The sequence below is a fragment of the Rhopalosiphum padi genome, chromosome 1 (genome assembly GCF_020882245.1).
Source record: "Rhopalosiphum padi isolate XX-2018 chromosome 1, ASM2088224v1, whole genome shotgun sequence".
In the NCBI taxonomy this organism is placed as follows: domain Eukaryota; kingdom Metazoa; phylum Arthropoda; class Insecta; order Hemiptera; family Aphididae; genus Rhopalosiphum; species Rhopalosiphum padi.
The window spans coordinates 38,388,235-38,676,592 of NC_083597.1; the positions used below are offsets into that span (position 1 = coordinate 38,388,235).

A 288,358-nucleotide genomic window follows, 5' to 3' on the forward strand; every position below is an offset into this window, starting at 1 on the left:
CAACTTTAGAAAAAGAAGACATTAATTTTACGTACGTTACATTTTGTGATAAATCCGAATTATTTTTTTTCAATCATTTTATTTGTTTTATTTTTAACTGTTATGGGTAAGTTTATCATAGAATATAATTTATATTATAATATTATTATATTATGTTTATATTATGCAGAGGGGCTAGCTTAGTAATAATTAGTCAAATATGCCAAATAACAACGTAGCACGAAGTGGATAGAATTTAAAAATAATCAAGTTCATGGTGGATATTATTATTTAACTTCCCCTTAAAAATAATTTAATCCAAAAAGTTTTATTATCACACCGACAAAATGACAATTTATATGACGTATTTGAATACTTATTTTTTTAAATTTTTTTAAATAAATTATTAAATTATTGACATTTTGAGTAATAATTATTAAGTAGTAAGTACCTATTATTAACTAACACTTTCTAAATACTATACATAAGTAACTATAATACGTCCCGTTAGTGCTTAGTAGCGAGAAGTCTGCTGAGTCATGGCTACCGTTCTACCTTCTATCGATTAGTGGCATGTCACCATAGTTTATGTTGTAAAATAATAAGCAATACTGCATTAATGCTAAGGTTAAGGACTTAATGTGGTAGTTATTCTGTAAGCCCACGAACTAAGATGGTAGTCTTGACAATACCCCAACAAAGTATATCTGAATATACAACGCCATCTGTGACAGCTTTGTTTTTAACTATTACCTACACTGAGTACATACGTTTTCGTGTTTCGTAACTACATAGCGCTGCAGTTATTTATTTATTTAATTTTAATTTCATAAAATAATAAGTACTGGGCTCCACTGAGAAGACTCGTATGGGGGCCCAGGAGTTCCTACATTAACATGTTTTGACAATAATATAACATAATATAATAGTACAATAATAAAGCAAAAAATAATTGAGACAAAAATATAAGAGTACATAAATTAACTAACATTAACCATTAAAGTTATGGTTTTAAATAAGATTCATTAGTTTTTTTTTTAATTTTGAGACAGGTGATGCTCTAAAGTTCAAATTAATGTCAGCAGCTCGCTATTGGTTTGATATTTTTTAACTATGCACAACCACAAGTACCCAGGTAAATTTATAAGGGAGGAGCATAAAAAAATCAAACACTAAAACACTTCTCGGCAAATTTCAAAATAAAGGTAAGAACTAAATTTAAAAAATAAATAAATCTATACTAAAGTCAAAATATTAATGAAATGTTTATTTGAAATTTGAATAATGATAAAAGTTAAAATTTTCAAAATCATTTTTGAAGTCCAGGCTTGGACCGGAGTAAGTAATACTTCTGCATTAAAAAAGAATACCATTGATAAGGGGTTTTGAGTATTATAGTACGTATAATAACAGTCACGGGCTAAGTACAAAATCTATTTGTACCACCCCTAAAAACAAAAATTTTAATTATATTGTAAAACATATATTTATACGTAATTTTAATGTAATATAAGCACTTTTACTGTTATCTATATCAGCGGTGGCCAAACTTTTTTTTGGTCACGATCTACTAAAAATATACTTCACGAACAACAGGTCGCTGCTTCCTATCAAACAGCTATAGGTAATTACGTGATAGATGAAATCCAGTACCTAGTACTACTGTTTAAAATTTAAAATCATAATGTGCAATATCTACTATCAGTACTATCGCACACAATACAACTGGAGTCTATTTTTGAAATCGTAAAAATCTAGTCTGTGAACGGAATTTGCGGTTTCCATACGAGTTTCCACATGATCCAACAAATACCTACGCATTCTTGATGCTTTTTCATAATATACGAATGTGTTCAGCCATGAAAAAAGATCCGCACGATTCATCCGAATAACGGCCGGATATAGCTTTCGGAAACGTATTTCCGTATAAGAATAAACAAATTATCACAATATTAGATTCTGAGCATTGCGATAAATGAATGGATTTTACAATGAGGTTTTTTTTGTGCCTGTAAACCTGAGCATTTTATAGTAGAAATAATTCTTCGACATTTAACTTCAAGGGTAGTTTCTAGTAGCAAATTAGGTCATTTAGTTTGCGCTTTTAAGAAAATAGGGAAAATAGTGATTTTTACGCTAAGAGTTTTTGATAGTCGATATTGCTTTATAGTGGAACCTTATTGAAATTTGTAAAACCATAGTTCACTTAAACATTTTAGCTTTTATAAATATTAACATTTTCTAGATAAATTCAAATGTTTGAAATACTTTTGACTCTTTTTCTACTTTTTTTGATTAACATTGATATATATTTTTTTTAGTCAAAACATTTAAAAAAATAATTCATAAAAAAATATATTAATCACAGGGACTGAAACTTTTGGCCATTACGTAAATTATTATATTCTATACTCAATGAAATTAATTTAAAATATATAATTATGATATATGATTATATTATAAATGTATAATGTATCAGGCACGTAAATAGGTGCTTATTTTTTTGGGTAGGGGAGAGGACGATTAACCTTTTTCCGAATAGTTGAGGCTTAAAAATATTTTTTTTTATTAATTGTTAGTTACCTACTAAAATACGATTTTTGGGGAATCGTTCCTACAACCTCCCTAAATTACGTAACTGTAATGTATAAAAAATATGTGCTTATTGAACAGTATTTATATGTTATACATATATTTATATAGCGTGGAATTAAATTATATATTATACTTATTTTAATATTTTATTTAACATAATGTTAAACCATTGGTATATACCTGCATTGTTTCGTCTAATATACGTATTAGATCGATTTTAATGCACCTACGTATTTAGCTTGAGGGTCTTCTTATATTGGTCAGTTGCTTTAATTAGAATCAACTAAGTGTCTAAGTCAGCAAAGTTTGTTGTCGATAGTTTTTATATTTTCACGTTCGTCTAACTTTTCATCTTGAAAGTTTTAAATTTCACGATACCTTATTGGGAAAAAATTCAAGACGCTGACAGAGACAGCATATTATTGGCTTTATAAAGTCCTTTTAATTGTGTTAAAAATTAGTCATTGCCGAGAAATTACACGTGGCAGCTAATTAATTGTTGTCTGTAGACATCTATCTATACACGTAATTATATAGTTTATCCGGAAAGCAGTAAAAGGCATTTTTTCCCTAGATAAATTTATGATTATTTCTAAATTGCGAGTTAAGTAAATAGTTTATAACTATGTAAGCATATATTGTGTCATCGAGGTTGTTATTTAATATTTTGATTAAAAATAATAATATATTTATCATATTTTATAGCTCCTACCCGAAAATTTGTACCTGAGTACGGTCTTGTCTATAAATCGTAATTAGTAGGTAAGTCTGATTTTTATTTTCTACATAATATGAAGAAATGTACCTAATAGTTCTAACTATTTACTTACTCGTAACTTTGTAAGTGTATTATAAGTACTATTTACTATGCAGATAATGTCCTACATGGTAATACCTATGTACAATATACATTATAGATGATTAGTATAAAATGTAGTCACAATAATCATGGCAAAATGTTTTTGCAACTACAATAATATCATCCTTATTATATTATGGTTGTTTAGGAAGTGATCAAAATAAACGACTCAATGAAATGGTTTATTCTATTTTCCAGAATTTTGGATTATGATATCATTGATATCTATATCATATAATATACCACTCGTGACCCATGGTATATTATTTATTTATTATATAACCTCATAGTTTATGTTATATTATATTGTACAAACTAATATACGCATAAATTACGGATATTATATAATACTAAATAAACTATAGACGTGAATTGATATACTTGTACACCGTTATATTATATATCATATAAATTAATTAAATTTTACCGTGCAGTTGTCGCTGAAATTTAAACATTGTTAAAAACACAATATATATATTTAATATTATTTACATACCTACTTGGATACCTATATTTAAATACTGTATATATGTAAATTTACGGTGCACATGTACAAAATTGTAAAATGCATAATAAAGTATGTATAATATATTATATTATGTTATGATAATAATACAACTTAAAACGTGTTTCCTATTAAATCCATGTAGGTGTATAATATACAATATTGTCTGCACGGGTTTTTATTTTATTAACAGATTCTCTCCTAAAGCTAATTTTGTATGGTAAAAAACTTAAACATAATTTTGTAGTTTCATTCGATGTAAAACACATGGCACAATATTATGCTATACATATATAATATATAAGTATATAACGAACATCAAACAATGTATGTACAAAAAAAAATATATATTATGTATATTTTTGTCGTACTCTTTGCAATTTCGTATCTATAGGTACATGTTAATAATATCAATAAGACAATAACTTTAATAACAGTAAGAACTCTTTTAAAACTATATAATATTATTTATAACATTATAACATTTATAACTGTGTATACATTTAAGTGGATTCGCTTATATATTTATACAAATTACAAATGACTACATAACAATAAGATAATATCGTTAACACAAACTACACGTGTTCAGTGTAGCATAAAAAAATAATAGGTACTTATAACATATAGATATACAGATTTGACAAATCAACAATCAACGTATGTCTTACAAGCTAGTTTTGTAAACAGTTTGTAATTTTGTTATTTGAGCTTTGCATCATAGGTATTTTTATCGCAGTTATACTCTGCAGTATCGTCATATGCAGGGTTAATTTTTTTTCGGTTTGTTTTTAATAAGGTTTTTAAACTAATTTTTTTTTCCTAAAAACTGGTCAAACCTCGCGAATTGATGTGTTTCAACTATAAGAAAAATATAGAGCGTCTGAAATTTTGAGGGGATGATTGTTGTAACCCTAATTCATATCGCACATGAATGCATATCATAACCTATGCGAATGAGACATATATAGACCGATGCTTAAACACAATTTATTGATTTTATAAATAATATAATGTAATATACCTATAGCGAATGAAAACGATTTAAAATTATTGAGTTTCGCGCACCAACTATACACCGAATGGCAAACTTAATCCGAAACGCACATGGTTATAAAAATAGTTCGTATACTCGTTGTGATGTTAAGGATAACAATTTTATTATGCAAAATCAAAATCAAAATAACAAAAAAAAAAAAAAAATTATAAATTAATATTTTAATAAATACTTTAGGAATTATTAAAGTAGTAAAATACATCTTCAAATGTACTCTCTTTGATCCATCTAAGTATAGGTACTAGGTCTATCTACTTTTTATACAATTAAAAACAATTAAGAGAGTTTTGTTAGGTGACAGTATTTTATTTAATATATACTCGAATAATTGCGGATAACATTTTGTATAATATTATTTAATTATACGATTTCATAAGAACAGTGTTGAGGTTTGTAGTAATTATTAAAAGGAATTTTACGCTTTATAGTAAATTAATGAATTTTGTTGATAACTGACGAGTAAAAGTAAATATACAATGAACTATCACAAATGACACAAATGAATCTAAAGCTAATACAAAGAAAGGGCATCCTATTATATAAATATTTGGTCTAATTGCTATATCATAAAAAAATATGTGAAAGTAATTAATACTTAATTTATATGGAACCATTTTGTTTATTAATAGTTCTCAGACATTTTTCTAAGTACGTTTTTATCACCATCTCCGCATTTCATGTTTCCTACCCGATGTAAATAAATTGTTTGCCAGGTAATAGATTTATATGAAGAAATAAATCTATGGTCGATGCATGCACATAATTCCCAAGGAATGGTACTAAATTCGGGAGTTATTTGTACAGTTCAGTCCCAGATATTAAATTATATATTATGGCTGAATTTCACCCGATAATTTGCCTAATTGAGCCCAAATTTTTAGAAATAGATACTTTACCTATAATTTTGTTGACATATTATACTTGGCAACCCTGCGTCTGTAAATAAGGAAGGAAAATACATTTTTTTTAAACATTTTAAACTCAATTAGGATATTTTTCAGAATAAATTAGGTATAAATTTGGGTCCACGGACCACGGGACTCAACTGTAATAGGTACGTCACTCAATTTAAATATCATTTATAATATTTATGTTGTGGTATGTACAATAAAATGTTTGTGAATATATATCTTGTTACAAGCTTAATTAAATTGGTTTATATTTTATTACAATCTGTAGTAGATAATTTCTATTATATTAAATTAAATGTGTTAAGCATTTGTTTCATGTTTGTACCCAAGTTTGGAATACTGAATGTTCAACAAAAATAAATCTATATAAATCAGAATCTAATATCATAAGATTCTCATGTAACAAAATATTATACCTAATCATTAAACTTGGATTTAATTTAATTTTTAATCGTACTGGGTGTTATAAAAATTAAAATATTAATTTTATTACATTACTTTTTACAAACCAAATGAACACAAGAACGTGATGCACATACTTTATGGTTATTTTGGTATTTTAAAAATTTATATTTGATACATTATGGGAATATTTTAACTGGATTATTTTTTTTACGTGGAATTATATCATGAAATAAGTTAAATTATTAAAAAAACCAAACAATGTAAACAATAGGTAAAATCTTTCTGTAGGAATATTTTACAATATTTTTATGATATCACCATTAAGCTCTTGTTTAGCTTAGGAAAATACCATGGTATTAGTTTAAAATATTTTGAATCTTCCAAAAAAAGAAGTCATTTATACGTAAATTATAATAGAAAGTTGATCTGTTGAGGTGTACACTTTTTTATTTTATGTATTATATATAATATATTTTTATATGTAAATTTTAGTAGACTATCCCAAATTTAATCGCTTACACTGATCCATATAATATAAAACGTGTGCATACAATTTACTTAAATATTGGCAGTTTATTTTTTTTAACTATCCAATATTAAGAATATATACACTAATCACCGTAGTTTATATTAAGCCGAAGCATATGGATCCTGTAAATGAGATAGCCCATCCGTTAAACATCAGGTAGACTTAAGTTTACGACGCCTTCGAGCCCAAGAATTCTTGGGAACGTTAAACGATCTCCTTGTGGCATAAGTTCCGAATACCGTTGATTGGCTAGATGACGAAGTTGAGTCATTTTCAACATTCGAACCCTGTTGATCCTCGTATTTTGAATCAGTTCTAAAAGTAAAAAGACATTGAAATATAAATACTTATACTAATTGAAAAAAGTAACTGTTTCTAAGGGTTTCGACGATTTTTAGTATATAATATTTTTTTATAATTTGTCCAGAAAAATCAAAAAATCATAATATTAATAACATGCCTAATTTAGATTATAATTTGTAAAATATTATTTTATTTAATGTTCGAAAATGCCAGTAAATAATAAATTCAACTGTAGAACATAATTTTAGGACGTTTGAGATATTCTGAACATATTATGTTACATTTTTATTAATAAAAACTATTATTAATGTAATTTATTACTGTCAATAATATCTTATTAGTATATATTTAATACAGGAGAGAGAGTAAAATATTTCTTATTTCGATATTCGTAAAATATAAAAATAAAATATTGGAAATTGTTATTTAGTTTTTAGTTTTTTCGTATACTATAATATTAATTATTACTATTAATTATTTAGAAATCATTAATTACTATTCCATTATAAAAGTGTTAAAAATCTAACTTTAACACCTGCCAATTTAATGAATCAACATATTTTAGTAATTTTAATAAAACTAACAGTAATTTAGATGTTTTATCAAATTCTCAATAATTAAACTAGTTATAAAATTAATAAATAAAAAAAGAATTTAGAATTTGTGTAACGGAACAAGTAAAAACCAAATAAAGTATTTAATACTCAGGAACGTCAAGGGGTCCACAAGGTCTAGACTCCCCGGACATTTTTAAAAATTAAAAGTAAATATTCTTGTAGACCAATCATGTAAAAAAGTAATAATTAAAATTTTATCAAAATTATTTAGATCCTCCAAAATAAAATCCTAGCTACGTGCCTGCTTCTACTAATGTACATTTCCGTGTCGATAGAAAATACATAGTATTTTTTATCTTTTAAGGTATTTCAACTCCCTAGAAGTAAAGTCAATTGAAAATTGTTATACAGGGTGTTTCAAAAGTCTTCATCCGATTACAAATTTATATAGTTCGGCAATCGTTAGCCGCAGGTAAATTACCTATATACTAATCGAAAGATAACTTAAAATAAACTTGGTTATCTAACTTTTCATTAGTATATGGGTCGTTTACTAGTGGCTAATGTTTGCTGAGCTATATAAATTTGTAATCGGATGAAGACTTTTGATACACCCTGTATTATATTATAAGACAAATAAAATGTACTTACAATATGTTCTAAGATATTTGAAAACAAAAATTGGAAATTGGAAATATGTTTTTGTGTAATAAATCTAACATGATGTATTTTATAATATTTTATATTAGCGTGAGATCTTACAAAAAAAAAAAAAAATGAATCTGTCAGAAGTTTTTGATAAAAACACATAAAACATCAAAATCTAGAGAAATAATATAAGAAATCCAAATTTTAATAAGTTTTTGCCAAACCTAGTTCAGCAATGATTTATCTTGCCTTGAAACGTGAATTCACCCAACCAATTTTTGCATATCAATTTATGAATATTGTAGGACACCTATTAATAATTTATGAAATTGAATGCAAATATTTTGACTTGGAATCAAATTTATAACTATAATACCACAATTATACTCCACCTTTGCCACTAAAAACATCCGAGCAACTGTAAACAAACGTCCGATCTGCGGAAAAATCTGTCTACCGCTAAATAACATTCACTTACAATAATGACATTTGGTAGATTTTTTTAAAAAATGAGTACTTTAAATGCACAAATACAAAAAAGCGAATAAAACTTTTTGCAGTGGAAGAGTATGCGGGACAGAAGAACGTAAATAATCCCACAATCCCGTTATATTATACGTTTTTTCCTCCTTTGACATAGACCAGCCCACTGTACCATTTCTCATTATTTATTTGATGTTCGTAGGGCGAGACAGAAACGTTAAGCGTATAATATATTGTTTATCTAATATAATTTAGACAAAAGGAGGCGCTAAAAAGGACAAATATTACAATAGATAATGGCGTATCGCAGAATGCTATTCATTTCTGAACAAATTTCCGAATACGACTATACGACAGAGTTGTATAAATTATCATTATGAGAATTTTCTTGAAGGCAATTGTTGTTCGTTGCTTGAAAAGATTAAGCATCGCACATCGATCGATATTTTTATCGATCAAAATGTACTTTTACCTACACGTCAATTAAATTAAATTGCTTACCCAGAGGAAACAAAACAAACCTCAGGAAATTGCTTAAAGGTATAGGTATCTCGAAATAAAACTAAATTACGTAGTATACCAATATATATATATATATATATAATATATATTATATGGGAAACCAAGAGATTTGTAGTTTTCTCCCGTATAGAGTCAAAAATAATAAACTAATAAATATTTACTTTAAACCTTTTAGATTTCATCTGCTTTAACGTTATTTTAAATGAGCATATTTTAATATCTAAAATATTTTAAAAACTACCATAAGAATCTACGCAAAATACTCAATGCACGAATAGATACCTATTATATAGGCAATCAGAAAATGTCCTTTGTTAGATGTATAGGTTATAAACGCCCTTTTAATGCATCCATATAATAATTATAAAATTTCTTGGAAAATGTTTTGAAAGGAATATAAACACTTAATACATTTAAAAGTTACGTTTTTTAATATACTTAAACAAAAAGTTTTTCAATTATCAATCTCCCTATTACACTTTGTGGACCGGATGCATTGAAAATGTATGTTCGAAGTTTTACGCTGCATGTAATTACGTTTGTTTCTCGTACCAATTAGTTAATTGTGATAGATTTAAAAAAATTAACCTAGACATATAATTTAATTTAATTTTGAAAAATATTTACATTGAATGATATTTGACAACTCGTATTTGTTCCTCCAATTCGGTAATTTTTTCATTGAGCTTGACGTTTTGATTGTAATATTCGGTCACGAGATTTGACAACCGAGTAGTTACATCTTTCATAGTTGTATCTGAAAATATACAAAAGGATATCCCAACAATCAAAAGATGCCGTCGCGCACGAAGGAGACGATAAGCATATAATATTATATGGACGCGCATACAATTAGTGTACAATAATATTATGTTAAAATGTTGAATTAGTATGGGTACAAAATATAATATTAAATAGACATGATATATTAATAGACTTATAACACTATTGATCGCGTTAGTATTAATCGAATGCGTATATTAGTATATTATTATATTGTTATTTATATATGTTGTTAAATATAATTACACGTATTATGTATAGATATTATTGTTGTACTACGTGAATAATGATGTATTATATTATGATGATACGGCTGTCATGTTATATTATATACATTATAATAATATTGTATTTATTTGTCAAACCATATTATATTTATTCATAATATAATAGAATATAGTGTTATTATAGATAGGCCTACTGCCTAAATAAGGTATTCTGGACTTTGCAGCAAATACAGCATGCTGCAGCGATGTCATAGCGCGCGAGCAGGAAGCGTCAGAACTTAGCGCGTGCATTATTATTACTATTATTATTATTGTTTCTGTTGTCATTATGGGTAAGTTTAAGTATTCTTTCAAATACTTTTCTTTTTTTTTGTTCGTCATTTGTTTTTGGATCCATTACAAAAACGAAATATGGAGTGGTCTGAGTAGCTGAGCGTCAACTGTCTCTATGTAGTATATATAATAATAAAATATATCCGCCGCCGTTACCGCCACCACCATTGCTGTCGCATCAACCACCTAAATTTTCCGTTTTATACATTAGTCTAATACCTATGAAGTATGAAGGAGGTAACGAGTAAATTCAGCTCGCAAAACTTGCATAACGTGGCAATGGTGATTCGCCAAACATGCTCACCTTTATTTTGTCAATATAATTTCAAACTGCCTCTTTTTAAATTTTGGATATTACCTATAGGTAGTGAGAATAATCATATAGTCCACAGTGTTAAGTTTAGATGTTTAGAAGATATAATATAGGCTTCGCTGATTTGAATATAATCACTATTGGTAGGAAAAAAATATTAGCATTTTATTATTATAAAAAATGACCGAGTATAACGAGTAATAGTAAATTAATTTTGTCACATGTTTTTATAGTATTTTATGTATACCCGCATAGCCTATATCTATCATATGTCATATTAATTAATCTATTAGTTCAATGACTCAGATATACTACTCATTTGAATTTGAATTTATATACACGGACATTTAAAAAAATCATTTACTAATAGGTAGAAAAAACTACTATATTAGGTAACATCATTATGTGGCGAGTGCGCGCGCTTATATGTGTATGTGCGTGAGGGAGATAACAATATAAAATATCTTTAAGAAGTTTGTATTTTCATAGGATACTCTAGCTTGCAGATTTATATTGTAAATGCAGCTCATTGAATAGTCAAATCAAAGTAAAATATGTGGTCTTCAAGTATACTCAAAAATTCCAAAAATCGGAATTTGAATAACCTCATATTTAAAGGAAACATGGTGGTAAGCATTTTTGGCGAATCTGATATATCATAATACTATCTGTACAGATATTGTATAGAATAATGTATATCATATTACACACAACAATAACAACAAAAACTACCCTAGTAAACTAGTAACCTTCACCCAGATTTATCGTTACGATGTACAGGATGCGTCCCGCGAGAATTAAGCACCAGGACAATCGCAAAAAGTGGCGGATCGATTGATTCCAGTTGTAGAGCTTATATCTTCGTTATATATTCACCATACTGTTAAGATGACGTTATACCCGCACGTGTTATCCCTATTTTACAAATGCATAACATGTCAAATTTTACATTCAGTGTAATCTATTTAACTCTGTACAGTTTGTATAATATTATAATAAATTTATTGATTTAATATAAAATTTAGAAATAAGAATATTACGCAGAACCATACGTAAGTTTTAATAAATGATTTTTTGATTCATTTTATTAGCATTTCAAATTTAATAAAAAAATTACAATTTTAAAAGTTCATAACTAGTTTTTAAATGAAAATATTAATAAAAAACCTAAGCGTGGTCCTAGATAATATTTTTACCTTTAAAACAATAAAAGACCAATTCAATTTGATATAAAAAAAAAAATAGAATTAGACGGATATTCTGAACGTAAAATTCGCAGTTTTTTGCGTAAGACGGCGACAAGTTACATAGGGACGCGGATAAAACGTCTTCTTAACAGACGCTTATAGCAAGTTTCCGTCACGCGCACTTATTGGTGACGTACAAACTTGCGCGAACTGCTTCCTGTTCGGTTTGATAACGACTGTCGAGAATTTTGACTTGTGCTTCAACTGCTTGCGATTAGATTGCTGCATAGTCGGCTGCCCGAAGTCATCCCTGCTATTGGCTAATCTAATGTATCCTTCCACGCCTCGATTCGGGGACACGAAATGGTTACAGTCTATATATTATATACATATTACACATAATTATAATATATACTTAGTTGTTCCAAAAAAATTGCATGTTTACGACGGATTGGTATATTAAAGTTAAGGCAAACGTAAATATAATAATAATAATTGTGACGATTGGATAAAATAGAAAATTATGAGAAAAAAAAAATTAACACCAAAAATGTAAATTGGCTTGGAGAATTTGAAATCCTTAACAATTACAATGAGTATTAAAAAAAAAAATAACACAAGATTCGTAATAATTCAAAAATAATATTAAGTATAACATTGTAATATATTCATAATATCATGGAAAATTAATTATACCAAGGTGGCGAGGTGTACACATAATATTGTAACATTTAATAACGGTCCTTCGGTCTATACGACTATACACCCTTTTTAGTCCACATTGATGTATCTATCTGTTAAAAGTGTTAATTAGTATGTAAAACATTAACTGTATGAATTAATAATCAAACGATTTTGGATGGATATAAAATTGAGTTATTTTCTCTTTAAAATGACTACAAATTATATGCGTTTTAAGTTATCAATATTTAAATGCTATTTGTCATAATATAATAATATCTTAGGCCTAACTTTGTATTACATATAATTTATTGTACATATCTACTTACAATTTGTACTAATTAAGAGTAAATCTTCTGGAGGAGGCTGTGGTATTTGTCACATTAACATTATGTATACTTTAACATTATATATTGAAGATTTAACGACTTTTATTTAATGTTGGGTATTTTTAAAATGTTTTAGTGAAATTATTTAACATGTATAATTGATATTATTCCAAACATAGACTACACATTTTCAATTAACATTGTTTTTATATATTTAAGTTTGGTTGGTTACTATTTACTACAATTTCAAATTAATGTACGAGATACTATACTTATATTAAATTATCAGTATTGAATATATGTCATAAATCATTTTTGTGTAGAATTATTGTACATGTTAAAGGTTGTCATAATTTATCAGATGCAACCATATGTGATGACATTTGATGGGAATTTAATCTTACAACTACATTATTTATTTTTCAACTAGTTCAGTTTTACTAGAACTAAAATTTAGTAACTTCACAATTCTCAAGAACTAATAAATTATATAATATTTGCTTAAATTCATAAATAATACATATAGCGTACACGTTTATAGTTAAAATTCTCATATTTGTAGTATTTATAACATATATTAAACCTATACTATATTATTATAACCTATTTATTTTAAATACAATTTATAATATTCCAACATTTAAATAAATGAGTTTTATTATTTTAACTTAAATTTATTCTACAACGTTAAAAGTTTTATACTAATATCATTATAACTATGATTAATTTAATTAGTTGGCAATGTTATTGATATAAGAAATTCAAACTTTTGGAAAATTCGAAAGAATATTGTATGATTTTTTTTTAATATTCCCAAAGAAAATCAAATAAATAATATTATATTCGAGATAACTTATGAAGAATGTATTTTTTATATAATACATTTTTTTTTATATCAATATATTATGTCTAATACTACAAAAATACAAAATAATATAAAGTGTTTATGACATTTAATATTTCAGTCGTATGTCTGTTATGACACTTTATTAAATTGTTATTATTGTTGAAACCAATATTGCTTAAACACGTTATTATCAAAAGAAAACAAATTACTGTACGATTCGTACATTATTAAATTAATTGTTAGGTCTTTATATTATGATAAACAATTATTTTCTGTTTTTAAAGCAATAATTATTTATAACAACATTGTTTGTCTAAAATTATTTGTGCGAAACAAATTTTAGTCTTTGAAATAAAGCCTTATGGAAGCGAGTTAAAAAAACGGTTTCATTTAATAATTGTATTGACTAATTTTAATTTTTAATTGTTGAATGTAAATGTCTAACATTGTAATTTGTTATGAAAACGTATTTGGTAATATGTATATATAATATAATATATAATATTGATCAAGCTGTGTTTACTTGTAATTGAATAAAAGTTTATTATACATACCTAATCTAGACACTGCTTCGTTAATGGTTTCATTCTGCGTTTGAGCTTGCAGGAACGCGTCCTCATCTAATAGCCTATCCTTTCGTAGAAGCTGACAACCACGTTGCATTAAGCTGTGTCTAGCTTCGGGATAATCTCTTAGTGTTTCCCAGAGATCTCTTTTAGATAGACAAAATAGATCAGAGTACCCTAAACTCCGGACGTTGGCTGTGCGACGATTGCCTGTTTTGTTTCCAGCTATTTCTAGCACGCTTACCTATAAGGAAGAATGAAAAACAAACTTAATCAATTGATTTTAGGCATGCAATAAAAAATATAATTTTCATGTGATTTTATCATATGTAAACTGAAAGTTTAAGTATCAAACATAGACTTGATCTCATGCAATTTTGATTTTATGCTTAATGGTTTGATAGACAAATTCAATAAATTATAATCCATGCAAACTATGAATGATTACAATTTTTTGTATAATAAATAATGTTATTCCTTTAAAATTTGATTTGTAGTAAAGGTAAAAAAAATTATGTATTAAGTTTGAATAAAATAAGAAAATACATTAATAACTAAATATATTTAGGATTTTACTAAGTATAATTCATTATTAAATTCATATTGGTGTTTAAATCTTATTGCATAATACTTGTAAGCTTAGATAATCTTCTTATATCAGAAGCCATTATTTATTCCTCTTAGAGTTGCTAAATACTTAACTATTGATGTACTATTATAGTTATACTACCTACAAGTTTGTTAGTTTATACATTCTACACTAAATATTAATCTAATTTTAATGCATTTTTAAGTCTGTTGAAATTTTAAATACAACTTATAAAGCTAATAAATACAAATAAATTGTATTTGAAAATATCAAATTAAAAATAATACTACAGGAAAGTGTATTATGGTAAAAACATATATAAAATTATATAATTAACTAAAAAAAAAGATCTAAAAGTTAAAATTATATTATTTATTAGTGTTATTTTATTAAAATCTTAATGAGCTATTGTAGTATTATAGCTTATTATTTATGTGTTTAATAATATAATTGAAATTAACTATTAAATTTACAAATATTAACCTAATGTCTATATATATATATATATTTATAATATATAGATAATATTTCTAAATAAATAAATAATAATCATATTTACTTAATATATCACTTTATTAATGATCATTAATATTTTTTTTTATAATAATTATACTTATAGCCTATAGGACATACTAACCTATAGTATAGGTTATACAATAAAACTGATATAAATGCATTTTAATTTTTCGAGGCATAGTAAGAGATTTAAATGTAATTTTGAAATTGTATATTTTGAATATGTCTAATAGGATTTTTTGGACTACTTGAATATGTGCACCTATATAATGAATGATAGATTCAAAGCTATTTTTTGTAAAGATTTTATAGTTTAAAAAAATATAATATTTGTATTATATATTTATAATACAATGCATACAATTTAAAAAAGTCGAGTTTAGCCTTTATTTGATGATTGTATCTTTAGTTTATCTTAACTTCAGACGATTACAGTTGTAAAAATCCCGATTATAGCAAGCTGTCAAAATTGGAATTTTTTTTTACTTCTGAGTAAAGTTATAAAATTGTATGCAAATTATAACAAAAATGTATATTTTTTTTTTGTCTGTTAAACAACAATAAATTAGTGTTTTACAGCCAATAAAACTGTATTGTATACTGTTAAATAAAAACTCCTGGGTATCATTATAATTTTATGGAAAAATGAAGAAGGAAAGATCTATAGTATACGATTTCATGACCGGTGGGCACCCATTAAAAATGTTGCAACGATGCTGATTTGATTTTGACATAACGAATCACGAGAGTCTCCGTTGTTGGTAACCATAATATCGGAAATTTTATCTGTTATTGTTAGGTACAGAATATTATTACTCTTTGGCTAAGTACTGAAAATAATAGTTGCATATAATATTTCGTTGCTTGGTATTTGATTCTCTTTATACTTTATATATTTTTTTTACAGTAAAATCTAAAAATGTAAATTTTAGTAATATTTTACTACGTATTTGAATGATTTATTAAACGAACATTGCTGAATTAATTGTTTACACTTAAATATGTTGTTTTTATAAAATATTGTGTAACTTTAATAAATTAAAAATATGTTTATATAATAATATTATATGAGTTGAATGATGTTATGAATGATTGTTTTTTTTTTAGTGATCATATAACACATTGCACGATGATTGTAATAAACACTGTGGTGGCGTGGCGATGTAATAGCTATACTAACGGTAAAAAACGGCGATTTTATTTTTAAATATACCGAATTACCGAAAATAACATAAAAAAGATCCCCTCTTTTTTACCAACTTAATTTATTATTTTACATATTTAAAATGTAGGTACTCTGAAGTGAAATCGTACTGACATTCAAAAAGGGGGTATGTTTAATTGGTGCCATTTGTGTTTCTCCTAATTACAGCCATATACACGCACATACATGCATAAATACATATCCAAACTCGAATGCGTATACATAGCACATGTATACATTTATGTAGGTATACTATATATAAATCTTTCCTCGTGTATATTTTCCAAGAAATAACATGTATATGTGTCTACAAATTTTGCATAATATAAAGTTGTACTTGATAAATCACATAGTTAGGTACCGAATTCGCAAAACATATTGTTGCATTTGAAACCTAGTTAATATTGATTATGGTTGTATAAGTAAATTTAAGTGAACAGTAAATTAATTATAGAAATAGATACGGAAAGTTTGTTACTATAATAAATTATATATTATGCTTTTTCAATGATATCGAAGCAATTGTTAAGATTTCATCAGTATTATTCCTATTATTTGTCGCTAATATAAAATAAACAAAATTATTTTTTAAATATAAAAGCAAATGAAATCAAATATATTTTTGTTCAAAAAATCTGATTGAAAGTTTAAAATTAGCAATATTTTGTGTAAGGTGTAACAATCACAGAAATTAACAAGTTATGGTTATATTTTATTATATGTAGATGAAAAACGTTTTTATCATAACAATTCAATTTTATAATTAAGTATTACTAATAGGAAACCTCCTTTTCAAAAATTGCCACCGGTACAGAAATGTATTTTGTTACAAATATTTTACAATTTTTACAATATTTATGCAAGTGCAACAAATGTTTCGAATATTTTAATTACTTGATTATATTAGGTTACTATCATATCCCCCACAAAGATGTATATATGGTAAGCCATATATATAAGCCTTCATCTGACAATCTTGAAATATTAAAAAATAGTTTTTTTTACCTAATCAAAATTGCTTGATTGACACGTGGGCATAGTTTTAATTAATGATGATTGTGTTGACCACGTTTTCTTAGATTTTTTTTTCAATTAATTATTTTTTATGGTAATTGTTATTGTTATTTTTTTTTTTTATGTAAAATTATAATATTACATTTTAGTGATTTTACATATTTTATTTAAAAATTGAGTTATGATAAAAAAATATTGATATTAAAATAGTTTTGTGGATATTCTAAAATTAATCATTAAATATAAACTTATACAGTTATAATAATGACCCAATATATTTAAAATAATGAATTAATATCTAGAATATATAGCTTATGTATGAGGCAGTAACAACTAATTATAATTTTAAGTGACTTAAATTAATTTAAGACTTAATTAAAAATGAACTTTAGATTTTGAAATTATAGAAGTTTTTATGAGTAATAAATTGTTGAAGATCAAAATTGTAGTTCTAATATAAGGGAAATCAAACTGGATTAAATACTTATATTGTGCAGAACCCATAGACACATAAAAAAAACCCATTCATTTTATTACTGACCTCTCCAAAAACGCTTCCAGCGCTTAAAGTGGCGATTTCGGTTTTTTGGTCGTCGGCAACGACACTAAGAATGCCTCTCTTTACTATATACATTTCTTTGCCCACATCTCCTTTACGACATATGTAATCTCCAGGACTGAATACCTAATTTTGATAGAAAAAAAAACGATATAAATTACAAAAACAAAATGATAAAGTTTAGGTTGTATGTATAGGTGGTACGCACTTGGAGTCTGAGTTTGAGCACGAGTTCTTCTAATAGGCCAGGTTCGCAGTCCTGAAATATCTCGACTTTCTTTAATGTGTCGAGATGTACGTGTATAGCTATTTCAGCTTTTAGTTTATCTGGTAAAGCTGCCAATACACGTTCTTCATCAAGAGCCTAATATTATAAAGGGTTTTGTTATTATTTGTATTCAGATTAGAGTCCAAAAAACGACTCAAACATGATATATTAATAAAAAGAAAACTATACGGTTATTACTATTTAGTATTTATAAATATATACTTTTGGTAAGTAATTAAATTATTTATTTTGTACAAACTGTCTTACATCAGAGTTATTTATTTATTTGAATTCAAGTTTGACAATAATATGCAAATATTTGAAATTTTAAGCGATTTTATTTGAGCTATAGTTTGTTATACTTAAATTAAAACATTTAATACATTATTCAACACTATGTTAACACGTTTTTCGACAGTATATTTTATATTAAATTAATTAATTAGGATTTTTTATAATTATTAACCGTAAGATTCATAATATACAATAAATATTTTATGTCTATATGTTAGTATAATATTAAAACATGATTTTTTAAAAGTTTTTACGCATTAATAAATACTTAAAGCTATTATGTATGTATAATATTTTTTTGTCTTATTAATAAAAAAAAAAAGAAAATTATAATTTATATATTTATATATATATGTCGTATATTATACATAAAATAATCAGTTTGGAAAGAATCAGACGTTATCTGTAAAAGTTTTTGTAATTTATGTTTAGCCGCAGCAGTTCCATGACATAACATATTATTTTTTACCTCTACTTTCTGTCCATTATACTCTGTCGCGCTGTCTAAACTTTAAACATCGGTCAATATCAATAGCATTACTCAGAATATTCTCCACTTCAAAATTTAAAATATGAGCACAAAAGAACTTTATAGCTATTTATAATGATTCAATTGTACATGATATAAAATTTAAGTTGGATAATTAATAAATCCAAATTAAAAAAAAAAAACATTTTTTACTAAAATATGCATTATGTAGATCACTGTTATTAGCATCTAACATAACGTATTATTATTATTTGTTTTTACATAAATAATACTTCACGATGAAGTACCTCGACTAGGAAGCCTTTTTACCCTTTTATTTCTATTTTATTATTTTATGAATTAAGCTTATTGTTCAAACTCGAAACAGATGGTGTAAGAAATAATGTCGATAAAATATAAATAAATAAATGTAAATATGCGTTATAATTAATTGAATAATTATTTATTGTGAAATAAATTTATTTTTTGTGACTATAGACTATTATATGGGACTTTAATTTTAATTGCATATAGCTTATTGTATCGAAAATAATAATACATAAAATATGATATTCTCAGTTGTAAAAATATGCTAGAAAAATAAATAATATCTGTATGTCAATTTATGCAATTTTACTGGAAGATGGAAAATAATCGAAACATGCAAATAGGAAATTATATTTGAATTCGCAAGAGAATGATATGAATCTCAGTTACCTAAAAATCAGATTAAAACATAAAAATTCTATAACTGCTATATATCTTTGCCTTTAGCTATAAGACGAAAAAATTGATTTACGTTTGCAGGGATATTTCACAAACTAAAATTGAATTTATATTTTATCGCTTTTTAAAAGTATTGGTATCATCATCTCTATTTATTTATTCGAGGCCTACAGTATCTGAATTTTTATACTTTAGGTAAAGGGTTTTTTTTCGACGTTATGGTAAAAGGGCGCTGCAAAAATTTTAACTAGTCTTTTTTTATTGATTAGAAATCAAATTTAATTGGGATTTTTCACATTTTTTCAATAGCTTCATAAAGCGTAGAAAAAGTATTACGAAAAAATTATTGACAACCGGTGAAAAACATTGAATATACTCGAGGTCTTAACCGTTATCCAAGCAGAATGGAATTTGAATGCAATGAATCATTGCCAAGGGTTTATCATTTATTTGAAATGTATACTATGTAACAAAACACTATAATATTTTCTACTGTACCGATGTGATAGAAGTATTACGTGTTCTCAATTTCCAATTTCTGTGTTTTGAATTTATGGTTAGCTTTTTATTTTTTGATGATGAATATTTTTAATTTTTAGTCGGTTTTTAGAACTATATAAAGAATTGTAAAATCAAAGTTTTAATTATTGTTATTACACAAAAACGACGGTCATAATAAATTATTATTCATCATGGGGTAATACATTTTTAATACATTTTTTATTTTATACCTTCTTAGTTTTTTCTCGATTCTATATAACAGTGGTGTTATTTTCAAAAGTTTTTCGATCGCTTCTTTTATTATTTCATTTTTGTTTTTAAGGGGGGAAAGAGGACCAATACAAAACTTTTGAGACATCATGCAATACGTAATAATAATATTTTATATATTAAATCATAAATTGAAAAATGAAAACCGCAAGCAATATGAATAAGGAAGTGAATATAAAATACAATCGTATAGTTGCAGTCAATATTGTAAATTAAAATACCGTTCTATAATCTGGAATAACAATATTTATTTGACGTACAGATATTTTATTCTTTGGTGTTGAGATTAACGCGACAGTACATCATTATCTATTAATTATTAGTAATAAATTATGACATAATAATTGTGCTACTGGAAATAAAAGCATAATATACTCGTTTTTGTTTATCATTTTGTTTTACCGATAATTCAATATTAATTCGACGCGATTCAGTACGCAGACATTAAGAACACAATTTTATACGTCTATCTGTAAGTATGTGTATAGCTATATATAGTTACTATATAGTTAACGAATAAATAGTTTAGACTGAATATGGGGTGATTTATTAACACGGTATAACTGCCAATTGTGTTATTCAATTTTGAAAAGGAGATGTTATGCCTGTATTCATTATTATTATTATTATTATATACGTTTCTATATAACGCCAAAGTAAATATATTACAATGATAATGGTTCGGGTTGTATTATAAATGTATTATTGATATATTATCTTGCGCGTGTTAACAATAGTATGGTGGGTACCTGTATAGTGTATATATAACGATATGAAACATCAGAAAACAAAATTATTCATTCGATGCAAAAAATACAAAAAGACACATTACAATAATGTATCTATTATTATGTTATCATCCGCTACAACGAAAATACGCCTGACGAATTCGTGTACAAAACCGAGTTCTTCAGATATTATTTAAGATCGACGTACCTATATTATTACATTTTAATATACGCGCGTTTGAACGTTTTATTATATCGACGAAATGATCGTTATACAGAGACCTACGATAATTATTTACTGTATAAGCGATCAGCAACCCCTGAGATTTATTCACAGTGAATAATGTAGTGTGCCCCAAAAATAAACGAACGTACATCAGAATGATACGAAATTAATTAAATAATCAACACCAACGTGCGGGCACGCGTTGTCGACGTCGAGGAGTGGCAGCTGCTATTATTGTAGTAAACGGTGACAATTTTCAAACTTTACGATCAAAATTCCAAATTGTTTAAAACAATGAATCGTAGCGAAATCTTGCAATATGTCATGCGTAGGAACCTCTCTCTCTCTCACACACACACACACACACACATACACACACACAAACACACACCCTATCTCTTTCTCTCTATATCTATATATAGGTGTTACGGCGGAAACAAAACGATTTGTTTATAACAACTCCGAGTTTTATAGAATATGTTATTTAAGAACGTAATAATATATAATTTATCACACTCCACTCGTATGCTGTGTTTGACGTGATTTTTACAATAATCAACCGGGGCGAGAACGCTATAATTTATTACGCGAATGATGAATCATTGCGGAGGCTTATTTGTAGTGAGAAGCGCATGTTATAAACGCAAAAATACGTATAACGACTTAAATTAATGATTACACGGGACGGCCGACGCGAAAAGTTGTCGCTGTATATCGTCACAGTAGTACGACAAAACATTGACAATACAGAACGTTTTTAACGAATTTAATACGACTTATTTAAATAACTATTTCGTTGAAATCACGTGACCTTAAAATAACGGACACCTCTCACTTTTCAGTAATTCTTGTTATTACGCAGATGATTTAGTTTCGAATTAAATTATCGAACGCTCAACGCAATTCGATGTCTTGAAGAATAATTGTGTTTGAAGCTAATGTATAGTGATGGGATTTTGAATGAGACTACTGCAAATAAAAATCGCTGCAATGACTCAACAATTATACAATTGCCACAACGGATCGCAATAGTAGCTGGTTTTTCACGTAATAGTTATAAGTATTCACTTAATCCGTGGATCGAGCGAGTGGAAAGAATGAGGAATAATTGAAAGTTGAAAATACCCAAACCATAGGAACACACGAAAAATAATTTTAACTCACAGTCTGTGGGATCACATCAGACTACAATGGCGGACGTTGAAGTTTGTGAATAAATACTCCGCGCAGAAAACAATACCGCAAGAATGACGTCCTTAGTGAAATATACGTGCCTGTGAATATTACTAACGCATTGGGTTAGAGAGCATACAGGTAGTCGCTCCAGCCGAACAATTTAATGACTATCATTGAAACAAATGAAAAAAATAAGGGAATATATCAAACGTGTATTTTTTTTAAAACTATTTGACTTTGCGCACAAGGATAGTGAGTGAATGCGATAACGTGTTTGAAAGTACGGGGCAATATTAATTTGGAAATGTTAGTAATTAATATTTAATATACAATATTTATAATTTGTAAAAATAGTCCAAGTATAATAAAAAAATCCAATATTACACATTTTTTTAAAACCATTTGGACTATTATCCTTAGTATGAACATTCTAATAATTGAACAACTAATTATTCGAATTTTGATTTTGAGTAGGTACATCGAAATTATTAAAAATATTATTCACTCAATATAATGGGGAAATCTTATTTGAAAAACAGAAATCAGTATCACAAAAAAACTTGAAAATGTGATATAAAATATAAAATTTAAAAATACCAAAAATCAGAATTTCAATAAATTAATAATTATTAAAGGAATAATAGGGGAGAGTTTACTGAGTATATTTGATCACATATGTCATATAAATATATAATATAATAGTAGATACATTATAAATATAATTTGGATTTTGTAGAAATTTGCTTTTTTCTTTTGGTCTAAATCGAAACTATTCCAACAATAAATTAAATTTACACTACGTATAATAAAGCATACATTTTATATCTTTTTTGTTTTAATTTTGATTTTTATAACTTTTTTTGTTTTTATGAAATACGTTATGGTTAAACACGTAGTTGAAATATAATGTAAAATTTGATATTGATTTTAACGCCACCTAACTCCGTCATTATCAAAAGTACCTATTTTTTAAATTTATTTTCTAATATTTTTACTCATATAATTATGTAAGAATTATACAGTGGACAATATTTTTAACTAACTGCATACTTAAAGTCCATGTGAACATGTTAAATTCAAAGAATAAAAAAAATTAGCAGGCTTAGTATTCATTATTAGTATTCCAAGTTTTTATAAAAATAACTTTTAACCTAGCTCTTCTTTAAGATTTTTAGTGCTTTTAAATTTAAGTAGTCGCAAAATTTTTTTTACAGTTCTTTAGAACTACAAAATCCTTACTTTGTTTATAAACGATCCGATTGCCGAAGTTTCCCCGGTTTCCCGGGTGTTTCCGGTCCCACGCTATAGTGTAGGTTACCTACTATTTTTTTTGTCTTCGAATCTCCCCTGCCAAGTACGGGTACACGCCCGGACGGCGAAAAATTCACTTTGGACGGCGTCCAAAAAAACTGTAACATTAATTACCACCGCACCGTTTTCAAGATAGAGTTGGATGCGGGGTCGAGGATCACGGAGACTACGCGTCGTTGTAATATAGTGGAGGCCTGGGGTCCGGGAGGGGGGAGGGTTAACCGGCCCCTTTGTACGACAATACAACGTCCTAGGCTCGTTCCGGGCCAACCGGTACACATAATACGGATCTTGTGTGAGTATAATGCGCGTATTATTCAATTATTGTAACCATTCTGTATGGTCACTGTTACGCGGAGTGATCTACGACTTATACAACTCGGTAACGCGGTGGTCACGGACCGTGCGAGTCGAACCCGATTTAGTGTCTCCAGCCTCGAAGAAAACCGTCCGGGCCCAAATCGGCCGTGTTCGCATTAGCAGCCACCTCAGCTGCTATGTCGACACGTCGACACCGTTTCTCTTTGTTTATATAGTATATCCATGTCTGACACGCGGAAGGCGAATTCCGAAAAATACGAGACAAAATAAATAGAGTTTACTGATTGCTCCAGTGAATTCGTTTTCAAACTAACGAATATTATGCTCGAAGTAGACGTGTCGTCTACTTAAAATAATAATATATTTTTGGCACAACTTTCATTTTCTGCGAAAAAAATAGTTAATAAATTTAAAAAGCGCGAACAGGACATGGTCGTCGGGCAATAGGAATCCGCTTCATTGTCTGTCGGTCGACAGCGATGCGCGTATTTAATTAATTTTCGGTCCACAAGCGTTGGTCCTTACTGTCTCACTCCGGTTTTGCTTTGCTTTCCGTTAAAATGTATGTAATGTTATTCGTATAATATGTGTTGAGAACCCTTGACTGTACACTTGGTAATTAGGATATTTTTAGCCATGTAAGTATAATGTATTTTGCATTTTTTTAATTACTCTTATTACAACACAATTGCTTGTTGATGTATGAAATTTGTTAGATCGTCGTAAAGATAAAACGGTGTTTTGGATAATTAAATAAATAAGTAAAATTTTGAATCAATTTGTTTTATGTTTAATATTTCTTAAGTACTTAAGTGTGAACTCAAAAATAATTAAAATGTCGTCACACCCGGAATTAAACCAGGACTGACTGACTAATGGACGGTATCGGCTCAAACCGAACTACCATACACAACATATGTTTAATCTCGTAACACTTATATAAATGTCTGAAAACTGTATCATTGTATAATTTATCGACTATAAGTTTATTCGAATTCATCAAACTTTAGATTTATATGTGATTTGGAATTATATATTATGTATATATATATATATATATATTATATGAATGCTTTTTTATAATTGATTTTACGAAAACGTTAGATATATTACGAATTCTTGTTTAGAGTAATCGAGAAAATTAACTAGAAGCTTATTTCTTTATAGAATATCATATACCATTATAAAAAATTACATTTTTTTAAGATTTAATTTATAGAAGGGTTTTAAAAACTGTTTTCAGTAAAAACTTTTAAAACCCAGTATCATTGATTATAATATGATACAATAATTATTGTATATTTTCTCAAAAATTGGATATTTTACTACTTTACTTTAATTAAATTTATGTTTTTGCTTATAATTTTAACTTATATGTTAGAAAAATTAATATACATACATTTTATATAAAAAAGACTAAAAAATTTGTTAAAAAAATATTGTAAAGTCAATAGTTTTACTTTGATATTCAGTATCAAAAAAGGATTTGACACCATTAAAAATTACCATAATTAATAACTTTTCTAAAAACTTGTCGGTAAAATATTAATTAAACCAAAGTTATAACCATTCTCGATAAAATGTGCTGTTAACCTTAAAAGTACTTAGAATCGGCTATAATATTTATTAATATTGATCGAATTTGTCGAATAAAAAATGTACCTATAAGTTATTGATGTAAGGATATATACATACTTGACCCTTATTAAATTAATTTGTATTAATTAAGCATATATTTTTAATTTATAATAACGAGAATTATTTGACATACAAAGTGATTATAATTTATTATGTCATTTATTTAATGACAAGGTCATTAAAACTTTATTATCCGATAATTATCTTTTCTACACAAATAAAAAGGAATATTTTTCGTAGGTATACATATTAATTAATTGAACTTCAATGATTTTTCGTGGGACGTAGATATTTTTGTAACTAAACAAGAATGTTGTTTATACATTTTTATAAAAACTATGGCTGTACATTGATTATTTATAGAATAAACATAGTTCATAAAAAAATACACATTATTCAACGATAATAATTTTTCTAGAAATAAGCCATATTTACATAAACAAAGCTTATTCAAAATTGAACCACCTAATCAATCTAATTTAACCGTTCAATATCTATTTAAAATATGTAAAAATTGCTATAGTTTTATGGAAAAATAATAAACGAGTATATGAACTACTAATCAATTAATAATTCAAGAATTATGATACCTCGTTTTTAATAATTAAAATTGAGTAAAAAAATAATATAATCATGTAGTTACATCAAAAAAGTATTCCTATTTTTGAATGACTTTTGTGTGTTTCAATTTTTTTATTAAGTGTAGCTTGGGATGAAACAATACGCAGTATCAAATTAAAAAGTAAACATAATACTTACGGTAATATATATAATAGTGACAAAAATCTGATTCAACTATAAATATATATTTTATAATAATGATGATTGATAAACATTTAATTTATTTTTAATATAAGCAAACTAATTATTTAATAAATTATAATTATGTTAGTAAGATTAACACGTTTACTGGAATTTAATGATTGTGTAAATTAAGTTTTATTTTAATGCATCTGGTGAAGTGAGATAATCGACAGGCGGTTCTAAATTAGATTAAATATTGAACTCTAAACTTGTGTTAATTGAGTTGCTAAATTAATGTGCTTGCATTCAATCTATAGGTTCATAATATTATGTATATATATACATTTATTATATACATATTTACTCGATGTAAATGGGAGTTTGATTTATATTAATTCTAAGCGAATGGGATGATTAACTACGCCACGCGTAATGCGTTTGTGTGATTATAAGTGTCTAACTATACATTAAGCAATACATTTTCTCATTTCTTTGTACTTAAATAATTTAATAGTATATAGAGTAATATATTATTAAACTTATTTGTAAAACTATTTGTGTATACATGTTTTTCATATACTTACTTAGTATCTATACTTATTTAAATTAGGGACATTGAAGTTAGTGTATGAACACATTCATAAATTTCAAAAATGAGATAATTTGTTAAAATATTGAACATTCACTAATTTAAAGAAATACTTGAATGCGCAAAAATTATTAGACTGTTATGCTTTAATACCTATGATATTATACAGAAATTTCTGGCCACCCATTTGTAGCAATTCTATACTTTCCACAAGTAACGTGAGATATTTTTTTTGATAATTGTTTACGTATTATAGTATTTTATATAAATCTAAATATAGTAATATGCTAGTATTAAAATAATATATTATTCTATTAATATATTATTATGTTAAAGTATTCCGAAAATATGAAGATAACAACGAAGGTGTATAATAAAAATTTAATTTTTGTGGCACCTAATGAGTATAGTATTAATAATATGCTGTTAAAATAATACATTTGTATTTAAAAAATAAAAACATTATTGTATAACGGCGTTCTAGATAGGCTTTTTAGGTACATATATGTCGTGTGGTCGGTTTTACCGAAACGTTTTAATATATTGTAAGATTAATAATAATTTGCATAATTTACTATGACGCGTTTAGTATATTATTACGTCTTTGACAAAATATTAGGTAACTCAGAGTAAAATGTTTGTTATTATGCCAAGGACATAATTTTGATTTAAATTACAATTTATAAATAGATAACCTTTTAATTCATAAAATAGTTGTATTGAAATGTATCTAGCAATATCCAATTAATTATCGTTAAATGTTATCATAATAATATAATGTCAATAACATTTATTACAGACTTAATATTTATTTTGGTATTCTAGAAATTATACAAGTACAGTTATAACCGTAAATCAAATAATAGTAGCACTAATAATAATGTGTTGTACACAATAGTGTACAAAGTATAAGTCATTAAACTTATGAAAATATAACTATTTAAAATAAATTTGACGATTTTTTTATTAGAAGATCATAAACACTATGTTGAAAACTTATCCTTAGCATAACAAGACAAAATTACAAACTTTCACAAACTTTTCTCAGATTAGTCTTAGGTAACAACTTGACTCTCGCAAACAAGATTTATAAAATTTTCATTGCAACACTTATTGATATTTAGTATTGTATACAATATGATAGAATGGACTATATTAATAATTTTGCAAAGGCTTCTTAATTGTGTTTAAAGAAGATGATCACATTTATACTAAATTAATAGTTTTCAAATCTTTGTCAAACAATTTTCATTTATTTTATTACAGTTAGATTATTATCATAATATTATACCATAAAACCTAACCTTAAATATTAGTTTAAATTATTACCAATGTTTATTATTTCTATTTACTTATTTTAAATTAAAATACAATTATAAATGCTTTTAATTAAAAAATTAAATAAAAAGTAAATTAAATATAATAACATGTTTTGTTTTTGAAGTTTAACTCATCTGAATAATTTAAATTTGAATTACAAAGATTTTAGTTTCGGTCAGGTTTAAACCTGATTTTAAATCATAATAATATTTTAATTATCAATGGAAATGGTTTCAAATAAAGTGTGTTTAAGAAAATTCACATTGTTTTATTAATTTATTATAGTAGGATAACAATTAAAATATTAATTTAGCTATATTATAATAATAATATAGTCTGTAATATGTTTTATCTGAACAAATATTTCAAGTGTAATATGTTATATAATGTGTTTTAAAGGTAGGCACAAAGTATGAATTATATTTTCTATTCAGTGATCTTGAACTAAAAATAATATTGTCAGAAAGAGTTTGGCAATATTGAAGTACTATTTTTTTAAAAGATTTTATATTGCTAAACATGTATTTTAAATACAATATTTGGATGGATCAAATTTTGCATGTAATTTTGAATTTTTGAAAGTGGCTTTAAAAGTTTAAAACGAAAACTGACTGAATTACGAGTTAAAATAAGGTTAAAAATACGCAAAACCATACGTAAATTCAAAAATCGTCAAAAAAGTGTATTTTGGTATTGCTAACCCTATTTTAATCCGAGGTCACTAGATAAAATATTTCGTGTTATTTTTAAAAGAAAATACTTTGGATAGTGTATATATAGGTACCGACAATGTGTTTTTTACTTACACATTAATGGATATTATTACTCATCATATTTGCTTTTAGTATTTCTGTAATCTTATTTATTAAAAGAATGTTGTTCTTTGAAAAAAATTCGAAACAAAAAGATGATTTTATAATTTCAATATAGTGTCAGGTCAAAGTAACTACCTATATGGTCATAAATTTTACACCAAAAAAAAAGTGAAGCTGAAAAAAAGATTTTGTTAAAAGCGTGTTATGAAAATATTATTTGAACATGGATTATCCATTAAATAATATTAGTAGAATTTATAATTTATAAAAATTTGATTATTTTTTGTGTACCGTTTATACTTAAACATTAATTATTATATTTACAATATTAGCTTATTAAAATCTTAACAGATTATATTTAATAGGAAATTTCATTATTTTGCATCTAAAACTCTTGTTATATTAAAATCTTTACAATTGAGATACACTATAAGTCAAAAGAAAATTGTAGTATACAATAATTATTCCTCTAGATTAAAAATGTATATATTATAATCTATGAGTACCTAGGTATGTTTAATAAAATACATAATTTGTTATGAGTAATCAAAATGGTTATAACTTTCATATGTATGTAAATACACGGACAATGTTTTTCTATAAATTATAGTTATTACTTATTTGATATAATATAGCAGTATAGCACGTAATATAATTATTTTTATATTTATTGTTTAAATATGGATAATTTTAAGTAATTTTAATTTTGTAATTTGATTTTTATATTTGTTATATTTTTTTGTTGTTCGTAATATTTAAAATTTGTTAAATAAATATTATTTAAAAACCAGACGTTCACAAGTTATAAATAACCGTCATATTAATAATTATTTCATTAAACAGGTTTTGGTAACATTACCTGTTTGTTAGCCCAGGTATAGGCAAACCATCTGATAACTCTCGCCTCTAGTTCCTTGGAAACCCGCCTGAAGGCCATGTACTGTTTGACGCCGTCCATGCGGTTCTGGAACTCTACCCTGGCCACATTCATGTTGCTGATCATACTGCCGATATTTCCCACGATCGTGGCAAAAATGAGTACACCGGCCAGGAAATCGGCCACCACGAATACGTGTTCCAGTTCGTTTTCCGGCTGCGGTGTTTCACCTGCGAACCGAATGATTATTATACCTCATGTCATTTACGAAATTACAGTATTTTAAGTTCAAGTTCATAAACTTCAACTGAGATATGTCTTAACAAATAGATGCATATTGTATACGCGTAAGGAGAAAGATATTATAGTGAAAGAGAGATAAAAGATAACATTGGATTAAAGTGCATATAGTCGTACAGTGTTTTAGATTGGACGAAAATCACACTTTATCCCAGTAAAGCGTGAAAGGGAGTGATAGAGCTGTAGGTACGGTTATTTGTCTTGTGGTTCAATAGTCGTTTAACTTTAGTCCCCCTCCCACCGATATACTCTTATTTGAGTAGGTGCACTGGGCCACATTTATGTGAGCTAAAAAAATAAGCGATAACAATCGACCAGCGGAATACACAACGAATCTTTACATCGATTTTATGTAACAAAGTAAACCTCTTTAGACGGTCCACTAGAAACTTGCTGTAGATTTTGCTGTTTGTTGTTTGTACAAGAAATAAAGGAAGACAAAAGTTACAATTTAATTAAGCTCGTAACTTTTTCAATGAAATTGTTAGTTTTACTTTGGTATTGATCCTCATTACAGCATAATATTATTATAAAATGTACAAATAACATAAATCATCAGGAAAAGTTTTAACTAAATTGATTAGAGAAAATATACGACTTGTTGTAAGGTGTACGATAATGTTTCGTGTAACTATAACGTGTATCAGTAATATATCGATTTAATACTTCAAAATTATTTTCTACCCGTTTGGATTACTGCAGAGATTAAAAGAAATTAAAATATGCTATTCGAAAGATAAAAATTTGCTAATTGATCTAAAAATAAGAATAAACAATTAAGGTATTTAAACATCTATTTTATATTTATTTATTCGATAAAAACCGTTATTAAAAACAATAGTTCTTCGAACAAAACCTAATCGATTTTAATATAAAATTTTAGAGATGCATTTGACTCGGAGATTGAAACAACAACAACTAATCTTAATCAAAAAAATACTATGCATATGATTCAAATATAATGTTCTGATAGTAATATAATGGCGGAACACGAAGAGTTACCTACAGTTTTAACATCACCGTATTCGTATACTGTTATAATACGTCATATTTTATACGATATAATATTATTCAATATTAATGTTATGTATCTAATGGAGTATTGGAACATTTTATATTGATATTTGATGTATCACGTTTTTAAGGTTTAGCTATATTAAAAAAATGTTAAGTGACAGATTTCCCATCTTTGTCGAATTGAATAAGTGTCATTGGACGGCACGGTTAAACCATATAATGTGGAACACGTCCGTCTGTGTCGGATGTCATGCTCGAGGACGAACAATAGGTAAGTGCAATATTCTTTCATCCGCTTTCATGTGGAGTTCGAATAAATACTCGTAATGTAAATAAACGTTTTTATACGGTATACGGTGGGTCGGCGTAAGGTCTAAAAAACAGCAATAGCTTTGTAATATTTTTTGTCGTTGAGAAAAAAATGTTCTGTTTTTTTTCACCGTTCGCCGGGTGATTATTATCGACCATTTTTGTCGTGCTAAATATTCATGAGGCGGAGTTCTTTTACACGGCCATTCCCGATATAATATAATAGTATTATATATTAGGCATAAAACTATGTGGGCGTAGTCGGTGTACCATATTATTATGTCACTACCCCAACGGGTTTGAGATTGACAACGATCGAAATGTAATAAATATTATTAACATAATATATGTTCATCCGTACTTTAAATAACTATATGTATGATTGATTACATTTAAATTATACGTAAAAATGTCCATCTTTTTCAAACGTTTACGGTTTTTATTTTTTGACCATAGGATACAATATAATTTTAAAACAAGCGATAATATGGTAGAATTAATTTTTATAACTCGATTTAGAAGTATAAAGATAACGGTTGATATCATCGAATTCATAACTTGACGTCCTGACAATATAAAATAGTATCTACTTCAAAAACATATTATATAATTTTCATCGATAAAATAATAATTTATTCTTTGAAGTATGAAATTACATAATGTAGGTATAATCCGCTATTTGTTATTTATTTGCATTTAACGATAGGATACCATCATACCAGTTATTAGGATCGAATAGTAAGACTGCAAGCATAATACTATTATTAGTTATCCTTATCCATATTTAAACTGTATAATAAATCACATCATCATTAATCAAATAAACAATTGTTGCTTTAATGATATCGAAATCTTTAACTAGAATTATTATAGACTGCCGCGTGCCGGGGAAGTGGCAAATGATTAAAAAAAAACAGTGTATACACGTTCAAGACGTGTATTGATCATTGAAAAATTATTAAAACGAGTTTCGAACATATTATTATAACATTATTATATACTGCCGCGCTGTAATAGAGTAATCGATTAAATATCACTATTACAATGCTATAGAAAAAATGGCGTTTCGTACGTTTAGTTGAGTCGTATCATCCGTATAATAATAAAATACGTCGTGCCATTCGTTAGTAAAAGTTATTTCTATCGTTATATAATATAGTGACCAGACGTACTTTTTTTCGTAGGACAGTACTCTTTTTTGACGTGTGTCCTAGTGTCTTTAACAATAGTGTTAAGTATATGTTATTGTACTCTTTTTTTATAATTATTATGGGCTAATACGTGTTTATGTGTTTTTACTGTTTTTTATAATGTAATTATTAATTTATATTTTATGGTTCGACCTAAAGCATTATTATTGGTTGGTAGCACGATTTAAGATATACTAAATCGTATATATTTAAGTTTTACACTTGGTATTTTTACCTTTAAAAAATAATCTATACTTTTAGCTTAAGTTTTCTTTAAATTCTTCAATATTAAAGTATTTTCATCGTAAAGACACATAATAAATGAGTTGACATTATAATTTCAAATAATTGGTTTTTATAATTGATAACAATAATAAAATAAATAGAGTATCTAATCAGATGATAAAAAAACAATTATTATAGAAGGAGATGACCTATGAAAATATGGGTAAAACGGTTAGAACTGTATACCTACGCATTGGGCAATTACGACAGAGAAGGAGCTAAGTTTTAAAATGTAATTTTTTTTAAATTTTTATATCTGGTCACCATAGACTTATACTGTAAATTTTCCAATAACAGAGATAATAATAATAATATATAGTTGGTATAACCGATACCAAACTATATTACCAATAACGAACGCGTTAAGATCGTATACCGTATAATATAAATGATTATTTTGGTAATTTATTCGCACTCCCCATACACTCGGGCGTTTCGTAATCGGTCGACTGGGTTTCGCACGGCGACCGGATCGGTAAGAAAATCTTTGTTACCGGCAAACAATAATAATAATAATGTGTGCGTGTGTGTGTGTTGTACACTGTTATTATTGTTATTATTACTATTATTATTATACAATGGTTGGGCCGCTGATTATTTCCCGTGCGACATACATTCCGCATTAGCATCGTCGCCGCGGCACGAAGAAAGGTGGAAAATACGGCAATCGAGAAAATCGAGACCACCGTCACGTGGACACGATTTTCTTGGGGCCATTTCGTGTCGGGATGATGAATGACTGTGAATTTGCTCCGCGCGCATCCCGCGCCGCGCCACATGCAGCACCGTGAACGTCCCGTCGTGTTAACCGAACGCACTCGTTTTATTTTATTTTTTTTCCCGCCGTTTCCTATATATTATTATACCGCACACCCGCGCACACATTTCGAAACATATTATACGCGGTGCGGTTGTGTGGGCATAATGTCTATTAGATTTTTTACGGGGTCCTTCGGCGGTGTTTCACTATTATTTTTTTCCCCCTTCATTTGTTTTAGCGGGCGCGACAGATGTTCGGGGACAAGATAAAATCGCTGGTTGAATCAGCACGAGCCGAGACGAATTATTAATCTTGCGCCGCTTCCGTCAGTCAAATGTCCATCACTTTGCATTATATATTGTGCACAGCTAGTGTTATAAATGGCTGCAGGGGTTTTTCCACCCGCAGTTTTTCAGGCGTGTTTTTGTTTTAACACAAAAGTGGAGAAACTAAAAATTAATTTCTGACTAAAAGGTTAGGTGCTACTCGCCCACCTATACAATTATTATGATTTTTATATTTAAAAAAACCTTTTACGCTCATAACTCAAACGATCGTACCTACTCTTCGGTACAAACGAATATGATATGTATATATATATATATATTATACTTTTTAAACCTTTTAAACTTTAATGTAGGTTACCAACACTACACCACACTTTCAACTTGCAATCTACATTCTCCCATTATGATTACAATACCAAGCTGTTATAACTTAAAATATAAATATTTTTCTATTTTTAACAAGCTGATTTTCTTGTTCAGCTAATAACGTAATATTATTATATTTTATTTTGCAGCTGTTATCATACATTTTGTATTTTTTTTATACCCAAAGAATAATTTATTGTTAATATAAAGTTTTCAATAAAAATATATTATAAAAAGTTAAGTTCAAGTTAAAATATATCATAAAGATACAAAAATATATTTTATTATTGGTTAAATAAAAATAAACTTATGATACTATGAAAACCATATTTACACTAAAAATATCTCAAAATATACCTTTTAATAAACCAATTTAAAATGAATTCCAAATAAATTTCTTCTACACTGAAATTTAGTTATATTTATTATAATAATAAATTATATTATATATTTTTATATATTTTTTGAAAATATTTTAGTTATATCACTTTATATTGTTTACATATTTACTAACTTTTGAAAAACTATCAAGATAGCCTATTTGATTAATTTTATCATTTTTAATCATATAAGAAGGATAGTGAATTATTATTAAAAAATTAATGTTTGGGGTCTACAGTTATTGCATATCCTATTAAATATAAAAATATGTTGATAAAATCAATGACTTGTTAATAGTTGTTTAAAATAAAAAAAAATACAAGTCTAATAAACGAATAATTATACAATAGAAAAATGGTGATAAACTTTAAAAGCTGGAAAATATTCAATGATACGAAAAAAAATATATAATAAATGGTTTAATTTATTATTACTTCCAGTTTATAATTTTGTGTAATTTGATTACTTTAGATTGATATATGTTTTTTGACATGGATCCATAGAAGAAGAAGAGTTCTAAAAGTTTGATTAGCTATTCTTGATAGTTTATAAAACAAATAAGTGGTATTATACGGTTTTTTTTGTTGTTGTAATTTTTCAATATTTTAAGAAAATTGATATAAGCATTAGGATAATTATGTATTTTAACTCATTAAAATAATTTAAGTAATCTTATAAAAAGTCATCACGTCATAATATAAATTCATAGTTGTTATGTATAACTTTTGTTTATAAATTCGTGAAAAATGATAAATTTATTGAAAAAGTTTTTTTTGTTTATTTCAAAATTAATTAATTAATCAACTAACGCATATTAAATAATTTCGTATATCTCTAAATTATTCGTATTTGTATTCTAGTTTTTAGATTTAATACTATAGTATAATCTTAATTTTTTTATACACGTAAAAATTTTATAGGTAACCGTAAACTATTTTTATGAACTGTTATGATTATAATTACTACTTGTAAACACGCTCTACCTATGGCAATTCCACTCAAAATATATTTTCTTCGATGATTTACTATTAAATCTTAATATAACACCCAGGCCACTAACTCTACTATTGTACATATTTCTTTGTTAAATCTTTGTTTCAGTAAGAACTAGAGTAGGTAACTAAATATATCACATTAAATATGATTTATTATTGATTTGGTCTTTAAAAAATATTCATTACGATGAGCTATTATTCAAATATATTTGAATACCTATATTATCATTAAAAATATTGAGATTTCAACCGCTTAAAACTTTGGACAGTGGCCAATTTTGCATAAAATTATTATAGAATAAAACTTTTATTTGGCATAATGCCCATTTAATCACCTCAAGTGGACATCTTAATCTACGGTATAAACCGTTTTACTAAAGAGAAAAAATTACAATTCCCAGAGACATTCGGCTAAGCATGCAAAGCACTTAATATATATAATTCTCTTTAATAGGTTTTTTTTATTATTATTCTTTCTTCTTCCTTTAAATACTAACTTTTTTCTACGCGTGCTGCACGACGTTTTTAAACCATTGCATTACATTCAAAACATTTATTTTACAGGCGTCATTATACATATTGCATTATTTTTTGATTAAATTCTACTGTCGATTGATATTTTTTTCCTTACCTATAGTTGTGAGCGTGAGTGTCGACCAATAAAAACAGTAAATGTACTGTCTAGATAGCGATGAATTCCTAGCACCTTGCAAGTTGTACACCCAGTTGTCCGACCCAAATCCGATCACATAGCTTATAGCAAAGTATAAGCACGAGTTCCAGTGTATTAGTATAAGTATGGCGAACACCACCTTGCAAATGCGGAACACGTTTGGGTACCCGGTTTTAGTTTCCGTGCGGTCGAAGAACTCCAGCATCCTGGGTACTCGGAGCAGTCGATTGGCACGGACGATTACAGGACAGGGCAGAACGTCTGCCGAACAGCTGCCTGACGGCCACCACAAGTACGCCAAGTCTGTGGGAAGCAGGCTCAGAAAGTCTGATTTCCATTTGGACGTGCTGAAGTAGTTTTCCCGTAGCTTATGAGAATTGCGGACCATGAGACCTTGGTCCAGGAAACCTAAAAATAATGATAATAAAAATTGGCGTTAGTAAATGCTATGACTATTATTATTTGATACGGACGATGATTGCTGAACTATAAAAATATAAAATGAAGTTAACCCGTATAAACGTGTAATGAACAATTTCTTAAACGACCCAATTCTTATTTTCCGTTAATAATCGAACCACACCGTTGTTAACCCCATTGGATAGTTATATATTTACACGGAAAATAAAAGTCGATCGATGAACGTATTTTGAAAATTATTATTCCCGACGGAGAATAAAGAAATTACGGTGAAATTGTGTTGTAACGGTACCGTGTCAAGTTGGTTTTATAGAGATACTCGAGTTTTTCGTTTTGAATAATATTCCAATCTATGCCTTTAGAATATACGAAACTTTTGGTTTTAAGCCGTAGTACATTAATTTCACGTGGAAGTTGAAGTTTACACTATTGCTGTTATCGATTTCTAATATAATGTTTTTTTTTTTTTTTTTAGATTTATAATCCATTTAAGGTACAATTAGTAACTGTGAATTGTGATAACAAAGTAAATATGACAAGAAAATATTCACATTAATGGGATGATTTTGGTAATCACCAGCTAGAAAACTGCAGTAACTAAATTTGTTTGCATCTTTTAGAAGATATCTGATTCGATTTTTTTCGAATCTTCTGTGTACACTACTCGGAAGTGAGTTGGAAGATAATTATTTTATTAATGGATTGTAGCTAAAGTTTATAGCATTTAAATGTTATTATTGGTAGGTATTTTTAAATATCTGTGGAAATTTTCGTTTATAAAATACCAGACAAAAGTGGTTATTTGCAGAGAACGTGATTATAAGATATTATCACGATCGTGCGCTCACAATATACATATGTCGGAATCATTATTATTCTTTGAAAAATCGTAATATTTTAATCGTATAAATGCATAATATCGAGCACGGTCATCGCGGTCGTTACTCGGCGATCTTCATCGTGCTGTTTATTTCGACAAACTATACACGGGATATCTAAAACCAAAAAATCGACTGCCGTTGCTGGTGTATTACATGAAACGAACGCAATAATAGCACGTCGTCCGCAATTGAATTTTCAGATGGATCGAAAACGACACGATAATATAATAAACATGTATATGTTGTGTGCTGGATAACGTACACACACATATATATATATATATACACGTGTTCATTGTGTTACCTGTCGTCGTGCGGCGGTGACGGCGTAAGATATATTATAATAAGTAATGACACATCGCGTCGAAAGCACGACGACGTATAAAGACGGATTTGGATTATTTTTTCTTTTCGATTTCGTTCTTACGGTTATCGTCGTCCGGTTTGTATGGGATCGGTATAGTGACGGCTTACTGGAGTGTGTGTGTGGAGCTTCTGTGGGTTATTTATTTATTTTTTATTCCGGTGTAAAAAATACGGCACCGCACGTTGGTCGAAGGTTTGCAAACATATTATTATTATTATTTTTGTCCGGCACTCCGCAGTAGTGTATTGTGTGAATGTTTAGGCAAAAACGATCGCACGCACACACGCACCCACCTAAATACCCACACACACACACACACACCAACATATATACATATATATAGAGAGACCTATTAATATTTACGAGACCTTAACGTATATCGTGCCCAAACCACCCCGACGCGCCGCTGTCGCCTCATATATATAATATATTGTATACGTATATAAAATACTAGTCGCAATACGTATCGGTCCCCGAACGTTATTAATGATGTCCCCCGGAACTCGGTGGGACCGGATGTTGTAAATAAAAGTGCGTGCGCGCGTTTTATTTCCCAGTGTGATTTACTGCCGTTCGTCCTGCGCGTCAGGCATGTGTGTGTGTGTGTGTGTGTGTGTGCAGTGTCCGCGCGCGAAAGGAATCGGCTCCTCTCCCCGACCCATCGCCACTATCGTCGTGGACAGTGAAAGAGCACCGCCGCCCCGCGAAAGCGAGAAATTTGTCGCACTTGGCAACCGAATCGCCCGGAAAAATGTAGCGATGCCACCCGATCAACCGTGTGGCGGGCGCGGGTATGGTGTCCGCAGCTGTGTGCGCTGATGCACGTGCCGCACACGTATAGCGAACACGAATGACGTAAGAACACAATGCCATCACAGCGTCTTGTCCGAATTCTTCGGGAAATCGATTTTTCACGCGCACGCACACGCAAACGAGCCGTCGACGATATATGATTGTCTGTAGCGCACTTGAATATCGATCGATCCGACGACGGCCTGCGACGTAATTATGATTTTGTACGCGCGTAAAAAATAAATAATAAAAACGCTACCAAACGGACGCGGGCTAGGGCCGGAATAGGTTACCTGATCAGTATAATTCTCACGGGTACTGCGATATTTTTCACTTTTAAATTATTTGGAAAACGGCTAGAAGTCCATCGAAGTCTATACACGATATTATATTATTATACAGACACGAAATATACGTTCACGGATACACGTTAGTGGCTATTGCACGATATTATAGGTGTCTATAGGATCAGGTACACGTTATGCCGGTCGGAAAACAGTGATTTATGAACTTTTGAAAAACGGTTAACGCCGAAGAAGATAAAATGGACATCGGATATATGACAATGTGTTAATACAAAAATCTTAATACCTAAGTAGTGAAAACGATAATAAACTTCGAATATTGGAAATAAAATTAAAATCATAACTTCTTGGATTATATTACAATTTACAAGTATAGAATAAACATCAAAATATATTTTTGTGAGGCGATTTAAAGCATACCTCGTCGTGATGTTTTTTGAGTGTACTAAAGAGCTCATATCGAAATTAAATTTTTTGAAAATAATATATATTTATAGTATATGTATACTATATAAATTATATACATAACATACTAAAACGTGTAATTGTACATGATGTTGTACGTGATGTACCCAAACATGTTATGGACAAACGATTGAATTCGTTACCAAAATTTTATCAGATTGTATTACCATTAATATAGCCATGATTATTTTGCAGAGAGCTTTTTATATTACTATAATATACTTTGTGTTTAAATCATAAATAATTAAAACCTTATAATAGGGATTCAAATTAAAAGTCAAAGCTGTTCCTTATAAGTTATAATACTTTTAAAATTTAATTATTGTAAAATATTTATAACATTTTTTGTTTGTCTCAGTTTTTTTTTTTTTTTTGATCTTGGGTTGTGTTTAATTGATTTTCTATACGCAGTCTCGGCTTGTTTTTCATTTTTAAAAAGTATCGTTCTTTTCTTTAAAACATTTGACACAATGGTTTTTAATAAGAATTTTAAATTAGCTACGTGATATTATTAAATATGTTGAACTTTAAATACAATATTATATAAAAACAAAATTCCATTATAAACTGTAGTCATTGTTCTGTCACGATTAATCTGGAAGATGAATAAGATAAAAATGATCGTATTATGATAGGCGATAAACAGACTTGCAATCAGCTAATTAAATATATTTAGGTAAGAACCACAAATTAAAATATTATGTAGAAACAGTTGTTTAGAAATAATCAGCCAACAGGTCACCAAACGCTAGGTTACGTCTGACGTGCGCTTGGGAGGGGTAGTTTGGAAAGACTCCACTACTGCGTGCTAAATTTCTTCTCTCCAAATATTATATAGTATATATGAATCGAAAAAAATATTAGGATTTTTTAAATTATGACTAATATTAATGAATATTATCTTAAAAACTCAATACTGAATACTGAATACTGTTCACGCTGACCGATATCATATAAACTAACTGAAAACGCTTAGTCACACTCGTTCCCTTTTTCCCCTCTTTTTCGTTTTTTTTTTTTTTAATTTTAATGACGATCATTATAGTTAATTTTTTTTATAAATATTAATATTTCTGTCGAACAAATCACATGATTCGAATTGGTCGTAAATTTTGTTTTATGACAATAATAATAGCTATTATTATTATTATTATTATTATTTTACTACTACTATTATTTACACGTCATAACCAATTTATTGGAAATGTACTATCCACGAATGTACGGTCAGGGAAAAATAGATATCAACGGTCAAGCTATAATATCACACTCTAATAAAGTACCATGTTATCAATTTATTTTGCCATACCCACGAGACAGGTGTGTTGTACCACGTGGATTGCGTCGAACAGTGAATGCGTATATTGATATAATAATAATGATGATGATGATGATGATGATGATGATGATGATGATAGTGTACCTTATTCCGACACAGCACCCACAGTGTTCGACAGCGATTTACGTAAATGTGTGTATTTACAATCAGTCGTGTGAGTGTTTGTACGGAATTACGTCATTCTCACGGTTTGCAGTATTCCGACGAATCGAGTCGACGAGACGCTCGCCGAATGCAAAATAATATTATAATATGTACACACATTCGACGGCAATATTATTATTCCGCTGCAACTGCGTAGGATACAATAAATCAATTTATGGTACTATTGTATTGATGATTGACACGTAAAACTGACTCTTGTATTATAATATTCCATTGATTAAGGAGAAACCTTATAGAGGAGGAACTGCTATTATCAATGTCTCAATAAAATGAAAAATCTGTTCACCGCACAGTTAGATTTTTAATGGTTATTCATATATATATATTATTTTGTTATAGAATCACGGAAATATATGATTAATTAAAAATGTAAATTTACTAATAATAATTACACGATGTTATGATGATGACGATGAATGAAAGAAACAGAAGTACGGGGTGATCCATTTAATATAAAACATTTACTATATCTGCAGAAAACACTAATGTTTTTGAAAATATTTCTTTTACATAATTTCAAGTTATTAAAAAACAACATGAGTGAAGTGATAAATGTATTATAATTTTACAATGATATGTGTGTTTTTTTTTGTTGTGTATTCACGAAAAAGTATTAAAATATTGTTTTGATTTATAATTTTGATTACTGATAACAAATCGGATTTAGTTGTTACTTTTGAGAGGCCAATACTGAAAATTGCTAGTATTATTCAAAATAATCAGAAAAAAAAATTAATGAAAAGTGAACATTTTTACACAAGAAAAGTTTTCGACGAAATTGGTTTTGTTTTTTTCTTGTAACTCAAAATCGAATAACAGTAGATATAGGTACATACGATTTTTACCAAATGTTTCCATTAGCATTGTTTGTACATGATAACTTTTTCGAAATATTTTGAGGTTTTTGTAGCTGTTTATGGTTATTTGATACATTTGATTTTATTTTTTTATAAGTTTAAAATGTTATATAAAGTTCTGTATAAGTAGTTTATACTAGAACTAACATATCTAAAAAAATATATACTCGATTTTTTTTTTTTATAGATATTTAAAGTTAAAATTCTGTTGATATTCAATGTTGAAACGTAGAATAACAATTTTAGTTATTTTTTTGTTATTCAAAAATATTTTTTTTTTGGATTTGAAACTTTTACATATTATATTATTATTTTGTTTTTTTGTACACAATAACATTTTAAAACATTTAGATTCATTTGGTGCTAGTGCTTATCTATAGTTCATACTGTATAACTATGAACAGTAAAATTAATTACCTTAATAATTAATAGCAATATATTTATACGATAATAGGATGACAGACCGGAAAAGATTGGATCGTTTTTCGTATGCAATGGTTGAATTCAAATTTAACATATCCATTACAGTAACCTGCTCAATGGCGAGGTATACTCCTATTGTAAAGCATATAGTGGATGGCTACCTACTTTCTCTCTTTTTACGTTTTTATTCTTTTGTACAATGACAACATATATTTTTATTTCATATTCCGTAACAGAATAATGTATAAAAAATTTCAATTTAAAAAAAATTAAACGTCGGACAAGTTATTAGTTGTAAGTATTTAAAGTTTTAATGAGCATAGTAGTGAACCAATATTTTGTGGGATACCCTTGTACCATTCCATTTCGCTTATATTAACTTTAAATGTTCGTTATAACTTACAAACTACTTGTCCGAATTTTTTGATTTTTAACAATTAAAATACTATCAACGCTCTTTTTATGTAAAAATGCTATTCAGGGCACAAAAATTAATTTCTAAAAAGTTTCGGGGTCTTACATTTTGAAATTAAGTCTTTCAATATTCTAAATGTATTGAATATAATAATATTTGTAGATTATTGAGATAAGTTTATTATTTAGTTTTAAAGGTTATATCATGATAATAGTTATGTCATCTATTCAATTTCTCATAATTAGCTCATATAATATAAATATTTAAAAAAAAAAATTATAACAACAGAGAATGGAAATTTTTATATTATAAAATAAATAGTAAGTACTAAAAATGTGATAAACATTGAAAATCATGGGCAGCTTATATTTTTTTTTAGTGTAGATGAGTAGAAGGTAGGTACTTATTACTTGGTTTACGAATATTTAAAAAAAAATGTTTTTTTTATGCAAAAGCAAATACATGTAAGATCAAATCATAACAACATTAAATAAATCCAAGTACCTTTTACAATGTTGATGTAAACCTCCCAATACTTCTACAAGGTGTTGTATGTTATTATTCATATATCTAGGATACCTTTTAAGCAATGTAATCACTCCGACAAGTTTTATGGAATATTTTTCTTATATCTTACTGAAAATCTTTTTAATCCTATTATGCTTGTAGGTACATGGTTATTTTTTCTTTTTAATATTTGAATAATGATGTACATAAATATATTTAAGTTATATTTTTAAAATTCAACATATTTTTACCTATTGAATGGAGCGTTGTATGGAAATTATAGCGATAACAGTAAACAATTATGAAAGAAAATAGAAGTGTATCTTTAAATTACTAGAGAAATAAATGTATCCTAATAACAACAAAATAGGTATTAGATTTATATGAAGTAAAAATATTAGTATATTATTGAAATTGTTTTTTTTTATACATATCACGTGGACTTTTGTAACGATTTGGCACTAAACTAAGAAATTTGAGGTGGGGTTTGGTTATAATAAAATAAAATAAATAAATAAACAAATAAATAGCAACTTATAGAGGAGAAAAGTTAATTTAAAGCATTGGAAATTTTCCAAATACAAGATGGGCTTTAGTTGACATAAGTGAAAAATTATTTGTGGGCCAGAAATGTTTCCAAAACATTTATGGTGTGGCTATTAAGAAATCATCAGTAATATTTATTATACTGTTATTCGCGCATTACAGTATAGTTTGATAAATCGATAATTTTAAGTACACCAATGCGCGAACCGTAATATAAGTAAATTAGGTTTAAATATATTACATTTCAATTTACTTACATGTAATATGTTGCAGCAGTATAGATTCTAAAATGTAAATGCAATGATTCATTTAAAGAAACTTTAATTTTTAGGTTCCAACCTAGCTTAGTGGTTTTTAATTCGTATTTTTCTATCAGTTTCCAACATCAACAAATTTTGACAAGTGTTCTAAAAGTTTTGTGACTCCCTTATGGATCAATAATTAAACACAAACAGTACTTAAAAGATCATTAACCTCTGAAAAGTAGATTTTATTGTCTGATTAAAGGTCTAATTATTGGTCTTTAAAGTATTTTATCTAAATAATCTTTCAAAATATTTGATTGTTTTAAATTTTTTTTTTATCTGAGTTAACTATAAGTTTGCTAGTTGCCTGGTTATAGATTAATTTAAATTTTAACCCCAAGGAAACAGTTTGTTGTTTTTTAAAGTGAGTACCTAAACATTTTTATTTTAATTTAGAATATTTACATATTCTAAATTATATTTTCATAGGTTTGGAATGATAACTATTTATAATTTTAAAAATGTAATGATGTATGGATGATATTATTAACGGTTTAATAGATATGGCTAACTATATAATGTTTATCGACTTGTAATAGTTACTTCATCAAAAATAACTATTAATATTATTATAGTTGATACTACGAATGTCAACATGAAAAGATTTGTCGTGATTTATATGCACATTAATTCGATTTTTTTTATTATTTTATGAAACATAATAAGCTCTTTTTACGAATCTGTATATTTTGATTTTATTTTTAGAAGATTTATACAATAGATATATTTCGCTCATAAATTATATAATGAAATCGAATATTTCTCGGGTTAAAGTAGCTAGTAGCTGAAAGTTTGGGGATATGTTTCATTTGATTATTTTTAGTGTTTGTATCCTTTGATATTTGTGATGGAATGTATATTTTCAGTAGTAAAAATAGGTTTATTTATCATTTTAGATTCTAAGCGGAACGATGAATGTAAGATTTTAGAAACGAATAATCGTCGATACTTAAAATTTTCTCAAAATGTTTATTTTATCATTTTCATTATATGATAGACGTTTCAAAATGTCTTAACTCATTTTAAGCTAATTATAGGAACGCTAAATTAAAATTTTTAAAAACTTAATACAATATTCTACTTAAGTTTTTTTTATACATCTGTAAGGTAAGGTTTTTATATGCATTTGAGGTTAAAATTTTGAAGAAGTTCATCAAAATCGCAAACAATTTCAAACTATTTTGTAGTTGCAAATCCATATAAACTTCTTTCTTTATATTTAAGTTTTGAAAATTTAATACAAGATTTATCATAAGTAGTTCATACGGGAACCATAAAATCTAAAAAAATATGTATAGTTATTATTTTTTATGGATATTTTAAGTTTAAATTTGGACGAAATTACTTATTTAAACGATAAATAATGTTGTTAATTATTTTATTATGGTTTAAAAACATTATTCTTGGAAACTTAGAACTTTTACGTACATTATATTATTATTATTATGCATTTTACTATACGTATTACGCAATGACATTTTTGATTCATTTTAAAATATAATCTAATTATATTTGGCATCTATTTTTACCGTTTAACAGTATTATTTATAAAAATATGTAAATTTGAGTTATATTAGTATAAGTATTTATATATGTTTATATTATGTGATGAAATATATGTTATTATAATAATTAAATACTAATAATATAGGTAATAAATGCAATATTTGTATTAAAAATTATTTCAATCACTGTGGATATTATATCCAAAAAGCAGATCACGAAATAACCTTGGTAATATAGGCTAACCGACTGTTTCCGCTCAGAGTTGTTTGTCATATACAAATATACAATGTTATATTATTGAATTTAAATTTAACACAACTATAATAGTGACCCATTCCACACCTAATGTATAATAGAGTGGTACCCACTTGTCTACCTTTTTTTCGATTGTAATAATTATTTAAGTGATTGTTATTTTTAATTTATATTACAGTGAAACCTGACTTAACGGACACCTTTTTTAACAGACAAAATAACCAAGGCCCGGCGAAAAAATGAAAAAGGGTTTTCACACGTGAGCGAATGAATTATTCATCACTAGTTACCAAATCGAAGTCCAAAAAACAAACATCAATACTATTATTTTTTTATGAAATATTAAAATTAAATTTATAATGTATATGTGTAATATAATAATAATGATAAAGATTATAATAATATGTACAATATTAATATAATACACCACAACAATTTTCATTTTTCATTAAACAGATATGTTTGTGGATTAATTTTATTTTTAAAACACTGAAACCTGGCTATAATGGATACCTGTCTATATTGGACAATTATTTTGATCCTGTAACTGTCCGTTATATATAGGTTTCAGAGTAATTATTTTTGGAAATTTTTACTTATTTTTATTTACGCCTGAAAGTGTGTTTGTTGCATCATTTTATCACCCTGTTTACGTGTCGTGTGTGATTTATTTAAGTTCAAATTTAATGATGTTTTAGGTATATTAATTGTTTTTAATCGTTTCAACAGCTGTTTTATTTTGATTCATTTGACGTTATAATTTTAACGAAAAAATCGATGTCGAGACAAAACATGTTCATCAAGAAGCTTGGGGGTGTAATATTTAAACATAAAAGCAATAACTGAGAGACAGGGATTTAATGCCCATTCCAGAAGTGTATTTTTGAGCCTTTTTCCGAGTAGTCAACAGACAATAATTAAGTTATATCTACCAACTAGAATATTGTATAACGTATTTATTTAGCTTACAACATTTTGTTCAGTTAAAGATTTGTTAGATCTCTAATTTATTGAAAACAACTGTTTGTGTTTGTTTCATATTACATTTTCTAATGGTACTGTATCATTTGTGCACTATAATAAGTGGCGATTTGAAGGGATTAGAAAATAAATTGAAAGAGAGTACAAAGACATGCTTGTTTTCAAACACCGTTTTTTGTGCTAGTTATATAAGCTGTCAAAACCAAACTATTTAACTGTTTTTACAGTTAAATATTACAAAAAGATAAATAAATATTATATATTATATATGTACCATACTATAGATTAATACATTCGATATAAATTTAATATCAATTTTAAAATACTTTAGCTAAGACAGTAATAGATGATCTGTGGTAAAATACGGTTTTAAAATTTAAATGAATACGTTTATATATTATCAAATTGTCTAGTATTATTTTAGCTACATAGTAAATATTGAAAAAGTTAATATTACTGAATATACGTTTTTACTAACCCCTAAAGCCAGGCGAATATATAAAAAAAAAAATTATATTTATTTAATACCGGAAAATGATTCCTCGTGTGCCTCAATTGTCTATTTATTACGCTGTGAAATCAAAATACTGTATTGTATAAAAATTATAATAATATTCATGAGTTGGGTACGAGATACCGGAACTAATAGTAATCGCGATACTAGAACAAAAAATGAGAAAAGCCGTGTCGAAGTCACATTCACTGTATATAATTAATTGTTAAATTAATTTGTTTTAGAATTAATGAATCATAAAAATATTATTCTAAACGAGTTTTTTTTTTCGTTGTAAAGGATATTTTGGTTGAACGCCGTCAATATGCCAAAATTATCTACGTCTGAAAAATTATAATAGCTACAGCTGAAGCAATAGTAAAACTCATCTTATTCAACGATGAAGCTTGACTCAGATATTATATAACGAAAAATGCATACTAATTATAATAATAATAATAATAATAATATACATTTCAAATAACTAATATGTCAAAACTTGTAAACCGAAACGTTGTCGGGTAATAATAATACAATCGATACCTCGTTATACATAAATAAATATTTAGTTTTATATCGAAACTCGAATCGACAATTAATAAGAAAAGCTAGATATTTGTATTGAATTACTTTATGATGGTTTTATGATTAATACAGAGTTATAACAATATAAACAACAAACATTTACATTGTGTAGCCGTCTACACGGAGATAGGCATCTATAGACACGACTTAATTTATTTTTCTAAATTGATCGTCAATATGAATATTTTTGTGTAGGGAGTGTAGTCCGAGTCAATAAAAAAATGCCGTATCAAAATATAATACTGTTCGCGGAGATGTTAAAAGTCTACCAAAGGAATTTAATTGAATTTACGTAGAAGTTAATTTTCCAAGGTAATACTTTGTGTAAATAATATTTTTGTTTAGAACTTGGCGAATCTAAAATTGCTTTAACTTATTAATTTATGCGAACGTATATTAATTTAAATATAATATTATAAATAGGAAATACCTACGCGTGTTTTGGAAATAGTATTATGCACACAATTCTAATAATAATTTATGGGAAATACCGTGTATATTTATTTTCTGTATAATATACTATGTTAAGGCCGATGAAATAAAATATATTAAATTTGTGTATCAACGAATTAAGTTAAAGTGTACATAAAGAGATAATGATTTTAAAAGAGTCTTTATTGTATTTCGGTGGAGTTAATGAAGAAGGATAAATTGGCCAAATGGTAAATACTGTATTGGGCATATAACGGTGGTTCACTATTGCAGTATTTTTGTAACAACAAAATAACCACTGCTGACCATTTATTTTAAAATTTACCGATTCAACACTCGTTGCGTTTTCAATGTTTATGAACGCTATATTTTTAAACATTTTATTTCGTACATATTACTATGTAGGTACTAGCCACTAGGTAATAAATTTCCTCAATAAACCACTAAGAAGACTAGGAAAACTAATTTCGCCCAACTCAGACTTATATATATTTGTACTCTTCTTAAGTTCTAGGGCTTAAGTAGTTTTGATAAAGTTTAATTATTTTATTTCTAATTAAAGTATATATTGCTAAAACATTTAAATTTAATGGTTGATTGTATTTTTATTTGAGTTCTTAAATTGAAAATTTTTTATTATTTCAAAAATGAAATATTGAAGTGTAACACAATGGAAAGATAATAAAATGATAAATTTTAATTATGTTTGCTACAACTCAACACGCAACAATATTGCTTACCTAGGGCATCCGTCAAAAAGGACGTCCGCCTTGTTAGTTCAGAGGTCTAGTGGTGTGGTAAATGATTAATTGCAGCCTATATTAGCAAAACGACTATGGACCTTCCACAACAATGCATCAACGGTGGCTAAGGTTTTTCTTTTTTCTTTTTAATTATTTGTTTTCACAAACACTGGTAATTTTTTGAAAAGTTTTTACGGATTCTATTATGTGTTTGAAACTTGAGTGAAAAAAAAAAACAATTTAATTTTTCATTTATTACGAACACCCAAAAATCTAATTTAAATTAATATTGTTAATGGGATAAGTGAGTCGTTGTGAATCACTGAACTGCGAATATGTTTTTGTACACAATTTGGTCGAACAATAGTGATGATTGATTTTTCATCATTATATTATTAAAGAAATAGTGAAATACTAACGGTAATATAATGAATTATTTTTATATAAAATGTTAATAAATTGTGTATTATAGAAAATTGTCTCATATATGATTTAGTTTCTGAAATTTTAAAATCAAGTATATTTACTTAACATTTTACATTTTACATCTTAACATTAATCTACGTGCAAATAATTGTTTTTGAAATATTCAAATGTTTCAAATGTGTATGTTAATACTTAGAACATACGTAATACATAACACTAAGTAAGATAACTAAGTCCTGTGAATGAATACAAATTTGTGTAATTATTATAATAATTAATAATGATGAAATTATTTATTGTTATTTCTTAATATACGGTCATTATAATGGGGCAAAGTATAATGGTAATGCATATTGTTCATCAAAAATTAAAAGTTATTTGCAAAAATAAGTATTTACGTGGAATTATGAGGAAACGTCATTTAAATTTATAAAATGTAAATTTAACGTTTATATATTTAGAATCGTATGCAATGTATGATGTTATATAAAATATAAATGTATTATCAATGTGTGATACATAAACTATTTTTTTTTTTTTGAATTAGCTAAGCTAGTACTACTGGGAATAAATAATTAAAAAATAATCTAGATAGTATAAGATAATTGTAAAAACATATTATTTAGATAAAAATAAAGATAACACACAAGTGGAATTTACCCATGGATAATTACCATTTTTTTTTTTTTTATACATGTTTGTATTTTTATTGCTTAGGTTTATAACGATATGATGGCATAATATTTATGATGACAACGAATTGCGCTGATCGCCTTTTATTTTAATTATACCTTAAATCTCTAAATTATTTTTGGAGATTTATAAAAAGTCAAACGTCATACCACATTTTAACGTTTATATCTAATATAACGCTTAAATTAAACAGCGAATTGATTTTATATGATTTTTACGCTCATAGTTAGTTTTACATATTATGCATACAATAATTAAATTCATATTTTAATAGAAAATTATTAATAACAATAAAAAAATTATTAATTTATATTATTTCAAGAAGGATTGAATTTAAATAAATCTTGTCAAATGGCTATGTACGCACTTATAGCCAAGTGACCAGTTACTAAAGATGATAGCTATATGTATACTTAATATTAAGTACACATAAGCACTGAATATGTACGTGATGTATTGACTACTGAACTCGGAACTGTAAATACTGTCTACTGATCTGATTGTACAATATGACTATTGAGTATCGACTCTATTCATATTTTACGTTCATTACATGATACACATGTAAAGTGTATATCATTATAATATACTGTTTATAAAATATCTAAAATTTAACAGTCCTTACGGGATTTTAAATTTGGTCTATTTTTAAGATATTTGGTGTAAATTACTAACACCTAATATTTAATTATGGCTTCTAGAGTGCATGTACAATATCGTAATACCACTGTTGAAAATAATAACAAGAAATATTGTATAATTTTTATATATTTTAGTAACATTGGTTCTTTTCGTATTATGGGTTAGATATTTATATCTCTTAGTTCGTGTTTGTAAAATAATAAAGTGATTAAATAGAATTCATTATTTTGTATAAAAGTACTTTTATATAAAATTATCTAGATACATTGTATTATACTTAAATTATATAAGCCTATTTATTTTTTTAATTTTTTTTATCTATAATAAAAATTAATACATTTTGATATAACTATCTAGATAGGTCAAAAGATAATTAATGTATATAGATTTTGTCCTAACACCGGGCCTACTAGTAATGTTTATTGTACGATATTATTATGTACCTACCAAAATAATTTAAATGTAAGTTAAAATATGACTAATTTATCTTCGCTGTGAGTAGTGAACAATATAAACATGCATTAAAATGCTAAAATCTGTTACCTGCAGTGTATTATAATTACCTATAGACAATAGTGCTGTTGTGTGAACGCATTCGTAAAGAACTATTGATACACTAACGCGATTTTTAGCCACGCAACGGATTATACGTAGAATCCTAACCAGGAAATCGTAAAACTTTTACTGAATACGAGAAGAGGAGTAATCACTTTAAAGTTATAAGATAATCGCAGGATATCGGTGCAAATGTAATGTGAGTAAACACCTACCGGCTAAGAGTTGAAAACTTTTTGTTTCAGTCCATCGCGTACCTATATACAGCTCGAAACTCCTTCGACTTTTTCCGCGTAGACAATAGGTAAATATGCAATAATCGTAGGAAATTCTTGTTGTGCGCGTGACAACGATCGTCGGTGCTCGCGATGGACGTGTTATTATAGGTACACATTCAGTGACATCCATTGAAATCAAATCTCCCGGCAATTTGTGCGCGCAAATAGGAATAAGAGGGTGCAGTGTGATGGAATTTCAATTCCCCCCCTCTCCCATTATCGATATCCCGTTGATTAATTATTATACCGCACAATCAGATAGATTAATCATGTAATCGGATGTGACATATTTTACACTGACTACAAAATAATTCCGTCGCCATCGGTGCGATTCGAGTCACGTAGGTGGGGAATCATCGAGAACGGTGTAAAATCAGCTAGGTAGATAAACGGAGCCTGCAGAACAGCGCAAGAAAGTTGTTGGGCTGAAAAATTATTCACATAAAAATGTATGGAGTATTTTTTTAATACGTGTTTTTCGAAATGGTTTGGTTAGGGAGAAACCCCGTAGTGCGAATTAGCATTATGAATAGAAAATGTACACATGAGATGCGGGTTATAAAAGAGAGATTTTTAGAAATATGACACACGTTTCCATATCATATTATAGTTATGTTTAATGTAGTTGATTCAAGGGTTTGTACAAAATAAAAATATTTAAAAAAAAAATATATACAAAAACGTACGGACATTTAAAAAATATGTGTTTTTCAAACGCATAACATCGTATATAAATATTTAAAGTCCAATTGCAATAATTATCAAAATATTATTATTTTTTTGTTAAAGTAATATTTTCATTAAACGTGTAATTTATTCTTTCTTTAATTAGTTAAATTTATGTATATTATCTGTAATTTATTATGTCATCTACAATATTATTCATATATTTATTTAAAAATTATACCAAATTAAATAAATATTTGGATTGTTTATTGTTTAATTTTTGTTTATTTTATTATGTACAGAACTAGTTTTATTCAATAATATTGTAGTTTCTATATTATTGTACCTATAATATGCGAAAATGATTTATTAATTCGCTTATAAATTGTATAAAAATATAATATACAGTTATATTTAAGAACAATTATAATTACGATGACTAATAATAAATTTATATTAATTACAGTATGTCACAATGGATATTTATAGTGTGTTTATTAGTTATAAATAACTTTAATGGGAAGAGAAATGTCCATGGATATAGTACGTATAATGTGATAATATCACAGTTATTAGACTTTATAGTGTTAATCTGTTCACACTTCTACTTATTACTGAATGACATAAATTGCGTGTGTGGCCAATCAATGATGTAATGTTATATAATAATTAATAAGTACCTACACGTTATAGTACATAATTATTAAGAACTTTTAGCGTTGACCACACTATACCTACTACCTACACGTTATAGTACCTGACGATTAAGAACTTGCAGCGTTGACCACAGTGCCTACACAAAACCGAATTTTCAACATAAACTCATACACTTGATAATAACGTGGCCCATGTGGAAAATACACACACCTACGTATTATACGTGTGTTCGCGAAGGAGATTTATGCTACCTATTATGCCAAACTTTACTTGTTATACAGACATACAACGGTAATGCCTCAATGTGCTCGATGGCGGGCGGGTGTGTAGACGGAGAGGGGGCGGGTCAGAATTATATATTTGAAAACACGACATCCTCTGGAACGATCGAGTCGAGTAGGTGCTATACGCCAAAACTAAACGAAGCCAATAATGTATACTTCGCAGTAAACAGGAAATCGTTAAATGCTTTTGTTTGTTTACGGATGCGCACCAAGGAAGCGACCGATATAATTTTAGGATGGATACGATCGAGGAAAAATATACTATTCGATGAACTAAAAACTGGGTCAGTTACTGTACAGACGGGTATTGTGTTCATTATATACTATTACAATACAGAATGTCTTATACCGTGTTTGTATGTTACCGTTAATATTTCTTTTCTAATCAATATTTTTGAAATACGAATCGGTAAAAATATGACCGTTTTGTAGATCAAAAACTATTAAAGTATAATATTTTAAGTTTATCTTGTTAAAATTGGAGATAGCCAAGTTAAAGAGTCCGTTTATGTAAGGATTTTAAAAGTTAGTTATTTATTCAAATAGTTTTGTATGAATTTTAAACTTTAGACAGGAAGTGAGTGGAGAAGTAGATATAATTATATCTTTGGCAGGCGGATGCGTTTAATTACAAGTAAGAAAGAGGACACAAGAAGACAGTACATAAAATGAACGTTAAGTAACTAATTAAAATAACTTGATAGATCAATGAAAATGTTCAAATTCCGTCTCAAATTAATATATATTTATATATATACGTGGAAAATTGTATGCTAATATTATTAAATTATTAAAAATAAAAAAATTTTTTTGAATACAATTTATAAATATTTACAGTTATAATTTGTCAAAACATAAATATGTATTGAATTGATAGAGAAAAATTCAATCGAGGAGAAGCCTTAAAATATGTTAAAATTATAGTCCCTAGACATTTACCACCAATTACTAAACAAACAAAAATTTACTTTATATGTCGTTATAGTATTATCGGAGTTTTATTAATTATTGAATTCTCAAGGGACTAATCGTATGTATTATACTCTATTATACTTTATTGATACGTAAAATAAATGGGGTAAATGTTTGAAACTCTTTTATAATTTTTTTAATACTAGAGTAGAATTTTGGTAATCGAAAAATATCTTATTGTATAAAAATATTATGGAATATTCACTGACGTTAAAAATTAAATGAACTTTTATTTATTAGACTGTAACTTAAAATAATAATAATGCATTTTAATAGGAGATATTATAATTTTTAATTTATTCAAAACAAAAGGCTTGAGTATGGAAGTAAAATCGTTTCACGTCTTTAGAATGTAAAATGAACATAATTATTGCATTCAACTTTTGAAACAATAAAAACGTTGTATGAATTATGAATACCAAGACACCATTTGTTGTTTATGAAAAATTAGTAGATGTATTTTCATCAAGCTTGATTAACATTTGACACTTTAAAAATAATACATTGCAAATTAGATTTATTTTTAACACAATCAGCTGGTAAAGTTCAAGCGTTTACAAGCATGGATACAATTTAATAATTATTTTTAATTAATTAAGATTTTGAACTCATGTCACAATGCTGTATGGGAGTAGTAATAAATGCAGTTATTTATAGCTATTATTTTATAAGCTTGACGATTTAATTTTAACACTACGTCATTAAGATAAAACATTTAAGAATAATAATTCTAATGTGCAATTATACATTCAGTGAAAGTAGGTATTACTAACTGGTTAAAATTATTTGACATGGATCGCTGTTCACGAATGTTTTGTATAGGTACAAGTACTTTAAAAAAATAAAAAAAACATTTGTATACTTTTTCATTAAGTTTGAATTTTAATTTTAATTAATTTATGAGAAATATATAGGTATTTAAATGTTATTTAAAAACTTTATCCACTAAAGTGATTTTTCGATTTTATTATTTATTATTAGATTGTGTTTAAAACGCTTGAATAACTGTACATCTATTTATACTGAGAGTGTACACAAACTTTTGTACAATGTAAAGCCAATATTTTTTGTAGAATTTATTACAACTTATTTTTCTTGTTTACTTAACGTTTATAAATATTTTTTTCTTTGAAACTTTGTGGTAAAATATATAACAGCATTGATATATTTCAATATCTGAAACGAAAAATGAATGTTACAATGCTAATTATATTTTTTATTAAATGACATAAGCGATAAAATTGTATGTAATTGACTTTTTCATTTTAGATTGTAATGAATGTCAATTTTACAATGGTATGTGCTTTTTTGTGTTTGCACTTTTTGAAACGTTAAAAATTCTGCGATTGTTCGCTTGAAGGGTGAATTCTGGCAGATAACTGAATCTAGTTGTTCAATATTTTTTTTAAAAATAATTGAGTCGAAAAATACGGAAAAACGGAAAAATTTACTTTTAAGTGTATAACTAGTTTTTGATAAAATATATTTAGTTTTTTTTTTATATTTTAAAAATATATAAACATGGATAATTGAAAATGTTATCAAATATCTATATTACCATTTTTTTAGAAATAGTTTTATTCATTTTATGCTATTAAAATTTTTAAAGTTTATAATTTTTCTATTTATAAATACATTTTGATAACATTGTTTATGATTGGTCAAAAAGCTTGAAAATTTCATATAAGGTTCTTCATTTGGCTTCTTACAGTAGTTTAAAAATATTAAAAATACATAGGCAATTGAAGTTTAATTTTTATAAAATCTAACGATTTAAGATATGTCATAATTAAAAAAAGTATATTAATCGTAGGTGCTCAAATATATTTTTGTTATTACTTTCTATACGTCATAATACAATTTATAAATATTTAATAGAATTTTTTTTTTAAATTTATAAAATAGTCCGCTATATTACGAACTTATTTATGCCGTTCAGTGGAACATGGTATTGACTTATTAGTTAATTACTCTCGAAAAAGTACACAGTAGAGCAACTTCCATGGTTATTAAAAATTGTGTTTCGTATTATAGGCACGTGTGCTTAGACTTGTAAACGCGGTGTTTTAAAAAGCGATACCAATATTGCAGCTACGGAATAGCATTCCGTAAAACGTATCGTGGCCCACCGAGGGACACACAAACAGTAAAATATACTGCGCGGGGAGGTATTGTGTGTATACCTACCGACGAAGTAATATTTGCAATGCGACTGTAAAAAAAAAGAAAAGAAAAAAGTCTTTAAGACCAATGTTTCAGTCGATTACCTTTTCAAACACGATGGTGATGTATGTTTGTGCGACAAACGAGTCTTTATACGTTTTCTTGTTTATCGCGAACAAACACAGGAATTGCAAACCTCCCTGCTCGTATCATACCGCACACGCGATCGCGAGTTGCCGTTATTATCATTATTATTGCTATTTTTTTTTCGACCCTCACTAACCCGTGCCCCCCCTCTCGTACCCGACCACGGTGTTCATTACACTCCGAAACCTGTTCAAACAGTGCTCCAGTGGCTTTAGAGAGCGCTCGTTAAACGGCTCCTGTTCGGGGCAATTTATCGTCTCTGAATAAATGTCTCCCGAATTTATTGCTCGTAATCTTTTATCGTTATGCTACGGGAAAATACAATTTGGCGTGACCCGTAGGTAAATACAATAACACAACACTGCCTATGCAGTACAACAGCGGCGATGGCCAGACGGGATCAGACCGCCCCGGCAAAGCTGATATATTTCGATAGTAATTCGACGAGACTGATGTACGGACAAATGTAGAGCACACATCGTGGAAGCGGAGCAGAAATAAAGGCAGTCGTTCGGAAGAGATTTTACACACAGAATGTCAAGTCAATTACCAGCACTAGATAAACGCGGACGACATGTACCGTCGAAATATTTAAGGATGCTCATGCGAGATTTCACATATCATTATTACAGCAGCATGCGAACAATGAATGGTGAATTTGCAGGAATAGTATAATGCAATATGTACTATATATATATATATATAATCGCGTATAACGTATAGAGCACCGTATACACATAAACAATACATATAATAGAAATACATTTCAAAATAAATAAATAAATAAAATAGTTGTAGATATTAGTAATATATTTTATTCGACAATACGTATTTTTACATCATTTTAGATTCCAAGCGAATCGATTAAAATAATGTTTTTTTATAGTTTTTTTTGTTTGGAGATACTTCTTTCAGTAGAAAAATTCTCCAGTCATCAAATTCAAGGAAATTATTTGACAAAAAACTGTGTCTAGTTTATACTTAGGCGGATAAAAGTAAAAATTTCTCTGTACTTTTTTTAAATAGTCACGAAAAAAATTAATTCAATAAACATATTTTATTAAAATTATTTGAATATTATCATTGAAATAGTTGTTAGGTAATTAATGTCACTAAAAATGTAGACCGTCTCTGCTCAGAATCGTTTTTCATCTTATGAAATGATTGATCATTAAATTCAAATTTAACCTGTCATCTATTACAGCGATCTACTTAATGATGGAGTACACTCAACATCTATTTTAAGTATACGTATCAAAGCGATTTCCTACTTGATGGCTTTTTTAATTGTAATTTTATTTTCATTTTGTAAGTAATGGGTTTTCAAAAAAAGTCTACAGGCAAAATTAAATATTTATTTATATTAATATTTTTAAATTTGATTTACTAAAATTTTTTATTTTATTGCGTCTATTCATTATGCGTAGGTATAATACGCCTATTATTTGGGTATAGCATGATTCATCACGGCAATCGTGTGCATTTCACGAGCACTATACGCGAGTAGTTTCTGAAGATGTATGACGGATAAACTATGGCGAAACTGTTGGAGAAAATGGAGAATCTGTTTCGACGGTCGATTCGTAGGCTCATAGACCCGAGGTAGCTCAACCAGACCCGTCGAGATGGTTAGATTAGATTATGATAGTTTTCAGACGACAGTCAGTGCTTATTACTAAAACGTCTTCGTCGTCGTCTTTCAAAACGCAAACTAAACATTGAATAGGAGATCGTAGACTAGCGAGCCAGACATTGTTTGAATTGCCGGAAAGCTTGCATTCTCTGTACAGGCACGACAAACGTATAACAATATCGCGGTGACGGTTGTTTTTTTTTGTTTTTATTTTTTTGAAATCGGCGGTACTTGCGAATTGTAATTTCGGGATGATTGTTACTAGTAAGTTGTCGTCATTCGCTCAACAAATTCTCTCGATTGTTATGTCCGTGTATTGATAGCCGGTAAGCAATGGTAATCATCATTATTATTAAAATAATAATTCAATGAAAATAATACGTTTTTAATGAGTGTCCATACGTTTTTTGTGCAGAGTACCCAATAGTGAATTTCGTAACGCATTAAGATTATAAAAAAATCTAATTACACTGAAGCTTGATCGTAAGAAAAACGAAGACAATTTATTTAATCGACATTATTATGTCATACACCTACGTAGGTAAATGTTATTGCCGTTTGTTTATACATAGTGTTTAATACAAATTGTATAATATTTTGCGTTGGTGGTTATTCCAATTTGTGACGCACGTAATCTTGTTACTTCAAAATAGAATTATTTTTCAAATACTAATTTATGTTATGTCTTAAAGGTTCTGTGAAAGGCCGTACAAAGAGGTCTATTTACTAATATTTATTATTATTTTTAATACCCCTTTACCTTAGTTGTATACAAACTGATTGTAGTATACCCATTTCTGTTCGTTAGTTGCAAACCGATACGTAGAAGGTTGTGTTATTGTTAACGTTGCATGTAAGACCTTTATTATATTTAATTGTTAATGTGAGATTATGGAGGAACGAAGGTTGGTTTATTATGATATTTTTCTGTTTTAGTGAAGGTAATACTATCGTGGTTTCCGCCACAATTGACAAAGAAGGCTTTCCAGCTTATTTTTACTTTGATTTTGCAGGTTTCTAGACTTAATTGTAATGTTTAAATCTTAAACTTCCACTAATGACTGTATTTTAAACCAGGTATATATTTCTATAGCACTTAAAAATAGTAACGTGCAATAATGTGACAATAAAATATCACGAGAAATGTATAAAAAATGATGATAGAAAACTACACTAAAAATGATCGACTAAAAAATGTAATTCAGTGACATTTTTATGATTTATAGATTTAAGTGTCTAAAAAAATAATACTCAAGTTATTAAGAATACACTACATACACATAGTTGGGTCTGAGGGGGAGGGGCAGTACAATAAAAATAATGCAGATGAAGAATTTAATTTAAATATGTTTGCGCATATTTAAAAGTAGATATCATAACAATTTAAACAATACATTTTTGATTGATTTAATCATTAGAGTTATAAACTATAACAGTTAATGAATATAAAATGAGACGAAAAAAAAAAATGAAATAAATATCAAACAATGTGGAAATAAAAAGCATCAATTTTTTCGTTGTTATATTAATAAGATATATTATTATATAATATCATAACTAATAAGGAGGTAAGATCTTTCTCCCTTAGTTTATAATAATATTTATATATATTTATTTAATGTTAGTTATTATTCATTAGATTACCTTCGTGTGCATGTACAAGTGTGTCGACCACGTAGATCCCATCAGAAGCGTAGTCTAGTATCCACCAAATGGTCGGCATCGCGTTGTTCAGTTCCCAGAATACACCACGGCCGATTACAAATACCAAGTTGTAAAGAATTGTGACGGTTACTAACATAAGCCACTAAAAAAGAAAAAAAAGGAAAAGGAAATATTAAATTTAATAATAATGTAATAATAATTGCATAACATCATTATTATGTAACCAGACCATACAATATATTTTGTTGGTAAATGATAAGTTTCTGACGTTTTTTGAGTTATATACAATCGCGTAATTATATTTACAAGTGGGTGGTCCGGACGATTTGGATAGAACTTTTTTTTTTTAATATAGTCTCTTATAAAACCTCGATCCTTGGTATAGTTATAATATATTTAAGTCTTCTTTTTTTTTTTTATCATTATATTATAGATATTTGTCAAAATAATATTATGTTAGAATGTTGTTCTTCGTACTTACCTATATATTTATTGTTTACTATAAAATTTATATTTATTCATATAATAATATTATTCACTGAACAATTAAAAATGGACTGAATTCAGACTAAATGACTGGATTCGCATAAAGTTATTTAATTTAAAAAATTAAAATACTAATATTAACATTAAGTATTCATAAAGTTTTGAATTTTAATTCATTACAGCATAATAGTTTTGTTAAAAAATTCAGAGACTCCATGAATACAAAATATAGAATTTAATGAATAAACTTTTAATTTTGTTAGGAAAATTAGATTAAAATAGTAGGTCTCATATTGACAATAAGTTAAATAAATACAATTTGTTGATTAACTTAAGTAAATAAAAAAAAATTGAAAAAATATGGCCATATCCAATATATTTCAAAAATACAATTTTATAGATGATTAATCAAAAAAATTGTATCGGAATACTGAGTATAATATGATGTTTTTGTAACTGTTTTAGTTTTTATCTGACTTTTTATTATTAATTTTATTTATGTATTTATTTAACAGTTTAAAACTGAGTATTACTGTTCAATACATTGGTCTTATTGAACTGTAATTTTTTTTTATTATGTAATATAAATATCGTATTAAATATTTATCTATACACTTAATATAAATTAGAGAAAATTAAATTGTATTCATAGAAATTAAATATAATGGTGGAACTATGTCTTATAATTAGTAAATGTCAATTAAAAATAAACTAATAAAACATTCACCAAACTAATAGTTGGAGTAATTCAATTTATATTATGCGGAAATACTTTTATATAATTACTATATCTGTTTATTGTTGAAAAGTTAAGTTAACTTATACATGATTTGATGCTCATGATCCAGTGAATAATAATTTTGTTAATATCATTCTTAAAATCGAATAATTTTGCGCTAAAATTATTATTATAGTAATATTTATTTATTTTGATTTGTGATAAATAGTTATTTTATAAAATTTAAATTTAAAACCGTTTAAATTTTGTAGTTGAATAACAGGATGAAATTATTTTGTGCATAATATGTGGAGTTGTTGGACAATTTTGACTGAATATGGATTTATTACGTTTTCAAACAATAATCAATATGGAAATCATTAAATAACTTGTAAGTTATAATTTATAACTCATAAATTAATTTTAAAAATATTAAAAAAAAAAATAGTCTTAAAGAAATACCTTCATTATAATGCCTATTGCCTGCATTATATTATTATTATTAAATTTATTCCAGATTGAGATGTATATATCATTTTATAAGCTATAATTTAATATTGATACATTTAAATTTTAAAAATATAAATAGATTTTACAAAAGATAATATATAGGTTTGTGTAAGGCATATTGGCATTGATTAAATCTTATAAAAAAAAAGTGTTATAAAAATATTCAATTAAATGTGTACATATGTCAATATTGAACCAAAAAAAAAAAATATATCTTCTGTCGTTACATTTAAGTGATATAATTTTATTAGGGTAATAAATCTTATCCAACATAAAAAAGAATTCAAAACTATACATTGGTTTTTATTTTTATCCATTCGTTATTTTATTTTAAATTTAAATCCATTTTACATCTCAGTTACGTCTCAAAAGAAATGAATGTAGATTAGTTGGTGATAAATTGTTAATAAGATTTGAGTCTTAGTGTTGGTATATTCGCATATAACTTGAAAAATGCCACGCAAAGAATTTAATTGAAAACATTATCATCGAAGGGCTATTATAGTCAAAACGAAATAGTATGCATAAACGAATATAAACTCAATTAATCATCATACAATATTCTTAGACATTTTTTATCTTTGGTTATGTAGCTATTTAAAATTGTATGATTTTAGTAAATTGAAAAGCTATTTGGACGAATTGAATTATAATATTGTTTTAGCTCTATAGAACCGTTAGAATATTGTAAGTATATTTTTCAAGCTTAATGATATTTATTTTAAAACTTTTGCGGGTTTTGGTAATAACTATATTGATAAGAAATAGAGGTAACAAATGATTTATTTATATTGATTAATACTATAAAATTATTTTATATAGTATTTAGTTCGTATTATGTAATAATATTAGTATTATAATATAATATTATCATATAATATTTTAAATTAATTTTGTGATTACTTTATAAAGTTATTTTGTTATTGCAACTAGTATATTTTGTAATAATAAAACAATTATAAACCTTTAGATAACTTTTTTTTATATCATATTTTAAGCATACCAATATATTTTTGAACAAATTAAATATGTAATTAATATTTTTTTTTCGGAGATTTTAAACTGTATAAATGCACTTTTTTATTTTTTTAATTTACTAACAAAATTATTAGTTTAAGAATGCTACAATTTTGAAGTAGGTAATATATTTTTTTAAACTGTGATGGTATTTAGATCATAATCGAAAACATCAAACTTAGTCGTATATTACATATACATTTAATAGGTCAGTATAGTCTTCATTCGTCATAACATTATGTTATGTAAATAAAATATCAAATAAAAAATATCATCGTTTGTTACTGTGCTTCTGAGACGCCTGAAACATATTATATTATGCGGCGTGTGTCAGGTAGTCATGTGAATTAGAAAATTATACTATAAAGCAAATTCAAAGTATTGATTTTTCCCTGACATATCACTTGGGAGGTCCTTTGGTCTACTATGTATAATGTTGTGACGGCAGTAGAGTGCAATGTGTCTTGGTATTGCAAAATATTACTGAATATCCATTGGGGAAAATCTTAGACATTTTCAAAAAGGCCATATGTGCGTATTAGGTATAACATATCAAAGTAAAATAATATATAAGTATTGTAAGTATAATGGAACATTTGGACGATTTTTAATAATTCATGAGCTAAACTGAATAATATATTATTTATACAGGAGTAATATTATACCTGTTATATAAGATGATATTAATTAAAGTTTTGTTAAAACTTCAATTGTCATATTTTGTATTATTATTATTTTCACTAAAGTATGCAATATTTAAATAAAATTGAAGATTTTTATTTGCATTTCAAATGCATTTAAATTCATTTGGTTACATGAAGTATTTATTAAATTTAATTGTAACTTATTATTTATTTTAAATTTCGCATTAAAAATTACGTATAAATTATATATTCTACACTTATCAATATGGAATTTTAATAATAAACATAATAATAAAAACATATAACATATTATATTATGAAAAAAATAAATTGAATCAAAACAATAACAATTTTTCTTATTGTTTGTTCTAGTTAAAAACAAATATAAGCACATTGACCAATGAATATGCAAATATTTCAATAACAATATTTGTATTCATATTATTGTAAATAAGATTTATTTTTAAAATTGCGCGCTGTGATCACATTAAGTATATCACTGTAACGGATACTATGTACAATTTGAATTTAATGATAATTCTGAGCGAAGATCGTCTGTCAGCCTACATTTTTAAAACTATTTTATCATTTATTCGTATTAATAGTGCGGTAAGTCAAACTAATTTTGTCTAAAACATCGAATATATTATTATTGTTATTAACATATAAGTCAATAACACGCGTAACCGTTGAACGGTGTAGTAAGCTATTGGATGGGTTCGTCTTAGTTTATAATTAATCTAAATATTTAAAACATTTCAGTGTATACAGAAAATAATACCTAATATAATATGTGGCAGGGCAAAGTTTGAGGTAAATGCGATTAGTGTTTTCTTCGAATAAGATTTTAAATCTTAATATTAATTAATTAAATTAATTAAAATATTTAGACATGTTATTTTTTTAAATGTATATACTCTTATAATTTGTACTTAATTCTGATGATTTGTCGAGGTATTTACCTATTGGGTTTTGTTTTCAAATAGAAATGCTTAATATAATAATATGCCTTTAATAAATTACTTTTTGGTTTTATTTGTATTTATATGTAAAAACGTTATTAATGTTACATATTTATTCGGATAAGTATGAGAATCCAAGTAACACGATGGGATACGGGACCACATTATAATTGACGGTAACACAATTATAGTGCAAAATGACTTGTCCTTATTAAATAATATGTAAAAATGATATACCATACACGTCATACGATATCGTATTTTAATTAAGCCTTGGTCATTGTGTCAATCTGTCTATGTTTTTTTTTCAATATTTATGTTTTATATGAAGTTCGGATATGATATAACGTGAGAAAGGTTGTCGTGGCTCGTTAGAACACCATGGTTATGTATTCATGACATATTACGTCAAACCGTCAGCGGAATGTATGACAATTCATTCAGTAATAGATATTATATTTAATTTACAGAAAAATTTAATTGTATTTATATTTTTAATGTCACGCAGTTGTAGATAGTATATGAAAATACACAACGAAAATCCAAATAATTCTGACATTTGAGTTGGTTTGATTAATTTATAACGCTATACGTCTATGCTATGAAAACTATACACTGCTGTATTATAACTATTCACACGTCGTCATTGATTTAACATCGACATGTATACATTATAAAATACTTGAATAAAAAGTTTAATATTATTACGAATAAATCTATTGGCTTTATAGTTTATACTTTTATAGTGATAATAGTATACTTGCACTAAGCTATACGTATTTTGTCATATTATGTATAATATATAGTAATCATATATAGATGAGTAAAATTGTAGTCAATTTTTTTCTAGTTATAGTTGGCTGGTAATTGGTTTTTTCCAAATATTATAACGAAAAAAATTCATTAAACATAATTAAATTATTCACGTAAAAATAAATAATTCAATCTAAATATTATATTATACAAGTACATGAATCACGATTGCGAATAATTAATATTAAATTCACATACTTACCACTAAAAGTACAGTTATTAACAACTTACTCAACTAGGGTTTTTTTTAGATTTTATATACATTTTTTTTCGTACAACATTTTTAAAAATGATGTCCACTCAACATAAATATAATATATGATCTTTATTATTATTATTTTTTTTTAAAGTTCACTTATACCTCCGTTACATTCCATGTATATTTTAAAAAGTTAACGTTGTATGTACTACCCGAGGCTTTGCGTCTCTTCAAACCATTAAAACTTAATTTATCTGTACTTATGGGTAGTCTGTATATTTTCTGTTGAATTTCAGATCATATTTTATCCACCATTGCATTACGACATTTAGAACAATATATATAATTGTGTATTTTTTCACCGAACGCTGTATTATTTTATTTTCAATAGATAATAATACAAATTACGGTAATATATTTTTGATTCAATAATTTGTAATTATGAATTTCATGAAATAACACATACCTTTTTAATTGCTTTAAAACTTAGGTAGTAAGTACAATTGCGCTTATTTAAGAAATATTCATAAAATATGGTCGTCACTGTTCATTTAACACTAACCTTATTAGTATTTATATAGTTTTTAATACAAAGTTTAGTCTAATCATCGGATAAAAATGTAGTTATTCGTTTGTAATAAACGAAACCATAGAATTAAATTAATGACAATACATGGCAATACCACTTTCGACACAATAATTAAATAACTTTTATTTTTATCGAACGAAAAATCGATACACTAATATTGAATAAAAAACAAATCGAACGTTAAAATGTTTAAACTCCATGAAAAAAAACATATTTATTTAAGCTACAGATGTTTAACAAGTGCAATTGTAAAAAAAAAAACATACATTTTTATTTAACTAGTAGTAAACTATATACAATAGAAAGTAATATCGACATTAGTCATAAACTCATAACTCATATTATATGCTTTTAAATTAAACCTGAGTTCAGTTATCAAGTATAATGTGTAATAATAATATAGTTTTTAGAAAATACATATTTCATTATTTCAAGTTTTAGTAAGATGATACAAAAATATGGGAATTATGATTTTAACTATATAAATATGAAGTTTTTAATATTATTTATTTTTAATATTTTCACATTTGTAATATCTAATCACATCAAATTAATTCCAGAATTATGCAAAGCAGGTATAGCATACGTTTTTATTGAATTGTAGAAAATATTTACATAGTATGCTTTACAGTTCTTAATAATTATAATAATTGCACACTTTAATAAAAAAAAAAATCATAAGACCATTAAAAGTTTATTATTAAATTATTCAATACATAAAAACAAAAATAATTGCCTATAGTATTATTATTTTACGTTATTATTGATTCGCTTTGAGGGAAAATAATATGTACTGGTGTGTTTTAATATTATATTTTTTAGAAATTGTGGTTTTTAAAAATAAGTTAAAACTATGCTCGTCAATATTTCTTTAATTTTTTTTCGACAGTCATGTTTTCTATACGTCCCATTTAACTATTAAAAAAATATATTTATAAAAATATAAGTATATCAATTTTTGATTATATTACATTAATCAGGAGATAATTTTATCGCATTTTTAAATTTTATATTCGTTAGAATATTTTATAATTATTTCTTTATTTTCGTCTTTAGTTTTTTTTAACCATTGTCCTATAAACTATGATATTAATATTTTTAATTGTTAACTGTAGTTGTACTTTTAATGTATACCTATGTACGGCATACCTAGAATTTGTATTTCAAATAACAAAATGAGAGAACTTTTTTAAATTCATTGTTACTTTTATTTAATTTTTTATTATAGATTTAACTAAATTTTTTTGTATGAATTAGGTTTTGATTTAGTGTTAGAAACGGTTTGTTTTACTTGAAGAGTGCACAATGTGTGAAAAAACAATTAAACCTAGACCCTAAAAAATCCGTCAAGAGCAGATTTTAATTTTATTTAAAGTTCTGTTTTGGGCAGTTTGTTTTTTTATATAAATATGAAAAAAAAATGGTAAGACTATCTATAATCTTTTTAATACAATACTTATTGTTTGATAAAATGACAAAATTATAAAATATGTCATTGGATATTTCACAGTTTAATAAAATTAAAATACATGTATTTATTACAGTTAATAACCTATGTCATGTATAATGTGTGTTTGTGTAATATATGTGAGTTGTGTGTTAGACCTGTTAACTGTATATTAAACTCAATTTATAAAATATATATAACTGTTTGTACACATTTCAGGTGATCCATTTACGGTGAATCATCAAACACCAACAATTCATGGTATCCTCTCAGCACTAGTGAATACAAATAAAAAGTGCTTGAGTAATTTTTCGTTATTAAAGGTTAAGAGAAACGGCGGCATTGTGGATTTGGAAATTTGTTATGACGAGTTTTTATTAAAAACAATATACGTAAAATTTGAAATCGATGGCGTTTCACTTAAAAAGTTTGACAATGTGATTATACCACCACTTGTGACTCAAAATATAAATTTGTATCCGGAAAATGTAGCGTGTTTCTATACAAAAGTAATTTCAACTAAATGCTTTAGTTTTTATAGGTACTAAAATATTTATAAATAACAAATATTATGTCGATTTAAAAATTAATTTAATTTTTAATCATCCAAAGAGATGGAATGAATTTTAGGCTATTATGTATTTTAAGAATATATAAATTCAATGAATTTTAAGTTGTTTTTAAAATACTTCTACGTTTACCATGCAATATAGCATATTATTAAGTATTAACTTAATGTTGTTGCCATAATTATTAATATCTGTTTCAAAAACGGCGTTACTTATTGTAATTCTATTTTGTTAAAGTAAATAAATTGTTCGTGTGTCTACCTTCGAGAATATTACAGTTTATAACTTTTGTATTTATATAGTGAAAATATGAATCAGAATAACAAAATGAAAACCAATATCATATAAAGCGTCTGCGACATAATATATTTATACCTATGTATAGAATATATAGCCGACAGCCGTATTATATTATTATTTTCTAAAAAAAATGTATTTTATATGTGTACATAGAATCATCAAGCAGCTCTATTTAAATATATATACAACGGTGAAGATGCCATTACCGATTCATCGTTTTTAACCGAAGGACATTTAGCTAGTAATTCCGATTTTACTGAGGACTATAAGCAACTGGCAATGTTTTTTTACGCTAACATAACGCCCCAATGGAAATCCATTAATCAGCACGCGTGGGCACTTATTGAGTCTGCTATTAGATCGTATGCGATTGATGTAAGTATGCTATTCTAATATTATGCTATAGAATTCACGTGTCTTATATTATTATAATACATGTTTTTTAAAAGTTTACGGAAGTGTTCAAAACGAATTTTGTTGTAAACGTTATTGAACCAAATGTTACGGTCTTACAACGAAATCGTTTAAATCGGAAAGAGTGTACTGCAACGGCTTAGTCGAAATATTTAAATATTGTATTATATCGTTACAATAATTATCGTAGGTAACAAATATTTAGCTTTCAACAAAAAACAAAGTATTTAACATAACCGAAAGGAAAATAAAATGCGCATGTTTATAATTCTATAATATTCTTTTATGTTTATACAAATATTATGTTATTGCGTCTCGTGCATAATAGTTTAATATAAATTAAACGTATTACGTACATTAGTATATATACTAACAATTATTATTAGCTTCAGCTACGATGCAGTAAAATATTATTATTAATTACATAGTTGTAAACACAATGGGTATTCACGCTCGGATTGTTATTATTTTACAATGTTGTAATATTTAATAGGCAGACGTCGTGTTGCGTTACTTTTTATATTATCGAGAAATACAATATTATTTATACTATAATATAGAGTGTTTGATATATATTTACTCTATAAGACGAGAATTTTGTGCGCTTGTAAATAAATCACAAAATGTGATGTTCGCTAGATTTCGTATATTGGCTTAGATGTTAGAGCAGCGATATTTACGCCCGTCTATATAATATTATCCGAAATGCATTTTATACACCAAACACACTTGACGTTTAAATCAATTTGTTCAAATTCTGATTTCGAATTTTTAAGTATATATATATATATATATATAGATAACATTTTCAATTACTCAGATTTGTTATTCCATTAAAAGAGTGTCCTGTAGCGATATAAACTTTTTTTTGTTTAATGGTCTTCTGTAAAGTTTCGATGTTGTATCACAATAGAATATATTATATGAGATTCAGTCTGCCACAGTATATGCGGCCTACGCGTATATACATCACACGTAGAATATATAGTGTGTTCTTACTTTTATAAGCGCGTAGGCTCGAAAATCAGTCAAATTATTCCCGACCTCACTTTTTGCCAAAAAAAATAAATAAAAACAATGTTTCTATATGCCTTCCGGGCTCGTAATATTATGGATACGTGCTCAGGGATTTGAAACGAAGGGGATACGAATATAATACTTCAAACAAGTCATCGAGGGCGAATGAGAGACTGAGTAAGATATAATATATAGTATTATGTTTGTTCGTTTAAAAATAATACACAAATTATACCAAAACAACAGTAGTACGTAAATAAAATACATTGCAGTGGCGATGTGTGCCGGTAAAATATATATTCTTCCGTAAAAGTCCATTTTAAATGTCGAGGTATACAATAATATACACATGGAATAATCTAATCTATTACGATACAATTTCAGAACATCATAAGATTTTTCGATGTACCTGCATTTTGCTGGTCTCGGTTAATATTATTTATTACATATTTTTTCCTGTCTTATTTTCTCGCTAATAACTCGTAACGGTTGTAATGTATAACTAATGTGAATTTGTGTGCACATATATACATGTTCTCAGATACGCTTTTACGTTATATTGTCCATTACAATACCCACTTGTTGATTATCGAAATAATTATTACATACGTGTGCTTGTGCAATAAATTAGAATATGTAGTATAATTGAATGTTTGCATGTATTCATTTGCATACTCAACTGTATAGGCTGCGGTCGACCCACAAACTACTTCTTAAACAAACATTATATTTTGAGCTCAAGCATTGGCCATCGCGAAGCCAACTATACTATGAATTTGTTGACTACTTCCTAGTCAACTGTCCCGCTTTATCACGTTCAACAAAACTTCTACCATAACAATAATACGTTTTGTTATTATTGAAACACAATCTGAATTTTGAACTCAATGCAGATAAACGTGAAAGCTTACCAGACTGCATATTTTGGGAAGATAACGCCGTAGCTGTTTCCTCCGAAGACGAGAATGACGCTGTCCATTTTCCTATACTATCAAACTAATAAATTGTAACACGTTTACTTATTTAAATAGGTATATATCATTTTCGGGCCTAGATTATTGTTCTATTTATTTGAATTTCATATAATAAAGGTAAACATCAATATAAAGTTAAATAAAAATCATTATGATAAAATATATTATACAAATATATATTATTATATATTCGTCTGTGTTTTAGATAGCTACCTATGATCTATATATTCTATATATTATTGATATTATATATGAGTGAAATATATATTATATTATATTATACTAATACAAATCGAAAAAAAATAATAAAATATCTGCTGTTTTATACGTCACAATACAATATTAAAATAAATAATTTCAATGTCCAGACAATTAAAAACTAACGTTTATGATTTGTACGGACGAAAATAGACATAATATGATCCGAGTTCAAAAAATGTGTGGAGTGAAACGGAAAATACTTTTATTTTATTTCCGAGAAACGCGAAGGGCAGAGGAAAATGGTATCGCATTTTTGGAGGAAAATGCACGCGACGATGTCCTCCTGAATATATGATGTAGGGCGGTTCGTTTCGTTTCCAATCGGTCTCTATCGAAACATAATATTGTTAGTGATGATAAGTATTAAGTGCGAAATATACATTAAACGTACGAAACCGTTTGGGAATTTCAGACCGGCGAGATACTGGAAGCGTACGCGGGCACGCACGGACAGGCGCTGACGGACAGCGGACAGCCGCTGTTCTTGACGGACGACGGTCGTATGCCGGTGGCCGCGTGGCTGTGGAAAGCCGTCGTCGACCGGTCCGCCGGCGCCGGCATCGCGTTCGTCTGTCGCAATGACCCGTCTCAGCGAACAGCCGCGGCCGGCCCGCCCTGCGGCGGTGCGGACGTCTGCGCGGACGGCCACTGGAACGCCATCGCGGTGGCCGGTACGTCGTTTTGCTGCACATTGCAACAGCTCGCGGAAACGATTCCGGAAGCGGCGGCGGCCGCAGTCGGCGTCGACGCTGACGTGGGCTTGTTAAAAAGAACGTTGCCTGCACCGCCGCCGAAGTCTTCCGAGAGCGTGACGACGGCAGACGACGACGACGAAGACGACGATGGCGAGGACGAGGACCACGACGACGAAGAAGCAGAAAAAGACGATTGACGACGGATCGTCTGACCCGCCGCCGCATCGATAAAATAATACGTTACGTTTACGCGTATACAAGTGGTTTAAACGGTTGCGACGTCTTCCGTGACGGTTTTCGTTGTGTTGTAACTTTTTTTTATTATTATTTACACGATGCAAAATTATTATACTTTCTTAAAGATGATTTTATGTATTGTCGGTATAAGCCGCGAATAGATGGTTTGTGTTTTTGAACGTTGAGTTAAGGTAAGGCGGACACAGTGGTCCACGACTCATACGCAATCGCCGTTTCATTTCGAAACGTTTATTTGGAAACGTATTCTGCTTCTGGTTTGGAAATACAATTATTTAAACATAAAAAACTGGCGTTATGACGACAACAGTAATGAAAATTATATCAAAAATTGACCATATTATAAATATTTCAGAATCTATACAAGCTGAGGAAATTAGTGTGACGTGCTATAAATGGTTCATCTTAAGTTGTGTTATTATTATTACGATTGTATCGAAAACGCTGTATCGTTGACTGATTAACCTTGATCCAACATAATTCGATGAAACACATAATATTATAATTATTTTAAACGGAGAGAGATTAGGTATATTAAAATTAAAAAATAAACTCGATAAAATAGAAATTTACTGACTCGTTATGAAGTCCTCTATTTGGAGGTGTCTATTAGAAAAGGTTTTACTGTGTACTATAATATTCGTGTATATATTATTTTTCGCTTATTACTTGAAAATACACTTAAGATTACTAATAAACAGCTTCATGTTCCAATAGGATGTAATATTTTAGGCCAACGAGTGGTGGTATGATTTGCCGTTTATAGTGTTATGACTCGCACTAACCAATTCGATTAACTATTCGATTATCCGCCATAGGTGACAGTGCCTACAGATCGGGAATGGTGTAGTTGTCTACCGATATTTAGCAAGATCGTCGACCTCAAGTCAAAATTCAAGGATATGATTTTCATCAAATACTAATTTTTATTATAAAGATAACAATAATGTTAGTAATAATATAAAACAAGTGAATGTACGGTAAAGTAACGAGTAAGTAGAACAAATTGAAAACAAAATTTAATAATAATTATTATTATAATTTGGTGCCAGAAAAGCAAAACGGGCGTAAAACTCCGGACGGATAATGGAAAACGTAATATAGAGTAATACGAATAAAATAATATGTGTAAAATATAATATGTCGGGACAAAAACGAAGGTCCGTGACTATTTTTTGTTCGTATAACTTTTAATAATACTTTTTGAAATAATAAAAAATGCAATACCTAATAATATGTCATTCCGGACAGATGTCTACGCGAAATAATAATCATAATAATAAGTACTACGTAATATATTATTATTTATCAATCAAGGGACGAGTCATGTGTGGGTCTCGTCGATAGTATCTGGGCGTGTATCCGTGTAAGCTAATATCATTGTCCAACGAAAAATGCAGCGTGGACGATGGGTTGTATAATTATTGTTGATAATAATAAATTATAATGATTAATTAGCGAAATAGTGAAATGATCAGGTGCAATTGTCCGATTGTGCGATAATGAACAGAGGTGGTAGTGGTCGATATTGCGACCGGCGATTGGTGGTACAGTGGATTATTATAATTCAACGAACACTAAAATATTCCTAATTAATAAATAGCCCAAAACGAAAAAATTCAATTTAATATGTCGAACGTCGATACAGCGTCTATGATGAGTTCTTTTCATATACAGTCTCAAAAATCATCTAGTTTTTAAAACGTTTGTAAAACCACGCCTGACAAGCACATACTATTATTTTACGGGGGTAGTTAAATATATGTACATAATCACACATTTCTAATATTAATACTTACATATTTTTTTATAAATCGTATAAATTATTTGTATACTCGTAAGTCGTAGTGATGTTATTTTTAATTAATTTATATTTTACAAAAGTTTACTAAGACTTATAATATTATTTAGATATACTATAAAATAACTTACATTTTGAACAAATTTAAATTATAATTAGTATAAGTGTATAACACAATCAAGAATTAATTTCAAATAACGATACTTATTTATGTTGTTATTTCGTTTTACCATGAAATAGGTGCATTAAATTGTATTTAAACATTTAAATTTACTTTGTATGAATTTGTAAACAGTAAGATAAATTGACAGACATAAACTATAAAAACATTAATTAAGTTTGAAATCAGTGTTGTTAGTTAGAATTTAAACTTATAAACTAAAATAACATCTCTCTTATTAATTTAATATTCGTGGTTGAAAGTTTTTAGTGAATATTGTTTTAACAAACATTTGACGAATTAATAAAAAATAACAGTGGGTATTTGGCTCACCAAAACTATATGAATTATTGTTACAATTTATTATTTTGAACAGATGTATCATCTGTGTTTCTACGAAACTTAATAAGTTTACTGTAAATATAATTTTATAAATAATTTTAGTTGTCTACAATGGACAATTAACATTGGTAATCAATTAAAATTGAACTAATTGTAAAAAAAAACTTGGTATATTTTTACATACAGATATAAAAATAAATAAAATATGTATTATATTTTAAAACTGAAAACTATTAAAAAATTTTTTTAAAACAATTCCGAGGGAAGCTCATTTACAAATAAATGATATATAATATAAAACTTAAGAAATAAACAAAAAATAGTCAGTATTATAAATAGTTTCTAGTTGCAGTTAGAAATTAGGATGTATATTTAATAAATCAGCTTTAAAAGGGATTTTAAATCTCATTCATAAATGTAATCAATTTTACAACTAAAATCATGGTTAAAATAAATTAATAATATTATATGTGCATACATATTACTTATAAATAAATATATACTTAAGCCTCAAGAAATGTATAGATATAATTTATATATTCTGTAACAAAAAGTACGCCATCATAAAAATATTAGTTTATAAACAAGTATAAGTTTTAAGGTAATACATATTTTTACATTCGTTGAATAATAAAACATGCAAACAATAAACCTTTTCCGTCCCTTTATCTATTTATATTATTTAAATTTGTTCATAGTTTTAAATTTTAATTAATAATCATATATAAGTCATGACATGCATAACTGCATAAGTGATTAAATGCACTTATTACAATAAGAAATAATTTTCAGACATATCAAAAGCAGGACTCACGCTTAATATTATTTCGAATGTTTAAATATTTTTATTTTTTGTTATTTTAATAGTCAATAGATCTATATAATTTTGTATTGTATTTTTTATTCAGGGTGATTCATCATGCACATTATCCCATTTTTCTTTTAATAATGAATTTACTCAAATTTAAATTATTTTTAGAATTTATTTATATACCTAGTAAATATCCATATTTTAACGTCTTGAATTGTTGAACTACTTAAGAATAGTATTTTGTCAGCATTAACAGAAAAATTATCTGTTTAGTAATTTAGATTAAAAAAGGAGTTTCTCATTAGAAAAATTGAATTTTGTATCTACACAAGACATATATTTTTAAGTACTACACCTAGTCTCAAGAATTATGAAAATTTGGTCTTAAAGTATAATTGAAAATTAGGATTTTGAATAAATGTACTATTAGAAAAAGAGAAAATACCTGGTGAATCAAGCTGTATTTTTGTTACATTATTATATTAAATATTTATATAGTTTTCCATCGAAAGTGAAAAATATTATACATAGCATTATTAATAAATATGAATGCAATGTTGTAGAAGTCAATGTAATATTTAAAAAGAGCGTTTGAAAAGTGTTCAAATAAAAAACTATAAGTGATCTAGGTGGAAATTGACTAATTCCGTTGAGCGAAAGTTTTTGTGGCTTAGCGTTGTACATTTTCACTATATCAGCATAAAATCGTCCATAAATTTAGAATTAAATAAATATTTATGGCGCAGTGATAACAAAAAAGTAAAATAATGTTACATGTTTGAATGTTTAAGGGAAGCCTACGAGCTAAACTTTCTGCGAAACTCGTAATAATTATTACCCTTTAATTAACATCAATATTTTATCGAATTTAAAGTTTAAAGTGATACTGCTGTGTAATTTTCTGTCTGAATGCATTAAACACAAATAGATAAATATCTTAAAGATACAAGTTTATTCAATTAAAAAGTTATTAATAATATATTATATTCAATAAAGAAATTCGTTTTGCGTTCAATCATACAAATTACAAGTTTATTTAATTCATAGCATAGTAGAATGTACAGCCAAATATAAACATCGCGATATTTTTGTACGAAAGCATTAGTATACACTATACAGTACTAGCTATTGACGAAATTATTTATAATTTCTTATTATAATGATAGACAAAGACGGATTAAATGGGGCTGAAAGGGCACTTGCTTAAGTTTTTTAAAAGTACTTAAAATGTCACAGTATTAAATATACTACCTATCGGCTACAGAAGTATATATTTTAATAGTTTATATCTTTATTTATTATTATAAATCACTGGAATAAACCAATATTGTTGTTTTTTGGAATAATGTATTTTATTAGTTATCTGGCTTGGCAGTCAATAACCATTTATATTATGCACTTTGAAATGCTTATATTCTTAAAGGTGGAAAAAATATTGGCACTCAGACGTAAAATGTCTAAATCCGGCATTAATTATAGGTTGATTTTAAAATATTTAAATAACTAAAAAAATATAACATTTAAGAACTTTTATAATTTGAATTGAACGATTAAAATGCTCACGAATTAATGTTTGATGACCTATACAGTACATTATAGTCAAAATTGTAAAAACAAACTTTTGAAATTACACAAAGTTCATAAATGAAAAATAAAAGCAACTATCTATTAAGTCATACTTCAAATGTGGAGTGACGATTCCACGACACCCACTAAACACTTTTAGCTAACTTAATTATGTTATTGTTGACCGAAAACAATACCAAGAAAAAGTAATTGAACTGAAACTTAATTTAACCTAACATAACAACTCGATGAAGTTTCGATATAAAGATTGCGCTATTCAGGAAATTACTATAATGAATATAATGGTTATTGTCATATTCAGAATTATCTATTAGGTTAAGTTACTATAACAGACTAAATTAGTTATTGTAATAATTATAAACTATTCAGTTGCTCACACGTACTTCTATGAAAACGACAAAAGTTTATTCAATACAAAATAGTTATCTATGTATTTGCTAATCAAAAAAATTCTTATATTAAAAAAAAAGATTTGTTCACAGTATAAATAATTTGAATACTAAGTGAAATCAATTTTTTTTTTGATTTTTCTAATCCAAAACTGAGCCTAAAGTAACTTTTTTTTCAGTTACCGACAACTTTTTGAAAAGATATAATAGAATTCCCCCCAAATAACTGTTTTTGTTTTTAAAAACACATTTATAACGTTTTTGTTTTCAGTATTATTTTGTATGGATTAAATTGGATACCCCGCAGTTCGGCACCAATGTTAAAAACGGTTTAAATAAATATTCCACGAATTATCGAATGAATGCATTCATAAACCCCACAAACGTTTCTATGAAGGTAATTTAATGTAACACGAATGTAGGAAAATATGCCGGCGAACATTTTCAGAGTTATTATTGTAACTGATCGTTTTCACGGTGTACCGTTTAGGTACATATATGTGTGAATTAAATGTGTGTTTAACGTACTCGTGCCGTTATTCATCTTAAATTTACCATCGTATATTTTCATTGCCGTTTTAAACATGCATCGGCCGTCGATTGTAAAATTGTGGCCCCCGCACGCATTTTATGAAACTATTACCCGCTTCGCACATGCCAATGTATTTTAATGACCCGGCAACATACGCCATTGCCAAAGTAGGTTACAGTTTTAATTTACTCAAATCGTTTAGGCGTTTAACGCGCAAACCTGCATAATACTGTTGAAGCATTTTTGTGATTACATTTTCAGATTAAAAAAAAAAAAAAAAAAAAGAAACAGAAAAAGCATTGAGTTGGTATTGACTGAAAATATTATTGATGAGTGTGTGGTGAATGTTAAACGAGTATGTATAAGGCAACTAAAGTACTAAACATTATAATTTTATAAGCGATTTATCAATTGCAGTGTTTAATAATACTATAGTTTTAACGATCTTTCTGTATACTATTATCTTTTATTATACTTTGTACGTATAACCCTTATTGATATCAAATTGTTGAATTCAACTCAACTCGAGTAATATCTCAATAAAAATTGTATCAACATTTTAAATTTTATAAGTAATTTTCATCTATTATGTAGGTTAGTGTACATAATATCATAATATTATATTGTATAAACATTAAACGAACAACAATGAAAATACCTTAAAACATTGACTACAGTTAAAAATAATATATTTTACGAATAAAATGCAAATACACCATATTATAATAGTATGTAAATTACTTTGAATAAAAAACAAATATAAATCATTATTTTTTTTGTTGATAAATTGTGTGTGTTATGTAAATTATTAATGAATGTATGTATATAATCTCCACAACTTTAAACTATTTCTTTGGACACTTATAAATCGTATACAATATTATTTGATGCAAATTAATATTCAATTTCATAATTAATTTATAAAAGGATATGCAATCTGCAATTTGAACTCCTACATAATAATACACTGTTGGGTGATATAAAACTTATTTACAAACCCTTTAAAATTGAATACCTTCTATTATTTTGTACATAAACAGTTTATTTATTTAATAATAAAGATAGATATTAATACTTTTTTGTCATTATTATTTTTTTTTTTTTAATACATAATTTAAAAGTGGCTTATTAAACTTATTTTAATTATCATTTAAATATTTTATTTTATTTTTATTAAAAATTTGTAATAACATTCATTTTTACATTTTATTATACCTATGTATTATTTAATTTTTGGGTTGAACATAAATTACAAGGTTATTGGGTAGCTTTTATTACGTTTAATACTGGATTAAAATATTTTAAATAAATACAAATATTATGAAAAAATAGATTTCACTTTTTACACAAATTGTATGTTTTTATTTAACATTTACATAATTTTATTATAATTAAGTTTAATGAATGAAAATAAAATTTTATATTCGATAAAATAATATTAATATACGTATCTAGAAATGTGAGTACTAAAATAGTAATTTATAACGACATGCTACAATTAATAGTGTTCAATAATGAAATTAAATGGTTTTGGAAATTAAAGAAAATTATGTTTCTTTAATTACTATGTCACGGTCACTTAATAAAATAAGTATTGACAGGTTATAATAAAAAAAATATTATTATAATTGTTAAAAATAAGTTTCATAATTTTTCTTGGCATTTGAATAAAAATCTAATGTTAATCCAGCAATATTGTATGATATAATGTCTGACGAAATTATTACTTTTGATTTGACTATTCAAAAACAGTTTTAAAAAAAAAAATATTTTTAATAGAATATGTGTATTCGTATTAAGTACGTGGTTGAAATATAAAAATTGATTACGCGCGTGGTTCATAATTAATTATCCATACGATATTGGACGGGGGTCGATTAAAAATCAATTAATTCTACATGCATTTTTATGTTTATGCAAATACAATACTAAATTGAAGTATTCGAGATAGGTATAGTAAAGTCGTAAAAAATGAAAAAATAAAAAATTCAACATAGACTCGGGTGTTGTATGACTTAAAGCTTTCTTCGTATTCGTAAATTATATTCGTTTTTTTAGAAATCAAATTAAAATGTTATCACGCATTTTATTATACCTCGATTATTATTTTGTTTTAGTTGTTTAATATCAGCATTACTGTCAGAGGTTAACTTGACCTATTTTTATTTAAATAAAAATAAAATATTTGCAAGAAGGCCGTATCACATTCTTATCGTTGATCACATTAAATATTTTCGCGAAAATAGAAGTATAGAAGTTTTTGAATAAGTAAAAGTCTAGACACTTGGTATTGGTCTGTTTAATTAATATAGGCACCTATCCATCTTTACCGGAATTAATTAAAATGCATGATGTTTTACTAACTAACTATGCCATAATATTATGTAACATAAATAACCACAAACATAAATTGAATAACATTAAATGTTTATTAATTATATTTCAGTAGTTGAAATAACAAATAATTATTTATTAAAATGTCAAATGAATATTAATAGGTTCATTTTGAATACTTTATGTACGAGGAAAATTTTCACTTAGTGCGGTACTGCGGTATAATATAATGTTTTATTGCTTTTGTTGATGAGGCACAAATGTATGTTTGATTGGTGGGCGACGTTATTTATTTTTGCAGATGAAAAAGGTCATTCACATATCCTACTGTGTACCCATTTGTGATCAATATCATGTTTTTGGCAACAAAATATTTGTATCCACTACAAGGACAATAAAAACATGAAAGATTTTTTACATTCATCATCATACTTGGCTTAAACTCGCGGTATTAAAATTTGACAAAAATCTCCAGAAATTATTTAAATTTCATATTTACCCTGTCTTGCCGTTTTTGATACCTATGAAATACGTTTGCGATTCGTTTACCTATACTATTTCGACATATCAATTTGATATATAAATGCATTTGCTTATATTATATTTACTTGCTTCTCAGAATAATATTTTAATAATCATTGATTATACATTTCTTTGCATTTCCGCTAGTAATGAGTTGGTTTTAGGATATTAATTCATAATATGATATAACATTTTAATATAATAATAATAATAATAATATAACATGATAGAGTTTCCACTATTTTTCTTCCTTCCCGTCTACCATTGTTTATGGCCCAGTATTGTCTAATACAATATATAATATTATTTTAGTTTATAGCGTATATTTTATGCAATATGCTGTGTCATGATTTATACAATATATCATTGGCCACTGTGGATAATTGTATGACATAATTTATAATATTTCATCAAACGCCATGACGCATTCGTGTATATAATATACTGTATGCAGCTAATATAATATTAGGCATGTGTGTTTAACGGATAAATTTTGTCGAGTGAGAAGGACGGTGTGATGAGTAATGTCACACAGATGATACTTTTAAAGTTTCAAAGCATTTATTTTATAATTTTTTTCTGTTACTTTATGTTGGGTGCAATGATAAAGTCGACTTTAATTTGAAGTGTTCCGTGTCCAAGTCGATACTTCCCACTTTTAGTTATTATTTTTACCACAGTATCAAGTTACGGATGACTCGAAAAATATCATTAATTAATTGAATGTCGTTTATACGACTCATAAAATATCACATAACCTATCGGAAATTAGTATATTTTTTTTTAATATTCCATAATATGATGTTTATTACACCCGTACAAAGCATAGGTAATAGTATGTTATAATAGCAGCATATGCTGTTATTATATATTAATCATGACACAAAACATTTGTTATACACTAATTACTGAGTTTAAAGTAAATAAATCATAATAACGTAATGCGCGGACTTCTATAAGACCCAAATGCCAGTTGTGTTCATATACAATATACTGTTAAAATTTCAAAAACTATCGCTGAAAAAAATAAAAAATAAAAAATAGGTACTAAGACTTTGTATAAATTTTAGTATATTTATATAATGATAGTTTTATAAAAAAACTATTTGGTCTAAAAATGTATAACTACATCGAAACGTTATTGTTTACATATTAAAAAAACACAATCACATTTCGGCTATTTAAATTACTTTTGAAAATACACAGAATCCCTAATACTTGACAAAATTCATTATTAAATACTATTTTTTTTTTAATAAAAGTCATTTTAGTTATTTTATTATGGTACTTTCATTTCACAAAATAAATAAGATGGTTCGAGATAAGTAAAAAAATTACAATGAGAAATGAATTATATTATGCAAATAAGTAGGTACCTATACAATTTACGAATATCAGTGTATTAAACAAAAACAATTGATTGCATATTTATATTTAAAATATATAATTTTATATTATACTTTTATTTTTTAATAATTCTCATTATATACTAGTCGAATTTACTTGTTTTAATGTTTTAAAATTATGTGTTTTTTTATGCTGTCAACACTTTTTGGAGTAAAAAATTTGATTCAATCTTCAACTTTGAGAGTAATTTCTGGTAGATGATTTTATTTAATTGGTACTGGGTTAAAATACATAAAATACATAGTATTTCATATTATTATAATATAATTCTTTTAATAACTGTAAAAACAAATAAAAACAGTAAATAACGGAAATATTTATGTATGACCAGCTTTTCACAAGATTTATTCGTTTTATTGTTGCTATTGTAATTCAAAAATGAATAAACTGAGAGACATAATTGTTATTGTTATTTTAAATTATTAAAAAAGTAAAAAAAAATGTATGTATGCATTTAACTTAATTTTTCACGTATAAATATATATTAAAATTAAATGAAGATTTTTTTCTAACCATTTTTGTACTTAGTTTAAATTTCAAAATATTAATCGCAAAAATCTGAAATTGTTGGCCATTAACGACGTATGATATTTTTTTCTAATCTATGAAATTGTCAATATTTTTAGATTAATTTATATCATAAAACTATTCACAAAATTGTATCATGGTGCATCGGTTATTGGCTTATTGTATAATAATAATATAACATATTATCCGACTTTATTGTAAAAAATGTAATTTAATTTGTTTTTTTTTTTTACTAATTGTTATAAATATATTATAAAATGCATTTTAAAACAGAGAATGACACGCTTTATTTCTCTTATATTATAATTTAAATTTACCATATACGTTCATAGTGGTTTATACTATTATATGTATAGCGGAGCGAGTACTCCAGTTTTTAATTCATGTTGTGTGTTGGTGTGTTGTTTTGTCTTTAACAAGTACTGTAAATTATATAATTTATATTTTAATACTTTGTAATGTTTGAGTAACTTGTTTAGAAAGCTTAATAATAATAACAATACATTTTAATGAGTGGAAATCTTTTTACTTTGTGTATAAATTATACATTATTAAAAAATAAATAAGCTCGCACCTTACTATTATAGTTAAAACCCTGTACCCTCCTTTTAATAAATGTTTTTATCTTTCTTCGATTTTTAGTATTGGTGACTTTTACAATACACCTAAATATTTCCATTATTTGGGGCATTCTCTCAAAACCAGATTAACCATTTTTAATTTTTATCCGATGTTTATTCAACTTAACAGCAGCCATCCCATATACTGCGATCACATACGTACTGCGGTCGTACCATACCTATATATATTTTCGAACGTATAGATTAGTCTTCATAATTTTAGCCTAAACTAATGTGATCATATTGATAACAAATTAAATTCATTTAACCAGCGAGATTCTTTATACATTTTAGGCTTGTAGAAATTTTAAAAATATCAAAAACTGTTACTTCAGCATAATTTTTTTTTTATAACTGTTCGAAGTTCAAAATTTGTCAAAATCAGGAAAATTAGGAAAATATGCAAATTATTTTATAATTGAGAATTCATAAAAGTTTATGTTTATTAAAAAGACGAATAATTACAACGAATTCATAAAAAAAGTACAGTAAGCAATTTCGTTTCCATATAAATGAGTAACGGGAATAAAATAATTGTGAAAGCATATTTTGTAGTGGTAGGTAATGCCATCCAACAAATTCAATTTAATTTTAAAATCTAACGATTTAAGATTGAATAAAAAGTTCCTCATAAGTTGTTCTTACATAATTTTAAAAATATTTAAAATACATGTGCACAATTTCAAGTTTAAATGTTTACGAAATTGTATACTTATTAATTAAAATGAAAAATTAATTATCAATATTTTATGAAATATTATTACTATTATTATTATTACTGTTTAATATAATATGTGATTTGTTTTTGAAAGTAATTAATTTAGCTTACCGCGCTATACTAAAAATAATTTTAATAGCGATAAAAAATATAATATATTATAGTAAATTATCATACGGTGGTCTCCGCTCAGAACTTTTTTTCATGTACATCGATTTATCATTGAAAATTTAACAAATCCATTACAGTGGAACTACTCAATAACGAGGTGCAATTGGAACTTACTATATTATGATAGAATGACTTCCCCTTTTTCAGTATTTTGCAAGATTTGATTTTTGCTAGATCTGTATAGAACTTTGTATGTACTATTTCATTTTTCCTTTCAATAATTTATTATAATATTATCGTTTTATTATAAATTGAGTACACACAAATCTTAACATATTTTATCGTGATAATAATTTTTATATTAAAATATCAAATGATAATATTAATAATTGAATCATATATTTAGTAATGCCAATTTTTTTTTTTTTATCTTTTTATTATGCAGGATATAAGTAGTATAAAATATTCAAAAATAGTTATTGTAGACGATACGAATAATTAATTCAAACGAATAGATTTATCGTAGGGTGTTCATAACCACCAGATTGGTACTCTAATTATCGTAGACTGCCGTAAATATAGAAGACGTGGGTTTGTTTTAAATAAGTTTAATAACATCACTGACCTTATAATGAAAATGCGTGGTTGGGTCCACTACGAATGATGAGCTCCAAAAACACTTTGATGATCTTTTTTTCTCCATTTTTGCGTTCGCCATTTTCGTCTCGAACCAGTCCGGTCCTGTGGATCTTTCGTGCACCTTTCTTGAGCTGCCCCATTTATTTGACTGTGAAAATAAATATTTTGTAATATAAAAAGATAGCTGACTAGATATATTATTTTTATGCTTATTTATTACTATTTTTTTTTGTGGGGTTGGTCTGTGGGAGATTATAGAGGTAAAAGCAAAATGAAATATCTTAAAATATCAATGATGCATACAATCATTTTTTACAGTTATATAGTCGACTATATAGATTGCTCTTAAAAATTAAATATTTAAAAATAATTGTTCTGTTTAAAAAGTAGTAATAGTACAATTAATCAATAATATAAATATTGATACATTCTTATCACACGGTAAACGAATAATTTATTCCTCTTTCACAATCTAAAATACTGATTGCTAGATTATATAATTATACACAAAATTACAATAATAATGGTGAGCAATCGTAATTTGCTAATAATTTGCATAATTATACATTTTTTGGTGTATGGTATGATTCAAACATTTGTTCCACGTTTATATTGAGCAGTTGTGCCCAATAACCCGAGGCATTAATGACTGTTGTGAAATCTCATCAATTGCCCATTATTCATTAATAAATTGACAAATATATAAAAAAAATACTAAATGCTAATTTAACGATTTAAAAAAAAAATTCACTCGGCGTACTATGAATTGTAGGTATTCGGTTTTATATATTATCCAACCAAAAGTGTCTGAATAAAATACTTACTCAATAAAATATTTTTCTGGCAATAATTATAACCACGCATTATCGATATTTTCTGCAACTGACTTTCGAACAACAGACCATATTTTTTTCCAGCTCGGAATTAAAGAAATCTGAACGAGTTTCCGGATAATATATGGATCATCATCAAAGAACCTTTTGTGAACCTTTTAAAAATTAATTATAAGCGTTTTAAATAACCCCAAATTAAATTAGCAAGTTTTAATATTAAATTATTATTCGTGGATATTGATGAAATTTTTTATTGTTTACTTTAAACAAAAAAAATATTTGGAGAACCTATGTAAAAAAAAAAATAAACTCACGCACATTTACGATTTATTTAATATATGTTAAGAAACTACATGTATAATGATTTGTGATTTGAAAAACGAAAATAATCTATATACCTCACCGTCTTTTCAAATATTTACCAATGAAATTGGGGAGATACGTAATATAATTTGAAAGAAATGGGCATCTAAGTGGTTTTCACTTACATTATACTACGGTAATATAATGTGTCACTTGTCGAATAATATTTAAAACGATAATATAATCGAAACCTGCTACTTCTATCCTCGAGGCATTAGCTATTTATCATAATTTATATATATATTATTTTTAGAATATGTTATTTATTGTACATGACATTATATCATAATTCGATACATTTGAAATCTATGCTGGTTTTATGTCTATGTTTGTAAATAAATCTATTTGTAATTTTTGTTTTTCGATTAATGATAAAACAAACAAAATCAAACATCAAAAATTATAATGTTAAATTTCTAAATTATCCTTCGTGCAATCATGTTATAAATTATAAAATGATTTTGCTACAACACACCTTATCATCGGATTCTGTATCGATTAGGTAGTGAAAAAAACAACATTACATTTTAGAATATCGACTTAAAAAGTTTTAATTGTGATTTAAATTGTATATTTAATGTTCGAACTTTTGAAATTTCAATATTCAGGATGGTCTTAAGTGGTTTAAAAATGTCTTATAACTATAACAGTTATAATATGTAAAAAAAAAAAAAAAAAAACTATTCGTTAATGTTGTTATGTCAATCGTTATTATTATAACCGTACTACAGAATATTATCACAAATAATTTGAAAATTTATTAGCATAAATAACAGCAGCATATTGTGTCAAGTAAAAAATTATTCAAACGGAAGTGTATACATTAACGTAGGGTTTTTTTACTGTTAATGCAGCGTATACCTACCATATGTATACGGTTGTTGCGCATGCTAATGACGCCGGTATATTTCGTTTGTTTGATTTCATTTGGGTCACGGCGAAGTTGTATTTTTGTTTTTAAGAATTACTTCATTGCAGTCACTATGGATGAATGGAATGAAAAACGATTTGAAGAAAATGTCGTTTAAAACCACAGTGTTTTTCGAAGTAAAGGTTTATAAATAATTGAATGATATAATATTAAAATGTACATTACATTTTATTTATACCTCTATAAACGAAAAAACCACCATTTTCCTTCTCCGCAGTGATTAGGTCCTATAATACTATATTATATAATATACCGTGACAGATATTGTCGGGGCTCGTTCTCCGGGCGCGTGGTTTGGGTGCACGCGCATTTATTTTCTACCGTTCATTCGTCATAGTATAAAATACAACACAAATTACATAAAATAGCTTAATAGGTGAGTTGATATCTGAGTTCCGGATTGTCGTTACGGTAGGAGACTCGTCGTACTTGATCCCGACATTCGCCAGGAAACAAATAACCGAGTTGTCGTCGCGAATGAAGAGAAGCGAATAATTTATTTGTCAGTAATCCCGTATCCTCAACGGGGACACAGAACAGCCAGCTAATGGGAAGTACACAATATAGTTGATGGCTCGGAACCAGATGTACTACATCACTGTTCGTTCAGAACGTCTTTAAATCTATTGCATTGTAGCGAGGAAGGAAGATGTGAGGTCTATCTGTTTGGTAACAATTACGAGAGACTCTTAAAATACAGTACACTGCACACACTTATTACACAATATTAACGACTGTTTGTATAAACTTAAATTATATAAATTTAACAATTTGCACTTAATTATTATAATCGTGTCGCAATAAACTATGGTGTCACGAAATGGTTCTCATTTTTTTTTTTAAATTTTATATTACAAAATAAATGTTTTTAGGTATTATAGATTGATCGTAGAATTCGTATTAATACTAGCAAGTCTACTACTTGTTGTTGTGTAATAAATTGGTTTGAATATTTAACTGTCATTTATTATCTTGTACCTATACAATGTCAAAGTAACTCGATTGGACTTATAGTGTTTTTTTTCATTTCTACTATTATCAATAAGAATTTATATAATTTAAAACATTAAAGTGTCAAGAGGTACCTAGCTACTAAACGAAAATATTCGTTCACTTCACTGCACATTTGAACTATAAATTATCGATTTATTGATAATAGTTTAAAACATTTTATTATATGAAACAACTATCCCTCTTATAATCGATATTTTATATATAAACATTTTTAGTAATATATTCTGCTTTATAGATTATGCAATTAAAACTTTATTTAAAAAAAATCAAAAAGACACACACGCATATATAATAAATCCACGAAGAATGATAAATACAATAAATAAAATCATAAAAACCACAAACCCACATGGTTTTTATAAAATTAATTTGTATTTTTAAATTATGAGAAAATATAACAGTTGAAATGATCATGATTGTATATAGTATGTAGGTTCATACACGTGTATATTAATCATGTAATTGAAATATTAAAAATGTTGTCAGATAAATGTGGAATAATAAATAATAATAGTAATTGTAGTACACATATATTATAATTAACTAAAATATTCATTCAAACTTGTATTTTTATGTTTTACATTTTTAATATTCAAAAGTGTTGTAGCAGCTGGTTCTAGTAAATTTTGTTTGTTAATTGAACAATTATTTTATGATTGTAAAAGGGTGTATACTGCACACAATTGTGATGTAGAAAAATATAGTTAATTTGTTTTGGAGAATTAATCGATTAACCTTATTATCAATATAATATAATGATTTAATTAATCTAGACATTTTGATGTGTACAATTTGTATGTATTTTTAATTTATTCGAGAAACATGCGAGACTGCTTTTAAGTATGTCATTAACCTTTGTAATACTTATTTGAGTATATTAATTTGAATTCGCAATTTAATAAAAATAAAAATGATCCAATTAAAAACTTTGTTGGTTAATAAAACGATAGAATGTCCATTTTTTTTTTCATTAAAACAACTATAAAATATTTGAATAAATAATGTTTTAAAAATGATATTGCCTCGTATGTCATTATTCGTTTTCTATTAGAAATAACACGGGGTTCATGAATTACTTATTTGTTGAAATAATGTTTTTAAAATTAATATTACCATTAATATAATATAATATATTATAATAACTATAATAGCTGCGAACATATGATACAAACTTATATGTTTATAAAATTACAAAAGTCTAACAGTTGTTTATATTATGAGTTCAGTTACCTTTACATGAAGAGTCTTTAGTACCAAAAAAAAAAAAAAAAAAAACTATTAAATATAAATTATTTGTTATAAGAGCCATCCACAGGACTGCACAACTAAATTAAACATACAACGAGTAGATATAGTCTGTTGCAGAAAACCGTATAGTCGCATACCTATATGTCGAATAATCTCATTTAGTACACAGATCGGATAAAAAGACTCCAAATAAAACACAACACAAATTACTTTTTATTCGATGTGATGTAATAATTTTTTATTATCTTACACATATGTGACTGTTCATATTTCTAAAACAGAGGTCACGAAATTTCAATTCAGTCTACTCTGTTGTTGTTAGCGATTCCTGCTAGGCCTTTATACTATGTTGAAACATTATATTGTTTCACTAATCGAATTTTTTATGCATTAATACTATTTGACACATTTTTAAGAGTGTTTTTAAATTTAAGTTTTCTATATAAGCCTAAAATCTAGTTTAATAATAATATGTGATGTCGGAGAATAATCAATATAATATTATTTTTTCACCTAAAACACATTTTAAGAAAATTTTATTTTAGTGTAATATTGAGTGTAACCATACAATTTAATTTAAGTGCTTTGATTGATTTTATTATAAGCTATAATGTACAAATGCGTCATAGAATGTTTTCAGAATTCTGTAACCGCTGTAAACTAATTATTAGAAGCCTCGAGAAAAAAAAATAACATTAAAAAGACATTATTTTATAATATATACCTTTGTCAAAAATGCTCTAATATAATATATTATATTTGTATTCATAATAATTTCTTTGAGTTCTTTAGATAAAATTCTAATAGCTGGTGTTGCTTGTACAGCTAAATAAAGAAGGTTTTATATACTTTTTTTTATATATATTATTGTATTATTGAGTTTAGTTTATAAACAGATCAAGGGCGATTCAAAGGGGATTTTATGGTATAATACATCCATTACTTTTTTTCTGTACATTATAAATAACTAAAAAAGCGTACATATAAGTGATAAGTTATGTTTTTTTCAACAGATCTGAACCTCCTCTTTTCTCCTTACATACAAAAGGTATGAAAAAGATAGGAAACCAAAATAATTTAGTATTACAAATTAAATCACAGTAATATAATTAGTTTTCTATTCAAATAAAGAGACATGTGAAATACTGAAATGTCAAGTACAGACTTTTATTTTTTTTTTACCTATAAGGTACGTTATCATACAAAATTGAAAATGAGAAATAGCATTTTTTTACACACTAAACTATGATCTTACAAGTAAAAATAAAACCGGTTTAAACCATACGAATTGTTTTGGTAATGGATTATTGGAATATTTATGAACAATTTATGGTTGTTTTTTAAATTAAATTTTTTTTTTTATTTTATAATATATTCATAAATCAAACAATAAAGAAATACGGTGATTACGATGCATTTGATAAAAAAAAGACACGATTTACGGAATGAATAAACATCGTTATTGAAGAAATTTCGATGAAAACTAAGGGATAAAATTACTGAAAAATTCACTGCAGATCGCCATGATAAATATAATACATGTGTGCAGTGCAACAATGTAAACAAAGTATGCGTCGATGTAACTAAATATTTTTGCCAAAACAATTTTCATTCAACGGCATAACCATTAGAAAAAAAAGCATTGTGAATCTTTATTTATTTAAGCCTGCAAAGTTTAGTCAGTTACTCTAAAATTTCCGCATGAGTGGTTTGTCGTGTATTATTGAATTCCTCGAAATGTCATGTGGAATACATCCTTCGATTTAAATATATTGGCATATATATATTTTAACATGACTGCACTTTTATAGATTTGTCGAGAGAAAGGAATAACACATTTCGTTGCCAACTTTTAGCGTTTCGAAGACGGAAAATGAGGTGCTAACCTTCGTTTACAGTCGATTTTCCGGAATAAAATATATTTCACTAAACTCGAGCATTTTAAAACGTGCACCTGGAGCAATTAAAAACGCGTTCAAGTTTTCGTAAACGAAATCCCATGATTTTGTGATCGTCACGAAGACTCGTAGGCGGTTTTTATTTGGATTCGTCATTTAGAAAACGGACATATTGATTCTTTGGTACTTTGCATAGTTAAATGTAAACAGAAGTATTTTTTTGTACAATTTTTATTGTGTTGGTTTCACAACGATCGTCAATTTCTCTAGGAATTGAACTGTTATGTAATGTCACTGAGGAAGATTTATTGCAGTTAAGCATATTACCTTTTACATTACTAGAAAACGTTCGATAACGAGTGGGATTCAGTAGTAGTGCGTACGTATAATGGTACTAATAATTTCTGTTTGATAAAAAAGCCATAAAATAATTTTTTTGTTGACACAATATTTTCTGTGCAATAATTCAATACTCAAACTAATACGAAATTGCGATTTATAGCTTTCATAATGCGTTATAAATAATATATTCGTCGATGTACAAATGAAAATAAAATTTAATATTTTTCGTTGTCTCTAAAACTCGGGGATTTAATAAATCAATAACAGTTTAAGATAGTGACATAATTTATAAATACAATAATATATTTTACGAATCGAGTCATTGTTAGACGGGTTATATATTGACCAACGTCCATCAATTGTAAAGGTGCTTATGACCTTCGTGTTTTATTCTACATAATATAATACCTATATAATTTAGTATTACGAGAGGATTATATCAAATATACTTCGTTGATATAAATTTCTGAGTTGACGATAAATAAAATATGCAATTGTATTTACGGTTTATAAATGTATACATTTTATTAACATAAAATATGTACTTTGGTTTATGTACACAATTAATTGCAAATATGAAAACAGATTTTATTATATTATATATACATTTATACACACATAGGTATGGTATAGATTGAGAGCATGTTATTTATTTTTATACTTACCAACGTGTATAACAGTTATTGCAATATTAGGGGTATTGAGTAGAAAACTCCACTTTTTTAAACTTAAAACGTATATTTGCATTTAAGACTAAAATATAAAACACTTGTTTAATATATGTTATTATATTTATAATATTATATGTATTTCATATTGTTATTTTAAATAATCGATTTTAATTTGTTTTGGTTTTTAAAAGTAACATGTTCACATCGAGATTATAATATAATATTAATTGTAATTTATTAGATCAATAATCAAGAAAAATCGAGAAAAATGTAATCTATTTCTTAGTCGCTGAATATCAAAATATTATTTAGAATAATGAATCTTAGCAACAATAAATGGAAAGAAATGAAAAATATTACGTGATTTCTATAGGTTTATTGTAATCGCCCCAGGGTTTATAAGTAAAGTCATTTAAAATTCTACACCATTTGAAAATACATTTTAAACTTTAAAGGCTGAGTAAGCGATTGGGAGGGTGGAGAAATGGATAATGAAACACTTCACATAATTCGACAATACGAATAAGAAAATCTAAAACCGCAGACTATAGTAATCTGGCTAAACGTTATGAATGTTAACGGATCCATTTCCACTTATATTCGGTCATTTTCTTTACTTTTATGTATATATAAAATCACGTGCATTATATCCTCAATTTTGGTATGACTTTAATCCTGTCACATATAGCCATATAGGTTGATCAAGTATTTTGCGAAATTCCATTATTTTGTCTTTTACATGGTCCTGGGAGAATATTATATTACATTCATTCATAAAGCTGTTTTTAGTTTACAGGTGCAATTAAATTTTGAAGGTTTAAATCCCGTAAGGATTAAAATTTTTTTGTAACATTATAGATTTTGCAAAATTAACTATATATTTGATATTAAAATAATATTAGTGAATTGAATTTAAAATCGTTTGCAAATAAATAAATGAAATTCATTTTAGTACATAATTACAAAAAAAAAAAGATTATAGGTTTGAATTGTACGTATACCTACGAGACACAAGATTATTATTAGATAACATCAACGAACACATTATTCAAAAATAGGTTACTGTACTACATAATAAGTTATAAGTTATAACTGTTTAATTTGTGTTATTTCAAAAAAAAAAAAAATAATAAACTTGACATGATATATGTATATAAAAATAATAGAAAATAATATCCTTATCCGCTTTCCGTGATATTATTACACATCATACATTTGCACTATCGAAAAACTTATCAGGATACTTTATTTCAATTTAGTTTCACTTCCATTATATGTTATACTTATTTCACTTTAAATAACGTAATAAAATTGACTTTCTTTTTGAAGTCCGATGTCAAAATCAGATATTTCAACTAAACATTTAAATTTAAAGCTTAAAAAGAAGGATTCAAAAACTATTCCAAAACAAGTTTATAGTTATATTTGATATAAACGACTATATTATATTTTACTTCATATCATTAACGTGAAAACGTATAGCTTATGAGTATTCATAAAATAATTAAAATATCATGTTAATAATAATAATATGATACGAATAATAATATTATACAATATGTTTGAAATCTAAACTGTTTACTTATATAATTTGAATAATAATAATAAAAACATAATTATTTGAATTTCATGAATAGCATGTATACAACACCTCATGTCAAAACTTATTAAGTCAAAATCAGTTCCATTATAAACATATAATAATGGTATTGGCATACAATAAAAAAAATATATACTATTTAACGATAATTTTGTTTTTTATTCAAACTTTTATAAATAATATCACACAAAATACTATCAGTTTGATAATTGTTTAACATGTGTATAATAATTTCCTACTTCAACTTTATTGTTCATTTAGGTCACAGGAGAATATCTGTTACACAATATCCATTTTATAGGAACATCAATTTATCAATTTAATTATAGTTGTTTATGTTTAAATGTATTTAACTAACCGGAAATTTAATATTATTCGATTTTGTTAACATTTCAATTAAGTAGCATTAAGTAACGTGCAAAAACCAGGAAAATATTAATCTCATAAATAATTATAATATATATTAGTATGCTTTTTCGGATTTATTTATGTGTAATAAGCTAGATCTAGAATAATCTAGATTTAGTTGTTTTCTAAAATAATTCAATTTATTTACTAATTTAAATATATTTCATATCTACAACTCTTTGTAATATACACAATAGTAAATAATTTATTAAACTTAGTACAAATAAATACGTTTTCCAGTATTTTTTTTTTGTTTTTTAATTATTCTTGTAGAGGCCTAATCATTTTTAGTTAATAATAAGTATTAATAATTTTAAACTATTCTTTAGTCAACAAGTATTTTTAAACCGTTGACATATTATTCAATATTACCTCAATGTTGTTACACTTTATTTTTTAATTATTATTTAAAATAAATATTTGTTTAATATTTGTTATAACAGGGGCGTATTTAGACATTTTTTTGGGAGGGGCTGAGGTATTTTTAATTATATTAAACTTCTACAATTTACATAATAATATGATATGACATAATAAGGAGACTTAATAAATATTTCTTGAATTTCGGGTGAAGCCCCCTCAGCCCCTTATAAATACGCCCCTGTGTTATAATTTATAATATATATATATATGTATTACTGCGTTAATATATTATATTTGTTATACCTATATGGTTGTTTAAATTATTTAAATCATTTATTTTTATCTTTTTTTATTTATATAATTCGGTAGGCATATAAATATAAGCAACATAATAATAACAAACATTTATTTAAATTAAAAATAAACACTCATGTTTACTATAAATAACGATATATTTTAATCAGCTTATTTCGTAGAATTCACTTTGATAAGACAAAAAGGTATAATAATAATTTATTATTCTTCGATGACTCGTAGAGATTATAAAATGTATACATACTAACACATTGTATTATTAAAACATATTTATATTGATATAATAAGATTTTTAATGGATTATACATTTTACAAAAATGAATGTTCAATAATTTTAAAATTAATATTCAAGTCCGGATTAATGATCGATTGGGCTCTGGGACACTATAAACTTAGTGGGCCCCTTTAAAATTGTAATTTCAAAATAATGATATCACTACATTTTAAAGACTGTTTATAGTATAATTGTATACAATACAATAAAAAAATATGTAAGGCTATATAAATTAAAAATTATGTAATAATTTATTATACACATATCATATATACAAATAAAAAAATAAGCTATATTTGTTACTAAATAATTAAAACTTAAATTTTTTTCCTTGTTTTTTATTTTGCAAATTGTTGTATAGTTTCATTGAAATCAATCCATTGCAAAATATTATTTTTTGAGTAAAATATCGTTAATGATGTTAAATTTTCTTGAGTCTGGCTTTTCTATATTTATTTTTTATTCTTGTTAACTCGGAAAATGCTCTTTCGGCTGAACAATTTGCCACTGGGATAGTTACGTATAATATAAGAGCAATTAAAATATTTGGGAATGAACACTTCCTGCAATGATTTTTTGTAAAATCATTTTATTTCTATTTATGGGTACCTCATGTGAAAAGATCAAAAATACCTAATATCAATATTACTAGTTACTACGCTATTAACTATAAGAATATAAATTTAATATAATTTAATATTTTTTTGTGATATAAAATTAAGACAATTTTTATTTTATAATTATTAATTATCTACTAACCCACTAAAGTTATTTTTTTTTTAAATTATTTTAAACCCATTAAAAAAATAAATATTTTGGAGATAAAGATGGGCCCTCAATATCAATTGGCCCCGCAACCTTGATCCCCTTGCCCCTCTTAAACCGGGCTTGTTCTTATTGATTTGGAAATTCAAATCCAAATCTAAACTGAATATATTGAATTTGAAAATAAATGTATGTTACAAGCCAACATTATTAAACACTATTTACTATGCTTAAGAAATGTACAATAAGCCGTTGTTAAAATACATTATTCACGTATTTTATCCGTTTATTAGAACTCCAATCTCTAAAATGTGTAGGTACACATAATAAAAGACAGGAAATATATTATATAACCTTTTATTGAAAATTGAATTCGTATTATTTAATGAATTGTCGATAAACTACTTTTAAAATATACTAAAATAAAGATTTTATACATTAAGAAAAATAATTATTTTAGTATTTTCGATCTTTAGAAATATGCAATTTTTTCAATGGTTGATTTTCGAACAACCATTTGTATGATATTTTGATGTATTTTAAATGCTGTATAGTCACAGTTTCAATTAATTACTGATGAGAATAATTTCATAGCCATAATATTCTATTTTATAAATCGAGGGAAGAATTTAAAATATTGAATTTTTTAAATATTATATTGACAATAAACAATATTACAATATTATATAGATAAAATAAACCAAAATGTCATAAATCAAAGCTAATTAAAAACAAAAATCGAGCAGAACACAAATAAATACAAAATAACTGCTCATTTGAGTAAAAAAAAACATAAAAAAAATAATTAATATTTATTATTATACTTACTATTAGTAATATTTAAAAAAGAAACGCTGAAACTATATTAGTTTTAAATAATATAAAATAAATAAATAAACTCTCATTAAATATTATAGAAAAAAAAAATCGATACTTATATTTTGTCGAAATTTGAAAAACCAGAAGTCGTTTAGATTTCTAGTGATTTCTAGTGTACCTTGTAAATATGTTGGAGTCTGTAATAGATATGCAACATATTAATTTTATGGTAATAATAATTGTTGGCCTTTATTTCTAGTGATATTTGATCATTGATATTGCTATTAGTAATTTGGTAAGTTAAACTTTCCAAAGACGTCGCATATTATATTATATTATTGTTATTAGTTAATAAATGAATATCGATTTACTGTAGAATGGTGTGAACTGTGGATAAATTCATGGTAAAAGTAGTTTAAAATAAACCAATATATTTAAAATATTATAATCTACAACAGGTGTGTCCAACCTTTTCAAACTTGCGGACCTCATTCGAAATTTATATTTATATACTGAGTTTTTTTTATTCATTCTAATAAATATAATATTATTTTTTCTCACTTATTGAATTTATGACCTATAAGATTGGTTAAAGAAAAACAAACAAACATTTATTTCTATTAAATTTTCTATAATCTTATTAAGTATTATTTTTTTATATTTTAATTAAAACATATTCGTTTATAAATTTATTTATAATTAAACTATCAAAATAAATGATTGAAGAATTTTAACTGCTTCAAAACTTTGTGACAAACGCATACAACAACAATAACAAAATAAAATCGATATCTAAAAATATCATAAAAAATAATATTAGACAAATTATAAATGCAATATGATCAAATAAAGCTAGTCGTATATGTTTAAGCTCTGTAGGCATGTATAGTTATAGTTTATATTTTAGGGGGTTTCGTTTTAGTATAATTTATTATTTAAATTACAAAGCAAAAGAAGTCGGTAACGAATGACGTGCACCAAAGGAAAGAGAGTTTTTCACTGTATTGTTATTGAGGTGTTTCGGAGATTTTTTTTGAACATTAAATTATAATAAACGATAATTGTAAAAAAAACACGAAAGTATAGGTTTTATAAAAATGAGTGTAGATTTTATTTGCATTGAAGTAGATGCATATACTATATGTGCGACGGTTAATTTAATGTATATTATGTCTTTGAACATTAAAATAATGTTTTTGTACCGCTACCGTTAACAAAATAACATGCATATATGAATTCAATTTCGTGGAAATACTATCAAGAAACCTTTTTAATGGACTACGTTGCTACGAAAACTATTACTAAAACAAAAAAAAATGTGTTACAGCAGAATATTTAATTGTTTTTAACCTATCCGTTAATTGTTAATTTGTAGACTTTTGAATATAGATATTAATACAAATAATGCATTAAACGAAATCAATAATTTGTAAAATAAACATGCATATTAAAAAAAAAAATTATATTCACGAAAATAAATTAAAAATGATTTTAAAAAAATTGTCGTTAACTTGTATCATTATACATTTCTAACTGTCAAGTTGTATTTAGGTAGTAAATTTATTTTTTGGAATAAAACAATTGCTATAGTATACTATTCATAACATATATATATATATATATAATTGTTTCTTGTGTTGTCCTCTATAGACTCAAAAACCACTAGACCGTTTTCACTAAAAAAGATTTCAATACATTTATTGAGCTAAGAAGATAGCTTATTAAGATAGCTTATTTTGTTTAGTCCATACAGGTTATATATAGGATTATATAGCTTATTAGGTAGAATGTAGTTTTGGTTCATGAAAACCAAATATTTTTTTGTTTTTTTAAATGGTTGTCATTGGATACAGATTATAATTATATTGTTATAATTAGTAGAAATATAGTAAATTCAATTTTTTTTTACAAATATTTGAAAAAAAAACAAATCCTATATTGAAATACTTAATAATACCTATGAACACAATAAATTACAACGATTAATAATTATATGATTTACTTTCTTAATTCTGTACATATATTTTTTTAAACATATAAAGACAAATCAATCTTAACGATATTGGATTGTGTCGGTTTTTAAACATTTGCTGAATTGTATTTATTGTTAGTTTTTTGTGTTTATATCAAAAATATATACAGAATAAAGAAGTAGAAAATCATATAACTAATAATTGTAATTGTATTTGTATTATATATTTTAACTGAAGCAAGACGGAAAATTATTGAAAGATAGATTAATTTTAACTCGAGCGAAGTCAGATAATACAGCTACGATAAATGATTTTTTTAACGTAAAATTACATTTTTTTACATCGTTTTTTTCTTGTTATTTTGGTATGGAAAATGTGAACTCAAAAGTTAAAAATATCAATTTTTTTGATGCTTTATTTTATGAAATATTACATACTATATGTTTGTAAATATTTTTTGAAACAAATAAAAAAATGGTAACGATTTATTTCTTTTTACTATAAATAGATTGAAATACCTAATAATTTTTAATTCATGAATGTCTTACGTTAAAAGAATAATATTTGATCATCAACGTCTGTCCGTTTTTATCTTATGATTTCTATGTAGCAATAAGGCATCGTTATCGTACCAGGGGGCGTACGTAATAAATGTGTAAGCAATGGATTCGAAAGTCTTGGCTTAGATGGTTTGGCATGGCACCACATTTTACAACGTTTCACGTTCAAATAAGTTCTTAACTGCAGAGATTTATTTAATATTAAATTAAAATTCGACGAATTCATAAAAAAGATTTGGGTTGAAATTATATTATGCCTATTAATATACGGAGCTTATTATAGGTAAGTACGCAATGAGTATTTTGCATTTTTTTGGTGCAGGTCCAGTGTTATTTAAATTTTACTTCAATCATGGTGTCTAGATACTTATTTTATTTTCATCATTTACGAATGTGTTTTTTTACATCTGTAAGGATTAAACATTATTCCAAAGTATAAAGGGTACCTTCACATCTAACGATTTTTGTGCATTTATTATAATTCTCTAGCTATTTGATCTGCTGCTTACTTATTTTATTAAATTGTCTAAGGACATGTAGTTAGGTAGTCATAAGACCTGGGACGTCTAATAAAATTAAATAGGTCAAGATTTAAGGGAAAATATTTATTTTTGTTCTTTAACACATTGTAAAATTGATATAATATTTTTTTTTATGATACAAATTCTGAACTAAAAATTAAAATTGATATTGCTTTTAATTAATTTTGAACACTCAGTAATTAGTTATAATTTTATAATTATTATGATATGTGTATGTGGTGTTAATATTTATAAAAATAAAAATAAAATAGAACGATTACATAAAAATGACACGAAATAATAATTTAACTATATTTTAAGGTTGTTATGAAAAATTGTATTTTATTTTATTTTCCTATTTGCCAAAACGGTGTACTTATGAACAATTTAATTCAGAATTCACTATTGTTTGTGGATAGGGGGAGTGGGAATATCTATTAATGATTTATAAACCGGGACTTCAGATAAAGCGTTGTTTTCATTAATAAACTATATTTGTAATACCTTAAAAGAAAATTATATTTTTCATTTATATTTCTACGAAAAATCAATATATACATATTATATAAAATACACTGTAAACTAGGTGTTTAATAGATAGACTATACATTTAGACAATGTATTTTAATATTCGTATAGTTTGTTCAAATTGTTTTATCATGATATTCTGCATAAATATAAGACACATCATTAAATTAAATGGCAATATTATGTTCCATATCAATATCTCTAATGTATCATGTATGTGTAACGCCCATCGGCATTTTTTAAGATCTATGCATTTTACCTATCAGAAATTGTTAAACAATCAGGAAGATATTTCGTTATTTTTAAGATGTTTTATGAGTTTGAACTAATATTAATAAGTGATTAAGGTTATTTATTAATATTAATTATTATATCATGTAGTATTTACAATCGATGAGGTTACACAGTGTATTTAGTTGTTATGTTACACAGCGTGTACAATATTAGTCAGTATGAAAACGTTTTATCGTGTCGGTTGGAATTTAAGTATAGGTAAATAAACTGTTTAAGTAATTGTAATAAAAATTTATAAATTGTTATGAAATTTAAATACATTCATACATAATACTTCGTTACAAACTGTAATAAATAATAAATGGAGGATATCAGTGGTTTTAATGAAACAATAATATACCTAATGATTGGGACACGAAACTTGATGACCTAAAAATGTTTAAAAAATGCAAACATAAAAAAATGTTAAAACGACTAATAAACAATAAAAAATGACCACAAAAATATGTTATAATGACTTAACATTTTTAAAAATGTACGTTTAATACGATTCATTTATAATAAATCATAATTATTGACATGTATTAAACACGTGTGCACCAGACCTAAAATAGTATCTGGTAATCGAATAGCTAATGGTAACTGAATGTGTTGCAATAAAATGTACATAACTTTCAAAAAAAATGTAATTATATGTAAAAAATAGTACAAAAATTAATACAATTCACAAAAATACTAAAAATGAAAAATAAAAATTTTACCATTAAATTTTATACTTCACGAATCAAATTTCTGTAAAGACGATCCTCAAATGTGAGCATTAAAAAAAGATGCAAGTGGATCAAGCTCCGATCCCTAAATTAATGATATATTATTGATTAGGATTTAGTTAAGTGATTTTAATATAATTGATAGGGCTAAATTATTACTATTGCACAAATATTTAGGGTGGTGAGTAAAAGCAAATTATAATTGAATTGATATAATATAGTGTAATGATACAACCATATTTGCATGTAATAACATACCATACGAAATAATAATGATAATAATGCAATAACAGAAAATAACAATTATATAAAATATAAGTTAATTACTATTATTTTTATTGAATATAATATGATGACTTAACTGGTTATTAAACGACCTATAAGCTTATAAAAAAAAACATAGAATAAATAGAATAGATAAATAAATGATTGCTAACCACTGTCTTACCCAAAATTTATTCCATTTCTATCAAAATATGATTAAAACATATTAATTGTAGAATTTATTTCTTCACTAAAATGGATAAAGTGGAATAACGACATATTTAAATGCAATTACTTTAATATTAAATTTTACAAACTCGAAAGTATAATATAGTTTATCCTCAGTTTTAGTGATAATATGTTTAAGCAAAATAATTTTAAAGTAATATTACGAAACGTTAATTCGAATTATTATAATAGATGGTATTGATCAATTCTTTAATATTGCTTTATATTTTTAATATTTTTTTAAAAAATTATTGTTTTGTCCAATATAAGAGTATATAATAATAATGTTCAAAATATTCAAAATGTAATAGAAATTATTTTACCTTTGATGTTAAAACCTTGTTATAGTTTAAACGGAAAAATTGAAGTACCAAAATTATACACGTTTTATCATAATATGAATTTATAGATTTATAAAATAATTGATTTGGTTTTGCTAGAATATGATGAAAGTGCTTTTTTCGATTATAATGTGCGCAGTAAACCATTTATTTATGTAATGCAGTTCTGAACTAAGTTAAGCTGTTTGTAGATTAAATGAGCATAAAATTAATGTTATTGAGTTTATATTGTTGGAATTGGAAAATGATTATAATGAAAAAATAAATTTATGTTTATTTCGAATACGGAAATTTTTTTTCAAACAATTTATTTTATATACATACCATGTTAGAATATGCAACGTAATTAATCTTTAAATAAATAGGCATATTGGTTGCATGTTAATTAAATATACAAATATAAAATATGTAAATATATAAATACCATATCACGGCGCTTTTAGTATGCAATTTTGAAACTTATATGATTATAACTTACAAGTTACAGCTGTTTAGCATAGTATATTATTATATAACTGTCTAGGGTATAGCCTATACTTTTTCAAAGTTACCAATTAAGTATATTATTATGTAACAATAAAATATTGTTTTTGTTGATTTTTTAGAAAGGCAAATCTTGATTTAATATATAATAATTACTTGTATAGTTATATGTGATTTTTAATTTTTTCAATGTAACTATAAAAAATATATGTTTGAGGTAATCGTCTAAGTTTTTTTTCCAACATTTTTCATAAAAATAAAAATGACTGTTCTATGTTTTTATACACATTCAAAATATAATAATTTATAAATTATTTTAATTAATGCGTATACTGCATGGAAAGTTTTGGATAACTTTCACTACCATAAACGATTTTTTAAAGCATAAATTTAATACCCTTAGTCTTTCTGTATCGCGCATCGTCGAAAATAAAAGTTATTTTTAATAATTTAATTTAAGTATAATTTCAGTCTTAATACATACTTATAATCGTACATTTTACAGTGTAAACATCATTTTATTACAATGACATATTGTTGTGTTTATTTGACAAATACAATTAGAATTTCTACTTTATATTGTTGCCATAGAAGGGAGTGATATTCTGTTTGAGAAATAAGTTTTAAGTCGTAGAATAATTGTATAGTATAATACGTTATTGAGTATATAGATAAATTAAATATCCGCCACACAAACTGTAAAGGAATAAAAGCTTATATATTTCTTCAAGACAAAATAATTTCGTTACTCGTATCACAACTTAGTGAAGAAATTTTCCGTTAGTAAATTATAACAATATAATGAGTAAACAATGAACTTTAATACAATTTTAACACTATTCGAAAGCCATAATTTTACTCCATTATTGAGTCTTTTATATTAATAATATAGTAATGACAACATTTTAAATTTCTATGGGAAATATATTATTTTTGGTTATTAGGTACTGTAATATTAATGTAATGCCAATTAAATTTTTGAAATATTATTAATTTTCAGATGAATTTTCAGTTTTTTTTTCAAATAAACATGCACTTGTGTAACTATTTTTATTTTGTAAAAAATCCTACTGACTTATTTTTATAGAGAAAGTTTATTTTACTCACGTGTGACTGTATCAAATTCAGTTTGTTGATGGAGTTGGGGATTTTTGACGGAGTAGTGAATGCATTTCCTGAAATGACTGATGGTGCGGCGGATGCATATTGGAACGAAGTATCTTGGAGGCGATCCGAAATAATTGTGTCTTGGCTGTCATTGATCTAAAAAAAAAAAAAAAAAATTATAAAAATAAAAAAATAAATATTATAACAAAATTTTTATATAATATATTTAGGTTAATAATTTTAAAAATTGTAAATTTCAAAATTTTTCATAGAGCAATATAATTTATAAATATATTTCATCTATAAAAAAGTAATGTCTCCGAATGACAATTAATAAATTTCTAAAGACTTGAGACAAAAATCAATGTAGTCTTAATTTTTAAGCTACACATAAAATGTATGACCTGTTTAATTTATTGAAAAATTTATTCAACCATATTTTTTGTTAAATAATACAAAACAATGAATATATTTTGTATACTCGTGATAAACAAAATCGTATATTTATCGACAAATTATGAAATTATATAATTATTATGTTCATATATATATATTATGAAAAACCGTCTGCATTTTAGTTGTATGTGTCCATATCTTATACATTATACATGATATATGATACCATAGCGTTGTACTACGGCTTAGACTCTTATCAAATTAAAATAATTATATTTAAACGTTTGGCGTATTATAAAAGTGTATAGCAAATAAAGAAAATAAATAATATACATTATTCAATTTTTTGTTATGAAATAAGTTTGGTAAATACCTATTGGCATTCTAAATAGGTTGAATATAATATATCTTTTAAAATATATTATAGTGAATTCGGGTAAACTAAGTTACGTCATGTGCTATTTGTTCACAGAAAAGTGCGTACCTAAATAAAGTTACTAAACAAATAATTTAAATAAATGTCTAAACTTTCCTCGTGTACTTATTTGACTCCAAAAAGTATCGAATATTAAGGAATATTTATTATAAAACATATTCGTATAATATATATACATAGGACAAATATTGATTATTTTGAAAGAGTCTGTGTCGATCAAATATCTTTAATATTATAAAATATATTCAAAATTTTCCAATCTATATATTATGTTTGACATACATCGTTAGTTTTTCAAAACTATAATAAAATTCGATAGCCAAAATATTACGGTTGTACTTGTATTTATCATAAACGTTAAAGTATATATATATGGCCGAATAATCGCCGGTGAACACGAAATATTATTTATTATGCTATGTCCACGTAGAAAACACGATTATATTTGGTCCGTTTGTGTTCTGTTTCCAATGGGCAAGTATTATATTATTAAATTTAATATTATTTTCCGCCATCGTCGCTGCTGGCAGCTATTAATTTCGAGTAGTGGCAGATTTCTTTTGGGTTTATTGTATTTGCTCGATAGTGTGGAAAAATGAATACGACTCAAAACGATAAGAGGTGGCCGTGGCACGTCTCGTCTTAAAATGTTTAGTAAAGGACAGAGAAATGGTCCGATAGACGGGAATAAAGGGCTTTTAAAATCCCGACGACGTTACCTATTTATATTTTACAAGCTGTACTTAGTATGGCAAACATATACATGCACATACTATTAGTGATTAGTCTACATGTATAAACATTTTATTAATTAAAGTGTTTCAATGAAAAAAAAAATTGTATTACTTAAACATAAAAATAATTATGAGAAAAAAATATACAGTGTGATTTAATTATAAAATAATAAATTGTTAACAAATAATCATCTCAAAATACTATATAATATTTAGTTATAAACTAACAATGCATACACGTAATAAAAAAATATTATTATGTAACGTTTGTGGTCGCAAGTTAGGTAATAAAAAACAAATTTCTGATCATCTCGTTTCACTTTAATACTTTATGTACATAGAAAACTTATATTATACAACACGTGCTTTCATAATAAAGGCAATTATTATTTAAATTCTGGAATCTCAAGAACAAAATTCCAAGAGTTCGAGTAGTTTATTCAAAACTAATCATTGGAATTTTCAAAAATTATTCAATTTTCAATATATAAATTTGTCTCATATAACTTCTTATGTTTTTTTTCGTAAATCGATTAAAAAAAAAAAATAGTTATTTTTCGTTAATAAAATCAGTAAAATTTGAAAATCGGTCAAAAATATGTCGGTAACCAAAATAAGTGTAACTACATATTATAGCACGTTAAACGATATTAGAATAATAATCATTAATCACATAAAACATAATATATAACTGTATATTCATTATTATGTGTTTGTTCACTGCATATAATAATATCAAATACATTATACCTACGCGTCGGTCAGTGAAATATAATTATAATGTATAATGTTGATTTGGATTCTTAAATATAAAAAAATTACCATGCACAGTTAATAAATTAATAATAAACAATCGGTGTTTGGCGGGCCATCTGAAACGGACCGCTTATAGGTATCGTCAATAGTTTGGAAACCTCTGGTATAATATAGTGCACGAGTTGATAGACTACGACCATATTAGAGGTACAACGAAGGTGACTTTCGTGTTGGTTATAATAATATGTTAGCTAACGTATAAAATATATAGTGACTCCTCGCTGGATTTCCCGTAAAAATGTCAGATAATTGTAATAATATAGTTCATATACAGTTCCATACCTACGGATTTTCGATAACGATACATTGTTATGATATTATCGTCTTTCGTCGTAAATCACCAATACACTATGGACGTAAAAGAGTTTTCACCGCCATAACCGTCTCCGCCGTCGACACAGGAATATATAATATTATATGATATTATATAAGTATATATTCCGAGTCGTAAATTAAGGAGGGACGTAAAAGGCGTCGGCGATGACGGTAGCGCGGGAGAGACGCGTATTATATTATATTATGCACACGGTAATATGTTATGCGCGCTCCGTCGGAGTGACAACAAACGTATCGTTTCGATTAATTCGCGTAAAATCGATGTGCGACCACCGCAGCCGCCGCCGCCGCCGTCGTGTGGGTAGGGATGTTTGATTTATCGGTCGGCTCCTGCAGGATTATCCTGCCAGCAGACCGTGCGACGCGTTCTGTGCGTATACGATTCGCTTTCTTTCGGGGGGGGGGGGGGGCTTTGCCGTGCGACTTCGCCACGACCGCCGTTCCTGCATTATCCTGCGGCGTGTATAATATAATGATAACCGTCGTTGTCTGGACGGTGGCCAAACTACTGCTGCAGCAGCCGTTTAAGGGATTAAAACGATCGAAAGAGAGAAAAACTGATGCGGACCTGAAGCCGACGTGAAATATAAATGCTTCGTCATCGCCAACCGTATCACCCGCCGCCGCCGCCGCGTTCGTTGCCCATAAACGGTGCACTTATATAAACGCACGAGCCTATAAATAGTATCGATTCTATCATTTCAAACGTTCTATGTTTATCGTATCCATTAAAGGTTATTGCGTATACCGTTACTATACGGTCGGACGGACCGAATTCGACCTGACAACAATAATTATACGTTTACTGTTTACGTTCATTACGTTCAATCGTATATCAAAACGAATTTTTGTCGTTTACAATATGTATATAGGTATTGCACAGCCCTAATTACAATTCAATTTAACAATAATTGTTTCGTGATATATTTAAAAGACATTTTATAATTCAAACAGTGTTTAAAATAACCGTAGGCGGATAGCACTAAAAAACACTGACATACACAAAAAATAGGAATGGTAATGCATACAATTTTAATGTTTTTATGATCAATAAATGGACATGGCAATTTTATAATATGTTCATACCTAAATGGTGCCGCTTAAATAATAATGTACAAAATATCCGAGTTCGTACCAAAATTTTAAAAGCAATAACAATTTATCTTATGGTTTTATATTGATTAAGGACTGTTTACATATAACGGAAAATGGGCATATATATGGTTAAAATATATGTTCTTAAATTTTTTTGAATCACAACTTTTTTATGATTTATACAGCTGCCCATAAATTATGGATATATTATTAGATAATTTAAATCATAATACTGCAATTCGTCTTATTTTTTTTTTACAAAAATATGTTTTACAAAGAAATGTTTGAAATTTAAAATGATGGCTTTGAAAAATCCAATATTCACACACGCAGTTTACATTCGTTTACATATTTTTTTAAAACGTGACCATATTATAACCATCGATGTTATTCGTAAGTTTCCATTATGTAACAATATACCTATACTATTTCACATGAGCATTGTGTGCAGCGTACGTGATTTATACCAAATAGGATAAAGCTGTAGGCCAAACACACACTATCTCATGTCAGATGTAAATATCGTAGCACGTATATATACGAGTAATAACGTTATAACATCTCGCGGGGATAACTAAAAAAAAAATAAAATAAAAAAATGGGCATGCCTTTGGGCGTTGCCACTAAGACATTCTTATAGTTTAAAATTACCATCACTAACGCGTTTTGTTTTATATTAAATTTGTTGTCATTCCCGTGCCGAAAGTTTAATTTTCGACTTTTGTCAAAAATAGTTGGAAAATTAAATTTTTCAGTCCAGCAAATCTTAGACGTGGCCACGAGTAGTTGGCCCGAAGGTTTGCAAGAGCGACGACGGACGCAAACCGGCACGGCAGCCGAACTGTAGACATTGAAATTGTAACGGAAACGGTTTTATGATCAGAGCACGCGCCCAAAGTTACGAAGGGTGTAAGGATCGACGAGTTGCGGATTGCGATCTGAGGATAGGACTCGTGGGAGACACTGTTATATGAAATCGGGTGATATGACCACCCGGGGACAGCGGTTACGGTCACCGCGTTGGGAACGCTCACTTTACCTAACGGCTTCACTGCGCACACATATATTAAGAAACAGCGATTATTAGTACGGTATACCTATGCAGCGTATATTATGATCAAAACATTGGTGTGTTTGGATTTTTCATCGCGGCAATCGGTATACGCGCATTACCGGGAGAGTACACAGCAGTTTTTCGGCTATACATAATATTCTGATAACATTAAGAGGCTTTATAAAAATCGTTATATGTGTTGTTAACATAATATCATGTGTACACTATTAAATATTTTTATTCGAGCGACAAATTGACGGTCACGAAAGACTATAATATCATGTAATCTCCCCGTATAACATGTGTACGGGCGGAATAAAGATTTTAGAGAGCGGTATTCTCTCAAAAACACGGTGTGATTACCGCGGTGAAAAATGAAAACATGCCGTGAAAAAATAAAAGTAGAGGTATATACGCCGCTATTATTAATGAGCACAGCGCACCATGACAATCGTTCCCGAAACAGAAGCTGCTGTATCCAGTCTAAAAACGCGAGACCCACATTATAGTTATTCTCGTTTCGCCGTTTGTATCGCCACACGGATATCGTGCATGTTTCACATTATTACGGTTTTATTTTTGTCGTTTTGTGATATACCTACCTACCCTATTCTATTTACACAACGAACAAAAAATTCCTATAAAAAAACGTGTCTTATAATATAATGACAATATTATTATTTAGCGAAAAGATCTAATGGTAGGAAATTAAATAATAATAATAATAATAGCAAAAAAACTAACCGACGATAAATTATTCCGGTTCCCGAAGTGGCTGTTATACACCGATGACGGGTGTAGCAGGTCACGTATGATTTTCGTATATTAAAACAATAATCATATTATATTATTATAATATGTATATGAGGCCATCGGTTTATAAATGGCTGCTACGGTGAACTGTTGTGTTTTTGTTAATAATAAAATGTTTAAAAAGATGAAATACTTATAGTTGGAAGAATAATACTAATTATTCTTATCTAAAATTAACAATACATTATATCAATATTAAAGTGTCGAAGTTGAATAAATCATATTTTAATAAAATAATTTTAAGTTTAGATGAGCGGTCAGTGGAGCCACAGTGGAATTAGTGGATTAGTGGACATATTTTGTGGAATACTTCAAGCCATTTTACTCAACCAATCTAAACTTTCATGAATATAATTAAAATAATATTTATTCAAATCCTACATTAATACGTATTACGTACACATAAATATTTATAGAAGATCAATTATAAAATTAAAATTAAAATTTGTTTATTAAAAACAAATATATCATAAATATGATCGACTGCACTATTACTGTAATTGAAGATTATTTTATTTTGTTTTAATATTTTTAGTATTAGTTGTATTTCTTAATTGTATTATTTTATTATAAGTTCAAGTCTTAACACTAAAAGAATAGAGTTTTTTTGAAACTATGAGTATACAATTACACTAATTTTTAATTATCACTTATTCCACACCAATCAAAAAAACTTTTGTAAGTTATCACAATTATTTTTTAATTTTTAAATTATATTTAATATTTGTTTTTATATTATGTCATATAACATGAAAATAGCTTAAAGCTGATATTGGAAGTTAAGTATTATTTGTAAAATTGGTACTAACTCTACATGATAAAAATTTGTTCATTACATCATATTATATTATTTTTTTTTCTTTTATATGATTCTTGATCCAATGTCAATAACCAAGGTTATTACTTATTATATAAATATCATAAATATATTAAATTAAGAGTATCGAATAAACTCAAATATTAATAAAATACTTGTCACAATTATTTAATTTTTTTCAAAATAATTAATATGAACAATGTAAATATTTAAACGAAATTCTTAAAATAAAATTTATTTAGAATTTCAAGAAATTTATTGTGAATGTTATTGAACTGCAATAATTTAAAATGAATAACCATTATATAAGGATGGCTTCATATTTATTTTTAAGGATAATATCATAAATACTTGAATTTTTTTATTTTCTCTATACAAATAATCATAGCGTTATTGTATACGGTCATATTTAACAACATAAAAATAGTAAGAAAAAAATGAATAAATAAGTTATCTAATTTTAATAATGTAAGAAACTTGCACATGGATATTACTATGTAATCAAAAAGCATTCCTAAAATGTTTAGTGGAAATACGTTGTCGTCTTGTATTCTACCAATAACAAATAGAATGCAATGAAAACAAACCCAGTAAAGTAGGGTTTTGAGAGAATGTTGCTCTGACAAAATGACATTTGTGCTGTAAAATAGTATTTCAGCAAACCTAGCCGCTATATCGTCAAAACTATTTCTGGCCTTTATAAAATATTGTATATTGTTGAATTTGAGTGTGAGTTTTATTATAGATTTTGTAATATTTACGTAACTACTATAACTTTAAAATGTTTACGATTCATTTTTTGCTAAAGATATCGAATGTTTTTTTAAGGAGTTCAGCATGCAATTTTCCAACGATGGGGAACTAGTGGAAATAAGATAATGTAGCACTGCAGCATATGCACGCATAATATTATGTTACCAATCTGTGGGTCAACAATTAGTATTTTTTTTATTTTTAAATAGTGTATTTAAAAAAATATTGGAAATTTGATAGATTATATTTAAATACGTTATGAAGTTTACTCGAGACTAATCGTTATAATAATTTATTTTTATTTTTTTTTTAACTCTGTATAATTACTTTTTTTCAGATATTTCAAGTCTTGCAATTTAATGAAATCAAATTTAAGAAGAAGAAAATAATGACCTTGATCCCAAGTTAACTTTATATGATCAAATTAAAATATATTTTTTCATATTTCTTATAACACTACTAATTTTATTGGTACGATGAACAAAAAAATATACATTTTTTTACAAAAAAAAAAGCAACGGTTAATATCCATCTCCTTATTATTGCATCACATATTTTATTTAAAAAAAATTATATAAATTTTCCTTTTTATTATATTTTGAACATTTTTTAGTGAATATTTGAACGCTAAAAAGTTGTTATTATAACTTTGAGTATAATTAACAAAACTTCAATAGTTGCGTTACTTCCATAATTGTTATAATAAAAAGTATATTAGAACTGATAATTATATTGAATAAAATTTGAACTGAATAGTTCAATATGACTTTGATAATTTATTAAAAACTTAGATAAAAATATAAAAACAATCATAATACAACAGTATAAAAAACCTCAAAGCGTCACACGCCTAATAACATAATTATTACTAACCTACAGCCCATAATACGTATCCTGTTTAATTATATGTATTCAAAATTAAATTAGTATATCACCAAAATCTAAGATTTAGGTAACAATTTTATTTTTGTATAGATATGTGTTGAATAAATAATATATATTTATGCTATATATATTACATATATTAATAATTTTATAATATCACTAAAACATTTTGAACAATTGTATACTATTTTGTCTATAAATTAGAAAATAATACATTTAAATACAAGATTTTGTTTATTTAAAAATAATTACACATACATGGATTTCACGTCATGTTTTTTTGAGTAATGATTATATAATTTGACGGTTAGTGCAATATTTGAAGATAGTTCAATCCATTCACTTCATTTTTATATTATATTATAACATATATAAGAGATTCTAGCGAAACAAAATTATTTAAATGAAAAGGATAACACATTTTTATGATTGTCAAATATGATTGAGGACAAGGTCATGCATGAATAATATATTGTATGAAGGATATTATTGGATATATAGAAAAAAAATCGGTAGCCACTTTATTTAAAACCTATGATCATTCCGAGAAACTTGTAAAAATGTAATACGATAAGTAAACGACAGTATAGCCAATTTGATTGCATTTCATGTTGCGTTTGAAATGTTCAGTTCAACTTGACAATGGTTTAAGGTCCAATTGCTTTATGAATTGCATTTAAATTTATTGCTGTAAGTACAACGTTCGATAAATGTTATTATATTAGAAAATACAATATAATTTAAGTTTAAATTTATTTTTTTGAAAGGTACCTATAATATGAATTAGTTTATTTGAGTTTTCTATCGACAGCTACAATTATGTATATTTTTTCTCTTAAATTTATCATTACATACTACATACAAATAGAAAGTAATTTGTAGTACGCACAGTGTATCTATTAAAAATACAGTTTAATATATTATGTTGTTTATTTATAATTGAAAATTGTGCAAATTAAAAACAAAATATAAGTATGTTTTACAAATTAAAATTCTTAGGTTATCTATTTATATAATTTATGTTTTAATCGCACACAAATGAGTTAATTGTTTAAGATAAATTAATTAATTATTTAGAAATAAATTACTTATCTATTTAGTAATAGATTTAATATGGTTGTTTTATTTTACAAATATTTTAAAAATTATGATAATTGTTAAACATTTAATTGAATTTGTCGAACTGTTTAACAAAATAAAAAAAAATACCGGATTAATGAAACAATAAAAAATATACTACAGATAGCTGTCTACGTGTATTGTTATAGCTGATGTTATAAACTCCGAAAGGGTAAATGTGAACAATAAAAAGGAAACCAAAATAAATTGTTAAAGCATTTAACAAATAAAAAAAACAATACTTCTTGAATGAGTCATAAATCAAAAATTATTGTATTGATCCTTTTATAATTATATGTTTTTATAATAATATATTATTTTAGGACGTTAATATAACCAACAGTCCTAAAAAAACTTTTTTTTCGATAGAGAAAAACATTTTGTCTACTACTTTTCAATATCTTGATAACTGGTCATTCTGTAGCATAATATATTGTAAAAAAAATAATTTTATTCCTTTAATGAATTTAAAAATATATCATTTTAAATTGTATTATTAATTTATTATATATATATAATTTATTATTTTTTTTTTAATGTTATTCAATAGCATTTTATAAAAATAATTCTTATAAAATATTATTATTATTATTATATTAATATACATTTTTTTTTGCCACTTTAAGGATATATTTTTATGAAAGATAAAATACATAATTTTAAAATAAGTATGACATTAAATACGATTTAAAAAAACGTATTAACCAGGTTTTATAGAATATACTAACTATATAATATACGTAAGTACTTAATGAGCTACATAATATGCCACTACGTTGATACCTTTCGCCTCTTATTATTGTGTAAAGAATGACATTGTAGTGGTGATAATGAAACTTGAAAAAAAAACTGTTAAACGTGTTATAAAATTTTATAACCAAATACCAACTAGCTATAGTTTATTATAAAAATAGAGATTTCCTATGTATAAAAACTACGGTCATTATGTATGAAAAGATCACAACTTATTTGAATACAAATATAATAAAATATACTATATACAATATAATATTATAATGCTTATATTATTATGTATTATTTTTTCAACTTCTACCAAAACATGAGTTCGTATTATAATGAAATAATATGATGCGACATTGAATATCAAACCTGATATTGATAAGTTGATTTATTGTTATTGCACACTTATAGGTACCCAATTTTTTTTTAAACAAAAACAGTTGAAGTATGTAGCAGGTAAAATACTACCATCAAAATTGCGTTACAAAATTAAAAATTGTAATAGATATTTGAAAAATTGTGCGATTAATATAAATTAAGGATAAATAAAATGCACTTTACTACGTATCTGCTGCACCATTAAAGAACAGTTCGCGATGACAACCGACATAGAATAAATAACTATCATTGCTGGCTGTAATAATTTTTCATTTTATTCGGGTTCTTCGACATCTGCGTCATTGTTACTGTGTTAGTCATTCAACTAAGCGAATACTCTTCTCTAATGGTGGTGGCAAATACAATGTAACCACTAGGTTCGGTTCATTTAACGTCGATTTACGAATATCATCAACTTGCAGCAATGCAATGAGAGGACGCGCGACATCGTTAATCTCAAATCATATGACTATAGCAATATTCGATAATTTAAAATTCTCGGTGACTGTTGTAGTTACATACCAATAATTTAAAGTTTACTCAGTATTAGTCAAACACTTGAATATTTTACTAAATCAAGTATCGTGGAAAATTATTACTATTATTTTAATAACATAAAATAATATAACCACTGTTGTTAAACTTTTAATATTTAAAATTTACCTATTAATCATTTTGATCAAATACGTTGTTAAAAGCATATTATTCTGTCTTTACCGTTGGATTTTATTTCTCTATAGAGTAACTCTGTAGGATATGAATTTAAATTTTAAAAATATAATAATAATATAAATTAATACATGTGTGAAGTACAATAGAACAACTGTGATTGTTGGTACAAATATAATTTAGGACCTATAGTGAAATAACTTAAAATGATAATTTATTCAGTAACTTTACTGGATTTTCACATTTATAATCACATCCAAATTCGTCGCATTGTTATATTTTATAATATTAAATTATACTAATAAAAGTAAAAAGATGTACTAAAATACGTAATAATATAATATTGTTATATTAATATTAAACATCCAAATTATAAATAAAAATAAAAATATTCATTATAACTTTCATAAAATATATTAAAAACCATTGGAAATTGCACGTATCTATTTGAATTGCAATATCGATGTTACAAAAATAGATGGATTGTTGTATTATACTAATAAATCGTTAAGTATCAAAAACTGATTAACGAACCATAAATTTTAGAGCGGTACCAAATTGTATTACCATTACGGCCAAGCAGGTATAAATACAAATAGAGTGATCTACCTTGTCTTTTTGTTTTCCCATGTTCAAGTAATCAAATATTATAGCCATACGAAAAATACGTAATAGGTGGACCACAATGTAATTTATAATCAATATAATAGGTAATAGGAATATATATGTATATATAATACACTAATAGCTAAAAAAAATATGTCTAAACTCTAATAATAATATTACAATCCTATAGAAAACTGGTAATAATCTGCTATACACATTTTTAATTTTATTGTATTACACTTTTAAAATAGCATAATTATTAATTATTCAAAAATGTAATAAATTATTATTCACAAAACGTTTTGAAAAATTATGATTGTTAGTTGCACAATCCGAAATTTAAACGCTACGATTGTATAGAAATGAAATATCTTTTAATAAAATAATAAAATAATTAAAATATTCAACTTTAAATAACTAATATGTGGCCAATATAAATTATATTTGTATTAGGTATATCTGTACTATAGATTTTTACATACATATTTTATTATTATTATTATATACTACATTTTTAGATCTAAATACATTAATAAGATAATTTAATCAATATAATTGTGTAAAAAATATTTAAAATTCTAGTTTATTTCATTATTAATCTATATTAAATACTTCAACAGTAGATTTAGTAAGTTCTGTTACCAATAATTCTTTTACTTTTTAACAAATTATTAACTTCAAGGCAAGACTATATAGTTGAGAACAACGTGAATAAAAAAAAAATATTACTTGACTGTACAATATGTATATAAATTATAATTAGTTACATAAAATACGTGTAATAAATTATAATTTTGATTTACTCATTCATATCTATAGTTGATATAAAAATACCTACTCAAAACTTTTTATTTGTTATATTTAATTAAAAAGTCGGGGAAATAAATTTTTAGTCATAATATATATATTTTATTTCGAGCCAACTTTAACAACAGCAGTGGCCATTGGGGGAAAATTATTTCATAAATAGTAAAATTTGAAATGCTTTAGTGCTTTTTATTACGTGGCATTTAACTTAAAGAACTTTTACTGTATAAGTAATTTTTAATAATAAAAAAAATATTAATAGATGTCATTAAATAAAGTTAAAGTAATAAAAACTTTATAAAACTAGACTATTGTTGAACTTTTCTTTGAATATTCTGATAAGGTAAAATTAACTTATATGATAACGATAAATGTACCGGCTAACTAACATATTAAAATGTAAACGACTTTGTCCAGTTCAGTATTCAAATTTTAATAAAATACCTGTATGTTAGAAAATGAACTATTGTGAGTTAACTTCTACCATTTAGTGAATACCGGGAAAGAGGAACACTAAGACACATTTCTGTCATATGTGTATATTAGAAATTATTATAACTTTGATAGATTTATAAATCAAAAACAGTAGATCAATAAAAACTTTTAACTGATCTATTAATTTTCTAATAAAAAAAGTGATTTGTTGCAATTTTTAAACTATTTAACATGAACAAAAAAAATGTTAATATCTTAAGTAAAATAAATTTATATTTGAAAAACTATATTCAAATATGTAATCAATGCAATCATTTTACGTTAAGTGTAAATATTGAATATTTATTTTGTGATTGAATTATTTAATCTATGAAGTCCCAAAATGAAATCAAAGATTTCCCAATGCTTAAGAATTTTAAAACCATAAAGTTTATTTCATACAACCACTGAAAACCCTTAGGAATAAAAGTGCTTTGTACACCAGTACAACACTTTACCATTATATTATTATCCTCCTGATACTATTTAAATTTTAAGATTGCAAATAACTCAACAAATTAAAAAAAAAAATTATTATATGTATATTGCGCACAAAAAAAAAAATATAAGAAAAAATAAATCAGAAAATTATATTTTAAACAAACCAACAAAATGTATTATTTTTTGTCATTGATTATACAATTTAAAGTTGGTATTTCTATGGTATGCAAATATTGTTTGTTGCGTATTATATTTGTAAGTATACAATGGTATATGAAACATTGCAAAAGTGACCATTGATGGTTAAATGGTTTAACCATTTTAAAACATATTACGAGGTATATTTTACGTATCATCATTAACATTTTATAGTAAACAATATATAAACCAACGGCTTAACATCATGTTTTATTTCTTAGATTTATGTGGTACATATTGAATAATAAAAAAAAATAAAGTAATAAAAATAGTTGAACACTGTACTACAGATATCAGACCGGGTGTTCAACACTGGTCTCCTTTAGCTGGAGGAACGAGACATACTGATGTGTTGTGATATTAAATTTGAAAGCGATGATAAATCATCGCGTTCAAAAACGATTATGATTTTACAGGTGCTACACGAAACTTTTTTATGCTCTATATATCCAAAAAAGTTGTCGCCGAATAGATAATTTTCAATCACATAATATTTATAATTGTAAATCCGATACGTTATTTCTCACATTAATATAATTCAAGGACTACACATTATTCACTTTATTTGACGCTTATTTATAATTAATGTAATATAATAATGGTATACCACCATGGAATAATAAAATTATTACCTCACACAAATACCTACGCCACGCAAAAGTTAATTATTAAATACATTTTTTTAAATATTTTATTTTATTTCGAAATTTGTCTATACGATTGTGTATTCACTCAATCATAATACAGTTAGGCAATGTTTAAAAAAAAAATAATTAGTTACTAATATAACTTATTTTTTATGAACTAAATATTATCTCTACACATCGTATAAAAAATATCGGTTATTGTAGAATTGTGTGGTTGTAGTATTGTTAACAATAACATTAAATTATAACATTTATAACTATTTATTGTCAACAATTCCATGTAAATTTTATCGTTTTATTCGAGAGTGTTGTAGTTTATAAAAAAAAAATGATACTTTAATATTTCAAGGAAAATAAAAAAAATCTACGGATGTGATGCACTTTATAATCGAGTGTTAGGATTAAGAAAGCAACGACTTTGCAGTTATTCGATTTTCTCTTATACAATATAAACCTTTGAAATTAAGGTCAGACAACCGTTATACCACTCTCAATATAAGTTCGATATCAATAGTTTGTATATGGCATAGGAAAATTGCTTTATTCCTGTAAATCACAAACTATATGTTTATTGCGTGATATCAGAAACGACAAACATGAGAACGGAACATTGGTCAAAACCTATATTATACTGTTTATTATAATATAATAACACACACAACACGTGTGGTAAAAGGTTATTAAATGTAAATTAATTTTATTGATTGAATACAACCCAAGTTTATCAGTTTGCGAGTTACTCTGTAGACGTATATTTTAACCTACATAATAAATAACATACTTTAAGTAAACTGACACTTAAACAATAAATTGTATTACTATGACAATTTATTGAAATACTATGATTTTTTTATTTTCACGCACTTATACTACAATCGATATCAAAACAATTAAAAGTATTCTACACAAAAAAAAAAAATCAAGAAACGCCAAAATTACAACCATAAGCATTATGCGTAAAAAAAATATTTTTCTTCCAAGTGTATTTAATTATCAGTTGAGTTTATTCTTTCTTCCCAAATAATAAAACAAAATTTGGTATTTTACTCATTTTTATAAATTATGTTCACTATAATAGTATCCAGTTTTAACACTTTTAAAAAAAGTACGTGAATATTGGCTTTAGTAAAAATGTATATTGAAAATAATTGGTTTATATATTTATAATAATTATAATGTAGTATGTATTTAAAAAACGCATGGACATAAATCAGTATTATCGTTTATTTATTCTATTTTATTAGTTTTTAAACATAATATGTAAAATTGTTTTTACCATTATCCCATTCAATTATTATTACGAAATTATAAACGATTATGTACCTTTAAATGACATGAAACTATACAGAAATGTACATGGTCGCTATTAAGTTGTATATCTTGAAACCGTTTCACAAGGTATTTTGCTACAAATTACAATTAACAACAGCATATTCTACATTAATTTGATACAGGTTTACATAAACAATAATGGGAATTGTTCTAATAGTTTTCTTGTGTTATACATATTATTATTATTATTATTGTACCCGTAGAAAAATCTTAATTTTAACAAATATAACATTTACCGGAAATATTTATGACACATAATTTTTTTTGAGTTGTTAGGCATAAAATTATAAAGTTTTACAATATATTTTGCACATATTCTCAAATAGTATAATAATATTGTTTATAATATAATACGCATTATTAGTTCAACGTGACAATTTATATTAACCATTCATTATTTAATCGAATTTTTTTTTCAAAAAAATAACACTTTAAAAAGTAAATGTTTCGACTATGTGCTTACACTATATTTCAATTGTGCAAAGTACCAATTTGATCTACATATAAATATTTATAAATCGCGCAATATTTATGTACCCGTGAAAATAAGAGTTACAAAATATCGAAACAAAGTTGTTACTTCCTTTTTATGTTTTCGAAGCTAATATAATATGTATAGTTTATATATATTACTGACACTTGGCGAGACAAGTGAATAAACTGTTTGTATATGACAGCAGATAATAGGGCGCGAAATATGATAATGCTGCGATATAAAAATGTATTTTTGCGCAAATATCGAAAAGGGGACGATATATTCTTTTACAGAAAATTCTCAGTAGCAAGCACGTGAATTTGGCATCAGGTCAACAATTGTGATATTCTTGAATACGTGCATAGTCATTGTAATTTAACGAGCTGTATCAGCCAAAAAAAAAAAAAACCAATACAAACATCTCCAGATTTAAAAACTACGTCGTGCCACGTTATTTAGTCGTTGTTAAATAGTTTAAATATATTTATTCCAGAGTTCCAGGGCTTTAATTCAGACCAAAAAATAAAAAAAATAAAACAATAAAAATAAAGCGGAAATTTTTAGTATATTAGGATAAACTAATTCGATATTGTCTGCCTTTTTAGAATTAAAGCATTAAAATATTATATATATTATTAGGAATACAGTTTTACAGGTGTCTTGACATATCTGTTAAACCATGTGGAATAAATACAAATAGAAATTAATTTATTTGTACTGTGACTAAAAATTTAAAAAGTAATTTACAATATAAAAACACATTTACAAAGAATATTAAGAACGAAAGATAAAAAATATTAATTTCTAGTTGATATTGTTCACGCGTAGATACGCGCGCAACTAGCCAAATACTTATACAACCCGGACAGTATAATAAGCATTAAAAATTATTCAAATTTTTACATTTTCGTAGTATTATATTATAATAATATTGAAATAGTTATAAAATCAGTGATTTTATATTGTGAAAGCATTATTATTGTTATTATTTTTTACTAAAAAAATATTATATAATACATAACATTATACATAACACATTATGCTCAACACATGTACGTACCGAAATTGCCTAAACATGTCGCCGTGTTACAAGGCATAAAAATATTTTATCTTATTTTTATTCACATAAATAATCTAAAATAAAATGTACAAACTCGTTACAACCAATAAAAGTTATTTTAAGACACTTGTAAAAATTAACTGTTAACACATAAATGTATTTCAATCCATCACCAATTTTATTGTACTTTAAAGGTTTGGAAAATGAATAATATTCGAAGAATAATAATCTCTTATTACTTCTACAACTTGTATAGTATACATTAAGTATTTTATGAAAATTCTAATGTAGATAAAAATATTCAGTTTTTTTGTTAATATAAAATTATCCTATGTATATTTTTAACCAAAGGAACATTTGAAATTAAATTTAACCTTATTTTGTGAAGATCTTAGATGATATAAAAAAAAAATTAAAGTTATTACTTAAAGGTACAACGATACGAGGTTTTTTTATTTCTCGTGTTATGATCTTTTTCTTTGTTAAAGTTTAAAATATAAAATAATAGTACTATACTATCTTATACTGAGCTTAACAAATCGAGGCTATAATAATATTACCAGTACACAACTAACACAGTATACGCAAACATGAATTTATTGTTTTTAATGAACTAAAATATTATATTTAATTTTATGTAAGATTTTTATGAAATACTTTTAAAAAATATAACAATTGAAATAATGTCGGTTTTTTCTATAAATTGGAGAAACAGCGTTATAATTTTAAGAATATTACATATATTATAATATAGCAGACATGGAACAGTATATTTGAGTATGTACTTATTTTCATAAATTACACTCTTTATAATAAAACTTTAAATTTTCTCATTGAATTTTAGTAGGTACGATGTCATGGTAATTATAATATATATATTAAAGAACAGCAATGATAAAAATTCATTGAAATTTTTAACGGAGTCAAGTTTGTCATAATGTTTGAAAAGTTTAAACACTCAAACTATTTTAACTACTTGTAAAAAAAAATATGTACCTTACTACATCAAATTTTTAAGAGTTCAAATAAAAATAAAAATAACAACTTATAGCTTTTGTTATATTCTTACATTTTCGAGTTAATTCCATTTGGTATTTTGCATACAATTAGCTTTAGGTTACTTAATTCATAAATGTGAGAAAAGTAAGTTACTAAAATATTATATTTTATATTTTGTAGTTATTATATCATATGGCTGTTTTAATAAATAAATAAATAAATAAAGATATCTTTAATTTTTAATTCTTTTTAATAATATCATATTAATGATCAATGCATGCTAAATGATTATTGGATTTTGTTTTTATAATGTATCATTAATATCTATTATAGTAAACAAACCCATGAAATTGTTTGAGTTTACCCTGGGATGTCGTAGTAAATAAATTATAAACCTCTACGCATAGTTCCTGTCAAGGGCTAGTTAGTCGATCTATAATGCCCCCGGATTAATACAATGCTATAAATAAATAAAGCGTAGTTATAACTAAGGCTTAAGTTGTTAAAAACAAAAAAAATGATAATAAGTAAAAAACACATCTGGGGTGCAATTTCGACACGACGACTGAAACATTTCTCTTTAACCATCACGTAGAGCAAAACAACTGGCTATGCGTTTCGTGTAAGTTTTGGAGAATATAATGATGCATATACGACCATACGTGTATGTATAAATGTATATAATATGTGGCAATATTATGTAGAAAATCGCAATGTTTCATATTATTTATAAACGCGTCCGATGGCGTACACTGCAGTAGTGTCGTGCGCAAGCAAATTCACCGCCGCGGGCGATGTAGTGCGGTGTGGTGCAGGTGGTCGAAGTCGTCGTTGTCGACGCTGTCACGAAAACCGAAACGGTGAGAAACTTCTCGACCAGCAGCATACACCACCACCTCTTTAATGACACATGGTCGTCCCGCGTAATGGTAAAACTAATGGCTGCGGTCAAACCATAATGTATACTGTTATCGTCGCGTTCAATAATATAACGCGGAAGTGACGACTTTCCAACTATTTCCGGCACACAGACTATTATTAAAAGAGCGAGCGGATTTGCTTTTATACGATCATCCGAATTGGTTATTTTTTCCGGTCACCTCCGTCACGTATAATATAACGCGTAGTCAATATGAACCGCAAAACGTATACCTGCGTAAAAACTAAAATTATTTACCGCACGTGATTTTGTTGCGAACACGCTCCGAAAAAAAATACACTTCGTTTAGAAAAATCCAGTGGAATAATATATATTTATTGTTTAATAACATTTAACTCATAATATATGTTTTTAAACACATAAAATTATTGGAGTCCTTTGATACTAATTTCAGTTATGCACACTACCGCGGGCGGTTCTCGCCTAACCCGCGGATATCGGCTAAAATATTGTTTTCATTCCTGCGCTACAGTCTCCGAGTCCACTGGTATTTCCTAATTGCGGACGAAGTAATAAAAACCACGCGAGTTGCAGACAGAACCTTAAAAGGTGATATACGAGTCGCAAAAACATAATTAACATACTAATTGTGGAAACGTTTCCAATCGTTGTTTTGCGGACGATTGCGGACGTCGAGAAAGTTGTGAATTGTACTACTGTTTAAAGTGAGAAAAAAACCACCGGAAAGGGAGCAATCGTCAACAATCAAATGTTGAAATATTTAAGGGGTGAAAGTAATAGATTAATATCTATACGGGCTGTTAAAAATAAAAATAAATTGTCATAAAATTCATAGTGACAGTATATTTATGAAAAAAGAAAAACATTTTAAGACTAACGATTGATCTTTTGCACGACACAAATGTTTTTAGCCCCACCTACTAATTACTTCATACGTAGCTTGTCCTAAGTACTGGAAAAAGTAAAGGAGGGAAATATTCGTGTCCGCAACTCGCAGGGTTTTTATTTACTTGATATTCGCAGTTAGTATTTTGATAGTGAAACCTGTGTCCATATATTTTACGTAAATATTATATTGGTCTGAACATTATAGTCCACAAATGACGTGTAACTCCCGAGCCGATACGATCCAGAGATCGAAAATCCTGTACGTGGATCGTGATCGAAAGCCACACAGTCGTATCGTATTATGATGGGTACACACGATTTTGTAATCGTTATTGCTTTGAACACGATTGGATCGAAAAACGTGCGCCATTTCTCGAGAAAACAATAAATATATTTTATTTGCAGTTTTATCCGTAATGAAACCGGTGTCACGGCCAGTTATAACCATTTTGTGGGCTACATTATGATCATGAAGTACCGAAAAGCGGTATATACAAAATTGTAATTTAAGGTCACTACCCTTATTACGTTATTCGTTTTTCAGATGGTCGTTAAATTTTAAATTTACAGTGTGATCACGACCTAAGAAAAAAATAATGAAATAAAAAACATTTTGTACTTTTTAATCTGAGAACACTTATTAAATTTGTAAAATCCAAGTACATAATATCGATGCGTCATTTGTGAAAAATAACAACAAGTGTTAGAAAGTATGTTTTGTTTTACGAGTTTTTACGTCCATTGGCGATAAACTAGTACATGGTTTAGGTCAGAGAAAATTAAATAAAATTTATAAAATATATAATATTATATTATATATTATCAAATTCGTGCGAATAAACTACATAATATTATATTACAAACTTTTGGTAAAACGTGATGAACATTGTTAATGTGTTGGTTGTCGTCTATTTTTTTAACAAAACAAATTATCTTCACGATATAACATAAAAACATATATTTTTTTAAACTTTGATTGGCTATCAACTATTATTTAGTTAATATAACTAATTTAAGTAGAAATGAGATATCCATTATTTATTTGTAGTACATAATATAGTATAGTATACATAACGAAATGTAATACCTATTTATCATAATACCGAATACTATTTAAATTTCATCTTAAAATGGTGTAAACATTTCTGTCATGGGTGATATAATTACTGGTGTAGTATAATGTCTAACAGGAAAAATATATTATTATGAATACGACGCTTAGTGCTTATATAATATACTCATTAATATCTCCGAATCATAGTCATTTTGAATAATATTCGATACGCGTTATTTATTGATAAAGACGCGTGTATAGTCTAACTGAACCTCATAAATCACGTTGCTAAAGAAACCACTAATCCCTGGAAACCCTCCTCCGAGTTATAATAATTACTCCAGTGAGTAAGGTATTATGAAAAGGACTAATGAAAAACCACAGTAATTGACTGGAAACCTCTTAAATCATTGAATCAATAACATGGTACAAAACTAATTTACCAAAAAGGATTATATTAGGTATCACACGTTTAATCATCCTTTGCTTAACCCCCCACGTACGTATACACACACACACACACACACACGTATATGACGTGTCTATGTATGTGTACACAGTAGAAACACGAGTGTCCGTTCACGAACAGGCCGGGATTTCATTGTTGCACGCACAAAAGATTCTATTCAATACATAATCTCACACTATCATCGAATATTATGTAACAGCGAATCTCTCTAAATATATTTTCGTCGATCTCTATAAAATTCAACCGTCTATATATAATATTGAGCGTTAAGGATGAGCATTTCAAAATGAAAGAGGCTATAGTTTACAAAAGCGGACGACTAGACTAACTGCCAACTTTTAATGGTTTAAAAAGGAAAAGAAAGTATTTATAAACTAGTGCTAAATGTATCGTAAGCATACGCAGTATGTAGTAGCTGATTAATTTAAATTACTTTCATTAATTGTTATTGTTTTATTTTTTTTTTAAACATTATATTATATCAAATGTTTAAAGTTAATCGAAATATTATATAATAATCACTTATAATACGATAATAGGCTAATATTGGTGATTGTCGATTAAACCGATTAAAATACATAGTAGGGCCTACCATATTTATTCTCAAAATTCCGTTCATTTTTAACCCTACAATGTGCAAATTAAAAAATTTTAAGTTTTAATTTAAAAAAAAAATTGCTTGTGTTAATTTAACTATAAATAATTATGAAAAATAAAAAAAAAATTTCCACTGAAAATTTTTCTAGTTCCGTCTCTAACAGTAGATATTGTAAAATTAATAGTAAAATTCAAAATTGTATTTCATTTTTGAACATACACATCATAAATAATCATTTTGTAGGTATAGTATTCTATGTGGAATACGATTTTTTCATTTTAAATCGAAATAGTATGAATACATCATTTTTATTATTGGTTTATTTCTATAAATATACAATTTTATTTAATTTATAGATCTCTGACTGTAACCAAAGTGATGCTCGAAAGCAGTTCTCTACTGATAAAAATAGTTAATAATTTAATATTTTATTATACTACGTTAGTAGTAACTTATTACGAATAGTCTAAACACTATAAAAATAATGAACGCCCTTACTGAAAATTAATACTATATATTACTTATTTCATACAAAATCTAAAATTAATTATATTTGAATAATACGTTAAAACCTTTTACTTATTTATGAATAAAATAAATAAAACAAGCTATTCATTATTTAAATTTGATTCTATCGAAAACAGTATAGCATTGCACTTTAACAGTTATATGTTCATGTGAATTCATTGCACAATTATTTGTGAGTGCTCAGCCAGTTCAATTTAGTCTTCAAATTATGTAAAATTATTCGCATTCAAAATACAAGTATGCTTACTTGACTTGTGTTAGTTTTACCATGTATATACTCGATTTAAACTAAGTGAATAAAAAAATGACTTGGAATTTTTATATTACTTTTAATAAATATATATTTACCACCAATTTGTTGATAACACTAAGATATTTTTTTAGTAAATAAAATTTATTTTCTTTTTCATTATTCCATAAATAAAAAAAAATTATGACGATTTAAAAAAATTATACTTTAAACTTCTTTTATATATAATCTCAATGATTGGTAGACAAAAAGTTAAAATTTAGTACGAATACAGTATAATATTTTAGTATTTTATCGTCGATTGGTAATTTTAAGTTTAATATTTAATATCGAACATAAATTGTATTATAATATTGTATTATCAACACATTGATATTGATGCATTGTATTTTTATATCTTAACATGGGTAAACATGGAATCGGTATAGTATAATTAATAACTTTTTTAAGTATTAGTTATAATAAACTATAAATAAAAATTTCTTTACTATGAATAACTTAAATTATATTTTCTTACATAACAAAAAAATGTTTATATATTTGATTACATGTTACGACTACAATAAAAAAATCATTTATTGAGTATTATGTTTTTTATCAAAAATGTTAAACTAAAAGCATTCAAAGAGGAAAATAAATTAAAAACATAATCGTTTTTAAATTTTTAAACTTCAAAGTTACCATGAATACTCTAAAATATTAACTATTTTTTTAAAGTTAATCCCAAGTATGTCTAATAAAGTAAAAAACTATGTGAACATAAATTATAGAACTTCTGTTATAAAATATAATCAAAGGTGAGCACCACTACATAATATATTATGTATCTCGTGGTCTATCATATCAAATTTTGAATTTATACTTTTCCACGAGCGCGATTTATACATAGTTTATGCTTAGTGCTCATCTATCATTGAGTACAATTAAACAATCGATGAATTGGTATTTATTATTGCAAATGATAAATGATAATACATTATTTTATTATAGATTCAATTATATTAAAATTTAAGTGGTTAATATTATAGAAAGTATTTATTTCAGTTGAAAAAAATTCGTATAATAAAAAAAAAATAATTGATATATATGTCTTAAAACATATCATTTCATTACATCTGTACTCATGGTGTACACAAATTAGATGCAAATTTTCCTTAGAATTAATTTTGTTTACGTTTAAAATAAATTGACACAATAAAGTAGGTCATACAATGTAAATATATTATGTATATTTTAAACCAATGAATATTATTTGATTAATTTTGTAAATTTTAAATAGATACTCGTTAATATATTGTGTTACAACGTTACATCATTATTAAAATCAGTTATGTTCGAATGGAAATATTCACGAACAAACTAATTGGTTTCCTTTCGATGTCGCATTTAATAATAATTATAGTAAACTGTATGATCAATAAAATACTGAACAGTGATTTACTATGTACTGTTATAAGTAGAATCATTATATTTTAGTTTAAATATAAATATTAATTAAATTTATCTTCCAGATGTCGATTTGATATTAAACAAAGGGAGAAATTTAAAATATTTCAGTGTTATATTATGATGACATAGTTATTAACTGAATATAGGTTATGTTATTTATTTGATTGTAACTGAAATCCATTGTTTAGTGATTTTCTTAACATGCAAAATATTGAAAAATAAATTTAAATACGAAAATATATGAACAGCTAGACTAAATTATGTCAACAAAATTGTACGTAAAAATCATGACGTGGTATCAACAATTTGTCATATTTAACATATAAATTGATAGCATACTATTATCGATAACAGTATAATATTTTATGTCCTCGACGTTTTTAGTTTATTTATCCAATTTATTTAATTTAAATCGTGTACAACTACCGAGCAGCACTAATGTAATATTTTAAAACGTTATGTAAATTGTAACGTCTTGACTCGATGCTTCCATTTTTTATCTCGATTGATGACTACCCTTTTTTATAAGAATAACACAGGGACCGCGACTAACAACGCAATCTTTGATGTCGCAGACACATTATTGTTATTTTATTTTAATAGTATTTTTTTTTATAACATAATATGAAGGGTTTTTGAGGTAAACATCGTATGGCATTAAGATACTGAATCACGGAAAATACGGTTATGTTAATATTATACTATAATGGAATTGCCGTAAGTATTTATATCCGCGATGACGCGAAAATGAAATTTTTAAATTTCAATTTTCCACTGTCGCGCGATGACGGCGAGAGGTGATCGCGGTATTGACGTGATAATAATAATATAACAACAGATGCTGCTGAAACCGTACACCTAAAATGTGGTTACACGGTGGCTACGCAGTACATCAGGTCGTATTGATTCACAAATCACAACGTCAAATATTATACGCAGTTTAATAAACAATATTAATACGCTCTGCGGAATTATAAGAATTGCATAGGGACGGACTATCAGAAAATTAATGTGATATTTTGTCGGTTTCACAAACGTAATAATACGGTGTTTTTACTATTTTTTTTTTTAAACGTTTTAAGCATTTTCTTTAAAAACAAGCGTTGTTCAATTGTAATGTATGACTGTATACAAGAGCGCGTGGCATATAATTGTTTTTTTTTTTTTCGTTTAATTGTTTTCAGACTTACGATTACGGTAAATATCATTATATTTAACAGTCTGCTGAAATTGAAGTTTTGTATGTTACCCGACGGTAGCTAGAACTTTCTTTATTTAGCAATTATTCCGTTCAGAACGTATAGTAAGTCATTTTTTTCCGTGGTATTGTTACGTTTGATCTTCCCGTAGGTAGTTATCTATTTGTACTTACATTGCGATAGATCTGAACCGGCTACTCCTATACATTTTATTTATTTTCTTTTTCAATTTGACAATAGTATATTATATATCTACAATAATTACTAATTATATAATAATAATGACGAGTAAAGACAATTTATTATTTTTTTAACTACGTAAGTAATACACAGCAGCGGCAGCAAGTATATACAAATGTTGTTAATGACACAACTTAGGTAAATTATCGTTGAACTATAAAATGACGATGCAACATATTACTATTATATCAATATATAAACACCTCATAAATACTATTATATGAACGATACAATGAAAGAGCTATACATTATCCAGGACAGATTATTTTATACCTACGTTTTTTTTTTTTTTTTAATATTATAGCATTGATTGTACTTTAATGTAATACTAAGTATATTAAATATACTCAATAATTAAATGTATATTTTTCTAAATAATCGTTGAAAATAAATTAGTTTATTTATTTAAATAATAAATCAAAGGATTTAATTAACACTAATATGTAGGTGTATTATTAATTATGATGAACATATAATAAAATAAACATTAGGTATATCACACGTAACATTACCACTTTTTTACCGATTCAATGAATACAAATATTGTAATAACAAAACATAATATAGTCGGCATGATTTTTCGAGAGTAATTCATTGGTATACAAGGTATATAAGGTGTAACAAGACTATTTGATAAATTTCCATTACAAATGTTACTATATTTGTTTTTAAGTCCTGTTACACCCTGTATAATAGAGTTTTTCTTTTTTTAATGTACGTTCGTTGAATATTATTAATAATTCCCAGGATTTTATGATTAATAATAGTTAAAATATCAAAATGCTTCCCACAGTAATCCAGAAAATATACTTTGTTAAATAGAATTAAATTTAATTAGTTTAAATAATGATTCAATATTTGCTTAGTACGTGCAGTCTACACGATTCTTATTAGTTCTAAAATAGTTTTTAAAAAAAATATACGCATTGTTTTCAATCTCCTAACTTTTAGAGTAAACACCGGTATGAGTGGTATCCATCCTACGAACCCGTAACATAGCAAATTTAAGTTCAAGAGTAGTGAGTACCCGTTTAATGATGTAAGTTTTAATAAAATAAATTAGAGTGAACGGATCCAATATCACGTTAAAAGGTAAGAACATTATCTGTATTCTATTATCGGTTTTCGTTTCCGATACACAATTAAGGCCAGTCGTCAATGGCGTTTTCACGTCGTAATATTATTGTACGTACTTGCACAAACTGTTGAATCAATTGACCCGTTTGGACTACGCTTACTCAGATTTTTAATAAAGTATACGAAAATGTTATTTCATTTTGTTCTCTTTTCTTTTAAAATACGTCGTATCAGAATACAATATTAGTCGTACAACAGATGCAATGAAAACATTTGTGATTGAAATTTAATTAAAAGAAAAAAATATTTCAAAAAATCAAAACGATCTACGAGGCAACCGATATCAATATTATTTGTGTACCTATCAGTGAAAAATAAAACCACTTCCGGTTACGCATTGTTCGCGTTATACTTATATGTTAATACAACATTAACCTAACAACCTAACCTATACGACCACATCTATACTCGATGAGTTATGATATTTTCTATAATAATAATATGGTCGTTGTGCGTGCGGCAGGACACTCACCGCAGGACCGGCTGGAGGAGGTGGCAGTATGGGCACCATGTGCAGATATGTGCGCCGGCCATGTCGATCGCGATCCGGCGACGGCGTGTGCTGCTGCTGTTGGTGCTGCTGCAACCGGCGCGGTGACAGTACGACCCTGTCGTGTTGTGCGGCCGCAGCCATCATCGGGATCCACATCGGCCGCGGCTGTGTACGCGCCGCATACGCAACTGCTCAAATCGTGTCCGCCATGACGCCGCCGCGAGTTCGTAGTGGACGCCGCCCAAACACCTGGTGAACGATGACGATATTATAATATTATGTCCACGATAACAACAACAATAATAATAATAATATTGTAAACTATGATGTCTTTCGATATGGGTAGCTCAATATGGGGAGGGGGTGAATATTAGGGCATTCGACGTGGGTATGAGGCCACGATGTATTTTTATTTTCACTAAACATAAAAACCCATCTACGACGCATATCAGAAGCAATAACGTGGGGGGGGGGGTCATTTTTGCTGAAAATTATTGTTTTTATTTGTTTTATATGATACGAGAATATTATCTAGAACACTTCGTAGAGGTTTTTTTTTTACGAATCTTATAAGTTTTAAAATACTCATAACTTGCTTCAATACTAAAATAGATAAAAAGAAAAACTTACTAGGTGTGCTCGATTAAATATTCTTACATTAAAATTGTATAACGGGGTAATAGATCAAATCACTCTAGAATTACGAATAAAAGAGTGAAATGGATTTTTTGAACACTAATACATGTGATGGCGTCATCTTAAAAAATTAGGTTTAAAAGTTTTAGTTACATTTGGGAAAATTATCTTTTGTCAAGAGCTTCGAGACTTATTTTATCAAATCTAAAAACAGACATGTTTTTTTTCGAGGAAAAGTACTGGAGATGTGTATTTGAAAATGTTTGATAAATTTCTTCTAGTCTTCCAAGTATTTATTTCAAGCCATTTAAGAGATTGATTTCTAAAATCGTTTTATTTGTATACACAGTTCTAAGTATGTTTTAACAAATATATATTTTACTATTTTTTATCTTTGATATATGATTTTTTTTTTTAATTTTAAATAATTATTTTATGGTTAACTATTTTTTTATTATTTCATATTTAGAAATAGAATAATATTTTTCTAAAAAATTAAATATAAAATATTCAACAGCTGTTTTTATTTTTAATAATCAATTAAAATTTATATAATTTAATATTCAATTTATATTATATTTAATACATAACAATTATTAAGAAAGTATTTTATATCTATTGTAAAATACATTATTAATCAACAATTGTATACATAGCCATATTAAAAAAATAACAACAGTCCTAAATATAGATAAATACACCTTTTAATTTTAAGGAAACTATCGTTTGATTTTTTTGGACTTAACCACTTATAGCTGTAGTAGTAAATATCAGTTAATTTAAAGCTCAGTAACCTTATTTCTATCTTAGTCGGAATGCAAGTATCCTTTTTGGGAAAAATTCACATAAAGTCACCAAAAAGTTAGTGTACATCTTTAGCAAAAATCAGGTAGTGTGAAATTGTTTAATCAACCATGCCTGAATACCACATAAAAATTTCGGTAATGCGAACATTTTTTTATCAAATCGGTTTTGAATGAGAAAAATAACTGCGTTGAACTCAGTACAAGACAAAAAATAATAGTTACAATATTTTTAATCGCTCAAAATAAAACTACTTATACGCTACAAATATACACGTTACCATAATATAATGTAAATATTTTATCAAAACACAAAATTTGTTTTTTTGTTATCAGCAGATCGTAATTTTAACTTTCCTGAACTGTATTACAATAAGATATTAAATAAACGATATTCACTTATTATTATATTATATAAGATATTGAGAGAATACAGCTATTGTCTGAGTGTGCCTTCGGAACTAGATCTGTATGTATACGTTTGTCGGGTTACAGAAACTTAAAATTAAAATGTTGATTATTTTATTTCTTACAGAGGAAGATTGTAGGTTACAGAGTTAGCTGTATTTTAAGTTTTTGACATTTTAATTATTAATTTTCATTAAATATTCTTATTTATAGTAGTTGTGTGTACATTTTAAAGTGTTAGAAAGATGGTTATAGAGTAGTATCTTGTATAGTGGGTGCAAAATAATTTACGAGGATAAGCAGGACAAGACACTTATGTAAACCTATATTATAATATGTAGCTATTTAGCCAACAGTAATATTTTTTAAACGGCGCTTGTGAAATGAATTTTTAACCAGGATATATACACATACATACAGGGTAATGGGTGTGATACTGTTTTGGGTGGTTATTTTAGTATAATTTACAATGTCAATTTATGTCCTTATTTTTATCTGTGCCATGATAATTATGAACAAAATGTAATAACAACACAATACTTAGAAATACTTCCTATATTATCAAAAACTATAACAATCAGTAACCCAAAAGGTTTCTAATGAGTTCAAATAATTTGTATTTAGTGGTTGAGGGATAAACCAAGTTTTTTTAATAATTTTTTTTTATTATTTGATAAAATAATATATAAATTATATTTGAAAAAACTAATTAACGTAAAGTCTAAAAATATTATTGAATATTTTTGAATATGACCAACCGTAAAGGTAAAAAAATAACTATGATAAAAGAATAAAAGAAGAACCTAACCAAGTTAATAAAGGTTACATAAGTATCCCTAACAATGAAACTAAACATTATCAATAGTAAAAATTTAATCAATATCCATGATTTATTTTGTTTTGCTTTATTTGTATTAATTAAAAAGTATACTTTAAATACCTATTATATTATATTAACCTTTAAAAGTATTTAAAATAATTCAACAAATTTATTGAAATATATCGGTTTTAAATAATATATACAAAAAACATCCTTTTACACTTAAATCATCGGTTAATTATATATTTGTATCTTTCTAAACACCGACAATACCAACTAATTTAATAAGAATTTTGTTCCATTGAATAATAATAAATACAAATAATGTCCGATTTATTAATTAAATTAATAATTTCGGTTTTGAGCATTATTGTAGGGTGATTCACAGAAAGTTTGTCAAAATTGGAACGTGTTTGGGCAATTTAGCATAATGTGTTTGAACTACCTTTTTTAATATCGTGTGATGTGTTTGAGCAGTATTTTATCAATTAATTTTTCATCACATATTGACAAACATTGAACTGCCAGTGTATGCATATAATTCAAATAGGGAATAGCCAATATAGAATACAATATATTATAAAAGTCAATAATCAAAATCTTAATTGTTATTATAATTACATACTTTATTCTACAGACAACGACACAATTAATAATTCTTTGAACACATGTTTAGATAGGTAATTGATGAAAAACTACAGCCAAAAATTTAATAATAATTTATAAATTGATATACAATATACCTACTATAAGTATTGAATTATTTTAATACAATTAATTGTGCTAGTAAGTACAGTTATTAATTTTACCTTATGTGTCTTTTAAAAATTGAATTTCACCTGATACATTCTTGTTCCCACTTGTTCTTAATTACTCTAGTTTAACTAATATAGTGTTTCCTCGAATATTGCGAATATTTTTCTATATTTTGCAAACTGGTCAAAGCATCAAAGCAGCGGTGTCAATTGAGTTTTTTTTAACCAGTACACATGATAAGCAACAGGACGATGCGAAAATCATAATATAAGACTCTTAAAACGTATACCACCGTCCACTAGTATGCTACAGTCGACGTATTTTTACAGTACTTATCTACTGTATTCTACTCGCTCAAACACACTCTATACAGAATTTGCCACAAAATGTTTATATTATGCGAGTAAAACAGTAATTTTCCCAAACGCATTATGCGTTTGTGATGACTGATGAGCATAAAATGTTTCCATCAAAAGTCTTCCTTGTTCTCACCCGCTAATAATAGTTTCTATCGCACGAGACGATGACAGATCTCACGTTTCTTTATGATTCCCTATACCATTAATGTATATATATCTGAAATATTTTTTTTATTTTATTTAGAAAAATGTTTATTTTAGATTTTGAGAAAATTTTCCGGGAAAACAAGAAAAATTTCGATGATAAAGTTATACTATAATCGTTTTTAAACGACTAAATAAATATTTATTTTTTACTGACTTTAATAGTATACAGTATTCGTCTGGCTCAACAATTTTGTGTAGAGTTCTTATTAATGCTTATTCGTAAAATATAACATTTTTCATAATTTTATTTAATGTATTTATTAAAATGTAAAATAATAAATCGTTTTTCAATATTTTATTGTATTTCAAATTAACATATTAACTTTATAACAGCTTCAAATTTTTTTTTCCTCAAGTATTTTTTCAGAATAGAAAACAATTAATATTAATATAAAATTATTATATAATAATAATAAAATTCTTGATGGTCGGAACGTGCAATTTATTGCAATTTATTTAATTGTTAGAAACTAGTATCGGAGTATAAGAGGAAAGGTAAATATTTGGATGAGACGTCGCCGTCATGTCCATCGTGATAATGTTAATGATATTGACTAATTTATCAAGAAATACTTTTTGTACCTTGTACCACCTCAAGAAAAAATGTAGATACCTGCATACGATCTTATCGCGTGACGGTGTCGCACCATGCGGATAAGTCCATGGTTATTCCGACATAAATTTCATCGGATGAGGTATAAATTTCGACGTAGATAACGCATATATGGGTAGCTCCTATTTAAGTATCCGTGGTAGTGTCGTGTTTATAATTTATTGTGTTTCGTGGACAGTAAATCACATGGTTTACGCATATATATATATATATACACCATACTGTAAGCCCGTCGTCGTATGGACGCAATCGACTTAAATAATAATAACAATAATAATAATAATAGTAATACGCATTTGGGAAAATGCGCGTATTAAAGTTTTTCAATTAACGTTTCTCTCAGTCTTTCGCACTGTACCTACCTATATATTATAATATTGAAATATTGCAACGTATTCCGCGTGCATATATGTGTATAACATTATAGTACTCCGCACCGTTTGCGTTTCAGGTGATGGTTATTATTTATTATTTTTTTTTTCGCTTCTTCGTCGCATACGAACAAATCGATAAATAACCCGTAATAAATAATAATATCATTTTCTTTAATGAGATAAATACGGCAGAATGGCGCTTAACAATACATTTATGTTAAAACGAAACATTATCGAGTACATATACTAATATATGCAGTACAATATAACAAGTTTACAATTCTAAATCATACCCACACTTAAACATTATAATATAATATATTCCATTCGGTGTTTGCAAATACAGTGAAATTATTATTATTTTTTTCCAATGGATACACTCACAAATGCAATTATATTCTAAAAAAAACCGACACCAAAGGAAAATTAATTAATTTTTCAATTCAAAATATTACGATTTCTATATTATTCTACTCTTGAGATTTATTCTCCGATATAATATACGTATCGTATTATGGCTTCGAATCGTTATAACAGCAGTACTACACGCTAATGTATAAACATATTAATATGTTATAATATGTCGTGTGTTTTGTGTGTATTTTTCACATATTTATTTCAATGCAATTTTAATGTTTTACTTTTCCAAATGAATTCCATAGTACGCCATTCGCGAATGCATTATTTCAAACAAAAATAATAAAACTCTTTTAGTACTAAACGTTTAGCGTTTAATATGAATAGTTATTTTTTATGAATAATCTAGAACTACTGAAATCGCCAAAATTAAAAAAGGTTAACAAATAGATACTCGAGCTTAATTGTGAAAATGGTTAATATATTTGTATTGATTTTATTCATTAATCATAATGTTTAAATGAAAAAAATCACGAATAGAAGACAGATCATATGAGTTATCTTTGATTTGAAAATAATCAACATAATAATTATACAACGGTGGTACCTTGTCATGGCAGGGTTACAATATTATGATAACTGCTTTGAAAACCACAAAAATCTAAACTGATATTTTCATGATACAACAAAAATATTTGGTTTTACTCGAACAAAAAGCAATTTTGGATTCTTCATTAAACGTGGTTAGCTTTCACCACTTGAATACAAATGCCGATAATAAACATTTACGAGGAATTTATACAAATGTATATTATACACAATAATAATATAATATATTATATTAGTGTATATTCGAAAAATTAACTTTCCCTAAAATAAAATATATTTTAACACATATTATTATTACGAATAAACGTTTCATAAATTTGTAGCAATAATATTTTATACATGAGTAGGAAGTACTTGAATATATAGTGGTAAATTTAAAATTCCACTTCAGCTAAATTGTTTTTATTAATATTCTTATTTCTACTGTTCGGTATTTTATAATTTTTTGAAGTACAAGTGAAATAAGTTTCTTGGGATTATTGAATACGCTGCAAGAGAATAAATACAATTTAAAAAAATAAATTTCAGGAAGTAATAGTTAAGTATATATGACGATATCAGAATTTATTATCAAACATATAAAAAGATAGTTGAATTATAATCAATATGTATTGTAGTTTGTAGATAAAAAAATAATAAGTTATCATTTAAAAAAAAAATTTAAATAGACATGGGACACTCTTTAAATGGTTTACAAAATCTTAGATGTAAAAATGTATTACTTAGAAAATCACAATTTGAATAAATAAAGTAAAAAAATGGTGATTAGTATGCACTTGACGAATCAATCTATATAAAATATATAAATAATAGATGCAATAGTTATGTATATAAATCTATTAAAAAAAAATTGAAACTATAAAATATATATTTCGTAATTTTAATCCAAAACTTAGGTATTACAATATAGGTAATCCTAATTTAGTGTATTTATGCAAAGTGAAAATGTTTATAGAGAAAACACATTGATTTAATACATGATGGTTATACTTAAATGTTAATTTGAGAGAATGCAAAAACAGTAATTTAGTAAGTAGTAATCATTGCGACTCACTGCAAGTACCCGCCTATTTCATTAATATTATACCTTACTTAAGACGGAGTCATTAATATATTATACGCAGATAATCACTGATCGCAGTAATGCATAATATATACGTATATACGTCATAATAATATGGTAAAAGACATAAGCCAATTCTTATTGTATTATAAAACATCAATCACTTATAAAATATCTGTTTTACATAAATCGTAAATAATACCTAAATTTTAAATAATATGACACAATATTGTGCTATTAACTTGTTATCCAGCCAATTAATGTTACGTTTATTCAATAACTATTAACTTTTTTTTTTTATTAATTATTCATTTAATTGACCAATGAATTTTGCATGCATTTTAGTGATATATAGTTGAGAAAAAATGTAATATTATTATTAAATGAAAACTGCTTTAATAAAATCAACACTCGGAGACAATAATGTGAAAAATGTAAAATTGGCGCCAACAATACGATTTTCAGCACATTTAAAACGTATACATTGTCTAGCATATTTTCTGAAAAAGAATATTTTTTTTTTCTAAATGGGTCATTGACTCAATCCAAACCCTCTCATTTACAATGCATTAAATTTCGTACTCGTTATTTGGTACAAAAAAAAAAATCAAATCTTGAATGATTGATTATAAATCATTAACATAATCACTATTACAAAAAAAAAATACAAAACACAAATAACTAAAAACCACTTTAAACATTCAGATCAAATATAAATATGTATATATTTTCACATATCTGTCAGTAGAAAATTATATTATAACAAAACATATAACTAACATATTGTCAAATATATTTAGTAAGTTTCTTTTATTTTTTGTATTATCATATTTTAGATTAGTTAAGCTTTTATATACAAATTGTAAAGTATAACATATTATAATGTATTTACTAATTATATGATTTATTTAATAAATTACCTATGGTGAACTATTAATAATTATTGTAATATGATTATTCGAGGATGTAATATAATTGAATACTAATGGTTATTTTTAATTCGATTTTAGATAATATTAATTATTAGAATAATATAATAGCAACCAATATTTAAAATATAATATAATAAACCCAAAATGAAATAATAAATAATCATCAAATTCTACGTTAAGTAAGAACAGACATTTAATTGGTAGTAATATACCATGAGTATTATCTAGAATTTCTCATATTGTTCTTATGGTTTTCTGTTGACCATAATGCCATAACTTATAGTAAACTATTGTCATAAAAAAGTTATTAAAATTCTACGAAATTGAAGTATACAACTAAAGACTTTATTTTATCATTATCTTCTGAGGTTTAAGTAAAAAACCTATCAAAAAATGGGGTTTATATTTCAAACAAATATTTATTCTTCTTAATATAAGAAGTTTAATATCATAGTGTTATTGACATTCCGGTTTCTTAATACACAATTTTCCACACGTAATTGAGATGAATTTGATCAAGATGAGAACTATAATATGAAACTGTGGTTTTTTTTAAGATTTTCTATTCAGTAAAACCAGACCAAAGAGGCATCGTTGCAAAAAATAAAAACCCAATAAATAAAACTGAGAACAATTTGGTCAGTGTTTGCTTTGATATAAAGTCCTGAGGGCTTATTTTGTATTATTGTATTGTATACTAGTTGCCGTTATAGTTTTGAATGATGTTTTTTATTTAATAAAAAATTGATTTGGCCAAAATATAGTACAATAAATACATAATTTATCATATATGTACTATTGAATAGATTTTTAGAAATTTAAAATTATTGTTAAAAAAAAAAAAAAGTACTATAAGTTTACAATCAATTTCAGACATTAAAATCCTACACTATGCAATGATTTTTATTTGCAATAATTAGATTTGTTAACTATGAAGTTTATTCTGATCTAGAATCTAGAATATAGTTTTATAAAGTAACTAATCATACGATTTTCTTTCGATTTGATCTTCTACAGTAGAAATTCAAATAAAGTAATAATAATACTATAATAGGTAGTGCAAAATGCAAATATTATAATATTATTTCACGATTAAACAGGATAAAACCTACATATGTTTTATTATTTTATTTTTATGTGTAATTATTAAATACTCTACTCACTAAACATGTTATATTATACATATAACACATTTTATAATATATTATAACATTATATTTTCTGGATGGCCATTTGTATTACCTTACGGTCTACACCTATATTATGATAATAATGTCATATACTTATAAATAACAGTGTTCGACACACATTTGCACTGTATTTTAATCTATATAATGTCGGTTGGTAAAATTATGTGTACAATGATATGTTACAAAAAAAAAGCATTGTTTCCATTAGACTAGTTACACCACAACTGACAAGTCACCTAATATCGTTATCGACATACCCGCATGGTTGGTCTTAGTTACGCACCAGTAATAAATAACATATAATACGAGTCGTCATTGACCTGTTTTATTTATTAGGCAATTTTTTTTAATCCCTTGCTTTTTTTTTTTCTGATAAACACACGTACAAATAAAAAAATTGGTAATAATAACAACACAGTACCATCAATCAGACACTTTTCTTAGTGAGCTCGGTTGTTGGAGAATCGATGAGAAGAATTCCAATGTTATTATTTTTCTCTTTCATAAAACGTTTATTTAAAATTAAAGATTAGTGTTTATAATACTTTTTTGTAAATATTTGAGTAATTAATAATTATAATATAAATATATATTTAATACGTATACATACCTTAAAAAAACCAACTACTACTGTAATTATATAAAAAAAAAACCATACGAACCCTATAAGTCTATAATTTAAATAACAATTTGTCGAGATATTTTTTTTAGAATACAAGACATTTTTTGAACGATTAGAACTATTTATTGACGATTTATAGATTCAAAATAAATATTTCATATTTCATATATCTTTTTAAAATAATTGTTTAGTTAGATTTGTTTATACATTAAAATGTTTATTTCATCACTTATTAATTCAAAATATAATAAAATATTAGTTGATTAAATACATTTATGTGTTTTATACTTAATTTCAGACACCTTTAAATCGTATTTATAATTTAAATAAAAACCAACGAATTAATTTAAAAAAATATATATTTTTATTTTAACATACATTTTTTTTGTACACTAAATTATATATTAAGCAAATTGTTAAATGTATTGTAATTATAATAATGTATACTCGTATATTTTTAATTTTTTTTTGTGTGTCTGACACAAAAATGCTTCAATATTCAACTTCTAAGATGGTTTCTGTTGGAAAATGTTCTGAACCTTGTTATTACTCGAGGAGATCAAAAGCAAAAGTTTCCCACTTATTTTCAAAATAACCAGGGGAAAAAAATTATTGAAAAACAAGAATTTTAACACAAAAACTAAAATTTTGAAGAAGCAATTACAATTTTATTTTTTTTTTGCAACTCAAAAATTAATAATTATATTTTAATTTGTTGACTTTTTTGTATTTTTTCGATATATGTATGATAAAATGTTTTGTCTAATCTACTCAATGATTAGTTTACTTAACTCTTTTTTACAACTGAGAAATTACCTTCTTTTTCACTTTTCTTTTTAAATTTTTATTTTGTGATAATAGTAAAATAAAATCACATAATGTTATTTTATTGTATATATTCATTCTTTTAACTTTTAATGTTAATAATCTAAAAATATAACTATTCAAATAATAAGGAATAGTCAATTTTAATTATTTATAGTTTTTATTCAGTTAAAATGTAATTAATTTTATATTATAACTGCATATTAAATTTATATTATTTTTAATATTTTTATTTGTAAAGTGAAATAATATTTGACGTTATGATTTTATTATAATAGAAAATACTAGTAGACTTAATATAAAACACGTCTTGTATTGTAGTATAATATTCACATAATGCAAAGACTAATAAAGCGTTGAAACAATATTGCTACCAAAAGGGGTTTTGGTTTTATTGTATCGTATCTCTGACCGTAAAAACATTTATAACTGTAATGAACATATTGTTTAGAATACTGTAGTATTCACTCAAGATCTCACAAAACAACGATCTAATTCACATAAACATTAGTTATTTTGTATCAGTTAAAATTATTGTTTTGGAATTCATTGAATCTATTCAAAAATTCAACTGGTTTAAGAATTTATGGGAAATGCTGTTTATATTATTCATATTATGAAACCCTAAAGACATACATATTTCTAATAAATGTTGTTATTTATCATTCTATTACAAATTTAAGGTAAATTATAAATATATTTTATTAGTTAACTATTAATTTTAAAATGCACCTTACCAATAATTTTACTTATATCAAGATTATTGTGATTAAACTATGCAATTTAAATAACTATAAATACCGATACATTTTTCGCCAAATTTATTTTAAAAAAAGTATACTATTTTAAATATCCCATTCAGAATTAAACAATGGGGGTATGTGAGGTTTTTTATTTTATTACAATAAAATACATTTTTCTTATGCTTTAAAAAAAGTCTAAGCAATTGACATATTGTAACCTTTGTTATGTTTAGATACTCATAGGTTAAATTTAAACTGTAACTGGTATCAGAATTTTTCTTATTTATTGACAAGTACAATAAATAGTATTATAGTAAATTATTAAATAGTATAATTTTTTTACTGATTAATATAACATACTTATAAGGACCAACATTTTACATTTTAAATTAAAAGACATTATTACTCAATATAATATGACTGTTCATAGTTATTATACAAATTTTATAAAAATAAATAATCAATATAGACAATGTAGTTAACACGCCAATTTTCCAAAGAGTTGAAAATATTTAATTATTTTACCATGTAATTAGGTAGTTATTAATGATTACTGATTAGTGAAAACGTTTTACTGAAACAGTGTTATTTAATTAAGAAATAAAAATAAAATTCTAAATACGAATCAATGATTACATGATCTTTTCTAAAAAAAGTGGTATACTGATATAATAATATTATTTATCATGATTAGGTATTATATTTAGTATATAGTATAGCCCTTTTTAATTTGTATAAAACATAATAATTAAATTAATAAAAATTATATTATTGTGATGAATTATGAAGGTCTTGGTTGTTATGATGTTATGACATAAAAGTTTACACAATAAAATTTTACAATTTGAAAAAAAAATATTAAGTTTACTATTTAAAATAAGTAATAACTTATCAGAATTACATATGTTGTAAGGAATGGCCCAAAAAATTTAAGGTTCCATAATATGTAGGAGTCAAATTTTTCAATAGCTATGTATGTACATCATAGTGTTTATCGAATTAAAATGTTTCATTTAAGTCGAAAATTGAAGTAAACCTGAAAAATACTGAACTAAAATTATTAACGTCGATACCACTTAAACTTATATTCTTCTCTTTTATTATTATTAATTGTTATTAATTTAAAGTTAAAGCTGTTATAAAACGAATAGTTTTAATTTAAAAAAAAATAATGTACGTATATTAGCTTATAAATGTCTAACTTGTTATTAATAGTCTTAATGGAAGTAATAAAAATTCGTTTTGATACATATTTTTTTTTCTTTTATCCGATATGCTGCAAAATTTAATAAAATAAAAATTTCCCGAAATCGTTTCAAATAGTTAAATTATTATAGTTAAGTAATACAACTTTGATATCAACGTAAGATATCAGAACTTTGAAGAATGAAATTGGGTTTTCTGTCTAAATTCGTTTGTTGGTCAAAGCCTGTAAGTCTCCATATAAACTCTATACTTAAGGGAGGAGAAAGAATGAATAATGGACAGAATGAGCGAAAACCCATTCTCTAACACTATTCACAGACAGGACGGATGAGGAAGAAGTAGTCGTTAAACATTTTACGAACAGACAAACGTGGTCACTATTTTCTAAGAGACTTTACTCCATTTTCCAATCCCTTCGAGTCTAATAAACCGCTTTTCACATAGGACCGTAGATTATTACACGAAATGTTTAAGAAAATTGTGCTATCACTACAATGCAAAAAGCACGAAACAACCACTCGGTCTGGATTGACTAAACATTTATCAGAATAGACGTATTGTTGTCTCTACAGCAAAATCTATGTCTAGTTTTTTTTTATATTTATTTATTCAAAAGAAAGAAATCATCAACTACAAATACTTATAGTCAATAACATAAAAGTAATTTATTATATTATTAAATGTGTGTAAAATTGCTTTGAAAAAGACGAGTATAATATTATATAATATTGTTATAAAATATAAATTCTCCATTAATTTTTATAATATTACACGCTACGGATAATGTGATTATGTTTAAAATTAAAACTTAATTGAGAAAATCAAAAATGTAGCGAGTTAAACACATTTATTATTAAAAAAAAAAAAAAAACTAAAATACATTGGTATGCTAAGATATATGACGTGATCCCTACAGTATCTGTTACATTATGATAATATCATTATTGATTTGTGCATAACTTTTATTTTATTTTATTTTGACCAAACAGAAAATCATTGCTTTTAATAATTAGTGTAGCACGAGATTAAGTGGTGAACAAGTAAGCATATTGTTCATCTCATTAGTTTGTAAACGATGTTATTGTTATACTCAGACTTACATAAAACGACAATACGCGGAAATCATTGCCTATATAAAGTATATATAGTTGCCAATGATGGAAATAAGCAATCATCCTGTTTTCAAAGTTTAAAGAGTCGAGTAACATAAAAAAAAGGTTTATTTTCAATATCATAAAACCATGTAGGGTTAGTCTTATTTTATATATTGAGTTATTTAAGATTCTGAGCAGAGCAACTAAGCTATTGCTTTTTTTCTTTTTTTTTTTTTATGTTTGAGAACACTTTTAAGCGTTAAATGCTCCAAACATATCTTACGTATAGTATGCAATAGTTTGGAATCGATATATTTTTCTCTGATATTTGTATATAGCGAATGAAACTTTTGGTTGACAAATTATTTTATTTCTACAGTATAATAAATAACTTTCCTTTCGGAACCGTTCTCCGTTTGTGACGTTTCGCCGTATTCATATTTAACTATATAGTACATCGTTATACTAAAGAATGGTACATTGCCTAAGTAAAATCTCAGCATGTGGCTCATACTCTGAATGGCATTATAATATCTCATCGCTATAATAGTGTTCATTGTTTGGACAGACTTTTGTTACTGTTATTTACATACGAACAAACCAAACATTACAAATTATTGTAATTTATAATTATTAATTTATATTTAATGTGCAGAAAAAAAAATACATATTAAATCTGTGAAAGATTTTTTAATGGATTGGACTAATTTTATATGTGCAGTGGAAATATACGAAATTTGCCTAATAATGTTAATTTATATTTTACGAGATACCAAAAATACCATAGATATAGCAAAACTTTTAATAAGCAAATAACCAGATTTATTTAAACTCTGTTTTATCAATTTAATAAGTCAACTATTTGCTTCATATTTTTTTTTAAATAATTTAACAACACACATTTCGCTTTAATAGGTTCGTTAAATTCAGAAACGTTAGAAAATCTCATTATGAATAAGAGTAGTTTGTAGAAAGTTAAATCGTCTGTTCATATTTAATTTTACATAACTTTGAGAACGTCTTTTTATATTTAAATATATATATATATATATACACATATTATATGACATTTTTTAAGTATTTAGTTGTGGTTAAAACAAAAAATAAAATAACAAATAACTAACACTGAAAATATAAAAAAAATACATTCAAACATAAATAATCGTTATAATAATAAGTATTATTTAAATAAAAAATGGTTGTTTAAAGTTTCAACGAATTAGTCCAACTAAAATTAAATATTTTTGAATGATTATTTTAAAATTAATTAGAATTTTTTTAAATTATTATTATTTATATTTATAAATTAAATCAATAATACCTGTTAGTCATGCTTAAGTTTATTATGAAATTATTAAATTGAAATTCTTACATATAAATAAATAAATAATAATTTACCAATAGCTATATTGAATTATATAAAATAATATACACTTTATAATTTCAATTAAATTAATTTTAAATAAATATTTTAATAATTATAATACAGAAAATTGGCTTTATCTGATTATATTGATGTATATATTATAATAATTATAACCTGATGAACTATCGAATCCGATAACCGAAATCGTTGTTTCTTAAATATTTTAGTGGGTAACACGATTTCCGAAGAGAGTATTATTTGTAATGACGTAAGATTTTATACATAGTTCTGGTGGAAAATGAAAAATCGTTTTTTCGATGATTTTAAAAGCTCGTGATAAAACGTTTACGATCAATTGCTAATCATACGTATAATCCATTAACTAAGATATCATTAATTTCATCTAACATCATGTTATAAAGTGAAATATTAGTCGTTCATGTGTACCGGATATCCGTTTTGATGAGTAAATGTGTCCCCAATATGTTAGTGTTTGAGTGGAAAATAAAATAAAATATAACGTCCGACTAATCGCATCGAAAGTGCTCAACGCATTAACGAATCATCTAGACAACAACAATTTCATACACAGATACTGTAACACAATACATGTGATATGTGATATGACTATACATATATAGGATTTAAAGTTTTTACCATCATTTTTTTTGTAAATTAACAAATTGCTATATTATTACGATCATATCATTAAAACGAAAACAGATTATGTTCGGTTTCAAAATTCATCGTATGATGATATACCAGACTAGACACATAATAATAGGTACCTATATTATGTTAATGTACGTTGAATGTTTAAAGCTAAAAATGTTACACTTGGTAGCGTAAATCACAATGCATAAACATATTTCTAAGATTTAAACTATTTAAAATACATATTTTTAAACTATTAAAATTCTCAAAAATTAAATTTCTGAATCGTACATCAATAATATAGTTCTACTATAAGATAACCAGCTGAAATTTTGATTTTGGTCGAATTTTGCCATCTTAATAATTATTGAAACTTTAAATTGTTCATTTTTCCTTTTAAAACAATATAGATGATATCTATACCTCTATGAAAAATTGTATTTATAAATTTTAATATTATGCATTACAGTTTAAATTACAACTATAATATAATTAATAGAGTTCATTGAAAAAATAATTGCATACTTAAGATCATTGAATTGCCGAATCGGCAATTTTTCATCGTATTGTAATATACTTTATTACTATATATTATGCGTAGTATGTATACTTACTTTTTTTTAGCTAAAACATTATTATAAATGTCAAAAAAATAATTTGTCAATGTATTAAGATTTTGATAACACTAAATGTTTAAACACGGTTTAACCGGGCAAAAGGTGACTCGTGTTTTTTATCTAACAACATATTACTGGGTTTACCGGCTTATACCAACGGACCATATAAGTACGTGTTCTGTAAAAATTCATACAAACAGTAAACATGTAGGCACGGTTAATAACATGAACGTTAAAAACTATAAATAAGTATAGTACGTGTCCGGTGATATTTTCTACTCCGTTCAAATCTTTTAATAAATTATATTTAAGAATCAAATAATAAGTAAACTTCCTGATCTGTATAAACGTTATGTGCAGATCACACACGCTTGCCTGTACGGCTGTACACCTTAAAGCTTATAACTCACATTATTATTACGGTATAAAATCTTTTTAATTTATTTTTTTACTTGAAAATGTACACCTATTTATAAAAAAAATACTTTTATCTTTAGGATATACATTGCGAATAAGTTTAATCCTTAATAGCACCAACTAAAGTAAGGCCTTGGGGAATGGTGTGCCGAAAAGTCAAAAAGTTAATGGGAAATTTCTTTTTTATATTACAGCATCTAGTGATACATAATACAAGATCATTGTATTTTTTAATTAAAATTATAATATACTTAATCTGTTTAATCGTCGAACAATACAATTATTTGTGAATCGCGCTTTCTTATTAATCATAAACATAGATTAAACTGTATACAATATTAGTAATTTCGTATTGTAGACGTATACATCGCCCCGTACAAAGTGTAGTGTAAATACTGAATTACCATGGCCTGACTGTTAAAAACATAACACAGAACGAGAGCAAATTGAATTTACCTGTAAAATTGAGTCAGTTTGCCTTGATTATATTAACGAATAGTATATTTACTCAGATACAGTGTGTATGTGTGCGTGTAGTCTCCAAGTTTACAAGATTTGTGTGAATTTAACACGCGCACTATGTGCGAATTAAATCCACCGCAATAAAGTGGAGTAAATCTCAACTACAGTAGACACGTCTAAATTCACACGTGAAATGTATTCGAATAACGTTTAAGTGCAGAGTACGGTTCACAATCTAACCTACGGGGATAGTGTGCGCGTTGTCGTACACTTTTTTTTTTAAAAGCATGTTAAACGTTTACCGTAGAAATATGTAGGCACGTTCAACATGACATCACATTATATGGTACACCAAAAGAATAAAATCCTCGTCGTACTAATTGGTATTTTATTTAAAAATTAACGGTTACAAAAAACTGTATAAGTATATCGAATATTATAGTAAAGACGTTTATTTTTTTCCTATATATGTACGACATTTTTATATACATGGGAAAAATATTGAATAAATAGAAAGATGGCATATATCCAATTTTGTAATTAATATTTTTATTTTATCTCGTTTTTTGTTATATCGTTGATCATAATTTATAGCAGAAAGAGTATGAAGCCATCAATATTAATTGTGAAATGCGAGAGTATACCTTTAGAGAGCTCTAAAAATAAAGTGCATTACTATCATTGGGTTAGGAGTCAAATAACGATGGTATTTTAAATATTACATTTTTCAAATTTTCTTAAAGTGTTTTTAAATAGCTTATTTTTATTTTTCAAAATAAAAAAATACTAATAAGTGTTACATAAAATCAATTTTAACTTAATTTTAACTTTAATCAACTTAAATCCAACAAGCTCTAAAAAAAAAAAAAAAAATTACATTGTCTTACAGTTATTCTAAAAATGAAATATAATAAAAAATTAACATTATTGATAATTTATTATTGTAATACATTATTGTTGATAATATTATATTTCCCGATGTATTTGAACATTCCTGATTTTATTTTTACGAAATTAAAATTTAATCTGATTATTAATTTAAATTTTTAATTTTGAAAATATGGAATGCATAATAATATGTATTGGCAATAAATTAAATCTAATTACCCTAAAGTGAACATTTTTTGCAAATTTTTAAAGAAATAATGTTATTTACCATTTTTTAAATCTATAACTTCGTATTTATTATATTAATATTATGTCTGTACATTTTTTCTTTCCTTGAGTTTTACACAAAATTTATTTATTGATATGATATTTATTTATAAATAATAATATGATAATTGATAATAGACGATAGTCTAATTAATATTAAATATTTAGTTATTGTTTTTCAGTGTTTTAATTTTATTATAATTGTATAACACTTAATTTTAGAAATTTTTGAGCTGCAAATAGTAGTGGTTCTTGATATTACAACTGGTAGATATCGATTGTACAGGCCACTTAGATAATGCTTCTTATTTATAAGAGCCATAGGCGCATTTAGTAAGGGATGATTTAAAACATTATATTTTATAATGGTGAGGGGTGTTCCACAACATTTAGTGATTTAGTGTAAGCAGCTACCCACCCTGTCTATATACTAGAATCGCTTGGGGCAATAATTCTGAAAAATAAAAAGCTTTTTTTTAAATAATAATAACAATAAAAAAAATGATTATTTTTCGGAAAGTTACTATTTTTTTTGTAAGCATTTGTCTATATTTTTACCTACGGTGAAATTTAAATCTAAATATTTTTTCCTTACAGTTAAGAAAACAACTCATAAAACTAACCAATTAAAAATACCAACTAAATCTAATTTATAATTACTTTTAAGTGTTTCTTATAATAATTAATATTTTTAGTTCTTATTTATTCTTATTTATTTTATACTTAAAATGGTCACATACGCTCTTTGCATTGATAAACATTTAATTATATTAAACGTGCATACATCATACTATATTCAAATAATAATAAAGTATTTATATTCTACACTATATAACTTTAAACAATAAACCTTATATTCTACCCAGACAACATAAACTTATAAACTTAATACGCCTTAATCTATAAATATGTAATGTATTTATATACATCGTGTTTACGAAAACCACAAGGTGTTATAATACTATCTTAGGATAAAATAAAATTAAAAGCCATGGTGGAAAAGGCTAGTTTTGGAAATGTCAGAGAAAACTAAAATTGTATATAGAAATACAAATAACTTGTTTAAATAAATTATGGCAGCTCTTAGGCATATACTACAATACTACACTATCACTGGTTACCCATCAGTAAATACTAATACTATCTATTTAGCTAAGAAATAAATATATAAATTTCGTAAACATTTTTAAATTAATTATAGACGTTTAAAAAATACTTACTTTAGTTATTAATCATTTTTGATTATACATAAATTCTAACATAGATAATAATTATACGAGTTATACAGTTTTTATCACATATATCTACCTATTTTAATGTGTTATAAACTTATATCTTTCAATGATATTTCTTATTTTCGTAAATATTTATCGAGGCTAAATTATCAAATATATCAATCTAATAAATAACATACATCATAACATTGGTTCCAAGCTAACTGTTATTTAGAATCACAAAATTTTCAAAAATCTTATAAAAATGATTAATTGGCTTATTGCGCAAATGGATTTAAAAGTGGACCGATAGGATTGTGTTTAATAATAATACATACTCTAAATAATAATTTTTGTTGTATAATATTATATCGATTATATCATTAATGTAGGTAATGGCATTTTCGATATAAAAAAAAAGTATTTGTTATAATACCATGCTAATCGTTTATAGGTTGCTGAGATGAGCTCTGATAACGATGATGACGAAGATATTATTGTAAAATAGTTTTCCATGGGATAATAATTTTGTTTAAATATAGGTTTTTGTTAGTACGATATGATGGTCGTATAACATAAGAAATATATATATTTTATTGTTGTATTTCGTTAATTATTTCATAATAAACTTTAGTTATGTACATGAATTTGTATGTATAATTATTTACTTATATTACATAATTGTAATGGTATGAATTTTATTCTGGTTAATTCATTAATTGTAACTTACTAAAGTATTATAAAATTTAAACTTAATAATATAGATTTATAATATATTTTTTTAATTTAAAAACCTCATTAAAAGTAACTTTCATAAATTATAATACATATTACATTTACATACACGCCATAAATATATAAGGTAGTTTCAATATATTCAGTATCAAAGCGTTCTTAGTACTAAATAATATATTTGCCAATCAGTGGTGGAACAAGAAGGATTTCGTGAGGAAATTACTTCGCAGATATCATAGGACAGATGGTTAGTAAGACAGTGGGTAGAACTTATATTATAGTATTACAGTACATTATAATGATTCATCAGACAATTAGGATGATACGAATCGAGTCAATGAAGAGGAACTAAGAATCAGTATAATGTCTACTCATAATATTGATATATTGTAATATATATTATACATAATATTGCTTTTTCAAATGTAGTGTTGCTACAAATATTTCTGGTTGAAATAAAAATTACTTTTATTATTTTCGATTTATTAATATTTTGATGCGTATTTACTGGCAATAAGTAGCCTACTTAAAGTAGGAATAGGTTAGGTTGTATGTTTTATGGTTTGTTAGTTGTAAAAACCTCATAATATTCTTTAACTAATGATTTATAAAATAAAATTTTAATATACTATTATTATGGTGAGTAGGAAATTGAATTCAAATTACTAGATTACCACTCAACTTAAATAAAGCTTTTTCATTTTTATCTGCATCCTATGATAAATTATTTAAATTTATCTTTATCTAAATTATAAAATATTTAAACCCTAATCGCACAACTCTTATTAAATGTAGTTTACAAAGTTAAGTTACTCAGATTTAATGTAAAATCAGTAATGCTTAGAGTTATTATAATTGACGAATGTTAACAATTAGTTTTTAGAAATTTAAAGTACTTTACCGTTCATTTAGAAATCCAATTTCAAATTTTAAACTTTACTTTGCTTAATAATAGAACTAGATTATCATATATGGTTTGATTATATATTATGTTGTAAAAGGGTAGGTAAACGTATTTTTCCATTTTTACTTGGTCGACCTCGCTGAAAAGCGGAAAAATTGTAGACCCATGCATACTGCATACATATTTTGATATAATATGTCATACTGTGTGTAATTATTAAAGTTTTTATTTTTTCTATATAGTTTAATAGCACAGTGCGTTATATAATATACATTTAAATTTATTAAATATTTAATTATATAAAACAATTCACGGTTTAAAGAAAAGGTAAAATAGCAAACGTTGATATATTTGTTATCGTATACAGTTACTGTTAGTTAAATTACCTATGGAGAATGTGGGTAATTATACACTGTGCGTCATGATAATGCTTTAATCAAATTATTTTATCTTACTGTGGGGACGACAATAATTTACTAATTAAATTCGTATGTTAACTTAAATGTAACAATTAAATAATTTAACAAATAATATTTATTAAAATAAGTTCGTGTGTTATAATAAAGTTTAGTTCATTCCTTTGATTATAATGATTATATTATTAATATTATTTTTAGTTAAGTTACGTGCAATATTTTATGTATTTTAATAGAACTTCAACGTTTTCAGGAGAGAAAATTCACTGTAGTTTATTTATGGTAAAAAATATATGTTTATTAAAATGTAATATATTTGTTTTTATAGGTACATAGTTCTATAAAATAATTACTTAATTAATGATATAAAATAATATTTTTAAAACCTAAAATATTTTGTTACCCCTTCAGATTGTTGTAATACTAACTCATGTTCAATTTATTAAAAGTTATTATTACTATTAATATTCGGAAGAATATGTTTTCATCAGCGTTATTCTTATTGATGGGGGATAAAAAATGAAAAATTTATGTTAACATCGAAAACTGATAAATCATTTTCTTTAGTGCACTAAACGAAGTACTTTGTGATTGTCATCAACCATCTGGTTATACTAAAAAGTCGATAACCTATATAACGACATAAAACCATTGATATATTATATAATAATCCAAACGAATGTAGTGAATTTTTTTAAGAACTCTACAAACTTATCCAAAGTGAAATGTTAATGCTAATATTATTATTCTTATAGAAATTATAACGAAATTCAGTTTTGAAATTTATAAAGAAATAAAATATTATATTATTATCAAAATATTTATGCATTTTTATTTATTAAAAAACGTTAAAAATTTTAGATTACTTAAAAACGTGTTATTTTTTAATTCAATTTTCATAAAGAATACACGTGGTACTTATAGTAAAAATGAATTAATATACTTATGCAATATAATTAGTTACATTAAAATAACTATGTTAAAGATTTAATAATACATACTACAACATTGAGCAGTGCACACTTTAAAATTAAATTAAAATGTTCAATAGTACTTTTCTATTATAAAATTCAAATTGTTCATAAATTAAAACATGAATATTCTTAACATATTTTTTTTTATTAAAATGGAGCTTTTAAATATTTCAACAGATTACATAATATGATTATTATTGAACAAAATATTTATATACTCATTTGACTAATTATTTTTTATTTAATGTTCTAAAACTTTTGCTTGGGAAGTGGGCAAATTAAAACGATGTACCTACCATATATATAATTTTAATTTAACTATAATTGTATATTCAATTTTGTATTAAAAACCTCAAGCAAATTAAATTAAACCAAACAATTATAATATATTAATTACACATAAACATTTTGATGGATCATAAAAAAATTCAATAGCAACAATAGTTACAAAGATTTGTAGTTTTGTGATTAGAAGTCGTTAATTTTGTAGTATAATATTAAACAAGTTTATCATAAATAACAATGTTTTTTGCTGTTATCGCCTTAATTACGAATAAATTATAAATATATACATAAATTTAGAGATTAGGAGAGATAAATATTATGCATATAGTTAATGAAAGCCGGTCTAAACGCTGACAAAAAAAATATCGAAAATAACGAAATATTGACAGATTGAAATGACGATTATTAAAACATCGAAAATAACAAAATATCGAAAAACCAAAGTAAATATAGATAAATTAAAAGGTATCGTAACCAATTTTTCGTAGTTAAAATAATTTTCTATTAAAAGAATTTATAATAAAATATAGATCATTTATTTCCTTTTTAACACCATCATGATTATATAATATTAAAATTATAGGTTATTTACTACCCGTGTATGAATTATTATTTTATTTTATTGTTACACATTATACAATTGTGTAATTACAAAATATGTAATTTTTCCTATCAGTAGGCATAATTCTAAATTTTCATTTTTTTTTTTCAACAATACTTTTAATTTTTATTTTTTTCATTGAAAAAATAATAATTATCTACAATTTGATTTATAAAAATTACAACGACGGTCGATATTTCGTAATTTTCGATATTTTGAATGTCGGCATTTTAATCTGACATTTTTATTGTCGACGTTTTGTACCACACCCATAATTAATTTCACGGAGTTGTTTGCTTTTTTGCAATAATGAAAAAACAAAAGGCAATTATGCAATTATTGTTACAGTTTTGTTGGAAAAAAATGCATATTATGGTTCTTTTTTGAATAATATGGCCTAAGTAGGAAATGCTTAATGGGATTTTTTGCAGTTCTCACGTTCCGGATTTTCATTTTTTTTTCTATATGTATATATCTTTATCTGAATGATATATACATTTGTATTTGTTAATTTTAGAACACACATGAATCATATAAATATTATTTTTTTGGAAGAGTTCATTCTGTTTAAAATGTCTCATCTTTTTTTTTTAACTTTTTATCCGGAAACAGTAACATACTTACTGTAACGCCATTTTGAGTTAAAATATTTTATATAGGTATCTAAAAAGTAAATTAAATATTTTTTTTGTTAAATTAATAATTATAGGTACGATTACGCAGATATTACTTTTAAATATTTAAAAAAAAAATGTATATAAAGTAAATACGACCGACTTTATCTGTATAAAGAAATGCAATTAAGTAAAATACAACAAGCAAACAATGAAAACTAATAACTAATGGGCGGTTTGCAGTTCCAAAGTGTATTAAGGTTTTAGATCAATAAAAAATGTATTTAAATATCTAAAAATTATGTTAAACGTTAGGAAATAATTTAAAGTAATTTTACAAAAACTCTTGAGATTTTACAGTTAATCGAAATCTAAATTTAATTTGACAAATAACTAATCGATTTATTATTTTATAATAATATGCAAATAGAATTAAAGTTACTGTTGACAATAAAATCATCAACAAATTTCGGAGAAGTAACTCTGCTTTATAGTAGGTTTAGAGTATACTTCGTTATTGATGAATTATGGATGAGTTAAATTTTGATTCCATGATAAATCATTGCACACTTACAAAAAACAAATACCATGATTCTGAGTAGAATTAAAATTGATTTATACTAAGTACCTACGATTGATAACTCCTGTTTTGGTATTTTATAAGTCAATACCACATACTTTAGAATGATGTGAATAATATGCAACTTTAAATTAGTCTGAATGTTTTAAAATTTAACTGTGCAAGTATAGTAATTATCATAATTTACAGAATAGCAAAAAATTCCTACTAAAATTGATAGCTGTGAAGTTGGCGTATAAGTAGTAATTAGTAGTGTGAAATATAATAAAGTTTTAGCGGCGATTATAAAGTCAAAGAATATTGTGATTGCTCTAAAAATGTCCAACATGATGAATTCAACATTTTTTATTCCAAAAATAATTCACTAACATAAAGTAGTGTTGGTAATACAAATTTAAAAAATCTCTAACAGTGAAAACATAGTTCTACAAAAATTTAGAGTGCTTTAAAAATATTCGATAAACCAAAACGATTTTTTTATAAACGGAAAAAATTGTATAACATCTGAAACTTGTACCGTTGGAGCAAAATTCACAAAAGCGCTACTAGTGAATATAAAGTTCAACAAAATCAGAGAGCAATCTTACGATGTCCAACAAGTTACTAACAGGCTTTTCGCATTCATTTCATATCAAGACGTGTTTTTTTGTATTGATAACATTGTGAGGGAACATTTTTAACAGTTAAAAACTCTAATTTTATCATAAACTTATATAATTTGTGAAATTATTTTTACTTACATTATACTGTAACAAGTTCTAATAATATATTTTTTTTTGTTGATTAATTTATTTTAAAAATAAAACTTTTATTTCGTTAGGTACTTAAAACCTTTTGATAAAAAAATGTTTTTTTTTATAAAATAATAAGAGAAGATGAACTCAAAGGAACATTATAACTTGAAATATTAGAATATCCTTTTTTTGTATATATTCAGTATTGTTAATTATAATGATTTGAATAGTAAATTGAAAATTGTCATAATGCTTACACTGCCTGCCTTTTATTCAATATATATATACATATATATATCGACAGTAATTATTATTCGTGTTTATAACGAAGTTCTTGAAAATGACTCAAGTATAATAAACAATAATACACAAACACGGTGTCTAGAAAACTTAATCTATCAAGACGGGAATATAATATTATTATATTACGAAAACAGTGTTGTTCGTAACAATGATTTGTGATCAATATTGGCTCATATTATAGGTATTATAATAATATTCATCCTGGTTAAATTATTGGATAATACTATTGTCATGTATAGTGATCGCCGCCGGTGGTTTGTACTGTTATGATAACGACCCACAAACCTCTGGCGTTATCCGTGGAGACATCAAAATGACTTTATAAGACTTTCTTAAGAGGAAAAATATTTTACTAGCTGACTAAAACGTGCAAATTTGTGTTTATAACACCAGTGGGTACGGCATGATATATTATGTTATACCTTGGGTATTATTTGTAGCACCTGCTATCTTAAAATTCTAAAGTCGTCTGCCACGGTATTTTCGGAAAAATATTGTAACATAAAGTTATTTTAAAATTTAAATTTTTTTTATAAAAATGTAATTAACTCTAGTGCCAAGAAGATTTGATGACTCCATTACGCTTCGTAAGATGTTATTGTAAAATAATGTATTTTTATTTTTCAGAGATATTGATAAATCATCCAAAAATCGAAACTAATGTAATAATATTATACATAGTATAAATTATAAATTATAAGAAAGCCACCTTAATAGTAACTGAAATCGTTTCATCTATTTTCCCATACTTTATTGAATACGGCTTTTGTTCGATATTAAACTGTTTAAATTAAGTTGAAATATTATTTTCTTCATAAAACGACAATAATGAACTTCAGTAAAACTTTACAAGTGTAACAGCCAACCATTGTATAGTCTTTCAACGATTAATGTTATATTTTAATTTTATTCGTCATTTCATTGTATATTAATAATTGTATACACTGACTTTGCATATTGACTATTGTTCATATTTCACACAGCAAATATTTCAATTAAAACTAAAAAAATGTATTCTAAAATTTACATATTTTTCATACAATAATAATAATAATAATAATAACAATAATGATAATTTTCAAACGCGAAAAATATAACAATAAATATTATAGTTTTCAAAATAGGGCAAAACTAAAATTATTTATATTTTTCATTTCACATATTTTTATTTAAATGTGATTTTCAGTTAAACTTGAACAATAATTTGACCCGTGGATATAAAATATGTAACACACAATAAAACTGTATAAAGCTCTAAATTCTAAGAATAAATCACATTATATTTGCCTTTTGAATACTTGGGTTATTTTTAAAATGGTGAAAATTAATATTTGGATGCATTTTGTATATTTTTAATATATTTTAGATTAGTTCAACAAGTGGTCGACTATAAAAACTATTTATTTTAATTTAAATTTTTTTCATGTTTACTTACATAATCCTCAATATAATAATATGTAATATTTCTTTCAACAACTTCCAAGTTAGTAATATGATTTATGAAAAAGCAGACAACTTAATAGTCCAAGGAAACTTATAAAAACTTCTTACATATTATAAGGTGTTAAACGCTTTTCTCTAAAATAGATGAAGTCTGATTCTTTGTTTTCCACAGTTGAAATACGAACAATGTGACAGTACAGAGTATTTTCTCGAGTAACTTTATCATTCAATAGTATAGTGCCTTCTGGACCATATGAACAGTACCTACCCGTAGATAAAACTGAATATTATTTATCGGCAAATTTATCAATACAGTGGTTCAGTGATTGATGATGTATTGTAGATGAAATAAAAAAATTAGTTTTGAAATTCGAGTTGAAATAAAATGCACCCGTTAATGTTTAGTGACAATAGTTTTATAATTTACACATTTAAAACATTCAGAAAGTAGAGATGGCAGTGAATATTATACTGGCGTTTTGTGGACCAGTCGAACCGTAATATTATCAGAGTAGGTATAAAAATAAAAATATCGAAGCTACCGTTTTATTAAAGGACGGAAATGACAAATACATTAATCATGTCCCTACTATATAGCTTGTCATTGAGACGTCAAAATTCGTAAAATAAAAGTAGCCACAAATAAAATAAATAAGAGCGGGCAAGAACGCTTAAAAGAACTGCCTCGGAAAATTATACGAAATACGATTGGATAGGTATGGAAAATGGAGAAGTTTTTGATCAATTACTAGAACAAAATTCCATTCGAACGGCAATCGATTGCCATCAAAAAAGAGGGCTATCCAGTACCTCAGTTTCATTACAGAAACCATTAGTTGGTAATTAAATTTTAAAAACGTCAAAACCACACGACAGGATACATTTTTTTATTATTATTATTATTAGATATTAAAAGTATTTTCGATAGGTATTACGTAGTGAATAATAGTTTAATTTTCAATAACAGTTATAACATATACTTGGAAGAACACAATATGCTCGTCTGGAGTTAAGCACGCCAGAAATATATAATACGATAATATATAAGTATAATACACCAGTGGTCATTATTATTAATACGTAATAAAAGCATTGTCGTAACTAGGGATGTTGGGCTTAGCTATTGATAGTCTTTTTAGCCTCCTCTTGACATATAAGCCGCGCACTTGTAAAACACACTTGTATGCATATAAAAAATAATAAATATTATATAAACTATGTGTATATTATACTGTATAATATAAATACAATAATATTTTATATATTCAATATTTAAACGTATTTGATTTTAAATTCAGGCGTACGGGATGTCATCAAATATTGAACTTGCTTATAGGAGCTTAAGAAATATACACCATTACTTATTTTATTTTTAACTTTGTTTTCCTTGGACTCCAGCTCTTGCAAATGGAAAAAAAACAATAGTTATACGCCCGTGAATATATATGTATAGTGGGCATACTAATATAATGATACTTTGAGTTATCCAAATGTATATTGTGTAATTCGACTAAAATTATGTCTGGCTATTATAATATTAGCTATTAGGTCGTATATTATATACCTAGACAGATGTCATTTTATTTTGTGCGACTAAAATAATAGAGTAACACGCGCTAATGTCCGGCGTACAGTGCTGGCGTGGCGCTTATACGATACGTTTTATTATATAATTTACATTACATACATCGGATCGGACGTCACGGCGATAAATTACAGTGTCGTTTTCATGCAAAAAAAAAAAAAATTACATAGAAAATTGTTAATCTTGTTCATAATATATTCTATAATTAACGTGTACGCCCGTAGACGTGCGTGTTGCAGCGTCGGACCCACACAAACACACACACACACACACACACACAAAAGGATTGCGCAGTAGTAAGCGCGGTTGTCAACTATAATATGCCCCCGACACCACCCACGAAATAACACCAACAGACCCTTCGGTAATGCGATACAATATAATAATATACCTGCGTAACACGGTAATTAAACGAAATGAAAACCAATTACGGAATTTATCATTAATTACACCTGTCGGTGAATTGTGCTCTGCCCGTTATGTGTCGTGATGACGGTGGTCATAAACCGCGTCGATAATATCACATCACTGTAATGGAAAACAACACTATGGCAATTAGTTCAAAAATTATGCACCGTATACGCGATAAACATTATATATATATATACGTATATTATATTACATCGAACGTATAAAAACCTTGACATCGGTATAGGAAAAGCGATGGGGCGTTAGGCATGTATAATAAGTGATGAGGCAAAATTAAAATTCGACAATGCTGTGCATCATTACACGCTCGACGTTTTAAGACCAAAACGGTTCGTGTCGAGTGAGCGGAGAACACGGGAGTAATTATGTCTTTAAATTAAGAGCACATTAGTGAGGAAATGACGTTCGTGTTTCCCGACACCTTTCTGAAGTGCACTTACACACTGTAATATCAATCTATAATGGAGCCTTCACCCTTTAGGCATAAATATTTTCAAATCTGCGAAATTAAATTTCATAAATTCCAATCAATTTTCTAATGATAGGTACTCAATAACATATTATAAAAATGATTTTTATTTAAATTTTAATATTTTATAATTATTGTAAACGCATATGTTTATTACAAGCTTCATAATAAACGCTTATTTATTATTATTTATTTATATTTAATCACATTCAACAGATAAAATGTATGACCGATTTAATAAAACTTCCTAACGAACCTAATCCAAGTTTTAATTATTAAAGTTTTCGGCTTGCAGATCAAGCAATCAGAAGAATGAAATAGGTATGAGTGTAAATGTATTTTTCTACGATGGTCGAATTTGAATACAAATAATACTATAATACCTGTATAAATATATTTTATATCATCATTACATATTTTATGGTTATCGTGACAAATACAATACATTTATCGTGTCGGTTTTAACTTGTAGAAAAAAAATTACACACACGTACATCGTTTAGTCGTGAGCTTTTGAAAATATCGGTGGGCTCGAGTTTCCTCTCCAGTTGCGCATAATGCTGATAAAAGAGAACCCTCTCCGTCGGAGGGGTTGGTGAATGAAAAATGTGTGTGTCAAAAAAAATACTCTTCAACCATTCTGTTCCTTTGGAGTCTATTAAGATAGGAATTAACCTACACTTATGTGTATATATATATATATATATATATATACTATTACGCGTATACTGCAGTTTGTTCTGGAGATTGACTAATGCGCTGGCGGTCGTCAGTATGCTAACCACTCGAGAGCATGGCCAGGCTAAACCCCACTGGCGGCGGTCCACGGTCGATCTGCAGAGAGTTGCCGAGCGTGCTGGTGACAGCTCGTTTATTGGGCTTCTAACTCCATCACAATGTAATAAACACTGTTATACCGCGGTAAAGACTGTGTCATAGACACAGCTGTATCATTATAGTTGTGCCTAGTGCGTTTTTCACGGCTTCCACGATCGCGACTTACCATAACGAAAACTCGAATAAATCTTAGATATTTTTACTTTTCTCGTCTCCACGCTCTTGCTGTGAGCAATAACACAATTTACTGATATATAATAGCGTACTACGAGTTTCGTACATTACGCGGTTAAAGCTATAACAATAATAATAATAATATGTTCGTTTGATTTGGTTACGACGGTTCAGAGCGCACAAATCGAATATCGTTTTTATTAATGTATTTTCAGTCGTCGTTCTTCCATCCCACGCGAATCTTGTTATAATCATTATATATATATATATATTACACTCACGAGACATTTAGGTATTTCCGTAAAACTGAGATCGACGGGATGCAATAACCAAAATATTTTATTCGGATTTCTGATCATATGAAAGTTAAATAACGCATGGTCACATGTTGTAATGTATTTTATTATTGTAATATAATATAGATTCCGTGTAAGAAATTTTTATTTATCTTTAAAGTATCAATACAACGATATTTGATCAAATTTATTATAAATATATTATAAGTAAAGTATTTTTATAAATAGGCGCAATTTGACTATAATATTTTATAATATCATTATTATATTTGTCTTATTAGAGGCATTGAAGTTTGACATAAAAATTAAAAATATGAACATGAGCACTTACGATTATATTGATAAAAATATATGTATTGTTTTACATGTTGTATATTATATGATTTAAAAGAATAATAAAGACATACAATAATAAAGTGTATTTCGTCAATAATACCTAATAGTAAGTTGTAAAACTACTTATTGAAATACCAGAGATTTAATATTTTGCAGTAATCGATAATTTTTTCTTTTACGGTTTAGGTTTTTGAATATATGCACTTTAGATCTCATTAGATAAACTTGCATAATAAAATAAATTTTGAGTTTATCAAAGAAAACAGTTCAGTATTATAATCGTGGTTTATTTGTAAGCAGAACACGTTGTCTAACGACCAGAAAAAATAAGAATTATGTAGAAAATCTGCTGTAAAATAGAACACCCAATTTGATTTTTTTAGTTCACAATATTTCAATATAAAAAAAAATGGTCAAGATATATCAGACACGGTGTCCTATTAATCTTCTAACGACAAAAAATCACAATAGTGTAAGTACCTATATAAAATAACACACTACTCAATAAAAATCATCGTTTCACCTTTTCATAAATAGGGTATTCTACTCGTGTATTGTATTCACAATGTGAAAATGAGGTTGGAATACATAACATATACCATTTATTATATTAGTGTCAACCATTTCATATAGCATGGAAACTTATAACTATTGGGAAAAATAATTATTTATTACTAGGACGAAATCTCGTTTCGAAAATGATAACAAATTTAAAAACTTAACATGTTATTAATCAATAATAAATATACCGATCATTCGAATCAAACTTTAAGTTTAACCAACTAAAAAATAAATAAATATATTTACTCGCGTGTATCACAAAGATTACAATTGAAATCATATTTGAATGCATATCATGTCAAATCTTCAGCCGATTGTGTTATGTATATTGCATATATAATTACTTTTTATAATTCTTGTTTAATTGTATAGATATATAATATAAAACATGTAAAATAAATATGCTAGGCGAATACTTCATTTAAAACCAATAAATAGATCCAAATATGGCTTAAAACGTGTAAGTCAGTAAATATATTAAATAATAATAAATTAGTATTGAGTAGTATATTTAATCTATATATTACTGCAAGTATCAACATTCAAAGAATATGTTTGTTTTATAATATTATGCATGTAATAATATCGTTCATCACAGGTCATTCTTCAATAATTTACGTCTCTTATGAGTTATGACATTTTCGTTTTTTATAAATGAACACTGCTCTTTATAAACATATATAAAACAAGGTTATAAACTTCGAGCACCTTTTATACCCCGATGTAATTAAACCGATATTGATGAATTTTCCTAGAAAAAAATTCATATTGCTGGTAAAATAATATGAGTATAATATGTCCCGGAATATAATAATTGGTTTGTTTTTACAGCTAATAATATTATATTCATGTCGATACAATTATTCTTTTTATGTTCATAGAAAAGTGAGATCAATGGAATTAGTTATTGTATAATGTTTATCATAATATTATGGTGACATTGCTTTGTTTGGAGTCATTTTGATTGAATAAAACCAAAGCGGTTTGATATCATTGAAATGTGAACATTATTTAAATATATTACCGCTAAACTTTAATTCCATCCATATATTATGATCTAAACCTTGTTTGATGTTTATATATTGACTATAATATATTAAAATTGTTGTACAAATACTTTATGATAAGGGATTAAAATCACAAGATTATTGCGTTTATAAATATCTGAGAACAATACAGATACAGCAGGTGTTACTGCTGTTAGCAGTAGGTACTTTATTACGTTTAAGAGAAAATAAATTACCTTTCTGCAGCATCAACCGTATAGAATATTTCCAATCGATAAAAATATTATTTACAACTTTTGGAGAACTTTATCTAAAAGAAAAAATATAACTATCCGACTGACGAAACTGAATAAAAAAACTATCATTGTAACTAATACATTTGTTGTTTAGTTCTCAATATAATCGTATAATAGTAAAATTATCACAATAAAAATAACGCCCAAAAATGTAATTTTTTTATAGTTCTTATAAATTTAGTATTCATGAGATAGTGTTATTACATAGTATAGTATTATTATATAATTCAAATCATACATGAAAACAAGTTCAGACCATGAAAATGTACTTAATGTACTTAATTATTTATTTAATTAAGTATTTTATCACTGTTAACATATGTTAAAAAACTGTACTTGCGTTCAATTTAATTTTATATTACATTAATTTTTAAAGTTTTAAGTTTTGTTAAAATTGTATTTTAAAGTTCACATTGTATCTATAATAATAACATTTATAGATATTTTATCTGAGCTAAAACAAATATACATATTATTATAAAGTAACCTTTAGTCTCTATAAAAGTTAAAGTTGTGTGCAATGTCAGCATAATATTATTAACAAATACGAATTGTTTTAGTGGTAAGTTACAATTTATTATTATGTTGTAGATTAAAAAAAAAAAAAAAAAAAAAAAAAAAAAAAAAAAAAAAAAAAAAAAAATACAAATTTATTGTATTATTTTCAATTGGAATCACATACATTTCATAGTTTTTTTAAAAACATTTTTGAAAAATTACTAGTTATAAAACAAGATTATATATTTGAGTAAGAATTCTGAATAAAAAATTAGGTTATACTAAATTATTTATCATTCTTTATTATAGAATATATAAATATTATTTATTACACAGATTTGAAAATAACAAAAATGCTGTTGAAAAAAGAAAAATTGCTTTGATGCACTCATAATTAAAAATAAAAATAAACTATTTTATTTCAATTAATGTTTTTTTACTGTTTCACATATTATATCTGGAAAATGTTAAAACATAATAAATAGTAGTATTTTATTTATTGATTGATTATTCGTAGCCAACAAATATTACCAATGAAAGTAAAAATTGGATTTTCATGGCGATAAAAACCATTACATATAATATTAGATAGCTTTATTGACTGAAATTTCTTTGGTCTTTACGTCATCCAGATTGTTGGCCTAATACTTAAATATAGGTTGATGGTACATAATTTGTATGTTAAAATTAAAATCAATTAATTGATTTATATTTATTACAATAGTTTTTTTTTTTAATTTCAGGGAATATAATAATTCAATTAAACAAATATAATTGACCAATATCAAATTATAATATATTAATGCTACCACTTTAAAAGAAAATATGTATTAATTAATTCAGATTTTGAGTATTTAATTTTTGATTACAGAATCAGCTTTTGACCAAATCAATTTTGTTTTTGTTGTAATTTAAAAAGGATATTTTTAGACATAGAAATATGCATTTATCATAATATTTTTAAATAAGCATTTCATAGATAATATGATACTTTTCAAAATATTTCTGATCTTTTATGTTTTTAATAGACATTTTTTTTTCAATTATTTTAATTTATTTTCTATTAATGAATAATAAAGATTAAGTTAAGTTTTTCACAAGTTATTTTTTTTTTTAATTTTCAATTATAATAATTAAACTTTGAATTTTGAAACATGAATTATAAATTTTTATAGTATACTAAATATAACAAAAAATTTAGTTTTAATTTTTTTTTTTACAAAATTGAAATTTTTTATTTTATTATATTATTCTAATTTAAAAATATTGTTAGTCTAAACTTGAAAGTTTTACCATCATGTATATTATTATATCCTTTTACACAACACAATTTTCAAAATTATTCAGATTAATTTTAAGATTTTTATACCACAAATCTATACAGATATTTATATCATTCTACACGAATATTGATTTATTATAACATTACAGCTTACAGCTGGTAATATACACAAAAATAAGAAATAATATTACAATTATCATAGACCATACTAATATGTTATTATGGTTTTTATGTTATTTATGTCATTTTAATGTGATTTAAAAATAAATTTATAATAGAAATAGAAATTATATATAATAAAATATGCTATGAAATATTGAATGACAGGCCGTGTTTCTGATCAGAATCGTTTTTCATCATATCGAATTGAAACTTAACACAATAATTATACAACAGAGCAATTTCTATATAGAATTCTTAGGTATTATATTAATATATAGTAAAATAAAATCAATTAAATTTCATATTATAAGTTTTATCAAAAATCTATAAGTTTTTTTTAATTAATAATCAGTTTACGAAAAATAATAAGTATACAAAATTATAAAATTTTCAACATGAATTATAATAAGCTTAGTATTTGTATACCAGTTTTAATAAATCTAAGCACTTCAAATATAAAAACAATTAGTACATCAACAATTTTTTTTTATATACTTTATTAAATATCCTGATATCCTGTTCTTAGTGTAAAAATCAGAGAAATACAAGACATTGAGCTGTTACCAATATTGTCTAATAAAACCGAATAATTATAAAATATTTATCAGTTTCATAATTAATAATTATATATTAATAAATTAACAGCCATGGATCAGGAGCTCAATTTTGGTAGTATGAGGACAAAGGTCTATTCAAAACTTTACTATAGACGTTTCTAAGATTTATCGCTTTAAAGTGAGTTGTGAATAGATTTATTTCACCCCTTCTAATAACCATATGACGTTCACTAATAGTTCTTTACAAAATTCTGATACTAGTCGTTGGAGTACTATTAAGCACTAAACTCAACACACTAATTACCAAATCGATATAATGAAAGAAAATTAAGGAAGCTACAATGTCGTTAGGGTGTAGTTTATGGAAGAGCGAAAAATACCACTTTCAATACCTATACTTTCCAGTTTTCTACATTCATTCATCTTAATTACAGATATTATATTATATATTATAGGTCAAACTATGGGATTTAAAAATGAAACTTTTAACTATGACATACTAATCCGAGAACTTCAACACCCAACTTAAATTTTATAAAATTAGTTCGCTTATTTTTCTATTTCTATCTTAGGCTTATATTTTTCTAATATGATACTAATCATGTAATTCTAAAAGCCTATAATTATTAACTAATATAGCTATTTCAAATCAAAGTATTGTAATTTGGTACAATTATAGTGTGTAGAGAAATCGTAAGTTGTGCATTAGTTCTAAAGCACATCTCACACGAAACGATTTTATTGTCTATACGTCTTGTTATTAATTAAAATATTGAATAATAATAATCTTTGAAAAATATAATTTTACTATATTATAGTTATGAAAAAACAGTTTAATTTGCATTTTTTTAGCAAATAGTATATTATAACTAACTTAATACTTTAGGACTTTAGGTCATTGTAATAAAAAATTTAAATCGTGTATAACAATAAAACCAAGATAAAATATTCAAAATCGATAAACTGGTTTGCATTAAGTTTCTCTATTTAATCATTTGAATTTATTAATTTGATAAAAATATTTATTAGGTACATTACTACAATCGCATTTGTATAATTGTATAATAATATAAAATCAATAGCCCATGACATGACCCATTAATATATTTGTGTATGATTTATGCTTGTTTTTATCATTATTCTTATTAAACATTGTCTATTATAATATGATAGATTTTAAAATTAATTATTTATTGGACAAACGACTAAACTAAGAGTATAACTCAGAGTAAACAATAATGGTAAGAATAGAATATATTGTATTAAAGAATAAAGGATGTAAATGTCTGTTGTTGTTAGGACCAATTTATATTTAAGGCCGTCTCCTGCATGAAGAATCGATAAACGTATTTGTAGTTTTATTGTTTTAATACATAATTTGCATTCCATACGCACAGACACTGTTTAGTACTCACGTACACGTTTTAGTAAAACGACGTGTCCAAAATCAATTTTTTTTTAAACTTATTCCGCAACCATTAGATTATCTCCGAAAAGATCACAACTAATAATAATTGTCATAAACATAATACAACGTGGTACAATTATGCTACAGTGAATAACGTTTACATTATAGTTTAAAATTAATCGTACGAGTAGTTATAAACATAATTTTTCACCAATCAGCAAAATAAATTTCAACTGCTTAACAGATTATTATTACAATATCGATATAATGACATACGTGTTTTTTCAATCCGACAAAATTATAACAATATACTAAGTAGGTCTCGAAAATGAAAACTTTAATTTATACAACTTACTGTGTGATTTATTGGTTTGAACTAAATTAAGCTAGATTAATGAACATCGTAGATAATGTTTCTTATTTGTACAATAACTCTCGCTTACATAATATGTTATACAGGCGATAAAATATGCCACAGTAAAATAAATGCCCAAAATCTCTATTGCATATTTTACATTGACGACAAACATTCCCCTGGATGTTTCTAATAATAGGCGGTGTCAAGAAATATTCTGAATTTTTGAAAGATTCACATAATCATTCATGATTTTAAAAAGTATGATAATAAAATTTAATTGTTCAGAACTTGTGGTATATTATTCTAAATATTCTTTTTGAATACTTTTAAAAATAAATTTATCATTGCTTTTGTATCCATCTAAAGAAATCCATCCAATCTCCGTATCCCATTAAAAAAAAAAAAAAAAAATATTTAAGACACAATTAAAAAAAATAAATGATTTATTAACTAGTCCAGGCTAAATGTGTCGCAGTAAAAACAATTGTCAAAATCCCTAAAACCTAGTATATTTTATTATTTTTTTTTTAAATTAAATTACTCTTTAGTTTGTATATATAATAGATAACTCCTCTAAAATAAAAAAAAAACTGATATTTACAAAAAGCTTTAACGTGAATAAAAGGTTTCAGCAGACTGAATCATAAATCTCCGATTTTGAACTTAAAGAATGGTGGTAGGCTATAAACTAAACAAAAGTGTTTCCGACTTTTATTCTCAATTCGGCGGCATCCCGACGTTTTCGTGAAAATAATAAAAGAAAAAAAAATGAACTCATAAAATGTCTTTCAGTTTCATTTTATAATATATATATATAGTTATATATATATGATATGTATATTATGTATATATATATATATATCTTCGACGGGCAAACATTCCGACTTGTCTTTTACTTCCATTTTATTGCTGTATTTTAGCTTTATAGTTCAACGAAAAGGAACAACGAATGACACATATTGTCAAAATAAATATCAAATACCAATTAACTCGGCAACTTTTAAATACATTTGCATAATGCAAATTTTAGTCACTATTTCAAAAGAGTGAGTATGATAATAGTCTTCACTAGTTTAATGTGTCATTAACTTTGAACATAATAATATATTGACAACTAAGAATTAAAAAAAAAAAGTTTTGTTCAGTGAATTCCATTATTGGGAGCTCAATTTCCTCCTCCCCGCTAACTTTTGTGACTATTTTGAATTTGAATATAACAATAAAATTTGTATTCAAAAAATTCTTCTGATATTATTTCAAATTGAATATAACTTTGTTAAAAACTGATGCACAATTTTATAATTTTTTTTTACATTTTGTTCAGATATTGTCGAGACAAGCTTTTTTTTTTGTACTGTGTTTTAAGTCAGTGGAGATTTAAAGAAGTCGTATATGTAGTATTTTACTGCTATTAAAAGGTGTTAAGATGAAAAAAAAATGTTTCTTGATGCATAACGAGAATCTGAAAATCAAAACAATTTTTTTTAATGAAATTCGTTTCAAAATTAAATCAAATATTGATCTAATTACAATATTGATTGAATATATTATTCTATTTGCATTTCAAAAATTTAATTTTATATTAATGCGTCAATGTTACTAAAACTAATAATTTTTATTTACTTTACAATAGGTATTGATATTGATGTACAATATGTATAAATGTGATTAAATTCAAATAAATATATTATGTAAAATATTATTTTTATAGAATTAAGTAATTGTTGGTCAACTATTAAGCTCGTCAAACAATCTAAGTAACTGTTATAGTAAATTATGATTATCTAAGACAAAAGATAAACAATAAACATAGTACATAAAACTTTAATAGTAATATCACAATAAATGGAGATTTAAACAACCATAATATATTTTTTTTAATAAATAAACATTAAAATTGTATTAAATTATAAGAAAATCCAGTCTACTACAAGGATGGTATCTAGATAGTACAACTATAAGTCGCCATATTACCATCGGATATCTTAATAATATTTAATATTATTATTAGCGTAGTTATATTATGATAATCAACAATTTGTATTCAGTTGACACATTTAGTCAAACACTTCCTCTACGTTACTAAAATTACTAATACTGTTCATTAAATAAGTATAAAAATAAATAGTTGCTTGCTGTGTCTGTCGGAGTGGTTATTATTTTTCTCTTGTATACTTGTGTATAATAATATGTATGATGTTCGTGAGACTTCAAGGCTTTTAGATTTAAGGAAATCGAATCGTATACCCCGCGGAGACTCTGCGTACAAAAATTTGCAAAGCAATCAATTTATTGTATAAACATCTATCAAAGGAAACGGAAATAATATTTTTCAAAGTCAATATTCCGCTAGCAAGAAACGCGAGAATTGTCTTGCATAATTTTTATTATACTTCGAAAATTTAGCGTTTTTTAATTGTATTCTTGGAATCATTTATTATGATAAATAAACTATAAAATGATACAAAATTAGACCATTACAGTTTATTTGCCACCTCGGCTGAGTATACATGATAACATTTACATCAGTTTTTTTTTCAATCTTAAATACAATAATATTAACAACAGTATAAACGTTTTAATAGTTAATGTTTTACAAAATGTTTTGTGTAAACCGTTTAACGACTATATAATAGCGACGTGTAATAATTATTATTCTATGTATATATATATATATTTACTCTATAAAAAAAAAAATCAAAAATTAAAACACAAATTGTTTATGTGGCTATATAAAACATTTATACAAAATTAAATAAACAAGCAATTTCGTAGAGATTTTATGCACGTCTACTATTTTATTTAAAACGTAAGTTGGAAAATAATCCTAAATCTACTTACTATAAATATCACATTATATGTATCCATTATTGACCAATATTTTTGAATTGATTGTTCTCTAATTATAAAATGAGATTAGTATTTAGAAAAGATATAGTTTGCCATACGCATTTAACACACGATTACCTAATAGGAAACAAAAAGTCGACAACCTGCAATTCGTGTGGAGTGATAATAATATTATATCTTCAAATAATGCGTATTATACGAAGAAGCTACAATAGGCTAAAGTATAACGTTCATTCAAACCTATATGAAGCCACAGGACCCAGACACTTCGAACATCCTTATTTCCTTGCACAGACGTACCGGACTGGATAGTATAACAATTATTACAATTAAGCAATTTACACCAATGAGAACAATAATAGAATACTACAAATATACATAATATATAAAAATAATTTAATTCGATTTATTGTATTTAAATTAAACGTTTTATAAAAATAAGTTTAATCTAATCGCTTTAGCTGCTGAAATAATTCTATATAAAATCAATAAAAAAAAAAAAAAATGTATAATTATTCGATGGAAACTGCAAAAACAACTAATATCGGGTATACATAATATATTATATTATTATAGGCACTATTAGTTTTTAAAGCAAAAACACTTTAATTGAACTTTATCGCCTACCGACCGTTTTGTCATAAAAAGCTTTTATATAATATACGCTTTATATACTTATTAAAAGTTTTCAAATTATCGTTGTAACGTAATAAAACTGAGACGTACTATTATTATTATTATTATTATTATTATAACACAGTGGGCGAGTGTACAACGGTTTTATTGGTGGACCACTGGTGTGTTAAAATACGCGGTAAACAAAAGTGGCGCGTGGAGAACAACGGAATGATGTTATAGCGCACCGTCTGTTCTGCTCGTAGTTGTCCCTTTGACAACCAACACTGTGGCCCAATAATATATATCACAACAATAACACAGACAAGATTGATTTCTGTGAGTTTCCGTGCCATCGGCCTCCGAACATAACATTTTATATGTGTTATATTATATAGTGTATATAGTCGCGATTTTTTTTCTGCATCGAAAACAATTATTGCATTTCGATGTCGTATCTCGTGTTGTGTTCGAGAAAACGGCGACGATGTATTTTTTTATTGCAATACAAATAACAGGACATCGTTTTAATTATTGCGCAAAATGTATATCGTGTATGTCAATAATGTGAAATATTTTTTCCTATATCGTTAACATAAAAAACACAAATCATACGCCATGATAGGAAAAAAACATGTTTTGTTGGTTACACGTTGACATTTAAATAACAATTGATAACATAAAATTCGGTTTTGTATAATTTGATGAAAAAGTGATAATGCTATTACTATTGCAGTTTATAGAATAATATTATAATAAAATATCGATAAAATAATTTTAACATTTACTTACTCTTTAATCGTGTTAAAAAGATTTAAATTATCAAAAGCATTTTGAAATTATTTTCCTAAAAGTAAAACCATTATTAACAGATAAAATTAACTAAAAGCTAACATTCAATACCATAATTCCGGTCAGTTGATTAATATAAATTTTGTTTAAATATAATATTATAATAATATTGAAAAACTATTTTTTATTGATAATTTTTAATGTATTTCTTGAATTTGAGAAGATTATTTCGTTTCAAAATATAAATAGTAATCTAATATTCTGATAGATTAATAAATAACCAAAATATCTAAAACAAACACCCTAGAACAAGACAACTAATGCGAATAAATTAGAAATGTTAGCAAAAAGCCGATGTTGACTAGCAAAATCCATAAATGTTCTAGCAACATCTGGTGAATTCCTAGTACATTTTTGATACCAGTTAGTTACATAGCTCTAGCATATTAATGCGCCAGTAAATCGACTTGACATACATAATTGCGAACGTAAAGCGTTCGACAATATTCAACGACACGATACAATAACTTATATAGTAGGTGCAACATAATGATATTGCGTAATAATATGATTCCGTCAACGCAGTGCAATTAGCGACGGCAAGGTGATTGTGGGATAGTCGGAAAATATTTCCGTCGTGTCATAACAGTATATTTATTTAAATAATATAGTTTATCCAGCATGACGATGTCTATGACAAATTAAATTCCCGTGGATTTACCCCTCCCTTATTACACTCCGTTGAATGTTAATTGCACAGATTTTGAACACAGTCATTGGGGTGGTTTTGACCAAATATAAAAAAAATAGGTCTGTAATTATGTTTAAGTTTATTTTTTTAACCATTGGCAGTAATATAAAATTTAAAAAAAAAGAAATGATAGTTTTTCGTGTGTCAACTATAATATTATGACATTACAAATTATTCTGAATCCATTTCACAACAATCTTATAACTGAATCCGTCGACAACTGTTAATTGCATAAAGGTCATTCTTTTTTAGATTTACTTCGTCTTAGACTCCGTAATATTTAAATTACACATATTTTTAACAGATTCATTAGGGTGGTTTCGATCAATAAGAAAATATAGGTATGAAATGATATCAAACTATAATAATTTTATAAACTTTTTATTTTCTGTAACCGACGGTAACCCTGTACGCAAAACAGATATACTTCGTTTATGTGCCAAAACTTCTCCGCGTGAGTCCTTCTTTAAAATTTAAAAATTTGATTTCGAGGGGCACGCCCCCGGGCATAGGATTATTCGTGTACCAAATTTCAAAACCTTGTGTGTGACTCTGACACACACACACACACACACACAGGTACATTGCCTATTATTAATATACATCAAACAAGTAATAATATCATCACAATTGGCATACACGTGTACCACCGGCTATCCAAGCCGGTTCGTGAAGATGGTATATCAAAACGATATTATATTATTCATATTGGCGAGACCTTCGCGCCGAAGACGTTCGAACACCACACCTCGGATATTACGTATTATTATTATTGTCGTTGTACTCGTGCATTCTATTACGTTGTTTTTGTATTTTATATTGCGCTGCTGTCACGTCTCATTATAATAATGTTATTTTTTTAGTTAGCGTTCGATTATATTATCGTAAACGTGTTTAATTCGATATAAATAAACGACAGCGGCACTCTTCTACCCCCCCCCCCCCCGAAGTAGTTCCAGAGGAAAGTTTCGGGGGTAGCTGGTTGGTTATTACCAATTAAAGGTAAAAAAAAAAAAATAATAATAAATAATAATAATAAAAAATACATAACACTGCAAACGAGCCGCGCGACATTCACCTCCGATGTCTCGTGCGGTCAACTCTGCACAGGGTGCGCGGTGTCGCGGTCACCGCGCCTAATACCACCGTATATAATACGACAACACCAGATGTGTATAACACCGTTTTCGCGTACGCAGTTATTGTGTTAATAATAATTTCAACAACGATTTCTGTCGGTATAGTGCGGCGGAGGCGACGAATCAAAAATCGAAAATTGGCCGCTGCCCCGGTGGGGGGGGGGCGAGGAGGCGATGAGTTGAATTCCGACGGCCGGCACGGAGGCGCCGCCGACGTAGTGTTTAATTGATACGGACGCGCTCGGCGGAAGGGATGGTGGCGAAAGGATTGTGGTTGTAGGGGTTGTAACGGGAGGATTGGGGTTGATCGCGAACCGGAGAAGTTCGTACACGACCAGAACGCGCGCGCGCGCGCGTGATGATAGAGAGAGACAGAGCGATTGAGAGAGTGTGATGAAAATACGACTATAAATACACACACACACACAGAATACACGTCCTGTCAACGTCTTCGTCGTTATATATTATTATTATTACTACTACTATTATTATTATTATTATTATTATATAACTATCTATGAATACACGACCGTGACGACTACGACGATCTCGCGCGTACAAACTTTGTGTGCGTGTGCGCTTGTATATAATATTTTCTTCGCCGCAGCCGCCGCCGCGCGATATTGGAAAGTGTCGGGTTTTCGGACGAGTTATTAAAAATAACTGAAGGGTTTGACAAATGACGACTACGGCGATGATACGGAGCTGTACTTATATACAGAGCGTTTACAATAATATTATTATTGCATCGCTTGGCGTGCTATAGCGATGATATTATTGGGGCCGGTGACAGTGCGTTATTGTTGGTATATATTATTATAATATGAAGTCGGGTATCGCACCCACGTAGTAATAATACGTATAATTGCCGTTTTTTTTTTAAATATTTTTTCGCTAACGATTTATAATATAATATATATATATATATATATATGTTTGTGTGTGTATAGAAACAATGCTTCGTCGTTTCTTTAGTTTTTTTTGGTTAATTGCCACTTTTTATTCTTTATCATTATCGTCTATATATATAAATATAATAACGTTAACTATATTATATACTTTTCCTTTCCGACGACTCGACAGCTTGACAAAAACTTCGTTCCCGAAGTAATAACGGGAGAAAAAAACAGTCGTTAAAGTGCAATCGGTAGAGTAATATATTATATATATAAGCTAATTTCGCTTTTGATAAATCAAAAAACTTCATATGGAATATATGTACTCGTGTAAACTATACATGAACATAATACGTAGATATAATATAACACACGCATACAAATATCGTGGTATTTTGTCAGATAGTCAATAAAGTAACGCGAGCGCACGGATAAAGGTTAACCTATCGTATGGTATAGCAATTAAGAAACGAATATATTTGTATCTTTATGTAATTTTACCTCGATTTCGACCCTACGTGTCGTAACTGAGGGGTGCCTCGGAGTGGTTATCTGACTAATCGTTGTGATTTAATAATATGAAACGAAGACGACTGGACGGTGTCTAGGGTTTGTTAAAATTTCTATCAGAAACATGAAGCGATACGCTTTTGATTGATTAGCTTTTTCATTACGATTTTTATATTAGTTTATGGCTTATGCGTATCGATTTTTTTTTTTTTTTTTTAATTTGTAATATTACTTATAATAAAGCTATTTTTACATGGAAATGATCATTAAATTCGTGGAATTTTCATTAATATCACTAATCTGGGTAATTAATTCCTACAAGTATATATTGTATACATATATATATATATATAATATTTATTTGATGTATTCGTGTTTTAATATTGGGAATTTAAAATTATAATTTATTACATATACAACGAAAAGCCTATAAAATCATAATAATTTACAGTAATTTAGCGTCAATTATTTTGAATAAAAGCTTACCTAAAAATAATTACCTATTTATAATTGATTAACTTACCAATAATAATAGTAATAATAATATTGGTTCGATTATTAATCTTGAGTAATATAATAATATATACTTATGATTTATGACTTATCTGTATTATAGGATGTATTTAATGTCTACCAAAATCCTAACACCTAGTTGGAACAATTCCAACAAAACTGGTTGAAACAAAATCTTAGGATTTTCAATTATTTACCAGGATATGTACGTCGTGTAACTATTTTCACTATTTTATTTAAACGATCCACGCGTGTTCCTGATATAATCACTAAGTTTTTATAGCACAACCTTAGTACAGTACACATTGTAACATTAATATTTAATATAGTACACGGAGATATAGTAACCAATCTTCAATCTCTACCAAATCAACGATTTAATCAAAGTTCGACGCTGTTTGTGAACAAACAAGATTTGCTCAAAAATGCTGGCACTCGACTACATCAACGTACCTACAGATATTATCTATCTATACATTAAAAGGGTACCTGTGCACTATCAGTGAATTATATACATATGCAAACAATAGTCTGACGGCTATTTATTTGTTGGTATTGAAAGATATCAACACCCGTATTATACAGTAGGCTTATGTAATAATGTCATAAGACTGCGGCGTTCTGTGCGTAGGTACAAGAAAAAATAGTTGCTACAAATATTATATGCATGTTTTAAACGCAACAAATATTTTAATTTCTAATATCAAATCAATTAAATGTTGAATTTAAAAAAAAATCAATATTTGATATTTCGAGGGGTTAGTGTTTTATATGAAAAAAAATATGAAAAAATAATAATAACACCCTATAGGTACCCTATACTTGCAAAAAACCAAAAAAAAACAAAATAGCTTTAGGTATTCGCCACACTATTTTTACAACAGCAGCGGTGTCGTTGATAATATGCACTAATCAATGATCTGCAACTGAATCTAAAATTATGTTTTCAGTTTTAGGTACATTATTTCAACATTCATAACTACAAAACTGTATAATACTCATTTAACCTATATGAGGTCTTAACAAACAGGACGATAAAAATATCGTGTGTTATTAAATTTAAAAATGACTGAAAATTATGAAAATTATATTCCAATCGGAGCTAACGCTTGCTCAATATGACACATAATATGCTGAGATTTCCCCATAAATTTTTGAAGATTTTAAAAAGGTTTCTTTACGTATAAAGTAACTTATAAAATAACTACATTTTTAATGTTTATATTACATTAAAATATGTATTATTATTATCGACAACTAAAAAATGCAACTAAATAAGCATAACTTAACGCTGTAGCTGATATAATTTCTTATTGAGGTTAATTAATTCGATTAAAATTAATTTAAAAAGCCACTAGAAAGCCACTTAGAAGTTTCAAATATTCCTTTCTTAACCAAACACGGTAAAATTACTTATAACTGCGTTAAGCAAGCTATGATGACACGTAATATAATGAATTGAATGTATTCAATTTGTAAGTAACAAATTACTGATATTCTATTACCTCCGTGTTAAAGATAGGGACACCCAGTCTTACGCTTGCTGCAGTTCTAAACTCGACCTTGGTGGTACCTGAACCCAAAAAGTTCATTATTGTTGATCAGTGGTATAATATTTGTAATATATATATATATATATATGTATTACTTCTGCAGGAAAATGTGCGTGCGTCATTGCATTAAGTAGACGCGGCCACCGTTGGTTTGGAGATGGCCGATATAGTTTTCCTAGATTATTCCGGTATGAGTGCTAGTCGAGTATACAGAAAAAGACTCGAAAAGTGATTTGTTGAAAGCCAGTAGCCGACGAGCCTATACAGCCGCGCCGCTCCCGCGTTTCCTCGGATACAATTAGACCATAGTGCGAAGGAACTCGAAATCTCCATACGTATAATATAGGACAGCCAACCTTGAGCGCGCATTAATTCCAGGCGGAAAACTTCACCCTTGATAATAAATAACGATAAAATGCATCGTAAATTGGACTTGCAAAAAGTTTAGCGCCATCAACATTTTGGTCCGACGAACGGTGGATATAATTTATGGACGGATTTGAACCGCGTTCTCACCCCTCTAATAAATCACTTGTCGGTGTGTGTATGTGTGTGTGTGTGTGTGTGTGTGTGTGTGTGTGTGTGTGTGTGTGTGTGTGTGTGTGTGTGGTGAAGAGCAAAAGTATTGATTTTTGATTACCCGTAACGTTAGTTATATTGACGAATTACCGTAGGCGATTAAGTCTGTGGTCTGCACGATGTAACAGTGTGTTTACCAATGTGTTTACATCGGAAGCCAGTGCGTATGTGTATACGCACACAGAAACACATGTACACGTAAATACATTTATAGATACGTGTTATATATTGTACACCGTACACGTGTCCATGTGTGTGTGTCCGTGTGTGTGTGTGTCCGTGTGTGTGTGTGTGCGAGCGTGTACGAGGACTGGATGTTATAAATTAACAATAATTAATTCGTTGGATTATTATATGGAAAGAGTAAACACGCGCATCTATATCGTTATTTTTCAAACCACGTCGACTCTATTGTAATCGACAAAAGATATTTGTATCGCAATTCATTCCACATAAGCTTCCATCATCAGTAGTCGCGTTTCTTAGGTGGAATGGGATTATTCTGCAGGGAAAGTGGTTAAGGTTAGCTTTACTGTTGCAGGCATAATGTGAACGAGAGAATTTATTACGTCGGGAGAAATGATGTCGTGGCAGAATCAGAAATGTAATAAAATGATTCGGGAGAAGGATGACTAACAGTTATAAATAGTAAATGCCTAAATACAAAAAAAAAAAATTATTGTTTCGTTCCGAAAATATTGGTATGGATTCATAACAGATAAAATTGAAACATATTAACGGTTCTGTATAGTACAAACCTATATAATCGATTGGCAATCTATTGCTGTGATTTTCCTAACGGCAGTAATTGATTCTGATTTAAGCAAAGAATTTATAAGTTTTAAAATAACAATGTGTGTGTGATTTTTTAATATCTGTCACCGCGTTTAAACCAGAGGACTTGCTCCAATCATCATCAACGAAGGCGGTTTTTGGTAGTATTATGAATCCAGTTTGCACTTAGACGTTCAGATTATCGTGAAATTTCCATTACTTTCCTTAATATTGAAAAATATTAACGAGAAACGGCGAAAAGTTTTTAATAGATTGCTTTTTTGTTGCAATTTTCAGAATGGTGTAATCGTTTAAACTAAATTTCCTGGTTTTATAATTAATTTTTAAAAAAATATATCGAATAGTTAACCATTTACCTACGTAGTTCATCTAAAAAAATAAAAAAAATATTTTGTTTCTTTCCACCGAAATATTTAATACTCTAAGAAAATTTGTTTATTTATAGTACTTTTCTATTCTAATTTTGGATAGTATTCATACTAAAAAATATTACAATTATTTTTCACTAATATTTAGTGGGACTATAGACCTAAGCCGCTCAATTTTTGTTATTAAACTGATTGCACAACGATTTAATATTTACCAAAAGTATACATTTATTTGAAATACCTATGAAGTATTTGTGTATATGTATTATGTCTAATAATATTCCTAACTTCATAAGACATCTACAATAATTATTATAAAGTACATATTAAACAGTTAGAATGTACTCAAATTTCAAATGTCGTGGATTAGCTTTTTTTAAAGACATTTTTAGTAAATATTAATATAACATTTAACATATTCTTTTCATCGGTGTTAAAGTAACATTTTGAAATGGTAATAATGTCGTTATTCGTACGAATGTGCGTTTGAAGTAAGTTGTTAATTAGTTCTTTGAGACTACAGCCCAAAAAGAGTAAATTGTAAAATAATTTATTTTCAGTAAAAAAAAAAAATATTTACAGAATATTTAAATAATAATTTATCGATTTGACAGATGTCTTACACTGATGACAAAAAAAAATCTTTTATGGAAATATTATTTGTGTCACTAAGGTATTATTTCTGCTGATATTGCATAATTTATTTTTCTCCGTTTAGATATTCCGACTACTCTAATTGAAATGTATATTTTAAAAACATACCTGTAATAAGAAATGTTATGTTTTTAAGTAGTTTATACCCATATTGTAATATTATGACATCTTAGAATAAGCATACATTAGAAAAACTTTATAAGCTTATATATCTAAATAAATTCAAAACTTTGAAATGATAAAGGTTATGACGCTTATAATAATATCACATTTCATGCGCTCACATCACACGGACTATTACTTTTTATTTTACACAGTAAAAGAAATTTAAAACACACCGTATACTGTCTCGTAATAAAATACAACGTAAATAATAATGCTATCTGACACATCTGTTTCGAATTACAATAAATCCGAAAAAAATAACAAAAATCACTTTAAGAATACAGTGACTTCTTGATGAATTGGGTTGAATCAGTAATTAACATAACATTTCATAATAATATAAAACTCAAAACAAAATACACTCAAATTTTCAAATTGCAATTCGAGCATGTTTTGGAAACTTAACTATAATATCACTTGATAATATTAAATGATAATATGTTTTACTGCATCAGCATTCGAAGCAACAAATATATGATGTGAAAAGTATTTCCAATTGCAATAGAAGATTTTTCTTCGTAAAAAAATTAAATTGTTCATTGTTTTGAAAAAATATAAATAAACATATTAAAAAAAAAAAACAAATACAAGTAGGTACTATAATATTTGTGCTGTAATTTTGTTTTTGGACATTATCATTTATCGTCAATATATAGACCTAATATGTTGTTTACCATATTTTATTCAACTCTATCGTAAAAAGTTAATATATGGATTCTGTAAAAATAGATTTAATTTTTATATTTTTTTTAAATTACTGCGAAAAGTTATTTTACTTTATATTTTGTTTTTGATTAGTATAAAATAGTGTATTAATTGATTCATTACGTTATTGCGCTTTCGATATTACTACTGATTTAAAAAAAAAGAATCGTATTCCCTTTTATGCAATAATTAATGTTCAATATAATATTATTATATCTTCTAAACAATTATTTCATATTGCTTTACCCGTTCATTTTAATTACATAAAAAAAAAATATAAAAATTGTTATCGTCGTATGATTGTAATTGTAAAGATCAAGTTGTATAAAACATAATATTTTATAGCATAAAATGATATTTAAAATATTCTTACAGAATATACAAAACTAGTTAATTTATTTATTCAACGACGTCCTGCGCAATACATATTATAATCAGTAGGTAAATTATTATTACATAATTTGTATACTTCGTATTATATTATTGTACAGAATGAACCAAAAACTAAACAAATACTGATGTATGCTAGAACTACAATCGTTTTTGAAAAGCGATTTTAAAAACAGTTGCGTTGCAATAATTTTCTAACTTCATTAGTTGTATTATTTAACACGGTTAACTGCGGTTTGGAAACTGAACATTATAGGGGTAAAGTAATCGTTCAACTCATTCATCATCGTTATACTGATAGATGAACGTACAGCTACACCAACTTTAGGATTATTTCGGAATAACGATCATACACACGTAGGTTTAACGTAATTACCTATTTGAAATGTTCGTGTATTTTTTTTTTTTTTTTATTAAATATAAATTATATCATAGAAATTTAAATATTATTTTGGCGACTGTAGTTTATTAAAATTTTAAATTTTTAAAGTAAATAACAAAATAAAATAAACTATTTATTTAATTTTTACCGAAATACACTATTTTTTAATTGATGTTCACGGTAAACCTAAATAGTCCAAAATAAGTGTGTACACTGTGTACATATTATATACGTTTGTATTTAATCAAAATTGTAGGAAAAAATATATGTATAATAATTTTAAATAAATCACTTTCGCTTTTATATTATTTCTTACACACTTTACGTAAAATGGATTGTGAATGACAATTTTTATTAATATATAAGATATCGTATTAATATTAAAACAATTAAATTGTATACGTTACAAAAAAATAAAATATTCAATTTAGTTATTTTATAAGAATAATTATTGTTTAACTATGTATGATTACCTCTCAAAATTACATTAGTTAGGTATAGTAGGTACCTATTTACAAAATCACAATGGAAAACGAACGATTTCCTCTGATTATGTCAAATAAAAATAAATGAAACTGGTAATTGTATGAACAAACATTATTATTATTTGAATTTCCACTTATTTGGATTAGCAACACGCTAGTGCTATAACCAAAACTGTAGTAAACTATACAAATCAAAAATAAACAACAGGTATTATATTATTACTTGTTGTGCATTGTTCAAAAATATTTTATTTTATTCATTCTATTATGACTTAATTAAAATTTCAAATTAATAACCATTGTATTAAAAAGATGGACAACTTAAATAGTGACATAATAGTAAGTGTTGTTTCCTAGCAATAAGTCACGACCAAATTAATAGTATATTATTTTTTAATTTTTCTCTAAATCGAAACATTGTATTTTTTTTTCTTAAAATGTATAAAAATAAAACTAGCACGTAGTTTAAGACTATGTTTTTTTATTGACATAATACATTGATTTATTAAATTAACACGAAAAGATTATTTTAATTGAATTTATATAATAACTATATTATGTAATATTATAGTAATAAAATAGTTTTTTGATTGTTAATTGTTGGTATTATAATTTAATATATTATACTAAAATGTTTAAACAGTTCAAAGAGTTCAATTTAAATTAAATATTAATAAACAATTTTTCCAAAAATAATTTGAATTAAATTGTTCATATAAATTTTAAATTTAAATGTGAATATCTGCAGAAGTAGTAGCTTTGTATGATATTTAATTTAAACTAGTGCATTGACAAGTTGAACTTGGAAATATTACCTATCTTGACAACCACAGTTTACCGAAAAAAAAATACATATTTATTTTTACTTTTATTAATTACATTTTTTTTTAAAAATACAAAAAAATGTTATGTATATATTTATTATTTATATTGCACAGGGAATTATACTACACCAATGAATAAATATTTGTATTATTACGCAATTATTTTAATTTATTTGTGTATATAACTTTATTTACTTAACATTTCATTAGGTACACATTCGCGTTCTTTAACGCAGGTAGTGTTTACAGTATATTTTAACGTATGTTTTGATACACCTAGAAATTTATAATACATTTTAAATACAAATATTTGGTACAGGTAAATACGTAAAATAATAATACATTATGTGCGTTACATAATCCAAATTCGTAATATTTGAAACAATCAAAAATAAAATATTTAGTGTACGAATTACAGTTTAATTTAATTGCAACATATTAGAAAGTTCTATCTTAAAAATATGTCCTTTGGATTGAAATTTAAAAAAAAGCTGTATGTGTGTTTTTTTTTTTTGCATAGTCTAACTTGATTAAATTCTTAAGATAGCGATTACATTCAAAATGAATCTCGAATGCTTTTAAACAACAACTATTATAATTAAACACATCAAAAATCGTTTTTAATAATAAAAACTTGAATAACAGATATTCATTAATAATCACTTATAGAATATAATAATATATTATTATTATTTTTTTTTTTTACTGTCCTTTATTTGAAACATCATCTGCAATTATACTTTTGCTCTCTACGATTCATCATATACAATATAAAATATAAGAAGTTAACAATAGAATATATATTTTTTAGGCGTACTCACATTTAGTAGATTCGTGTTAAATTTCAAGTGCGATCATATACCACTATTGATTAAAAACTTTTTTTGAATAAAAACAGTTGAAAAATAATTATAATAATAATTATTATTATTACGTTAATAATGAGTAAATCATCTACATTTTTAAAATCTTTATTTCCTAATTTCTATATAATATTATATAGCACAAAAAAACGTAATCACAAAAAATAAGTAAATGAAACCACAAACAAAAAAAACTGAAAAAAAAAACCAAAACGAACCGAAAAACTAACGAATTTTGTCAAATGCGAATTGTAGTCGTCGACCGGTACTGTCGCGAGCGCGCTACACTACACACTGACTGCTCCTCTCGAGTACGACGTGACGCCGCCGGACAAGCTAGTAGATGCACGACGACGCTCTCCGGGCTCCAGACCTTACCCCCCCAAAAAAAAAATAATAATAATAATAATAATTGCCAGCCTCCACATCACCACCACTACACTTTGATTCACCCCGTTACCATAACCCTCACACTGTATAACTATCTCTCAAATTCTGTCTCGCCCACACACACACACACACACACATACACAGATTCTCCCGCTCACTCTCTCTCTCTCTCTCTTCTCAAACTCACTCGCTCTCTCTCTCCGTCTCTCGCGTATTAACCTTTTTTTTTTTTTTTAGAGGGAGAGGCGTTATAGGTTAGGCCGTTTAAAAGTTTTGAAAACTACGATTAATCCCCATTGTTGTGTACGTACGGCCTTCCAAAACGCGAGAGATAAAACCACAATACGATTATATATTAAGCTCGGTAGATATTTCAACTTGATCGCCATCAAATCAGAATGTGTAGGTATAATATGTATAATATACTTAAGTCGTATGTATATATTGTATATAATATATATATATATATGTACATATATAAACGCGCTTTTCGGCAACCATGCCGACATATCGTTATTATTATTATTATTATTATCATCATCATATTATTATTATGCGTGCGAAGTTATAGTCATAATAATTATTATTATGATAATAATGATAACATATATAGCAATACATAATATTATATTATTATAAATTATAATACAGATTACTTTGGACGCGTTTGCGGTTGTGCTGTACACATTGCTATTAACTTAACATTATCGGAATACTGACGCGGAAGGCCGCCGTGCTTATTATCGAAGCAATAACACTTGAATTTGATCCGACCTTAAATTCGATCGAGGAGATTGCTGCTGAAGAGCTTTCAATTTGAACGGGTCGTGAAAAACGTCGTCACATCAATCTTTTTAAAAAAGTATTTTTTTAAATTTTTTTATTTTTTACGTTGCTACCGTGTATTGTTTCTAATTTAACAGCCCATGCGTTTAGTATACGAGGAAGGATAGTATTTAAAATGTTTTTTGTGATAGCTTATATAATATAATAATTAAATATACGCAAGTATAATAAGTATTATTCGTATTTTTTTAAGCATAAAGGGAAGGCACATTTTTATTAAACTATTCTAATTTACTTGAAATTTTTTAAATAGGTAATATTAAAATTAAATTAAATTACTTTATACAATTTAGGTATAAATATCAAAATATGTAATTTATAACAGGTGAATATAGTTTGAGATTTTGATTGACGATATCAATGTAAAGATTGAAAATCATAAAGTATGCTTAAAATTTATTATTTTCAAAATTACCATTTTTGATAGCTGCCTATACTTACTAAAAAAAGTCACAAAGTTTGTCACACGCATAAATCACTTCTGTGGATTTAAAATTAAGAACAAACCAAACGAAAATGTAAGTCAACACGTGATTTTTCACTTTAATATAATTATATGACAATATATTACAAATTACTTATGAAATTCAAGTACTAACTTTAAAAATACTTATTTAGTTTGTAGTAACATCAACAAAAACAAATATATAAACGAATATAACAGTAATATAATTTAACTTTATAAATTGTTTTTGAATATAGCTCAGTATATTAGTATGATTATATATTGATAATGATAAATAAAAAATGCATATTTTCAATTTGTTGAGCAACAGTTTTTTCCATTAGTGTAATCCTTTTTTTTTTTTATTCGATTTTTGTTTTTTTTTTTTTGTATTTATTTGATAGTAAATTAATCGAAATTGTTTTAATATTGCACATTTGAAAATCGAAATAATTTATTTTTCTATTTCATATTTCAAAATTTTTTATTGAGGATATCATAATTTTCCAATAAAAACGACTATTTTAGATTGTACGTAAAATGATAAACGCAAGTACACAATACATTAATAATTATACAATATGAAGAAGAATGTTTTTTTTTATTGTAATTATTATTTAAATTAAAATAATTTGATTTTTATATATGTAAGGAAAAATACCTTAAAACATGTCGTGAATGATTAATTATAGATGTATTAAGTATTAACTATTACAATATATTAATGTTTTCTTGCGGTTCAAATTTTAAAATTATTTAAATAAAAATATCACTTTTTCATTAATAAGACATTTAAATACTATTTTGATTTACATCTCAATTCATATTATGTAAAATTAGTAATAATATAAATTATATATCTGTCAAAAATATTATTTATATAATACATAGTCACATAGTTATAGCTAGCATAAGGGGAGTATTTCCTAATGCTGTTAAAAAAAAAAAAAATATTTTTAAAGAATTAAGCCAAATATTTAATACATGAAATAACTTTTTTCATTATTTTTACACTCGATTCGCATTTGCATTACAATGATCTCTGATTAATAGCAAATAATTATAAAATGATATAGTTATTTTAATGCTTAAGTTTGGAAAAAAATACTAATTTAAAGTTGTACTGTTGGAAGTTGGAATATAGTTGGCAGCACTAAAAATATATATAAAAAAAAACTGTACCGGAAAAAATAAAATCTAACAACTCGTAGTAATAATCTAAAAATGTCCCGCAACAATTACCAACAAATTAGTTCAATATTATTTATATTATGTACATTTTTGGTTATTTTGCAAACTTAATTATGGTTATTATTTACCATGTTTTAAAAAAAAATTACAATTTGAATATAATATTATAGTAGTAAATATAATACTTAATAATTAGAAATTACTTAAAATAATGTGTTTGAAACTCTGTCATTGATTATTAGTTTCAACTTCCGTTAATAATATATAAATCAAGAAAGTTTTAAAAAGACTTCTGAACACGAAGTTAAAGAGATAAAACGATTCGATAAAATAAATATAGAAAAATTATTTTAGTTTTTCTTTGAGAAACCGAATTTTAAAAAGCTAAACAATAACATAAAATTATATAAAAATAAAACTAAAATAGTATTGTATAAACAATAGACAAGCGCAGAACAAAAACAAAGTGCAAGTACAATGAATGGATTTATTTTTTAATAATACCTATACAATAAAAATTACATAACCATGTTCCTACTAAACGTAAGTAATTTTAATATGAAATAAAGACAAGCATAAACATTTTTTGTCAAACTAAAATTTGCGAATATAGTTTATTAGATTATAATGTATGTATAAATAACAGGCCATTGCAGAAAATGTTTATATCATATAATGTGGACATGTGGTATATTACCCATACTAAATTGTAGTAATTAATGTAATTTAATGTTAAAATATCGATTGGCTGAAAGCTATTTTCACTGTTTTTATTAATTAAGCAAACATAACAACGATGTATAATACCATTTTCTTTCACGTAAATAATTAACAATCAATAATTGATAATATTATTATAACATATTTTTTTATAATTAAATTAAAATTTTAAATGAGTAATAATAAAATTATATTGAAATAAATGTATATAATACAAGAGATTCAATAAAAAACAATAACATTTCAAAGATAATAGATACATTTAAGTCTAATCTAAATCAAATGGTCAATACAACAATATTTATTTAGAATTTTAAAAGAATTGTGTTTATTTTTAAATGTCTATAAAAATTCTTACTACATTTTTTATTATCTTTTTTTTACACAATACTTTTTATTTTCTTGAATACAAAAAAATTATTTCCCCATGTTTGATTTATTTAAACATTCAATCGGTTAATAAAAACTATTTAAACAAAAAAATTGAAAAACCAGAAAATATGTTTCGAAAAAAAAACCACGCACCATTTTTAACACCAATATCTTCAAGGGCATATTGTCTAATATTCGTTATAACATTTCGCTGAAAAAGAGTATCGATGAAAAAAAATAACATGAAAATTGCGTTTTTAATAATAATAAATTTCACAATTTACAATCTTTTAAATTCATAATAATAATACAAATAAAAAATTAGTTTTATGCGGCTTTAAATATAAACATAATATTATACTAGGTTGTTATTTAATCAAAAAAAATAAATAAACGCATTTATTTAGACTTCATGACAGTTAATTAATGCTTCTTTTATAACATCTTACGCATATTGATAATAATATGTAAATGTAATTAAAATTATGATTTATAATTATTAAACGATTTCTTATAATATTTGAGAAAAATTAATGAGCAATTAATAAATACTTAAAAGAATTATAATTAATATGATTTGATTTTGTACGTTTTTAGGTTCGTTAGTAAATAGGTTTTTATTTATTTTATTAGTTTATAAAAAGCTATTTATATATATGTTTATCATAAACTATCAAACTTATAATAGATAGGTACATCGTAATTGACGTAATTATAAAAATTGTGAGTTAAATAGAACAAAACACAGCCTAAACGTTGTAGAGTAAATCACATTATTTGAAATAAATTTTTAGTACAAAAACAATTTGTACATGACGTCACATTACTTCCGTTAAAAACTATGAACATAATTTATGAAATTACGTTTGCTATATAATTTTTATGTATTGCTATAATAAAAAAAATTTAACAGTAGGCACTAATGTTTCGTCGTTAACGGTTTTTAGAATTTAGTTCCTCAAACTAAAAGTCATATGCCTACGGTATAACATAATGCAGTATTGATCGTATTTATGATTTGTATTTAGGGGAGCGTTAAGCCTTATACTAATATAATATGTGCAATGTACAATGTACATGTAAGTTTTCAAGCCTTAATTAGTGAAATGTATTATTACAAAAATCTTACGTTCTGCGGGATGCAAGCCTCTTGCTGGCTCTTATACCAACTAATCCCATCCCCACCATAATAATATATCTGTGCCACCGGTATTAAATGATCCGCATATCATCGAGACACTCAAAATTCAAAAGTACAATAATTGTCAATATTGTTACAACAACAGCAACGTTTGTATAATTATTTGTAAAAGACAATATACTGACAAAATAGTATGTTTCGTAATACTGTTTCGTCGTCGTCGTCGTCAACTTCTTAGGTACTGCTGTATAATATTATATAGTTAAAACTATTAAGTAAAAAAATCATAAGACTTGTATTTGTTTATATTTTGTTTCAGTCGTCACATCAAACGGCGTGCATCCGGTGCAGACGATGGTAAATATCTTACTACAATCGTGCCATATTATACTACCATAACGGTTTATTAATGGAAATTCCAATCAATATATAGTAAAATAATATTCGATTATATTTATATTACAATAATTATTTAGCTATTAATTATTACATTATTGATATTACATGATATTATATTACTATATATACATGCGAGCTCCTCAAACACCTATACCATAAAGTTTTGGGAACGCGGATAATAATGCTCCACAGTATAACATTTACAACTCATTCGGTCGATCTGCAATTAAACGATTAGTCACAGTGAATAATCAATTTAATATATTATATAGAGTTCAGAGGAATTAGAGCTTCTATTCGGCAATCGGTGTACGGAATTAGGTCGGAGACCTAATTATTGGTAAATAGTTTCGTAACATTTTGGCTATAAGTTACGTACATAATTATTATTTTTAAATGCATTACATCGGTATTGCTTGGCATGATAAAATTAGGTAGTTCAATTTTCTAAGGAAACCAACTAATAAAAAAATAAAAAAAATTTATAAATTATATATCATAATATTTGGCATATTAAAAAAAAAAAACAGATTAACTTTATTAAAACGAGGTAATCTCTGTGTTGTGGACGATATTTAAATATATATATATGTTATTTTATATACAAAAAAAGTATATTTATTCATATTTTAATATTTTAATTACGTAATTGGATTCTATTTTTTTTTTTTATCAATAATGATACACAAATACGATTTAACAATACGTGGCATGTGAAAAAACTGTAACTAAAAACATTAAAAACTTTTCGATTTTATTGAATTTATACCAGAAGCTCGTCCTGAAAAAAAAAATTACCAATTACCAATTTATAGATAACTTTTTTTCACAAAAGCACAGGGGACCTTTGTAATTAAAATATTATTTTTATTGTTAACCTCAATAATTGACAAAACAATCGTCTTTTTTTTTATTTTATAACTATAAAAAATGTAAAATATTTTACAGGTTTAAAGATGACTATAAAAGTTCTATAAAATTACATAGGTAATACTTTTCTAGATTGAAAAATAATATACACTGCGAGTGTTTTATTTTCAAAAAATGCTCAATAGTTTTTAAATAGTTTTAAACTGCCAAAATATGAAATTCGTAGCAACTTATAACGTGTATATATTATTTTTTAAATGATAGTAACATTTTCGCACTATTTTATGACATTTCAATATAGTCCTATCGCGACTCGAAGTATACACCTTTTGTATTGTATAATTAAATTATCGTTAACATATAAATTGTTTAACATAATAGACTCAGACATTTCTGTACAATGGAAATTTCACAGTTTCGAATACTTTATGAGATTTCAGTTTCATTTTTTGTGTTCTAAAGTTATTATAAGCTTTAATTCATAATCAATAGTATATAATATATTAACCAACCACTTTTATCAAATTAAAAAAATTACTTTATTTTTATTTTTATAGAGGTTTAAAGTATTTTCAAGAACCCCAGCGAACACAAACATTAACATTATAAGAAAACGGCTTCGCTCAGTGACCTTTATCGAATGTGACTATAATGTATCATCCATCACGATGTCGTTCAATTGTGTACCTACACAATTCACACTGTAGCGAGACTGTCAGCTGTATCCGCCAATGCGTATCACCTCCGAGGAATATATAAAAATACCGATTCCAATGCCACACGATCCCTACTCGAGCTACGAAACCAGCAGACGACGACTTGCACGTCTAGTGGTTTTCGACAAATTTCGTTTCCGCCGTCTTCCCGAGTCACCGACGGATTCGTTCGGCGGTGCTGTCGACTGGTCGTTTTTCGCAGGTTCCGTCTGCGCGTGTTTTCACGATAAACTTCTTCGATCTAACCTACGGTAGCTGTATGTCTGTCGGGGTTGATTAAATCGATACTGAATACCGACGTGACGACGTGATAGATCGAACAGAATTCCCGCCAGTGTCCTCCGCGACCACTTTCGTCGCGCATTCGAATCGAATTTGTTTATTCGTTATAATATTATTATCGATGTACACGTCACAAGCAAACGTGAACTTGTCACGGATTAATGAAATAAGATTATATAACATTGATATCGGATATGATAATATTATATAATGTACGGCGTTATATATTATGCAGGTATAACAACCGTATTAGAAAACGATTTACGCTGATTATACGACTATAGACAACCGTGAAAAACCCCGATATTGAAGTTGTACTTGCAATGATATTGTGTTTTAACGCCAAACATTTCCCATGCGAAAAAGTTTGCTTAAAAAAAAGTTTTAATCATAAGTTCAGATAAGTGAAATTTGTTTTTCTGTCGAATACATATAGTTCTGAACGTATAGCCTGTTATAAATATTACAATATACAACCAGCTTTTGTCAAAGCTACTTTTTCATTTTCACACGTTGAATTTTCTCACATCGATGTTGTAAAGTTGCGTATAATATATTAAACTTATGCAATACGAATATATTATTTTTTTTTATTTAAATAAAAATACGTCACATACGTATAATATACTTATTGACTATAAAAATCTAAATATAAGTATTTACGTCGAACTTAACAAATAGCAAAGAAAAAAAGCCGATGATAAAATTATAAACAACCGTTTACGGATATGGTCACTTTTGTCAAAAGTACAAAAATATCATACTTTAACGGTCTAACAAAGTGAGCACTAAAATAGAACATGTTTTTACGGAGGCGAAAGTACTTCAGTCAAAATCGTCACGTTAGAAAAATGTATTTTCTTCACACCCATTTTACTATTGTGTAGAAAAATACATTTCCCGATAATATGGAAGAATTTTTTCTTATGTATATAATACTGAAAAAGAAGACACTATTAATTTGTTTTGTTGAATATTTTAACACTATTCTCGAAAACCAAACTTAATGATTTGTACCTACACATTTAAAATAAAAATAAAATCTTTAAGTCGTTTATACATAGAAAATAAGTTAAAGAGAAATTTTATTATTCATTCAATATACCAATAAATATATAATAATATTTATATGTATAATATATGTAGGATGTGAAACGTAAGAAATTGAATCGGAAGTATCTAAAACCATTTATTTTTACCTCTGTTTAAGGAAATGAATAATATCGTCAACAAAAGAAGCTCGTGAAAATAAATTTAAAAAGGTCAACCATTATATCAGTATTCCATGCACAACTTCGGTATCGGTAAAAACGAATGTATAAATTACAATTATTGTTACTGTGTAGCTAAAAAAATTTAAACGCCCAATCTATATAGAAAAATAATAGTTGTGAACATTTAAAAAGTTTATCATTCATTTTTATTAAGTATGGTCATTCAAATAGTGTTGTAAATCATACATTCATACACTAATGCGTAGATACACTAGATACACTATAACTATGTATTTAAAATATTTGATCAAATAATTTGCAGACCGCCTTGTTTATATTCATCGCCCTCATTTTCGATAAACGATAGTTAATAATAATAATATTGTTTATTACGACGTATCGCTAAAGCATTGGTGTTATGGTGCGGTGTACTGTAACACAAACGTTTTCTGTAAATATATTGTAACGATTATTCATATTCGAATGTTTTGGATAAAATGAACATTAGAACATATTTTAAGATTATCTATTTGTAAATACTATATTTGTGCAAGACTTAATTTTTTTATACGACATATTAAACAATGAATACGACTCAATATCCATTTATATTTTGTTAATTTGAATCACGTCATTAAATATTTGTTTAGTTCTAAAAAATGATAATAATAATATAATATATCGAGTACTTGCACAAATATTTAATATTAAAATTCAAACAATGCATAATATTATCCTGCAACAGTGCATTTTTACTATAAAACGCATAAAAACGGCTATTATTTTACTCTGAAAGAAAAAACTGCGATTTAAATTTAAACATGTTATACTGAAACATCCGAAACTATATAAAATCTTAACACACTATGAACAACATCCTGCAATCGAAATCAAAGATAAAACGCGTGTTCGCCGCTCAATTCACATCGTATCGAAGTACCGAACCTGATTTAACTTGTTGTAATACGCGTAGTCTGGGCGTCCGTAATCATACACGGAGGCAACAATGTGTTCAATCTTGATGATTATACGTATAATAATCTAATATTATATTCCTCAGTCTTGTGTATCGCAATATAACACAATGTAAAATCATCGGAAACCATATACTATGCGATCTACGCTTCGGTGGTAAACGTATCGAATTTAAACAGTCTTTTTACTTTTGAATTAAACTTGATAAAAAAAAAAAAACTTTAATTTCATAATAGTAATTTTTTAACATATTGTGTTATTCACGATTTATCAAATCGAGAGAAAGATGAGTTGGTCAAGATTGTGTTTGTGTAGAATTCAAAGACAGCGTATATTTTGTTTGTATTTTGATGATTTATATCAGCCGTCGTTAGCAACCATAGAATTGATAAAATAAAACAGCATTTTTTTTTTATTGTTATTTATTGAGATTAGATCTTTTAAACTGTTAAATAATGTATTAAATCACCTAAATTATTTCGAATTCGTATTCCAATAAAACCAATAAGACATAATTTACTACTTAATATTATGTATAATAACATTATATTTTAATAAATGATATATTATGATATTCAGATACCTAATTTAAAATTACTTAATGATATATTATGTACCTCTAGACCTATCTTTCAAGGTTATATTATACTTATTTATATATTTTTAATTAATTATTTATGAAGTTTTTTTATATACACGTGTACTTATAAGTTATAATTATATATCAATATGATTTTTATTTAAAACAAAAATAAATTGTAAATATTTAGTCGGAAATTGCATTTGCGTTTTGTGGTATAATATAATAGTGGAATTATGTCAATTTGTATACTTAGAATACACCACCTACTAGTAATACTTAAGTGAAACTATGAAATAAAACGCACATTGTTCAATTTATTTTATGTCTACTCTCTCTCTCTCTCTCTCTTAGTATATTTATAATATAATATATTTTTATTGTCGCACCTTTTTTTTTCAATCGTTATTTATTTACTACGTTGTAAACCACCTAGGGAAAATAATAACAAGACCTTCGATGAATATTCAGACACGTGTCTCTCGTGTACACACAGTTCAATATTTTGCTATTTTCGAAATCTGATAAATTATAATAAGACGCCTTGAAGTTTGCACGTGTTTAGCAGAGTCAACCGAAAATGAAATTCCACAATAGAACATTAGCACGAACCAATGCTCACGAAACGTGATTTGTAGTTGGGTTAATGAAGATCCTTTATGGTCCAATGACGTCACTGTGTATTAGTCGATTTCTCCTTTTCTTCGCCGTTGAAGTATGATTTTACTATTATAATATAATATAAATCTGGCATATCCTCTAACCTCTACAAATGTATCAACGTATTATATTCACCGCATACACATAACTCATAGCGAAAAGACCTTAGTTTAGTTTCCGTCAACGTGCGCTGAATTTTATAATTTATTCTCAAAAGTTACAAAAAATTAAAAGGTATACAATTAATATTTGTCGAGGAAAATAACGTCAATTCGTTCAGTTGTATGATAATTATATGGATATTATAAAATAAAATTTAAAAAAAACCAATATCAATATTTGCAAAAACCAAGTATTAAAAATGTCGGTACGTCTCTTTTTATGCTGCTTTAATAAACAATATTTGAATCACATTTTTAATAATTATAAACATTTTATCATTTTGTAGAAATATACTTAAACGTACAACAGTCTCCTTGATGGACTCAATTTTCATGATAAAAAAAATACTTAATACACACCAGTTGACGTGTCATATTAGCTCGATAAACTTGATTAATTATTAGTGAATAGTGAAATAAATGTAATCTAGATACATGATATTATAATACAATATATAATATTATCAACAGTAATTTACTATAAGAAAATTATCATTTGGGATTAACTGCTCGAGAAGGCAAACACAAAAGTATTAATGTTTAGTTTATTGGTTTTAATGCAAAATATTTACTAAGCTTTCATATGCTATTGCAGATATGGTATTACAATATATCGTTTAAACAAATTACGTTAATTAATTATCGTTTATCATTAAATGTTAGACATAATAAGTTTCATCAAAGTAGATTAAACTTTAAAACTTTAACGAAGGAAGGATAACATTATTTCCTCAATATATTATATAATATTATTATTGAGTAGGTAGTTTCATGGCGTGCATGCTATAACATAAACCTTTATAATTATAATATTAACATCATTATACTTATTATTTAAATAAGTTATTTCGTTCAAATTTGAACTTAAATTTCTATAAAATAGAATTGCTTTTATATTATATTTATTAGATTATATGGTTTCAGTATCAATTACTTATGAACAATCTTGTATTAAATTCTCTAAAATGTTAACCGAGCAAATTATTTTTTTATCTACAATCTTAAAAAAAAAAAAAAATAAATTGAAAATTTGTAATGCCTATAAATAACTTGAAAATATAGTTAAAATATTTAAATGTTATCATATAATTAAAATAACAATTTAGACATTTGGTAAAAATTTCAAGTATCTTCGATTATTCGTTTCTGAGTTCTACCAAAAAAAAAACAAAATCGATTTTGTAGTAAATATCCCAGTTTTTCCTTTATTTTTGTTTTTGTATTTTCCGACTATAAAATCTAGTCTTATGAATTTTTACTCTTGACCTACCCCCCCCCACCACAATGTATCAACTCGTTCTAATTGTATACTAGAAACCACCTCCATTTTAAAAGTCAAAGCATTGATATTTCTCAAAAATATGTTTACAGACACAAATAAAAAAGTAATAATAATAAAATAAAATAATACATATCATTGGAAAGTCAATAATATTCTTATAATCTAAAATGGCATATCAAGTACAAATCAATATTTATAATTTTTAAAGAATACAAAAGTATTTAATTAAATAGTATTTAAATTACCTATATTTTTATACTTTTTTCATCTTATTTTATACTAGGATCATTCCATAGCAGTATTGTTAGTTTGAAGTAGTAAAGTAAATTTATAGCATACATCTGAGCTAAGTACACTAAACTGACGTCATTATCATACCCTAAATCAAACAAACCTCTGAATACTCAAAATAAACGTCATTAACTATTTATTAACTCGGGAATCTATTTAGAAAATTTACTTTTATTGACCCTAGACATCGATGCACACAGTAAGCAGGTAAGTACCTTTTTCAATCTTCCGAGAAAGCTATTTGAACAAGTATTTTGAAATTTTACCTTCTATTGTGTTCTTAAACTTATTATATTATTATTATGATAAATACCCATTACCCTCTTCACTTTGTATTATTCGATACTTAATTTATTGTTAGCTTTTAATTAAAATCGTTCAGTAATATTTATTTATTTTTTTGTAAAATAAAAAATATTACTTGTTTGTCAACATTTCCAAGACTATTTAATTCTACAAAATATTATTATGCTGCCTAAAATTTCAGTTATTTATTTATTGTGTCTTTATTGTAAACTTATTTATCTGCTTTCATACCTATTACACTACATTGCACAATATGTAATAACCCAAATATGCATAAAAATTCTTAAAAAAAAAAAACTTAAATTAAAATATAATTTAATATTTCTTCTACTTCAGAATAATAATATTACATTAAATAAACTATTTTTTATTATTTTTATAGCTAATTATATTTTCAATGACATTTGTGAAAATTTTGAGCAATAATATCAATTGAAATTATTTCTACACTCGATTTTATCACGATCAAAGTTTCTTGAAAAGATTAAAAAAATATCAAAACAATCTCTCCATCTTAGGTTAGATTACTAGGTAGGTTAGGTTAACCACCACACGCAAATCTAAAGTTATCTCAACAATTTATATACCTACCGTTGCTTTAGTAATATACCGCTGCAACTGTATTGAAAGGAATAAATTATGTATTAGGTATTTGTGTAGACTAGATAATAATATAATAAATATATCGGAATATCTACAACTTTCTTCAAATAAGAGACACAAAAACCGATATCTGAAATTGAAGACTTAACAGTGACAAATTCGTCTGTTGTTTGAAATAAACGATGTCGCGTGTCACATTATTTGACTCTGACGGTAACAGATGCATGTGAAAAAACAGCAGACATTTATCTCATAAAGTCGTGTTTTGGAACGATTGTGTTCCGGTGGTTGTTATTGATTCTGTATAATATGCCCATAGCCCACTGGTTCAAAAATAGTAAAATATAAATACACCTAAGTTTATTTTTAAGAATATTTACCAACCAAACCATATAGTATGCTATAGATGTACAATAATGAATTTAGATGATATAACAGAAGAACGTAGCAACAGTGAATTGTTATTGACTGGAGAATCGAAACTACATACATACATCCAGGTTGATAGAACCACCATGACGACGTAACTAAGGTTGATATTTAAGGTATACATATAGACATAGAGTACTTGAAAAATTTACTTGAATTTAACTGAAGAATCTTGCATTATACATTTATAGTAGAAATAATCGAAAGTTAAAATATCAATAAATAGCCTAAAAAAGTTAAAATATTTAGAAAATTAAATTTTATCTATATAAATAATTGGTGGAGATATTGAGTATGTCAAGTTAATTATTTCCGAGTTACAACAATGTCGATAAAAAAAGTAGAATTTTTTTTTCAAAAATATAATTTGGATGTGACTACAAATAATTTAAAATAAATACTTTCATAACCGTAATTTTTTTTCAAAATAATGAATGTTTAGTGATAAAAAAAAACACCCAACTGAATAGGTACTTGGTCAAGTGGCATATTTTTTTCCCGTACAGTAAATTAGTAAATTAATTAGCTTCTTGTCACCAAACAATCGTAATACAATTATTACGTATTATAGACGTACTTTTTACACGCGTATTCATAATTTTTTCCACGAAATCGGTAATTAGAATATAAAATGACATTAGTGTAAATCTCGAGTAGGCTTAACGTCAATAACCATATTATTTTCCACCCGTTGATATATAATATTATTATATTATGCTGTGGTATTGCAATATTCCAGTTAATGTAATTGGATTTTTACTATGTAGTACGTAATCGCGGAACTTGTTGTGAATTCTCTCCTAAAATAGGAAAACGATGAATTCAATCATTGGATAACAAATGAGTCTTATTTTTTATGCATATTATTACAATTTATAGTATATGGCACAACGATAGAATAAATTGTTTTTAACTTCAAATGCCATAGTATTGTATTAAATTCTCGAGTGTTATCCAAAATACCACGTAAAGACACGATTGGACACATTTCAACAATATTGATTTTCCTTAATCGCATTTTACCTATTATATGACTCAGTTGTATTCAATTAGTTGTACATCAATTTTAAAACAAACTCGAATAATACAATCAACGCGTTGATCGCGTTTTCATCGAACTAGCCAACATCAAAAAAAAACCCATGGTAAAACGTATTACAAATATATAATTTATTATGAAATAAACACAAAGCTTTGAGAAAAAAACTATCTCATTAAGTTGGCCAGTGTATTTGTGTTCGTATCCAATTTGTTTCTAACGTGACTGAATTTTAGAAACACCCAAAGGAAAAAAAAGTGATGGCTTTAAATTATGTTGAACATTAGACTACTATATATATATATAGGTACAGAAAAGCTTATACGAGTTAAGTACTGTGACGTTATTATGTATTTATATGACAGACGCATAACACAGTCTCTTTTCGTTTTTGTACAATGTCAAAAAAACTTCAACACAAGTTGTTTTTAAATATTTTATGCGAATGAATATAACAGATTTCAATCGTGAAATTGACAAATCAATTGAAATCATACATTTAACGAATTTATACTACAGAATAACTTCATGAGGTGTAAGTACATGTAAATATGTATATATATATATATATACATATACATATTTTAAATATTAAATTCAAATAAGAAAAAATCAAATTGTCGAAGAGCTAAGAAATTAACGCAAGAACAGTTATATAATATATTTTACTAGCCTGTTTGGAAAATTGATTTCAGTAAGTGTTTCAAAAAAAAAACCGTATTGTCAAAATAAAACAAAGATTATTGGGGTAAAACGTGTAGCCATTGATTCTCACCAGCATTTATTTTCACTCGAATGATGATTAGATATAAAACCATCACACTTGAAAAGATTGGAAATAGGTAATAAAAAATAGCCTTTAAGTAAAAAAAAACAAACGATATTATATTTTGATTTCACGCTCTTCCGCGTAAATTTATAATGCCTCTTCTCTGTTTTTACAGTTTCCCTGCAGTCAGTGTAGTTGCTAGTGAAAATCGAAAATCACGAAAATTGAACAACAGTGCAGTGTTAAACGAACTTGAACTAACGTTTTAGTATTAGATTTCCGAGTAAAACACAAAACAAGACGAATTATAAGCCAAACGAATTGAAACGACCGGTATTGGATGCAACAATATTCATATTGTAGGTATACTGCCGCACGTGTTTGTATCATATGTATCTTATTCAAATACGCAGATTTTAATATTAAGTATCGATAGAACATCGTTATGATTACCCCGCGTGATTGGCCAAAAAACCTACGACGCAAACATTTGTTAGAATAATAGAATATATTATTATACAAAATGAGATTCGAATTTAACATAAAAAACCAGTGCGTTTAAATCGGATTGCATTAATTGGTTATATATTATTATCGTTAACTATAGTTTAAACGAAAAAAAAAGAAATTATTAAAATACGAGTTGAACACAAAAAAAAAAAAGAATAATAAATTTACGAGTGTTCATTATACCTAATTAATATCGAACAGAAATATCCACCTGTATTTTTATTTACGAGTGTTTTGTTAAAGTATAAAAGACGCGGTAACGCGACGTTGCGAGAATTTGATGGAATTCGATGAGCTACACGTCTCTTGTGCGCGGTAATGGAAATCGCCGATGTACCTATATACGTATATTAAATCGCATACGCGAAAATATCGATCTCGAAAATATAAGTTTTTCCGAGTTTTTCCGCGCACACGTGTTCAAGACATGACACGCACTACAGCCGCCGACTATACCGGCTAATCAAAAATATTATTGATCATTATATTATTATTAGTGTTTTTGCTGCGTTCTCGTGAATGAATAATAATAATAATCGCTCGCACGATGCATGTTTAAACTGAATAATCATATCGTATACCTAACCTAGAGATTTTTATCATGTCACGCGTGAAATGAAAACGTACATTTCGGGTGGGGGAGAATCAAACGCATTTCACGTCGCATGATAAACAAAAACACACACACACACACACACACACAGATATTACTATATTATATATATATATATGTATAACACGCATTAACATAAGTAAATATATAATAATAATAATAATATATTATAACCTCGGACGTGTGTGTATTATGTGTCTTGACTCTTGAGTAAAGCATGAGCGATGCGTATGATGAATGTATAAATTTACAAATATCATTATCAATCCGCACATTATGCATATCATTATTATTATCATGTATAATATAATATATATATACGTATACATTATATTTACGCCTATACATGTCCGTCTCGTCGTCATTATCGTCATCGAGTACGGTAGGCACAGTGATGCGCGTAGTGTGCGTTTGTTTATATTTCAAGTGTATCGAAGATAACCGACCCCGCGTGTCGTTTTTTATTGTATGAATATACCAAATAACTGTTATATGTTATACACACACACACACACACACAGACATAAAGCTTATTGATAAATCTGAAACGTCCGTTTCGTTTTGTTTTCGCCGCGGCCAAGAAGAAACGATTTATATGCGCTTTGAACTGACCCTTTTGAGCGTCGTGTTTAATTGTGTGTGTTTTTTTTTGCTCGCCCGATGACGTTTATGTGTGTAGCATAAAATATATCCATCGTATTACGTATAATAGCAAAGGAGGGTATATACCGCGAATTTCGAATATCGTAATTTTTCCCGTCGGCAGCGGTATAGTCCTTATAATTAAATATTTTTAATATATTCGTTTTGACTGTGCGGGTACAAGGAAAATTGCTTGTAGTTTTTAAAAATGTATGATTTCAATGGTTGCACCAAGCGGGTGCCTTAGCTGGTGCACTGACGTAGTACCGCGCACCTATGCTGGTACCCCTCGCTATTTATTATTTCACACAAACCAAACCAAACCAAACCTATATAGTGTGCCTCAAATATTGTATACAAGTCATGATATAATATACCTATGCAATAATTTCTATGGAAAAAATTGACTCATTTCATCTTGCAAGTGTCATGTTTTTATTTCAAATTTTACGTTTGAAACGTTATTTTTTTACAGCACTAATAAGTGATTTTTTTTTACTATTAGTCGATTTTTTTAAAACAATTTTTTTTTAATTACAGATCTACCGCCATCGCTTTATTATTTAATGACTACAGAAGCGGTTTTACGTATCACACATATTTGATTTCAGTTCTCGACTACGTCAATTGGCCCTAATAATACGTTATTATAAACGGAGCTTTCGAAATTCGGCGTACGGTAAGATTCGCATATTATTATCACGCCTCCTCTTATAGTTAGGTCAAGTTATATTCAAATACAACACCGAGTTTAATGCGTATACAAAACGTACATGTGGCTTAAGTTTCAAATCGATAATAGTCTTCTAATAGCATTAACGGTACCACGAGTGTCTTACGCAACAATGGCATGTGTTATAAATAGTTGTTTTTTTTTTTTTTTTAAACTCGAATAAACATAATTATTATGTTCGTTCGTATTTATGAAATGATCCCAATGCCATTGTTTTGAAAAAGTTTAATCATTATTTATATAGGTGTATTACCTAACTTTTACTATAAACATATTTTTATAGACATTAACATGTTAAATATTTTTCTGGTTTTCATTTTCCGCTTACCAGAGGGCTTGAGGCCACAAGCTCTAGTATTTACTAACTAATGTGTATACGGCGGTATACCTGGCATGACAGTTTTCTTTTTTAAACGCAATTAGCAGCAGTTTTGCACAGATGGAGCGTTCGGGACCATTAGGTGATCAGCGGAATTTTCTGCTTAGTTTCGCAGTGGACCAGAAGCATATCTGATTATCCTCGACGTCCGCAGAGAACTTCGCGATAATATGTACAGCGTGTTTTTCATCGCATTTCCTGCAAACACAAACACACAAAAATATGTTTAATAAAAATAATATTTATTTCGATTTTAGGTATACTACCACAACACACTTAAAGACGCGTATTCTGTATAAATTACTTCCTAAAATTTTAACGCATGTTTTAAGGGCACCGTATTTGTGTTATAGATTTTCCGTGTCCTAAACAAATTAGCAACTCGTCATGACGTATCGTATATTATGCAGTTTTATAAGTTGAAAAATTAATGTGTACAAATTCTGAGTTACTTTCTATTGAAATCAATTTATTTTCTGCGTGACCGATGTCTGTATCCTGCACATTATATAAATTATTGATCGTTTCAATTTTGAATTTGATTTTCGCGATTTTCATTATGTATAGGCTAATAACGATCACTGCCTAAAATTTTGGCAATCTGTCAAGTTCATTTATTTATATAATATAATAGAACATTGAAGATGATAATATTCGAAATTCAAACGTGATTTATGAAATAATTATCATCTGTTCATTATTTTATATTATATAAAACAATAATTAACTTCTAGTGTTTCAAGTATTTGTTCTAAATTATGTTATTTACCTTAATTTCATTAAACTGTTCCATAATATTACCAAAGTTATTGGTAAAAAGTCTTGAACGAATATATTTTGATATCTTGCCACCAATTTATCTAGAATATACTTTCATAAAATATAAATAGATGCTGTAAGATACATCCAATTGACTATCACGTATATTATTATGACACGGGAACAAATTCAAGAACGATACACATTTTTGATATTTAGTATTTATCATATTGACTCGATAACTGTTGAACGTAAAATGAAATAAAATATGTTTATTTATAATGAAAATAAAATCAAACAATGTGATTTATTTATTATTCTTAAAACAAAAAAATAAATAGGAATTTTATAGATATTAAAGTATTAATTTGTTTAACCAATTATTATGATCTATTATAAATTATAAAAATTATAATTTAAACAATTATATAAAATAAACAATATTTTTATTAAACTACAAAAACAAAAAAAATTAATAATATAGGTACAGTGTATCTCTGTTTTAGTTTATCTTAGTTCACGAGAAAATCGACGTTGGTGTACCTTACTTTGTAAACTAATTCTACCAAAATAGGCTATCCGCTTGTGGTGGATTGTAAAATTATAAATAGAACTTGCTATATTTCAGAACGTGATTCACTGTACTCACCAAACTTTTCTGATATCTCTAAACAAAATTTGAAATTTTCGTTAAAACCTGTCGAGACATTTTGAGTATATAAGCTAAAAACATACATTCATTTATATTTTATATTATATAGATTATATAAAGTTGCTTTTATTTCTCTATACATATGACAACTATATATAATATATATATATAAAGGAAAAATATTTGATTTTCTTCGAAAATTATGTGTGGGTACTGTTTATTCATTATTATTTATTATCAATTTTTTTCTATCTAACACGAATCTTACATGATTTGTGGTTTTTAAATTTCATGGTCCATCGTTAATTTTTCTAATCCTTTGAGTATGTTATATTGCATTTTTAACTCGTCTGAATACATTTAATAATAATTAAAATAATCGAATTTATATTTTGTATATATTAAAAATAACCATTATCCTTAATTATGTATAACTATAATTAATAAGATAGGAATTATACTATATTTTTATATTTTATATTAAATTAAATTCTGAATTAATTAATTTATGCAATTAGAATCACTTATCTTTCTGAGGCGACCAACACCACCTACAATGCCGGCAGATCAATCGCGTCACACGGCGACCACTTAATCCGTGATAATAATATAATATATTATATATACATAATATTAGGTTGTAAATATTTAGCCTAATTTAAATTTTTTTTTCGACTTATACGATAATACCAGTAAAAATATTATTTTTATCTAAGTCAATCTTAATTCTTAATTAATATTGTTTTTCCTGATCCTAGTCTTATTATAATTTTCGAAATATTAAATTTAAACACACGTGCATAATAAATTATTTAAAACATAATATTATGTTGATTTTTATTTTAAAATTTGAATATTTAGCAATCACGAAAAGATAAATTAAGTGTTATCAGTCTTGGCGGAAAAGCATAATATTAGGAAATACAGAAAAGTTGCTTTTGGCGGAAGTAGAAACGCAGTTACAAAATCTAGAATTACACTAAAGTTTCAAAAGCTGTATACGATATATTAAATATTTTATGTAATTTACCCCCTAAATATAATTAATATTAATTTCTTATAACCAATAAAATTTCAAAAGTACATAACTAGATCGCTTTTAAATATATTTATGTATAAATTGATTTTATATTTTTAAGTAATAATAGTTCTGTTATAAAGTTTAAACATTCAATTTTTATCAATACTGAATTATATCAATTGCTCAATCAATTCAGACGTAGTTTTATAATTGGTAATTTAAACTTGTATATTTTCCTTTAGTGCTTTTGGCGTATATATCTAATACTCGCATTTTAACTCGAGATAACACATTTCATAAGTAAACAACGTATTCATATGGTGTTATAAAGAATGTTTATTTGTCGTATTTTAAAATTTCTTTAATAAAAAATCTTTTTCTTGAAAAAATAATAGATTTTTTATTGTCATTGAGCTCATCCCGTCGTACTCAACTTTATTGTAAATACTAATTCAATAAGTTATCTTATATATAATTTTCTCTTCTACTACCTAGTTCTAAATTTAAAAAAAAATGTCATTACAAAAGTTTCGATGTTTAAAAATTATAACACAATATTTTCTAGTTCAGCTTAATACTATTTAAAACTGAGGTAAAGAAATAGACTCAAAACTTTTTAAAATATTCGATCAAGCCAACATAGCACGTAACCTTGACTACTTCGAAAAGTCTTGGAATAAGCTTTTTCCGCCGATATTGTACCTCATTCGTAAGATATGTGTGCAATGGAAATCGACGATTCTAAGAAACCCGAATTAGAATACAAACATGTAAGTATAATTTATATTTTAATTAATTAATTTTTTTTTTTAATTCAATCTTAAAAAAAATAACTTTAATTTAATGTATATTTTAGGCTATTGAATTTGCTAAGGATCCGCCTCTCACAGAAGCGCTCACTCATCTGTGGGCGGTTATTCGGAAACTCGGCGAGGAATCTGTAAAATGCATAGAGGAGAAAAAATCGTTAACGCGCGTGATGGACAATTACAGACAACTAATGCCAGAAATCAAACAGTCTATTTTATCGGAACAAAACACAGTGGAAAAACTAAAAGAAGTTAAAATTACATTTTTTTTGCAATACACAAATTCTTGTGTAATTAGTTTATAATCATTAGACACTTTATACTTTTGTAGGAATTAAACTCTGCGCATCGTATGTTAGACGCTTCCAACCTCCGAGAACAAATAATTCAAGAGTCCAACGATAATTTATTAGCACAAATAAAGACCTTAAAAACTGAACTCGAGTCGAAAACTAAACAAATGGAAGAAGAAAGCTTGTAAGTTTGATTTGCACGTGTTTTTCACGTAATAATAACGCATATTTATATTACGAATTCGTACAGGTTTTCTTCTATGGGTCAAGGTGATACAAGCCAATTAGAGTTGACAAGAACAAAACGAGAACTGGCTAGAATAGATGTGGAGAACAAACGTCTAAATAATCTCTGTGAATCATTGAAAAAAGAACTAGACAGTGCCGAGTATAATGTCAGAGATCTCGAAGCCGATTTAGCTGTAAGTGGCCGTAGACAGTCAAATATATCCGCGTTAATTGGTTCGCCATTAATTATTTTCTATATTATTTTTAAGGCTCAAAGTAACAATCTAGTGAAAGAAATAAAAACAAAGGAAAAATTAGAGGACCTCATAAAGACCAACCACGATCAATTGGAAAAAATAAAAACCGAACTTAGTATCACTAAGAACAATTTCAGAAAGGCTGAATCCAATATAGAAAAACTTAACGAGACATTAAAAGACTTAAAAGTAATCTAAAATAAAAAGCGGTTTTCATTAATTATACATTATGTATTAATTTCGTTTTTTAGATTGCAAACAACAATTTAAACACAAAAAATACGTCGTTCGATAAACAAATAAAGAAATTAACTAGAGAATTAAAAATTAAAACTGAACTTAGGGCTGACAGCGTCAAAGAAATAAATATACTTCAAGATAAAATAAACGTATGTTAATATTGTCATTAATCTAATAATCCACGTATAATAATTTCCTATAACTGTATACCTAATTTATACATTTTGACGTTTTCAATCAACATTAGTACCAAGAAAGTGAATTATTAAGAGTTCAATCCGAACTAACACGTTTAATTGCTACTCATGAAACATCAGTTAGAAAGCGACAAGAGGTCATGGAGGAGGTTGACAAAATTTCTAAGGAAAAAAAAAATTCTGAAAATAACGTGGCTACTTTAGAACGAAATTTAATTACATCACAAGAAGATAATCTTAAACTGAAAAAAATGTTGGAATTAACAGAAAGAGAAAAAAAGTTACTAGAAAAAAATATGACTAAAGTTAATGGTAAATAACAAAGTATTCGATACAGATGTATTATTTTACTGTAACGATTTTTTTTTTATATAAATACATAGAACAAATAACCGCATATATCGAAAAAATGAATATAAAGGAATCAGCATTTCGGGTTTTGGAACAAGAGTTTAGAAGCGCACAAAAATATATTGATAAATTAAACCAAGATATAATTACAATGAAAAATAATAAGGAAAAGTAATGATTTATTTTTTTTTAATATTATGTTAATTTTATAAAATACTCCTACGAAACAGGTTACACCAAGAAATAATAACTTTAAAACAAAAAATGTACGAAGACTCGGTGACGTTAAATCACAAAGAAGTGGAAGTGCAAGAATTAAAAAAAGAAGTAAATAATTGGAGTGATAAATTTAAAGAACAAGATCATGACCTACACACTACAAAAACTGAAAGAAATCTGTTTTCTAAAAATCTTGCTGAAGCTAAGGTTTGTTTCATCATAATACTTTCTTAAATGACGCATTAATTTATTGTTAATTTGTTTCATCTTCAGGATGAAACAGACGAGATAAAAGATAAAATAAAAATGATTTCACAACAACTCGAACAACAAAAAGAATACGTCGCGTACAAAGAAATGCAATTGACGAAAAACGATACAGGTAAATCTACGGTGGCCCACAAGTACACTAAACTGTATTCACTAAATCCTTGATAACTTGTCACACAGTATTAAAACAAACTGAAAAGGAACTTCAAAAATGTCAACAAGAAATCGATGAGTACGAGACCCGAGTGGAAGGAATGTCAAATTTGTTAAAGAAGAAAAATGAAGACGAAAAGTCAATGATAATGACATTGAAATTATTGCAGAAAAAAATAGAAAAACTTCAGAAACAGAATGATGAAGTGGGTAAAAATTTTTTTCTTTTTTGGCTCAGATGACAGAAACTCACTAAAATTATAAATAAGCACATTGTTTTTGATGCATTAACTTTGATAATACATTTTCTCGTTGTTAAAGCTTAAATTTTACACAGGGAAACAAAGATAAAAACAAACTCATAAATCAAATGAATAAACGCAACGAGGAGCTATTAAAACAAAAAGATGCTAATGACATATTAAGAACGACATTAGGCAAGGGAGAAGTGGAATATAATAAAAGGATTGACGATATTAGATTGCTCAAATCGGAAGTAAAGAGTTTGAGGTAATTGTATTTATTATCCGATTAAATATGTATTTAATTAGAACACATCAATGCTGCAACGCCGTGAATTAACGTTAATCTTCATAACTGTTCAAAGTGTCAAAATAAATTATATGGTTTTTAAATTTAATAGGTCCATATACAAGTTTCAATAAAAGAATATACGATAAAAGTGTGACATTATAAATGTTGACAACATTTGTAAAATATTTAAGGTATTAACCACACACCATGAATCGCGTCACCGTGAATATATTATAAATGATGATTTTTTTAGAATTTAGAATTTTTATCATATTATCATAACGTTGAACTTATATAATTTTAATTTTTACTTAAAATCAAATATAAATAATCAAATATATATCTACCTATAGTACCTACCACTTATAATTAGGTATATTAAAATATCTAATATTATCATTTTTTTATAAATATAAATTATTTATTATTTATCTAAATTGTATCGAAAACTATGGCCATTATGTTAAAAGTCTTATTTATACAGTTATATCTTATTATTTATTACGTACGCTTAACTTAAATTAAATTGTTTGATTTTGATTCTTTTGAAGTTGATGATATTTATTTACTAATATATTTGGTTATATAATAATCTTGTGGGTGTGCGGTATATTTAATTTATTGATTCATTTTATTGTGCATTATTTTAAGTCCAAACGTATTTATGATATTTAAATATTAAATACGTGATACAATAGTTGTCTATTAGAGATATAATATGAAAAAAAGAATAAAAATGGATAAAAAAAATTAGATTAATTTTTGTACATATTATATATAATAAAGTATACAAATATGGTAATATAATTATACAAATGTAAATGGTTAGAAAAAAAATTGATCGCACCACATCAATAAATTATTAAAAATAAAATTAATTAATTTTATTAATAAGTACTGCCTACATTATACATTGTATACTATACTATAATAATACTTTCAAAGTATTTAATGGCCCACGCAGCTACCGATAAATATAAATAAAAAATATATAAAAATATATAGTTATAATAATATTACTTTTCTTTAAAGTTTTAATAAAACGGATTATCTACCTAACCCTAAAATTCAATAACTGTTTAGTTGTTTTTAAACTTTCAGTTTCTACTTTCATTATTTACTTGGATTTATTTTTATAATTTTTATAGCCCGTTATTTGCAATTTATTAACAAAGTATTATTAATTGATAAACGAATTATTAAAACAAAAAACTACAGGATAAAAAATATTTTTTCTCAGTTAAACGTATAAAAACAATGCAACTTCCATAACTATTATCGCAGTTGACAAGAACTGAATTTTTAAAAAAAATGCACTAACATAGATTAATTAAATTATTACTTAAATAAAACTGCTGTCTTGTGTTCTAATCGGCAATGGACCAATCGATTAATATATTTCTGTTTTTGATTGCATATTTCTTTTTAGAAAATACACTTTTGAATAATTTCCATCAGTAACCTTACAAAAATATGAACTCGTTATAAAAACAATTTATTTTAGTATTATAAGTAAATAAAAAAAATATTCAAACTACCAATTTCAGATTTTCACTGATTATGAGATTTTATACTAAGTATAATAATATGTACATAATATTATAAATTGTCAATAAATTCATGGGCTTAATTTGGGTTTAAAATCTTACTTAAGTGTCGAAACGTGGTGAGCAATCACTGCGGTATGTTTTCTTCTCACACTTCTAGATTATAATATTATGATGTGGTGGAGCAGTTAATATATTATTATTATTATTTATATATATAACGTGTTTCGTGATTTTGACATCAATCTATGTAGTCTCATCAATCAATTGAAAATTTAACAGAGATTTTCAACAGTTTTAAAAAAGTACAGTAAAAATAACCACAAAAATCAGTGAAAAAAACAATTTTAGAAACATAATAACTCGTTTTTAACGAATTGAATATGTTTATTATATATTATGCTCCGAATAATATACCAATTTTTAGCACGCCAAAGATTTTATTTAAAAAAATTTTAAACGATCGTTTTTTTTTTTTTTTACATTCATAACTGATTAGTTATTAAAGTAATAAAACTGGATTTATTACTTCATAAAAATAAATGTCGTTGAAACTTCATAAATAAAATTCTTATAGTTACCTATATAATAAGTACCTACTACACAATATTATTTTCCATGAGTACAGTATTTTCATTGTAGGGCGTACAACAAAATTAATTACGCTAATAAGACATACATTAATATAACACATTTAAACCCGACTAATTTAATATATTATTACAGTATTACACTATAATGCGCTTAGTAATAATAATAATAATAATAATATAATATATATAGAACTACACCAAACATGATTTTATATGTTAAATTATTTTATTAAATATTGATTAATTGCTGTGCACGCATAAACGAATAGTATAAATACTATAAAATGTACACTATACAGTATAATATTATTATTCACGAGTACACAGAAATGAACGTCTATACTGACTATGCTCTACATATACGTACGTACCTAAACTTGTTGTTGTATCTATTGCTATTTTTAGTGTTCAAAAAAACTTGTTGATGAAAAACCTATCGGAAATAAATGACATAAGAGGCGAAGTACTTAAATATGAGCAAAAACTGAACAGAGAACGTTTGAAATGCCGAGCTTTAGAAGACATGTTAATCAAACCTACAAACGTACACCGATGGAGAATATTAAAAGTAATATATTATTATAACGCGCCTGCAGTGGTGTTTTTTTTAAATGATTGACGTGTGGACCGTCTCCTCTCCCCGCCATTTCGATAGTCGGGATTTTTTTTTAATTTTCTTCTTATAATATTATTGTACCAATGATATAAAAACGTTCAAAAAGGTTTTAGTAGTAAACAAAAAAAAGTTATATTATACTGTACGAGAGGTTAATTAACGCGCGGGGCGTGGAGGGTGAGCCCTTCGTGTCTTGATACGGTGAATTAAAAAAAAAAAAAATGAATTCCCACCACCACCACCACCACCACCACTACCGCCACCACTAGGTACCTACTACATTTACCCGCGGATAACGTAACCCTTATTATAGTGCGATACTTTTTTACACTTTGAAGACCTTGCGGCGGAATCATATTGGACGACTGCAGTTAATTATTATTAATTTATAAATTAATTATTTTCATAATAATTCGATAACGAGAACAGACGTATTGCGATTTCTGCACAGCAAGCACGCACGCGCGTGTTCTCTCGACAGAGGACGGCGCGATAAATAAGCGAGATGTGAATTCGTATAGGTAATATAAGTGTTTATTTAACGATTTTAACGTTATCGATTTGTTGTAAATCCGTTTGTGACAATAACCCCCCCCCCCCCCGTTACGTTACCGTTAATATAAAAAATAAAAAAATAAAACCATATATGGCTATACAACGCATTACATACCTACCCCGACATCACGATATTGCACTCGTCATAATGCCGCCGTGACCGGAGTGACAAAACGCCCGTGCCAGCAGTCCACTCTCGGAAAACGTATAATGCTTGCAGCTGTTCAAAATAATTGTCATCTGTCATAAATAGTATGCTGAGATCCCCGTGGCACCACGCCGCGCCGTATAATAATGTTAAATAATTTCGGTTTTGACAATACACATTAATAATATTGTGCACTGTTATTATCGCCCAGAACACTGATCCGCCGGCTTACGAGATGATTGCCAAAGTGAAAATCCTTCAAAAACGGTTACTCGAACAATGCACCAGGGTATTCGACAAGGATTTGCAAGTCCAGGAGCTGCAGACTAGGTATGAAAAACTAAGAGATGAATTCATTAAGCTACCGGGCAGAGATATCTTCAAAGAAATGAACGATATAAAAAGAACTCTATTAAAAAAAGACGACAAAATGAGGGTAAAATCGGTTTAAGTGATGTGGTTTAATTATGGTTTAATTATTTTTTACATTAAACAAATGTATTTAGAGCTTATCCGGAGAATTAATTATCAGTCAGCAGACAACAAAAGAATGCATGTTTGAATTGGAGAGAACAAAAAAAGACTTAAACGAATTTAAAAATAAATATTACGAACTGGTAATAATTTTTAATTCATTACCTACTTATTTAAAAGCAATATGTATTGTGGCTTAAGATTTCAATCTGTGTTGTTTTTTTTTTTTTTTTTTTGGCACCTTCGTAGAACAAATTTCACTCATGAAAACTTGACAGTTATCATAGGTAGTTAAAACACAAATCAAGAGAATATCAGTGAAGTTAGTAAAATAGTAGTTCTCTTTTTACTATTAAATTTTTAATCACAGGAAATAAATTATTTTCATAAATAAATATTTTTTTTTATTTAATCATCTTCTTTAATCGATGAAATAAAGTTAACATTTTTTTTATTTTCAAACAGAAGCCTATGTGTGTATTTTGTTGATAAAATTATAGTTTAAAAAAGTATTTATTAATAAATTGTAATTTAATGTTGATCTACCGGTCAAAATTCAGTCATTATAAACAATTTTATATCGTAAAGTATTTAATCAGATAGCAATCTACGTGGCTTTTCTCGTATAAATAAATAAATAATGAAAATATAAAATAAGTTTACCTATCACGAGTAAATTTCATCGGCGTTGATAGATTTCAAAATATAAAATAACAGTTATTATTATATGATGAATAATAAAATATCTTTTGAATTATACATTACGTATATATTTATGAAGTTTTCTTTCAAAAATAACGTCAAATTTATACTTTTATATAGACACTAAAGTGTATGGTATATACGTTTTTCTATACAAGTAATATTATATACATACTGTTTTCGCTAATGTTTCAGAAACGCATTGTGACGAAAATCAAACTTAAAAACCAAACCTCTACAGTATTAACCAAACCAGATTCAATGCCTATGAGTTGTAGCCAACTTTTAGATATGACAATATGATTATTTGTGTTTTTTTTTTCAATAATATTATAAGTTTTATTTTTAATTAAAAAATTAATAAATCCGAGTATGGTATAGACTTTAAGTAAACTTGTAGTATTTTCCTCAACACTTCGCTTTTGCCAAAATAATACAAGAAATTAACTAGAATATTTTGATTAAATTCAAAAACAAAATTACGAATTAAAAGGAAGAAAAGTCTTCATTTTACTAAAACTCTAGAATTATACCAGGAAATATTTTTTTCTTAAACATTTATTATTATATTACATAGTCTATATTAGATTCACAAAAGTTTAAGTAAAGTGCAATGGAGAGATATGATTGGTGACTTGTTGAAGAGGCCATCCGTCGACGGAACTTCGGGCATTAGGAAGTTGAATTTTTATTCAATTAACAATTCATGGCATTAGTTGTGATTTGGACGCCTTTGCGGGTCACATGGAATATTACTGAACGGCATTGATAATTCGATAACTATATGTGACAAAAAAACGTCTGTGAAGTATACATTTTTTAAGACTATGAGTTTTAATCTTTAAGCAGTTAAAAAGTTGATTAATACAATTATATTATTATAAACCTATTACATTGTGTAGGTATCCATACTACCTTTAAAAAATTCAACCTGTTATTAACGTATTTAATTGATTTCCAAAATATATAGTTACAACAATAGTGTACTTACTCGTTTATTAAAAATTTTCTATAAATTATAAATATTACATGTATACAAATTTGATTATTTACTTATATAATTACTAGTATAATTAATACTACTGAATGTCATTACACATAACAATTATTATAATTATTTATTATTAGTATTTTTTTTTTAAATGTTAAACATATTTAATTCAAATAGCATAAGCTACTTGTTATTTTACGTAGAAATAATTATATACACTTGAAATTTGAAATAAAATTATAAAACTGTCAATACGTTTTAAATAATTGTTTGCTAAACATAATTCATATACAAGTGTTATATATCGTAATTTTCATGGTTTATACGTTCCTATGTAAGACGTACACTGCGGACACTTGTGGTCAACTTTTTGAAAAGATTTCATGAAGAACGGTAGACACGAACATAATGTACACCTGAAATATACAATTTTAAATTTGTAAGATTTCAAAAATTTGATTTCATTTATAATACACAATAAATAATTATATTTATAATGGCGATCGTAGTGACAAAAGTATTACTTTAACAAGTCTACGCTATTTCGTCGAAATTAAAGTTTTACCGAATAATACGTTTCTAAAACTATATGTAAGTAAAATAAGAAATAGATCCGAGGGCGCTAAGGGACCACCGCCTCAACAAAAACTAACTTTCTCGTGTAAAAGTATACAAGGTGGTGATACACAACAATTTTATTTGTGGTTTACATTTTTTTAAATTGACGGAACCACACAGATCTATACACAATAGTTCGGTGCCAGATTAGGTACAATAATATTAATGTATTGTAACTTTTTACGTCCAGTATTATAGTTAATAATAGATAATAAATAAAGTAAGTTTCGAGCTTAACCTAATACCTTAAACTGTATAAAAGACATTTTTTTCTTTTACCTCACGTGCCATGAAGACCTTTAACCATTATCATCAAGTCTCTCCGAAATTTCCGATCATTCGCATCTTCAATTCTCGTCGTTCCCAACCGTTCTAAATGTATGTTCACTCTATCAAGCCATAATTGACGAAGACTGCCTTTTGGTCTCCTTTCGATGGGCTCGCCTTGTGTATTAACTTATCCTTTGCCAACCATACACGGCCAGCCCACTCTAACCTTTTAGTTTTCAGACATATTTATATGATTGCTCTATTCGAAATGGTTTCAATTTCTAATTTTTTTTTTCTTAGCTTCCTGACTCCGGGTTTAGTGAGGGCACATATTTTATCTTTTTTAGAATTTTCCTCTCAAATAGTATGTAAAAGATAAATTAATTTATAAATATGTTCACAATATACAATCAAAATACATACAAATTTGACAACAGTAATCATCAATGGGTTAGTAAGATTTTTCACAACCTTTCGTTCTATAAATAACAAACCGAGTCGCTACACACAATATATATATATATATAAATACCAAAGGTTAAAACAATATTATTTATTTTTATTTTTGTCGGGTTCTGATCTCGATGTGTGCAATATGACTCTAATCATGAAACCAAATGCGACCTCTATAATACAATTATGTTTTTAAAATCACAAGATATCTTATTAATTATTATCGTATACCTACCTACACAACATTTTACTTGATATATAAGATAGTGTATGACAACCGCGTTTAAAATCCATCGATCTATTAAACTTTAAAATTTGCAAAGATAAACAGAGAAATTTAAATATGTTGCTCTAAGACTATATAATAAAACTTATACTGTATACACTAACAGTATATATTTACAATATTTACAGACACAAACAAAAACACAATATCGTAAAACAAATAGCTCTATCGGTCTTTTCAAAAACCAAAACTACTTCAAAGGACCAATAAATATATTACATATTATTCTGTTTTGACAACAATTGAATACCACTAAACATATTCAGTAAAACTTTATTTGCATTTTAGTTCTTTAGTTTAATTTTTTTTTTGTCTACTATTGTATACTTGAGATTATATTCAGATCAAATAAAACTTTTAAGTTCTAATATGACTTGTTTAATTCTATTTTTTTGATCCCTCTTATCATAAAGTATTAAAATCTTAATTCTAAACAAAGAATACATTAAGTTTAATATGCATACACAACTATACAAGATTTAAGATACTTAAGTTCACTTTTAATCAGATATAGTTATAAGATTTTTTTTATTGTATAATTCTTAATATATTATAATAAAATATTGTTAATTAGATTTAACATGACTTATAATATTGTATATCCAAACACGTAATAAGACATAAAATTGATTTCTGGTGTAACCTAACCTGGTAATTTAAACATAAAAAATAATATCCCGTATCACTATTATAAAACTATAATCAAAAATAATTTATTTTGTAGCATTTTAATGTAAACCTATTTATTTAAAATTAAGTAAAATATTGTATAATTTAGAATTTAATGTGCTTTTAAAAGTGATTTTAAATACCTATAACTATGCTGGATAGATTGAAAATATTAAAATAACAAACTCAAAATAATGACTTGTAGATAATACTCTTCACGTTTTTCACAAAAGTTCAATCTCCACACAGACAAGCAGGTAATGCATATAATATAATCAGATTGACCAAATTGAATACAAGCGCTACAATCACATTTAATAATAAACAACTTCAACCAACAACCGTACTTATACAAAGTCAAAAGTCATCAATAGCAATAATCTTATACCATACAAGTACACAACGCATCATTATTCATAATATTATTAGAGCTACAACACTGAATAAAATCTCTAAAGAACACTCAAAATGTCGGTCAACTAGCAGATTTTTATTACAGAAACATATCGTACAGGTGCCCTCCCACGTGTTCTATGAATGGCAACACAATGTTAATTTTGAGCAATAAATAAAAATAAAAATAATTTTGTTACGAACGGGATTATGGAATGAGTATAAATGTATAATATTATAAAATATACATTTTATATAATATATAATGATATAGGATATACCAAACGGTGGTACAAAAATTGTATAATATCGCTATAAAATGACTGGCATTAAAACAAACGAATTAATTTATATTGTATTTTAGTATATTATTATATGTATATACATACCCTACAACAAATATTAGCATGCAACATAAATACGCTTCGTTTGACGGCAATTCATTGGTTTCGGTAATTATATAATTATGGCACGTCGGACAAAACATATGGACTGGCATTGGACCCAAAGCTAGAAATAATACACACACAATATTGTTGTTATTATTATTACTATTATTATAGCCATCACTTTTTTATTCGGCCGAAAAAAATTTATTTTGGAAATCCTCGTTGCATTATAATTATTGTACAAACGTGACCATATAGAAACTGTTTTTATTATGTCGCTTAATTATTATATTATAATAAAAAGATATTATAATGCACCCAAATCATCGTTCATTGTTTATTTATTATTACTATTAAAATCATAAATATGTATATTATAAATTAACATCATGTGAATAGTAAATACAATAAAGTATAGAAGTGTGATCTAGTCATACATTTGTGACATGTCAACTTAAAGAAAGGAGGTGTCTACTTTTTCCGTCAAAAACTCCAAACTTGTACGTTTTTGTAGGTTGTTATTTATAGTAAGTTATACCTTTTATTAAAATAAAAACACGCTAGAGTAAAAACCTTTTTTTTTAAACAAATTGTTCAGCTTCTATTTAGCTGTTTTTAAGATTTACATACCAATTTAAAAAAAAAATTAAATCTTCGCTGTTCATTTATCAACGATAACCTAATTTCTTTTCAAAATTTAAAATTATTTGCTTATACATAATTAGTAATTTATGTTCTAATCGATTTTCGTTGTTATTTACATTTTGAAAAATCATCAAATACATACTCGATTCTATTATACACTCAGGTGTAAAACTTTGATGTTGCGTTATGTATTCATTAGAGTATACACAACTTGCTGGATAAATTCCTGGGCCTTCATCGTACGGTGGTGGTGGAGTGCTTGTTCTTGGTGCGGTTTTTGAATTATTAGGATCCATGATCGGTATTACGTGTATTTTACGATGGCAACACAATTATAATTATAATATAAAATGCTGTAAAATACTTAAACGTTCAACAATCATAATTATGAGACAATTTTCTGTATACGACTGATCAAATTCATTAGTCACCTGCTATAATGATGTATTCTTCAACTTTTAAAGTGAACATGATTAATTTTTTAAGAGCCACTAAACACTCGAGTCATAAATGGTTATTTAATTACGAAAAACAACACAAAATTTACACTAGTGAAAATCGCAAATCGTACAGATAAGATAAACAACTAATTAACTGTTTATATGTTCGTAAAAATTACAATTACGTTGAGCATATATGTAAGTAAATAATAAAAAAAATGGCGCATGTACTCATATGTATGAATATTAAATAAGTATAAATTTCAGTGCTTACTAAGCATCGAGACTATAAAATGATTAATAATTTTCTACGCTACCTATATAACGTTAACATTTAAATCGAACAGGGAATAGCATAAAGTCTTAAAAACGTTATAATAAATAATAATATATTTGGATAGGATAACTACCTATATAATATACTATATAAAGGTAATACCTATATAATGTAAATATCATGATAAACTCGGCACGATCGTTGAAGTTTTTTTTATAATTTATTAGGTGAATATATAGGTACTTTAGAATCCTGATCCGAGCGAACGATACGCTCTAGTTTTTAATTAATGATGTCTGTTTTTGTCTGCGAACATTTTTTCGGGTAAAACAAACAATCCGATCATCTCGTGCTCACTGCTGACCGTCTATAGCGATTTGGATATAGATTGTACTGTAGACGGGTTATTTAATACTAAATAATGTTAGTGATATCCATTCCCTTACGGGTTCTTTAGAAATATGTATATTATTACCTATACAGTATATTATGATATAATGAAAAAAATATTGATTTAGTGCTGAAATTAAATTTAAAATAATATACATCGTTATATTATTATGTAATAGTCAATAGATGAGTAAAAAATGTTATTGTCTCGTGTCCGTTCGTTGAATAATAAGATAAATTTGTTTGTATTTTCATAAAATAGGTATATGTGATTTGGGTAACACTCTGTACGTTTGTCAACTACCAACAATGTGATTTAGAACTATACTCTAATACTTAATAACTACTTAAAATACATTTCATTTTTCTTCAACGTTTTCATTGATTGATTTTAACACGGGTAAAGCTAGGTAGATACATATTATGCCAGCGAATTTCACGCATTTTTGATTTAACGAGTATTGAAAAAATAGTCAAACACAACTAGGTATATCAACCACACTTATAGTAAATACTAAATTGCACCATTTCCAAAAATGTATAATTTATGTTCACGCAACAAATTATATAAATAATTAATCTTCTTAGCGAACACAATCCAAAAGTTTTTTGTACTTTATTTTTCTTAAATGTTTTCAAACTGAACAAAATTTCATAAATCTTTAAGATAAATTTGCATTACATTTTTTTTAGAATTTTTTTCTGAAAAATAAATAATAACTCAATGTGATAGAAACAGCAAAACATTTCCAAAATAAAGTGTTGACAAAAATTTCAATAATTACTTAGAAATAAAAAAAAATCAATAAAGCAAAGGAATCTTAGCTTAATATTGCAGAATAAGTCTTAAACATATTGAACTTTTATGTACAAATTATTGTTCTGATAATATTCATAATATTATGCACTTATAATAACCTATGAGTTTATCACACATCTCTAGAGTGTAAACGATTATTTTAATTCGTACAGAATTGAAATCGTTGTCTGTGTCTTAGATGTGAATTTAGACGTCATTGAAAAAATGAGATAAATCACTAAATCTAATTGATATTGTAATATAGACTCCCGTTATCTGTGACGAAAAACAACCGGATAATTTAAAAATAATCAAATGCAAATCGACGGTCATAATAATATTAGCAAACAAGACCATTAACGCGCGAATACGATAATAATTAATCCATATAGTGGTGTACACGTAGGTAGGTAATGTGGATGAAAAATAGCACATTAAATGGAATATACCAACCTATTTAATAAGTACCTTATTAATTGGCGCCCCGTAGACCAATACACGTTCTACTTCTCAAAAACGTTTGATTTAAACGTTACAATTTTCCCAGTTCCCCACATATTATAATAATTCAAACGATGGACCTTGGACCTCCACCAGTTGCTTTTACATATTATTATACCACAGCGGTTACACCTCGTTTTTGGCACCATTTTTTTTTTTCTGACATTTTATGCGTTTGTAGTTTAATATAAATATTATTAATGTGTTAAATAATACGTTATAATATTTTATATATATATATATGTCGGTGTTGATGTTTATGTAATTGAATTATATAAATCTTTTGTATAAGTCATATATATAAATATACATATAAGTTTATAAGTTAGAAATCTTGTGTGTCACGAATTCACGAACACGAATTAAAACTAAAGAGCCGTAATAACGAAACCGTGAGCCCATCGTGCCGACGTCACATACGAACTTTATCAATGCAAGTCGAAATACTACTACGCCTCGTATAGGTTATCTTACCTAACCATACGCGCGGCTGCGAATCGGCACTTACTACGATAATAACTACTGTAGTGGGTCGTGATAAAGTCTGATACCGCAGACAATGTCGAATGTAACTTATATGTAACTTTCAAGCATTTAATTAATTATTATAATATTATTATATTTTGATGTCTCTTGGAGAGATGAGGAGTTTAATTTTCTATAGCTAGTAAGAAAAAATTCTCTGATCATCAACTTTTTTCAGGGAGATTTCTCGTAACGAATTGCTTGCACTCTGCAAAATAATCGAAAAAAGATCAAGTTATTATTTTTAAATTTAAAATTATGATTAAAGTAATTTTAATTTTAAATCACTGTGGTTGGTTACTAAAAAGTTAAATTTTCTATGCTCAAAATTTGGTTTTCGTCGTATAGACTATGATCGCATTGAACTGAATTCTAATTTAATATAGGTATATACCCATTGCAGTAACCTACTCAATGTTGAGGTACACTCGACACCCACGGTAGAATGGTTACCTGGATTTTTTGAACTCCGCTCACGTGAGTACTGGTAATAAACTATATTAACTACAAATCTAAGGGCAGATAGTATACAAATGCACAGCACGAATTTAAATCGAATTATAAATATTTTAACGTTCCGTCAAGATTTAGTTATATTATATGTACCTGCATCGTTTAATTGTAATTATAAAGAAACATTGAATTTTACAAAATATTACTAAAAACCTAATAAAAAAAATTTTAAAAATGCATTGGAAACGCGAATTGAGTGTTCGAGTGTATTCTTTACCGTATACTGATCATCATAATAATATACATATAATATTATGCCTTTAAACAGGCCACGGCACAAAATACAGCTGATTATGTGTATGACAAAGTCATATTATTAACAGGTACGTCATGGATATCCATTAATTGCAACTGCTAATTTACAATCGTATTTAAATCTATACTGTCTAAGATTATAGTAATAATGTATACGCTAAATTCCGAATCAAATATTAAACCACCATAAATCCGACCGTGGCACAACATTCACTCCGCAAAGATTCAAGTATTACCGCAAATAATTTACCTATTCCTATTCTCTCGATGCTGTTAAATATTTAGGTCTTGACATCGCTGAGAGATTTACCGGAATAATAATATAGCGTTAAAAACATTAACTCTATTAACACTCGCATTTCGGCGTACTCAAAACGATTCGATCGAAAAAAAATCAATTTACGATTTTCTAAATTTTATTAAAATTTACTGTAATACGCCGCGATACGCTTCAATAAAATCGAATATGGACATACCTACTGCAGGTTACAACACTACGACGGTAAGCTAAAAAATGCAAGTTTACCCGCGGAATACTCGAGCTCCACAAAATTACCATCTATATTATGTCTATATAACTCGATCCTTCACAAAGACCTGCTTAGCATTAAATTAATAATTGAGAAAAGGCCGAAGAGCTGCTTTACTTTATAAACGGATTTTTCTAAATTTTTCCGTGACAAAAAAATCACTACATCCGTTCATAAATAAATTACTGTTGTACACCACTCGCTTTCGTGGAAATTCTCGCCACAAACTCGTGAGAAAATAGGTGTTCTTTTCCTAGTCTATCACTAGACTGGTAATAGTTGTGCATTTATCCATTTATCTATTCTTTACATACACTTGTATTAAAATACAAAATAAAATAAAGAATTCCTGTGTTTTTTATGTTCTTGTGTGCAGCAAATTTGCCAATTAAATGTTGTTGTATGACCAAAAATCACAATCAATTGTATTAAACACAGTAATAGTGATACGCGTCTTATTATCATCATCATCGTTATTGTTATTATTATTATTGCACGATATTTATCGAAACCAATTTAAATAGGTCAATGGCTTCTCTTCATATTGTATCAAAGAAGTTTTTTCATTATGGCAGCGATTTTCTTTTTGCTACTATATGTCGATCTTATCAAACACTTCTGCTGAAACTGAAGTATTTTTCAATGTTACTCGCTCATTTCTCTCAAAATTGGTTTATTAATAATATCGTTGTTCTTCCTTATAACGATAAATTGTAAATATATCGACTAATATATATAAATGAAATAATATTTCTTGTAAGTTTAGAAAAAAATATATTTCGACATTTCTTATAAGTTATTATCGTTAACTTATCCGTCGAAAATACCTCTGTATAAATGCAATATTCCACTTATATAAATGTTGGTAAATTTTGGTAATAGAGGTGGAAGTGTTTCCGGTTATGGTGGCCGATGGGAAGGATAAAAAAATAAAAATTTCAAAGTATTTTTCTTTATTATCGGGAAAAACGTAAAAATGTATGCAATCTTAGATTTTGAATTTTGATTTCAAAAATGAATACTTCATGATCCTACTTAAAATGGAAAAATTATTTTGTAGTAAAAATTACGTTTTCTTACAATACCTACGCATATTCTCATTTAATTATATGTACATAGTATACCTACTATTTGTTATTAGCAGGGTTCGGGATTTATAGCATTTGCATATCCATCATAGGTGATATAAAATATAGCAGAGTAATATACAAATACGTTTTATAGTACGGAGAATTCAAATATGAAATTTTATTTTGCATATTTTGGGGGGTTTTGCATATTTTTTTTTCGTTACACTAACGCATATTCGACGATTTTTAACAATTAATGGATAATAATAACTATTATTAGTGTTATTACCTATACTTACTAATTTACTATTATCTATACGACTACCTATGTATATACTTAAAAAATACTATATTGTAAATTTCAAATAACATATTCTTAAAATTTATTTTATTAATTATTATCATGTTTTAGTTTCTATTTTTAATAATATCCAATTTAATCATATGAGTTATTAATCATTTTATAATTAAAAAAATTTCCTCTTACCAATTCTTTGATAAATATTATTGAATGTAATATGTGAACAAATAATATTACCTATGTATTAAATGTTGAACATTAGCTTTAAAATAACATTTTCTTACTCCAATAAATACCTTCTAAACCATTAGGAAATACCCTCTGGCCTGTTTGCAGATATCTACTTAGTTTTTGATTTAAATATAGATCAGTCTAAAAAATTATAATAATATTATTTAAACGTGTAATTTTTATATTTTATGCATTTTAAATTAAAATGTTTAATATTTTATTAAACTTAATAATTAAAAATCAATGCGTTAATATTAACAATATTATACAATAGGTATTACGTATTTTATAAATAGTACCTAGTAAGTAATAGAGCACACAATAATGATAGATAATAATATAGAATAGTATAACATTGGATAATTATTCTTTCATTAATTATTAATAGGGAACAACACGATAAAAATTGTTTCTTTTAAAGAATTAGTAACAGTTAAAAATTGATTTAAGTTTACAGTCACTAATAAAATATTTAGATAAAAAATAAAGATTTAGATTAAATGCATTGACATACCTAGATTAAATGGTAATAATAAAATTATCTACGTTATTATTATTTTTAATTACAAAAATCATTATTTATGATTTCATTTTTCATCAATTTTTAATTTTGGAAAATTCGAAAATACGACGATGATCTTACCAAAATAAATTTGTGAAAATGTATAATAATATTTTGATTTTTACTTTCTATAACATAATAAACTTTATGAAGTGCGCAAAGTTATCACAACTTTCCAAAAACCTCCCAACAAATTCAACTCGGACTTGTTGGACAATGTAGGGCATTTGTATTTGTTGATTCAGTGTAAATAAAATATTTATACCTCTAAATTACTGCAACTAACACGTGTGTTACATTTTTAGTTTGTTTACGCAAAATGTTGTTTTGTATTTAAATTCTACATATAGGTAACTATTACCTATATAACACTTCAGAAGTTTAAAATTGTATTTGAATTAAAAACTTGAAAGCATTATAACTTTTAGATGGACTACAATAATGTCGTTTCGATTTTTCAGTAACATAACATTATCATAAACTCAAAACAAATAATTGAATAATCAAATATCTATGATTTTTTAATAAAAAATTTGAATTTTTTCAAGATAAATTCAAAAACGTTGATCTAATATTAATATACGTAGGAATGTATTTTAACAGTTTCATTTAAAAGCCTTCTGTAAAATAAAATAAAATTGTATAACATGTATTATTATTTAGTATTAACCAATATAATACATAGGTATATATATATATATATTAATCTATCTACTTCTTATTGTTTAGAGTGTTTAGACAATTTAACAATAGATATGACAAGGCGGCAAGCCTATGTATCAAGTACGTATGGGGCTGTGGTCTTTTTTTGGAAAGATTCACAGATTTTTCCTTTTATTTAAGAAAGTCAAACATTGTGGGGTTTTTGAATTAATAAAAATATTATAGACTCCGTATCTATTCTTATAAGTTTAACATTAATAGTTGTGTGGTAAGCATTTATGTGCGATCCATTACTTTATTATCCATGAATAATTATAGGTACAAATGAGTAGACTGTAATAAATAATAATTTGTTAATTTATTATAATATAGCTGACACCACGGCGGCACTGAGGTAGTGAGATAGCAATTGTCGATTAGAGACACTACCTACTAGATTATTAGTGCTGCAGATATTATTAAAGAAATGCCGTTCGCGTTCATAATTAAAATTATAGAATATAAAATATAATATTTTATAGAATTACGTTTAATAACTAATTATAATAAATTATAATAATTGGTAGGTACATCGTACCAATATACTAATTTCATTAGGCTTATTTAAACATTAAAACGCATTAAAAAAAAAAAAAAAATTGAGATGATAGACGATAGTAATTAGTAGATACCTAATATTTTTATAAATTATCAAACCAAAATTTAGTACATTTAAAGAACATTATATTTTAGTGAATACGTTTCGTTGAAAGTATATAAGCTTTGGGAAATTTCGGGATTATCTATACAATACGGTCAAAAGTTCCAAGTAATAGGTACCTCCGTAGTGCATTGGACAATTTATTAACATCATTAAAAAATATTGCATTGATCCGTAGGTATCTCAAAATATATTAACGCGTTAATGAATAAGTAATATTTAATTCCGAAAAAGGATATTATAAATTATAATACGTACCTATTTGAACATGCTACACGGTCTGTGTTCACTCCCATTTTTGCTTTAATTTATTCAAATTCTGATTATAGTAATTCTTAAGTAACTATAAATTAGGATACTTATGAGTTATGAACCATAATTTTGAATTGTTTAGGTTGTGTATACTAATAATAATAATAAACATATTTAAGTAATTTTATTTATTTAAATGATAATCTGCAAACTTTATATTGTTAATAGGCATATGATATTTTTGAACATTATAATGTGGCTATAAGTACCTTCTATATTACCTATCTAAATCAAAATGAGTATAGTTTCTATAGGTACTTATTACCTAGTTACCTAAGTTATTAAATTATATAAAATATGAGAATAATCCTTAAAAATGATTTTGGAAAAAAATATAATAATAATATTATGTAATATTGGATCTACTTATAGTAGTGTAGAACCTATATGGCTATATGTACCTATTATATATTGGTAGATAGGTAGGTTAACCGGAAGTTAGGGTACAATCTTGATAAATTTATAATATAAATTAACTCAAATGGTACTAAAATATTCAAATTGTCCTCATATCTTTCAGACCTATTATATGAATTTTTTAATAGGTTGGTTGTTTAATTAACTACTTATTATATTATAATATAGTTTGTGTATACAAAAACTTTGTTTTCCATTCAATTATTTTTTATTTGTATTGAGAGTACAATAAATTGTTGTTCAAGTTCACAAGTCTTGAGATTATTAAAACGCATAACAATAAAAACCGAAACCCGGAGAACTATCATTCCGTTGTTGCTGTACAATATATTTCGAGTGTACCACCTACCTAGACGTGCATACAGCTTGATGTCAAGTAGATGTCACTGTAATGTATGTGTTAAGCTACATAATATACAGACATGAAGTAGGAACCTTGTTGATTAATGTAGGCAGATATAAACCGTTTAAACAAAAAATAATTTAATTTTAACTTGTTGGATTGTTTTTAAATCAATTGAAAACTTAGGTTATCTTAACACTCAATTAAACTATCAAGTTCTTAAATTAATTAGAAAATCTACCAACTATTTAAGTAAAAAATTAACTTGATATTATCTATTTAGTTGATGTCCGCCTTTATTACGGTTAATGTAATGTAGTGTTTCCCAACTTTTTTTCACTCAACATCCCTTTTAGGTTTTCAAAAATCTCACACCACACCACCCACCAATAAATTTAAAAAAAATTATAGTTTGATTTTTATAATCAGCAATTTAATTTAATTAAAAACAAAACCCTACAAACAATTTTTATTTTATATACTAAATTCGTATAATAGTATATGTACTAGGTATGTCATGTACATCTTATGCATCCCTATATACATAGTTTTGTATATTACTTATGGTACATTATCTTAAATTATTTTTGATTGTACGCATACACGCAGTTACCTAGATATATTATATTTCATTATAATAAAAATTAAAGTCACATGAGAATTGTCCTCCTTAGTGCTCGCTTCAAAATAGTCAAAATTAAAAAAACCCACAAGAAAGCGGTACCTACCACGCGTCTACGTTGGGAATAATGGGAATCACTTATCTTGCACAATTGCAATATGACATAGTAGGTACCTAATTGAAATCATATAATTTAATATATACCTATGATAGACATCTAAGTTGTATAAAATCTAAACTAGGCATCTGCAGTTATAATAATCAGCCGTAATCGAAAATAGCCGATGTAACGCCGTAACGGGCCGAATGGTAGCACATAAGTTGTAGGTAGGTAGACGTAAATTAAGAGGGATGGTTTTATCCCCACAGATTTCCTAAATTAACCTCATCAGTATAATAGTCACTATATTAATACGTGTTAATTTATAGTTTTAACTCATATTTTTAACCATATTTACGCGATTAAGTCGATACAGGGTAATCCACGTAAACAAATGTTCGTATATCCACAGATAATGTATTATTTTTAACACTCACTAAGAAATACCAATTAAAAAAATTTACAATGACACGTTTATACTTACCGGATACCTGTACGCTCTGCTTTAAAAATCATTATCATTTTTATTTTGACCGGATGACGATAATAATATATATATATATATATATTATATACGCATTGTGTTAGCGTCGACGTAATATGAATGCATTGATTTCATCGCATTGTTCTTTTCAATATTTTGGATTAATGGTCACCGCGCCGAGTAAGCCAAAATGTCATTGGCAGCAGAATCGAACTCCATTATCTCGGATCGCTTGTTTAAGAACACAAAATGTTTTTGACACAACGCGTGATAGTTTATTATGGACAGCATTCACTTTCCCCCGCCTCACTCACACACGCTTATTGGTACGCACCTTCCGACTATAATATGATATTATATTATTTTGTTTTAAGTATATAATACTAAAGCTGCAATACTGGATGGGTACATTATAATATAAAACGAGGGAAAAATGAATTTAGAATCATCTATGCAATAAATTAATAAAATTCCTAAAGTTGGATTAGCTGTTCCAAATAATGCGGGGTCGTACATTTGCAGCACCCTCACATCGTCCATATAATAATCGTCTATTCGTTTACCGTGTCCCGATTCGCGTGAGCATACACGTGTGGGGTTCTATTTGAACTGCTGTGGCTTTAGATCGAAACTTACCTATCAATCTTAAATTTAATGTAGTCTTAATTTAAATACACCTTTGTAATTTCAATTAAAACTAGCAAGATAAAAAATAATTGTTTAGATTATTAAACTTGATCTTACCAACTGTAATAGGCATGTCTTTAAATGTGATAAACGTATTGAAACTAATAATTTTATTGAATTCACGGTGGTGGTGTCCTTATATATAGGCGTCATCAAAGATATACATTCCTTTGCGTTTAATTACGACGTCCGAAACAAATGTTGAATAGATTTTTGTTTTATATTTGTAACTCTAGTTTGGAGTACATACTTTGATGGTGTACAATATTCCTCCGCAATCCTACACTATTATTTATGAAGTCCGCGAATGGGAAACACATGCATTTTTTTAAATGGTAACACTATTAGCACACAATTTGAGTTGACTACATTTTTTTTTTAAGCTAATTTGATCTATAACACTTAGTTCTACATTCAAAACTAAAAAAGTATCAGATATCATTGAAATAGAAGAAAGAAGTTTTTTCAAAATGTATAATTTACTTGTGTTGCCTAATTTTTTTTATTTTTTTTCAAGTAATTTTATTTTTTCTCATTAAATTGTATAGCATTTTAATTCAACCAAAACCATTCAATCTTTTTAGGATAATTATGTTTTTTATTTTTATACTTAAAGATTTTGGTAAGTAAAAAAATAAAAACAAAAACATGAATTACTAAAGAAACATAGGATTATATATAGTATTTTGAATTTCATACAACAACCAAACACTTTAATCTAATATTACATTATTCGGAATACATTGACCTTATATATTAAATAGAAATACGATAATAGTAAACAGAAAGCATAATAATATTCAAAGGTTTGAACTAAACACACTTCTTAAATTATAATTTAATCAGTCATAATGCAAACTGAAAGACAATAATATTATATTAATGCATGTATATATGTAATAAAATAAATAATAATAATGATAATAATAAAAATAACAATAATTATATGCATGATTAATTTGTTTGAATAGACATGATGGAGTCTAAACAGTAAAATATGCTAGTTGCGTTTTAAAATAATAATATATATAGATAGAAAAAATAATATATAAGGTAGGTAGTAGAAAAATTATAGATTAGTATACAAAGTTATATATTTGTTCATTTATTTTGTTTTGATATAGGCTATGAAAAATATGTTTTATGTACTGGACATTTGTCCATTTGCCCAGAGAAGTGTATTAGTAATATTATATTTTTCAATAATAAAAACAAAAACTGATAGGCTGTCAATGAGCCAATAACTTTTGTATTTTAATGTGATTTTAAAAAATCACTAAAAGTAGTACAATATTGTTTAACTTTTAAACAATAATTTAAAAATTATAGAAAAGAATTCACGATAATAATATTATAGTTCCAATAGTTCCATTAATCAGACAAATATATTTTGATAATTTATTTTTCACAACCTATATTATGAATACATTGTATTTAAAATTATTCACAACTTCACTAAAATGATAAGTAATAAAAAAAAAACATTACATTACATTTACAGTATTTCTAACTTTGGTACCTACTACAATTATATTCAACCAAATATTTGCCCAATAATAAATTTAATAGTAAAATTAAAACCACATAGTACAATAAATAGCTGCAGTTTAAATTAACAGCACATTTTGTTGATACAGCAATGGATCATAACTGCATATTTATTAGTTATTATTCTAAAAATTATATACAGGGCACGAACACATAGATTTACATAATATATTTGATATGATATTGCTTAATAACAAATAAAATGATATTTTATCATGTTAGTATGTTATATATTATGTTATATGATAATTATAGTGATTCTTTAAAAAAAATATAATAGTTTGATTCATTAGAAAATAAGAGTAATGGCCACACTTGGTTAGAATTTTTACTTCTCACTTTCACACTGCTATCTTAAGTTTGATGCATAGAATATTTATCCGAATTTCTACCTAATGTTTTTTCTTTTAGAATGGAGTTCAACAACTATCATTTTGAGTCATTAAGCAAAAATAAAAATTTATATTTATTTTTTGTTATCAATTATTATAATCAATAATATAAACAGAACAAATATAAAAACCTCGAAAAATCATAAAAAATAAGTAGATTGGTATTTTATAAATGACTAAATCAAAGAAAAATTGATTTAATTTAAGTAGACATACAACTTTTAATGAAACATTATCAATGAAATATCATATAAATAACAGTATATTTCAGGTTTTTACAACTGTGAAATTAATTACAAATTACACAGATATATTTATAAATAAATCATGTTAAAATATATTATGTAAAGTTGTTCGTTATATCAGCTGACAAGACATAGGGCATAAACAAATTATATACTTATTTTAAATATTGTATAAGTGTTTGTATTATTGTATTATGTATATATAAATAAAAAAACAATGGATACATACAATATTATAAGTAGAAATTGGGCAGTTTCTCATTACAATACTTGTATGGCTTTAACTAATATTATGCAGTTATGAATAAAATCTAGATATACTATGCCACTAAACTTATTTTAATTATCTACTTAGCCATTAATTAAATATATTTAAAATATATTTGAGCACAAATAATTATTCAAATGAAAAGGGAGATTATTATAATACTATAAAAAATTAAATTAAAATAACAATATCCATTCACTAGGAAATAATATACAAGAGATTTGATTATATTTTTATAATTTTTATGATAAAATGTTATGTATTAATTGAAAGTCTATTCAAGTTGGATGCTAATGTCTGTAATTTTTGTAAATTACTGTTTAATATCTTAAAATTGATTCTTTAAACTCAATATAAAACAATAAAACGATGATATACTGGTTATATTACTTATAACAACTGAAAATAAATACATTAAATTCAGTCATTTAGCAAAGGTTTTTAAAGAATTTCAGAAGTCACTTCAAATCAAATAATAACAATTGTTTTTAATATTATATTTACAACATGTGTATGGTAACAAAATGGATTATTGACATAGTTATTTTCAGGATATAATTTATTGATACCACATATTGTATTGAAATTATAACAATTGTATTTTAAACATAATATCTATTATTTTATTCAATATTTTCGATTTTTACAGATAGTCAGAAAGAAGGGCAGTGACGCCAAAACCCATTTATTAGAAAGTTAAGAACATTTGTTTTATCAATTTGTATTTTTAAGTTTTCGTGAAATCAAAATTAGATTTCTCAAAAAAAAACATTTTGAACTTTTTTTAGTATTATATAAATACTCTACATCGCGAGAGACTACCACCCCACAATTAACAAAACACTTAGTCCGCTCATAGCCTATCAACAGTCTCATAGTACATAGTAGCAACTTCATAGTGGGGGAAATTCCATTTTTTAGATGAGTGGAGGAGTTGCAATCTTTCATGGCACAAAGTATAATAGGTGGATGGGTGGATATTTGATATTTCATTTTTCAATTTATTTTTCCATTTTGACGCCACTTGAGATGGGTCACAACTATTTTGGCAATAGGATATAACTTTACATGTTCACTCATAAATGATATATTTAAACTAAAGGCAAACAGTTTAGAAAAATTAAATTAAAATAAAAGTATAAAATAAGGGATAAAATAACATATTTTCAAGTAAAAAATAAACAGTTACAACACTATAATTAAGGGTAAATAATAATATTATAAAGAAGTTGACTTCTATGTTAAATTCTAATAAATATAAATAATATGTCACTTGGATTGAGATAAATGGTTACGCTTTATCACAGATGACGGAACGATCAGTTGATAATTGTTAAGTAATGACTAGTGGCTCGTCATCTGAAAAGCCTTGAACTGCTGGCTCATCATCTGAAAAATTAAATTAATAATATATTCAATAATACAAAAATTCAAGCTATCAAATGATTGTGTATACAAAACTATATAATATTTTTTCTATTATATTGAATACCTTTAAATACTCCTAAACCTATGAGAGCATGAACAAATAATCAAATTCAATTAAAAAATTAGAAATTAAAATTGTATAAGATTATTATAAATTTATAACTGTGCCATAAATAAGTATAAGTTAATAAGAAATCGAAAAATATAAAAATAAACTACTAACCAAGACTATCAACTCCAGTAAAAGTAGCTGATCCCGACCGTGTATCATATCGACTATTGGCAAATTGTACAAAACTATTTTGCAGATTCCGATGTCTAACAACAAAATATGTTAGGCCTGCAGATAATCCTATAACTAATAATACCAAAATCATAGACATCCACCCGGTATTGACACCAACAACAACCACTTCTGAAGATTGACTATCAACTGAAATATTAATAATAATAATAATAATATTAATTTTATTATTTATAATTAATGAAAAGTTTGTTTTGAATATTGTACTAACCACTTTGAGGTATAAATGAGAATACTTCTGACATTTTAGATACATAACCTTCATTTGTTGCCAGTTGAACAGCCACTGACAATTTATTACTTGTTGGTGGATCAATGATAATAAATGGACTATCTTCAGCTTGATAGGTCTTGGCAGTTGTGACATTCAATTCACTGCCCTCAGACATATGCACCAAATAATGCACCATCCTAGAAGATTAAGTTTAATATTAATTTATGTTTATATCAATGTATATTTATATACTCATTATATACTCACGATGGCTTAAGTGGAAGAGTTATATTAGGTTTATGCCAATATATTTCATAATGACCATCAGGCATGCTAAATACCTTAACCTGGTGCGGAGAAGGCAATTCTGGGGCACGATAATTAATCAATGATGATGGGACAGCATTTGGTGTCATGGTCGAGATACGAATAAAGTAATTTCCACCATAGTTAACAGAAAAATGCAATGAAGCTTCGGTGTCAGATACATTTGGAACAGTAGCTTCAAAATTTTTATTTTTGTTGGACTCCAAAATACTTACCTTGAAAAAAAGAATTGTATATTTTAATTTTAGTTGTAATAAACAAGGTTTTAAAACATAATTTGAAAAGTTCTTACTTTGTAAGACTGTTGAACTGGGTGACAAGATGCTTTCCAACTTATAAGAATCATGGGCTGATTTGTGTGTTCAAGCTGTTCAATTTTTATATCTTTAGGTGGAACAGTTGGATCAAATGGAGTTTTAATGTTAGATGGTATCTTAGATAATGGTCCAATACCATTGGGACCAATAACTCCAACATCAATCATAAGTGATGTGCAAGATTCAATATTGATGAGAATGGCTATGGTTGCCGAAGTATTATACTTAGGACCTAAAAAAATTTGTATGTATATTACTGTTTAAATAGATATAATAAAGCTTCTGGATTAGCATACCACTTAGAAGGTCATTAACATTTGTACCATAATAAACCCCATAGAGCCATTTAGTTTTTCCAAACTGTTTAGGTGCATTCCATTGTACTCTAATTGTTGACTCTTTCTTATCTTTTATATTGACCAAAACACTAGTAATATTTGTCACAGATGGTAATGCTTGTCCTAAATAAATAATAGATTAAAAACATTTGTTTAAATATTGTTTAAACAGTTTCAATATTCATACCGTCAGTTTTTGTTACAATTGTATATTTCATACCAGTATAACGCTTATTGTATGGTATTACATTTATTGTGTATGTCACACCAGGTGACAGCTTAGTAACTGAAAATAAATATAATAAAATCAACAAAAAATAACATTTTTTTAAAAAATTGAATAATACTAACTTGTAAACTTTAATGCATTATTATTGTTAGATACATTATATGATTGAATAGAATTTGGATACGGCCCTTCTTTAATTGGTGCTGAAGAAACAATATTAAAACCATCTGCATGTTCAACACTTTCCCAAGATATAGTGATACTATTTTCTGTTCTCGCAGTAACATTTAGTTTTAAATCAACATCTACTAGAGAATCCTCTTCGAAATGGAACCTTTTTACAGCAGAATGTTCTGATTCAAATTCTGATAGCTTGGCAGTAACCTAGACCAAATATTTAAGTTAATAATATTTAAGAGGCAACCAATCCTAAATATGTTGTTTCAGTCTTGAAAACGTACAATATACCAAATTTATTAAAATAAAATAAAAAATGTTTTAATTCAACTGGAAATTATGTAAAGTAATATTTTCAAAAACATTAATAGATTTTAAAATAATAATCATTGTTTGATAAAAGAATCACCCAGTAAAGTAGGTTTTTATGATGGATACAACATATTATGTGGGAATGGCATTCTTGTAACAACTACATTATGAGGAATAACAATAAACCAATTTCATATGGAAAAAACTTATAGCCACATTACCAAATGATTTATTTCTGAAAAAAATATATGTCAAATCCATTAAGAGGACACCATACCAACAAGCGTTTTCTCTAATTTACAAATGTTCAACATAGAAAATTATATATTCACAATAATCACTATTTTGCTTTGTTATTTTTATATGATTATTATATTTAACTTGTCTTAAAATTAAAATATCAATAGAAGCTTCTGAGATGCCCTAGATAATAATCTTACCTTTAAATCAAATATAATAATATGTAAATTTGTTCAATTTTAAAAATTACAGACTAAACTAGATTATTCCGAGGATTATTCTGAATATAACATTTGCAATGGTCTATGTTTGTAAAACAAAAACAATACGCAATGCAAATGTGGCATTCTTTTAAGAATGGTTTTAGAAAATTATTCCTAGTTTTAAGGCTTTTTTCATATGAAATGCGGTTGCTACTATTCCCCTTTGTTAAAAACAAAGCATACCCAAAAGCTATATTCAATTTTTCTACGATATAACGATGATCGAACAGGATATGATTGTGTAACATTATTATAATCAGCTTCAACAGACAAAACCATAGCTGGATGAGGTGGCTCAACATAAACATTGTAAGATGAAATGCGACCAGCTGGATTTTCTGGTCTAGTCCAAGTTACTAAAACTTCTTCTGCATTTACTTGTTTAACTATTACATTCAGAGGAGCACTTGGAACTATAAAATTAAATTAAAAGTTATATTTTCAAATCATATTTAAAATGATTAATTTAAACATACCGCCTTCTGCAGTTGATGCCAATATGAAAAAAGCAGGTGGGTAGATAGTATTAGGTACATCTTTTTGACGGACAAATACAGTCATATTGTATGCAGTATATGGTTTAAGTGATGTAAACTTATAATTAGTCACGGACACCCATGTCTTATTAACTGATGTTTCTGGCATACGTGATTCACTGATAGAAGGTAAATATTCCAAACTTAAATTTTTTGGTGCTGCCCAATATAAAGATAGAGAATTTGAAGTCGTTTCATGTTCATCAATAAACATTAAAGACACCTACAATAAAAATGTAAAAATTGTTAATAACCTAATACAGACTCAATATAAAATAATAATAATAAAAAAAAAGATAACAAAACACAGTAACACAGTAGAAAGTTATCTTTAATGCAAATACAGAAATAAAAATAAAGGAAGGTAAACATCAATAATTTCTTTTTTTTTTAAATATTGTGACTAAATAGAATATAACTTTAATAAAGTAAATATTGATACTCACTTGTATACTTAAAGTATTGTTTGTTGTATCACAATACTCTTCATCAGTACCATCATAACAATCCTTATGTTGATTACATCGTTTTGATGCTGGTATACATCTGCTGCCATCACAAGGGAATAGACCAACCCCACAACTTGGTGTTCCGGGAGCTAAATAATTTATGTTTTTTTTTTTAGAAAATGGATATATTTAAATAATTTTATTATTGATAAATTATAGCACTATTACTTTGGTTATTGTTGGTACAAAACATTTCATCACTAGCATCTGGACATTGTGGAGTACCGTCACAAACTTTTTCAATACTAATACATGACCCAGATATACGGCATTTAAATTCCCTGCTATTATTTTTGCAACGACCCACAAAATTGTTATTTTTACAGTTAGTTTCGTCTTCACCCTGATCACAATCAAAAATTTCATCGCATACCCACGAGTCTTCAATACATAAACCTATGTCAAAAATAATCATTTATATTAAACAAAATATTGTATTAGTATAATATTATTTATAAGTAAAAACAAAAAAAAAAAACAAACCAGAGTTGCACTGGAAATAATGCTGAGGACACATATTTTTAGGAGTTACAATTGAGGTGTTTGTTTTAGAAATTGTAGGAGTTAAAGTTCCACATTGTTCTTCATCTGAACCATCTTCACAGTCCATTACAGTATCACATTTCCACCAATAAGGAATACATTTTCCATTACTACATCGGAATAACCATTCACTACAGGTGCCCTAAATAATTAGAAAATAAAATAACAATAACTTAGTAACATAAGCACAAAATACTTAGTTAAAATATTGTTACTAACATTGGTGATAAATGGTAAAGATGGAGTAGTTGGTTCAACAGGATAAGTCCTATTTGTAGTTGTACAATTAACCTCATCACTCTTTAATCCATCATTACAGTCATCATCTCCGTCACATTTCCAAGATGCAAATATACATTTCTTGTTGGCACACTAATTAAACAGATTGTAGAAATATTAAAAATTAAAATAAACATAACCTATTATATTGAATACTTGTAATTAGTACAAACCTCAAATTGCCAAGATTCACAGTTTGCTATATCACAATTAAGTTCATCTTTACCTTCAGGGCAATCTTTTTCACCGTCACATTGCCATTTGACTGGAATGCAAGTGTTTGCAGTACCAGGACAATGGAAACTACTTGCTACAAGAAAATAAAATACATTAAATATTTTTACATTTGCCCTTTTTCCATTTGGTATTGCTTGATTATAATTAGTCAGAATTTGTATGCATTTTCATATTTTTTGAGAGAATTCAATTTGATGTTAATACCGTTTATTAGGTCCATATTTCAAGGTTTTTTAATCCATTAATGTGTTTTATTTTAAGCTTATTTTAATGCATACAAATCCAAAATTTAATTAAGATATACAATCTAGTGTATACTAACGTGGACAAGTTGATGAAGAATTGTTGGAAATATTTAAACAATCAACTTCATCTGATCCATCATGACAATCGTCTTCTAAATCACAACGCCAGTGCATCGAAATGCATCGGCCATTCTTACAACGAAATTGTCCAACAGAACAATTTGAATATTCTGAAAATGTTCAATATAACATAGTTTTAAAACTGAAAAAACTCTATAGATTTAATAAAAAAAGTTTGTATAATAAAAATTGTGTATTTGAAAGATCATATTGTGACTTGAAAGTAGTAGACTAATTAAATATACATATATATATTTTTTTTAATTGACTAACTTAAAAAAAAAGAAAATTAATTATTTTAATCAAATTTAAAATAATATAAAAATATATTTACTGCAATTTATTTCATCTGAACTATCCTCGCAATCAGGATCAAAATCACAGGTCCAATATGATGGAATGCACTTTCCATTATCACATTGGAATGAATTTGGACCACATGAAACTTTGGTACACTTGACCTAAACAAATTGAATTTTTATTAATAGCTATAATAAATATAGATAGGTAAATATATTTTACAGAAAAAAATAATAAACAGAATTAATCATATTTACTATATTTTAATCAAAAAATTGTATATTTACTTGTAATTTACATGTTTATTATATCACATAATATATACATATATATATTATTTATCATAATATTATTATTATATTAGTATTACCTTATATTTAGTTACCTACTAAATTTATTATTATTTATTATTATTAAAAAAAAATGGGGGGGAGCTGATCAATGTTTGTAAAATATAATTTAAGATTTTTGTTGCAATTTCCATAGACTATTAAAAATTAAAATAAGGAGGGAGGAGCTGCAGTCCCCTCAGCCTACCCCCTGACACTTGGGTAATTATTATAATTTAAGGAGAAGTAACATAATTTTAAATTAGTTATAATGAAGAATCTTACTTCATCTGAATTATCTCCACAATCATTATCTCCATCACATTGCCAATATCTAGGCACGCAGTTACCATTAGCGCATTGGAAATAATCAACTGAACAAGTTTGACCAGCTATTAAAAAAAATATAAATGTTTATTATATTATAACACTTACCAAATAAATTATTATTTATTTTACTAATTGCCAATAATAGAAAATGTTTATCATAATAAATGTGTAACTATTAATTTTACTATAGTACATTTTTAAGACTAACGTATCTATTCAATACTTATTATAGTAAAAATATAGGTATAATATAATAAAACATTATTTTATTAATGAAAAAAAACCATATACTGGCAATAGGTAATAGTTACAATAGATAAGTAACAATAAAATCAAAGTTAAAAATAATTTATAATATTAATATATACTTATAAATAATAATATAAATTAGAAAAGAATACTAAAACAATAATTGGTTTACCTGATGGACAAGTTCCATTGGAAAATGGTTCTTTAAGACCAGGACAAAGACAACTATTATCAGATTTACTCATATTATCTGGACATTGACAAGAAAACATTTGATTCGGTAAACCAAAACAAAAATGTGAACATTTGTTATTATTTGAACATGCGTTCTTATCAATTTGTGACATATGAGAAAAAACCTAAATTCAAGTAATCAAATTAAAAAAATATTATATAATATATTAGGTAATATATACATATATACATGATCTTATACAAACATACTTTTAAATCCATTAATCCTGGCAAATGTGAAGCAACTGTTTGTATTTTAGCACCGTGATCTTTATCAGACATAAATATAGAATTTTGTTTCCAATCATCCCAATAGATCCAATCTTTAAGAATAGCTACAGCAAATGGATGAGAAACTTTTTCCTAAAATTAAAAATATATAATATATTAAATGAATTTTTTATTTAACAAATAAATAAATTTCAATACTTACGTCATTTTTTATAACTTTTTTAATGTTATTTCCATGTAAATCACAAGAAGCTATATAATCATGGCGTGCATCTGCCCAATATAATCGTTCAGCTATATAATCCACAGCTAATCCATTTGGCCATTCAATAGAATCATTACTAATTAATGTTTTCACATCAGATCCATCTAAATTAGCTCTTGCTACTTTGGCTTCACCAACAGCCCAATCGGTCCAAAACAAATAACTGAAAACATTTTTTATAACGCATATGTTAACAATGTTGACATGAAGTTAATAATATACATACCCAAGTCTAGGGTGAACTGCTAACCCACGAGGTTTCTTTAGATGAGTAGGACCTAGTACAGTCTTGCGCATGTGTCCAGGAATTTTAGTATTAGTGCGTATAACTTCTATTTTAGCCAACGCACCATCGACAAAATAAAGATGTTTAGATATCCAATCATATGCCATTCCCTCAACACTACTAAGACCGGAATTCACTAAAATTTCTGGACCTTGTTTGCCATCAGATAAACATTGTCGCTAAAAAAAAAATTTAACAGTGAGTAACATGAATAAAAAAATATATATTTAATTATTTATTATACCCCAATAGTATCAGTAACAATATCAGCCCAAAAAACACAGTTATTTTCCACATCAAACTCTACAGCAATGACATTTTCAAGTTTACGCACAGGTAATACCTCATATGGTAAATTACCACTCAACCTAAGAATACGCTCTTTTTGAGCAACTAAAATAAATTCTGACTTTTCCCTAAAAAAATAAAAATAATAAATAAATAATTTTAAATATTTATATAATCACACATACTCAAATGGACATGGAACTTCTTGAGGTAAGAATTCTAATGAACGTCCATTTTTACACATATCTCCAGGTATTAAGCGATAACCTTTTGTACGATTATACATTAAACCAGGTTTGCAAAATGATGGAATTAAATAAGGATCAAAGCTACTTGTTTTATTCCTAATGCATTGTTTAGAATTTGAAAACCATGAAAATCCGTGATCGCTGAAAAATAAATATAAATATTTCAATGACAATGACGATGATAATTTTAAATAGTATTTACTATGTTTTACAACAAATTATTTATAAACTGCTTAACTTAAAAAAAAAATTATGTTTACCATGTATAATCTTCAATATCACAATCACATGTTATGGTCTGAATTGGTCGATCATAATTCATTCCATTGTAACAATTTGCTTTAGGCGCTCTTCTTTGAAATATTTGTGTCTGACCAAGAACACAAGATGTTTTTAAATGATCTTTGGAAGTGGTAGGTGACCAAAATTTGTAATCCTTTTTGGTGCAGTTATAAGCTATAAAAATTAATTTGGATTTAATAAACTAATAACATTGGGCAGCAGTTATTTGACAACTGTCAAATATTGATTTTACTATTTTATAACTGTACAATAATAGAATTAAAATGTGTATTAAATATAAGATCATAACAACTAGATTATTATTTATTAATTAATACTACTATAATAATACTTACAAAACGCGTTCTTTAGATCAATTTTAACTATTAACCACTCATGTTTTTCCATAACTGAGCCAAACATAGTAAAAACAGTAGTGTTTTCCCCGGGTTCAGTCATTAACTCATAAACTTTAATTTGACTGTTAGTGAAATTTTTCTCAAGCCATGTTTCTCCTTCATCAGTTGAATAAAGAATTTGACTGGTTTCTTCTTTTTCACCTTTGTAGTACCGGACAGCAATCAAAATGCCTCCATGATCACCAATATTATAAAAATGCATTTCTTTTAATACTTGTCGCCATGTGAGACCAGCATCTCTACTGACAAAAACTCCAGGATTGCCCTTTAATGATTTACCAACTACTCCAGTAGCCATAATAATTCCAGGAGCAGACTTTGATGATAAAATGAATGTATGAGTTCTTGTGACAGGATACACATGGGCAAACATTTGAGTAAGATGTAAAGAACAGTTATCCGACTGCAGTGAAAGAAAGAAGTCAATACAAAATCATAAAACATTAAATGATATATCAAATATATAAAACCTTTTCACAATGAGAAAATGATCGTGTAACATTTAGCAACCGCCAATCAAAACCCCAATCAAAACTGATAAGAGTTACAATATGTTCTGGACCTATGTCCACACTTCCTGTCGGCATTGAAGCAGAAATTTGTGAAACAATATAGATTCCTTGAAGGCCTTTTACTTTGTGGATATCTGCAAATGGTTCAGCCCACAAATCACTGAAACATAACATTATTATTTAATTCTAAGAGACATTATTTCTTAAGGATTATATAAATATTAAAATAAACTATTAAGTAAAAATGACTTCTTTAAAATACCTACAAATGTTGTTTTTGCTTTTTTTGCTTTACTTACATATTACCATAACAAATTTTTGTTTTGCTAGTTTTAATATTAGAGAGAATTCAAATATTATATCAAATTTAAATGTATGAACATATTTATTTTAAGTGTCAATTTTTTGTTTTGATATTTCAATTTGATCATTTTTAAATTGTGATATTTTACATACTTATATCTTGCTTGAATATTAAAATATTTAATAAATAACAATAATAAAAAGACCTAATGTCCTTATGTTTAAGTTTGGTATTTGTCTAATCTTATTTAATATTAAAATAAATATTTTAATTTTAACATATACTTACTAATATTAACTATAACAAAAAAATCTAAACAACAAAAGTGTAAAATAATTAACTATTAAAAATAATTTAATAGATATTAATATATATCTCATGATTTATTTAATACAATTAACAAACAAAAATATTAGATTTTTAAGAGATAGGAAAAAATATAACATTTACTAAATAAGGTTTTTCAAATTAAGTATCATTAAAGAAAAAATTATCAACTATAAATGCAGTGGTTAGGGAAATGGTAGCAAACGAGGAGTATTCAAAGCAAAAGTTAGGGTACTTATATGAGACAAAGAGGAATTTTATAAACTTACAGTTTAAAATTTTAATTTTTTAAGGTTTATGTTAGAACTTTGAAATACTAGATTTATTTTAATTTTATTTAATCACTTATTTAATATTTTAAATAAGTATAAAAATAGTGTAAGTACCTAATTAAAGATTCTGTCCACGTAATATTAGGGAAATATGCGACCACTCTTTCAAGTGACAAACTGAATGATACTGTGTCTTCATTCGAAGACTGTATTACATCAGATATATATAAGTTTGACAAAGTACGAGTGTGAGCAACAGCAACCATTATTCTATTAGCAGTGATATCTGCAATATGATAATCACGTCTGTCAAGTTCAGTGTCAAATCGAGTTCGAACAAAATTTCCTCCTTTGTAGCTAACCAATAGATCTAAATTATTCTAAAAAAAAACAAAATTTGCATTATTGTATTGAATACAATTGAAATTATTTAATATAGATAAATATTTATAAATTAATACCTTTGAAAGTTGTACAGTCACAAACATATAGTCATCTCTTGCTTTTAATTGTAATACATTTACAGCTAAAGTAGTTAAATTATTTTGGCCAGAGTTGATATTTTCTGAAACAGCAATTACAGTAGATGTTGTAGCTGATTCTTCACGTTGTATAACCAATGAATGTCCACTAGTATACAAATTCCATTTTGTTGGAATCCAAAAGTATGATTTAACGCGCTCTTCAAGTGAAGTCCAAGTGATACCAAAATCATGAGTTATCCATAACTAAAAAAAATGAAGGAACATTTCAATAAGTACTAGAAATGATTCAAAAATTTTTTTTTTTTCTTTACTGCATTAATTCTGTGGATACACATATACATGTAATATTGTGCATATTATTAAACTAAATATTATCCACATTGTTTTAAATTTAATACTCTAATGTTTAAAAATATAAATAAAATATTAAAAATTTCAAAATTGTACTTGGAAATTTTTTTAATACCTTATATTTGTACAACTAATTAATACCTAAAATGTATTTTCAAATAATTTATTTAGTATTAATAAATGAATATTTATTTTAGGTTTATTAGTACGTTTTTCATATTATAAGTGTTCAGATAGATTTTAAATTTTATTTAATGTAATTTATTATAATCTATATAAGACTAATACCAGCCTCATTGGTTATCACTCATTAATCTAATCCTAATAAGTTAATGAGAGAGTGTATTTGTGATTCCCTTGAAAAGGGGTGACAAATGCATTTACATGCACTTATACCAGTTAACTGAATAAGAAAAAAAAACCCTAGTTGATTTGAACATAATAAAAAAAAAACCCTAACCCTTTAAATAGTATAACCCAAAATCTAAAATGAAAACAAAATATAAATAAGTATTAAGTCCTAGAATCAAAACCAGAATTGAAAAAACTAAAATGTTCCTGTCCCTGATAATAACATAAATATTAAAACATCCGGTTATGTTCTAATAAATTTCTCCACAATCAATTCAATTTGAAGGACAGGAAATGAAAAATATAGATATGGGTACCCTACACTAACATCCTACATAAATGCTGACCAACGTTATTTAAAATTATAATAGTACTAAAAAAAAGTTAACAACATGATAAAAATAAATATGAGTGTCGATCACAATATATGACCTTAAAATAATATAAATAATATGATAGTATTTAAGTATAAATTGTACGTACTTGTTTTGTAGGGTTAACTTTGTCATGGACAATAAACACGGATGGTTCATCAGGCTTATAAGTCACTTCACTTGGCACAAATGACAGTGGAATGGATTTGATAGTTTTACTATGATCAGTTGTTGTGAAAATTTTACGGTTTATTACATCTGTATATACACACTTTAGGGGAAAACAAATAGTTAATAAACATATAAACCATAATTAAATAATAATAAATTACATGTGTTTTAAAGGCAGGATGTATGTAAAATTTGTCAATAGAAGCATATAGATTTTTAGTAGCATCAATTTTAAATTCTTCCGTCTTATTAAGATAGGTATCTCCATAATCATATGATATGTATACAGATGAAGAAGGATATCCTTCACGAGCCAAACATATGATAACATTTGAGTTTTCACCAACCCAGTGTACCATCAATTGTTGCCGAGTTTCATTTAAATGAAAAACCTGAAAAAATTATATTACTTACTATTAATTAGGAATCTAATTTTAAAATAAATAATTGTAAATAAATATTAGTATCTATTAATTTTTCTGTGCACACGAATTCACAAAAAAAAAAAATCTTTTAATTATTAATTTAATTTAAACAAACCACTTCCAAATATTTAAAAATAGTAATACCTACTTATTCTAGTACTAACATATACTATGTACTGTTTTTAATTTTAATAGTTTTTAAAATAGTTACTTCAGAGATTAAATTTAATTATATAAATTAAGTATAACTGTATATACATGTAGAAATTATATGATGGGTATCTAAATTATCTTATTTATCTAAAAAAACAATGAACAAAAATATTATACCTATATTTAGGCATTATAACTTTAAGAGGAACTTTTTACAATTATTTAAATATATGTCATTCATAATGCAAAACATATTTGCTTTAAAACCTAAAACATTTAAATTATTTTTTGATTAATTTAAATATTTTGTGTTATTTTTCAAACACTTATCAAATAGATAACCCGTAATAAAAAAAAATCTACGATTCAATTTTAGTTTTTTAAACATTTAAAAAGCAATACATTCACTTTTTGATTAGTATTAACATATATTTATTAAATTTGGTTAATATATATCCTATGCACAAATAATGTACATTTACGTAGAGGTTATGATATTTCAATATTTAGCTACTGTACTTTGATATATGAAAATAAAAAAATATAGAATTAAATAGATATGTACTGCAATCTGTAAATAAAAGTTCGCTCCTATCCGTGAAATATATGACATAAATGTATGCCATTACTTAAGATAAATTAAAAATGAATTATTTTATTTATTTAAAATAAATTCACTATAGGTATGCTATTGTAAAAAATAATAAGCTCATTAAACTATTAAAGGGATAAATATGCATTTAACCTTCTAACAAAGCATTTAAAATATAAAATACCTACTAGCATAGATAATTATTATAAAAGAACTACTTAGGTATGTAAAGTATATTAAAGAACAATAAACATACTTTCAGAATAATTTACGCAAAACTATGATAAGACTGTAGGTATTCTTTGAATCTTTGATAATTTAAGAAGACCTATTGCTTAATAATAATAAAATGCATTATACAATAGATACAATTAGGTACCTAATCTAAATAAGTAGTACACTGTTATATTTTTTTTAATTTGTTACTATTATCAAGTGAAAGCGTGGATATTACTAAACATATAATACTATATAATATTATGTGAGTATATTATAAAAAATATTTGGTATTTTATTGTTTCATTGGTAGATACATATTTTTAATTTTAAATAGAAAATTTGGTTTACCTATTTTAAATTAAGTAAAAAAAGAAAAAACTTAGAAAGTATTTAACAATAAAAATGTAGGTACCAATAATGTTAAGATAGGTATTATGTTAAATGAGATATATATATAATAGGTACTAGGTAAATAATCAATTATCTTGTCAATTATTAAGAAGGTATTGTACCTATTATTTAAAAACTAAAACAATACCCATTTTTTTATTCTCTTAAGATATTACAGTAAGTACTGGTTTATTATCTGCCACTGGTCATATTTCTTAATATCATATAATATATTAAATTTTAAGCATATATATTTAGTACTTTCGGGTTATCTTGACTATCAAAATTCTTAAATAAAAAGTACCTATAAAGATATTCATATTATATTGTTGACATTTAATTTGAAAAACATATTTTTTAGCTAGGCACAGGGCCGGATTGGCTCATGGGGATACTGAGAAACTTCTCGGTGGGCCGGTATGCTTGAGGGCTACTATGGCCGCAAACAGTTTTTAATTTTGTCATTTATTATCATGAATTTTTTTTTATATTTATTATTTACTAATTTATCACATCTTTATCATAATTGACATAATTATTTTAATTTCCGACACGGATTAAGATATACTATATCTAGTATTAGTAATAGTATATCTTAGTCCGTAATTTCTGGATTCTTATCAAGGCTATGGTTATATGTGTATAATATGCATATATATAATACCAACATTGTAGCCATGATAAAGGAAATATAAGTTAAATATATTTTAATTAGGAATAATAAATTAACAAAAAAAAACAATAATAATAACATTAATTTTTTTCTATCATGTTCATTCGTTGAGACGTTGACGCATTGTATATTAAAATTGCTTGTGTTTTTTTGATCTCAATATTTTATTTATTGAAATATAAATATTTAGGTTAAAATTATAGGAAAAATTAAGTGAAAAGAATTGGATTTGTCAATGTTTAAAAAAAACTAGTGCCCTTGTTTTGAAAAGTTTTTTTGAGTTAAAACAAAAAAGTGCATTACTTAATAAAAAAGTCTCATACTAAATTGTTTTGCTATATTATTTATGTGCAAATTTTATTTTAATAAACATAAAATTCAGTAAACAAAATTGTAATTTTTAAAATTGTACACGGGGGGAGGGAGTTGAACCACCTATTGCCTTGAAAAAAACACTAGTAATATAGTAATATTTGTTTATATGTATAATATTAGAATCCGCCCCTGGCTAAGCACTATTTAATGTTATGGATGACGACTACTATGACAAAAGATACATAGTAACCCTAATAAACAACTGTCGACTTACTGACAAAATAAATGGTTAATTAATAACAAATTACATGGATAGTAAATTATACAAAACAAAATTAAATTGATGATACAAATTACAAGGTGTAAATATAAAATTATTAATAGATTCACGATTTTATTAATATCAGATTCTCTACACGAGGTAGTCAATATAACAAGGATGATTATATAAGGTAGTCTTGGAAATATTTGGGTAATCAAAATAACTTGGAACTCGACTGGAAGCACTATTTATTTTACTATAAATATATATTATTTATTATAATATTATAGGTATTTTTAGTACCAATTATATTTTAAGGGAAGGTCAACACACTATTTGATTACTCTCTTTGGCCCACCCGCAACATAAGACAAAACAAATTCATGCCAAATTATTTATTTTTTTATGTTAAAGTACATAAATAGGACTAATAGGAGTAACATATAACATTATAAGGAGTACCATATAATTCACCAATCAAAAATTTTTTAGAAAAAATAATTTTAAGCCTGTTTTTAAAGGTATAACATGCTGATTTATTAAAATATTGTTTTATAACTAATTAATATCCATTTTTAATTTTTAATTTCAAATTATAATCCAAACCAAAGCTGATATATCAAACCCTCAAAAATGCTATTCTTCATCATTTTTATAACTTTATGTGCTGAATGAGTTTTTGTATGTCATTATCTATTGAGAGTGGTTTTAAGAGAAAAAAAAACAAATATTGTACTGACAACCTCTTAACAGATATATCTGAATATAAGCTTTCAATTTAATAATATGTTTATTGTACATTTTAGTATATTTTTAATTAAATAAAAATAATTATTTTATGTAGGTAATAAGTGTTTGCTTAATGATCAAGCATCTTAATCACACTGTTTTTGCTTGGCAGGATGACAAGATTTTTAAGTTCCGTAGCAAAGTGATAACAGTCCAATACCAATATTATTACTAGCTATCTAGCTATAATCAAACATATAATAAACATTTCCCAATACTTTAAAGGATGTATAAGCTGTAATCTGTAACTTTCTTTTGTACCTACTTTATTTATTTTATAAGTTGAGATGAGCACCCAAACATGAATACAAAAAATGTATCCAAACTAATTCTGGGCTATCTCCCCAAAATGTTGAAAAACAAGGGATCACAACAAATGATTTTTGTATAATAAGTTACATACATAAATAATTCCATCAAACAAAACATTAATAATTAGGCATACATAGGTTAGGTGCTAGGTAGATACGGATAATTAGGTTTCTACTATTAATACTATTAATGTTATACATTATGACGATTAGGTCGGTAGTCAGATTTAGTCATTTTAATCTGTGCTTGCATAAATTAATTGACCTGATAATTACAAAATGCATATATTAAGGTCTAAATAAATATTCAGTAAAGTATAAGCACTTATGAAAAAAAAATAATCTATAACAACAAGATTAAAGATATAACAACATAACTATTGTTTGTTATAATTTAAAACATATTACATACAATAAATAGTAATCAAGGAGAAAAAATATTGATGTGTCTTATATAATTATATGAACCTTATCTATAATCTTACAGCCTAGGTACATGATAAATCAAAACCAATATTATAATTTAAAATTATACATTTTGTTCTACCTACAATACAAGTTTATTTTATTGAATGCATGAAATTGTTTAATTTCATCTAGGTAGAGAAAATTAGAGTTTGAATTTAAGGCTAAGTAATTCAAGCTAATTGATAAGTGATACATCATTTAGCACAAAACTAGTTTACTGTATATATTCTACCTATACCTGTTCCATACCCGTTACTTAGTGAACCCCATTAGGTATCCTAATTCAAACGAGCAAATTTTTTTATACAATTTTTTTTATCTTTCTGTGAATGTGTTGCTGTACTATGAATGTTCACAACTACAACTACACCGTTCGTACGTGTGTTTATTACTATAGACAGGTAGAAGGTACCATTAACAATATCAGAAGAGTAGCAAACACTCACTTTGGACGTTAAGTTTCCGTCGGAAACGCCGGGCAGTATTGACGGCGGCAGCGACGGCGTAGTCGAGATATCTCGTTTGGTCCTGGCACGGTCGACGACATCATTGACGAACGGATGCGGTACGCGCGTACGGTCGTCGTCGGTGTACACGGACAGCGACCAAACGCCGGACACGGCTGCGGCCAGCGCCGCGAAAACGTACAACAAAATGGTTTTCATGGTGCTGTTCACTGTGTCGTCTGTACGGCGGCGGACACTTTGAAACGGCACATAATAATTACACAAATATTACACGACAAATGCGACAAGGGCGCAGAACGGACGGCGGAGAACACAATACACTTGGACACACGATGCGATGCACGTCGGCGACGGACTGTCGTAACTCGTAGTCCGCTGCACTCGGCGAGTTTATCTGTCCGTCAGCGGCTGACTAGAACTACCACCACCACCGCCGCCACTACCACCAGGCGGAAGCGATCTCTGATACGGAGGACGGTTTAGTGGTGGTAAACGAACACAACAGTTGCAGTTATTGACGGACAATCGGTTTTCGTGCACTGGTCGCAGTCACGGTCGCCGTCCCACAACAACTACTATACATATTATTCAGTCGCGTTTCGCACTCGATCGTACTAACTGTTATCGCTGATAAGTGATAATGAACGCTCAGCGTTTAGTAATAATAATAATAATAATAATAATAATAATAATAGATATAATATTAGTGCGAGTAATATAAACACGGAGGAGACGCTGACATATTATTATTTCAATACATTGACAACAACAATAATAGCTGTTGTAATACAATATAATATTATGAGACTACAATACGCGTAGGTCGCTATACTACAGAGCAGATAAGACGATCCGACACACGCACGCACAACATTTCGCCAAAATAAAGTGTGTGTGCAACACCCACACACACACACACACACACAGCACGGGCACCCCGCGCGCACTCTATCACCAGTATGAGTATCTAACGGGTAACGGCAACACTCGGTGGGCGATCGGTGGTAGACGCGTTTGCGCCGGTGCGTGTGCGCGGCACGTCTCATCTGCAGCTGCTGAGCGATTTGCGGGCCCGCGGCTATTCGTCGGCAGCTGCCGCCGCCGCCGCCGCCCCGCGATCGCCGAACGCGGAAGATCGCGCGCGTCGTCATGGAACCAACGCGCGATACGACTGCTGCCCCGACCCGGCCGCGGATTTCGTCCATGACGACTGCAACACTGTCTGTCGTCTACTCGTCCCTCGCAGTCACTGTCCGACGTCCGTCAAACGGCTTCACCGCACTTACGTCCTGGCCCATAATGATAAACAATAATAATATTATGATTTATGTGTATATATAAACGTGTATTTATATACAAATCATAAGTTACAAAATATACTATTGCGCAACCTTCGACTGATAGATTTTCTATACGGCAGGCGGATAGTCTTCCCGGAATCTATTATATAATCATTCATAATTGTAAACGCGCGGGATGCTGCGTATAGAAATATTAATCTATAGGATTAGTGACTAGATACATAATACCTACTCCTATAAGGTTATATAGAGATGAATATATGCGGTTTAATAATACGGACGCTAAAGTTATTGAGCTATAAGAGTCAATTATTTAGAAACCCGTTTTTTGAACATGAAATAAGAAAGTTTCAAAATATTTCGGCTCTTTTGAGCTATTTATAGACATTTGAAATTATTGAATATTTTAGTTTTTTTTTTCTTTAATGTCAACAAAAATACTTTTCCTCGGTCAAATCGCTTTAAAATGTAACACAAGATCCCACATAAATGCATAGACAGATTTTTTTTAATATGCATTCAAACTTTCAAAGACATAATTCGTCAAAATCAAATTACTAGTATTTTGAAGTAAAAATTTTTTAAAATTTTTAATTTTATAGCTAAGGATTGGAAATATATTACCATATTATACGTTTCTCATTACTACTTTATATACTGAATTTGTTAAAATTCAAAAACATTTGTGACTCATTCGACACTAAGTGTAAGTTTAACACGATTACGCCTGTTTATTTTTTACGTGAAAAAACGCAACACAGTTGCGCTCAACAAAATAGTACGAGTGCGACCCTTTTACCTTTAGAAAATACAACGCGATTGCGCTCCATTAATATAGGTGTTGCCCTTTTAACAATGTTCTAAGACACTTAAAAATATTAATACATAACTGACATAACTAAATAAAAATTTGAGTTTTTCCAATAATATGTATAAAATAAAGACATTTTCAAAATCGGTATCTTATAAACTATAAAATAATAATCGGGTATTTTATAATAAATATACCTACGTAAATAGGCGTATATAGTTTTTTATATATTTATAAAATGTAAGTAGTGCATTGGGTGAACTAATGTCATAATATGAAACAATTCAAAAAATCCAACAGCCAACAATGTATTTTTGTCATTTGTCCTAAGCCTGTAAAATTGGGAAGAAAAATTGTTGTATGTGGAAAAGAAAAGTTGAGCGTAATTCCACAAATATTTTATATGATGAGCACCTGAAGTTTAAAATGTTTACATCTCACGCGTACAATAATGATTTTCTTATTTATTTTGTTGTAGTTTAAAAACGAATAACCGCAGATACTTAATATGTTCACCAAGTGTTTACACAGAGCGTAACACTGGTTCTAACGAATTAAAAAGTGCTAAAGAAGTTGAAATTATGCTCATACACCGAAGAGATAAAATAAACCAGTTTGTTGCTAGATTAAAGTTCATTTTACATTTTCAGTAATCACTAATCATGGTCACGTGGCCTGTGAATCAATACAATTTTACCATTATTACAATTTACGGGCTTACGGCATATATTGACAGTAGGATTCATAAGCGGATAGCCGAATGCATAGAATAGTGGTTTTCAACTTTTTTTTAAATACAGCACAATGTACTTTTGACAACATTTTCATAGCCACAGATATCTTAGCCATAATGAAAAATTTTATTTGGCAATTGAAAATGATGACGGCGACGGCCACTTAGAATTTTGTTTTTAAAAATTAATATTTTATTAATATTAATTAAATACATCGTAGTTATGTTGAATAAAATACAATTTTTTTCAATACTTTGTCTTTAATGATTGGCTCGTAAGTATAAATTAAAATTTGTTTGAAATCTCCTGTATTCTGTCCTGTGTAGTATTTTCTATACTACATACCTATCTAAACATTTGGCATTTAAATTTTTTTTTTTAAGTTTTTGTTTATCGAATAAATTAAAATGATTTGATGAAAAAATTTCACTTGATCCGAAAAGTTGAAAATTGAAAAGGTTCCCCATAATTTATAAATATTTATAAATAATCGAAAAATTTAATCTAATTTAAACACTAATTCTAATATCATAGAGATTTTAAATTCAAATTTGAACAAAATTAGTTAAATAAAAAAAGAATAACGATTTTACTATTTTAGTTATATTATTATAGGTAGGTACCTAATTTAAAAATATTATTCGCGGGGACTTGAAACTTTTAATTCACTGTGTATGTTAAATTGTTAGGTAAATACAATTTTATTTTATTATTATCGTATGCAATGGTTTATCATAAAATTCAAATTTAACACATAATACTACATACATTACAGACTTACACGATACCTAATGTATAATAGAGCCGCGATTACTCACTTCCCCCCCCCCTTTAAGCGTGTTCTCCTGCAATTTTTAAACATTAAATCAGGTCATGTTATTATATATTATACCTACATGATTGTATTATTATTTGTATTACCTACAATAAATTATCGGGTTTAAGCGTATAAAATAAATAAATAGTCTGAAATGTTTGATGTCGGCTAATATATTAAAATATTTATTTCGACTTTTAATAAATTATGTAAACTGTAAATATTAACTAGTCATGTATATTATACCAATAATTATGTGTGATTTTCAAAAAAATCCTATTTATTGTCGTCTAATATATTTAAATGTTTTACACCTATATTGGCTGTTATATTAAAAAGCTGATGTCGTGCATCGTTATAAAGTGCGTGCTGAACACTTATAATAAAAATGATTGTACATATGATTGATAGTTTAAGTAAGAAATTGAAAAAATAAATTTTCTTTTAAAATTTTAAGTTGACGTATTCTAAACAGTAGGTACTTTACGTTATTTACATTGGTTGCTGCTAATAACATTAAGTATAGAATAGACCAATAGTATAATATAGTCTAGCTATTCTTTATCAATGTTATAATGGTCAGTACAGAAAAATATGAGTGGATCATAAAAATTGTATAATTATACTGAAATGCTAGATTAGATTACAAAAGATCTTTGTATATATAATTTTAGGAAGTTTGAGCTCTTCCAATGAATATTCATATTTTTTTATAATTTCAAGTTGTTGAAATATAGTTAAGTATAAAATGTACAATGATAGACTTTTTTGTATTATAATTAACCTTACTTAACCTGTTAAGGCTTACACACAGTGAGAGGCAAGTGGTACCTACCGTATTATACTTGTATTGTTAATTGTTATACATTGTGAGTTGTGACTTTAGATAATAAAATCATAGAAATAATATTACACTTTACACGAACCAATGCTTGCAATTTTTTATTTTTATTTCATGAAACCTTAAAATGTTAAAAATAGCACTGATACTGCAATGGAAATAATTAAATGTCTTATAAAATAAAATTGATATATTATTATTTATGATAGGAACTGATGAGCTGTAAAAAAGGCGAAATGGCGAGCTTACTATTATATATTACATAATATGTCAGGCAGTACCTACTGAAAGTGTACTGGTTAAATATAAAGAAAAAATTCCAAAATTATATTTTGTAAACTGTACACTCCTATGTTTATTTCTTAAATTAGTTTTTGTTAACTCCGTCAGCAAGGATAATACATTTAAATTTAATTATGTTGGACACATTCAATTAATATACACTTTTGTTGAAGGTATAATTGTATGCGTCAGACTACAGTTTTTGAAAATATATATTATTTTTTTTAATTTTTACTAAAAAAATTCAACGATTAGAACATCAAGTCGAAAAGACACCATAAGCGCAACTAGACCTTTAAAACGCGGGGTACTAAAACAACAGTTTACCAGTTGATAATATTTCACTAAAATAATAATAGTTAGAAATAGAAAATTATAGGGGTGCTCAATTTGAACTTGGGGGTATTAAAGACCTTTTTACATCCCCTATAGTTAAGCCACTGAAAGACACTTATTTCATTTGATAAGCATATATAGGGTTTAGTGAAGAGATGACTATCTATAGCAACGGCACATCGGCAATAAGATAGTTATTATTGTATAAAATAAATGTAAAGATTAAAAATGTGTTATTCATTTCAACTAGGTACCAAATGAGCATGATGTTCTGAAGCGGTTTAGTGCTATAAAAACTAAATACTCATCTATTTTAACTGCAATTAATTAAATTACTAAATCTACTTATCAAACAAATGTACGAACCAAGAGTTTCGGTGTTTTATTTCATATGAAAAATGTTGAAATAATATTTGCCTTGGAACTGTTTGATCCCATCCTTTATTTAATATTAAAAGCCTGTATATATGCTTATGCTTACAATCATCTACTACAAATTTGTTAACTGCAATACAACTCGTTGAAGCTTAAAACATCACTCAATTCAATGAGAAACTAAAATAGTACAAGATTATACAATTATCATAAAATGTACATGTTTTTGTTTCCAGAATTTCTACGAAAGTAGAAAGCTCAAGTCACACACAACATTACAAGAAAAAAATACAATTAATAAGTTTATGTTATAAATAAACATAATAAAATAAACATGTTAATATGTTATTAAATTTTCATATTGTAGTGATGATATTGACATATTAATAACACCTTTAATCTGATACACTGAGTAGATACTAAAAATAAAAATTTACCTACTGAAATATGCCGCTGATTTACTAATTGAATAATTATTGATGGAAAAGCAAGTATTGAAAAATGGATGAAATGGTTTACTAAATCTTATAGTGAATAAGATAGTTTTTAATTTTTTTAATGCATTTAAATTAATATTTAATAGCACTTGTTGATATTCCTCTTACAAGCTGTACTTGAAAATTTTTTTTCAAAACTCAAAATAATTCAAATAAAGTCACGCAGTATAATGAAGCAAGAAAATGTTCGAATAGTTTCTTGATAACATTCATCGATCAAAAATGTATTGAGTTACAAGCCTACAACATCAATGTCGATGAGATAATATGATAGAACAGCTTAAAGTTTTAACTCCAATTGAAAGAACAATGGGATTATAATCTGTCGTATATTTATATTAAATTTTAAAAATATTTGTTACTACACAGATGTCATTAAACAATAATATATTCACGTTACAAATTGTGAAAGTTGATTTATGATTATTATCTTATGTTAATTAGTAATGTATTTCTTATTACATTTTGGAGAAAAAAAAATGTTTTTATTTTATGAATACCAAATGATCATATTTATGCGTTAAATAATTGATGATGCACTGATGATCAGTGAGTAGATTAAAGTATGTAACACTTTAATTGTTTTTTGTTTAATAAAGTATCTTAATCGTCATTGGCTTGACCAACGCTACTATACAATAAGGTCTACGTACGTCCATGCTAACCTAACCATTACAATTGACTTGGTCAATATAACTTGTACTAATGTATTTTTATTTAAAAAAAAAAAAAAACTCAAACAAGGAATTGTGATTTTACCATTTTTTTATTTTATGTTTCTCACTAAACATTAAAAATACTTGCATAGGTAGTTTCTATTTGACTGAATAACCGATTTGACTAATTTTTCTGCTTATCGACTATAGTTTGCTTACATTTTACCAAGTTAACTATTTATACTAAATTAATATGTCCAGTTCTTAACTTATAGTTTTGGGTTGAGGCCAAATTGAATGGCAAATTTATATATTTTAAATAGCTAATATATTTGTTTGTAATATAATTTATTAGGGTTGTTATGATTGATTTTGCTTGTCACACATCACCGGATTTTTTCTAATTATTTCTATTACGATTTAAATGTTTATACATCGATAGTTTATTTATATAGAAATATATATAATAATAAGCACTGGTTATTACTCTTACAATAAAAGCAATGCTGTTCAAGTTTATAATGATGCCTGCTTTTATCCATATTACATATTCAAGCGCAGTTAGACCTATTTTATTCTATCAATAATAAATTATTCATGACTATTTTAAACCGTGTTAAATTTTCAAACCGTAATCATGAATTATTATTTATCAGTGTTTAAGTATACTTTGAATGAAGTATAGTGATAGAATAAAGTATTTTAAAGCCTTTTATATATTGTTGTTGATATACATACGTATAGTATGATCAAAGCGGCTTACCTATCCATCGTTGGATTATTATAGATATTCCGACTTCTAAGAAATTATCCTTTGAATATAATATCTCATAATTACATATTTCGCACTTTATAAAAATAATGGACCTACCTATATCAGCTTAAAAGTATCAAAATTGTTTGAAAATATTTAGTTTAAATAATCTACTAATACAAGATATTCCAATAATTAATTATATCCTATATATGGCTATATACATTTCTTGTATATCATGCTCAATTTGAGACCTTAATTTTTTTTTTAAAGATTTATTCTTTAATTACAATGAAATAGTTGAGGATTTTTGTAAAACATTAGGTATATCTAGCAGGAGAAAAGTTATGTTAACTTTTATTTATTTTAAAAGTTGCTTAAGACTGTTTTATCACCAAAGTTGTGAACTTGACAACTTTTTTTTTAAAGAAAAATTCCCAAAGATTATTTATAGATATATAAGGGTGTCGGTAGGCAATCGGTAAATAATATATATTTCAAAATCTGTTGAAACTTAACTAATATATAACTACACATAAATTCATATTTATATGTACTTATATCTACCTACTTCAAAATTATAAAAGTTTCATTAAAGATTGATTTTTGTTTTTTCATTACATTTTGAACTTTGTATATCTATAGGTACTATATAGTTACCTAATACAAGTAAGTATGAAGATGTAATAATCCAATAGTTTCACCACTTAATAAATTCAACTAAAATTCGTATAAAAACAATTTTATTAGCAAGTACTTTTTTTAAAGAAATTCTCTAAATGTTATTACTAAGAATTATCTACTCATTATATGGAACCCATCTTTTTCGTTAATAATTTATACTGTTCTTGAAAAATTAACAAATCAAAAGTATAAAATGAAATTTAATTAATATTACATTTTTTCAAAACAGTTTTAAAGAGTTAATTTTTCTGTCGGTTTATAATATTTTGTTGATGATCCGAGCTAATTTCTATTTTCCATATCAAAATAGAAGGATTATAATAGTATTATGCTGATCTATTTTTAAATCTCGTGAATATTCGGATGTATCTAAAATCTAAATATAAACATATTCTGCTTCGGTAAAGTATTTTTTACACAGTTTTTTACTTTTTACATTTTACAAAGTTATTATAAATACATAACATGAAACGTTTATAGAATTTGTATTTTTCTAGCACATAAACATAAACATATATAGTAATAATTATGTACTTTACAGGCTATTTGACTCTAATATTTAAAATAAGATTTAAATTGTAGTCACATACAATGTGTTGAGGTCGACGTTATAACTTTTAAGAAATATAATTGCCCCGACAATTCTTAAGTTTATTTCTTCACTAAAGTCTAAAATCAAAATAAAAGTGATCGAATTTCGTTCTAAGTTAATCATATTTCAAGCATTATGTAAGTACACTTAAAGTAAGCTTCCAGTTTCATAATTTACAGATAAGTAGTTAGTATCAAATTATAAATTTAAATTATTTAAAATAGTTGACATTACTTTCATGATTTTGTACTCTCCTAATATAGATGTAAGACAAGACAAATATTATTATGATTAAAATCAATAATGCTTTATAAAATGTAATAACTGTACCATCTTGTGTTCTCAAGAACTAAGGTCATACATAATCATTGTTCTATTTTTGTTCGGATGTTTAATTCAATTATTCTTGCTTTTGGTTGTATATAGGATATCGTTTGAAAGAAAACTAACTTATTTTTTAATACATATATTTATTTTGTTTAGACTACGAAGAGTTTAATTTAATTTGGTGTAAGTAATGATGCTTAAAATAATTTTTAAAATAATAATAAACAAAATTAGTATAAAAGTTTACAAAAGTAAATATTTACTCAAATTGTTTACGTATACAATATACATTTTTTTTTACATAATTACCGTTTACTACTTTAAATCATAAAATTGTGTTTTATATTTATCCAGGTCAATTAATCAGTTTGTCATTTTTAAATCATATACAGATTTGAATTCTATTATTTTAAATAAACAAATATAATATATGTCTATGTGTATATAAACAGTACAGACGAACACGATACATCAGTGAATTGTAAAGTGTACAATATATTATATTTAATTAAATATTATAAGTATAGTAAGTACCGAGTACCTTTATAATTTATAAATGATAATATTAAAATACTTATATGTAATATGTTACAAGAATTCATTAGTAGTTATAAGGCTTCAAGTATACATTATTTAATAGTTCAACATAATCATATTGATTATAATTTGTAATTTAACGATATAATACCTATATTATGTTTTTCAAAATATACATGAATATTTTTTGATGAACACAACTGAATAATAAAACTGACAAATATTTATATCACATTAGTCATTACTAACATTTATATCGTTACTTGCTTTTATTAATTCTGTTAATATTCATTCTTTATTTAAATAGTGTAATATTGATAAGGACTGAGTGTAACAAACAGATATTATAATATATTTTCCCCACAAAGTTATCATAGTTATGGATTAAGTAATCTTTTTTTTATTGAAGCAACATTTAGAATATTTAGATAAATCTTGATAGCACTATTGGATTAATGTTGTAAGATATATTATATTTAATATATAAAATATATTGGTTATTTTATTTTAGTTGTTTTGATTTAATTTGATCCCACAATGTTTTTAATTTAATAAAAACCGTTGTAAAAGAAACATATTACTATAGGTATAAGTACCCAATATTCAAATTTAAAGATAATTTTTAAACAAGCTATTGAAACCTATGGTACCAAACTACATAAACTGTTATTTGACGTATACAACATAGTGGTGAAATTGTTTATCCCCGTTTACTTGATAATTTAAAAATAAGTTTTATTCTTGTCGTTAAAAAGTTTTAACTATCCAGTTGTTTCACTTAGTTCTTCAATTACATTTCTGAAGTAGTAAGTAGTACAATAAGAAATACGTAGGTACAAATGTACAATGATATGAATATTATTATAATGATTAAAAGTTATTACAAACACTTTTTTTTACGTTCTACTCGTGCACATTCCAAATTTTAAACGTATGTAAGCTAATAGGTAGTTATTTAAAGCGTAAATCGCGAAGAGATATTATATTAATATACGTTAACTCATAAGTGCACATAAATATAAACCGCCTTTAACTACGAAGTACAAAAATATACAACGTTGTTTACGCACATCGCGTATAAATATTATGCTGGTGTACACATTATCGTATAATATAAGTATTAAGTTGGCATAAACACGCCTTTGTTCCAAGAAGAATTATTGAGAAACGTTTTCCACTGTTGACAGTGTCTAACCTCCCGCCATCCACACATTGTAGCGGAATGTTTGGACCACTCTGCTGCAGTTAGATATTTTTTTAACGCCAAGATGTAACATATTATATGTATGTAGTTTACTATGAATATACTATGTACGTGTATGATATTATAATAAATGAGGTACCTATAAATGATGATCTATTATAGGTGGAGATATCCTCAAATTTTAGGGGGAGATGGGCTTAACTTTTTTTTTCAATTAAACATTACATTTAAATATGCAAACAAATTTGCATAGATAACCATTTTACCACCTTAAATGTTTTAATTAGTTTGGTTTCCTTCGTCACAAAATATTACCTATAGTACGGCGTACGCTAAACAATAATCTAGATATTAATTATACCATTATGTAAATCATATAAATGACAGATCATTATAATACTAATTTATGTTTAAAAAAATCAAAAAGATTCATTTTTATTGTTTATTAAATGCATATATATATATATATATATATAATAAAATAAAATAATTTTATTTGCGCGATGAGATGGGTCAAGTCAAAAATAAAAAACGACGTAGGTACCTACTATATTGATTCCGAAAACCTCCTATAATAGAACCCAGTTTATTAATATTAACAAATTGTACCAATTTAATATTGCAGTTCTGCAGCGGGACGGATAGTGGATAGGTCTGTGGATTTTAGGGGCAGTTTTCCCTTATTATGAAGGTTTTAACACTAGCATATCGATTGTGTGAACTGTGAGTCAAATGTGTAATTGACAACCCTCAGGCCTCAAGAAATATTCTATCAAAATAATTGATTAATAAATAAAAATATATGTTACAAAATGGTGAAACGAATAAAAATTAATGGATATTATTATGGTCATATTATAGATAATACCGACATTATTTTTAAATTGTATAAACAACCTGTCTTTATTTATTCATTAATTGAACATAAGTATGGATTGGATTGGCGGATAAGGGATATGATTTAGTACGAGTGTTTTCATAAAAATGGCTTAATCACCTGTAAGCACAATCACAAACTCCTACGGTTATATAATAATCTTGAAATAGCCGTCTATTATAATATACAACATCGATTGAGTGTTATATTGGTTTTAAAATAAACAGATAGTTCTTTCGTTAAACATTATAATTTATAATAAAAAATAATAACAGACAATAGTTATTATTATGACACTATATATAGGTACTATTATTTGGCTACTCTATACCGCCTCCGAACCCTAACCCCGCATCATCGTTAATAAAAGATAATTTATCGCTCCGCTGTCCCATACCGCCTAATTGCTATATAATGTGTATATATATATATATAATACCGTGGTGTTGTAATGTGGGCGAGAGGGGAGTTGACCCACTGTTGGCAGAGACCAAGGCAATAATACGGAATCATCTACGCTACTTTTTGTCACTTGTCTGTTATGAAATCAATGATCAATAATAATATACTTACACTCTATACAGTTACTCTGGTTCTACTTAAAATATTGGCAGCTAGCACCTATATAAATAAGTTGCACATACAGATGATAGTACTCGAATTATTATAGGATTTTTTTTATATGATATTAATATTATTATATGTATGAGTATATATATATAACTACATTGGTCACCACTGCAGCACTGTTTGTCCTCATATTATATATACAATATATAAATACACGCACAGGTACTCAACACATATTTTAAGTGGGTTCGATTATTTTAATACCGTTACAGTATGATAAACAAAAGTTTCATAGTGTAAATAAAAAAACGATCGAAGTTCTTTCATTGTGTGAATAACCGAATAACGCTTTAGCTATATTTGTGTAAACAATATGTATAAATAATAATTTGTCGATTTTATTTTTAATAAAAATTTTTAAATAATATTTAAAAGTCGGTTGATGTGTTTAATTATTCAACTGATTACCTTACGATAATTTTTCAAGTAAAAATCTTATGTTTTTATATAATATTACGTATTAATAACAATTTATATCGGACACCTGTTATAGATAGTATTCTGTTACTTTTGATTATTTAATTAAAAATATAACATATTATTATTATTTATTATAAACGATTTGGATAAACTTGAAAAATCGACTATGATATTAAAAAATTTAAAAAATATTATTTTTTTCATAGAAAAATGTATTGTTATAAATACTTAAACTATTTAAAAATATTTTTTTCAAATATTTAAAATTGACGTAAAATATAATGAAGCCATTTAAATGAATTTTCTTGTATAATATAATATAAATATAATGACTATATAACATATAAGTGTGGGCTATCAACACACAAGTACGTGAAATAACAGAAAGTTGCATCCATATACTTTTAGAAAATTATAATTATAATTAAGCTATTGGTCCATATATTTTATACAACAAAAATAAAATTCGAGTATAAACAATAAACCCCAAATAAATAATTTTGTGATTTCAAATTTATAATACACTACTATTATTCAAATATTCCCAAATGCCATGAATTCATTAAAAAAATTAATTGAACTATATTTGCATAAGTAATTATAAAATGTTAAATAGTAAAGATCAACGTGAAGATTTTAATTCGATCAATTATTTTAAATTATGTAAAATAAAAATTTATTTTGAATTGGCTACTGTAAATAATTCAAATACATTTTTGACTATGTTTTCGTCGTACAGAATACATAATTATCTAAGATCCTATGCGCAGTTTTAAGAACATTTTTTTTATGTTCAATTTAAAGAAACACTTACATAAAGTTAAAAAAATATATTATATTATTTTAACTCAACACAAATTTAATAATACAGAATGAACAATATAATAAATTATTTTTATATCAAAAGTTATAATTAAATGAACATTTTGACTAAACTAAAATATTTTAAAACTGAATAGGTACACATCGTAATGCAAGTTGACAGTAGAACCCTACATTGAACATCCTAAATTTATAACTTTGTCAAGTGTATTTACATTTAATTATTATTTTTAAATACAATTATTTACTTTTTTAATTCTACTTATACTTTTACTTTATTATATGTTTTAGATTATGAGCGTAACAAAGAATTTTTGTGTACTAATTTGTTTCTTTCTAAAACCATAGAGGCAACTAGGTTAGGTAACCTCGAATTTTTGGAAAAACTGGCTGTTGTACTCATATTTTATCATTATTAATTTGTGTATAAAAAATTCTCTTACACCCGTGTACTGTACTCTCTACTAAATTTGTATATTCATAAGTGGCTTAAAATAAAATATATTTATATTAATATTTATAATTTACTAGCTTACTTGGCAATGCTATACTATTGCTAGATTTCGTTAAATTATGTATCAAGCTGTATTACGTGGCGTTGTCTATCTGCTAAGAAAAGTTTATTTTAATTTTAAACATTTTAAATCGTTGTACCTTACAAACGTTGTTACACGTTCCTTTCCGTTACTCATCAGTCATCACCGTAATATTTTAAACTTTTAACGTTAATAAATGTATCTTATTCAAGTGTTTTAGGATATAAAATATTTTTGTTTTTTCGTCTTTAGCAAAAACAAATGCATTCGGTTGTCTCGCTTTCGAATATGCAACATATAATAGCTGGTCGTATGACAAAAATAGATTTTCTAGAATTAACCCGTACACTTGAAGTCATTGAATTCGTGTATTTTTGAAAAAAATAACAACATTGGTTCAGGTGGTGCATGATTCAAAATCTCTAACCTAATTTTACCTTATTCACAGGATTATATATATTCTTGATTGATGTTTTGTTTTTAAACTTTTGAGCATCACAACGCTTACATACGTTATTCATAGTGATACAGACGTAGACTGTAATCGTAATTGACATCACACGCTGAAATGCACAAAGCTCCAAATCAACAACTGTTCGTCGAAATTGAGCAATTATTCATATACGGACTGTTTAGTTCGAACTCTTTCTGCGCGTTGTTCTTGCAATTCCGATTCTTGTAATTAGGTAGGCAATTTGTGGTAAACGATCTTCTTCATTATTCATTTGTTGTTACTCAATACTCGCTACATTCTTGAAGTTCAAAACTGCTTTATAGACATTGTACTTTCAGCTGACTTTGCAAATGATAGGTGTTTGTCATTTTTTTTTTTAAGATAGCAGCACACATTAATTTAAATGACTTTCACTCACTTGCAATTGCACAGATAATGTTATTGACTTATTATTTAATGCAACTGTTAACGTTTAAGGTAAGTACCTATACATTAATGATATTCATATTTGATACTTGCAGGTAATTTTAAAACAATCGCTAGTAAATTTCTTAGCGTATTAAATAAATACATTTAAACACCTAACTTTCAATCTTATGACTTATACAATTATTGTATCAATAGTGTTCAATAAATGAAAAGGAAAAACTCAACTTGGACATGAATGGAACGAAACACCAAAACACATATAAAACATATAAAGCACACAATGTACATATATAATATGATAATGTTATAGTAATATGTTTTATGCACTGACAAAAACAACAACAAAAATAATTTTTTCTGCTTATGTTACTCGCCTTTATATAACAATTACATTGTATGAAGATCGGTTCAGCTGTTTGAGTCAATATAAGTCACGAACAGACAAACATTCATTATTATGTATTATATATAAACATATTATTTTTATTTATTTTTTATTTAAACAATTTGTATTATGAATTACATTCAAATATTCAAAATAAAAATGAATTAAAATTAAGCTATCTTGAAGCTATTGTGTGGTATGTATATAATATGCATGATCATTATATATTATATACCCCCAGTTATATTTAATATATACAAATTGTAATATTTTATTGACAAAAAATACGACTGATTGTTTAATACAAATAAACGAAAATATCATAAGACCTATAAACTTATAATTGATATGACAATAATATTACTATATATGTTTTATGTATACTAACTACTTAATTAAGTAATAATTATAATAAATAATAAACAAATTTGTAACAATTAACAATAATTGTAATCCACTTGATTTCAAATTATATGTTGTTAACCTGACCCCCTAATATATTACCTAGTATAATGTTGCACTGTTGTTTATCACTCTTAAACAAGAATAATATACATAAAATGCCTACAATAATCACATTTTGGTTAAAAAATAATATATTGTATACCTACTTATAAAATATTTAATATCTCCTATATTAAATTTAAAATATTTTTTTACTATTTTAATTTTATTTACGATTTTTAGGGATAAAGTTTTATCATCAATGGTTTTCATTTAAACATAACGTATGTCGTACGAAGTTCAAAAACGTATTTTTTTCATTGTAAATTATTAATATTATTATTATAAAGCGATCGTTTAGATTTTCATTACGTTCAAAAAAATAACGTTACTAAACAGAGGTCAGCTAGTGCTCACGAAAACATTATTGAAATCAATTTTTATTGAATTTTATAATATTAATATAATCATAGAGAGCGCGTAATTATTTTAGATTCTGAGCAAAGCGATGAATGTATTGATTTTACTTTGATGTGTCTTTTTTTATTTTTGTGTCTAACATCAATTTTTGGTTAATGAAAATGGTTAGGTTATAAACGTTGAAGGTGGTTTTTGCTTACAAATTTGATTTAGATCTAATTACTACTGTAGGTGGGGCGTGAGGGCAGGGTAATAAAAAATACATTTATTAGACGCATGTTTTGCTGCGGGTATTAATCTGGAAGTTTGTTGTTGTTCTCATGTATTTTAAATTTTAATATACAATTTATATTACTATATTATGTATTCTTGTATAATAATATTATATTATGTGCATTATACGGTAGTACGAAATACGGATATTATAACTCATGTAAATTTACTTAATTATATAGCACGATTTTTCCTATCGATTTTAGTTTTTATTTTTTTTTTAATTGTTACTTTTCACAATTACTGATATTATTATTTTATTTTCTGTTTACGTAATGATATTTTCAAAACATATATTTTGTTAATTACAATATAATGGGTTAGGTTAGGTTACCGTATGATATAAAGCCGTATTATACACCACTAGGTTGCGTTAAATTAAGTCTGTCAAAACATGCTTTAAACTGCATTACCTATATAATATAATATATTATACGGTTTTTATTCCTCTCTAGATGAATCCTGCACGGGAATATATAGTTTACTGTTTTCTAGATTCATAAACAGAACTTTACTGTTCGTGGTTTTTTTGGGTGGGGGGGGAGTAGAAGGGGGCCCTTCGGACTCTCTCTTAAATTATGTGCTAAAAAATAATTATGCATCGGCAAAATGAAAAATAATATTGTTTAAAATGTTTAAATGAAACTTACCTAAAGTTGTATTTACTATATTGTTGTATATAATTACATCGTTTTATAAGCATTTACACCAATGAATTTCGTTTTATGTTTTAGAATAATATATGTGATAGGTAATTTCAAATTGGTTGTATTTCATTTTGGAACAATGATGGAAAAACGTTATATTTTTAAACAAATATAATATTATCGAATGTTGCATATATTGTGTTTTCTAATCTGATGCAAATTATTAGTAACATAATACAAAAATATGGTATTAAAAAAATTTGTATTTGTTAAGGTCGAGGGTTAGTGAATTGTCGAGGGAGACAACCATTGTTTTGTGATGAATGAATATGTTATTTTATTGTAATCTCGGTGCTCTAATGTTATTTGTTTCCTAAACAAAAGGACGCCATACAATTAAAAAAAAACACCTACTAATATTTTATCAAATTAAAAATATGTACTAAAAACGCGCGATTCGTCTCGCTTCGAAAACCCTGGCCCGTGATTATATGGTGTAATATTATTATAAATTTGAATGAAAAAATCTATTCTAAGCGTTACCAATTTACTATGTTATACATAAAGTGAAAAACCAACTGCTAAAACACAATGTGTATTTAATCTGCTGCCCTAATTACCATTAATTATCAATCGGTACGCACTAATACAAAATAATATTGAATTGATATGTCTATATACATTTTTATCACCATTACTAAATTTTAATAAGCTTAGATAAATTTTGTTATTTTTGAAAATACTTTTAACATTTTATCATAAGAAAGTGTTTGAAAATATATCAGACTACATAGAACTCAAAATATTAAATTATTTTATATAGTGCTTTAAATCAAAACTTTGTACTTATAGTTCTTAGTATATTGGAATTTAAATCTTACCGGATCTGGTAGGCATTATCGTAAGATTATTATTTTATTCTTGATAGAGAAACAATTTTCACTCACAATTTTATATTTAGTATTTTCAAGCACCTAAAATAAATTCCAAAAGAAACTTTTTAAACCAAAAAGTCTTGTAAATCACTAGTCAAAACTTTTTAAAACATAATGTTATATAATTTTATTGCATAAAAACTTGATATAATAATAATTATTATAATACTATTATGATTTAAATCTGGAATAAAAATTAATGTGAATATTAAATGAAAAAATAATTTAAGACAGAAAATAATGTTTTCTGAAAATGTATGTATAGGTTCTAAATGATTCGGTAAACACATAAATTTTATTTTTTGAGAAGTTAATTAAATAAAGATTTTTATTTAATTTTATTTCTACAGTTATTTTGTTTAGAAGAAGTCGGTGTTTTTATTCTAGTTTAAATACTTGAGTACGATACATAACGAATTCCGATACAAACGACGTTTGTTATTATTTGCGAACTTGCCAACAAAACGTTTTGAGGTCGAGGCACATTTTTGGCTTTTTGTAAACTATTTTTTTGAGTTACCATCCAGATAATAATTTTATCGGTATAAGCACCGTCCTCGAGTTGTGTTATTGAAGGGCACTACTGGAGAACGAAAAACCAGAGGTAGGATTGACAAAGTGGACACGAGGCTGACGCACGCCACTCGGCCAAGCCAAATCTGATGACAGATTTTAACGGTAAACGGAACTATAACGGAACTACTGCGTGTTTGATTGACGAAGCGGGCACGGAGCCGAAGTGACGGGTCCGATCACTTCGGCTACACGTCTTAGATCCGTCGATAACGAAGCAATGAACATTGATTAATAGGTTCCAGTACCGCGTTAACGGAAATTTATACTTATTTTTCGATGTGGTAGGGGTGGGTTAACAAATCCATTTTTACTAATTTTTAAAATGACGAAATAAACGTTTTAACATTTAAGTATGTTATGAAATTAATTATTAAACATAAAATAATAATCAAAATTAATATGTTAGTGAAAATGAAATAATTAGCTTAATATTAGACATTAAAACTAAATTTAATAGTCTTGGCTAGGAAAATAAGTTCAAATTTCAAAGCTAAACTATTCTCTTTTTTAGAAGGAGGTAAATGAATCAATAATATTTCCAATATATTATGTTAAGCATTGCAAGAAATTTTTTTTTAGCTTAAGCTATTATTGCAGTCAAAAATAAAATTGAGTGTATTTATAATAATGTCTTAAGTACTTAATATTAGGAAAGATGTTACCAGACCTCCAAAACAACATATTAATGCATTTGTAGTATATTAGTGGGTTAGTCTGTTAGTCGTTGCTAATGTTTTACCGTTTTTCAATTAAATTGCCATAACTACAAATTATACTTTTAAATTGGATGTATATAGAATTTTATTAAAATTGACTTTATAAAAATTATAAATCGACTTAACATCATCAAATGTACAATAATATGATTTAAAAGTAACAAGTAAGTCAGTGAAGTTAAAATGTCTAAAAATAATTTAAAATTTTTATTAAAAGAAGGAAGTAAGTTTTATAAATATGGATAAAAAAATACAAATTTTGAAACACACATTTCTGTGATTTTACTGATATACCTACACATAATCAAAAATTAATTTAAACTCAACTACATATTTTAACTTATTAAGACAAATGACTACAGTTGGCTCACAAAATAATTTTATCAATAAATGTGGTCGAAATGATAGTTTATCATAGTTGTTATATAAAATGTTAATATTATTATAGTTATTGTAATATGAATATGCAATAATGAAACAGTTTTCGATTCCTTAGATGCTTGTATCAGTCGAAAGCGTTTAGGTAAGGATTTTGTCGGTCTTTAAAGCTTATAAAATTGTCGATTATGTGCAATAGCTGAAAGATGGAGGCCGTAAAAAAGTATTTATGCTTACATTGTTAAACATTTAAATAATCAAATGAAAATTATTGACAGTCTTATAAAACCCGTTCATAAGGCGCCAGACACTGCAGCGAAACCGATCGACACCGCCGCTGAACTGCCAACCCTGCCCGTTAGAAATCTAAAAAATTTCAAGAAACTGAAAATGACGGAAATGCACAAGTTTATTGCTCACGCTGAACGGGGTAAGGTAAGCTCGTATAAAGGTCTGATGTAGGTGCAATGCTGGCGATCGATTATTGCGATCAATTTTTCGTGCGGTCATTTACCGATGAGCAATATTCAAGTAATGACGAGCACGGTTGATACCTTTATGGCTTTATTATTTGCAACTTGCTAGAAGTCGCACCTGTTCTAAACTCCGTTACGCGTAATTGTCGCCCGAGAGATTGCCGGTTGCCAAATCGGCATTACCGATTACCCGGGTGGTTGAACGACTATTATCGGTTATACATTTATAATACATTTATTTGCATAAAATATTTAGTAATCATTTTAGAAATTTTAACTTTACATTGTTTAAACTTGTCAATAAATCATTCACTCAATATTTTAATAACTAGAATTAAATGTTGAAAAACATTTTTTCAGTGAAGTAGGTGCGTGAACCTTTAAAGCTTCCGTGGAAATTAATTGTTAAGAACAATCTATTAAATAATAATAGTGATAAACAGTGGTGTAACTATACCTATAAAAACTATTGGGGGAAGAGAGTCGAAATAATTTATTTATCAAAATCGAAATCATAGCCTGATTGTTTGTTTTTATACAAATCTTAAATCTCACTTTATGGCTTACAAACGCGAATTGTAGATACCCATATCGCAAGACATTATCAATGTACACAACAGTACATAAAAAAAGAAACTATAAATTATTTGAAAAAAAATAATGTCATGATAATCCTGTTATCGTAATTCTAGAAATAATATTATTATTGGGTTATTTTTTAAACCAAGATAATGCAATAACAGCTAGGGACAATATTGTCAAAATAATATATAAAGGTGAAACGTAAAATAAAATATGTACTTAGATGCAATAACTTAAAGAAAAAAATGTATTTTGTATCAATGTATATTAAATGTATTGTATCTTTTCTTTATTTCAAAAAATTTAAAGATTTTTATTCGAAATGCACAACATATGACACATGTGGAGTCTATCTACTCGCATTAATCAAATTTCAAACATATCGTCGTTGAATGCAGACAAACTGAAGTTGCCAGAACTAAATACAACATGCTAGAATTCCTCTGTCGAACACTCCGAACGAATCAGCCATTAAACAGACACCAAATTTCAATAAATTATCATTTTGAATAATAACACTTTTGTACCCCACATAATAACGCCACTGTTGATAGGTGTTGTTATAGATTAATTGAAAAATTTAACTTTTGAGCTCACTCGAATTATGTGTATATATGTGACCTTTAAAATATTTGCAATAAATGTAGATTAGGTGAATACAATTTTTTGTCTGAATTTTTTTTTCAGTCCTTTCCTAACTATTGTGACATTGATTTATAATAATAACATTATGTCGAATAGATACCTCAAGGTGGATGGCTTATATATTATCTAACTCGATACTCTGATATTGGATAACAGTAAAACGGTCACTATAATATTAGGGATAAGTGAACGATGAACTGTGAATAACTGCTGACGACGAACGTTTTCTCTTTTTTTCTTGCTAATCTCTAAAAATGGCTTAAAACGCATTAATTAAAAAAAAAAAACAGTTAATTTAGATATTTTGGGTGGTTCAAAATTATATCACACAATGCCATATATTATAATATGAATCTTCTGTCAACTAAAAACATCGTATCAGTAATAAATATAGTCCTATATACTATTATAATATTATTGCGTATAAAATAGTTATATGATATAATATTATGTTACGGACAATCGGCTATCGTATAAATAGTAATACATTGACCGGTATACTTATGTGTGTATTTATTTGCCCGGTATTCATGGACAACTCGTTGAAATACTATTTTATCCAGGCAAGATAATACGTTGCCCGGTCAAAGTACACAATATACTTTGCCCGTATAGTAAATTGGGAATTGTATTTGATTTAACTACTGACTTTTAAGAGAAAGGTACAATGTTTCAGCTGTCAATTTAGTACATATTGACTAGCGTTACATACGTATTTTTATCAAATAATAATACAGAAGTAACAAAACTATAACAACTTTAACAAGTAATACGAAACTGTTCTTCATTTTTTGCCTTTGAATTTCAAATGCATAAGATATACAGATTCTCAATATTATCGCTGTGTCAAGATAATTTCATCTACAAAATGAATACATAGCTTATCGACTCGTCACAATTATTTTAGTAATCACAAATGATCGACATACAAAAACAATTTGAAATATTATTGTACATTATACAATATTTGTTTATTACCTACTATAATCAATCCTAACATGTAAATTGTTGGCACTATTTTTACAATGCATGTGACAGTGGTAACCAACTTGAGGTTCACATATTTTTTATAAAATCAAAATTTATTTTTTCGGTATGGGTTTATAAAATGTATCAAGTGATATATAAAATGTACCTATTTATAAACATTTTGTATATTTTGAAAATTTTATCATAAATAGATAACGCTAATATAAACATTTGGTGAAAATTTCAAGTATTTACAATGATTGGTTTTTGAGTTACATTAAAATAAAAAAATCGGTTTTGTCGAAACTGATTATGCGTAAAAATTCCCGTTTTTTCGTTACTTTTTTAGGGTTTTTCCAGACGGTTTTAAAAACTACTGGAAAATTTTTACTTTTGACAACCAAAAGTACTAACTAGATGAATTTTATTTTTCAAAGAGGGGCTAAAGTCAAAAATCAAAGCATTATTTCTACTCCAAAACGTGATGATAGAAAAACAAAAAAAACATACATCATTGTAAAAATCAATACATTCTTCACTTCGTTCTGAATCTAAAAATTATACAATTTATAAAAATCATTAAATTTATTAGCATGGTTTAAGAAATATTATTATTTTATAGTTACATCCATATACTTCATAATACTTTATTTTAGCTCAAAGAGTGAAAACAAGTCTAGTAATTTTATATTTTTCAAAATATTTAGAATTAACAGTTATTTATCTAGGCATACAAATCAGTCGAAATAAGTAATAATAATAATAACAAGTAATGATCACATTTATTTAGTATTTTAATTATTTAGACAATTTTCATCGCTACTATAATAATCACTGATCTACTATATCCATATGGTAAATGGTGATAGCTGAATTATTATTATTACAATATTATTCCAATGTCAAAGAGTACCGGACAGCGGTCTTATTACTTATTATATATTATGTAAATATTATGTAATACTTTTATTTGCGTATGCAGAATATAGATGAATATATTTTGGATAATTCAATGTCATTATTTTTAATTTGTGGTATGTTGATTTGTGAAATGTTTTTTTTAATCACCCCTATAACCGTTTTAACGTTTTTATCCCTTTAGAAGCGCGTAAGGGTTGAACAAATATTATTTTTAATTTCTAATAGCAAACAATCGTTATAAATGGGATTTTCAAAATAATTTGTTCCATGTAGATAGTTTTTATGTAATATAACAACAAAATTGGTTCATAATTTACTCGATTCAGTTAAATATTTTAGGCAAAACACAATAATTACCTACAAATATGATTCCAATGTTTTGCATTCATCATCTTGCCTGTGCTACTATAGTAGGTGTTATCGATTCAGTGTGAATTTCGAAAATACGCCCTTCCAATGGTTTTATTATCACAATACCATTGATTTATAATTAATAAAAATAATTTTTTATCAACGGTCCTATAAAAAACCACGCTGATGACTGATGCAATACCGTCTGTCCCTCTATATCAGCGGTCACCACTACAAGGCCCGCGGGCCGAATGTGACACTTTAACAAATTTAGTGCGGCCCGCACTAAAATTAAATTGTACATCTTAAAATCCAATATTCTGTAAACTGATGTGTCATTAATGAACTTTTTACTACAATACCCTTTCCTAACAAAATATCCTCTCATTTTATTATTCTCCACTAAATTTAAATAGTTGTACATTTTTATATTTTTAATTATTATCATTAAAAATGTATGCGGCCCGCAAGTAATTTAAAAAAATTACATTTGGCCCTTTCTAAAATACTAGAGAGGGTCGCTGCTCTATATGAATTTAAAATCTGTAAGTTTCGGACAACATTATAAAATTATAATACACTAACGCTGAACGTATAATCGTATAATCTGTGTGACCGTAAAATAATGTCGTCGTCTGTATAGAGCGTACGAAGAAAAGTCAAATGAAAAGTTTAACAGCACTAAACGGTTTGTAAAATATTATTTTAAATCTCACGGGAAAAGCGGGCGCGGCATACAATTCACATAGCCGTAGTCGTATAGTCGTGCGCAGTTTGCAGTGACTAATTTGTTTGACTGGTGTGCATATCCGGTGCACAATTATTTAGGTGCACATAATTTATAGCATTTATACAGCGGTACAAAATTTGTATCACTTGTACGTTGCAAATTATTTTTTATTTAACCATGTCAGTGCCAAAACACGATCAGTGTTATACCCTTTGTATAGTGAGTTTTGCAGTAGCGAATTGAGATTTAGAATTTTTATCTAATAATACTCATTTAAAAATACACTTCTAGAACCGATATTATATTCCAATAAACTCAATTTAAATAATCATAATATAATTTCTTTAGATCGTTAATTTTTCGTTTGTGTTTCGTGCGGTATTTTAAAATATAATCCCTGAAAATCGAATACTGCGTTATTAAATAAAATAAATGGCAATTCAACTTTTATTAAAATTTATGGAAAACCATAAAACAACATTGGTGAACAAAGCGACTTTCTACGTCTGTATATAGTCGTATCGCCAATTTAAAATATCTATAATTGCCAGATATTTTCAATAGTTTTACGACATTTTTGGAGAAAACTACTGCAAAATTGCAAAAATAACTCCGTATAAGTACTATTCGTTAGACAACTTTCGAGTCTATCTCACCAACAATTTATTCTGAAAGTTTTGAGGCACTTATGCCGAGTAAATATATGTTTAGAGATGTAACTTAATGAAAACAGGAACATATCATTTTAAAATGTAAAATAAAAGGTTATTGCTCCACTCGAATCAAAAATAATGAGCCATACAGAAAAATGACTTAATTGTTTTTGAACTATTTTATCATAACTCATAACAATAATAATTAGATAACAATTTTTTTTCTAAGAATTAAATTATAGTTTTTACGCAATACAATTTGAATATTATTTATTATTATCTCATTTGTATCCGTATACGTTTAATAATATTTAACGCTGTTTAATTGAGCGGGGAGAAAACGATAAGCTTTGCTGGACATAAAAGTTGGCACCGATTTTAATGTTTGCTGTAAAGTAATTTATAAACGAACGTATGAAATGGTCAACGGGGATGGTGAACGATTCTACATAACATAAATTATTGTGATTAATGTACCTATATATGCGATAATATTGTTATTATCGCTTTAAACATGACCTTTCCTGGAGTACAACGCTTTTTTTGGTATTTACTTTTACCAGTTATTCATTCGAAATAGTGTTTAATGCATGTCGGGTTAAAAGTCAAAGCGATACGATATTATTCATGGCGAGTTCAAAATAAAACCAAAGTGTAATTTTATTGTTGACGGAATAAAAAAACATTATAATAGAGGGATTCGCAGTTCAATGTAGTGTAAACAATAAAATCAACTTTTTTAAACTGCCAAACTATTTATTTTCATACGAAATAAAAAAAAATGAGAAGAAGATTTAGGGGAACACTCGACGTTACTATATAGTTTAGCAAACCCGGGGTCCCGTGCTAAGGCGTAACGAGAGTAGCGCCCCCACCGCCTAATGTACACACTATACATTGCAATAGCTCTACGACCTCGAGTGGTCGACGTGGTCTAGTCCTCCAGGTTTCGAGTTTAGAATAGAGTTGACAACTTTAAGAAAAAACCTATCATTACGTTACCATTATAATAATATATGATTCGGACGTAGAGAAACTTTTAGAAATGGAAATCGGAAGTTTGATTTCAAGATCGTGATTAGGAAATTATAAGCATTCACAAGACCGGTTCATATCAGAATCTATAGGATGTATATTAAGTCATTAAGAGCATTAAGAGCGGTTAAAGTAGCAGCACTGCAGGAGTTTAGATGGAAAGGAACAAGTCAAATAAGATTAAAAGATTATATGAAATATATTTCAAATAGTTGAAGAAAAATTGTAGATGAAACGATCCAATAGTAGTTAAGGAATGGAATCGCGAGAGGCGAGAAGAAAAAAGACCTCGTGACGCACCGAAGAAGAAGTAGCTCTATGTAGTAGAAGAGAATCTTAAGGGTCTGACATCTGAGAGTGCGGAGGAATGGAAGGAAATTTTTCAAGATCGAGATTGATGGAGGAAAGTAGCGATATAGTGGCGAAGACTTAAATAAGAGTAGTAAATGCCAATGGTGATGACGGAGATAATATACACAATCCAATGTAGCGTAAAAAATTAAATTGACTTTTTTAAATTACCCAATTATTTATTTGTTACCTACATAAAATAAAAATGAGTAGAAGGTTATCGTTGTATTAAATTTTTGTATGTCGAAAAAAATCTTTCTTTTTTTTAACGTTCTACGTTTTTGTCCGCTGCGTGAAATGATTATAACTTGCAGGTACCTACGCACTTTAAGAGCATTTACGCGCACACAAAACGTGGGCTACAAAAATATTGTTCGGCGGTTGTCACTCGTATTATTATTATATAATTTATGAATACGCGCGTTTATGTTTGTTTCTGTTGTCATAATTTTTAAATCCAATTTCAAAGGACAACTTCAATTCTGTACACGAAAAACAATAATTGATATTAATTAAGCTCGAAAACAGTCCGTGTGTTTTTATGCGCTTGTTTTTTTTTTTTTTTTTTTGTTTTACATAAAACCCACACGGTGGAATCGTTTAAAAGTTATCAGCTTATCATCATTATAATATATGCCTCCTACAAATGTACAATAATTTTCTCGGTAAATATTTACGTGCTTTTAAAAAAAATGTTTTTTTTCCCCGCACAAACGGTCATCACGCGATGATACGCGAACGCATCGCGTATACAAACAATAACCGGTGCATTATTTTATACGGAGGGCGACCTGCTCTCTCTCGTCATTCGTTTTGCGGCGGCGTGTCCGCATTATTACAACTGCGGTCGGTATGAACGAGCGGCGGCGCATAATGTGACGATATAAAGACGTGCAAAAAATAACAAAATATTATGTAATCATACATTACACGCCTTATTATTTCAGGACGATCATCGCGGACGACGTCAAATCGTCGCGAGTCTGCGGCTTACGCAAAATATTATATACGTATATATTATATTCTCGTATGTGCGCCTTACGTGCTGCGACTGCGGTGTAATCCGCGTGAGTATCTCTCACATCGTGTGTGCGAACGGTCGGCGCGCAATTCGTATAATAATATAAATAATAATATAACATAAACAGGGTGATTCGACAAACACGTCCGTGCTCCCTTCGCGACATTCTTGTATTTAACCCGGTTATTGGTATTGTTATCGTGTGTTCGTCGGGGTTCTACCCGTACATATAGACTTATTTATTATTATTATTATTCATTCTATACTTACACGTTTTGATTAATTTTTACGATGACGTCGAACGAGTGTCGCTCGTAGCGAAACAGACTTTTTTTTTGTTCAAAAGTTAACCTGCTGAATCTTTCTTTTCACCATAAATTATATATGTTAACCTTAGAATACGTAACGTAGTATTATTTATAAATAAATGATATTAATTCGAGTAGATATTATAATATGCCTGAAACAAACGTGAAAAGTTCAGAGTTTGAACAAACGCACGACTAAAGAATAACACGGATATACGTGCACGCTTTTTAAATCATCCTGTATTAAATAGAGCGATAATTATGTATCGCAGACCACTCGAACACTAGGAGGACGTTAACCGCCGCCAGGTCCGACTAGACCGCTATAGTGCTAAAACGACGTTCGGTCTAGCTTCTAAGCATAATATATAATTACTATATTATATGATGACCATCGAGTTAGATTAGAGTTGTTGAAACGATTCGGTTAAGGGATTTCGAATGCACAGAGTTCTGCCGTAAAACTATCACCCTGTATAATATACTCACATAATACACAACATAAGGGACGGATATATATATATGCATGTATATAATATCGCCCCTTCCCCCCCCCCCAATTCATCGTGGCGGCGGCGGCACACAATGAACAATTTAGCCAGATTGCGAGTTGTCGTAACATCCCTTCAAAGCTAAGCCCTCTCGTCGCGGGCTCGCGATGTGTTCGCCTCTTTGGCAACGTCGCGCCACCACCTCAGCCAGTCGCCACTGGTGGCAGCCACGGCGGCGGCGGCGGCGACGACGACTACGACGACGACGGGTGGATACGCGGCCCGGTCGATATCTGCCGTTGCTCGATATCATAATATTCTCCTCGCCCTCCGGAGAGGAGCTTACTCGGCCATGTGAGATTTGCTAATTATATTTATAAATATTTATGTATATTACCTATATTATATTGTATTTGTATATCTCATGCATAATATTAACCTTATCTTTTTTTCTTATTGTTTATTTTTTTTATCACGCCCGCCCGAAGCCGAGAACTCGGAAACCACCGCCACCGACCCCGTCACCATCCATTGCCATCTACTAACCAAAAAATGACGATTTTACCTTAGTATTTGCAGTCACTATAGACGCAGCTTGTATCTATAAGAACGCGAGAACTATATAGGTATACCTCGCTACTACTGCAACAGAGGGGAAAAAATCCAGACACGTTCACCTGCGGCGGAAGTGGGGTGAACAAAACTCACAATTTCGTTTTTAAACTGCTCCAAAAATGAATCTCTCCTAGTCCGAAAAAATTATGTATATATACCTACGGCTTACCCTACATTTGCGCGCAAATGGTGTGCTATTCGTCACGTGAATATAATATATACGTATATTATGTACGTAAATTAAAAATGCAATACCACCGCCGCGCTGTAGCTTTTGCCTTGTTGGTAACTGCTCGATTAATAATACCCGGAAGTTTGTATAGGTATAATATTTTTTCCGCCCTGAAAACGTTTTCTTCAGTCGCCTCATTAAGGGTAGAAAACGGTCACGGTGCAGTAATTGATTTTATAAATCATGTATAAAAATTATTATTTTACCAGAAGGGGAGAAAATACTTTTGTCTTATATTAAATATTTTTATCAATTTATACAACAAACCTTGGGCATAATTAACTTAGTTAGGTTAAAAACTAAGTTAGTGCAAGCCGTCAGCTCATTTATTTTGCACTCTATAATAAATAAATTCTTGCGGGTTAGTAGGTAAAATTATTTTTTCTTTTATATGTTATTCCTGTGAATTTTAAGTTTGTGTTTATTAAATATCCTATTTAATATACATAATTTATTGTTTTATCAACATTGGGAGTTTCCTTAACCTTATTAGGAATAATAAATTAAACATTTATTCTAAGAATACAATATTTTGGTCGAGAATAATGCAATTACGGTCATGATGAATTATTACTAAAAAAAAAATATAACTTTTACAGTTAAACATATTTGTATAGTTTTTAAACAACATTACCGTTATGTAAGCTAAAATTGGCCATTTATTATCATTTATCCATTTATTTATGTTTTATCGTGTTATGGTCAATTCTAATCGTATTAAAATGAAATTGACTATTATTGTGGTAATTATACGTGTTATTCCGAGATAAGAATTGTGTTAATATTATGATGATTCATATATTAATATATTCATCTATATATATATATATATATATATATTAATTAACACTATGCGTGGGTAAATGGTTTCAAAATATTAATAATATTATATTATATATATAACGGAAAACATTTTAATTAGTTTAAACTGGTTAGTACTTCGGAGTTTACGTCTACGATCTCTTAACCTATTGTATTTGTAGGTGGTATTTTATTCGTTTTATCCGGTTTCATAATGTTGTTTGAAGTCTATAGCTTCTAAACAAATATTTTCATGAAAAAGAGTTATTGAATATTTTAAATGAAAATGTTGCTGGTTTAATTCACTTTGCTGTATAGTAGGTTTCGAGTGTACCTCGTCGTTAATACTGGTAACTGGATTATAAATAAGTAATGACATATACAGGATAAGGTTTAAAAGAATAAGTAAGTATTCTCCTATTGATACCTATAGATTATTACTTATTATTACTGTAGTAGTAAAATGTTAAAAATGAATTGGAAAACAATTATCATTTAAACCTTAAAATAAAAACAATTTTTTTCATTTGTATTATCATTTTGTCCAGTCTATCTAATTTCATACATTAAGGTGAATAATTTGAAATTTGTATTTATTGTTTCCATTAAGATAATAATCGAAAATAAATTCGATCTTTTTTTCTAACATTATGAAACAGTACTAATGGCATAGTGTACAAATTATGAGTTACGTGTAAACTATGAAAAAAAAAAAATAAAAAGCTTATTCACCGTGTCTGAACGACTAATGACTATAAAATAGTAGCTAAAAGCTTGATGGAGAATCCCATTATCCATACGAGTACCTATGGAAGAAACCAAACCATCGCCATGTTACTATTGTGACATTGCTGTCAGAACAATTTATAAGTGACAAAGAACATCTAACAACAAAACAAATTTTAAATTTAAATATATTTTTATAAATAGCTTAAAATTAATTTAAATATTTTGAAAGTTTAACTATATTCAATACAAGTAATATCTATTGATGGAGTATTTTAAGATTTTATATTTAATACATTTTTAAAATTTTTAATTACAACATAATAAACATTTTGTTTAAGTTTAAAATAGTATAATTAAGTAATAATATGTATAAATATTAAATTTCATCAACATTTGTACACACTTATAAAAAATAAATCTTATTTTACGATAAACATTTTTTTTATTCCAAAAAGAACAACTTAAGAGGTATTATGTCTAATATTTTGAAGCCTGAAGTTTTAAATTTACAAAATTATTTCAAATTTTCATAATTTCTACAAATAACTCAAAAAGTTATAAAATATCTTATATCTAAAAATAGCACATAAAAGCAAATTATTTTGAAATAATATCATGCTTAAATAAAAAAAATCAATATTGATTTCAAAAACTAATGTTACGTAAATATTTCAATTCTCCGTATTTTACTTTTATTTAGAAAATAATAAATTGGAATGTTTTTACTTGACCCTCTCTCCAGTCTGCTCATAAAAAATGTTTTAAGACACATACACACACAAAAAAAAAAATACAAATACATTAAATAACCAATACCCAATACTTTCATCGTTACATAGAAAAATCTAAAAATATATACGTAGGTATATAAATTTGTAAGCTATACATTAAGAATAAAATTACTATAAATTAGACCCAACCTTTGCCATTTTATTATTTCAACAATAAATTTAATTTGTAGGTATATAATTGAAAAAATTACAAACTGTAAAAGACAATTGATATAGAAATTTATTTTTATAACCATTTATACATCGGTTATTTTTTTAATTTTATCGATTCCACAAGTGCACGATGTTTTCTATTAAACATTTCCTTACATTAATAGAATTTGAATTGTTTTGAGGTAATTGCTGAAAGATTCTTTTACTATGCAGACTTATATAATTGATTTATAATACATTTAAACATTTTACATTAATGGTATACTGTGTAGTTATTCACAATACTATAGTTGTAATTTTATTTCTGTACAAAAAATTAACATGCGATTAACTTATATATCATGTTAGATATCACTATAATAACGTAATCTTAATTAATTTTGTACAAACGTCTTGGTTCATTTAAAATACTCAAACAATTATAGTAATCTTATGTTGAATGTTACTTTGTAAATTAATGACTTGTTAAAAAATAAATATAATAAGATAAATTGTTAATTCTACATTTAAATGCTTAATAAATTATACATTTATAAATTGAGCTGTGTTGACTTATTCCCTGCCAATTTATTTTTAAATATATTTAATGAAATATAAAAACAAAATATTTGTTATTAAATTTATTATTATTTAAATATTTACCATTTACATATTATACAAATATTCATATAAATTAACAAAACCTGTAAAGTTGTAAGATTTAATAAGAAACTTAAGTTTAATTAGTTTGTTTTAAAAAAAAAAATCATAATAATAGACAATATAGTTATAGAGTTTTATATCACTTTTCTTAAAATATTGACAGTTAACAGACAATATTGTTAAACGTAATGCTAGTCAATTTAAATTGGGCTGTACGCCTACTTAATACGCCACACATATTATTGTCATTTGAAGACAACCATTATTTGTTCAGTGGGAAATTGGTAATACTTTGCATGAAATAATCAATACTTGTCATTTGATTCATTTTTTTATGAAAATATCGTCGTAAAAATAATTTAAAATTTTTATTTATAATTTTTAGTGGACTCGGGCTACCAAAAAAAATAAAACAGGTAATCATATTTTATGATATAATTTCTATGTAAATTTTCATAACTGTTAAATTATAAGAGTTTTACGTTTATAAATATAATTATATATATATATATATATATTTAATTCTTTACATTATATTTTTAAAATTTTATAAGGAGTGTATATTAATACATATTTTTCTAACAACTTCAGAACTACAACTTTTTGTTTTAGTGGTCAAGAGTCACATGAGACAATAGTTCTATTGTTCATACAACTCAAAAATCCATACAAAAAGCATAAGATATTTACTTTAGTAACTTACTTCAAAGCGTACATATAAGAAGTATGGTGACTGGGCATTTCAAGGTACTTTACTCGATGAATATCTAAAAACGTAAAAAATTTCATGTTTAAGTATATTTTTTTTTTTTTTTTTTTTGTTCCACACAATTCTGGATTATTGTCTGTAGGGCTTTATATTAAATAATTTATAAGAAAGCAATTCAGAGAGAAAAAATATGTATAAATATTATATATGTAACCAGGTAGGTGCGTATAACTTGTGATTTTACAATTTTATACAATAAAAAACAAAATGCTTTAATAACGTATTTTATTTTGTTACATGTATTTTATAAGTAGAGCAAAAACTGCAAACTGGGTCATTAGTTTTTAGTTGGCAATGTTTACTGTGATGATTGATTTTTACATCGATAGGTATTTTAAAACTTAAATTTGTTACTGATTTTTAACTTAAAATGCGATACGTGTTGTACAAAAGGTCAAGCGAGGGTGAGCTTTACTGGAAATACCTATATTTTTAACATTGCATTAATATTATAAACAACCTTCTCTTAATCATTAAATTCTAGTTAAATGTTCTTTGTGGTACATTATATCATATTCTTGGTAAATGGTAGGTATACTATATTTTTATCACTATGTATCATAATTAGAGTTTGGATGTTGAAATCTTTAAGCAAAACATAATTAGCGTAACAATTGTAGGGGGTTCTATTTCAGTTTTAAAATAAATCTATTAAGTGTTAAGGTACATTAAACTGTCTAACCACTAGTTCACAAAAGTCACAATAAAATTCACGTTTTCATTCTGATTTTTAAAATGGAGATAAAATCAATTTACAGAAACCATTTGCTTTGCTTGTCAACTTCTTTCGCTGTTCAATTATGACAGTTGTTGAGATGTTAATTTTTTGTATACATTCAAAAGGTACTATGTCCACAAAAAACGTGTAATTCTAAAATTACTAAATAATTTACAAAACTTTTACTATTTATCAAGTAATCGAATTAATTACTTACTTTTATTTTAGCTGTATTGGAGCCAATATGAAATGAAGAAAAGCCAATATGTATTTTGGGTAATATACTGATATAGCCATATAGTGCCATCAAAGTACCATACCCTGCGACACCCCAAAAGGGGCCTCTGAATAATATTATTGTGTATACAATATTCTGTTTAATGTTTGAATTAGTCTCGTTAGCAAAATTGAATGCATGTAAACAGAATGTAAAAAATAACTTTTAATGTTATTATAATGGCATAATAACATAAACTTATCACTTGTGTGTACAGCAATGTATCTACATGAACTTTGTATCGCTATTTCTACATATAATGACCAATTCTGGAATTTATTAATTCATTATGAAAATATATATATGTATAATTACGCTTTAGATGAATTCTGTTAATTTGTGTATGTTTATAATAGTTACTTGTATAAAAATTTGGCGACTTTTTAATGCCCGCTACCATCATAACAATTGTATTGTTTATTATCGCAACTTAGTTTTTGGCAAGAACTGAGAATTGAATGTTGATTTTATAAATTATTTAAACTTTATTTGCTTAATATATTTCATTTAATTTAAACAAGTATAAGTCATATATTTTTTAAAACACTTATATTTTCACGGCGTAGCTATTATAAAAAGTAACGACAAGCAAAAACCAGTATCCTTTAAAATTGCATTCGACCTAATTACTCAAGTCTAGATTTGTGTGTCTAAATGTCCAATGTTTATGTATATACTGTATTTTGTTATAACCTTACAACTTCCCCGTTTCCACCACCGAGGCCGTGTTTTTAATTTAATTTTACGTTACACTCATTTGTTTTAGGTGTTTAATCAATCTTTTTATATTTTATGTTATATCTCATAAGTTATAACATTGCGTTTTATATTACATGATAAAAACTTTAAAGTATGATGGGAACATTTTAAAATTGGTATTAATTATTTAATAAACGAATCATGGTACTAAATTAATAAATTATTTAATTAAATAAATTATTTAGCCGTTCCTAATCTAAAAATGTGCGTGTCGTCGTAAACAGTTATGTTTTGTTAAACGATTTTAATAACTTATTTCTATTTCATTAATTTAATTTTGTATAATTTTAAAGTTAAAAAATCACTTTTAATAATAATGATTTAATTATATACGTAATGTATTAACTATTGTTTTTAGAAGCAATACCATAATATAATTGCACAAAAATTAATTACATTTGTTTGAAAATTTTAAATACAAGATATTTTGTATCAACAGGTATATTAAAATGTTTAATTTGTTTGTTATTATGTATTATTTGCCAATACTGTTTATGTGTAACAGTTTGGTACTGATATTTCTGTTTTAAAAACATAATAACTTAATACCACCTTCTAGATATAGTCATGAAATATGGTAAAATTAATTAATTAATAAAAAAAGAATTTAAAATATGTATAGGTACCTGCACAGTACATACTCTTAAAAATATTTTATAATACTTAGATATTAGGTACTAAATGTACTCGTTTGACAAAACTTTCACTAATAATAATTTTACAATCCATTAGTTAGAAATAATTCCATATATATTTTCCATGCGTGCAACAAACTAAATCCCAAAGGTACAATTTATATTTTATTGTATCTGGGACATTGAGCCAATTCTCCGTCCCTAGCGTAGTTTACTGTGATTTTAATTGGTTGACATAAAATCAGAGTTATTAATGACACAAGGTCGATTGAACTTCAAAGTTATTGTTGTATTTTGAATGTTGAACAAATCAATAGGTATATATTTATATAAAACCAAACTCAACCTATGAATAAAAATAATCGATCGAACAAAATATCATATTTATTTGAAATTGATAGGTACTATTTTAATTTTTAATACCTATACATTATAATTGACTCTAAAAACAATTAAAAACTATTTTATTTATTAGATGAACTATGACTAATATGTGAACATTATACTTTTGATTTAAGAAATATTATTATAATTTGTGAGATAAAAAAGCAAATTAAATCATAATAAAAAAAACAAAGAACAAAAATTTTTTTTAATTGATAAATGTAGGTATAATTAATAATTATCTATATAATTCTAAAACTCAAAATTCTTATAACTGTATTACATTTAATAAGCCATTCTTAGTAGAGCAAAAATTAATAGTATCTAAAAGCTAAAATAGAATCATCATATTTTTTTTTAAAACTCAAATATTTACTACTTATGACTTATCATAATACAATTAAATATAAAATGTGTGATTAGAGCAACGTGTAACTTAATTGCATAAACTAATAACTAATATTAATTATTTACTAATTAACTTACGTTTCTTAGAAATTGTTTTAAATTAAAAGAAAATGGTTTCCATTTCTGTAGGTGTCGAGTGGATCATTTTAATGAATGTGTTAAATACTTAAATTTGAATTCAATGATATTTCATTGTAAACTTGTATATAAAAAAACGAATCTGAGCAGAGACGGTCTTTCAGATTATATCACTATATACATTTCATGGTATTGTTTTTTAAATTTCGAATAAAGTTATTAATATTACTATTAGTATTACGGTAAATTGATTTACATTTTTCCGAAAATATTATATAAATTATTTATTAGTATTTAATTATCATAATAATATGTAATTGTACAATAATTATACCATATTATGACCTTGTTATTAACATCAATGTGAATAGGTACATGATATAAAACTATATACAAATATTATCTATAAATTAATCTATTTACTTTGAAAATATTATCGTGTAGGTAGGTATATAGTAAAAATCATAATAATATATATATACAACTATAAGTCCTCATAAAAATTGTTTTTAAATTATAACAAAATAATTAGCATCGCCGATCATTGTTAAAATATATTATTTTGTCACTAATAGTAAAGTTCTATGAAAAATAATTGTGTTTGTATAATGTTATATTTTTTTAATTTAATTTATACTACTTATAAGAAACACAATATTAAAAGATAAAAATTAAAAATTTTAAAATTGAAGAAGTCTTTCAAAGAATTAACTAAACCCAATTTGCTACCAGAAATCTCCCCCAAAGTTGGTAATTGAAGCATTTTTAATGTTCCAAAGTATGATGAAAAAGCACACATACGTCATTGTAAAATCAATACATCCATCGCTCTGCTCAGAATCTAAAACAATACTTTTAAAGTAGATATTCATAAATTTTAGTAAAATATCCACTGTGGACATTTCAAATCTATTGGATTAAAATGTTCTGATTTATAACAAAATAACAACATACTTCAAAACAATAATAAATTGTTGGCAGTTTTTCCTAAAACTTAGGATGACAGTACAGCCAGAGCTTATTATGCAAATCTAAGACTGTCGTCACCAATACAATTTATTTTATTTATTCGTACGGCCATTAAAATAACCAAACTCTAAAGACTGTTGGTATATTTAAACTACAGTAATGCTATATAGAATGTATGTATTGTCATTATGAGAATTCATTTTGCATATTATGACAAAAGATAAATTTATCTAAATTGAATAATTACAAATATTTTAATATAAATACATAAATAAATTTCAAATTTTTCCATTGGATCATAGTAAATTCAAATCTCACATTTATTAATTTTTGACATACATTATGAAAATTCTATTACTAATCTTTTAAAGAGTTATTACGAAAAACTTTTGAAGCAATCTTATTACTTTTTGAACCCCAAAAAAGTGGCCAAATATCAATAACTAACAAACTAAAAATAAAAGTACATAATCCTAAAATTAAAACATTTCTGTTCTATTTAAAATCTATAATATAATATAATAATGTATACTAGTATATAATTAAGGTGTGACCAAAAAATTAATTAATAGTTGATACAATTTAAAAAACTTGTATCTATGAGTAAGTATTAATTAATAGGTATAAGTAATTTTTCTATTCATACATCTCTAATTTAAATGAAACTTTTTTAAAGACAAAGAAATGTGCTACTAAGTTGGTAAGATCAATTAAATTGTGTATTTATTGAAATTCTTACAGAGCATTTAAGTATACATTTAAATACAATGAAAAATGTATTGTTTTATTTAATATCATGAATTATACACTAGTTTTTAGTGAAACACATTTTTGTTTTATATTCAAGATGATAACAAATAAATAAATTATTGTTTTTTTTTTTAAATGTACACCATCGTCTATCATTACCTAACGTTTTTAGGTTAGCCGTTCTTTAGTTTTTGGAGAAAAAAAAAACAGCACTGGAATTTAGATTTTAAACTACCAAATAATAATCAAACAAAAGTACCTACTGTTAATATGAGCCATGAGGTGTCGCACTCAGTTGTAAACTAATGATTATTCCAACATTGTGATTTATCGTGTGTCATATAGTTTCTCACAATCCGAGTTACCTAAAAGCTATTATACAAAGACTATTTATGTATTGTTTTAAAATATCAAACATGAAATTTAGTTGGTATAATATATAATATGAACTACCAAAGTCATTATAGAGAACAATATTATGTAA

At 26.5% G+C, this 288,358-nt stretch overlaps 5 protein-coding genes across 11 annotated transcripts; 2 read left to right on the plus strand and 3 right to left on the minus strand.

Annotated features, from left to right (window-relative positions):
* Window positions 1-4,003: 4,003 nt before the first annotated feature.
* On the minus strand, window positions 4,004-184,887 carry LOC132931672 (cyclic nucleotide-gated cation channel subunit A). Of its 2 annotated transcripts, XM_060997581.1 has the most exons (13): window positions 184,545-184,887; window positions 131,391-131,660; window positions 104,125-104,280; window positions 85,258-85,419; window positions 60,880-61,042; window positions 37,296-37,745; window positions 30,757-31,004; window positions 18,710-18,865; window positions 18,484-18,627; window positions 14,608-14,863; window positions 12,394-12,570; window positions 9,981-10,110; window positions 4,004-7,155 (listed from the first exon to the last, which is right to left on the minus strand). In XM_060997581.1, exons 2-13 carry the CDS (start codon window positions 131,565-131,567, stop codon window positions 6,993-6,995), a joined length of 2,382 nt encoding a protein of 793 aa, XP_060853564.1. In that variant the 5' UTR covers window positions 131,568-131,660; window positions 184,545-184,887; the 3' UTR covers window positions 4,004-6,992. The 2 variants fall into 2 exon arrangements, with proteins under 2 accessions (XP_060853564.1, XP_060853565.1); XM_060997582.1 differs by lacking the exon at window positions 12,394-12,570.
* LOC132931673 (uncharacterized) lies at window positions 67,175-110,148 on the plus strand. Of its 3 annotated transcripts, none has more exons than XM_060997585.1 (4): window positions 67,175-67,413; window positions 68,505-68,794; window positions 69,308-69,529; window positions 71,479-71,629. In XM_060997585.1, the coding sequence occupies exons 1-4, from the start codon at window positions 67,284-67,286 to the stop codon at window positions 71,527-71,529; spliced, it is 693 nt and encodes a 230-aa protein (XP_060853568.1). In that variant the 5' UTR covers window positions 67,175-67,283; the 3' UTR covers window positions 71,530-71,629. The 3 variants fall into 3 exon arrangements, with proteins under 3 accessions (XP_060853568.1, XP_060853569.1, XP_060853566.1); XM_060997586.1 differs by lacking the exon at window positions 71,479-71,629 and adding an exon at window positions 110,049-110,148 and having other exon boundaries at window positions 67,176-67,413; XM_060997583.1 differs by lacking the exon at window positions 71,479-71,629 and adding an exon at window positions 72,233-72,881 and having other exon boundaries at window positions 67,178-67,413.
* A 21,320-nt stretch (window positions 184,888-206,207) lies between the features above and the next one.
* LOC132917823 (cilia- and flagella-associated protein 58-like) lies at window positions 206,208-214,720 on the plus strand. Of its 2 annotated transcripts, XM_060978758.1 has the most exons (16): window positions 206,208-206,346; window positions 206,433-206,636; window positions 206,717-206,862; window positions 206,929-207,100; window positions 207,176-207,352; window positions 207,415-207,552; window positions 207,651-207,912; window positions 207,984-208,122; window positions 208,182-208,377; window positions 208,444-208,552; window positions 208,621-208,799; window positions 208,931-209,103; window positions 211,673-211,835; window positions 212,798-213,022; window positions 213,093-213,203; window positions 213,958-214,720. In XM_060978758.1, the coding sequence occupies exons 1-16, from the start codon at window positions 206,293-206,295 to the stop codon at window positions 214,063-214,065; spliced, it is 2,556 nt and encodes an 851-aa protein (XP_060834741.1). In that variant the 5' UTR covers window positions 206,208-206,292; the 3' UTR covers window positions 214,066-214,720. The 2 variants fall into 2 exon arrangements, with proteins under 2 accessions (XP_060834741.1, XP_060834742.1); XM_060978759.1 differs by lacking the exon at window positions 213,093-213,203 and having other exon boundaries at window positions 212,798-212,916; window positions 213,958-214,092.
* Window positions 214,721-214,740: 20 nt separating this feature from the next.
* LOC132917824 (lipopolysaccharide-induced tumor necrosis factor-alpha factor homolog) lies at window positions 214,741-219,065 on the minus strand. 2 transcript variants are annotated; one of them, XM_060978761.1, is made up of 4 exons: window positions 218,908-219,065; window positions 218,619-218,829; window positions 217,832-217,952; window positions 214,741-215,169 (listed from the first exon to the last, which is right to left on the minus strand). In XM_060978761.1, exons 2-4 carry the CDS (start codon window positions 218,770-218,772, stop codon window positions 215,067-215,069), a joined length of 378 nt encoding a protein of 125 aa, XP_060834744.1. In that variant the 5' UTR covers window positions 218,773-218,829; window positions 218,908-219,065; the 3' UTR covers window positions 214,741-215,066. The 2 variants fall into 2 exon arrangements, with proteins under 2 accessions (XP_060834744.1, XP_060834743.1); XM_060978760.1 differs by lacking the exon at window positions 218,908-219,065 and having other exon boundaries at window positions 218,619-218,901.
* Window positions 219,066-229,851: 10,786 nt separating this feature from the next.
* Window positions 229,852-250,819, minus strand: LOC132917826 (sortilin-related receptor-like). 2 transcript variants are annotated; one of them, XM_060978762.1, is made up of 33 exons: window positions 249,921-250,819; window positions 245,039-245,269; window positions 244,816-244,977; window positions 243,607-243,873; window positions 243,260-243,525; window positions 242,201-242,402; window positions 241,668-242,133; window positions 241,290-241,485; window positions 240,967-241,170; window positions 240,738-240,909; window positions 240,434-240,672; window positions 240,145-240,370; window positions 239,922-240,074; window positions 239,650-239,836; window positions 239,184-239,290; window positions 238,604-238,730; window positions 238,227-238,379; window positions 237,841-237,977; window positions 237,608-237,760; window positions 237,329-237,530; window positions 237,014-237,241; window positions 236,783-236,934; window positions 236,277-236,559; window positions 235,984-236,213; window positions 234,931-235,192; window positions 234,767-234,865; window positions 234,538-234,702; window positions 234,217-234,473; window positions 233,865-234,139; window positions 233,595-233,794; window positions 233,303-233,512; window positions 233,144-233,161; window positions 229,852-233,040 (listed from the first exon to the last, which is right to left on the minus strand). In XM_060978762.1, the coding sequence occupies exons 1-33, from the start codon at window positions 250,137-250,139 to the stop codon at window positions 232,985-232,987; spliced, it is 6,504 nt and encodes a 2,167-aa protein (XP_060834745.1). In that variant the 5' UTR covers window positions 250,140-250,819; the 3' UTR covers window positions 229,852-232,984. The 2 variants fall into 2 exon arrangements, with proteins under 2 accessions (XP_060834745.1, XP_060834746.1); XM_060978763.1 differs by lacking the exon at window positions 233,144-233,161 and having other exon boundaries at window positions 249,921-250,818.
* Between the last annotated feature and the right edge of the window lie 37,539 nt (window positions 250,820-288,358).

Coding starts and splice junctions, on each gene's coding strand:
- LOC132931673 (XM_060997583.1), top strand. CDS start 67,284: ATGATACAAAAATATGGGAATTATGATTTTAACTATATAAATATGAAG. Junction 67,414..68,504: donor TCCAGAATTATGCAAAGCAG/GTATAGCATACG, acceptor TACACATTTCAG/GTGATCCATTTACGGTGAAT. Junction 68,795..69,307: donor TAGCGTGTTTCTATACAAAA/GTAATTTCAACT, acceptor ATGTGTACATAG/AATCATCAAGCAGCTCTATT.
- LOC132931672 (XM_060997581.1), bottom strand. CDS start 131,567: ATGTGGATCCCGATGATGGCTGCGGCCGCACAACACGACAGGGTCGTA. Junction 18,866..30,756: donor ATACCTGGGCTAACAAACAG/GTAATGTTACCA, acceptor TTATAATATTAG/GCTCTTGATGAAGAACGTGT. Junction 7,156..9,980: donor GTTGTCAAATATCATTCAAT/GTAAATATTTTT, acceptor TTTTACTTTTAG/AACTGATTCAAAATACGAGG.
- LOC132917823 (XM_060978758.1), top strand. CDS start 206,293: ATGTGTGCAATGGAAATCGACGATTCTAAGAAACCCGAATTAGAATAC. Junction 206,637..206,716: donor CAGTGGAAAAACTAAAAGAA/GTTAAAATTACA, acceptor ATACTTTTGTAG/GAATTAAACTCTGCGCATCG. Junction 206,863..206,928: donor CAAATGGAAGAAGAAAGCTT/GTAAGTTTGATT, acceptor GAATTCGTACAG/GTTTTCTTCTATGGGTCAAG.
- LOC132917824 (XM_060978761.1), bottom strand. CDS start 218,772: ATGGATCCTAATAATTCAAAAACCGCACCAAGAACAAGCACTCCACCA. Junction 217,953..218,618: donor TGAGTGTATAATAGAATCGA/GTATGTATTTGA, acceptor TATTATTTCTAG/CTTTGGGTCCAATGCCAGTC. Junction 215,170..217,831: donor ATGCTAATATTTGTTGTAGG/GTATGTATATAC, acceptor TGTATATTTCAG/GTGTACATTATGTTCGTGTC.
- LOC132917826 (XM_060978762.1), bottom strand. CDS start 250,139: ATGAAAACCATTTTGTTGTACGTTTTCGCGGCGCTGGCCGCAGCCGTG. Junction 240,673..240,737: donor TTGTTACTGATACTATTGGG/GTATAATAAATA, acceptor TTTTTTTTTTAG/CGACAATGTTTATCTGATGG. Junction 237,531..237,607: donor CTTTACCATTTATCACCAAT/GTTAGTAACAAT, acceptor CTAATTATTTAG/GGCACCTGTAGTGAATGGTT.